The sequence below is a fragment of the Pinus tabuliformis genome, chromosome 6 (genome assembly GCF_031772625.1).
Source record: "Pinus tabuliformis cultivar Carrire ecotype Pingquan chromosome 6, CPIR1, whole genome shotgun sequence".
Taxonomy (NCBI): Eukaryota; Viridiplantae; Streptophyta; class Pinopsida; order Pinales; family Pinaceae; genus Pinus; species Pinus tabuliformis.
The window spans coordinates 1,419,912,625-1,420,176,295 of record NC_142292.1 but is presented as its reverse complement, the minus strand read 5'-3'; the positions used below and the strand labels follow the sequence as shown (position 1 = coordinate 1,420,176,295).

At 38.4% G+C, this 263,671-nt stretch overlaps 1 protein-coding gene across 3 annotated transcripts; it reads right to left on the bottom strand.

Annotated features, from left to right (window-relative positions):
• Window positions 1-21,120: 21,120 nt before the first annotated feature.
• LOC149263958 (Integrase-type DNA-binding superfamily protein) lies at window positions 21,121-191,340 on the bottom strand. Of its 3 annotated transcripts, none has more exons than XM_089427135.1 (8): window positions 191,013-191,340; window positions 131,947-132,174; window positions 130,728-130,787; window positions 129,873-130,003; window positions 114,391-114,466; window positions 113,379-113,559; window positions 82,985-83,106; window positions 21,121-21,500 (listed from the first exon to the last, which is right to left on the bottom strand). In XM_089427135.1, the coding sequence occupies exons 3-8, from the start codon at window positions 130,768-130,770 to the stop codon at window positions 21,373-21,375; spliced, it is 681 nt and encodes a 226-aa protein (XP_089283261.1). In that variant the 5' UTR covers window positions 130,771-130,787; window positions 131,947-132,174; window positions 191,013-191,340; the 3' UTR covers window positions 21,121-21,372. The 3 variants fall into 3 exon arrangements, with proteins under 3 accessions (XP_089283261.1, XP_089283268.1, XP_089283255.1); XM_089427142.1 differs by having other exon boundaries at window positions 131,947-132,138; XM_089427129.1 differs by lacking the exon at window positions 131,947-132,174 and having other exon boundaries at window positions 191,013-191,336.
• Window positions 191,341-263,671: the final 72,331 nt, after the last annotated feature.

Here is a 263,671-nt window from a genome sequence, read left to right as displayed (position 1 = left end):
CCCATCCTACGATCAATTGTGATCAATTGTTAACAGAAACACTTGATCTCAGTCGCATAGAGAGAGAGAGTGCATGCGAGAGGATGAAGTGTTCCAGCTGCACAGAGAAGCTTTTATGTGAGCCGCTAAACCAAAAATTTCATGTATCAACCCTGCGACCACAAACCAAAATCGTAAACCACATGTACGAGCTAGGACGCTGCAATTTCAGCCCTGTACAAACCAATTTCCATGAACCACTTTAGACCTAAGTGAGGCAAATAAAAGAAGAGAGAGGAAGAAGATGCTTGATGATTATTTCCAAATGAGGGTCACTTGTCTTGTATTTATATGCTTGCATGGGTGTCATATTTATCTTTTGGGTCGACCTGTCCTTTTGTGAACATGTGGGTTTCCATATGAAAAATATATTTTTCTTCAACCAAATTAAATACTTCCAAGGGCTAGGAGGGGTCTTTCTAAATGAGGAAGGTTGTCCAAAGGAGGGAAATTGTCCTTGAGCTAACAAATCAACACTCCCTCTCAGCTAGGGAGAAATTATCGACTGCAACATGTGTCCCATCAAATAAAATGTCATCTCTGGTCATCTCCACTCATATGCTAAACACTCTCGAATCTAAAAGAATAAGAATTTGACATTAGAGGGGAGCTCAAGCCACCACCCTCTATCCAATCATTTCCATAGGGGAGTTCCAATACAACCCATATCATAGGGGATCCCATCTCAACCCATTATCCAAGGACAACAGGTAGGATACAACTTACCATGAGGTAAGGATCACAACTCTCCTATTGTCTATTGATCTTTCCATCAGGAATATCAAGAGTTAAGTGGTAGAACACCTACATCCAAAACATTGAGAGGAGATACCCACTTACCCTATAAGGTAAGGATTAGGCATAATCCAAGGAACTTGGGGGAGATACACACTTACTCTGCAAGGTAGGATCAAACATGCCCAATTCATCATCTCAACCCATTGGCCAGATGGGGAGGGACAATCCCAACAAGCCCTACTTATGGGTAAGATACATATTTGGGTATACTCGGAAAGGGAATATACACACTTACTGTGAGGTAAGGATCATTAATGACCTAAGATGGAAATAGGGGAGATACACACTTAACATGAGATAAGGATCAGACACGCCTAGTTTCCATGAGTTTCCTTAACCCAGGAGCTCTTTGGGTCAATTCCTCACCCTGGGAGCTTATAGGGGGAAGAGCTAGCTCAGTGTCTCGATTAGTCGGGACCCTTACTCATGTGGGTAACATCATCAATCTAAACTTCTCTTTGAAGACCAAGAACTTCCCTTTTGGCAAAGCCTTGGTGAGTATGTCAGGAATCTGCTCATTAGTCGAAATATGATGAAGTCTCACAGCTCCTCTTTGCACCATGTCACGTATGAAATTATATTTGATATCAATATTCTTGGACATGTCATGAAATAGGGGATTCTCTTCCAATATGATCCCACTCTTATTTTCATAATATATCAATGTCGTATCTAGGACCTGCTCAAATAGCTCTCCAAAGAACTTCCTCAACCAGACTGCCTCACAACTAGCCATGCTAACAGCAATATACTTTACCTCTATTCTAATCAAATCCATTAAATTATGTTTCATTCTCATCCAATATATCATGGAAGATCCCAAGATAAAATAGCACCCGTATGTGCTCTTCTTATGAATCACATTTCTAGCCAAATCAACATCAATGTATCCATGTAGTCTCACATCTTCATAAGTGTTTCTCAGACCAATATTGATCATGCCATGTAGATATGTCAGAATGTGTTTGGTAGAAACCCAATGTGCATGGAGAGGCTCAATAATGAATTGAATCAAATTGTTCACTGCAAAGCATATATCTGGACAGGTGTTCACAAGGTACATCAATGGCCCAAACAATTGACGACACTCGGAAGGGTTAGCCAAGTCAGGTCTAACAACATCTCTGCATAACTTTTGGAAATTCATCTCCATTAATCTAATGGTGGTGTAGCAGGAAACTGGTGCAAAGATGTCATCACAATCTTCTCCCTCTTTCTAGGAAAATCCTCTAGCCATGAACCTTGACTTATCCTTTCCAATGCTTCCAGCAGCTCCATGTTTGATATTGTATATCCATTATGAAGTTACGATGGAATTCCCTTTAGGTCTTAGAAGAATATCCCATACATCATTCTTCATAATGGATCTGTATTCTTCATCCATAGAATCTTTCTAACCTGTTCTTTCATTTCTTCTTCAAATGTGGAGGGCTCGGCCTGGATCATAGTGCTCATCACTATAACATATCTTTGTTATCGGCATGGCTTCTTACTTTCTCTAAAGTTTCTTTTTGCAGGAACAAATCTCTCAGCATCTTGTAAAGTTTCACGAAGCCATAATGGTCTCTTCCTGGAAAGGGGATCACTTGGGGGAGAGTCCAATGGGTCCATAGGATCCATTTGATCATCAACAATGTCATTTTCATATTTCGGCACAAAAGGACCTTCTAATATGTCCATATCATCATATTTCTTTGGAGGAGGAAGATCTATCGCTTTTATAAGAGAAACATCTTCATCAAAGGTCACATCCCTGCTAAACTCAATCTTCCTTTGGCTACACATATAGATTCTAAATGCTTTAGAATTTTCACAATACCCAACAAACGTACCTTTCTTTCCAGTGGCTTCCAAATTGTTCTTCTTATCCTTCGGCACTTGAAAGTATACGTGAAACTAAATATCCTGAGACGACCATTGTCAGGCTTAACACCTGTGAACATTTCTTCAGGAGTATTATTATCCAAAGCTTGATGAGGAACCTTGTTTTACACATAGACAATTTTTTTCGTTGCTTCTCCCCAAAGGAACTTTGGTAACCTTTGATCATGTAGCATGACTCAGACAACTTCCACAATAGAATGATTCTTCCTTTCAGCCACTCCATTTTTCTTGGGATTGTAGGGTACAATGGTTTCCTTCTTGATGCCTTCCATCCTACAAAATTTAATGAGATTATTTGAAATGTATTCTCTACGATTTTTGAACCTAAAGACCTTAATTTCTTTTTTTGTTTGATTCTCTATCAGTGCCTTGAAATCTTTAAACATATTAAAAGCCTTGTCCTTTTGCTTCAAGTAGTAGATCCATGTCTTCCTAGAGAAGTCATCAATGAATGTGATATAATAGAGATGGCCACTAAGAGAATGCACTGGCATGGGTCCACAGAGATAAGAATGAATGAGTTGAAGAATATCATTTGTCTTATTCATGCTAGAGGGGAATGGTCCCCTTGTCTTCTTTCCACTGGCGCATCCCAGACAAATTCCATCATGACTTGCTTGAACATCAAGCATCCCAGAGACTAGCTTCTTCAACTTTGGGAGGGAATCATAATGTAGATGTCTCAACTTGTGGTTCCATAACTCACTTTGATGATCGATTTCATGGACCATTGCCAGTATAGGTCTCCCATCAACTCTATAGAGTCCTTCAGCTCTAGACCCCAATGTGAAAAAATCCCTCATTAGAGATTACTTAGGCTAAGTGAGGACTTTTCCCTTTGTGAAAGCTACTCTCATACCCTTGTCTTCCAAAGAAGAAATAGATACCATGTTCTTCTTTAATTCTAAAACATACATTACATCATGAAGGAGGATGGATTCCCCAGAGTTAATATCAAAATTGACAAAACCAAAGCCCTTTACTTGATATGTAGATTTATCCCAAAGAATGATCTTCAAACCTATCTCCCTTTCATATCGATTTGAGAGGAATTCCTTGTATATTGATAAGTGTCTAGAATCCCCACTATCTATCTACCAACTATCACGTGAATCCAAACGATAAAAGCAATAAAGAGCGGAAAAAAGAATATATTCAGATTTCCTAGTAACATTATTTTCATACCTGGAATTTCTTGTTTTCTTTTGAGTATGATGACCTTCTTCATAGTCATCTTGAGTGTCCCTTCTCCTTCCATCGTCCCTTATTCTTCCATCATCTCCTCTTCATCTGTCATCTTTTCTTGTGTCATCATTCCTTCTCCTATCATCGATCCTGTTTTTGTTTACTCGGTTGGGTATTGGAGCATCTCTCTTTCTTAGATAGTCTCGTGCATAGTGACCATACTTGTGACAATTGCAACATTCAATTTGAGGCCTTTCTTTTCTAAATATTCTCTTGGATTATTTTGATTCAGGAGAGAAATTCCTTTGATTGGATGGTCTCCCTTTGCCTTTATTTTTCTAACCTTTAGTAACAAATGCAGAGGGCTCTCCTTCTTCACTCTTTTGAATTTTACTTATGTCAATCATCCTAGTCTCCTCGTGAGTACATTTTCCAATGAGCTCATCAAATGACGGGAATACATTATTGTTTCTTAGTGTAGTAATGAAGGTTTACCAAATAGGAGGAAGACCTCCAAGAGTGACCAATACCAACTCCCTATTAGATACTTTTTCACCTTCAGCTTGCAATTGATCCCTTAAATGGGATACCCTCATAATGTAGAATTGCAAAGATTCTCCCTTGTTCATCTTTATCTCTTTGAGATGATCCTTCAAAGACAATATCTGATCCAAGTTTTTGACCTCATACATCTCTAACAATTTGTCATACATATCCTTATATGCCTTCAAGTTACCAACATAAACAAGCAAATGATCTTGTAAACCATCAATGATAATCTTCTTAGCTTTGAGATCACCTTTCTTGTACCTAGATTTTATAGTAGTAGATGCATTCGCTAGAAGCTTAGGTACCTTCCCTTGCACATACTCCAATACATCGTTGTCATCCAATATGAATTCCAACCTAATTTGCCATGCATCAAAGTTAGATGAGTCAACAAGCTTCTCATTATCCTTGAAGTAGGAAGTAGACATCTTGATCAAACGAAATAGGCTCCTTCAGCTTCTTTCAAATATGTTTTCTCTTCACCTTAGCTCTAAAACCATGTTAATTTCATTTTGTTCTATGTTGTTACAATCACTTTAGCCCAATTATTATCTTCAATTAGCAACCTTTAAACATAATTAAATATTTTAATTATAAATGGAAATTATAGATAGAATAGTAAATGCAATGAATAATGAGAGATAAATAAGAGGCCCTGGACTTGATCAAAGACCTTGGAAAAACCCCACAAGGGGGAAAACCATTTCAAGTTATTCTTCTTATTATATTGGCGTAAAATGTTCAACAAAGAAAGGTTATAATGTTCCAATTCATCAATCATGAGACTATCTAGCAAAACCAAACAAATAATATCAAGAGATGAGCATAGCAATAATATTGATCAGAATTAATGTTCCAAGCATATGATCAACTATGGTCAACTGTTAAAAGAAACCCTAGCTCATCGTCACGAGGAGAGAGTGAATGTGGGTTGTTGAAGCATTCCAACCATATGGAGAATCTTGTATGTGAGTGGCTACAACCAATATTATCGTGTATCAACCTTGCGGCCACATACCATAACCCTAAACCACACATGCGAGCTCGGACCCATAAATTTCGGACCTATACGAACTAATTTCTGCAATCCACTTTAGACCTGAGTGAGCCAAACTGAAGAAGAGAGAAGAATAACATTCTTAGCAATGATCTCCAAATGAGGGTCACTTGACTTGCACTTATATGCTTCCAAGGGTGTCCATTTCTCTTTTCGATCAACATGTCCTTTTGTGCACATGTGGGTTTCCATATGAAAAATACATTTTTCTTCAACCAAATTAAATTCTTCCAAGGTCTAGGAGGGGTCTTTCTTGATGAGGAAGGTTATCCAAAGTAAGAAATTTTCCCCTGAGCTTCCAAATCAACAAAAAATTGTCCAAGATCAGTCAAACAATAATCAAACAGTAGTCTGAACTAGAAAGTCAAATATGGTCAATGAACAACTTCAAAAATCCTTGTTTAAACTCAGAATACCCTCCTTAAATCACACGTGTGAACAGAACTATATATGATGAAAATAGCTCTTAATTGTCTAAATGTTGGAGATCGAATGTTGTATTTACATGAGTCAAATGAGTGGGTATATGATTAAGTGTCACACCCTTTCATGGTGGGGACGACTTGTTGATTTGGACCCTACATGAACCCCATAAATTACAATTTTATTTTTATTTTCCATAGTTTTCCTTGGCCAATTTGATAGGCCTACTTTGGCATGCAGGAATACCTCCCGATGCTACACAAAAAATCAACATGTCATGGTTGTCTTGTACAATTTCTTCATAATTCGTTCTTCTTGAGTCCAAAAAAAAATATCCTTGCAATTCACTCCCTCTTACATAGGATATTATTCTTGTCGCAAAGTTTACTTCATTCTTAAAATCATTACATGGGGACCTTATATGATGTGCCTGCAATCCCTATACAAGAGGTTATGAAAGAAACAATTATAACCAAGTAAAAATAATATAAAACAAAAGTGTTGAAAAATGTGTAACTAGGTTCAGTCTTCATAAATATGAAATGTACTTCCAATTCTTGTATATTGTAAAATGAAAGAAAATTTATTATTGTTATTTTGAAACATGGGTTTCATGCTCAAGGTCTTTTATTTTAGAGGTCAAGCACCCATTGAGTGCTTCTAGGGTTTTTTCTAGGTGAAGAAGTGATAAGAGTGATTGGCATATGTTGAAGACCCCATCGGGAAAATTGTAACTTGTAAAAGGAATTATTTTTGTATTTAAAAGTGTCAGAATACCCTCCAAGACCAAGTTGGCCTTCCAACTAAGAAGTCGGCCTATTTTGAGGAGCCTCATCCACCTTAGAAGCCTATATAAAGGAATGAACTCGAACTCCCTTGGACACACATTCACTTCTCATCATCTAAGTGAAGGGGAAGAGAAAGAAGGCTAACGAAGAAGGAGAAGGAAGAAGTTTTGGGATAATTATCTCTCACATGTGCAAAGAAGAAGAGCTAGGGTTTGTTGCTTCAAGGTTGAAATTCTCAAGTTGCTGGAAAATATCAAAGTTATTGGAAGAGGAGCCTACTAGGTCACTCGCTACCCATAGACAAGGAAGCAAGTCAAGCAAAGTTGCCGGGAGGCCTTGGAAGGATAATTTTCCATCACACGTGTGGATGCAACAGTAGTTGTAGTGGCCGAAAATTTCAAACCTGCAGTAGAGGCCAAAAATTGCAAGTTGGGGGTTGAATTTGTAGTACTAGAAGATATTTGATTGGGTTTGACTTAGACAAAGGAATCACATCATCAAGAAGGTCAGACTTGGTCTTGGAAGGGTATTGGTGTCGGTCTAGAGGTCATGGAATTCGTCAATTAAAGAATATATAAAAAGAGAGGATATTTATGGGTTTTCCTCTCAAGTGGAGAGGTTTTGGCCCTGGCTTGCAACATATATCCTTTGTTCTTGTGTACTATTGTTCTTCTTGTTTTGGTAGTTGTTTGATGATAAGAACAAACATAATAATAAGTGAATAAACTAATAAGAAAGAAAAAGAAAAAGTACATCACAAGTAGTTATCAAGAATAGAAAAATCATACTAACTATTGACATATAGATTTCTCAACATGGTATGAGAGTTAAGGTTGGCTAAGGGCATAATGAAGATCTCTTCTACATTGAAGAAGTTCCTAAATAAGTGTATAATGGTGGCAAGTCATCTCAAGAAGGGCGTCAAAGAAGTATGGGATCTCTTATTTTCACTTAAGAAGGAAATGGCCAAGACATCTACAAAGGATGAAGGATTATTCTCAACACTCACTAGCACATTTCAAGATGAGAATATTTGGGTAATCGATAGTGGAGCATCGAGACATATGATTGGTCAACACAAGCAACTAAAAACATTGTCAAAATGAAAGTCATGTTACTTCGTAGAGCTTAGTAACAATAAGAGCTACCATGTGAGAGGAATTGGATCAACCTCACTAGAGCAGGAGAATGGAGGAAATGTTCATCTCAACAATATCTTGTTTGTTCCAAGTTACAAAAGAATTTACTTTCCATTTCATGTCGAGAAGATAAGGGTGATATAATTACTTTCATAGACGGAAAGGTTGTAGTATGGGAAAATAACTCAAGCATAGAAGATGCAAGGATGATTGGGATCCATGAAGGAAGATTTTGAATATTGTTAGCTCCCCTCGCTCAATCCTTGGTTCACATTGAAGTTAGCCCATGTGAACTTTATGTAGTTTTGAGGTTGAATATATTGTAGCCTATGAAGGAAGTATGAATTTCTCTGGTTGAGGAAGTTGTTGTCCAACTTATTTGAAGGACCAATGGACCCTATAGTGATACATTGTGACAACACCAGCTGTATAAGGTTGTTTGAAGACCCACTGCTTCATGGAAAGACAAAGAATATAAACAACAAGTATCACTACATACGAAAGTTGGTGCAGGATGGTGTGTTGCAACTACGGTATATCTCCATTAATGAACAGGTAGCTGACATCTTGACAAACTCTCTCCCTAATAAGAAGCTTGTGTATTTGAGATACAAGCTTGGATTAGTTGATATATCCTACCTATTTGAGAGGGAGAGATAGACACATCATTCTTGTCTTCACTTGGGAAGAAATAATGGAGGATTAGGTAAGAATTTGGCATCTAATACTCTTTGAGAATGTGGTAGGGCATCCATGATAAGAGTAGTCGTAGAGGATCGATATTCTTTGAGCACTAGGAATCCACGACAAGTATAGTCTTGGAAGGTCATACCCTCTAAATACCCGGGTGGGGTATGTATCTTGAGAGACAATGATGAAGGTGTCTACAAATCATTGGTCTCGCCAACATTGTTCTTTGATCTGATGGAGAGATAGATTTGTTAATCAAGGCCTTGCTATGTGGCAATGTTGTTTGATATGATGCTAAATAAATGGGCTACCAATCCAAATCTTCTTATGAGATCTCTTCAGATTGAGAATGTCCATGTACCATTTAAGAATATTGCCCTAATTAAGAGGGAGTGTTGAAAAATGTGTAACTAGGTTTGGTCTTCAGAAATATGAAATGTCATTTTGATCCTTGTATATTGTAAAATGAAAGAAAAATTATTATTATTATTTTGAAGCATGGATTTTATGCTCAAGGTCTTTTATTTTAGAGGTCAAGCACCCATTGGGTGCTTCGAAGGTTTTTCTTAGGTCAATAAGTCAAAAGAGTCATTGTCATATGTTGAAGACCCCATAGGGCACATTGTAACTTGTAAAAAGAATTATTTTTGTATTTAAAAGTGTCAGAATACCCTCCAAGACCAAGTTGGCCTGCCAGCTAAGAAGTCATCCTGTTTTGAGAAGCCTCATCCACCTTAGAAGCCTATATAAAGGAACGAACTTGACCTCCCTTGGACACACATTCACTTCTCATCATCTAAGCAAAGGAGAAGAGCAAGAAGGCTAGCGAATAAGGAGAAGGACAAAGGAAGAACTTTTTAGGTTGATTCTCTCTCACACATGCGAAGAAGAAGAGATAGGGTTTTCTGCTTTAAGGTCAAAATTCTCAAGTTGCTAGAAGAAGATCAAAGTTGTTGGAAGAAGAGTTTACTAGGTCACTCTCTAGCCCTAGACAAGGAAGAAAGTCAAGAAAAGATGATGGGAGGCCTTGGAAGGCTAATTTTCTCTCACATGTTTGGATGCAGTAGCAAATACAAGGGCCGAAAATTTCAGACGTGCAGTAGAGGCCGAAAATCTGAAGCTAGGGGTCGAAGTCGTGTTGTTGGAAGAGATTTGACTAGGTTTAACTTAGACAAAGGACACACATCATAAAGAAGGTTGGACTTGGTCTTGGAAGGGTATTGGTCTTGGTCTAGAGGTCTTGTAATTATTCAATCGAAGAATCTATAAGAAGAGGAGATTTACAGGTTTTCCTCTCAAGTGGAGAGTTTTTGGCCCTGGCTGGCAGCCTATATCTTGTGTTCTTGTGTACTATTGTTCTTTTTTTGGTAGTTGATTGATTATAAGAACAAACATAATAATAAGTGAAGAAGCCAATAAGAAAGAAAAAATAAAAAGACATCACAAGCGGTTACCAAGAATAGAGAAATCATCCTAACTATTTCCTTATAGATTTCTCAACAAAAAGTTATCTAAGGAATAAAACAAAAATAGTAATTAAGGGAAAAGGACATAAATTACTTATCTTTCATAAATTTGTCTTCTCGATTCTTTCTTCCTTGTAGACATCATTTTAAATCTTCATACGATCTTTATCAAGCTTATGAAGCTTCCTTTCTTACATTAAGCATTCCAAATCCAGTTCTAGGGTATCCCACAAAACCTGGAATTTACAATAGGTTGTACTTTTCCTCCAATATAATTGATGATCTCAACCCATGTCATGGTCCTAGTTATTTCTAAATTTATTTGTGAGCAGAGCAACAATATAGTTATTGTTCTCTCCTTTTTTGCAGGAATATCCTTCTTCCTACTATATAGATTTGTACTTTCTAATGTTTCCATAAGTCATTATAATGGTAGTCTTCACAAAGGTCTTCATTTATAGGAAGGGTTTATAAAATAATTATAAAGAAAGTACCAAATCTATGCATAAAATTTAAAAGAACAAGAACAATTAATACTTAACTCTTGATTGAAAGAATCCTTTGGCTTCTTTTGAGGTGGTTGGTCATCCTTATCCTCAACATCAACTGCTAATGTATAATGCTTTGCATGATTTGTAAGGGCTAGGGTTTCTTCATCCTATCAACTTATTTAGTAATACAATAGGCTCAACAACAGGTTGGCATCAATACAAATCCATCATTATGCATCATGCCAACTTCACTTGCATCTTGTATTCTAGGTATTTCTCTAGGGTATCATCTTACGAACCCTAGGATTTTCATTCAAGTCTTTAATATAAAATGTTGAGCAGGAGGCTATCTCCCTTTGTCTTGTCATCTTATCCATGCTTGAAAAATTTTGGCATCTCATCTGAGTCATATTCTTCTTTGATCCTCTTGAATCTTCTCATATACATGCATGTTTTATGTCTAATATCTTTACATGTCACTCTCTTGTAGTAGCTTGCATTGTTGTTCAAAAAATGTGTCATCTTGAAAAATTGATCCATAAAAATATCCTTCAACAATAGGCCATTGGAGGTGTCTTGTCTCAAATCTCTTTATACCAATCTTAGATAGTAATGACATTGTTTTCATCCATGTGTCCAAAACTATTTTTGTATATTCCTGAAGTCCCCATTTTGGTAAGTTGGGTCTACTCTTATTTACTTCGAAATTTTCAAACCATAGTAAGTAAAGGATTCTTTAGTGAATACAAGTCATACGAACTTTGTTAATGCCACCATTGACTTCCAAAAATAATCTTGTAACATGTAGGTTATGCAACTCAAGGAGGAGGAAATTCCATCAAATTCATACATCTTTCAGATAGAGTTCTATCAAAAATTAAAAAACGAACACACCTTACACCAGTCATTTAGTTTTCAATTTGCTACCAGATCCCTTCTTCTTGCTTGATTGTATTCCTTCATCACAAGCACTAAATCTTATTTTCAAGAAGTTATTACACTAAGTTTGTCCTCTCACAGTTGGCTTCAAATGGTTGCTATTTAACTTTGCTTGTCTCTTGTCTTAGGGTTTCTCTTTCACAACCTTATCCTTGATACCATATTGATTTTTATACAATAATACACAATAGAATATGATCTTCTAATCTTGATCATTTTTTTTTTGTAAGCTGGGGTGGGACTCTCCAATTTACATGTCCATTATGTACCCCTCTACGGGGGAAGGGTAGCCCAAGATTTGAACCCAAGACTTCTGGTTCGGTGAGACTTCATTTCCACGGCCCTTGCCGCTTGAGCTACCCCATGTGGACATCTTCTAATCTTGATCATTACTTCCAATGATTTATCAGATTAATTTATCACATGCCACATGTATCATTAAGCAATTTGACTTAGAAAATCTTCAATAGTAATGCAATAATAATAATAGGATCAATTAAAGACAAGGAAGCACAATAGAGGTAATGAATTTACCCTGGGAAAACTCGCTTGGGGGAAAATCCTAGCAACTTTTCTTCTAAAAGAAAATAATTCTTCAACAGTACAAATTAAAATCTTTCTAGAAATTTGTGCCCAATCCAAATTAAAATTTCTAGTCAAATATAGTCAAAGTGTTGATCAAAATCCTTCAATTTGCATGAAAGTCAACTCTAGTCAAAGGGGTTGAAATTCAGTCGTAGGTCATCTCAACCTTGTGGTCAAATAGTGTTAAGGTCAATTGTAGTCAAAGATCCCAAAATTTTTTTCAAGCAAGTCCAAACTTGTGTGGCCAACTTAGCCTTCTTCTTCAGTCAAACTCATCCAGAATTTAGTCAAACAACAGTAAAAACAGTAGTTTGAATCTCAGTCAAAATAGACAAGTCAATGATGGTCAATGAGCAACTTCAATGTCTTTGTCAAACCTAAAAAATTCTCCTCCTTTTCCTCGCATGTGTCAATAGAAATGTATATGATTGTGAGTGATCTGAATTGTCCAAATGATGGAGGTCGAATTGGTATTTATAGTGGTCAAACAAGGTGGCTTTTGACCAAGGGTCACACCCATGAACATGGTGGGGCCAACTTGTCTTTTGGGGCCTACATTAAGACCAAAACAATATATTTAATTTTTCTTTTTGTATAATTTCTTTTTGAAAAACTTAGAAGGCCTCTTTGGCATGGGGAAGTGCCTCCTGATGCTATAAAAAATCAACAAGAAGCATGTAACACTCAATTACGAACTAATCACCCTTGCGTCATGCAAGGAATTCAAACCACTATACCCGCCATTGCGCAAAACTCCTTGCATTCTTGTGTTCTCTTACCATTGTTTGATCATGATATATATTACCATACCACGTTGTTGATTTGAGTCAACATGTCTCACCTCTACATGTGGATTACTTGGAACCAACTTCCATTTTAATTATTCATCCTCCATTAATTCCATTTACTATAAAAGTTTATCTTTCTTATGGTTAACATCGATCCAACACTAGCTTCACTCGTGTTCCACTGGAGTTGTATGTTTTTCAATCCTTTGAAACTACAAGCCATTATGGAGTTATCTCCACCATGTAATATTCACCAGTGTCAAATTGTCCAAGAGAAACCAATCCTTTTGTAACATTTTTTCGCTAATCATGCTAAGCACCCCCAAAGTTTTTCATGTATGTTGTACCAAAATATTTCCTTCCTCTAGGATGATGAAGCGAAACAATATTTTGATTCATCAAAACATGATCTTGTACTAGTGCCCTTCATGATCCCCTTAACTTCAACAAGGATTTTATCCTTTACAATTGTGCTTTAGTTTTCAATGTAAATGGCATGTTAGTACAATAAGGAGATGGTAATTGTAAGCATATAATTTATTACATTAATAAAAATATTTTCAAACTAGGATTGGATTAGAATCATGACAAGAATTTGGCATTAGTTGTGTTTCATTCAATCTAGAATCCTGTTAATTTTCCTTGGGCTATATTGTTCTTCGCTTTAGATAATTGCACTTCATGATTTATATATTGAATTCACACCACAACATTATAACATCATTACATCATATGCAATTATGTAGAAAGAACAATATCGTCAACAATGCAACAGAGCGTAGAGGAACAATAGAAGAATAGTATTCACATATAAAGACACCAGGATCGGTTGGACACCGAGGCAAAACCCCAAAAGGGAGAAAGCATTTTCAAATTCTTCTTCTTATTAGATTGTCATAAAATGTTTAGCAAGAGAGAATACAAAACTACCCAACAAATCAATCAAACAATATCCAAGAGATGGACCCAACAACACTACTAATCAAAATCATGGTTCAGAATCAACTTATCAACATTTGTGGTCAACTATCAGAATCTGCGATCAACTGTCACGTGAAACCCTAGGTCTCGGCCACATGGAGCAAGTGCTCATGTGTGCGGCTGAAGCATTCTAGCTGCATGGAGAGGCTTTTGTGCATGCAGTTACTGCAGAATATTTCCTGTGACAACCATGCGTCTATAAACAAAAAACCCTAATCCACACATTCGAGCTTCGAACCCTACAATCTCAGACATATATGAACTAATCTCCGCCAACCAAATTTAGACCTATGCGAGCCAAACCAAAGAAGAGAGAAGAAAATGTTTTTTCATGATCTCCAAATGAAGGTCACTTGACTTGTATTTATAGCCATCCAAGGGTGTCCACTTTCCTTTGAGGGTCGACCTATCTTTTTGTACACGTGGGTTTCCATAATAAAATTATATTTTTCCTCTACCAAATTAAATTATTCCTAGGTCTAAGAGGGGTCTTTCTTAATGAGGGAAATTGTCCTTGATTTGCCAAGTTAACATTTCCTTGTCACTATTTCCTTCTTTTCCACACCAATATCATGGGATATTCAAACCCCATGCAATGAAAAAACACAATCTCTTTCAACTATATGATTCTCCCCTAAGCTCACACATAAGGGGCCTTTGTTATCACACCAATTTTACTCACACATGACATATGTGTGCTTTTTGTTGAAAACATTCCCAACCAACATTAATCTTGTATATTAAATTCAAATGCTATATGTTAATTGCATGTCACCAATCCCAATCAAGCTTTAGGTTGATTATCAAAATGCTAGTGTAACTTTCCCCTTGATAATCATGTGACCATGACGCAAATTATGTGGTGCATTAATGCCTATGGTCAACATAAGAGCTTTGTTGGTGCATGTGGGGCCAGACCAATTGAATTTCTTCATCAATCGACAAGTACTTAACCCACATTTTAGTGTAACCAAATACATGCATTTCCCATGCCTAAATCTTGGGCAATCACAATATAATTGGTTCTCTTCCAAAGCTCAATTTTGACTTATAAATATAAGTGCCTTCCATGCATTTGAGAGAGTTTTATGTATGAAAATTATGTTGGTGATATTTTTCCAAGTATAAGGAGTCCATAATCTTCCACTCATATTTCTTAGTTTATGTTGGCTTCATGCTACCCAAATTCCACTCCAAGGTGTCAATTGTGCAAGTGGAAGTGTTGTTAGGTGTCCACTTCAACAAAAAGAGTCGATTAGAAGAAACGATGGACCCTCCAACTAGGAAGGATTGGACACCACATCTACAAGCTTCTTTGCAGTCATATATAGTTAGCTTATAACATTTCCATTAGCTAAATAAATCAATGTTTCATTCCACCTATCCTCCCCCCTCCATCAATATGTCATTTAAATTAGTTAAATCCATATTTTGAATAGTCTGTTAATTAGAATACATGCATAGATATCAACACTAACAACATAGGTTTATTTACTAGTCATCGTTTGTCTAGCTCAATGCTAACAATTGATTGGAATGCTTTTTTTCTCTATATGCAAAAGAATTATTCGACAAATGGAACATTCCCTCATTGTCGTTGTTATTGTTTCTTATTGTTAAAGGGTCTCCAACAATATATATGAGAATGCAGGAGCTCTAGACGTGGATGCCAATTCAACACTAGAATTAGAAAAATGGAATTACATCTTTTCACAAAAGAACCAAGATATATTTGCAATTAGAGACAAGCATGCCTTGGAGGTTTCCCCTACACTTGTAGGATTGGGTAAAGATTCTAAGGTGATACTAATTATCCTTTGGGGGTAGCAATTAGAATCAAAGGTCTCTCTTAAAGCCCTCACCAATCTGGTGAAGCACCTCTAAGCCTTTATTAACCTCCTTGTACACACAAACTACCCATTATCTTAGATGACTTGACTATATATTTTCTTGATAAAGACTTACTAACCCTCATGGCACTGACAATGACACCTGAGATATCCAAATGAAGTCAACCATGATTGCTTGAATAGGCCTTAAGTTTGATTTTCAATTCCATATTTTGCATAGCAACATTTATATCACATTATTAAAATATATACTTGTAAACTACTTAATAGAATAGCCTTGAAGATCTGTGTATAAATTTAATGGTTGATGTTCTGCTCTGAACGTTGATTACTATACAAGCTCTACTTTAGTTGGATGAATGTTGATTGGTTATAGCTTCAAATATTTTGCTAATATTAAAATTAGTCTTTGTGAAAAACCATATACAACATAATATCCACTGTCATTATAAAGGAAGTCATCAATTTTATAGTCAAGTGAATAAATAAAAAATGATCTTATAGTAATTGTTTTTTTTTTATCGGTAAAGACTAAATCTATTAAGAGAAATCAATATGGTACAAACAGGAGAGGCAAAAGACCGTCAGACCGGAAATGATAGATACATCAACCTCGGTCCCGGAAGAGAGAAACAAACCCTGAGCTGCAGGAAAGACAAGAGACCGACAGACCGGAAATGATAAAATCACCAACCTCGGTCTCAGAAGGAGTAAACAAACACTGCTGTACCTGAAGAATCGAAAGCAAATACAAGCTGTTACCCCAGCGGGACAGTGATTACACCACAATGTTTTTTCCCTTTCTTTTTGTTAACATGTGTCCAGCCCTCGTGAGGAGGATGGGCAACAACAACTTGGAGACTGGAGTTCTCTATCATTGGGGACTCCTTCTCTGAGTCAGAGGAGGAAGTCTCATGGGGACGTTTCTGGGAATTTGCTGAGACATGGGTGTGCTCCATAAAGTTCGTGGGCGGACCCATCGTCTGCGGTATCTGATCTGGTTCTGACTGATTTTCCCCCTTTTCCATGCTTGGAACCTTTTCCATACTAGGGGCGCTGGAGCTTCTGGTAGGCGGCGGTGGGCAGGGGGCCCAACGCTTGGGCTTAGTATGAGCAAAGAGGCCCTTTTTTGCTTTTGTTGACAGCGATGGGCAAGAGATATGTAGGTGCCCTGTTTGGTGACAATGACGGCATCTGAAGGCAGTGTTCTCGTACTCTATAAACTGGGTCCAGATAGCGTCCTTGATCTTGAGATTGATGTACTCTGGCAGTCCCTTGCTTAAATCAAGCTCCACACACACTCTGGCGTATGTGTAGAGACCTTGCCTCTCTCTCTGGTAGTCTCCCATCCAGAAGCGACCCAGGGCATTGCCTATTTGCCTATATACTTCTGTACGCCACAGGTGAACTGGGAGATTTGGAAGCCTGATCCATACCGGAGCCTTGGTGATCACTGCTGAAGCTGGGTCAAAGTCGGGAAACCATGGAGTTAGGAAGAGACCCGCTGATCCCATGAACCAAGGGCCTTCGTCTAGGGCATTGTAGCAATGCTCTAGGTCCTCGAACAACACTATGAAATATCCTTTAGCACAGAAATAAACCTTACAACGATCCTTCCAGGTGGCTTTGATCCAGTCATAAAGATCCTGTGAGCTCGGCCAGAGCCCATTGAATCTGCAGATGATGGCTCTTTCAGCAAATTTCTGGGTGTCGTCTTCAAGATCAGGGTAGGAGATTTCAACTGATGGGATCTCCTCCAATTTGTCAACCAGAAAGGCTCTGGGTGAAGTCTGTATTGGTGGCTCTGTCTTTTCAGCTTGTTTGCCATGGACTGCATCTTTGTACGAAAAAACCTTAGCTGAGGAAGGCTCTCCCCCAGCTCCTCCTCTAAGACGGAGGGAAAGGATAATAGATGCATCTTTCTCAATACCGTAAAAAGAAATAGGTAAGAGATCCTCCAGATGTTTACCTTGGTAGAGAAGCCGTTGGTCTGCCGAAGGGATTCCCAATTTGATGTCCAATGCATGCTTGAGATTCCACACTGGATCTGCCTGGCAAACCCATTGAAGCATGGTTTTTCCTGAAAGAAGCCTGATTTGAATCTGGAAAGCTGCGGATGATTCTGAAGGCTTTTTTCCCCAACCGTTCTGAGGGGCGGGAAGGCAGATGCCTTGATAGAGATTCGGATCCGGCTTTGGTTTAGTGTGCAGGGGCGGCATACCTCTGTTTAGAGTCGTTCCTTCTTTCCTGGAAACCCTGGTCCATCGCGCCGTTCGATTCTCCCTATCCACTGCTTCGATAGTCGAAAGGGGGCTGCTCCATTGCGCCATGGAAGCAGGGGGACGGGGCCCTATTTTCCCGGAGCTCGCCGATAAGAGGAAAGCAGACTCTTCTGTGTCTACAACCCCCGCGATCATGGCTTGGAGATCTTGAGGACCTGCCGATGATCTTTGCCCAGGTATCTTCAATCCTTCCGCGTTCGGCGCGATTTGTGACCCAACGGCGGCCTGGGGCCAGGGACCTTCAAATCTGGGTTTCGAACCATTGAAAATGGCGTGGCCTTGTTGCTGATCTGCAGCAGAGAGAAAGCCTTTGTATCGATGTGCCGTTCGCTCCAGCCTTTTCTCACGCAGCGCGGTCCAAGAGCCGACGGCGTCCGAGGGCAAGGAGACGGGGGAGCTAGGGTTCGCCATCTCCAGTTTACAACATGTAAACATCCTCTCGGATGAGAAGTTACGACTCCACAATTTTCTTGAAATTTTTTTGGGAAGGAAAGGAAGTTGAATTCGATCTTATAGTAATTGTTAATGTGGGAATGCACTTCATAATCATAGAAAAATTATATTAAGTTGAATTTTCCAAATTTTTATTGTTTATGTATAAACAATTTGTTGTCACTTAGGTTTATCTTAGGTGGTTGAGAGGAATGATTGTTATCCTCTACACCCATTTTTAATCCCTGCAGGTCACATGATGAGCTTTGTTGTATATTTCTTTGTTGTGACAATTTATGTTTGTTTCTTAGCCTTATGTTGTAATTGTCTTCGAATTCAGTGAATTGTGCTAGGGTACATGTCCTCACGTACACACACTGAGGGTTTGGCACCCAAATCTCCACATTATTACAAGTTAATCACCTCACTTTAAAAAACCATGCAAATGTATTTCATAACATAAATCCTCTACCTGGTTTAATAAGATATTTCTTGCATTTGCATCATGAAACAATTTGCATGCATTGCTAAAGTAAGATTATTTCACACTCAAGGTTACAAAGAACATTACAACAAAAGACTTTAAAATTTTAACCAATTAGTCCTTTATAAATATTGATTAATCATATATTTCAAATACAAACACAAATATTATATCAAGAATAGAATTTGTATATAAGTTAAATATAAAAATATAATTTGTATACAAATTTAGTGTATTATATTTATGTTTTCCACATGAAATTGCTCACATAACATGGGTGTAGATCTCACTTTTGTGAGACCAATATTATGTCATGCATAATATTATGTTCTTCTCTAAATTTGTCCCAAACTTAATATATAATTAAAAGATGATATCAAATATTTGATAAATTATCAACATCATGAATTAAACAAAGTCTTTCTGTAGAAATCACATGAAGAATTTTTTGGCCTATCTTAATTCCTGTCACTTATCCAATCTATATATAGCTTTCAGAATTTGTTACTTTATTAACTTTCAAAAATTGTTTATATCTTTAAACACATGTTTTAAGAGTTAATCACCTTTAAATTCCTTTTAGCTTTTTATTATAGAAATACTATCACATTTACTATACATTACAATTAATTCTTTAATTAATTTGAATAAACAAATTTACTATCTCTCACACATTAAAGATTAGTGAAACACTATATTAGTAGTGATTTTTTTCCTTTTACCATATAATGATAAAAACATTGATCAATCAATATAGATATAAATAATTTATATATAAATGGAATAATATCATATTTATGATTCCTACATAAAATTGACTTAAAGATAACGGGTGTGAAACCAATTTTATATACCATGTATGATATATTTTTTTAAAAATTTATCACAAATATGCTATATAATTAAAAAAAATAATCATATATTCAGTACACTATCAACCTTAACATATAATCTAATGACATTATATATATATAAACTGAATATTTTCATATTTCTGTATAAATTTGCTCATATAAAACCAATGTTGTATCAGTATTGAGATAAAATAGGCAAACATCGACAAAATTAAAATATCTTTAAAAAATCGACAAAATTAAAATATCTTTAAAAATCAACAAACATATAGTGATTTCGCGATAAAATCAAAATGTTACAGAGATATTCGCAACATTGTATAAAACAAATATAATATACCATGTATAACATTATACTTTTTTACTTTTTTGTAACTTCAAAATTTACTACTTCGTTAAATATCCATTCTAACTTTCTGCTTAAATGTGAATACTTGTTATGTTCACATTTGCATCTTTGCTTAAAAAATAAATTCTAATATGGTATGTTCTCAACAGAGATGAGAATGTATCCAAGTTTTCCCCGAAAAAAAGCACGAATATACTGCAATCATATATCCTCAACTATACACAAGGGAAAAAACAATTTCTCCATCTGATTCATTACGAATATGTAACAATTGTTGGTTGCGTTCCATAACTATACGCTAGGTGTCAGCATTGATGGTTTCCTTTCCATGGAGTTGAACTTTACCGATTTCGTTGCCATCAATTTATTGAACCCCATTTCGAAAGAAAGCCGGAGCAGACGTATTGAACATTATATCACCTTTGTCCTCAATGGACTTTGATTTTACGGTAACGGTATCAAGCACCAGCCTCGCAAACCAATGAAAGCTTTTACAGGGGACCATGAAAGACTGCAAGACTCCATCTCCGATTGGAAGCAAGGTGCATGGTGTTATTGCTTCTAATTTCGTGTTTCAAAATATTTTTAAATTGAATGCATGCTTATATATTTTAACAACATGAAAGTTCTGAAGTCCTTCAAGTCGATGCTTATTGGAATACCTGTATTCAGAGAAGAGAATACCCATCTATCTGTCACAGCCATTTGTCAAAATTAGAATACTATAGAATTAATAGAACGCATAAACATCTTACACATGCATATGGATTCCTTCACCAAAACACCAAATAGAGGTCTTCCAGAATGGGTAGCCACTATCTAGAGCCCTGCAATAAGCATAAAGTTTTCAGGCCTGTGTGACTTTCTTGTGCAATGTACGGAACTATTTTAGTAATTTGAATCATTAAAAGAAACATTAAAAGCAACCCACGGGTATTGCTTGTAAGAGCTGCTCAGTGCAGTCAGAGTTTAATGGTTCTCCAAATAGAAATAAGAACAAAGCAAATACCAAATACAAGTTCTGTCACTTTTAATGAGTATAACTACAGATGCCTCGATAACTGAAATAGTACAAACAATTGAAAACTTTTTATTTCACTTGACAATGTCAGGATTCATTTCCTGATAGATCTATTGCTATTTTAGTGACAATTTGCCCAAATGAGGGCTTTTATACAAATAATTAATGTATAATGTCCTCCAGTAAAATAATCTAAGTAGAAACTAAATGAAGGCTGCTGATACAGCTGCTCCTCTTCCATTCTTTTTTAAACTAGTTATAATCATAGCTCATCCCAAGTCCATGTTGCAAACAATAATCAGAAATTTGATACACCTGCATCTGCTGCCTGCACAGTTGATGTCTGTGCCTTAACTGCTTGTTGACTGGCTTGAGCATGATTTAGCTGCTTTTTCCGCAATCCTGCCTCAAGCTTCTTCTGGTGTTCTGGATGTCAAGAAAAGTTCATGACATCAGCATACAAATCCTAAGCAGTAGAAAAGACTTGTTTGCTCTCAAAACAAATAATAATTCAAATTCACTTATACCTTCATTAATGTACAAATATGCATGTTTTCATATATTCTGCAACTAATTTAGCATTTATATATATATATGCTCCCAGGACACTGCACTCCTGAGGTTTTTTTTTTAAATGATGCTCCCACTCTGTTCCATGCTCTGGCAACTGTGTGGAGGACCAAGACTAGTGCCAATCCACAAGGGCAATGGAATCAAGAGAAAAAGCAAAAGGGGTCTAACTAATGGAGATTTCCTTGTCACACCATTACAATTGCACAATGACCAGCCAACATGGAAATAAGGATTATGAGAGTAATTGAGGGCCATACACAATGTGCACCATCACAATCACAAACTTGAATACAAAATAAGAACATGCAATCATGAAAAAAAAGTGTAACATGGAATTGTGAGCCAAAAGGATAAAGTTGGAGCACACCCTAAAGAGTGATCAACCCCAAGACACTTCTCAACTACAACAACATGAGAACAAATAAACCATACACGTGTCATCCTTTATCTATGAATACACCAAGCATCCCCAATATCAAAGCCACAATAAAAAAACTAGGAGGATTAAAATCCCACACTAATTCCTTCTCATATGACAATAATTGCACATATAGGTATTTTTTCTAGTATCAACTTGCATGGCAACTCTATATAACACTTAATTATCCATGAGACGAGCAAAGGGAAAATGACAACCACACATAAGCTTGCACATTGATTTATTGTTCCAAATGGATCTTTTGCTAAGCTCCATAGATTTTCTTTATTAATCCAAGCATCCTTCAAAATAGAGGGTAAATTCTTATATACATTTCAGCTCAACTCCTCTACAATAGAATATTATTGTGGTTTCTAGATCCATTTATTTATCCTAGGAAAGTACTAAAAAAACACTAGAAGGACTAAAATAATACATAGGAGAGCTACTCAATAACAAAACACCCTCTTAAAATACTAGAATAATGACACTGCAAAAGTCAAAGTGCCATGTCTTTATCCTCAAGCAGCATGCTTGTGCAAGCCCCATGCAAGGACCCATTTGTCCCCTTGTCCTTTAGAATGCTCAAAAAAATTCTCCAAAACCACTCTTCATTAAAATAATTTGTTTGCCAAGTTAAATGAAAGGGTACATGTTCCAAGAGGCTCCTTGTTCAAGAAATAATATAAAATAATATCCACTAGTGGTGCGCACTTGATTCTTATGCATAATGGAGGCCATGGGACCACATTGACTCATCAAAATAATCTCAACCGCAGACATGCCTTAGAAAGATGTGCAAGAAGATGATCATGGGACCATGTTGACCAAGCAAAAATAACATAAAATAGACATTGGAGGTTGTGCATTTGATGAATGTGCCAAAGTAGTTAAGTCTCTTGGATTTAGAAGCACCCTACCAATAAAATAATCCTTCAATGGACGCTCTTGAGAAATATGCAAGGGAATCATATTGATGAAGCAAGATCAAATAATATATCATAAGTTGTACCCTTGAAGAGTGTGCCAAAGTATTTGGATATGCTTTCTTGGATCTAGCATTAATGCTAAATTAATAAATTAATCCTACACAAGTATTCCTTGGAATATTGAAAGAGGAACATAGTAACTAGGTTGAACAACTATAAATTCTCCTTGAGGAAGTGCACCCTATGAGAGTGTGTCAATAGTAGTTGAATCTCCCTGATAAATGTGCAAAATGGGAGTGCTCTCTTAGATAAGGTTGTTAACCACTTTGAGATGCCAAAACCATGCCAAAGATTAAAAAGCTAGTTAGGGCATTTTCTCCAATGCAACAACCAACTCAGCCCTCGGGAATCTACCATCGAAATGTGCATAAATATCCACTTTGGTTGTTTTTGTTGAACACCTAATCCATTAAGGTTGGTGTGGAGGAATGCCAATAGTCATAGGAGTCCAAGAGACCTCTTGGAAGAAGAAAACCAAGGGTCATTAGGAATTGTATTTATGTGTATCATATGTTTAACTGAAAGCATCTCATGTTTCATCTAATTTTTGCCTATTTTTGTGAGTGAGCTTAACATGGTACCAAATCCTCTCAGCTCTGCACCTTAGTACTTTGCCTCCATGTTGTCATGTTTTTGACCTAGACCACACCATTTTTGGTCCGCTCAGACCTGCCTCTCTACCCATGAAAAATGTCCCTTGGCCCCTCAACCTAGGAAATTTCCATCCTTGCTTGTCAACACTCGCAGCTAGCAGATCTGTGCTCTACCTCTTGTCTCGATGGCATTGTTTGAGCACACTCATTCTCTACAATTGTTTCTCCATTTTCCCAAAAAATCAAATGCCTTCTATCCACAACAATCATATTATTGTCTGCTCTCCTTGACCTAGTTTGTGTGCGAGCCAAAACTAACGCGTCCACCGTTTCACTGTACCTATCTACTTTTTGTTGCATGCCTCCAGTCTAAAGATGTTACTTTGAATAAGTGAAAACGTTTAGCCTTTTGGTAATTGTTATCCTTTCTTTTGCAGTGGTCTCCCTGGTATCACTCTGCCATTCTAGCGTTAACAGTCAACATACAAGTTGAATATGTCAGCCTCATAGTGATTCAGAGTCGTGCTAAACCCCTGCCTCACCTTTGCACCTTGTCTTGAAAGGCGTGTAATTGACACTCGGGGCCAAGAGAAATCTCTGTCAGTAGAGTTTGGGTCGATGTTTCTCTTATAGCCTTCGCTTTGGCCAAGTGGTTAAGTCACTGATGAAAATTTGCTTGAGTTCTCATTCCATCGACGATTCTACTTGTTCAAAAACCTAGGGCATCAAGATTAGGTGATTTCTCTATTAATGATAATTGCTTGTGAATGCTTTTACTTCAATAGATTATGATCTTTTCTCTAGTTAGATTATTATAGTGTTCTTCCTCATCAAACAGTTATCAAAGCATAAATAATAGAGACAAGGGACACAGAATGTAGGCTATCAACGAGGGCCAAAACCTCCCCTATTTAAGAGGAAAACCCAAATGAATTCTTCTTCTTATAGAGATTTCAATTGATGAATACCAAGACCAAAAACCTTGAACTAATTGCTTCTCCAAGACCAAAACACAAAGCTTCATTGACAAGTTTCTTCGAGTCAACGATAGTCAACCTTCTTCTTTCGTCCTCTTTCTCGGCTACCTTTCATAATTTCAGCCCCTTTATTTAGGTCTGCAATCTTCGACCCTAATTCAAAAACCCTAGTTGCAGCTTCTTGGAAAGTGTCACCTTCTAGAAAATGCCCTTGATTTCTTCGCTTAGGATAGAGTCTCCTTCTAGCTTAACTTGGCTTCTCCTTTGACTTGCCCTTCTTCAAATTCGGTTACCCAAGATTACTACAATTCTTCTCGGTTTCTTCTGCAGCAAATGATCCTCCTCTTCTTCGCACGTGTGATATTAAAGTGACCCAAAACAGATACGAAAAATGATGCTAGAGACTTTGCTCTTCCCTTTCCTCTCTTTGCTGATGATGAGGCCCCTTCCCAAGTGATCTTCGCACTTCTTATTTCAGAGTTGTTCTTGACCAAATTGCTTGCTTCCAAATGGGAGTCGAGTTGCCTATATATAGTGATTTTCCCATGCATCTAAGCTGAGTTGATAAGGATCTAGGCTAACAAGCCCTTTGGAGAGGTTTCATTATTCCTTCTTGAAGCCGACTTGTAGGAGGTGTTTTTGCTTGGTCTTGGAGGGCCTTCTTATTCATTTAGTGACTCATACAAAAACGATGACCAAGACGGGTTGTTCATACATGACATTGACTCAATTTGACTTTATGACCAATCCTAAGGGCTCACAATGGGAGACTTTCCTAAAAATAAAATTCCTTGCTCATGAAACCCATGAGACGAGTATTACAATAATAATTTTATTTTTCTTCTTTGCATCAATTACATAAAATCACAATTACACATGTCATTATGAAGACCAAACCTAGTTACACTTGTCAACACTACCAAAGGGAATACTTTGTTGTGTCGACTTACTCTCTCCCCCTCTCTCTCTCTCTTAGACACTTTGGATCTAATCTCACGCTTTACCTCCAATATTTGGCTATGTTTCTAGCAAGTGTTGCTTGGCATAATAGAGTGCAAGGGCATCCATTTTGAGAAACCTGGCCACCGAGGTGCTCAGTTTTTCCTCTTTTGAGTTTGCTCTGGTGTCCACTGTTGAGAAATCTAGGGCCAACTAGATTAGGTGATTTCTCTTACTTTGGTAATTGCTTGTGATGTATTTTACTTGACTTGATTAGCTTCTTCTTTTACTTGATTATAATTAATGTTCTTATCATCAAACAACTACCAAAACAATAAAGAACATTGAGACAAGAGGACACAAGATTAGGGCCAACTAGATTAGGTGATTTCTCTTTGATAATTGCTTGTGATGTATTTTACTTGACTTGATTAGCTTCTTCTTTTACTTGATTATAATTAGTGTTCTTATCATCAAACAACTACCAAAACAATAAAGGACATTGAGACAAGAGGACACAAGATATAAGCTATCAGCCAGGGAAAAAACCTCTCCTCTTGAGAGGAAAACGCACAAGAACTCTTCTCTTCTTATAGAACTTCAAATGACAAATTCCAAGGCCTATGACCCTTGACCAAGACCTCTCCAAGACCAAGTCAAATTTCTCCTTGAAGCACTTTCTCAAACTTGCCTTATAGTAGCCTTCACTTCTCGTTTGCCCAATAATTTCGACCTGCAATATTGACTGCAACTTTGGCCTCTCTTACCTATACCTTTCGGCCTCCTGCACTTCGCACATGTGACAGATTTGAGGTATTTTTAGACTTCTTCTTACCTTCGCTTGGATAGGCTTCCTTTCTTTGACTACTCGGCTTGTACTTTCATACTTCTTTGACCCTTGATCCACCTTCTTGACCTGACTGTAATTTAGTCTTTCTGTAGCTTGAGAATGTGCCCTAATTACAATCCGCATGTGTGAGATATTAGCCTAAAACAGACCTTGAAAGACTTTGATTTATCTTTCCTCTTGTCCTCTTCCTTCTTCGCTTGATATGAGACTCCTCCTTGTCTTTAGATCGAACTTATGTGATGTGATTGGATGTCCTTTGAATGAGGTCGAGCACCCTTATTTATAGGCTTCTTGTTCTAGCTTGTAGGTCGACTTGTCAATGTCTCTACGCTGACCTGTCACTTGTAGAGGTCGACTTGCTGTTTGCACTTAGAAAAGGTCTTGGAGGGTCTTTGACTCTATTTTTGACTCAAATAAATTTTCTTTACAATATGTAAAATGCCCAAAAGGGTCTTCCATACATGACAATGACTCAATTGACTTGTAGACTCGATGACAAGCCCTAGAAGCACTCAATGGGTGTAGGGAAAGATGACATAACACACATTTGGGTGGACTTCATCGTTGAAGTTTCATTTGGGCTAAGGGGAAGCCTTTGGAATACCTTTACTGGGGGAGACAGCGATGATGGAAGGGACCAACGATAAAGATATGAGGGTAGGGCGACCAAGGGCGCCAACTTGACCAAAAGCAAGGATGCAATGACTGAAGTGCGTTGGGTCTATTGAAGTGGACAAGTTGAGCAACCGAAGTCGTGAGCATCGAGTTGAAGAGAAGGGTGCATGGCAAACTTCATGCAGGGACATCAAGCAAAAGCACTTGTAGAGATGTCGCATATGGGCATCATGAAGAAGTCCCAAAGTGAGGATGTTGTGCAAGATAGACTTGTCGATGCCACTTGAAGATTTGAAAATGGACCGATGGGGATGCTGGGCATGTTCAAACAGCAAGGCCATGGTCGTTTTGAAGAAATACACGAGCAGCCTATGAGAGCATTCATACGACAAAGTGGGCAGAGGCAACTTGCGATAGCACTTGAGATCGAGACAAGTGTGCCTGCCGAAGTGTTGGATGAAGATGATTCGTAGGAGCTTATGATGACTTGAGAGAGAGTTGAAGTCGATGAAGACTTCATATAATGGTGGTCTTGGACTATCTGATTTGTTGAAAACTTAGTCAGTTTTAGACTTGACTTTGATGTGGTATGGAACACATACCTTGGGCACAGTATGGGAGATGTTCGTGAGTGACTTGATGGATGCGATAGAGACGAGACACCTTGGAGTTGGATGGTGGTTGCTAGATGGAGGTGCCTTGGTGGGAGCACTAAGCCATGGGTTGAGTTTATGAGACTTAGCCACTTTTGATGGACATGGAGGTTGTTGGTCTATGACCATGGGTAGCACTTCGATGAGATGATGAGGCAGGTGTAGACTTGCCCCTTTGACAACATTAATGGGTAGCATATCGTAGATGAGATGGAGTTTCTTCATGGACTTGGGTATGGCACATTGAGCGTTGATTGGAGGACTGATGTGTAGAGATGGGGAGAGTTCTTGATCGAGTTGAAGATGTGGCAAAATGTTGGAGAAACAACCAACAAAGGCATGAGGAGGTGCATTCTCATGGATTTGGATGTGATGGTTGGACTGGCCATCCAACTAGTTTGAGTCACGGGGTCCAGAAATGTGTTGAGATGTGTTTGAGTTGAGTAGGAGTATCGCAGCAGCAGAACACATGATGACAAGATACAGTGGATTAACACAATATGAGTTGCGACCAAACCACGCAGCCGAGTTTGAGCGAGCAGCCTTCTATGAGTTGAGGCAGTGTGGAGGATTGCGATGAGTTGTCGTTGATGACCGTGGATTGAGAAGTCTTACCCACATGGAGTCATGAGCCTTGATAAAGGTTTATGCGATGAAGGCAAGGAGTTCATGCAGCAGGGACGATTGACGTTGGAGTTGGTGGCACTTTGCGACATTTGGTCTTGGCAATGGAGTTTTCCGAGATGGTGTTGTCGAGTGCGACAACCTTTTTGAAGTGGGTGAGGATGTCAAGGCCCTGAGTTGGCACCAAGGCCAACGGACGCCCATGACTGCCCACGAACACATGGAGAGTCGAAAAACCGAAGTTGGACTGATTTCAGAGAAAGCGCACGATGGACACGCTCGCACAAAGGCAGGGCGCCCACCTATGTGACAAGGCGACTTGGTGGCAACTTGGCGATGAGTGCACGTTGGAGGGCGAGTTGAGAGGCGCGAACGTTTTATAGCGGAGGGTGCCCACACAACTCGGGCAAGAAGCATGCATCACAAACTTATAGCGACCGACTTGTGGACCCGTGCCCACGGGAAAGCCCACACCAAGGGGAGCACGGGCACCAAGGCAATGCGACACGACGACAAGGCATAGCAAGCAAGCAGTACAACACCATGAGCGGGAGCGACGGGTGGAAGGAGCGACAACGGTGCAGAGTACACAACGAGCAAGCGACCAAGTTCGGGTAGCGTGTGTGACCGGCGAAGCGACCAGGCAAGGGCATGCTCGCCCATCGGCAGGTTGGCCCAGGGGCGCACCCACCCATAAAGGGGGCGTTCAACACAAAACTTAAGGGTCTGCTCGAACTAATGAAGGAGTGTCAGCCACATAATATGAAAAGGCAAGAACACCTATATATTGGAGAGAGGAAGCTCGATCAAAGGCAAAGAAGTTCAACCAAATACATTGCAGAACAAGACAACGATATCGCAAAAAACTAGAAGTTTGCACAAAGGACAGAAGGATGCAGCAAGAGGGCACAGGCAAGGTGGGGCTCGCCCTGCGAGCCAACAAAGTTGGGCAAAACTGTTGGTCTTTGTTTTGGGATGAATTTTTGCGGTTTCTGGGCAAGTCGACATGCAAGCAGACTTGGGCAGAACACACAAGCATGACTACACGACTTGGGTAGAACGTGCAGGGAAACTTGGGCAAAACACAGGTAAGGGCTGCACGACTTGACCAATGTGGGTGGACGAGTTGTTGGCCCAGGCCAGGCAATTGCCATGCCTTCAAACTTTGTAAAATTGTTGTTGTGTTGTATTTGTAACAGTTAATAAAGCATTGGAGCAAACTACTTGGGGAGTTTCCCCCTCCCATCATAAAGTTGTGTTCATTGTTTAAAATTTGAGATATAGCACTATTGTGTTGTTGTCATGTTTATTTTGGAATAGATATTATCGCAAAATTGAATAATTGAAGTAAAGATAGATTGAATGAAGTAATTTCTGCTGCATAAATAAAGAAGTAAACACTTAACGAAAAATTGACTAAGTGTTTTTGAGAGGTGTAGTTCGAAACTTGAGTAGTGTTGAAACAAAAAAGTTAGACAGTGCCGCACGATTTATTGAAGGGTCAAGTTGGGCAATTGCCCAAGGCGTCAGGGCTTGGCCAAAAATGACCTCATCAATAGGCCCTTGATGTCTTCTTTTCCTTGTGATGATGATTGTGAGCTTCGCAAGAATGCTTCAAGTGTAGAACCCTTCTATGAATGAGCTAGGGTTTTGATACTCCTAGGTTTCTTCCTTCAAGATAATGAGTGGGTTAGTCCTTCGTGATGATTTCCTTTTGTTCGGCCCTTATGTAACCTTCTTGATGGTTCGATGTCCTTTTTTGATGTCTTGACCTTTCTTCATACTTCTTTTGATGGTCCTTCTAAAAGTTTCCCGTCCTTGTCTTATCACCTTAGCTCTTATAGCATGTTGAGAAATCTAGGGGCAACTAGATTAAGTGATTTCTCTTACTTTGGTAACTGCTTGTGATGTGTTTTACTTGACTTGATTAGCTTCTTCTTTTACTTGATTATAATTAGTGTTCTTATCATCAAACAACTACCAAAACAATAAAGAACATTGAGACAAGAGGACACAAGATATAGGCTATCACCCAGGGCCAAAACCACTCCTCTTGAGAGGAAAACCCACAAGAATTCTTCTCTTTTTATACAACTTCAAATGACAAATTCCAAGACCTATGACCCTTGACCAAGGCCTCTACAAGACCAAGTCAAACTTCTCCTTGGAGCACTTTCTCAACCTGAGTCAAACTTGCCTTATAGTAGCCTTCACTTCTCCTTTGACCAAGAATTTCGACCTGTAATATTGACTGCAACTTCGGCCACTCTTACTTGTAACTTTTGGGCTCCTACACTTCGAATGTGTGACAAATTTGAGGCAGTTTTAGATTTCTAATATGATGCATCTTGTCATACTTACAACGTTTCTTATCTGACAGTGATCTTTTAACCATGGTAGAGGTCTTTTCACCTCCTACTTCTACTTGTTATGTACCTGAGAGACCTTCATAGTGAAGATTTATCCCTACCTTCTTGGATTTCTTCTCATCAGGTTCTTCTACTTCTTTGTTGATATGGGTTTCAATTCTTTCTTTTCTTTTCTTATTGTCCTTCTTGAGAATAGGGTAGTCTCTCTCGAAATTCCCATATTCTTGACAGCCATAGCATTGGATCTTTGACATATCGATCTTTTTCTTCTTTTTAGGACCAAACTTCCCAAACTTTCCTTTTCTACTAGCCATAGCAGCGAAAGCTTGAACTTTTTCATTTGATCATATGTCACTTTTTGTCGTCAACCTGGTTTCTTCAATCTTACATAATGACCAGAGTTCACTGTGTTGAAGAATCTAGGGAAATTAGAGTTAATGTGATTCTTCTTATCATGATAACTATTTGTGAGGTGTTTTTAATTTTCTTATTAGCACAATCTTTAATATTAGAGTGTGTCTTCTTAGTTCATCAAATAGCTACCAAAACAAAGAGACAAGAACACGAGATGTTGGCTTTCTGCTAGGGCCAAAACCTCTCATTCTTTGAGAGGAAAACCTACACAAAATTCTTCTTATAGAGATTCCAATTGACGAATACCAAGACCATGACCCTTGGCCTATTAGGCCACTCCAAGACCAAGACACCAATCCTCTTTTTTGTCACTTCTGAGATCATCTTCATTATTGCTGCTCCACCGAAGTTATCATTATTGCATTACTGAGATCTTGAAACCTTGCCGCACCTTCATCGGGAATATCGCTGCACTTTTACTGAGATATTCATTATGACAACGAGATCATTACTGTTGCACTATTGTCACATCTTCACTAAGATATTCTCCTTGTATCTGTGTCTTTATCAGGATCATGATTATATCTATAAGGATGCCAAGAGATGTTGAGTCACTGTGAGATATACCAAGATCATGATTGTGATTTTTCTCCCTGCATTTCACCATCATAGATATGTTGTTTCTGTCTAGTATGTTGAGACAGAGTATGCACCGAGATCCTCACCATTATAATCATGCTAAGACTGTGAATGTGAACATGCCAAGAGGGTATTATAACAAATGTGTCGAGACTGTGTGCTACTGTGGGATCATTGTGATCCTCTCCATCGCAATTGTGTTGAGACTGTAACTGTGCTACTCATCTGAAAAATACACATGCTGCATCATGGACAGACTCCGCAATTACCTTATTGTGGCCATTGTTTTAAAAAACGGCCGAGTCAGACCGAGCTAATGCCTAGCTGGGCCAGCTCGGTCGCTGAAATGAAATGGCTGGCCGGGTTGTTACCGAGCCAGTCATTGACTCGGTCGACTCGGTAGCAACTCAGTCGACTCGGTAATGACTCAGTCGGCTTGGTAACAAGTCGACTGGCTTGGCTCTTTGACAAAAATCCTGAAGCACATTTGTCAAAAGTTGTTCCGCCTCCTACATATCAATGGTTTGGTTGTTGTTTATTGCATATTTATAGCCCTAAAGTAATCTATCATTGTGAGAAAGTTTTGAAATTTACAAGGCCAAAATATGGTTATCCTAGTGGCATGAATTAGAAAACAGAAACAATGCATTGAGCCATACTATGTTTTTAAAAAGGCAAACGTTCTGGCAATGGACTAATAAATACATATTTACCTCTGATTGTTTTGGAGCTTGACCAGAATTAAATAAAGGGTTTTGAGACTTCATTAGGGGCAGAGAATTGGTATTATTGTTGTTGTAGTCTAGTGATTATCCTTAGGCCGAGGCAAAAAAGAATCCTGACCTTGGTGGCTAAGTATGAACTTTGTATTGGACAGTGCACTGGGTGCCATTTTGATATAATGGATATATTCATGAGCCTACTTTGATCATATGTTGTCTTCTCTCTATATTCTAAATTTTTGTGTATGGAAACATGAGTGAAAATCTTTAAAATTATGTTTTTTATAAAAAAAAAATATTTAATGTATTTTTTACAAAGACCGAGTCATTGAAATCAAACCAGCCGAGTCGATACCGAGTCGGAGTCGGAGTCGGAGTCGACCCTCAGCCGTTTCAGAATCGGAGTCAGAGTTTTAAAACATTAATTGTGGCATACAAAAAACCTTCCTGTAACTGACATCTGAAACTTCAGAGGGATACGAGTCTTGCACCTGTACTTTTGCGAAGTTCAGTGGGGTATATACTATATATAGTAGTTATGTCTCCATAATTTAACTGACATGTCACAGTGAACTGATGTGTCTCTATTTGCAAGCCGGCGTGACTTCTTTAGCTTATTTCATTCATTTGCAGGCCGACATGACTGTGTTCTTCATCATTTTTCTTGCTGCCTTCTTCAAGAGGATTGTGCTTGTCTTGGAGAGTTGATCTAGACACTAGGTTGACTCATATACATTACATAAATGCTCAAGAAGAGCTCTTCATGACTTTGACTCTTTAATAATAAATCCTAAGGCTCTCAATGGGAGCCATCTATTAAATAAGCCTCTTGCTCATGAAACCCATGCAGCAAGGAATAATAATAAATTCATTTTCTTGTTTACAAAAATCATAATTACAATGACATGAAGACCGAACCTAGTTATACATTATTCAACACACTGAATGGGGTGGCTTCCTTCTTTACATACATGCTTGATACAAAGTTGCCCCATTCATCAAGTAGTGCATTGAGCACCATGGTGGTTATTTCTTTGTCGAACATTATTTCCCCTAACTCTTGCAGTTGGTCTCTTATTTGTGACACCTTCATAAGCTATGAGGCTATCCCTCGTCCTTTGATACCTTCATCTTATATAGCTCGATTCTCAAAGATATAACTTCTCCTGCAGTACTTACGAAGAACAATTCTACCAACTTCTCATAGATTTCTTTTGAATTCTCCAACTTTGCTACATAAGGGATTAGGGAATATTTGATTGATTCTATAAGGATTCTTTGAGCCCTTATTTCCCCTTTCATATATTTCAATAAAGCTTGAGCTTCTTTTTGTGATGGTTTAGTGATTGAACCCTTAACATGTCCAATAACTTCATTTTCTATGAGGTTCAAATTTGTCCTCTTCTTCCATGCAAGGAAATTTGATTAGCCAACCAGTTTGTTACTCTCCTTGTAGAATAAAGTCATTTTAGTAGTAGATTCAGAAATAGATATAAGGATACTTACTTGTCAAGGGAAGATGCTCCTTTGATGATGATATCTTCAACTTGATGCCTTCTTCATGATGTTCATCCTTTATTTAATGAGAGGAGATTACTTTGATTTCCTTAATCTTGAACATGGCAATTCCCTTGGATTTAGAGGCTTCAAGATGCTTTAATGTGTAGTCCTTCTTTGAGTGGAGGTAGGGTCCTTGAGGTCTTTTTTTCTTGTGATGATGATTGTGAGCTTCCCAAGAATGCTTCAAACGTAGAACCCTTCTTTGAATGAGCTAGAGTTTTGAGGTCTTCTTTGATACTCAGTTTCTTCCTTCAAGATAATGAGTTGGTTAATCCTTCTTAATGATTTCCTTGTGCTCGGCCCTTATGTATCCTTCTTGATGGTTCGATGTCCTCTTTGATGTCTTGACCTTTCTTGATACTTCTTTTGATGGTCCTTCTGCAAGCTTCCTTTCCTTGTCTTGTCACCTTACCCCTGATACCATGTTGAGAACTCTAGTGCAAGTAGATTAGTTGATTTCTCTTATTTTGATAATTGCTTGTGATGTATTTCAAATTTATATTAATTAGTTTCTTCTTTCACTTATTATTATTATGTTCTTATCATCAAACAACTACCAAACCATAAAAAACAATGAGACAATAGGACACAAGGTATAGGCTATCATCTAAGGCCAGAACCTCTCCTTTTGAGAGGAAAACCCACAAGAACTCTTCTCTTCTCATAGAACTTCAAATGATGAATTCGAAGACCTATGGCCCTTGAGCAAGGCCCCTCCAAGATCAAATCAAACTTCTCCTTGAAGCAATTTCTCAACCTAAGTCAAACTTGCCTTATAGCACCCTCCAACTCTCCTTTGACCAAGAATTTCGACCTACAACTTCAACCACTCTTACCTGCAACTTTCGGCCACTTTGGTATCCCTACAATTTCGCACATGTGACCAATCTAGCGCAGATTGCAGTGATTCTCTTCTTTGCTTGTCTAGGGCTTATCTCCTTGCAACTTCAGCTTGCAAGAATGTTCCTTCACATGCTAAATTTCAGCTTCTTTAAGGTCTACAATATTTCATTTTAGAAACCCTAATTGCGGCCATACGTGTGAGAGATTATGTCTAAAACAGTGTTCAAAAACCTTTGTTCTTCCTTCCTTTCGTTACTCCTCTTCCTCGCTTGGTTATTCCTTGTCTTCTTGAGCTATTGATCGAACTTCTCTTATTCAATCTATCAACAAAGAGCTTGAGGTCAACCTCATATATAGGCCTCTTGAGGTGGTCGAGCAGCGCTTCCAATAGGTTGACTTGTCACTTTGAGAGCCGACTTGATCTCCTTGAAGGCCGACTTGTTGTAGCATGTTTGACTAGGTCTTGGAGGGTCTTTGACTCAAATAATTTTTTCCTTACAACATGTAACATGCCCAAAAGGGTCTTTCATATATGACAATGACTCAATTGAATTGTTCACTCAATAACAAGCCCTAGATGCACTTAATGAGTGCTTGACCTAAAAAATAATTTTTCCTTGAGCATGAAACCCATGCCTTGAGAATGACAATAATAATTTTATTTTCTTTACATCAAATACATAAAATCATGATTACATATGTCATTATGAAGACCGAACCTAGTTACATATTTCCACACGTGAAGAGCGCAAATTATTTTTAAGAAAACAATAATTTGTGAGTAGGGAAGCTTAATATTCAACCCTTTGGGCCTGCAAATTCTAAGTAATTAATGGTAATGTTAAAAATATGTTATGTAATTAATGGCAATGTTTAAGACATTCTCATTTATCTTTCATTTTCATCCTTTTACTTAGATTGTTAACATTACCATTAATTGTTTTAAGATATTTGAGAGTGGTTCCAACCTCACTATATTTCATATGGAGAAAGTAGAATTTTAGATCTCAATCAAAATTTAACAGTCTTAACAATTCTTAAGATTTTGGAATTGGGAGAATTGCAACGTTTCCATTGGATTTTGTCATGTATGATGGTATAGAACTAGCATTTAATCAAAAGCTCCCAGCCTTCTATGTACCTTGATGTTATTGGCGGTGATTATTGAACTCCTCTATCATGACCCTATTTAAAGTGTACCCATTGCTCAAACAAAATCTAAATTTGACATGTTAAGCTTTATCTATCTTATTTTAATGCTTGGAGGGTGATATTGATGATGAGTATCCCAATATAAGCAATGATTTTGAAGATATGTAGGAATTTGTTGTAGCATGATTTTCTTGGGCCTTCTATATATATATATATATATATATATATTGCCCATTTCAAATATGTGTTTCCATTGCCTCGTAACATGCAACTTAGAGATGTAAGCTCGATTATTCCTCTTCATGTTTTTTTGTGTTGAAAATGTTCATTATTGATGTCAAAAGTTGTCCAAATGAAAAAGAAAGTTATATAGTCAAATAGCATTTTTTGAGAACTTTCTAACAATAGGTGGCATGCCTTCTAGCTTCTCACAATTGAGGATAATTGATCTTTTGAATCTATTTATTTATATATATTTAAATATCCTACCTTTGCTCAAGTCAGCCCTAACCCAATGTCCAAAGAACTATAAATAGGCATTGAGGAGGACAGTTTTAGCCATCGCTCCAGCTATGTTCTATTTTAGGGTAGTAGAAATAGCAAGTCTGAGGTCCATACCTCATGAACCATTAAGAAGTGATGTGAAGCTGAGTTGGAAAAAAAAAATTGTGAAGTATTTACTACCCTACCCGAGTTGTAAAAAGGCCTTCGACACACTTTTTGGGAAGGTTTTACAGTCTGTTTTTAAAGCCTAGCCACAAGTTGAGTTACAATTGACCTTGTTTCTGTTAAGGAGGTTGAGTTATGTTAGACATTGAGTTTGAGTTCTATTGAAGACTGAGCTCTGTTCGAGGTTGAGTTCTAGATTGCTCTGGTTGGAGGTTGATTCTTGGTTAGACGTCGAGTTTTAGACTGAGTTCTAGTTGGAGGCCAAGTCCTAGTTGGCAGCCGAGACCTGGTCGGAGGTCGAGACCTAGGTATAGGCTAAGTGCTAGCCCTAGAGCAGTGTTGGGTACAAGCTATCAGGAGGGCATACCTTCTTTTGAACAGATATTAAGCCTAAATATTGACTCTTGAACAGTGAACAATTGTATGTTGGTGCTTACTAAGGATTGATATCCTCATCTTGTTGACTGGTTGGAGCTTGCAATTTTGTAAGTTAGTGTTTAGAGAGGATTGGTGTCCTCACAACTAGAAAAAATAAATTGAAGACTATCAGAAAAGCATTCAAGTGCTTTTTCCTCTAAGTTTGGGTTTTCACTTTAATCTTTTTGTTTATGCATTGTGTTGATGATTGATTATGTGATGAGATTTCAGTTTTAATATTAATGAAGTGAAAATAATTTAAATCTATGTAATATTGATTCACCCCCCCCCCTTAGTATCATTGTGTATGTCCAACAATTGGTATCAGAGAAAGCTTTTTCAAGAACAATCTAACTGTTGGAAGAAGATCTTGCAGACACTATGGCCAGTCGAGAAGGCTCCATCAAAATTGCTTTGTTTGATGGAACAAATTATGCCTTTCGGAAGATGAGAATGAAAAGCCTCTTGATGTCTCTTGGTGTTCAAATTTGGTAGTCTATTATAGATGAATATAACTTTCCATCTCCTCTAATTGATCAAGATGGTAAAAAGGCTTATGTCCCCAATGCCAAAACTATGAATTCCATTTTAAATGGCTTGTCAAATTCACAATTCTAAGCAACTATAAAGGAGATAACAAAGTAAATAAGGCAAAGCTTCAGACCTGTCGAGGACAATATGAAAGCCTGAAAATGAATAATGAAGAAGATGTTGCACCTTATTTTCTTTGAGTAGATGAAATGGTTAATTCTCTCAAAGTATATTGCTGCTAGCATGGCTAGTTGTGAGGCAGTTTGGCTGAGAAAGTTTTTTGTGAAACTATTTGAGTAAGTTCCAGACACAACAATTATATATTGTGATAATAAGAGTGGGATTCGTCTTGCAGAAAATCCTATTTTCCATGACAAGTCCAAGCATATTGAGATCAAGTATCACTATATCTAGGATATGGTGCAAAGAGGAGCAGTGAGGCTCTATCACATCTCCATTGATGATCAGGTAGCTGACATTCCTACCAAGCCTTTACTGAAAAGAAAGTTCTTGGTTTTTAAAAAGCATCTTGGACTTACGGACGTGACCCTTCCAGTAAGCAGTCACAGCTAATCGAGAACACTAAGTTGTCTTTCCCCCTCTGTCAAAGCTCACAAGATTAAGGAATGATGTCGGAAAGCTTTTGAGGATGGGGGACCTCTTGTGTAGTGTGTGTTGTTAAACCTCAAAATTACCCTCTCCTTAACATTTTTTCTCACCTTTTTCCCTCACTTTCTCATAAAATTACAGACCCAATCAATGATAAATGCTAGGTTTTGTCTTAAGGAAAGCATTAAAATGATCGCCATATTATGTTTTCATGTTCTTGCTATTTGAATAGATTTTTGCAAATTAGCTACAGAACGCAGCATAATCTGCAACTAAGTGTGGATTTCGTAGCTACTCTCATGGTTTGGCAGATTCCAGGTGTCAAATGAAGAATTGGGCCACATGGGCATTTCTAGAATCATCTCCACATGGATTCTATCCTATTCACTCCGTCCAGATCGACGGAAAAGCAAGCCTAAGGTCACGGTCAAAGATGAAGTCAAAGTACGTTATCCGAAAGCAGTAGGACTCTTGATTTGCTCTTTCGTACCTAATCAAGAGTCTAACAGTTCTGTTGTAAATCTAATTCAAATTAGCCACCTGTAGCTAATCAAAAATTTAAACAGTCCTATTGCAATTCGAATTAGCCACCTGTAGCAAGTTTATCTCATAAACAGTCATGTTAAATTTAATTTGAATTAGCCACCTGTAGCAAGTTTATCTCATAAACAGTTATGTTATTTTCCTTTAAATATCAGTTGCATGGAACTGAGAAAGAAGTTAGAAGTTGGAAGGAATTACGTGTTAAGTTCAGGCTTTTTGTTGATACTCTGTATTCAGACTTCGTTTTTTCATAATACAAATTTCATGTTGCTAATGATCATTTAAAGTGCATCCTTCACTAGCTAGCATTCCAGCCACGTCAGTTGCAGAGGGCCCCTGCACTGAAGGACGTTTTTCATTTGTTGTTTTTAGTTCAATTTCGATTACTCTGTTTTCAGCAAATCTGTTTTCTAAATTAGGATGATATTTCATTTCAGTTTTTAATCAATAGCATAATGATAAATCACAATTGTGCAACCTTGTTCTTCTAAGACATTTCGTGGAGAAAAACAACTCTATTTCCAAGCATAAGAATATACAATTGTCTAGTTTTCTCACTGTTTTGTCATTCATTTTCTTATAACAGAATTGTCAATTAACTGTGTTAATGGATATTTTCAAAAGCCATTTCAAGATGATGATGATCTTAAACTAAATGGTTAAATGTCTAATTCATACAGTGATTGAATTTACTCAGTACAATGTTAGTTCCCTAAGAACTTAGGAACTAAGGTATAATTGATTTCTTGCACATCACTTCAAGAGGGTAATGCTTCACATTTGAATGTTGGAGAAAGTCAAAAATACATTAGTTGTTTATAGTTAGTTTCACATGTTTTTATCCTTTTTCTTTCAGATCCTCACTTAGTTGCATCACTGATATTCCCAATAATCATTTCAAGGAGATTGATTTAATCATATTCCAAAACTGAATGGTTGAATGTTTAATGAATGCAATTACTGAGTTACCTTATGCATCAATTTCATTCTTGGTTTTAAGAATTAGATCCATGGATTAGGACTAATGATAAGATAAGATAGATGCTATGTTTTTTTTATTAGGTTCTAACTAGCCAACAGTTCTTGGTCCATTTTTAGGAAATTAGATTAACTTAGGAACATTTTCTTTCCTTTAAAATTCATTAGATCCACTTAAATTTTCTCATAGTTTCAAGTTGTACATTCTTAGACATCAAAGAACAGAAACTCCCCAAAAACAACATAAAATACAAAACAACGAAGTAAAAAAAAGGTTAACTAAGCACATATAGTGCACCACACTTCATCAACTTACAAACCTCGATTGATAATTTATGCAAGCAATTTAGGACACTAAATTGACGAAACATGTGCCACAAGGGTAGACCTCAATATGCATCTAACCCACAGTCTAGGGCGTGGGAAGAGCTACCTATCTGGCCAATAGGTGTAGTGAGACTTGTCTATGTGACTTGTCTAGGATGCAAGTGTTCCACCACTTGACATTTAATGAAACTTGGTAGTGTTTGATTCTTGTCTATGTGACTTGTTTGAGTCTTGTCTATGTGATGCTTGTGTTCTATCACTTAATTTTTGAGACGAAAATTGGTTGAGTGTAATCCTTGTCTATGTGACATGTGATGATCATTTTCTTTCCAAATTTATGTCAAGTGGATGATTCTTCTTTAAATTGTGCCTTCATTGTTATAGATGTTACAAAGCAGAGTTGAACTGAGATGAGTGAAAGAGATCAAAGGAACCAGAGATCTTTGATGCAGAAAGAAATTCCTCCCTAGCTGAGAAGGAGTGTTTAAATTTGGTAGAGCAGAGATAAATTTCTCTTAGAATAAATCATATCTTTCAATTATGTTTGAACTACCTATAATACAATTTCATTTCTGACAATTCTAATATGACTTTCCAAAAATAGTAAGTGACATCTCAATTTGGAAGTGACTTTCCAAAAATGGAAAGTCATGTCTAAATGATCAAAGATGATCTCGACATATGGAATCCACTTTAAAATCAAATCAATCATGATTATACAAGTCAAGAATTAATATTTTATCCTTACTAGTATTACTATTATTATTATTATATTATTATTTAGTCTAAAGTCATTCACTTTTAATGGATTAATAAAAATGAATTCTCAATAGCCTCAATGGAATAAATCAATTAAATTGAGAATCTCTTACTTGGAAAATTGAACCTCTCTCTTGGAATAAAATAGTAATTCCACACTTAAGAGAATGTAACTCTCTCTCACTAATTCAATCTATGGAAAAAATGTAACTACTCTTCATTAAATGCACTTGTAACTCCCTCACTCAATTCGATTTGGAATTCGCACTAAAGATTCTCTCATGTCTAAGTGTTACTTTCTCTGTTCCTAATTCGAATTGTAACTCCTCAAGACAAATGTACCTTCCTCTCTATTTTTGGGATGAGTTACACTTCTCCTTAAGTAACTCCTCCCTCATGGAATTCGATTCTCCTATTGTTGGTTCAAGGCATGAATTCATTTTGTAACTCCTCACCTTTCTCATCTATTTAACCAAGAGCAAGCAAGAGTTGAGTGTAGCATGTTCATTGTGAAGAAGGAGAGCAAGTGTTGAGTGTGTGCAAGAAAAGTGTGAGAGCAAGTAAAGAGCAAGAGTAAAGGGAAAGCTAGAGCAAGTGTGAAGGACAAGATCTGATCAAGAGAATGAGGGGATCTTCAAGCAAAGAGCAAGAGCACTTTAGCTAGAAGTTGGTCAGACATTGGTGACTTTATTCATTCTCATTCTCTCTCTCTCTTTATGCTCTATTGAACAGTTAAAGAAATCTAATAGAAGAAAAATCATTTGCGTTTTCCCCCTTGACGGATTTTTCCCTGGTCATTGGACCTAAATCTCAATGTCTCATATTTGTGTTTGGTTGTCTTTATATGATCCTTAAGTTTATGTTCTATCTACAATTGTTGATCTGAAAGATTTTGAAAAATAAATTTTCTTTCTAAGTAATTGTAACAGCATAGAACATTTAATTTTCTGCTAAAGTACTTTCAAATCCTAGCACAAAACATTCAGTTTTTTGCAAAGTATATTCATTTTTTTGCATAGAACTTTCAAGTTTCTGCAAAGAAATTTTTAAGTTTCTGTATAGAACTTTTAGTTTTTAACATGGTATCAAAGCCTTGGTGAAGACAAGTCATAGGAGACCAGAGATTACCTGAAGAGACCCCACTTACTACCAAAGTTTTATGATCAAGATGACTCTATCCTACTTCAAGGTAGAGGAGAAGTTGAATGATGCCTCAAACATTCTGGTCCATGGAAAACAAGGCTAGATATCACTCTTGAAGAACACAAAGTTCTAGATTATATTGAAGGCATAGTAAGTGATCAATCAGAGAACGCAAGTGTTGTTGTCAAATCCAAATATAAAAAGGGTGAAATCAAAGCTAGAAAAATTATCTTTGATTTTCTTTGTGATCATCTCATTACTTATGTTTCTGGTTTGAAGAAAGCTAAAGAAATGTATGACAAATTAATTGGCATGTTTGCAATTAATAACTTGAAGCAGTTTATTACCTTAAAGAATCAGTTGAAAGACATCAAAATAAACAGAAGAGAGACAGTTCAAGCATACTTTCTAAGAATAACCAAAATCAAGAATCAACTGTCGACAGTTGGTGAAGTTGTACCCATCAAAGAAATGGTGTTCACTGCGCTTAGAGGCCTTTGTCCTATTTGGGAGACTTTCATCACCACCATCAGCAATATCAACATTATTTCCACATTTGATGAGCTCCTAGGAAAGTGTATTCAAGAGGCCAGAATGATCTCCAGAGAGAAAATTTCACATCATGAAAAAGGAGAACCCACTGCATTTCAACCTATGACAAGAAAAAAAAAAGGTAAAAAGGCTCTCATCATTTTTCAAAGAAATTTGCTTTCAAATCAAATGATTCCTTTAAAGGGAATCTAGACATGACAGATATTTACTGTCAAATACATGGTCACTTTGCTCGTGACTATAGAGAAAGAAGAAGAGCACCTAAATTCAAAGACAAATCTGATTGTAGAAAAGACACTTCCGAAAATCAAAGAAAAAGTCATCCTAAGAAAACAAGAAATCCAAGGTATAGAAATAATGCAGCGGAAACCCAATCAGAATATTTTGTTGTTTTTGCTCCTTCCAGTGCTTCTTCTGCAGATTCATTTGATAGTTGGCTAGATGATAGTGGTGCTTCCAAACATCTTATTCGTTACAATTTGGTAAAGATCACCAGAACACAAGTCATGAGAGGTATGCCCTAAATCTCAAAACCAACAAGTGTCATCTATGACTCTTGCCAACATGGGAAACAAACAAGAGTGAGCTTCAAGTCAAAGGAGTGCTCAACATCAAGACCACTAGAGTTTGTTCACACGGATCGATGCGGACGAACAAGAATACCAACCCTGCAAGGTGAAAGGTATTTTATGTTGTTTATCGATGATTATACTAGAATGATATGAGTTACATTTCTTAAAACAAAATGAGAAGCATTATATACTTTTAAATCATTCAAAGCCTTAGTTGAAAATTAAAACGATCTAAGAATCAAATGTTTAAGATTAGATAGAGGAGATCAATTTACCTCAAATGTCTTTAATGAATTCTATGAGAAACATGGAATCAAGAGGCAACTTTCAATTGGAATCGTAGAAATAAAGAACAGATCAGTGCAAAAAACAACAAGAACAATGTCGTTGGGGGCCAAATTACCAAATAAGTTTTTGAAAAGAAGCAATTGGTGCAACAGTTTACATCATGAATAGAGCACAACTCCAAGTTAACAACAACAAGACACCATATGAGTTATGGAAAGGCACGCCAGCTTAAGTGAAGTATTATAGAAATTTTGGAAGCAAGTGTTAAATGAAGATAAATGATGATATATTGGGCAAACGTGATTCTAGAGTAGACAAGGAAATCTTCCTTGGATACTCAACAAGAAGTAAAGCTTTACAAATGCTACAATAAAAGACTATACGAAGTTGTGGGATGTATTGATGTGAGAATAGGTGAAGCTTGGACAGACAAAGAAGAAGAACAAACAAATATGAATTCATAAGATACCATCTACGTGAAACAAGAAGAGATTACTACAAAGGAAGAACAAGAAAAAGAAGAATAGTATCCATCCAAGACAACTTTTAAATTTGTGCAAAAACATCACCCAGAGAACCAAATTATTGTTGATGTTGATGCAGGGATACAAACCCAGAGAAGAATGACCAATTCACTAGGAAAATTAATTTTTTCCTTATTATCCAAAATGGAGCCAAAGGACTTTGCACAAGCTAGTAAGGACTAGCATTGGGTGAATGTTATGGAAGAAGAATTGAATCAAATTGAGAAAAATGGAACCTAGGAACTTGTGCCACGACCAAAAAATAAAAACATGATTGGGACTAAGTAGGTATTCAAAAACAAAATGAATGAAGATAGAAAAAATATTAGAAATAACGTGAGACTTATGTGTAAGGGCTATGCACAGATTGAAGGAATTAATTTGAAAAAAACTTTGCTCCAACTAGCAAATTAGAAGCAATTAGAATGTTTTTGGCATTTGTGTGTTCTAAAGGATTCAAAGTTTATCAAATGGATGTTAAATCGAACTTTTTAAATGGAGATTTAAAGGAAGAAGTATACATCGAAGTTCAAACAACCAGAATGTTGAAGGTTTTGACTTGCCCGAAAATAAAGACTATTTATGATGTGTGCAAATTGAAGAAAGCTATTTATAGGTTAAAACAAGCTCCAAGAGCCTAGAATTTTAGGCAGGACCACTATCCTCAACAACAAGGCTTCAAAAGAGGGGTTGTTGACAACAATCTCTACATCAAGATGGAAAAGGACAACTTATTAATTACACTTGTATATGTGGATGATCTAATTTTTGGAAGAAATAACGATGATATGAGTCATGGATTTGCTCAGGAAATGTTAAAGGAATTTGAAATGTCAATGATTGGAGAATTATCCTTCTTCCTTGGACTACAGGTTTCTCAAACCAATGAAAGAATATTTATTGCCCAAACCAAATACCTCAAGGAGATGCTCAAGCAGTTTGGAATGGAAGAATGTGCACCAATTAGTACCCCTATGATTACCAGATGCAAGTTAAGTAAAGATGATGAATTCCTTGAAGTCAATTCAACACTTTATAGGTCTATGATTGGGAGTCTACTATACTTGAAAACTTCAAGACTAGATATTAGGCAAGTAGTAGGAATGGTTGCAAGATTTCAATAAATACCAAAGGAATCACATATGCAAGAAGTAAAGAAGTTATTTCAATACGTAAGGGGCATCCTTGATTTTAGTTTTTGTATCCTAAGAGTACATATTTCACATTGACAACGTACACAGTTGTTGATTGCGCACGTAACACTGATGATAGAAAAAGCAACATGGAATTGCATTTTTCCTAGGAGATTTTCTTGTGTCTTGGCCAAGCATAAAGCAACCATCTGTTTCTCTTTCAACAGTTGAAGCTAGATACATAGCCGCAGCGGACTGTTTACCAAAGCTCCCTGTATGAAACAAACTTTGCAAGACATCAAAGTGGAATATAATCAGCCAATTGCCATTTTCCGTGACAACACGAGTGCAGTCGATATCTCAAGAAATCCTATCATGAACTCGAATATAAAGCAAATTTCGATCAAGTATCATTTCCTAAGAGAATAAGTCGCCGAGCAAAATTTCAAGATGGAATATATGTTGAAAAGTGTAACTAGGTTCGGTCTCCATAATGACATGTGTAATTGTGATTTTATGTAATTGATGAAAAGAAGAAAAATAAAATTATTATTCTAATGCTTGTCTCATGGGCTTTATGAGCAAGGAATTTTATTTTTAGTAATGGCTCCCATTGTGAGCCTTTAGGATTTGTCATCTAGTCATAAAAGTCAAATTGAGTCAATGTCATGTAAGAAGAACCCTTCTTGGGCATGTTACATTTTGTATGAGTCATTAAAATAAGTATGAAAGCCCTCCAAGACAAGCACAAGGCCTCTCCTCCAAGTCTGCTTAAAAATAGAATAAATGATCTCCTCTAAATGAAACATTGGCTCACCCTCCAACAAGTCGGCTTATTTTGATGAAGAAATAATTATTTATAGGGCAGCTCGACATCATTTCACACTGAGATTTTCGGTCAAGATCTGCAGTTGAAAGAAGTGTGAAAAAGTCATCAAAGAAGCCTTATAACCAGCGAGGAGGAGGAAAGGAGAAACGAGGTCTTTTGGCATTGGTTTGGGACTGTTTCTTGGGCAAACAACTTCACACGTGTGGCAGAAACTAGGGTTTTTGCAGTGGGTACATCTGTTGTAATAAAGGACAAGAAAAGGATCTCCAAATTTGTCCTATTGCTGGCCGAGTTCATCTAGAGAAGCTTCCAAGTATAGCGAAGGAAGGAATCACCTCCAAACTTGTCTCTACTCCTCACATGTGTGGTATTACAACAATATGAGGTGCAAATCTGTGGAAAAGAGGCCAAAGTTTCAGGGTAACCGAGAAGTGCAGAAGAAGGAGAAGTTTGACTTGCGTTGACTTGTGCAAGGAAGAGAAGCAGCAAAGAGAAAGAACTTGTGTCTTGGTCTTGGAGTGGCAAATAGGTCAAGGGTCTTGGTCTTGGTATTCGTCAATTGAAGTCTCTATAAGAAGAAGAATTTGTTAGGTTTTTCCTCTCAAGAGGGAGAGGTTTTGACCATGGATGATCGCCTACATTCTTTGTCTCTTGTCTCTTTACGGTTTATGCATTAGTAATTGTTTGATGAACGAACACTATAATAACACAATTAAAGAAGATCCTAATCTAAGAAGTAAAAAGCATTCACAAGCAGTTATCTAATAAAGAGAAATCATCTAACTACAATGCCCTAGATTTCTCAACATGGTATCAGAGCTAAGGTGACTAACTCAAGGAAGGGAATATTATCAAGGGACAATCAAGGATCAAATCTCAAGGAATGCATCAAAGAGAAGATCATCTTAAGAGACCTCAAAGGCCCTAATCAAGTTAAGGAACTTTTACATCAAGCAATACCGAGAACGTTGTCATCAAAATTATAAGGCGATCTCTCTCTCGTTGAACCAAGATTCCTACCACTGAAGACATCATCAAGAAGTCATCATTGATCTTCATCAACAAGACACCACCATCAAAGGGTCCAAGGGATCTCCCTCTTTGTGAGATCAAGGATCATTATTGAAGAAAACTATCTTCATCAAGGAGAAGTTTTCTATCCTCTATATCATCATCAACATCGAGGAAGCAGCAAGGAGAAGGAGCATCCTATCAAGTAAGTATATTTATATCCAGATTTGAATCCGTCAAAATGTATTTTTGCAAGGAAAGCAACAAATTGGTTGGGGCTTCAAACTATCTTGCATGGAAGAAAAGGACAGATTTGAATCTCATTGAAAATGAGGTTATGAAACATGTCAAAGGATCTATCACGAAACCAAGAAAGGAAGATGCTTAAGCTCTTGCAAAGTATATGGAAGGGGAAGTTAGGGCTCAAAGAAATTCTCATAGAATCCATCAAGGATCCCCTCATCCCATATGTATCCAAACTCGAAACTTCAAAAGAAATCTATGACAAACTGGTAGAGTTGTATTCCATAAACACTGCTAGAGAAGTCATCTCATTAAGGCAAGAACTCTACAAGTTGAAGATGTCAAGAGAAGATGGAATAGCCTCATACTTTATGAGAATATCTGAAATCCGAGATCAACTACAGAATCTGGGAGAAGTCATGTCCGATAGAGAAATGACTAGAGTTGTATTAAATGCACTACTAGAGGAGTGGAATTACTTTACTTCAAGTACTTATAGGAAGAAAGAAGCTACTCCATTCCAAGATCTATGGTCATTGTGCAACATTGAAGAGTCTAGACTAAAGGCCAAATCTGATGTGGGAGCAGGTGAGCAAAATCAAGCTTATGCTACAATGATAAGAAGAAAAGGAAAATTTGGGAAGTCTGATTCTCAGAAAAAGAAAAGGGACATGGCTAAGATCCAATGCTATGGGTGTCAAGAATATGGACACTACAAAAGAGATTGTCCTAAGACCAAGAAGGACAATAACAAAAGAGGAAGAGAAGAAGCCAATATAACCAAAGAAGTAGAGGACGCTGAAAAGAAGAAGTCCAAGAAAGAGGAAGTAAGAGATCTTTATTACTGAGATAGTCTTCCTCACATAAGTTCTTTTCAAGTTCCTAAGTCTTTTATTGTAAGATATGGCTATCATGATTCACTAAGTAAAATAATGGGATGCGTCAAGGTATCATAGAAGCATTGAAAGCAAGAGCTCAGGTATCATCATAGAGAAGCATGAAAGATGGTTAGAATCTATGGAAATCAAGGATATAGCTCTTGGGAATCTCATTGGAAAGAAAAAGGTCATCTAGTACAAGGCTCATCATACATCTGTCAAAAGGAAACATCTGTTGTATGGAGATACTCTAGATCCTCAAGATTCTTTGATGGAATCTTCATCGAAAGGTTCACCGATCAAGAGAGGAAGCAAGTGTTTCATCAAGAATTCCAAACTTTTGGAATTCATGGGATGATGGTGTGATGACATAAAAGAAGCAGAGCAAGGGATTGAAGCTTTTTCAATCAAGGGAACTGCTACAAGAAGTATGGATAACCCAAAAGAAAAATGAGGTATGTATGCTTACATTTGATATTGTAGAAGTCATGTCAATGGTTGCAAGTAACATGGATCAATGGTCTATCTTGAGAGCATAATCAAAAGGAAGGATCTCCTCCCTCAAAAGGATGCAGGAATCCCTGGGTCACACATTCACTAGATGAAATCAACATAATATGTCCTCATATCCAATATGAGGTGGTTGACAACAACTGGAGGAATTCTGATTGGAAACTCCTGGGAATGAAATGTGTAAAGAAAGGAAGGAAGAGATCATGGAATATGCAACCATGGTAAAAGCAATCAACATCTGAAAGACCAAGAAGATTTGACTAGGATATCTCCATGAAAGATATGAAGACTTTGATGGAGTCTGAAAAAGAAAAAGACCCTTGACAATATGTATCCTTGGGAGATGTGTTGATATGTAAGCTGGATGTTGATGCAAACTAGAAGATGTCATGATGAAATACCATCACAAAGGTAACTTTGATTTAAGTGTTCATTTCTTATTTTTGTTTGAACAAATATCTGGATGGGCTTATGCAGGGTTGCCGAGGGAGATCTATGGTTGTATTCCACCATCGATGCCCATGTAGTAGGATGAAAAATCCTTATGGAAACATGGCATGAAGAAGGTAGCATGGCATGAAGGAAGGCCATATATAAACAAATGGATCACTTTCCAATGATGACATGATTGACTCACGGATGAAAGTGATGGATGGTCTGTGCCCTATGAAGAAGTCCCAAACATGAAGACTCCTGAATAACAAAAAAAAGTTCATGACATCATGAGGACGAGTTCTTCAAGCAGCTGGTTGCCCCATCATCTCCACCTGAGGAGTTGTTGTAGGTCCCTAATTAAGAGGGAGACTGGAAACAAGTTTCTTACTTGGTAGAAACTTGGAAGCAAAATTCCTAAGCCAAGAGGGAGCTTAAGTACATTCCTTCTGTAGGAATGAGTACATTCGTTTATTGGAATACATATGTCCTCCCTAATTAAGAGGGAGAGATAGACATATCATTCTTGTCTTCACTTAGGAAGACAAAATCGAGGATTAGGTAAACATTTGAAGATGATTTAGAGCATCAAAGATAAGAGTAGTTGTAGAGGATCGATATTCTTTGAGGACTAGGAATCCAAGATAAGAATAGTCCTGGTGGAACAAACCTTGAGAACCCGGGTGGGGTATGTTCCGTGAATGACAATGATGTCCATACATCATTGGTCTCGCCAACATTGTGCTTAGATCTCGTGGAGAGATAGAGTTGTTACTCAAGGCCTTGCTATGTGACAATGCTGGTTGATATGATGCTAAACAAACGAGGTTACCAATCCGACTCTTCTTATTAGAAATTCTTCAAATTGAGAATGACCAAGTCTTTTTAATTGTGATTTTATGTAATTAATTAAAAGAAGAAAAATAAAATTATTATTGTAATGCTTGTCTCATGGGTTTCATGAGCAAGAATTTTAATTTTAGTAATGGCTCCCATTGTGAGCCTGTAGGATTTGTCATATAGTCATAAAAGTCAAATTGAGTCAATGTCATGTAGGAAGGACCCTTCTTGGGCATGTTACATTTTGTATGAGTCATTAAAACAAGTATGAAAGCCCTCCAAGACAAGCACAAGGCCTCTCCTTCAAGTCGACTTAATAATAGAATAAATTATCTCCTCCAAATGACACGTCAGCTCACCCTCCAATAAGTCGGCTTACTTTGATAAGGAAACAACTATTTATAAGTCAGATCGGCATCATTTCAAGCTGTGATTTTCGGTCAAGGTCTGTAGTGGAAAGAAGTGCGAAAAAGTCATCAAAGAAGCCTTATAACCAACGAAGAGGAGGAAAGGAGCAACGAGGTCCTTTGGCATTGATTTGGCACTGTTTCTTGGGCAAACAACTTCACACATGTGGCAGAAACTAGGGTTTGTGCAGTAGCGTTAAAATTGGCAACTAGGGCCAAATTCCACCTTAAGACAGCTCATATGATGGAGATGATTAGTGCATTGGATTCCTCTTTCCGAGAGGTCCAATTTTGATATAAAATCATCCCATTCTGATAAGCAAATATGGAATTTTGAATTTTTTCTCTCATGCACAAATTGTCAAGGTTGGACTCAGTGAAATGTAAGCTCATGAAGCCCAATAGATGTCTCTCCTCACCCTCATCGAGTGGCCTCTCTCTCATTTGGACATCACTCATATCATCACATCTCTCTGTCTCCTCTCTTCATTGGTTCGTACAGCTTGGAGGCAACATCTTCCTACTTTGCATGTGTGAGAGAAGGACGATTTTCTGGGTTAGTCTGCTGGCCGAAAATTTCAAAAAACATGTCAACTTGACCAAGACTATTTGACTTGGCGTTGACTTCGATCTCAAGGACATAATTCCAATTTTTGAAGGCCGCATTGATTGGCACATTTTTAACGCGATTGGGACAGTTTGACTTGTTTGACTTTAGCGTTGACTTTAGCCTTTGACCACAGAAATTACAGTAGTGTTTGACTGGGTTGACTGAACTATTTTGGGTTGACTTTGACCCTCTTGGAAGGCCAAATTCTTGTGATGTTGACTGAGATGCTTGGAGGACATTTTGACTCTTGAATAGTGAAGAGTTCTAGGTTGGTCCTTACTAAAGATTGGTGTTCTCACAAGTAGTTGTAATAAATTGAAGGTTGTTAAAAAGAATTCAAGTGTTTTTATCTTCAAGTGTAGATTTCAACTTTAATCTCTATGTTTATACAATGTGTTGATGATTGAATATGTGATGATTTCAGTTTTAAGATTAATAAAGTGAAAAGAATTTAAATCTATGTGTTACTAATCAAACCCCCCTCCCCCCACCCAATATCATTGTGTATTTCCAACACTTTGGAAGGAACAGAAGCAAGTACCCTACAATAACCCATACTCAAGCTACACTAGAATTTTTGTGTCACTCCATAGAGGTATCTGATCTTCAACTTGAGCACAATCACAAATACACATAAGGTCAGTCTCTTTCACTTTACATGGTGCTCATCATTCAATGAACCTTCATAAGAGAGATACACATTTTTAATACAAGTAGTATTTTCAATAAGAACTTTATGCCTAACAAATTCAACCAAGTTCCTTACAGAAAGAAGGAAAAAAGAAGATATGTCGAAAGCCTTTGACCAAGACCCAAATCATCGTGGGACAAAATGACACTTGAATGCTTTGATACTTTTGGATGAGGTTCATGTTGCCCAACATTACATTGTGCAAGGCACTTTAATTTGTAATATTCATCTAAGTGGCAAGACTACTCACATGCCCTACATAAATAAAATATCTAATGACACAAGAAAGCCTTTTCCAAAGATAAGGAAATAGTATAAGCTCTCTCTATATCTTTAGATTATACACTTATAATATGGGAACATTAGAGTGTATGAAGAGTCTTAATATACATCTATAAATCCATTAGGTGATTTAAAAGATGATGAACTCACATGTATGTCCTACAAAATCCAATATTAAACTTCATGAGAGATTCATCTTTCCTTTACTAGACGCAAATCGACTACAATGTCATGTGGAAAACTCTATCCCTCAACCCATTCATCTGGACTCTGAATCTAGTGGAGTCACCATGAGAATAATATATTCTACAACAAAAATATATTGACCATAATGTTGTGTAGTGACTAGTCCCAAGCTATGAAGCTCAAGAAAACCTACCTTGTACCTCGACAACAATGTCAAAACTTATAGCTCTCCAATTCTTTCGTAATCATCCCCTGAATGATCACAAGGTAAAACTTTATGTGCAACAATCAAAGGCCCACCCATTGTCACCTCAATTGGACTTCTTTCACTTCTATCTAATGCATGCTAGAGAAAGGGAGGTATCTTTAGAAAAGACTTTGAATAGGAAATCAATTAAACTAAGAAATAAAAGCATTGGTGCCCTAATCCATTGGGTGAATGGAGGAAGAAAATGAGAGGATCTGCAAGATAATTTGGTCAGTTAGACCCTAATCTTGCAAATAAAGAAGATTATTAGGATGAAAATCCACAAATAGAAACCATTCCAATGGACAACACTCCACTTGAAAGGATATTTAAATATCCAAAATAAGTAATTTCAACCATCGACCTTGAAACTCATACAACTACTTTCCAATGTTGTCGTATATTCCTCATGAGGATGAGAAAGAGAAGGGAAGAAGAGATGGAAGGAGATGGGAGAGGGCCAATAACAACCAATGAAAAATGATTCAACCATCTCTCTTGCTTTTATTGAACAAGCAATGGAGAAATATATTTAAAGCCCCTCAAAATTAGATTTAGTGGAAGAAGAAAAAAACACAACTCCCAAATCAATTGGGCCCTCAAGTTGCCATCAAAAGTTCTAATGAAGGTGCCCTCCTCATGTGAAGTGTAACTCTAAATGGGGTGTTTCCATGGAAATGAAACGAATGCTTTAAGACAGGGCATAAAAATGGCCACATAGCTTGTGCCCTTAGCTCTCATAATAACTGCCAAATCAGGCCCACCAAAGCCTTCATCTTCTTTCAAAAAGTTGTCATAAGTGCACCCAAAAATGTAACTGCCATCATTAAAGGATGAAATGAGCACACACTCTGGCACTGCCTAGAATAGGTGTTAAGCTACCCTCCTTAATGAACCATCAAATGCGGCACGCTGCCATAACCATTGTTGTCACTATCACACCCCAACTGCTGCAAAATAATTCTTCATAATGCCTAGAATAAGAATGTAACTACTGAATGGGGTGGCAGGAGGGGGAGCGATTCTCATTAATCCCGAAGGAATAATTGAAGATAGATTTGGCTGGGGTTTGGGCAAGAAGACAAATAACCAAACAGAGGCCTATGGATTGTACCTCAATCTCACTTTAGCTCAACAAAAAGGAATCATGGATATGAATATCCTAGGGGACTCCCTTCTAATCATAAAATATATGGACCACAACTCTGTTGAAGAATCTGAGGGCAAGTGCAGTTAATGAGATTCTTCTTAGCATGATAACTATTTGTGAGGTGTTTCAACTTATTCTTCTTATTCAATCTTCACTTGTTATTATTAGAGTGTGTCTTCTTTAGTTCATCAAATAGCTACCAAAACAAAGAGACAAGAACACAAGATGTTTGGCTTTCTGCCAGGGCCAAAACCTCTCCCTCTTGGAGAGGAAAACCCGCACAAAATTCTTCTTATAGAGATTCCAATTGACGAATACCAAGACCATGACCCCTGACCTATTAGGCCACTCCAAGACCAAGACACCAATCCTCTTCTTTGTTACTTCTGAGATCATCTTCATTATTGTTGCTCCACTGAAGTCATGCATTACTAAGATCTTGACACCTTGTTGTACCTTCACTAAGAATATTGTTGCACTTTTACTGAGATCAGTGCTACTCCTTCACCATGACATCGAGGTCTATATACTGAGATATGTATATACATGTGACTATTGCACCAAGGTCTTCATCTTTATTAGAATCATGACTGTTATCATGATCACAGTGATAGAAGGGCATGACTATGTCTAAGATATATACTATACCGAGATTCTTCCTCTAACATAAATGTCGATATTATGACTATATCTTCTTCTGCATTGTGATCTTCTCCGAGACTATAGCTCTGTTCTCCTTGCACTGAGGTCTGCTGCAACTATGCCGAGACTGTATTACAGTGACCCTTTCACTAGGCCGAGACTGCAGAGAGGTATGCAAGGAGATCATTGTAATTATCACCGAAATTTCAGAGGTATGCCGAAGTTATGTCCTCATCCAAAGGTGCAGAGGCTTATGCGAAGTTCTGTGATCCTGTGGTGACTCTAGCTGCGTATATATAGTTCGGTGTCTGTTTATGCAAGCCGACATGAACCAGTAAACCGTTGCGACTTCATTTTGAGCCGACTTGACATCTATATATGCTTTGAGGCCGACATGATTGTCTTTCACATCGTTTTGCTGGCAGACTTCTTGTGCTTGTCTTGGAGGGCTACTTGACATTTCTATAGACTCATATATATTTTTCTCATGCTCAAGAAGAGCTCTTTAATTATGACAAATCCTAAAGACATCAAGAAGAAGTCTTTGACCTATGAATGACACTTCTTGCTCATGAAACCCATGATGCAAGGAATACAATAAATATGTTTTTTACATAAGAACATAATTACAATGTCATGAAGACCGAACCTAGTTACACTTTCTTCAACGAACTCTATAACTCAGAACAATAAACTGAATCAAATTCTCAAGAGAGCCCAAGGAATGCTACCTCTCTTTGGGAAACTAAAGTTTTTTCACATCCTAAGAGGTCAAAACAAGGAAGTTGATATGCCAACCAACAAGGCCTGCCAAATGAAAGAAGAAAACAACAAAGTAAATGAAATAGAGGGACACTTTCCTATTCCCTAATTGCTTATAGATGAATATCCTAAACCTGAAAGTTAATCTTGACCCCTATATAAAAAATCGGAATCATAAGTCAAAAATCAAAGTTCTAATGGGTTTTTCTACCCCTATTGCCCCCCTTCCTATGAAGATTCAGGAAACTATTGGTTACGTCCTCTCCTTCAAGGTTCCCTCCCCCCACTCCCCTCTTCCTCCTCTCCTGCCACCTCACCCTCACCCCCTCCTCCTACCCTCCCCTCTCCCTCCTCTCTCACCACATCACCCTCACCCCGACCCCCTCTCCCAACCACCTCGCCCTCCATCGTTGCTAGCCTTTCTTCACCCTTCCTCTCGTCCTCCCCATCCTAGTCACATCCGTCCTCTCACTTATCTCCCCTTATCCACGCCTCGTGGTTGCATTCCTCAGTGCGACAACCTCCTTCATTTGCCTCGTGCTCGCAGTTCTCAGCATGTTGAAACACTTGGCGTAGGCTTGTGCTTAAGTATGGGAACTTTGTATATCGCTCCTCAAATCTAGATTCGTAACAGGAGCATTCAAGGAACAAACATGCGAAATCTCTTTGAACGAGAACTGCATTTACTCCAGCTGGCTTGTATCAAACAGTGCGCACGAGGGAAGGTGAAATTGGACAAGGCGAAAGTCGTTTCAACAAGCAGGATCATCATGGTGGATCATTTGGATCTAGGAGGAAAGCCCATTGTCTCACACTTCCCCATATGACTAAGGCCTGGGAAAATATATAAATGGATGCATAACGGTTTAATCTTCTGCAAAATGAGAGGGTCTATCTCTGTCTTGGTTGGTGTTGGCGCAAGGACCCCTTGGCAAGGCCTCTGTAGTCAAGGAATTCAGGGGGATTTTCTCGCTGTGGTGACAAAGGAAAGTCACCTTCTGGACTGTGAGTTTTTAACTAGAGAGTGGGTCAATTTCGATTTAGCTGATCAGGAAAAGGCAATTGAGGGGGAGTGGGAGCAGTTCGGCTTCTATGCGGACATTGTTGGGTTCCTTGTTTTAGTGTGTCCAACTTCTAAATCAATTGATGCAATGAGTCATTCTCACGATGCAATTTTAGTTTCTGGCTCAAGGGGCTGACGTCGCCCTCGCTCGGGCAAGATGGCGGGCCATGCAGACAAGAGGCGAGGGAAGAGCCCTCCTCAAGAAGATGTCACACCACCTAATTGTGATATTTGTGATAAGGAACACTTCGAACCATGGAAAATTTTAGGGGCTAATGTTCGCCCAGTGGGCTAATTTTCCATGATTTTTCCACAAAAAAGATTCGCCAAATTCCAATTTTTATAAAAGATAATTCGCCCAAATTTTAGAATATAAAATTATTTTACCTTAAAAATCGCCAACATTATATAGAGACTATATATAAAATCATTATAAATTTGAATAATTTTACAAATATATCAATAAACATTTTATAGTTTGCATATCAGGATTAGTGAGATTCGCCAATGTTTTTAAACTTCAAGAAAAATTTCCATCCTTACAATTTTCCTTGCTTCGAACTCAAGGAGGGATTGGCGGTTATATAGAGGTGTCTTCAGCAGCAACAACAGTAGGCGTATGAAATGCAAGAATGGCAGATTGAAAAGAACCTAAAGATCCGACAGTTAGAAGATGAAATTGATGCTCTACGAAATCAAATTGAGGACCTTCAAATCAAATTGGAAGGAAAGAACTCCCAGTCTGCAGATGAAACAACAGGAATAGACCTCAATCGTCCAGCTGCCATGGAGGACTAGCCAGCTTCTTGTGTTGTGTTTTGATGACGAAATACAAATGTATTTTGGTTTTAAATCAGTGATGCAGGGTATATAGTAGTAATCGATAAAAAATTGGGGTTTTTTGTAATTTTGAAAGGGAATTGGGTCTCAACGAACTGTATGCAAACTCTGATGCCCATGGTTAGCAATGTACTCAATCTGTAAATCTCCCAGTTATTGGCCGCGAACAGACGTGAATTAATATAATCCTACTACTCTTTACTGTTAAAAAAAAAATTGTAACCATTGAAAGTGGGTCACTCTACACAGCACCATCTCCAAAGGCAAGAATAGGTCATCTGTGGGGCACCATTAATGTGCAAAGGGCAACAGCATTCCTCCCCAATACATATCAATTCTCATTCTTATAAAAGGCCCTAGGCTCAAGGCTTACATTCATCAAGCTTCATAAATCATAGCTCTTCTAGAAATATTTATAACAGTTCTCAGGAACATGACCTTCAAACTTACTCATGAAGCTGAAAGTTAAACATTGAACACTAAGTATGTGATAAAACCTTCATCTCGCAGTTAAAAAAAGAATTTCTAATCCTTGTGTCTGCTACAAAGGTACTGCTATGAACCTTCTGTACCTGTTATTTTCTCTCCTTCTTCCCCGCCAATAGGATCATTTGTCATATTCACCAAACTTTGTTGTCCAACTTCACCAAATACAATTCTCCACCTGCTGAGAATCATCACATAAATCATTGTCTTTTTTCTCTGTCTCCCAAACTCCTTCAAATTGGCATTGGAACTCTACTTGAAATTCAATCCACCATTGATTTTTGCATGGAGAAAAATTAGTGTTAACACTCCCTTATCTGAAAAATGCCATCCAATCGAGCATCATCAAACGTCTTATAAAAACATCTGGAGGTTTCTTCTGATTCTTCAAATCAGCAATAATACCTTCACAATTGGGACCAATTTCAGCAGAAACATGGGTAAAATCTTCATGGATTTCACTCCCCAAGGTTTATCCAATCTCATATTTAGCTTCCTTATTCATAGCAGTGATTCTCAACAATATCACATCTATCTTCAATAATTTTCAGACCTGATTTATGGCCTCAATTAGATTGAAACCAACTTCCATTTCCATTAAACACCACATGTCTGCTAAAACAACCTCTAACTTCAAATCAACCAATCTATAAGCCTTGTGATAATCACTATATTGCATAAACGCCAGTCCTTTGCATTTTGATTCCAATTTGTTATGCTTCTCATCAGGAACCCGTGCATAAGCAACTGAACCAAAAACCCTGCGATGAATTGTAAGGTTTTGACAACCTTCATAGGAGATCTATCAAGCACTTACAGTTTTGCATACTGCCTTTTTGAAATATTTGTCAGGAATAGATTTATTCTCTAACGCACACCTTGCCATTTTGCATAACAATGCAACCCCATTCTGCTGTGTAGTATGTTAATTTTTTTAAATCCAAGTCTGATTTACCTTCCTAGTAATGTTTATAACCCAGAAAATTCATTTCTGCAATCACTGGATATAAAATAGACTGGAATTTTTAACGCGGAAAATTAGACAGCAGAACCAAAAAAATAGGAAATCAATCACACAGAAAATTCACCTCCAACTGATCTTCACTTTTAATTATCTGAACAGTGAGGCTCCCTTACTGGGAAATTGGCCCAAAGAGAAAATTACAGATATTAACCTGGCAAATCTGCCCCTGAGAAATCCGATCTGCACCACAAAAGCAATGTACGGCCCAGCTGCTCTATCTACGCAGCACATGTGAGTCGTGGCCCTCTCTGCACAGCCCCTGCAACTTGTGCTCAGAAATTGGTACAGCCTCCTTGCTGACAAAGTCTCTACTCAGTCTCCTTCTCAGGAATTTTTCCTCTCAGTGTTGCACATTCTTTTCCTCTTCAACCCTTGAGAAAATCACTGTCTTAAATCCCTGTCAATTGTTGTGTCTTTCTCCTCTCCTTAGGCTTGCTTTTATAATTTCTCATTGAGCTAGATCCCTAACCCTAATCTCCAAGGTGATTGATGGCTAGGGTTAAATCCTAACGCACTTGAGATCAATGATTGAGAATAAAACAAATTCACTAATGTAATTAAAATCACATTTCCTGAGTTTTCCTAGCTCAATGGCCAACATTAATTAATTTATTTAATTAATGTGTTTTCCTAAGTTAAACTTAGGCTAAATCATAAAAACAGCTTACTCAACAAATTGAGCAAGTTTCCTAAAGAAGCTTTGGACGATTCTTGCATGCTTGACACCTAGGTAATGCAGAAATACCTGTCTGCTATTACAAACATCAACATAGTATAAGGCATTATGTCTTGTTTTAGTATACCTTCTTGATTACAAAAATATGTGAAACTAGAAGGGAAAAACCTGCCACCATTATCCATGCTAGGAAATTGGATGCTTTTGCCTTATTGCTTCTCAATCATGACTCCAAAATTTTGAATTTATGAAATGCATTAGACTTTCATTTGAAGAAATACACCCACACCTTTCGGCAAAATTTCTGCACAAATTAACTCAATACCCACTCTAGCTGTCCAAGCCTTTCCTTTGTCAACTGGCATGGTATGTTATTTTCTAGCAAGACATGCTTCACACAATGTCTTGTTGATTTGAAATATCTAGAAGACCATCCACCAACTTTTTATTAGTCAAAAGTAATATATCGCAATTTAACTGCCTATACCTCTAATGCCAAATCATGTTCATGTCTTGTCCACTTTTCATCTCCATGGCATGCCCCTTGTCCTCATCATCATTGACCAACGTAAATAGCTATTGTTTTTCAACACCCATAACATTTGTCTTTTAGCACTTTTTATCAATGGGATAACACATGTTACTAGAAATAACATCTAAATGGGGGTTATCTTTCATAGTTCCACTTCCCGAGAGAATATTCTTCTCCAATTTGTGAACAAAGAACACACTGCGTTTGTAATTACACATTGTATTTGTTGAGAAATCAATACAAATGGAAACTAGGGTTTTGATTCCTCTTTTCTTGATAAGTACTTGTGATTATATATTGGCCTTTAAATCTTTATTATTATTACTTCTTTCATCAAGCAATTACCAATTCAAAATGTATGAAGATCACAAGAACAAGAGACACAAGATATAGGCTTTCAATCAGGGCAAAACCCTTCTCCTAGGGGAAAACCCAAACAAACTCCTCTATATAGAACCAAGTCAAAGTGAGACAACCAAGACCCCAAAACAAGACCAAGGACTTCCACCAAACACCAAGTCAGCCCTCCAAAGTATCTTCTCCAAAAGAGTCAAAGTCTATCCAAGTTAATGAAGGTCAAAGTGTCTTCCTTTTGCAAGTCTCAAGATCTCGACCTATGACTTCAGCCCTGCAACTTCGGTCTGTTGTAGTAGCAGAAACCTTATACAAAACTCGCACGTGTGAGCCGAATTAGGTCAAAAAAAATCTTTTCCCCTCTTGGATTCTCTTCCTTTCTCCTTGGCTTCGCTTGTCTTTTTCTTCTTTTTTTAGTGCAGATCGAACTTGCTTGAAGATGGGTGCCAAATAGGTCAAATACTCTTCCATTTTATACCCTTTTCAAAGGTTGAATGGGCCTCTTCTAGGCCGAATTCACTGACAGGCCCGACTTGGTGTTGGAAGTCAAAAAATGACACTTTAAGCTCAAAAATATTTTTTCTTTCTTGATACAATTTGCCCATAAGGTCTTATACATATGACAAGGACTCAAATGACTCAATGAAGTCTAGAAGCATGAAGAACATCCTTGACCTAGTTGGCAAATAAAATAATTTTCTTTTTCTCTTTTTTATTTTTACAATAAATATATAACGATATAAATACAACAACAATTATGAAGACCAAGTATAGTTAAATTTCTCAACAAACTTTACATGCAATTCAATATTCTCAACGCCAAAAATCACATAATGAAACCCTCTCGGCTTTGCCACAAAATCAAGAGATTAGTCCTCCATTAGTGAAATGCGATGCATCATAATCAATATACCAGTCATTTGTGTTTATTGACCTTTTTATTCATAGCCACAAAAACATTTAACTCCTCTTTGTGTTTAATGGCATTTACCTACTTCTTTATGAATTCATTTCCACAATAGGCCTTGTTACCGCAAAATCTAGCACATTATTGCAAAGCCTCCCTAAGAAGTCTAGGTTAAGGGCAACAAAGGGATCAGCCACCATCGTCACCTTAGTCATTGTTTTGTGGATAGCCACTATCACCACAAGGGAGGCTTCCCCAGCTAATCTCGGAGATTAGATAACCCAAGAACTCGGAGGCTAAATACCGTTCGAGGGTTCGACTAAATAAAAAAACCCAAGGATAATGTTCAATAAAGGCGTCGACCGAGATAAGATAACGATTTCAAAGGTTCTATGGCTAAATCTAGATGGCTTGGATATTCCTGGAGAGCCTCAAATAGATCCCAAAAATAATACAATTTACAGCATGCAAAAGTATGACAGCAATTATAAAACAACCTATAAATGATGATAAACAATAAATATGCAAAGGTTATTAAATGAGTAAATAAGGAAATAAGTTGCAGCAATTTTTCAATGGGTGAAAAAATGCATAAAAAATGATATTTTGATTTTTTTAAAGGATACAAAGCCTAACCCTAGGACTATGAAGTCCAAGTTAGTTTATGCTATTAAATGCATATTTTGTTGTAACCTAATCCTAATTTACCCTAGAAAACATTCTAAAAATATAAATTTAAGGTTTAATTTTTTTATAAGATTGACAAACCAAATAGACTAGCACCTTTCTCGTTCCTTGGGCTAACACAATCAAAGGTGAGGTCTATAGCTAAAGAATTGATTGTAACGAGTTAAGAGAGAGAATATCTCCATTAAAGCCCTAACAACTTTTGATCAATTGGAGATTTGAGAGCAAGGAAGTTATTCTATGGTACCTTGATGGAAACTATGTGAAATTTTTGCAAAAGGAGATGCTAGAGCCATAATATATTCAATACATTAAGATGAAAATTTCAATAAAACCCTAATTCTACAACAATTGCACAATGGAAGAAAATAATCACAATAAAGTTGCACAAAATCACCACCGAATCACTTCATCAATCCAAGACAAAATCACTCCAATCATAATATCCTCCCCAAATCAATCACTACATGAATGATACATTGCATCTAAGAGAAAAATAACTAGTGCGCAATCCCTCAAATGAGTAAAATGAGTGTGTGTGACAATGATCCTCTCTAAATCAACTTCCCTCTATTTATATGAGGGCGATCAAGTCAATTTTGATGTAAACTTGACTAAAATCCCTAAAATCAATAAATCATGTACAAGTCAAAAACCGACATAAAAGATAACCATCTCAAATATAAAACATAACAAAAAGCCTCCATTTAGCCCACATGTGTCAACAAAAGGTCCTCCAAGGGAGACATCATCCTCTAAAACTAAGTATCTCCATTGAAATGTCCCAAGGATGGGTCAAAATATTTCTCCTCACTCAAAAGGTCGTGTCCACATCAACAAGTGTCCAATCATCAAACAAACCTCTCCTCATCAATATGTCATCATCAACCAAGCTGGCATCATCACTTCAAGCAACATGAGAGTGACATCATAAGGCTAGGGCATGACATCATCATCTAGAAATGTGTACCATCCCTCCCAAAGGGATCTCAAGTCATCATCATTATGAAACTAACTCAGAAACAAGGCAACATCCATCAAGAAGGTACAAATCCAACTTGGGAGTCTTCTACAATCTCCATGATGCATTTTTCTTCTAGACAATTTCCTAGTTCAAATGTGCAGTATTCCAAGCTCTGGAGGGAGAAGAGAAGGTCATCAACAATGTTGGATGCATCCAAAGGTCAACACTCTTTATAAAGTGGTCATCCTCCTCAATATGGTTCCTAGAATGGTCATTAAATGGGTTGGAAAACCTCTCTAAAGTGTTGGAGAAGTCTCAAGCAATCCCTCAAGGGATGGTAGTTGTACATGGGAGCAAGAATCTAAAGCATATTCTCAAAATCAAGTGAGATCGACATTATAGTTATGATAACCATAAGAGTATCATAGTGGGCCATATCTAATGCAAAAGGCACAAAAGTACTTCACACAAGCATCATCTTCAAATGTCTTCGTAGCTTATGATTTGCAAATGTGTTACCATGCTTAGATATGGGAGAGTTATCAAAAGGTCCAACCCTAAGGGGAGGTACAATACTTAGGCCGACCCATCAATCAATAGGTGCAAGTGGTTAGTGATATGGCAAATAAAAGCAACCATTCATTAGAGATAATAACCATAGATGCATCGAAGTGGACCATATTGAATTGTTAAGGGCATAATAATAATTCAAATCGCGATCACCTTCAAATATCTAACAAGACCAAGTCAATGATCACTAACTTGAAGAAGCCAAGTGCTTCTGAAGGCAAATTGGTGGATCCCACACCATATCCGTATAGGCAGTTGAAACGTACATTGATGTATCTAGTCAATGCTAGGCCATATATATGTTTTGTTGTGAACACACTCGACCAGTTCATGGTGGAGTTGAGACAAGTACATTGGGTGGCGAAGCATGTGTTGAGGAACCTACGAGGTACAAGAGACTTTGGATTGAGATATAGATTATGATTGGGCAGGGGGTGCTATGGACAAAAAACCCACGTCTAGATGTTGCTTCAGCTTGGGATCAGCAATGATCTCATGGCACAGCAGGACGCAGCAACCAGTGGCACTTAGTTTAGTAAAAGCAGAGTACATGGAAGCAAGTATGGCAGTTATGAGGTAGTTTGGCTTTGTAACATGCTTGCAAGACTATTTGAATTATAGATGCGGCCAACAAAGATTCACTGTGATAATCAATGTCACGTTAAGCTCTCTGAGAATCCTGTGTTTCATGATTGGTCCAAGCACATTGAGATCAAACATCACTTCATCAGCGATAGTGTTCGAAGAGGTGTTGTGAGACTACACTACATTTCTACAGAGGAGCAAGTGACAGACATTCTCACTAAGCCTCTAGTGAAAGGGAATTTTGTGAAGTACCGAGATAATTTGTGGGTGGTGGAGAATCCCTTCCTTGCTAGGAGAGAGTGTTAAAACTTGTGGTAGCTTTGGAAGGCCTTCGACATTGGCTTGGTTGTTGAGAAATCAATAAGGCTACAAATGAGGTGATTTCTCTTAAACTTGATAATCATTTGTGACGTTCTTTTACTTTTTCTTGATTATTAGCTTCTTTTTTTATTATTATATTGTTCTTATCATCAAACAGCTACCAAAACATGAACATCAATGGTACACAAAGACACAAGAAGTAGGATGCTAGCCAGGGCTAAAACCTCTCCTCTTGAGAGGAAAACCCACAAATCTCCTCTTCTTATAGATTCTTCAAATGACGAATTCCAAGACCTCTAGACCAAGACCAATACCCTTCCAAGACCAAGTCAAACCTCTTTGATGATGTGCTTCTTCTATCCAGGTCAAACCAAGTCAAATCTCTTCCAATAGCACAACTTTGACTCCCAATGTCAAATTTTCGGCCCCCACTACAGGTCTAAGATTTTCGGCCCCATACAACTAGCTACAGCGTCGCACGTGCAGAATTAGGGCTTATAGAGCTTCTTCTGTCCTTCGCTTGGACTGCTTCTTCTTCTATGCCTTGTAAGAGATCAAATTGTCTCTCTTTCTTTAGATTTCGACCTTCCTTGACTTCTTGAAAACTTTGACCTAGTAGTTGCAAAACCCTAGCCTTCCTTTCGCACGTGTGAGATGTGGAGAGAGAGAGAGAAATTGAAAATATTGTCTTCCTTCATCCTTCAAGTCCTTCGCTTGCCTTCTTTTTCTTGTCCTTCTCTTGATAGATGAGTGAATGAATGAGTGAGTCCATAGGAGGTCGAATTCTCTCTTATATATAGGCTTTCAAGGAGGACGACATGCCCTAATTAGCTCGACTTCTCTACTGCCAAGCCGACTTGGTCTTGGAGGGGTAATTTAACTCTTTTGACTCAAAAATAATTCTTTCGACAAGTTACAAGATGCCCAATGGGGTCTTTTACATATGAAAATGACTCTTTGACTTCTTGACTCAATGACAAAAACCTAGAAGCAATCAATGGGTGCTTTGACCTAAAATAAAATGACCTTGAGCATGAAACCCATGCTACAAAAAATAATAATAATAATTTCTTTTTCATTTTACAATATACAAGAATCAAGAGTATATATGAAGACCGAACCTAGTAAAGTATTTCAACACTCCCTCTTTACTAGGGAGGTATTCCTAATGGTATAAGGACATTCTCATACTAAAGAGATCTCATACGAAGAGTCAAATTGGTAAGCCATCTCATAAGCTATCTTTTCAGCTTATCTCATTGCATCTCATCATACCAACCAACATTGTCACATAGCAAAGCCTTGACTAACAACTCTATCTCTCCACAAGATTAGAACGCAATGTTGGGGAGACAATCACTTATAGGCACCATCATCATTGCCTATCAAGGCACATACCCCCTCTGGGTGTTGACAAGGTATGTCCTTCTAGGACCATACCTGCCTTGGATTAACACAACCTCGAGGAATTTCCTCTTTGACTACTCTTACCTATTGGATGCCCTACTTCATCCTCAAAGAGTATCAGAAACCAGATGCTTACCCAATCCTCCATTCTTTCTTCACAAAGTGAAGACAAGAACAATGTGTCTATCTCTCCCTCTCAACAAGGGAGGAGATATCAACCAATCCAAGCTTGTTTCTCAAATACACAAGCTTATTATTAGGAAGAGACTTTGTCAAAATATCAACCACATACTCATCAGTGGAGATATATTGTAGCTACAATACCCCATCTTGCACCAATTTTCGTATGTAATGATACTTGTTGTTTATGTGCTTCATCTTTCCATGGAATATGGGGTCTTCGAACAACCTTATGCAACTGGTGTTGTCATAATGTATAATTGTAGGGTCCATCAATCCTTCAAACAAATCGGATAACAGATTCCTCAACCAAACAACTTCTCTACTAACTTCATAAGCTGCAATGTATTCAGCTTCAGCACTACTCAAAGCAATTGATTCTTGCTTTCTACTCATCCATGAGATCATAGAGGATCCCAAGCTAAAACATCCTTCGATAGTGCTTCTTCCATCTGTCTCACTGCCTCCCCAATCAGAATTTGTATATCCTATCAATTGGATATTATTCTTTCTATCATAATTCAGGCAATAATGTATTGTTCCTTATAGATATCTCAGTATATGCTTGGATGTTATCCAATGATCATGTCTTGGATCTATTTGAAACTAACTGAGAATATTCACTGCAAAGCAAATGCCTGTATTAGTGTTCACATGATGCATCAGAGAGCCAACCAATTGTCTATAACTTGTAGGATCCAGAGGGCTTGAATTGGAACTTCTTAACCTCTTCAAATTTGTGATCATGGGGGTTGTCATAGGTTTGCAGTCTAAGAAATCGGATTCGCTCCCCTGGCCCCATGTGTCCCGAATCGGATGAATCAGACACAACTCGATGGGACACATGTCCTCTGGATCGTGTTTGATTGTGTCCCATCGGGACACGATCGTGTCCCGATTCCAGGACACATGTGGCGGAATTTTGCCCTCCGCACGCCATTAAAAGTGTGATTTAGCCATTATATTCTTCACCAAAGTCATTGTGGGTGAGCAAAGGGTGTGGGAGCATTTTCAAGGAGATTCAAGCAACATGTAAGTGCATTTTCTCTCTATTTTTTTGCATTTTTATTACAACAATTTGCATGTGCATTTCTTTTACAAATTTGTGCATTTTTTGTTTATTTTATATAGCATTCATGGCTCAATCAAGCGTAGCAGGGAAGGGGCAAAGGAAGGGGGAAGAATGTCCCCATTGCAGATGCCCCTCCTGTTCTAATTTCATCAGGGTCTGCTGCAAGTGTTCCCTCTATTTCAAGTGAGGCTGCAACAGCAGCTTCAAATAAGGGAAAACAACATCCTCAAGATAACAAATATCCCTTGTGGAAATATGTCACAAGAGAGCAAGGGCCAGGCAACAAGATGAAGGAAGGAGGCAATGTGAGTTGGGAATGTAGCCACTGCAACATTAATTTCATGAGCAAATATTACCGTGTAAAAGCTCATTTGTTGGCTTTACCAAGTTGTGGAATTGCATCTTGTACAAAGGTGCCTTTACCAAAGAGGAAAGAAATGGAAAGAGAGGCCAATGTTGGTATGTCAAATTTGATTGCAAAATCTAAAAAGACAAGAATGATGACCCCCTTCATATATACTCTTGATTCTTCGGTCTTGATCTCACCATTGCCTTTTTTCTCTCAAAACTCCATATCCTTTAATGTTGCACGCTCAACTCTATTTATTGAGATGTGTCGAGCTCTAACTCAAGGCGCTCCGTCAGGGTATGTGCCTCCTGGGTCAAAGAAGCTTAGAACCACATTGTTGACGAAAGTAAAGAAAGAGGTGGGCAAAATGCTTGAGCCTATTAAATCAGCATGGCCAACATCTGGGGTTAACATTGTTTCTCATGGATGGACAAATCCAGCACGGCACCCACTCATCAACTTCATGGTGTCTTCTTTAAATGGTCCAGTTTGTTTGAAATAAGTGGATGCACTTGGACAATACAAGGATGCACAATACATGGGTGAGTTGTTTATTAAAGTTATTGAAGATGTAGGTGTTAATTCTTGTGTGGAAATCATTACAGATAATGCACTTGTTTGCAAGGTTGTTGGCATGATTGTGGAAGCTAAATATCCACAAGTGTTTTGGACACTTTGCATTGTCCATTCATTGAACTTAGCACTTAAATCTATTGCTTCTGATGTGCTTTGGATTGGAAGCATTATTGAGGATGCACGCATATCTGCACCTTTGTACAAAATCAAACAAATGCCCTCACTATCTACAAGGAGTACATCAATCTATCATTGTTGAAGATTGCAGATACACGGGTTGCCTCTTCATTCATCATGTTGAAGAGGTTGAGGGAGGTCTTTCCTGATGATGTGGGTCTGGACAACAGTGTTGAGTTGGCATTGGCCAACTTGGATCTCAATGAGCCAGTGCTAGACCCTGTCACATTTGATGATGGTGATACTATAGAGGGGTCATCCACCACACTAGCAGATGCAGAGATGACTTTGGATACAGAGGAAGAGGATGCAGCAAAGGAGAGCAGTGGTGACCATGATGATGAGTACAGTGATGTTGATTTTGATGATAAGGATTGACGAGTCATGAGCTACCTATTGCCTTGAGGCTTGTAGACTTCTAGTTGTTTTGTATTTGCTATTTCTGTTTGCCATCGACATTGTACTACCTATGTAACACATTTTGATTTTGATCAATTGATGAGAAAACTACAGTATCTTGTCTTTCTCCTATTGGATCATTGATGAATTGAATATGTATTATGATTTATCATTTATGTCACAATTGTATTTGTATGCAAAATGTTACTTTGTAAAAATTACATCTAGATGAAGATCTATGTTTGAATCAATGATTTGTATCATGAATGAGAATTTGTGTAAGAAATATCTAATTTTTAATATATATATATATATAGTAACGTGCCCTGTTCCAGGGGGTCAATGTGTATGTATTTGACACTCGAATCCCTATGTCCTTCGTGTCCCTGTGACAGGTGAATTAGTTTGCAGTCCATCATGTCAAACCTTTGTAGCATATTAATTACATACTTCCCTTAACCTAGATAGATTTCACCAAGTTTTTTCCAAACTTCCAACCCCAAGTAATAGTGCATCAGCCCTAGATCCTTCATATCGAATTATGCTGCCAATTGTCTCTTTCATTCTTGAATATGACCTTCCACCCCCGTTATGAGAAGATCATCCACATATAGAAGAATGTTCATTGGTTCATCCTTCGCAACTTTGATATAAAGATTTGGATCAACATAACTCTTTGAAAAGCCCAACCTTTGTAGATATGTATCCATCCTAGCACACCAAGCCCTTAGATCTTGTTTAAGGCCATAAAGTGCCTTCTTCAACCTGCAGACATGAGTTTCTCTATTGTGTACTTCAAATCCAAAGGGTTGTTCAACATACACTTCTTCATCAATGGTACCATTCAAGAATGTTGTTTTGACATCCATTTGATGGATGTTCCATCCCATAGATGTTTCCAAAGAGACCAACAATCTTATAGTTTTGTATCTAGTTGTAGGTGCAAATGTCTCTTCATAATCAATGCTTTCTTATCGAGAGAAACCACTAGCCACAAACCTTACTTTGACTTGTCAAAGCTTCCATCTGTTGCATGCTTAATCTTGTAGAGCCATTTGAAAGTTACCACAAATTTGTCATTCGACCTAGGAACGATTTCCCAAACTCCATTTTTCATTATAGATTGATATTCTTCATTCATAGCATCTTTCCATTCTTGATGATTGATAGGTTCTTCAAAAGTGGATGGTTCTACTTCAATTAACTTTGTCATATAGGTTGCATACCTTGAATACCTTTGAAGAGTTACTATAGCCAACAAATATGCCCTTCAAACTTGTAGGATCCAATTTCTTCGTTTTATCTTATGGAATGTGAATGTAGACAGGGCAACCAAATATTCAGAGTTGATCTACACATGGTCTCTTTCCAGTAAATGCTTCTTCAGGAGTCATGTTGTAAAGTGTTCTGTGAGGACTTCAATTTTGAATATATAATGTTGTTTTGGATGCCTCACCCCACGAGAATTGAGGTAAGCCTTGATCATGTAACATAGCTCTAACACTTTCTTCAATTGTACGATTCTTCCTTTCTACTACACCATTTTGTTCTAGATTATATGGAACTATCAGCTACCTCTTAATTCCAGCCTCCTTACAGAAAGCTATAAGTTCCTTTGATGTGTATTCTTCTCCATTATCGGATCTTAGTACCCTTTTCTTTCCTTTCGTAAGATTCTCTACTTATGCTTTTAATTCCTGAAATTTTTCAAATACTTCATACTTGGACTTAAGTAAATATATCCAAGTCTTCCTTGAGTGGTCATCAATGAAAGTCACATAGTATAGATGACCTCCAAGAGATTTTGTAGACATAGGACCACAAACATCAGAGTGAATGAGATCTAGGATTTCTTTAGATCTTGAAGCACTTCTTCCAAATGGTTTCTTTACATTTTTCCCTAATGCACATCCCTTGCAAATTCCTTCATGATCCTCCTTTAGTTCAGGGATGCCATTCACCATTGAGTTTAGAGTTGGTAAGATTTTGTAATGAAGGTGTCCAAACCTTCTATGCCAAAGCTCACATGGGCTGACTTCAATGTGAACCAAGGCTTGAGAGAGAGGTGTAAGTAATTTGTGGAGCCTTCCCTGAATCCGAATAACTTTTGCATTGTTGATGCTAGAGCCCTTATCCCACACCATAACTTTTCCATCTATAAAAGCAATTCTATCTCCTTTATCTTCTAAACATGAAATGGAAAGTAAATTTTTCTTCAAACCTGGAACGAATAGAATGTTGTTGAGATGTATGTTTCCTCCATCTTCTAGCTCCAATGAAGTTGATCCAATTCCTCTTACTGCATAACTCTTTTTGTCTCCAAGTTCGACTGAATAAGAAGTTTTTCCTCTTGATAGGGTCTTTATTTGTCTACGTTCACCTGTCATATGTCTAGATGCTCCATTGTTAATTACCCATATATTTTCATCTTCAAAAGTACCTATAAGTGCTGAGAATAATCCTTTGTCCTTTGTAGCGGAGGTCTTGGTCATATAGTTCTTGATAGATGATAGGAGATCCTTAAACGCTTTGATGCCTTGCTTGAGGTAACTTGCCATCATAGAAAATTGCTTCAATGAGGACTTCAATGACTTCTTCAAGGATGTAGTGATCTTCATCATGCCCTTTGTCAACCTTAGCTCTGATACCATGTTGAGAAATCAATAGGGCTACAAATGAGGTGATTTCTCTTAAACTTGATAACTGCTTGTGTTATTATTTTACTCTTTTTTTATTATTAGCTTCTTCTTTTATTATTATGTTGTTCTTATCATCAAACAGCTACCAAAACATGAAGATCTAAGTCACATGACATGAGGACACGAGACATGGAGGACATGTAAATACAAGTATTCAATACGAAACGCAGCGACCTGGAAACAGGACACGTTTTATATATATTTAATAAAATATATATATATATATATACTGAAATATAGTTTTTTATCCATATTAAATTGCAGGTTGCAGCTTATCTAATCAAATTAAAATATAATTACTTCTCAAAGTTCATAGTTCACTTTAAAAAAATAAATAGAATCAAAATTTACTATTTAGAAATTAGAATGTGATATGCTTGGTCTTGATTCTTGAATATTCAATGTTCATTGTTCATGTACAACTTACAAGCACATAAGAAACTACTAAGTACTTACCACTAACTATAAATTTAGAACATAGATATTAAAACCATAAAATGCATATTTTCCATTAAGTCATCAAAATCAAAATGTATCACTATTCAGTGTTTACAACAATGTTGCATTAATCATTATCGGGATAATATTGGCGCGAGGAAAAAATCAGGAAAAATAGTAATAATCGGAAAAAATCGTTTAGTACAAAAATATTCATTTTTTTTCTTTTTTTCAATTTTTTTAATATCTAAACCATCTACAACATAAAATAAATACATTGACACATAAATATGATAAAAGAACTAATATATAAGATGTTTAATATCATTTCTAGTGCTAAAATCACACATAACATTGAATCATGTCCTGAATAGTAAGTCCTGACTCCTGAGTCCCAACTCAGCCTCAAAATATCAACAAAAAATATAATAATGTATCTCATCATGTCATAATGTCATATACAATAAAATGAAGAAAATAACTAAAATCTAATCCTATTGATTTCCTCTGCCCCTCTTGCGAGAAAATGCCATAGCTTTCCCTTTCCCTCTAGATGTAGATGCCGGCATTGGTGGAGTTGGCAGTGGAATTTTCTATGCTCTAGAAGGTGAAGAACTAGAAGTAGGAGCTATAGGAGGTAGACCACGTCCTCCACTAGTGGCAGGGGTAGCCCGGGCAGGTGGTGTCACCTGGAAACATTACAATCTCCCAATCCTGAAATCCTGAAAAACTGATAAGTCTGCTACATTTTGAAGGAAATCTAAAATTCTACCTTCTCCATATGAAATCCAATGAGGCCGGAACCACTCTCAAACATCCTGAGTCATTTCATGGTAATGTTAAAAATTTAAGTAAAAAGATGAAAATGAATATTAAGGAGAATGTCACTTTTACTTTAAGAATTTAACATTACCATGAATAGCATATCAATACTAGGGCCTAGACTTGATCATTAAGCTGCCTCACTCGAAAATTATTTGTTTCTTTCAAAAAAAATTGCAGCTTATGCAGGCAACGTTTTCTATCAACGGAATACGCGTTTTCCAGATGCAGGGCACGACGAAAACCGGCAAATACGTTTTACATTTTACAGGATACGATGAAAAACGTTTTCGACACCTTTTGGACCGTTTTCGTGTCCGGCACGTAAAATACGGGACACGGGACCTTGGAGGATGTTATGAAACCAGCTCAAGAAAAAAGATAGAAAAGATAGATCAACGCCTTAGAATTCAGCCTCTTCGAGGGGGCAACCTCTTTTACATTACATAAATGAACAATTCTTGGATGATACAAATGAAAATATCTCCTTTCTATATATAGGAGTCTAAGGGGTCATAACATAATCAGAGCCGACATAACAATAATAATGTAAGGGAACAATAATAACAATAGTGGGCTTCTATGGGGCACAATAGTAACAATATGGGCAATACATGGGTACATCAATATAATATGTGGGTTATACTAATAACAATAAGGGGTTACACTAGTAGTATAGGGGCCTAACATGCCACTCTCCTTCAAAAAGCGTTGTCCTCAATGGTTGAGCAGTTCTTGATGCTTCTGTATAAAATTCTTGTCCTCCCATATGGAATATTCAACGGGTAAGTTCTTCCACTTGATGAGATACTCTGAAATGGATCGATTTCGTAGCTGTCGGGTTCTTGTTTTTGTGACTGCTCCAGGTTCCAATATGATTTTTCCTTCCTCTTCAATTTCTGGCAATATTGTTTGAATTGGGATCTTTTGCAACTTTTGAATAAGTGGCCATACTTCTTCGTCCTTCTTCCATTCATCCCTTGCTTCGTTTATCCAATCTGGTTGGATAATATAAATAGCACAAAACAATGCTTCCACATCCTCATCCTTGAAGAGTCTTCCCATTCGGTAAGGTCGCCATTTTTTAAGTGCATGTAGTATTGCCAACATTTCCTTCTCATAAATAGCTTGCTTGAGATGTAGCAGTAAAAATACCCAATCACCTACATCAAAACATTTTTCACTACGATGTTGATCTACCTGTTGTTTCGTTTGATTTTGCACGGAAGTGGCTTTATCCTTTAAAAGTTGAAGAACTTGTTTTTGATGCTTGATGTGATCTTTCTCTGCTTGAACCTTTTTCTTCTTGATATGTCCTTCTATCTCTAGAGTTTGAGGAGTGGTAATTTCTTCCAATCCTTTACAAGATATGGTCGGATTCATTTCTTGATGCTCGATGTGATCTTTCACTTCTTGGAACATTTTTCTTCTTGATATGTCCTTCTATCTTGATAGTTTGAGGAGTGGTAATTTCGACCAATGAATTACAAGATATGGTTGGATTCATTTCTTCTTTCTCGATGTGATCTTTCACTTCTTGCACCTTTTTATTCTTGATATGTCCTTCTAGTGTAGGGGCCTAACGGAGGACGTGTCATGTGACTTAGATGAAGATCAATAGTACACATAGACAAAAGATGTCTGCTGCTAACCAGGGCCAAAACCTCTCCTCTTGAGAGGAAAACACACAAATCCCTTCTCTTCTTATAGATTCTTTAAATAACGAATTCCAAGAACTCTAGACCAATATCAATACCCTTCCAAGACCAAGTCAAATCTCTTCCAGCAGCACAACTTCGACTCTCAGCGTCAGATTTTCGACCCCCACTGCAAGTCTGAAATTTTCGGCCCTCTGCAACCAGCTACAGCTTCGCACGTGTGGGAGAATTAGGGCTTCTAGAGCTTCTTCCTTTCTTTGCTTGGACTGTTTCTTCTTCTATGCCTTGTGAGAGATCAAATTGCCTCTCTTTCCTTAGATTTTTCCCTTCCTTGACTTCTTGAAAACTTCAACCTAGCTACAAAACCCTAGCCTTCCTTTCGCATGTGTGAGACATAGAGAGAGAGAGAAAGAGAGATTGAAAATATTGTCTTCATTCATCCTTCAAGTCCTTCTCTTGCCTTCTTCTTCTTGTCCTTCACTTGATAAATGAGTGAATGAATGCTCTCTTATATATAGGTTTCCAAGGAAGACGACATGCCCTAATTAGGTCGACTTCTCTGCTGCCAGGCCGACTTGGTTTTGGAGGGGTAATTTGACTCTTTTGACTCAAAAATAATTCTTTCGACATGTTACAAGATTCCCAATGGGATATTTTACATATGACAATGACTCTTTGACTTCTTGACTCAATGACAAAAACCTAGAAGCACTCAATGGATGCTTTGACCTAAAATAAAATGACTTTCAGCATGAAACTCATGCTATAAAAAATAATAATAACAATTTCTTTTTCATTTTACAATATACAAGAATCAAGAGTACATATCAATGTTGCACGAAGCGGGAATGTTTTTTAGAAGCGAGGATGCAGAAGCGTCATTTCCCAAAAATATAGGAAGCAAAGCGTCTACTATATATATATATATATATTGCATTTATATTAAAAAAAACATCCAAAATACCAAATTAGTTGTATAAGACATGAAAACATGCATATTTTTACATAAATCAAAATAGATATGGCATCCATTGTACATCAATGATTAATTATTCCAACATCAACCAACTACAATCTAGATTCCTCTTCTCTTGTCTAGCTTTTGCCTCTACCTCAATTCTATAGGGATTTTAGTCAACATTGCCTAATTTTGATCAAACAACTTAATCCAAGCCTTATAATATGGTAGAGAAAGCTCAAAATATCTGATCAATAACACAATTGCTAAGGCCATGACAAAGGAGTTCAACAATCAATAACACAACATTGGGGTACATATAGGGCTAGGTGCTCTTGATTAAATGCCAATCACATGCCCTCATACATGATATAATCCAATGAAGCGCCACAATCCCATTGATCCTGAAAACTGTTAAGTCTGTTGAATTTTGAATGGGATATGAAACTCTATTTTCTCCTTATGAAGTCTGATGAGGTTGGAACCACTCTCAAACATCCTGAGTCATTTCATGGTAATGTAAAAAATTTAAGTAAAAGGATGGAAATGAAAGATAAAGGAGAATGTCACTTTTACTTTAAGAATTTAACATTACCATTAGGGAGCATCTAGGAAGCGTCTAGGGAGCATCAAGGGGCACCTTGGGAGTATTCAGAAAGTGTAGTCCCTCACATAACAATTTGAAATTTCAAAAAAACAAGAACAAAGAAAGCCCCATGGAACCGTGTGAACCATCCACCTTCTCTTGGATCCGCGATGGATACAAGCCCAAACCCCCACAGGTTTGCACTCTATCATTTTCGGATCCACTGATCAGGAAGTAGGAACCACGAATCGGACCCCCACGGATCCAATTTTCCAAGAATCGCCAAAAAAAAACCACAGATCCGATTTTCCGATCCACAGAACCGTTGAAGGATCAGTGGTGGATCCGTACGAGACGCAGATCTGTCTCTGGAGCCTTGGGGAGAACAGTTCCTGCAACACTGGTACATAAGAAAACCGAACCTAGTTATATTTCAACATTGGTGTCTTACCATGTGGGAGATGATTTATTGCCTCTTTAAGTGCTTGCTTGGTAGAGTAAGTGATTTATGTATTATATCCTAAGTCTATCTTTGGAAAAGTACAATAATTAAATTCAACTAATTATTGTGGACTATTAAGTCATTTCCTAAGGATAAATAATTTAATTATCTAAGTGACTTAGAAATAATCTCATGTTGAGAAATCAATACTAGTAGAGTTAGGGTTAGAATTCTCTTTCTTGGTAATTACTTGTGAATTATGCTAGCTTTTTTTACTTATTTGTTATATTATATTTCATCGAGCAATTACCAAATTATATGTGCATAAAGATCACAAAAAACACAAAACACAAGATGTAGGCACTCTGCCAAGGAAAAACCCCTATCTAGGGGAAAACCCAATCAAGACTTCAACCTAGACACAGACCTCCTCCACACCAAGCCAGCATTTCCTTCTTTGATCCAACCTTCGACGTAGTAGCAGCAGCACTTCGACCCTAGCAACTTCCGACATCAACAGGCAGCAACAGCTTCGACTTTTACAAGAAGACTTCGATCTCATAAGTTAGCCCACACGAGAGAGAGAGAGAGAGAGAGAGAAATACCAAAACTTCAATTTTGTCATTCGGTTCCTTCTTGATGAAACTCGCACTCCTTTTAGCCTCCTTCACCTTTGCACTTTTCCCAGCTTCCAGCGTCAGATATCAAACTATGTGTGAGAGAGTGAGTTTCCTCAAATGAATTTGAACTGCCTTGTATATATACTATATAGCCTTCCAATGAGGCCGAATTGCCTTCCTTGAGCCCGACTTGGTGTGGAGGTTACATAATTCATCTTTGACTCAAAAATAATTCTTTTTACATCGTTCGAAAGCCCAAGAAGGGTCTCATAAAATATACAATGAGTTTAATGACTCTTTATTAATCCTAGGAGTCCACAATGGAGACTTTGACTAATAAAATTATGACCCAAGCATGAAACCCATGCTTTAATAAGGCATTGTAACAATAATAATAAAAAAAATTGACAAATACATTTTATGAAGACCGAACCTAGTTACATTTTTCAAAATCTCAAACATTGACCTCTAAGATCTTCTTGAAGGGAGATTAGGGTTAACAATTTGGGCTTAATGAAGATTATAGAAGAAGCTTAGCGAAGAGGTGAAGACACACAAGAACTCAAGTGAACGAGTCACAACAAGATAGAGTGATTTTCTCTAGTGCAAGTGGCTTAGTAGACTGAAGCACAACGAAGGAGAAGTACGAGAGAATTTAAGAGTGAATCTAGGAGGTCGAGTTGTGGAGATTGCAGTGCTAAGTTACAAGGCGCAGTTGTTGGGGAAGCCGAATTGCCAAACCCGAGTTGTAGGGTGTAGAGGTTGATTTTCAAGTGTTCAGCGAGGTCAATTTACTTCAAGTCGAATTACCTCTGAGGCCGACTTGCAAGTGGCTGAATTCCTTGGGCTGAATTCATCATGTCAGGGGCCGAGTTACAGGTTCCAGTTATTGCATTTTTCCTTGTATCTTTGTGGGTCAAAAACCTAGATTTTCCTAATTAATAGATGACAAAAAATTGTTGTAGGTGAATTATTTTTGCAATATGTGATTGATCTCTCTGATTTAAATTTCACTGCACATATATATATATATATATATAGAGAGAGAGAGAGAGAGAAGTTGAAAATAACAATGATCTTATTTTTCGGTAATTCAGAGTTTATTTGGCTGAATAAAAAATTGTTGGGGATGAAATTAATTGTTGTGAGAAAATAAATCTGGCTGATATTTGGAAATTTAACAAGACCTCCATAATCCTAATGCCAAGAACAGAAATACTAACCATAAAAGGATCCAATAAATTTCATAAGCAATGTACAAATCGCCCAAAGTGAAGGGTTTTCCCTCTAATTCATTAACAAAGTAGCCAGCTTGATCATACCTAGAGAAACCAACATCCTTACATGTTGAAAAGTGTAACTAGGTTCGGTCTCCATAATTATCATTGTACTTGTACCATTATATTTTATGTAAAAAGCAAATAGAAGAAAAAGAGGAAAAATAAATTTTTATTATTATTGTTTTATTAGTTAAGCAAGTTGTTCATGCTTCTAGGATTTGTTGAGCCAAAGTCCTACTTGGACTTCTTGTAAAGAAAAGGGAAAAAGAATTTTCGAAATTGTAATTTGGGTCAATTCACCTCAAGAAGCCAAGTCGGACCTCCAAGATGATAAGTCAGGTCACTCAAAAGACGTGTCTTTTCGCATATGAAAACAACTATATATTGGCATAAATCCTCCACCAAAATGCAAGTGCTTTTCTGTGATGACTTCTGAGGTAAAGATATGCGAGGTTCTGAAATTATATTCTTGTGAAGACTTGCAAGTTCCTAAGGCTATATATCTGAAAAGAACTGCGAGTCTCCTGGGCTATATATATGTGAGCTTTCTATGGTAGAAGATCTGAAATATATGTGAATTTTCTGTGGCAGAAGATCTATGCGAGTTCCTTGTATATGATCTGAAATAAAAAGTGAGTCACCTGTGGCATATGAGCTGATATTGATTCAAGTTACTGTGGCTGAGATTGGTGTTATCTCCTGTGACCAAAATTTCTGGGTTCTACTATGATGATACAGAATTTGGAGGGCTTGACTTGGCATCTTGGAGGTTGGATTCTTTTATTAGTCTTGGGTCTTGGATTCTCACTTTGATCTGATTCTATAAGAAGAGAAGTTGGTTGGGTTTTCCCCCTTGTGGGGTTTTTCCCTGGCTTGGAGCCTATATCCTTGTGTTCTTTGTCTCTTGTGATCTTCATGTTTTATACTTTTGGTAATTGCTTGATGAAAGAAGAGAACCTATAAATTTAATAAAGAAGCCAACACATTCACAAGTAATTATCATGACAAAGAAATCAACCCTAATTCATAAGGATATTGATTTCTCAACACATTTCTTCTATTGCAGGAATGTGGTTTAATATAATGTTTCAAGGAAAATCCACTCTGCCATCATCCTCAGAGGAGACTGATGGAGGTAACATACGAAACCAGAGGGATTTTCAAAGCTACTACGGTGGCATGGGAAACTCTTTAAAGTGTATTTCTTGTCATCAAGAGAGCTCCAAAGAGCCATCATGGTCCAGAAGTTACATGGGCTTTATGCAATTGCTGGTTAAATTGGTAATGGGTTATAGTTGGAGACTTGATGAGACCCTTAGTTAATTCAGTGCTACTCATCCTTTAACCCTGGTTTCATCTTGTAATAAGTTTTGTCTCTTAGTGCACCGGGATAATATCTCATTTTTGTATACCCATATGCATTTTAATTCCCATCCCATTTAGATTTGTAACTATCATTGCATAATGTCCAAGTGCGATTGTGATTCCCATCCCCTAGATTTTTAACTCTCATGTAAAATTGCAACTGCCATGTAGGATTGACATTAGCTTCATCTTGGACAATATAAAGCGTGTCTTCCGGGGTAAGATAGAATTCATACCAAAGAAGCTATGCTGGCTACAGTTTAAAACCTGCTAGAATATAATTGACATACTGTTTTACATTGCTTTTTCCCAGAGTTATAAATGGAGTATTTAACATTTAACATTTTAGAGTTAGAAAAACATATCAAACAAACCTTCACCACAGCTCTCTTTATGTATTTTCTTGTAGTTGATGCAGTAGGCTACATGTTGGAGGCATCAAAGATAGTGGAGGAAGTCCATGAAATTATTCTATCTCGCCGAGCATATCTTAAAAATTGTTTTCTGATTCCTCTAGAATAGCAGTCTTAAAATTTAATTTTTGTGAGCTGCACCTTAGACACCCAGCTTTTGTTGGTTAAGAAGACAGCTCAGAATGAATTAAAACCGAAACAACAGACACAATCTGTCCTGTCTGTATATAAGGTTTGAGCTGTTAAAATATGTAACTAGGTTCGGTCTTCATAATATTCTATGTACTATTCATTTTTGTATTTGATGTGAAATAAAAAAGAAATTTTACTATTATTATTTTTATAGCATGGGTTTCATGCTCTAGGTCAAATTGTTTTTAGGTCAACCACCCATTGAGTGCTTCTAGGGTTTTGTCATAGAGTCAAGAAGTCAAAAGAATAATTGTCATATGTAAAAGACCCTATTGGGCATCGTGTATCAAGTCAAAAGAATTTATTGTTGTGTCAAAGTGTCATAGTCTCCCTCCAGGACCAAGTCGGCCTACAAGTGAAGAAGTCAGCCTGCAGAAGACAAGTCAGCCCCATCTAGGGCTTCATCCTCCTTAGAAGCCTATATATTCAAGGCACTCGACCTCATTTGAAACATCATCAAGAAGTTCGATCAAGCAAGGAAAAAGGAGTGAAGAACAAGAGAAGACAAGGAGATAACAAGAAGAATCACAAATCTGAAATTTTGCGTCAAACTCTCTCACATGTGCAAAGAACTTAGGGCAAATTTTGTTGCAAGGAGGAGAAAATTGCAGTCATCATAAAAGGTTGAAGTCTGGGTTCAAAAGATCAAGTTTGCAAGTCGAGTTATCAAGGAAGAAGAAGCACCCTAAGCGAAGGAGAGAGAAGGTTTAATTTACCCTCTATCACCCACATGTGCAAATATTACAGCTGCTGCATGAGGACTGAAAAGTTGCAATCCAGAAATAGAAGCTGAAAATTCTGAAATAGAGGCCGAAATCTGAAGTTGGAAGCTATTTGACTTGGGTTGACTTTGTGAAGGATAAGATCATCAAAGGAGAGGTTGACTTGATCTTGGAGGGGTCTTTGTCTTGGGTCTAAAGTGTCTTGGAATTCGTCAATTGAAGATTCTATAAGAAGAGAACAATTCTTGTGGGTTTTCCTCTCTAGGAGAGGTTTTAGCCCTGGCTAGCGGCCTATATCATCTGTCCTCTTGTTCTATTGATCTTCATAATTTGGTAGCTGTTTGATGATAAGAACACTATAATATCAAGAGAAGAAGAAGCTAATTACAAGTACATCAAGTTTAAGTAAAGGAACGTCACAAGCAGTTATGAGAGAAATCACCCTAATCTGCCATTGATTTCTCAACATGCACCTCATATATAAGGCCATTGCCTTCTCTATTGAGACATTAGCTGGAGTCTTTGTCCGTCTCCCTCTAGGGTTTGGGTGGTTATCTCATCCATATGTATATAGGGTGGTGACTTCATATCTAAGGCTTCTCTCGTTTGTCTATAATATTGATGGGGCATTACTTCCTTTGTACATAGGGAATATATCATATCTAAGGACTAAAAGAGAACCAAACTAGGAGACAGATTCCAACTGATTCCCTTTGCCTTGGACTTTCCCAAAGCTGATCTGCAGCAATGGGTATTTGTGAAAAGAACAACCTGTAGGGACTTGGACAAGAAATATCGTATTATTTTCAGAGTGTGAATGTCTTTATGTGTGTTACCCAGCGGATTGCTACCCTATAAAGGTGAGCCACAACAAGTTCACTGAGTTGATTAGAAGTTTTTCTCTCGGCTATAAACAAGGAAAGCAAAGTTACTCTGCCTAGTGGCTTAGGACATTCACTAACATCCTCAAGCAATGAGAAGATATGCCAGAAATCCTCATCCAAGGAAAACACTTAGCTGCATAATGGACATTAAAGGCCACAAGGGGCCTATGTTGTACGAAGTATATGTGCATTGTGAAGCAACAAGTAGAAGCTCAAATCCATGGGGTTTTCACTGGGGCACCGAATCATTCATGGGCATTGCAGTTAATCATTCATCTTCAATAGGATTAGAACATATTTGCAATGCATCCAAGTTGTTCAGTATAATGGGCAGTCCTTCACGTGAGGATCGAATGTGGTTCACCGGAATCTGTGTTGTATATATGCTGGATCAATCTCTAGAACAGGTTAAATGGTTGAAAGAAAACACAAGTTCTTAAAAGATACAATTTCCAATCGTGGATGTGCATTAGTGTTGCAGAAATCACCACTTAACAAGCAAGTTCTGCCTGAAGTAAGTCATCAGTTCAAAAAATTCAAAACAGAAGTCAGCCAATTTTGTGACTATTTTGAAAACTATGGCAGCTGTAACAAAAAATCACTTACAAGACAGATTTTTACCTTGGATTTTCCAACATTTTTTTTATCGCTTGCTGATTTTTCACCAAGTTTTTCTGGATCAATGACTTCAGACCCTTGTTGATTGTTTATCGAGTCTGAGTTCTGTAGCCATTGAACTGCATCATAACTGGATTCCCATGAACTGCCTCACTGCTATATTTCACATGACTCAAAAGTTGCATAAGTCTGTGTATAAAATCAGAGAAATGATAGAAGACCACTATCATCCCAATCATAACACTTATCCACTGTATATCATGAGATGATTGGCCCAGTTTAAAGGTGCTCCTATGTAAAAGTTCAAGCAACCTAACTTGTAGAAGCCTCAAAGTGTCAGTATAAAAGAGGGAATATTAGTAGATTGAGGTCAATCTAGGGGTGCAAAGTTGAGCCTAAAAATCAGTTCCTAGCATGGGCTAATTTGCACCAGCGCTTGACCTTTAATCACAGACTGGCCAAGATAGATACAGGCCACAGCTGTTTCAATAGATGCCAAGTTATGGAAACAATCTTTCAGCATTTCATGTCTTTTGGCAATGTCCATTTTGCCAGAATGGTATGGATACAAACCATCCTGCCTGTTAAAAGTCATATGAATTGGATAACAAGAAGCAATAAAGGAGGCTATAAAGTTATACTTTTCCCAGTGTGGAACACTTTTCAGATTCACTGTCCTCTACCTTCTTTTGGAGAGAGATATAAAGCAACCTTCAAGTAGCATATGACTGCATTGATGACTTCTTTGGTTTGAGTTTTAGTCAGGAACAAAAGGCACAGTTGGAACTACTAACAGAGGTGGTCGGGAAGATAAGGTGATTCAGTACTGAGCACAAGGGAAAGCAGGTTTCCGCAGACTGCAACAAGGGATGAAGTATGCCAAATGTCTGAAGCCACTGGGGCCATTACTGCAGGAAATAAGCCTGATGATCAAAGATATGCCTGTGCTGAGTTTAGCAGGTTAGTTTCCTATTTTTGTCAAATGTTATCTTTCTGGTGTATACTGTCGAATATTACTAAATAGACTCACCAGATTAGACAGAATTCTACAGTCCATACTGTTCTTGTGATCTTTGTCACTTTGGAAACATTTTAACACTAGCATGAACTTATTTACACCAATAGGCTGTATATGTTTTTTTGTGAGAATAGAAACTGTGCTTGATCAAATTACAAGGAACATTAACCGAAGTGTTACTTTTGGGGAACTAAATATCTAATTACAACTTTGAAGAAAAACAAACAATGGTTCAATCTTAGTGAGAAATGAAGGAATGAACAACTTACGGTGAAAGTAAAGCTGATACTAACTGAGGTCTAAATAAGAACAAAGATAGTCATAAGGAGAATAAAGAGACCAAAGATCAAGAGTAATAAGAAGGGTCTTATAGGGTGAAATAATTTACTTTTGCTTGTAATTGCATTGCGTGTTATTTCAAGGAACTGTTCCCAATTGAAGCGACTGAGTTCCTGTTTCTCCTCTTCCGAAAGCTCAAAATTTGGTTCTCTTCCGCACATAAATGCTGCCCTGAACACACCATTACCCCAAATATTGTTAGAGATAAGACATGTCAACGCCAAAGATAAGCTACAATTTCTTTTGCTTGTCTCCTATAAAAGCATGTCCCCAAACATTCACAAGTATTAAGTAGGCAACATTCTTTCCATAATTTGTAAATTTTGGCATTGCAATACTAAGCAGGAAGCCATGTAAGAAAAAGAAACAGTACATGCTGTAAACAGGGATTGACTTTGTTGATAGGTGGTTGTCATTGATGTCAACCCAAGCAGCACCAGGAGCTACCCCGATCTTCGATGGCAAATTTGACATGGCAATCCATGAAATTTCATGTCAAGATCCTTTTAGATAGATTTTCCTCGACGAGATGTTTATGTTGGTATATGGTATGCCCCGTGGTCCCTTCTGGTTTGGGAGAAAATTGAGTTTGAAGTTGAAGACCCAGTTTCGTGGGCTAAAACCCCAAAGGGTAGTAACATGACACCTTATCATTAATTCACCTATAGTTGTCAATATATGACAATAATTTTCGCTGCAATTTCATTGTGTATAAGTTGAATAACTCCAAGAACCAAAGGCAATAAACCAATCATTGACTTCACAACCAAGTAGGACCATATGCACTAAGCCAATCATTGATTTCAAATTTCTAGTGGAATTGAAAATATTTCTAGACAAATATTTAATAGGGTTCTTAAGGGGTAGTTATTATTATTTATTAATTATTAAAAGATGCTTATTGTTTTTTGACATTTTAAGGAAGAGTATTAAACTATTTTTCACCTATAGAGGTCCCCTTCACCATTTAAAAGGAAAATGAAACATCCAACACAAGGCCAGCAGCTTTCCAACTTAGTATACAAGGCATAAACATTGTGATTTTTAAAATTACTAAATCCCCAACGTCCTTTCTTGAAACCCTCTTCTTGTCCTCTAACGGCTCATCCTTAGAAGCCCTTTAAATGTCTATAAAAAGGACACCTAAAATATAATAAAAGGCATGATCTTTAACAATTATCCTTGATGAATCATGAGACTACTCTGAAATAATTCCACCCCTGTGGAGCCAGCGAAAATCAGAAGTGAGGGCTGTTTGGTGACAAGTTTTGACCAAGTTTTGGTTTCGTTTGAGATCAAATTTCTAGGCTTGTCATTACAGCTGTTTGGGATTCGTTTTGTGCAACAAATTGAAGATTCATTGCTTCAGAGGTAGTGAAGATTTGGAAGGGTTATTGATTAATTGCAGGGGTCTGTTGGAAGTGTATTCTTGGTATTTCAAGCAGAGATAACCTTGCAACAATCTACTGAGCCTCACAGTTTGCAACTTCATTAGTTGACACACTATTACAGGGTCATGAATCTCTACAGTTAGGACTTGAAACCTATAATTTCTGCAGCCAACATTAAAGCTCTCTCTCTTGACATCTACACTTTGAAATTGATTAAAATCCAGATCTGCATATACCTATTTGAACCTGTGTTTTTTTTTTAATTCGGGGCTGTGTTCTCAATCACTTTAGTCATGTAGTTGTATCTTAGTGTACCTTCTACTTCATATCCTGTTGTATACATGTCTCACTTTAGGTTTATAGCATAGTCTTTAAGATCATTTCTTAAGTTTATCTTTGGTCGATCCTAGGTCTGGTTAGGTCTTAATCATAGTTTTGGTTAGGGCTGTCGTTTTTAGGGATACTTTGGGATGGTCTTCTATTAGGATCAGTGCTCCAAGGCAGCGAAGGTGAGGTCTCTTTGAAAAATTCTGAGTTAGTTTTGGAAGGCGGTACATTCCCTAACCAGTACAAGAAGACTAGCAGTGGCAACAACCTCCAGAATAACAACATTTTGAGGAGTCTCCATCTCAATCAGAAAGGTTCATTGGAATGCTACTACAAAATCTAGAGTGATATCATCTTTGAAGTCTGATCTAAAACAAAAGGCTGTAACACATTGAAATCGACCCAACAGCAGGCCTACATATATGTATATTTGAATCATTGAAACCAACCTCATCTTCAGTCAAGTTAAGCAAGTTGAATCCTGGACCTTAAGGGTTAAGGCAGCTACCAGCAATAAGCATACTTTGTTGTTAGCGTCATAATTCAAGGCAGCAAGGTTTGGATAAGATGACATCCAGAAGATCACAGGTATGTTTTATAGTTGTTGTTGCAATATCATCATAGTCAACTTTATTATTACTGCATTAACCCTCTTTTGCAGGCAAAGGTAAGTAATTTTTCGTTAAAGGGTTATTTGCATTTTCTTTTGGGTATTGGGATCCGCATTGGGTATATTTTTAAATTGCAGGTGCAAACATCCTTCAGCAGTAAGAGCATCTACAGCAATTCAACTGTAATCACAAAGAGCAGCATAAGCACAAGAAATAAGCAGTGAACCTATGGAGCTAGAAGCACAAGCAGTGAATCAGTGAAGTTGAACAAAAGTATTACAGCAGTATCCCATTGGCTTATAAAGAATTGTCCTCAAGTCATGTTCATCATTTGAGTCAATTATTGTACATCAATGTAATTGTGTCATGGTCCCTAATTCGAGAGCCCAAATTTTGTAAAGAGTTTGTGTTGTTGCCTAGAGTTGAAGGCAAATTGTTTTGAAATAAGGGTTTGTATTGCAATTGAGTCAAGGGTTCTAGGTTTCTTGAGTCAAGGGTAGTTGAGTCTAGAATTGTTGATTAATCAAACAAATCATTGTATATCATTGTAAGTGGACCATTGTCCCTGGTATGGGAGTCCACACTTTTATTTTATTTTGTCTTATAGGGTGGTAGGGTGGTGCTAGATTGGTGAACAAAGTCACCTACAGGTTGGGGCCAATAAAGTTATAAACATTTCAGCGTCGTAGGGTGGTGCTAGGGTGATTTGTGGCTCACTAGGGTGTTGGGGCATCCTTTCAGCTGACTGCTGATAAAACCAGGGCGTTGGGGCGTCCTTCCAGTGGGAACTGGAGAAGAATGATTTTCTAGAGTTCAAGGAAGTTATAGCTTTGTTTCAAGTTGGAGCTGAAGATTAAAGAACTTATTAGAAAAGCGTTTGGTGGTTTTTCACCCAGAGGGGGTTTTCCACCTAAAAATCTTGTGCCTACTGTCTCTATCTTTTGCATTGTTGTTTACTGCTTTTACTGAATAATTATAATAACTGAAGATTAACTAATGCTCTGAAAAAATTAATAAAGTGCTAATTGCTAAGAAAAACTGATTCACCCCCCCCCCCCCCCCCCCCCTCAGTATTTCCAACAGACTTTGTATGGATGCACAGTTTAAGTAAAAATAATCGATCATTAATAAAGTTATGGGAAAATCTTAAGCAAAGGCATACAACTGAACAGTGTGTACATGTAACTGAAGAAAAAAAATGTTAAGAAAAGGCATAAATCTGAACAAAATGCTAGAATTGGAATGCAAGTCCCAAAATCAACTAGTCAGATGGAGAATGCAAGGCTAGTCTGGTAGAATGGATATCAGGGAATCAGTATTAGAAGGCAGACTTTGCTTAGAAGTATACTTTGAAACTGTTCAAACTTCAAAGTAAGCACTGGTTAAATTGGAGGAATCGATACAAGGAGCAATAGGGAGTGATCGTCAGCTCTTAGGCATATTTTGTTCAAGCATGAGAAGGAATTGATTTCAAATAGCCATACTGGTTAAATTCGTCATATGCGGATCCTATGTGGGTCATATGTGATTCTTCACGGGTTCAATGCGGGTAGCTACGTTTTATGTGGGTTTTGGCGAGTACGGGTAGAAACTATGGGTTCTATGCAAGTGACCGTCTCACTATAAAACCTGTCAGCACCTGCGGGTACCCGCGGATCTTATAAGAGTCGTGCTACACTGGTACAACACAAGATTGCTATCCAATATAGTAAGCTTACCAATTAGTGGTAGATCTTGTATTTCCAACTTTGTGGTATACTTCCAAATCTATTCAAAACAAATTTCCATTATTCACTTGCAAAGATATAAATCCCAAAGGGAAACTGTCTAATGATTTGTGTAGTTGAAAAGTTTTCCAACATCTTGTTAATCTACCTCTTGGTTGGTGATGATTTCCTAAGTTTTCTCTTCACACTATAGCCCCTATAGCTTTCACAAACATGTCAACATAATGCAACATGCCCTCGATTGACTCTTAGTTGTGTTAAAGGTAACATGTTACCTCCCCCAACCTACAATTAAGGACAAAAGCCCTAATCAACAAGTTCTAACCTAAGGGGGAACTACTAGGATGATCACCATTGTCACTACATCAATCCATCCCCTCACTTTTGGTTGGCTCTTCTCCAACTCAAAGGGAGTACCCCTAGAAAATAGAATTACTAAAGCTAAAAAAATGAAGCTTGAAGATGATGTGAAGAGATAGTTTTCCAAAACAATGGTTTCCTATCATTTAAATGGTTAAAAGATTATGGAGAGATCAAGAGGCTCAATAAAGGGTTAAGAATACAAGGACTAAAACATGCATGCCAAACGAAGAACTTAACATTGTTGAAAATGATAGTAAAGGAATACTAGGAGGGCTTTAAATTAACACATTAAAACTTGGCCACTGAGGTGTGCCTCATCATGGAATATTAACCTAGCAACCACTCATGTATATGTAAAATGCAAGATAATAATCTATAGACATAGCAACAAAGAGCCAAAGGGGAAGAAGTTCCTCACACAAAACCCTTCCAATATAATAAATGTATCTTTCACAAATAACTAATCAATAGTGAGTACTAGTAACACTACAATCATATCAAACATTAGAAAACATTAAAAAATAGCTACACCTTGATAGGAAGGAAATCCTTACACATCACATATACACCAAGAAAGATATATCCATTAAACTCCAAGGAGCATAAAATCCAAAATTCCAATCGTGAGAAAAAAATGAATGCAAACCCTTGTATAGGTTTGTGCTCCATCTTTATCGACAATAAAATAATATTATCCACTGCTAAAACCCTAAATTTGTCCTAGGGGGTGGTAAACAAACAATGTCCTCCAACTAACATGACAAAAATACTTAAAATAGTGGTGGTCAAGCCACATCTACAAATATCCTATAAGGAATGCTCCAAGAGGGTAGGACATCTCCATCAACGAGAGAATAAGACCATGGCATTCTCCAAAGTCCTCCATAAAATCCTCCAAGAGAGGTCACTCCATTAATAGACCCTCAATATGTGCAAACAACAACCTTGATCGGCACACAATTCTCAAAATGGTCCCTCACACCTGCTTTGAAAATACCATAACCTTATCAATATTTGTTAGAGTTTCTACCATAACTACAATTATGAAATGCCAAATGCAGTCTGCATCTAATGGCATTGTTCTAGCATAAATCTATGCAGACTTGCAAAATCTTTATATAAGTTTGAGCTCCCTCTTCATCTATAGTAAAGTAATAATATCAACTACCAAAATCCTAGATCCATCTTAGGGAGGAGTAAAGAAACAATATCCTCCAACTAATGAATCATAAATACATAAAATGGTGGTGGTCAAGACATATGCAAATCTCGAATAAAGAATGCTCCATGAAGGTAGGAAATCTCCATCAAAGAGGGAATAAGACCATGTCATACTCTAACATCCATTGTAAAACACTCTGAGAGAAATCACTCCATCAATAGATCCTCAATAAATGTGCAAACAACAACCTCCAAGTAGCATGCAATGCTCAAAATGGCCCCTCACAACAATTGCGAAAATACCATAACTCTATCAATTTTTGTCGAAATTTCTATTATAACAACAATGATGAAATGTCATGGGCACCTTATATCTAGTGGCATTGAGCGGGTGGAAATCTGGGCACCCTTGCAAAAGATAACTTCTCCCAAAGCTAGAATGCAAAGATAAAGATGGAAATCTATATTAAAATGTATAAACCTCAATAAATCTTACTAGCTGTTAATATGCAAACTATAAAATGTTCGGGAATATTCTTGCATTACATGTAATTTCTATAAAATTTTGTTGAATTTTTAAGAAAATTATTTTATTTTATAGAATTTGGGTGAATTATTTTCAGAAAAAAATGGAAATAAACAAATATTTCCTTAGAAGCATGGAAAATTAGCCCATGGGCGAAATTTAGCTCCTAAAATTTCCCTATAAATCACTCTCCAAATATGAAACAAAACCCTAGATCTAGGGTTTGGAACCTAGTAGATCACTTTCAATGTGAAACATACTCCTCAAACCAGATGTCAAGCAGGTGGATCCATGAAAAAAGGCTAACACTTGAAATGCCATTAATGCTCAACTAACTCCATCAATAAAGGAGATGGTCGCTCGTCAATCCAATGCAATAATAACATGCCTCAACATGGCACTTTGAGACGATGATGCATGAGAAGTGTGCAAGGTGGCTTTGTTGCCATAAAATCTAGCAAGCCTTGGATAGGTAAACCCTACAAGGTATAAACTAGACCAAGAGAGAACAATGGGGTAGTGGCCCACTATCTAGTATCACCACAGCCAAAAACCCCTTCTCTTTACAGATTCTTGCCGATGGGAGGAGTCCTGGTATAAGAAAAGGTCACCTAATTGGTACTCTAAGGTCACGATATAAGGTGAATTGACAGCACCTTCCATAAGAAATACACAATTTAGGCTCAAGGCTCCAATAGGAGGAAGTTTGCTTTCTTGATGGAGACCTATTTGATGAGGCATGAAACCTAGGGTTTGGTTAATAAGTTGAGAGTTGGGATGGCCCAAGGTCAAAGCGAGGAGAGGGGGTTTTTAACAATGATTCTCAACAAAACAAAGGCACATGAAACCCTCAAATAAGCCCTTAAGTTGAAGCAACACCAAACTAGGGTTTACCCAAGGGCAAACTATGAAAATTCTATTGCAATTACTGGTGATTATTCTTCTATCTTTTCAAATTATGTCTTCTATAAATTACTTACAGCAAATACTGAATAAAAACACAACTACAATTTCACCAAAAATTACTCACAGGAAAAAAGAAAATAACACACATAAAAATTGGACACCAATATTTTGGACAAAATAATCCCCGGAAAAAACCCAATGTGGGAAAAACCAATTTTGCAGATAAGGCTTTATATTATTTCTTTAGCAAATTGAGAATTACATAAATTGCTTGCTGACACTGGCAAAGCTCCGGCAATTAATCTAATCTTCACTGTTGACCAAATTGAACTAGGAAATGAAGAGTCTCCCTCTACAAATCAATTCGGCCTCTCCTAGGCAATTCGCACATCCACTAGCAATTCACACTGGCAGATTGGAAAATACAAACTAGCCTCCCAAAAACTCGCATTACCTCTGGGAATCAATCTCGTGAGTAATACTACGTCCAACAACTCGATTAACCAACTCGCACTGCCACTAAGAAATTGCTTTTGAGAGCCGGAAGCTCCTTATGCACAAGAGGTTGTACTCGATTTATAACAAGGAGATGTTGGCCATTATGCATGCCTTGGCCAAATTCCAGCAGTACTTGGTGGGCAACAGGTTTAGAGTGAAGATTGATCACAACAGCCTTCGCCATTTTCTGGGGCAGAAGGGCATCAACGATAGACAACATAAATAGGTCAGTAGGATTCAAGACTACAATTTTGACATTGAGTATGTCAAGGGCAAGCATAATGTGGTGGCAATTGCCCTATCTAGGAGGCTTGCGACACTTTCCCTCATCAGCATCTGCCACGATTATAAAGAACAGTTGTTGGTTGAGTACTTTAAGGATCAACAAGCGTGTGAGATCTTGGAGGGTACCTATGGGGATGAGCGCTCCTGTGTGATGGCAGATGTTATTTACTACAAGGGGCGCATTTACTTGGTTCCCAATTCACAATGGAGTGAGAAGATTCTCCACGCAACCCATGATTCACCATTGTCGAGAACCAAGGGTTCCTAAAGACCTACACAACAGTCAGAGAGTGCTTCACATGGAAGGGCCTCAAGGGGGATGTGTTGAGGTATGTACAGGAGCGCTACGCTTGTCGGAGGAACAAGGGAGAGTTGACTCATCCGACAGGGTTATTGCAGCCACTCCCTATTCCGGAGGGGAAGTGGGAGAGCATCTCGATGGACTTCATCACAGGTCTTCCCATGGCACAAGGTCGTGGTGGCATCTATGTGGTGGTGGAAAGACTAACGAAGTATGCCCATTTCTTCGTTATCCCAACCAGGTACTCTGCTTCTCAAGTTGTAGAGTTGTTCTTCAGGGAGGTCTTCCAGTTGCATGGTCTACCCAAGACCATAGTGAGTGACAGGGACAGCCACTTCACGGAAGCTTTCTGGCAGGAACTCTTCAGGTCAGTGGACACAGAGCTTACACCCAACCCCAGCTACCACCCTTAGACCGACGGGCAAACCGAGATTGTTAGCAAATGGCTGGAGGGTTATTTCCAAAACTATGTGATAGGGTAGCAGCGAGCATGGGTGAGATGGCTACACTTGGGGGACTATTGCTACAATAATACCTATCACATGTCCATTGGTATGTCATCTTTCCGTGCTTTATATGGATATGATGCTTTATCTTTTGCTGACATTGTTTTTGGAGACAGTCGGGCCCCAAGGGCCAAAGATTGGATACAGGAGAGCCAAAACATTCTCAAGGCTCTCAAAGATAATTTGCAAATAGCCTAGAACCAGCAGAATATTGATGCAAACAAGCACAAGGTTGAGAGACACTTTGATGTGAGGGATCTAGTCTTCTTGCGCCTTCAACCTTACAGACAGTCTACGCTGAAACAGAAGGGGGTCGAGAAGCTACAGCCGCGCTTTTATGGACCTTACTGTGTGACCAAGAGGGTTGGCGAGGTGGCATACGAGTTAGAGCTTCCGCTTGGGAGCAAGGTGCATAACGTCTTCCACATTTCGTGCCTTAAGAAGGTACTAGGACAACATGTGACAGCCACCGTGGAGTTGCCCCCACTGGGTGTTGATGGGCATCTAGTTTTGGGGCCCGAGGCTATTTTGGAGAGCAGGGAGAGGAGATTGACGAGCAAAATCATCAAGGAGTTCTTGATTAGGTGGTGAAACCTCGCAAATGAGGATGCTACTTGGGAAGGAGAGCAAATATTACTTTGCAATTGCTTGGAGACAAGCAACATCTTAGCGAGAGGATTGTAATATTCCCACTTAGCAAGGTTGGTAAGTGAAATATCAATTTTGACCAATTTTGTTAATTTTTGGAGAGAAACTTAAGCAAAGTGGGTTGAGGGGCCCCACTTGCAATTTTGAGGCGAAAGAAGGCCCCAACATAGGAAAAAGGGAAAAATCGATTTCATAGTGGATGGTGGGGGCCACCCCAAAGATGAATACACTGCCCTTGGCTAGTACGCTCTCATGGAGGAAAGGGAGAGAGGGAAATCAAAGGATGGGACCCACATGGGAAAATTGGAGGGCCAACAACTAAAATAGGAGCACTCGTCATTTCCTCATCTTTTGATCATTTGACATTTACACTTGACTAGCACGCTTGAGCTGAGAGCCAAGTCTGCATGTGTTGTTGAGCACACAAGATTTTCAAGCAAGAATCTCACCCTGCCTTCGGTGGACTTCGATCTGGGAACTTGCCAAGTGTATTCATGGAGTTGGTTCAGAAGATGGGATGTTGGAAGGGAAATACGTAGCGTTTGGAGGAGTTGATTGTGGAGTCAGGAAATTGTTGGACTTTCAGGGACAGCCTAGGGGCATCATTTGCTGAAGATTTGGAGAGTTTCTAGGGCTCCATTTGGTGTGAGTCTGCTATGCCAAACAACCATCACCAAGGATTGTGTGGGCATGCGCAGTGGTGTCTTTGTACCACACGTGGGTGCTTGGGAGAAGGAGGAATCGAGGGTTGAGGCTTGTGGAGTAATACCATGAGGGGAATTTGATGAGTATTGCAACCATTTTGGGGATCATCAGCAGTGACATTATCAGGTGTGTCGATATACCCAGCAACTGGAGGAGTGGGAGGAAATTGGGCCAAATTTCGGAGGTTAGCATTTGGCCAAACCATTTCTGGGTTTTGGTGGGTTATTGGTGGAGAGACCGGGGTTAATTTCCCAGAATTTTCTGAGCACCAGAGGAGGACCTAGCAGCCATTTCTTGCAGCCAGCATTGCATTTTTTTGGGGCTAGCGCAGAGCTTTTGTGGGGGACAATTCCTAGTGGTTGAGAAGTTGATTTCATCACCTGGGTCTTGTTAGCTTTCCTTGGGCAAGCCTAGGTGCATACATTCCGATCTCATATTGTACCCCTTGTTTATCATAATAAAATGGCTCAGTTCTGTGCAGATTTGGAGTTTTATGGGTATTTAATATTGTGTGAAAAATTATGTGTTTTTGCAATGCATGCTTTGTTTATAGTTGTTAATTTTCCTTGGGGATATTACATCAATTGTCACCTTTGAACCCTATACCAAAAATGTTCTCTAGGTGACCTAAACCAAGAAGACTTCCTTATGGTGAAAATCCACTAAAGAGCATGAGGTGGTGTCTTGTGGTGATCGTAGGCCTCCACCTCATTGTTGTCCCTTGGTTTAGTTCTTGTCTTGTGAGCTCCCCTCACAATACCTACTAGATTTTGAGGCCACACACACTATGACACATAAATAGAAACTTGTCATCTAAAATCAGCAAGGTTCAACTGTAAAACCATGTTGAAATGGATTGCAAGTCATTGCCTCGAGGGTGAAGCATTTCAAGAAGGGATAGCATGCAATTTAATAATAGTATCCCAACAATATTGTAGTAAAATATGGACGAATAATTACATTTGGAAGATTAAATGATGGTATTGAGGCATACAACCCTTACGAAAGAGGCATAAACAATTATTTGTATTTCAAACTTTCCATTATTGAACATCGCCAATCAATTATTATATTTTTTACGTCCTCCTGTATCCGCATTATGACATAAATAAAAGTTTGCCATCTCAAATCAACAAGGTTCAATGGGAGAATCATCTTGAAATGGATTGTAAGTCGTTATTTAGTACATAACACAGAGGCACTTTTGTCCCTTACCATAATAAAAGTGCAGGTTCTCTATACAACTGCTTTAAAACTTATAGCTCTTCCATCTAGGTACATGGAGTCTCCAAAGGATTGAAATCCTATGCTAATGCAATACAAACTTTCTTGACATCATGAATGGAACTAAACTTATTTAGCACAAAACATTGAGATGGTTTTGTCCCTTTTTTCCTTAAGAAGCGATAAATATAGCAGTTGTACAATATGAAGATGCCAAGTGCCTTCATCTAGGTTTATGGCCAACTATAGTAGACTAGACCCTTGAGACCAAATTTCTAACTCCCACTGCCACCAAAAGGATATGATGAGGAGATATCCTAGGAAGTTTTTTCAAGTGATTGAATTATTTTAGAGTGAAAAAAACATTAAATTTTATAGAAATTTCCACCAGTTGTGAGAACCAATTAGTTGGAGTGAGAATGAAATGTCTTCTCTTGGTCCAAAAATTGTAGCAAATTTCCTGAGCATCAAACCAATAAAAATATTAGGCCATAGCTATGTTTATTAATACTATGAAGATATTTACATCCATTACTATACTCCCATATTCATGGGGCAATTAGCCACATTTAGAACTCTTATTTTTGTCAATTGAAAGAGGAAACAAGGAAAAAATTGCAAACGAAGTGTTTTAAGAGGAAGGTTGCTCTTTTAGACACTGTACTAAGGATCTACATGATTTGGAAGTGAACTAAATAGATACTCTTCAAAGATTGGATCAAACGAGAGCTCAAATTGTACCTATTGCCTCAAAATCTAGCAGGTCTTGTAAAAGGGTACCCTACAAGGAAATGTACTAGACTAAGTTACATCAATGAGGTGTGGCCCACAATCACCACAACCACTACCCACTACATTTTATGGACTTTCACCAATGGGAGGCTTCCCATTATAGATGTCACTTATGAAAGATATGCTAGGTTCAAGGATTATGGTGACACTTGAGACTTATAGAGGATGGTTCTTCTTAAGTACTAGGCTCAATCAAGGAAAAAAGAGGCAACTTGCATCCCCTAGTAAGACCAAATTAGGCTACAATTGACAGGATTGAGAAATAACAAGCCAAATGAGATATCCTAGGATCAATAAACCAAGAAAAGGTTCCCAATAATGAATATTAGTAAACCAATGAAACAAGGAACCTTCAACAAGCCCTCAAGTTGAAGCTCTACGCTAACTAGGGGTTTTCTACGGAAAATATACCATGGGCAAGAGAATTAGATCTTGAAATGGAAAGATTGGCCACTAAAGGAAGATGATTTTGATGCAATCAGCTCTTCCCTCACTGTTGGATCTCTCCACAATCCAAAATCATCCTCCTAAGCTAATTCGCACCAAGCCCTAGATGGATGGGTTAGCCTTAAGAGGGTTGAAATTAGAAAAGAGAGTGAATTTGAAATTGGGAATGAAATTGTGTGTGACCAAATTGACAAGGCCAGTGCCTAGTCCTTGGGACGATGAAGTTCATGGATGTGAAAGGTTGGCTAAATCTTGCAAAGGAGTAAGGATATTTTGTTGCCCTGGCACAAAACCATAACTATTATCTTTGTGAGGGATTAAGATTACTTGAGCTATTACAAAAGTTCACCAAGGGGATTTCCATTCACATTTCATATATGAGTAATGTATACAATGATGATATCTAGATTCTATATAATAGATATTCAATAATAAAGCACAATAGAAAGAAAAAAACCCTATATTATCAATTCATTCCATACATTAGACATCAAAATCAAAGATTTATCAAACACAAGGTTCACTTACAACACAAAATGCATGAACAATCCTCTATTGATCTAAGATAACTTCTCCAATGCTAAGAAAAAGCTCCAATAGACAAGAATACTCCACAGAATAACATCTCTCAAAGTCACAAGCTAGGCCGAAATTCTCAAGAAGGTTGAATTCAAGTCCAACTGATGATGAATAGAAAAGAATGATCCTCTCCTCTATTTATATGAGGAGGGCGAGAATTAATTAGCCTAAAAGCCTTTGAAAACAAGTTTGATTACAACATAACCTTGGGATACAAACCAACCCACTAGCTTCAACAATAAATGCCCTAATTAGCCCACACGTGTGAGCCACTAACTCTCTAGAGTTGACACCTTGCTAAGAATGAGCTCCAAATGCCATGTCCAACTGATATGAGGTGTCCAATATGATGTAGAAGCATGTAAAAATCAATATTTGAGGGTTGGCCCTCAAATTCACCTCAATGGCACTTATATGGTCCCAAGATCCATATGGGGCACCACAAAGTGGTCTCCATGGGTTTCCAACTGCTCAAAGTGGCCTTCTCTGCTCCAGCGTTGAGGGCTTCTCTACAACTAACCATCCTATTCTTTGAAGGTGAAACCATCCTCATCTGGGCCTTGAATCAACTGTCATCCATCAATTATTCCTATGGCCAACCTAGGGCATGCTTGGTCCATGTGTGTCATCCTGAAGGATCATCAAATCTAGTACAAAGGCACCCAACGTCTTAGGTGAAGGAGGTTCCCTGGAACATGTGTCATCTGTTGCAACTGCTAAGAGGCCCAAAAGTCTCAACGCTTCACTTGTTTGTGCCAATAGACTTCTCTAATGGCCTGGGTACCTGTGCAGAAGGTGCCCAAGGCATGGGTTGCTAAACCACCTAACAATCACAACACATATTCTAGTTAACGCAACCATTCATTAGGGACAAAGATCATTATTGCATCTAAGTGAACCAAACTTGAATGTCATGGGCTATTTAATACTTCAGATAAGGATCCTACTTCAGATAAGGATCCCCTTCCAAAATTAGGGCCTAGAACTCGCAATGGTGTTTTCTCCCTAGCTACGAGTGGCTAAAGGTCAACCCTATTAGATGTTTCTAGCCCCTAAGGGCAAGTAACATTTCCACAGTCCACCCTTCAATTGATAAGTGTTAATGAATAATAATGATTGATAACGGAGGGGATAAGACTTCATGGCCAAGTGCCATGCTCAATGGGACTGGTTGATGGGGGTGACCACATCCTAAGTTTATAGATGTGATGAGCAAGCGATCGTGGATGCATGAATTACCAGCTTGGCCTTTGTTTTTCCACCCCTCTTATGCGCCTTTTACTTCTTGATTTTATTTTTTGTATTACAACTCATAGCTCAAGGGTTAGAGCTTCCTTTGAATGATGTGGCAGTTGTATTACGGTTTACCCCTTAATGATGGGTCAGTTATCACTCATCGAGATTTGTCCATTCAAGGGTTCCTTCTTTTGATGTGATGGAGCAATGAACGCTCAAGAACGAGGCAATGGCCATGATGAGTGAGGTAGAGCTCATACTAGGCTTTTGCCCACGTGCTAATTTGTATATCCCTGGCCATCTTTTGCATTTTGATTTGTCTTTCTTTATTTTTTTATGGCTATCATAAGCTCTTTCTATTTCTTTTAGCTACATCAACCCCCTAGGGCAAAAGTTTCCAAGCCCTACCCAAGTATGTGGACATATGGTTGCCAAATCCCAAAGAATGGAGATGAGATAAGCGCTTATAATGTGAGATGGAAAGTATTAAGGATGACATGAGGATAAATGGAACTATGTTATCTCAATCAGGGCTTACCATGTAGTGCCCCTCCTACACCAATTGGGCAATTAAGGAAGGTCCCCCTGGACTAGGATCAATGATTAACCCCCTCATTTAAGCTAAGAGAACAAGATCACAGTCAAAGCCCATCATTCTTCAAGATCACCCCATAATCCATATCAAATGCCCAAAACCAAACAAGTATGAGCACCTGATTACAAAATGACCAAAGTACCTTTTGAGTGGAAGCCCACCTTCGTCCATGTGTTGATGCTAGATGAGTGAGAAGCAAACGGCTAATGCAAGTGGTGGAGATATATGGCACATCATCAGCTAGTGGTGACTATCATGGATTGCATGCTTGACTGTCTAGCTGTTAAAAATAGGAGAAAAAAATTCTTATATAGGGGTTACCCATTTTGGTGGGTAACAATACCATGGTGCATTATGGGGTGGACATATAAAGATGTTAAAAATGTTGAAATTTGGTAGCTCAAGGAGAAATTCCCTCCTTGGGGAAGCCCTTCTCACCCTAAGGAGACCCTACTAACCCTTGGAAGAATTTAATTTCCACATGGGAAAATATTATTTTTAATGTGAAACCGTGACAACACAAAAAGGACATGTCAGTATGGAAGAGGAAACTCGACTTCCAAGACTATATTAGAAAGAATAAAGCAGCAGTTATTACATCGTATTTTCCTTAACCTTGATAGTGTTTGTGATTCTTTAGTTATCTTCTTTAGCTTACTTAGTTAGATCTTCCATTGAACAATATCAAGAACAATAACAGTAACAAAAACAAGACACAGATATAGCCTTTCAGCCAAGGGAAAACCCAGAAACTCTTCACTTCTTAAAATTTGCTTCAAATGAGATACAAAGACCCAATCCCTAGACCAAGTCTTTCTCCCAGTACCAAGTCGACCCTTTCTCAAGTCCTTCCTTTAGTCTATGTAAGGACTGAGCTGATGTAAAGAAACATTTCTGAAACTATAAAGATTTACTGAACTGTAAATATTGTAAGGAGTTTTTATAGAGCTATCTATTCTAAACAGAGTATGAAACTTTAAGAAAATTTCTGTTCTAAGTTTATGCAAAACTTCATATGACTAATTGCTTGATTCGATGATAAGTACTTACTTGGTCTGCTGCGGATGTCTGTTGCGGATGAAAATGTTTCAGAACTCCTCCAGTTTGCTTCTGTTTACCAAAAAACCGAAACCACCCAGCCAAACTGAGCAGAACCTTGCTACTCAGTCCAGTAAGCTTCTCAGTTGAAGCAGACTGTTCCCCCGTGCCCAGAAACCTCAGAACAACCAGCTCCACTTCCATAGGTAACTCAAGTTTACTTCTTCAGTATCCCCTTCGTTCTTCCTTCTTCTTTCCCATTCCTTGTACCTCTCGCAAACTCTTCCTTCTGGTTTATAAACTGATTCTTGGCGGTGGTCGTCCTTCCTCCAGCACCCACCGCTTCATTTCCTCGTGACACCCTTCCCATGTCGTGTCATATACATTTCTTTTTAAAAAGGGTATATTGATTTTTTTGGATTAACTTTCCTTTTTCTGATTTTTTTTTATTTTAATATAAAGGTTAGACTTATATTAAAATACTTTATCATTAGTTTATTTTTATTATTTTATTAATTGATTAATATAATTTATTTACTAAAATTTATTTAATATTACTTTTATAAATAGGTCGTTACAGTCTACACCAAACTGCTACACCCTACAACGTCGACCTGCCAGCTACGACACTGCTACACGATCTGCAACTTTAACCCAACAACTTCATCCTTGCAGCGTCTTGGAAACCCTAATATAGCCTCCTCCTGACGGTGGATGACAGCTATGGATGTGTCGGATGGTCCAAATGCCACTGATATTGATGGCGACATGATAGGGGATGAATTGTACGACTGTACAGTTAACACAACAATTATTTTTTATGAATGTACCAACAGATTGTGCTATTACAGATTCATTCAGCAATTCTTTTTACACAGAGACTGTAATGTTTGAGCATATATCAATTATCAGCATACTCTCATACTGAGCAATACATTAAACTTACGTATAAACCTTGGCTTATAGACAATACATATCATACTATCTCAGTCATGCACAGTAATGTTGCTAAACAATACTCATACAATGGACCCGAGTAATGCCACATACTCAAATGCTTTGAAAAGCCTCTACCATATACCAATCTGATCCTGTATCAAGGCACCCTAGCACCAACAAAATATCTCAACCAATACTATCACAACCTCAATAGTATCACAACCAACATCTATTACACATACCAACATCTTCTACACATACTTGACAAGGACACTCACTCAGCCATACAAGATATTTCTGCAACAGTACAAGGTTCATGACAATATATGGAAACAACATACAATTTAACACTACTAGGAGCTTGGATCTCTACAGCTACAATACAAACCATAATCAAATGAATACTGGCAACAACAACTCTCTGCCTTTGAACACATCTTCTGTAACATAATGCAACAGCTCCAAAGAAAATATCCCCACACAGGTCCACAAAAATCCAATCCAATGCATCACACTTCAGGTTGCCAAATGATCTCTGCGTAGGTGCACTCAATCCGGCCTCTCTTTGTGCTAAGCATGTTGCTAATTGTTCGGGTACAACCAAATTGCATAGCATCTAAATATTCTCTTTGATCAAATCTTCAAATTCTTCCCTCAGCTAAGTGTGTTCTTTGAGTTGTACGTCTGACATGGACCAACATGCTCAAAAGATATGGAGCCAAACCTACAAAAACTGAAAATTTGAATTTTCAAAATTGAATTATGGAGCCTAAACTTAGGTTCCCTTTGAGGCTGACTTAAAGTGGATTTTCTTGCTTGAAGGAGGAACAATTTGGACAGCTCGAGGCCCATAACAATTATCAAACATATTTTTAATATTAATGTCATCTTTGGTCCCAAATCTGACCAATCATCAAGCTGCCATTAGTATTTCAATTTGGGGCTTCTTGACCACAGAATGGGGCTCCAATTTTGATGAGGCATATCTCTCCTCAACCACGAGGAGTTATGAGGCATGCCACTTGCTGTTAGAATCGACATGACGAGGAGAATCAAATGTTGATGGTCTTGGATGCAAAAGCATTGATCTTTCTTGTCATATTCTCCATCCAAAGCGGGGCTTCTTCTAGTTTTTGCTTGGGTTGACATCAATGACAACCAAATTCCAACAATCTCCCCTTTTGAAATTGATGGCAACACACATTCTCCCCCTACTACTCCCCTGTCTTCATGCTTGATTTCTCTCACCCTTCGACATCAATGGAAAAGGGTGACTCCCCCAATAAAATATCTTCCTCTGACTTCCTCCAAAATGTCTTTCTCCCCCATTCTGCTTCTAGGGCTTCTTGTCCATTACTACTTCCAATTAATCAAATTCAGTGATGTATATTAAAAGCATTCATGTTGAGACTTTCTTTCTTTTCTTTGCTACTTCCAAAGATGATTCGCTCTCATAATTGATTTTGACATCAATGGCAACACCTTGATAGCTTCTCTCACACTGACATGTTATGTCTCTCATGGCTTCCCTGTATCTACTCCTGCGTCCCCTGCATCTGCGCGAGCTTGCCTTCAATTGATGTTGTGATAATGAAGGCTTCATCAATCCATGGTTGGACGCGCGCCTTCAACACCGCTTCTTTGTGCCACGCCGCGTCTACCTGCTCCTTAAGTGCCTTGGCTTGTTGCATCCGTGCGAGCCTCTGTGTAAGGGCCACCATCTGCGCGGTCCCTTTTATGTCGTCATATTGTTGTTGCAGCTCACGCGCCTCTGTCTCCAAGCGCTATATGTTCGGGTCCTCCTGCAGAGCAGTGAGAACCTCGAACAATTCTTCCAACATTTTGGTGCAGTCCCTCACTGCACTGCTAATCTCTTCTATGCCCGTGGTGATGGCGCTGGTGCGTTGTTCCCTCACCTCTGGAGGAGTTGAAGGTTGCGCCTTCAACCGTAGCTCTGCTATCTGAAGGTTCAACTCCAGCTGAACCTTGGCCATCTCTTCTCACGCACCCTTGCTGCTAACCTCTGGATGCACACCTCTGCTGATGCCTCTACTGGGATGGCCAACTCAGGGACCATTTACCAAGCTTCTTCAAGTACCTGCACTATCTGCCTGTTCTGGGACACAACCTCGTCGCGCTGCAAGCTCAACTGCTCCATGTTGATTCTTTGTTCGCTCAATACCTGCAGCGCACGACCCTCCCTGGCCCGCAATTATGCAGTCACTCTGTCCTGCAGGACATAGAGTGTCTCCCGAGGGAGCACAGCCATGTTGATCCCTACTCCCTTCAACGCACTGACCGTAGGCCTGTCGGCCTTGTTTTCTGTAACCAATGCCCCCTCTGGCAGCACTATTGTGTTGGTCATGCGGGCGTGCAACATTTCTTCAGTCGCGGCCGTTCCTACTGTGAGGCTGGTCGAGAGAGTACCAGCCTGAGGAGTGTGCACCTGCAACTCCTGAATCTGTGCCCAGAGGGCCCCCAACACAATTTGATTCTCCTTTGCCAACTGCTGGAGGGCCTCCGCAGTGACGTCACGCACCATCTCCCCTATATCATGCAGATCTCCCTTAGTGAGGGTGATTGGGTCGAAAGAAGTCTTAGATGCTTTCGACTTCTTTCGCAGCCCCACCTGCTCTCTCGGGCGCTGGCACTTTAACTGTGTTGACGTTGTTTGTAGGTCCGTGCCACCGTCCTCTGTTTCCGTCTCCATTTCTTGTTCCTACTCAGGCGAAGGCAACCTCCAGCCCTCGTGCTCCTTCTATGTTGCCTTCTGTGCCTCTGTTGCGACCTTCGCAGCATCCCACGCCTTTGCTACTGCGGCCTATTTTCATCTCTTCTCTGCCAACTGCGCTACCCGCAATTTTGCCGCCTCCTTTTTTTGCGCAACTGACTTGTTTGCTTCCACTGCAAAGATGGTTGAAGCGCACCACTCCAGCAGCAACGCCTCAAGTACGTCGAAGATAACATCATCTGTGGCCATGTATGGTAGTTCATTCCACTTCTTTGTGGGGTCCTTGCGCGCCCTGATGTAGACATGATGGAAGTTCGCCTTAAACTCCGCAAAGCTCTGTAAGCTGTTATAGACAGTGGGAGATAATCGCGGCTTGCGATTAATCCCCATTCTAATGTTCATCTCCATGAACACCCAAAATATTTTACTGTCTCGGATCCTGCGCGCGTCTTTAGTGGCCCACAGCGAAGCATACTTCGCGGCCTCCGGGAGATCCCTCGCAATTGTGGGGAACTGGCTGTCCTCAGGTAATTCCCCAGCCACTAGCACTATGGACAGCAGAAGCCATGCATAGTGGAAGGTTTTCCCCTGTTCTTGTGCCTCGCGGCAATTCTCCAGGAACTCCTTGCACAAGTATTCGGACCAGTTAAACTGGACCCCCTCTGCGCACTGCTCGGCAAGTGCAACCACTGGCGCAGGCACCTCATCCGTGCAACACTTCCGCATGACCTTACCCGCCAGTATCTGAGTCGCGACTTTGACTACCTTGTCGTTGATACTGGAGATCGTGTAGCCCCTCTTTTTCTTCTCCAGCTTATATTTCTTTTTCATGGCCTCCGCGATGGCCAAATCACTTTTTTACCCTCCGAAATGTCTGTTGGGTCTTCCCCTTTACAAGGGAGTCGGGTAATTCTATGGATCAGGTGGTCCGTGATGGGGACGGGCTCCTCTAGCCACAAACACCCATCATGCACCAGGCAGAGTAGCTGCCTGATGACGAAGATAGTCACTGGGGCACGATGATAATGCAACACCCAGAGCAGGTTCAACAACCTGCCTTTTCGAAGTCGCGCAACCACTTGCACGGCTCCAACTCTACAACTCCTGCCGCAGTGTTTTTCTTCGGCTTCATGAGCTACGTGGTCGCCAAGTGAGGGAATTTCTCGTGGTCGGCGAGATCCCAATCTTCGAACTTCAAACTCGGCACCCGTCCTAGGTGCGCTCCTTCGAAAATGATATCGTTGGGTAGCAACGGAGTCTGTAGAGAGCTTTTACTCTCATCGATATCCTTGGGCACCTTCGTCGTCCCCTTCCGCAGAGGAACATACACGGGCAGCCTGGTTAGAGGGTCCGCACCCTCGGTTTCTTTCCCCATGTCTTTGTCCTTGTCCTCTTCTATCAGGATGTCCTCAAGGTCTTCCTCCTCATCGGTTTCCAAATTAACCACTTTCCCCTTTTCTTCCATTGTTAACTTAGTTCGCAGCGGGTTTCGAGGGGACACGTGCACCGAAACCATGGGCAACTTATCTTTCTTGGTTCTCGGCGTGCGCGATGATTTAGGGATTTCCGCAACTACCCTGGCGCTCTCAATGGCATCTTCTACTGTCATGGCCTGTGCGGCCTCTTCGACAGTCATTTCTACGATTTCCATGGCTTCTTCAAACACTGCCAATTTTTTTGTCCAGAAATCTCTCAACTGCTCAACCAGGTGCTCAAACAACGCTCTCAACAGGTTAAATAGGTCTCGGTTAAGAATACTCAAAGCGCACGACAGCTCAATTCTCAAATATCCAAGTGTTGTTTGCTGGGCAACCCTTTTTAATTTATAGCATCTTTTGAATTCAAATTCGACCGTTCCCCCCAAATCTGGTCCATTAATGCTCCCTTGGCGGCAGAATTTCCCAAATATTGCCCATAAAGCTCACCTTAAATGTCTGTCGCTCGCTCCATTTGGTTTCACACCAAGCATCACATTGTGAATAGTGACTATAACGGTCACTTTCCAGCCAACCTGCACAGCAGCGCAACTATCCTTGCGTTGTCGCGGACCCTGTGACGCTTCGCTTCTACACGCGGTCTTGACATCGCGCAGCTCTCGAGCAGAGTAATTTATAGCCTCGTGCCTCCTTTCAACTGCCTGGAGCGCTAAGATTGTGCTTCCCACGACTAGTCAGGTGGTTGTGCCACCTGTATATGGCTTTACCCAATCATCATTTACTTCTTCTTGGAAAAGTTCGCCTTTTAACCTTACTACTTGCGTCACGCATTTTACCATTTGCATCGCACCGCCATCTGTGATCCTTTTAGTAATATGCGGTCCAATCCAAGGCATCAAACTGATCAACTCTCAGTGGTAGTCTTCAAATTTATCAATGTAATCGTGTGCATCCCGTTTTATCACCACAGTCCTTTTATCAAGAAAATCCCTTTTCATTCCTCCCTCCAGCTTCTTGACTTCTTCTTCTGCCATGGCGCTTTTCTCCCTCAAACAAGCTTTTTCATTCAAGAGTTCTTGGAGCCTAAGATTACCCCGCTGGATCTCTTCATCAGGTCCCAAGCGTTCTTCTTCTTCCAGCTGCGCGATCCCTTCTTTCAAGGCTTCGCAATCTGTCGTATCCGCGGGCATTGCTATGCGCAAGCTAGGCATGATATACTTCATCGGTATTCCAACGTTTGCTTCATAAACCAGTCTAGACGGCGTCTGTCTCGTCAATTTCTTGCACGTCGCCCTATAAGCCCATAGGACTACTGGTATGTGCAGGTCCCAATCGCTTTGCTGCGCATTACATACCTTGTTTAGTGCTTCGCACACTTTATTAAAGGCTTCCACGTGGATAACCTTCTGCACGCTCGTTCTTTCCACATTCTATCATTCCAATTTGAGAAGTCGGTCGCGCATTTGGCCCCCCAACACATGCTTATTGATCGTACTTCCCATCGCGAAGTTCATGTGCATCCGCACAGGTTGTTTATCATATACCTATACCCACCTGGACAAATGCGCGTGCGGACTATCCCGACCATTGTATCTACCCGCCGACCGCCCTATAGTTTTCCCACACCGTGTGTGCATCATTCTCCACCAGGCGCGCTAGTCATCAAAGTTTCCTACCGGCAACGAAACCATTTATTGGCTTGATGGGGCCTAACCCAAGTTCGGAGTTAATTAGCCAAACAAATCCCTGTGCTACTGGCCCTTTCGGCAATAGCCCGTGGAGCGTGGACTGAGGTCTCACCCGAAGCAGTATGGGGGGATGCCGGAACCAAGTTTCTGCACCCTTGAGATGTCTGAGGGGTCGGTTTAGTCCAACTATGAATACCTTCGCGTAGGTCACTTCACACACTTTCCTGACCTACGTTCCTGACCTACGAAGCCTTCGCGCTCTATTATACTTGCCTTCGCCCAACCCTAATCAGGGGTTGAGGTGATTTCACGCTGCTAAGGTAGCGATTTGTGCTTTTTCCTTAAGTTACACTACAGATCTTACTTATCTTCTTATAACTAGTAGTTAACTTCGTGTAAACAAATGCTTATCTTATATTCGTTGATTCAACACATTCATATAAGTTCGCGCAGCAAATAAATAGTAAACTTGCAATTCATACCCAATAGACTTCAATGCATAAAACAGGAAAAAGACACATAGAATGATAAGAAACTTCTCTTTATTATTTTCTCCAATGGTTACAGACTCGACTCACCCTGTGCACTCAGCTGCAGGGGTCCACGCACTTAGCTACGGACTACTAGGCCTCTGCGCACTCAGCTGCAGAGCCTTCTCCTATCCTATAACCCAAAGACACGACTTTACACCTCAATCAAGACTCAATGCTTCATCTTTTTTTAGATTCTTAGATCTAATTCGCTCTCTCTACAACTTAGAGCCTCGTTCTATTTATACAATCCCATGGTCTGCGGACCATGGGTGGATCTCTAAAGTCAACATTACATTTACAAAAGTAAATACGGCCAACCCTGTGACTCAATTACAACTTCGCGCTCCACGCCCACACACTTCGCGGAGTCTTTACAACGGACGTAGTCAAAACTTGGGCTTTAAGCCCCAACGCTTGCCTTGGGGGATCCCACACCCAACAATATTACATTTGTTTTTGGTTCCCTCTAGCATTTTCGCTTATGCCTTTCTTTGTAAATGCCATTTTTGAAACTTTTGTATCTTGGAAAAGAACTTTTGACTGTATGTGGGGTTATGGGATGTGAGCACCAAATGATTTTCTAACTTTTGCAGTAGTTTTAACAAGTAGAGAACTGGAGTTCTCAAATACCCTCCAAGAGAGTGTTTGTCCCCATATGGAGCCAAGTGTTACCCCTCAAAATGTACATGCATTTTGATAGAGTAGCCTGTAGCACAAGGAGAAAGAACAATATATATATATATATCCGCAAATAGAATACATGGCAGCAGGGAAAACTGTGAGACAGATCCAATTGATGAAAACATAAGTAAAAGAGCTGTAAAAGTTCAGATAAAATGCATTTATGAATCTGGATTAGATCCAACTTCTGCAGATGTTGTTGGCATAATACACTCATTTGTCTATCCCTAGGGAAGTAAGGCTACATGATCTTAGTTATTGACCAGAGATACCTACAGGAATCATGGTTCCATTCCTCAATCCTTAGTGATGTATGAGCAGTTTCAGGCTGAAGATAACCTAGTGTTTCCTTGTACCTCAATTCAGCATTAAGATTCAATCCAAAATCTGTGCAGGGGATTTGGAATGACCAAAGAATAGTGTGGAATCTGTGCCTCTGCTACTTGGGGATGACAGCACCTTGGAAAGCCTTAACCCAGTATATAACTATGTCTCAAGCATTTTCAAGATTCAAGTCATCCTACAGTCCAATCTCTGCACGTAGGATAAAAGCATATTTGAAGACAACTAAAGTGAAATAGGTGAATGGTGCCGATATGGAATACTATGTAGATCATTCCAAGGATTGGAACTTGTTCAAGAGTGAGACTTGCTTACCACCTGTTGATGCTCATGCACCTTAAAGTATGTCTATTGCTCACCGTGTATGATAGCACTTTCATGGATCAGATCAGGATTGAATTGATCATCCAATTTCATACCTACCTTTGCTGGTTCAAAGGATATAATCTAAGTTGCACTGAAACGGATACAGGGTTTGAAACGGATACGACAAATTTTCAAAAAATCTGGATACGATACGGCAAGGAAACGGCATATATATATATATATATATATATATATATATTTCATGTTAGCTTTCATCTTTTAGAATCTAGATTCTATATCTAAAAATACATAATCATCATCATGAATTCAACATAAACAAATCATCATCATCAATTCAGCATAAACATTGTCATCATCATTAACGTTTATTATAACATTCAACATATTATCATCATCATTAGTAATGTAATCAGAAATGCTACAACCTTTATGCTTTCGGGTCCAACTCGTTCAAAGAATGTGTCATGCATGGCAGATGGTATCTATCTTCCTTGCATGACAATTAAAAGGCCCATGGGATCATTGGTGTTGGAATCTCTAAGTCTAACCTGTTAGAAATTCTTCCTGTACTATCTGGTTTATCTCTCCTACTTGTTTAATTACTTAACAAGTTATTTACCATGTAAACACTGAAAATAAACACAAGTACAGTATCAACATCTACAGATCATCAACTGAAAGAAAACAAGCACACAAGTGACACCGTTATTTTTGGACCAATGTCCCCAGAAAAACCCAATGCGGGAAAACCAGTGCAGCTATTCAGAGGGTTATATTATTATGTAGTTTATCTAAGTACAACTGGGTGCCTAAACCGGCTCACCCGACAGAGAAAAATATACGACAACAATACCTCTATATCCGGAAACAGGTATTCAAAAAACCTGTCCCACGAAACCCTCTCTGGCACAACTGAAGCTCAGCGTTGGCCCTTCCAGCCACTGTGTCAAGCCCAGGACCCTCTGCGTCAGCCCTCTGAAGCATTGCGCAACCTCTGCGTCACTCCCTCTACCCTCTGCGTGGATGACGCAGTCTCTCTGGGCTCTGCGCTGCCTCTGTTGGGCTTTGTGTAGCCTGGACTGACTGCTGCTCTTGCTTTCTCTACTTCTATGTTGGTCTCCCAGTGTTGTCCCTACCTCTCTGCCTTGTACTCACTGCCCCTCGCTGTTGATCACTGATTCAACCTTGCTTAGCAACCCCACTGTAGCAAAAATGAATCACTGATCACTATGGTGTGTTCTCCAACTGACCCTCAAGCCTCCTCTTATACTTTTCTCGTTGGTCCATCAACGACCGAGATTAAATCTCTAATCAACGGCTAAGATTAGATTTGGCTTGATCCACGACTTTTGGAACCTTCTAACCCGGTGTTATATTAATACCCATTAATATTTTATTTTTCTTAAGTTTAGACTTAGGAACTCCATTAAAAATATTAATGATTTTAATATCTCCCAAACCAGGTACAATCTGTCCAAACCATTTCTAGGACTTGGAGATCTCATGTGCTTTAGCCTCTCCACCAATTTTCATGGCTAGAGCACATCCGATGCTACTCCAAATCAACAATTAGGATATTCTGTCAAGACCTATTTGAACATTTCAATCTTCTCAATGTCAGCTTCGTCTCTTGACTATATGCAGGCAAAAGATTGGCTAAAGAAGATTTGTTATATTGGAGAGATTTACGAAATCAAGAGAAAAATCAATGACAATTAACAAAAGCTTAACCAAACTGAAAATTATCGCTCAAATAAATCTCTTTATGAAGACATTAATCAAACCCTTTTGTTTGTATTTTTGAACATCTATCTTTTTCTGTTTGTATAAATTTTTGAACAAATTTTCATGTGTTTTAACATTTTAAGGGTGGATTCTGATCACGATTTAAATCTGGAAACGGATCCAAAAAAATTAAAAACCCTTGGAAACGTATCCAATTCTGAATCCGAAGTTTCCGATTTTTTGAAATGGCACAAAAACGTTTTTACAGCGTTTCAGACAAGGATCGTATCCGTTTCTGTTTCTGAAACAGGAATCCGCGTTTCCGGCAATTTCTTCAGGCGTTTCCAGTAACTTAGGATATAATGTTAGGGATTTTACTGCATACTAGCATATCCATATATTTGCCATTTTCCAGAAGCCTCAGAATGAAAATCTGTGTAGTTGATATTCTGCTGTTATGTCTGCCATTTTAGATATGTCTTATGCATACAGGATAACATAAGGGCGGACCCATATGAGACCTATCTTGGGCCTGTCTGTCTCACATGATATCTCTGTTACCAAATGCACTATTTTACGTGGCAAGTCAGCATGCAAACGTGCAGAGAAGGCCCTGTTAATGAGCCTGAGTTCATGCCAAATATGCCCAGCAATAAAGCATAGCCTATAAGGCTCTATTTTGGGGGTTTTATGGCATTACCCAAAGCATCAAAGTGCACAGTTTTGAGGAGCATTTCCCCTTTGAGTGAGTCTGTTATTATTATTTGGGGACCAAAGATTATTAGAAAACTTTTATCAAGCATCTCACATACATTCCAGGGCTCCCTATCTAGAGAGATACTGAAGGTTAATGAAGACTGGGTCAAAGGTTTAAAGGCTCTATTGGAGGAAGCAGTCTACCCCTCAGACATATTCCAAGGGTGCATCACTGTATCACCTTTGAGTGAGCATAAATCAAAGTCAAAGCACAAAGCTTTAAAGGCATCCTGATTTTAAGGGTGGCTAGAACCACCATGGACCTTGTTTGCACACATCTTCATGAGAACCACTCCCTAAGGATGAGGAACACATAGTTTATGAAGTGTCTTTTGCAAGCAATTATGATATGCTAGTTGGAAGGAGCAACTTACCTCCTGCACATATTATACGGGTGACTAAGTTTGACTCATGTCAAAACAGAGCCTATGCTCATTCTTGGAAAGTTTGACTTTCCAAACATTGAATCCATATGCTAAATTTGACCACTGAACAACCTAGTTTGACCTCTTGGGTATATTTGGCATGTATTAATTCTATCTAGCCTAACTTTAAGCCTTAAATAAAGTGTTTTACACCCTAACTCGCCCTTCTCATTTTTTGTTAGCAAAGCATACGAAGCTACCATGTTGTTCTGTCAAGAAAAGATTAAAGCTCAGGTTTAATCAAATTATTTAGCATGACAATAAAGGCCAACTCCACAAAAACTAACAGGATTAAAGTAGAAGGCTTTTACCAATTATGTTTGAATGGAAAGGATATAAAGAATAGGAAAAAGACTAAAACAGCAGAGAAAAGCCATGCAAAAGATGACAGAATTTGCTATATGTTTCTTGTTTTCATCCACTAGTAGCAAAGGAAAATTGATTCCCCTAGAGTGAGCTTCTATATATGCAGATTTGAGAGACAAAGCAAAGGTTAGACAGTATTCTTTCAGAGCAAATAGTAGCAACAAACAGCTCTCTCCAGTGTGAGCAAGATCCAGGGAAGCCTGTCACCTATGGCTCAGTATGATGCAATCAATCTCTTGGGTAATATGTGATTTGGTACAATTATGCTTTCTTCTAGTTCTTCAAACCTATAGGATGCCACTGATTAAGTTGTTTTGCAGTGTTATGATAGTCTAGACTCTACAGTGCACTTATTTTGAATCTTCTTCACCTAAGGCACACATTCAGTTCAATCATGTACATTTACTACCTGTTATAACTATCCCTAGAATCTGATCTCAACCACTCAAGATTATTGTTCAAAGCTTACCCTCACTCTTGGCTGCTTTTGAACGACTCAGGACGCAGTTCTTTGTGTGCTGACCGCCTTGGAATTTGTAATGGCAGCATACATCTTCTAAGAGCACCCCCCTGAGACTGGAAAAGAACCAGTCTGAATGGAGAGGCTGACAGCAATGACATGTTTGGTTGTCTATAATTACTAAGCAAGTCTGCCAATGCAGATTTGCATGATAACAGGAAGTAACAATCTTCAAGAACATAATCGACCATATTCGCACCATTTCCATTCAAATAACATGCATAATGATCAAAGCTTGGAAAACATGCAAGAACATTTATAATAATCAATTCATGGGCTTCCTCTAAACCAAGTTAATGCTAACTGTATTAAGCAGTACAAGCAATAGCTACAAAGAATCTAAGGATTCCAAGCGTGATATGGTCCAAAGCTTTTCTGAACAAAACATAGAGCCAGAAGTATCGATTTCCCAAACACTGCACTAGACCTAACTCAACAATTCATGTGCCATCTCCTCATCAGATGGCCACACTAGCTCTCAACCTTATTTACTTTACATTTTCCCTCAGTAATCAAATTGCAAGGTTATTTCATGCAATTTCTTGTTCACTGTATACCTTCTCACCAATACTCCTAAATATCACACTAGAAAGTGATCATATTACTACACCAAATATGAACTAGGATTTTAGTTTTCTTCAATTTTTTGAGACTGATATGCATGAACTGACATTCTTGGGAAGAAATATGTGTCAAGGAATTCCAATGCCAAGAACATAATTATTTTAAAGAAGCATGCAAGTTTCATGTCATGAAATTCAATGCATTTAAAAAACGAACTTTCAAATACAAGGTCCTTTAATGAGCTAGGGAGGTAGGTTGTTAACTACTCACTTGTAATAGCTAGAATTATCTATCTATTTATCGTAGTCAACAAATCAGATGCCCTCACCATGGTTATTTAAAACCTAAAAGTTTAGAGTTATATTTCACAAATGAAGCTTTTATCCTCACACATACAATCAATATTTTCTATCAACACATTCCGTCCAACTCATGTACGAACTTATCTAAACAAGCACAGAGTTACTGGTTGCATCAAACTTGAAGATTGAACTTATTTTTATTTAGTTATCACATAATTGACCATAGTCGAGGAGTGGCAATGTTCAGGACATTCTAAATTATGTGCTATGACAATGTCCATAGCACTCTATGTTACTTATGATAAGTTACTAGGATTCAGATATGGATATGGATCCAGATACGGATATGAATCTGGATCCGGATCCGGATACAGCAAGAATACGTCAAGTACAAAAAATATAATAATATTTTTTTAATTTTAAAAAACAAAAATGATAATATTAAGTACAAAAATGAGTGTCTCATCCATGATTGGTCACTATGCTGCAAAGACAGAACTGGAAGCAAATTGATTGGTCATGGGTTGGCAGCAAATTGATTGTCACGGGTAGTGAGCCCATAACGCATGTGGCATTCCCTAAGTCGAACCACAGGCTGCAGGCATAGATAAATGGCCACCCCACAAAAATTCAAAAAAATAAACGAATTAAAAACCTGTGAATCGTCCTCAGACCTCTGCGCTGTCTGAGGGGACCCGTAAAGAAATGTCGCTATCCGCAATGTTATCCAACGGACCAAATCTGTGGGATCGTTGCCTGGTTAATCGCCCTCGGATCTTTGCGCTGTCTGAAGAAATCTCACTGTCTCAGCCTTTTCTATGGCCGACAAACTCATAAAAAAGAACAATGAGGGACCACACATGCAATCAAGACACAACAACCAAAAAATAAACCTAAAACTAAAGTCAAAAAACTCAAAACCGCGTTGAATAAAATCTGAAATCCAGAATTCTACATGGGATCCATTTCTAAATTGAAGGATTCGTTTCCGTTGATCATGGATTCACCATGCTGGTGGTTCTTGGACGTACTTAGGCAGATCCGGATCAGATCCGTGGATCCTGGACCCTAGAGTGCCGGATCCGGTAACTTAGTCCTTATCATGTAAGGAGGGCATTGACACTTACATAGGTCCAACGGACAGAATACAGCATGTCAGATGTAGCTGATTTCAATGCAACTTTGTATTTCATTAAGCATTAGACATAGTCTTTGTTCCAATTGATGTTGCAAGAATTTTACCTATCATATAGATGAGCTGCCTCTTCTTGTGACCCTACTGTTCCCAGATGAATTTGTTTCTTTTCAACCTTGATGGCTGCTTGCCATTTCATGTTTTTGAAATAAACACCCCGCATCAAACAGGGCTCCTGATTATCAAATTGCTTTCTCCTTTGACGTTTCCTGCGCTTGACTTCATGTCCTGCAACCACGAAAGAATTTTGTAAAGGATTTCATTAACAAACACTGTAAAGAAGTGCCTGTTTAGTAAGTCCAAGATTTTCTTCCAAAAACATATCATATTGTTTTTAGTATCATTATGGCATGCATCTTCACACAATGTTCACCAACACAAGCCCAAAAAATCTGTATGGAGTAACAAAATAATTCACATGCCAGAGCGCTCTATGAATGAAATATTACTTCTTATGAAGTAGGAGGACAGCATCTTATTTTATAAGCTTATGACAAATCGTCATGTCTTATCCTGCACAAGCTAGGAAAGACTCTAGCTTGAAAAAACTTATCCAACTGCCTTGATTAATCTGCTTTAACTTTTATCATAAAAGTCTGACATGACTCAGAATTTCAAATGTAGTCAACACAAGGTCTATAATGTATATCTTGTGAACGAAACAGAAAGTTTGATTTCAGATTTCCATTATAATTCACCTTTCATTCTTTTCCTGTTCTTAGATTTATACAGTAGCAGAACCCGCAACATAAAATGTAGTTGTGGAATGCAGCCTTGAGAAATTCTAGAAGCATTCAAGAATTAGGCAAATTTAGAGGCAGATACAAAGATCTCAAGAGTATATTTCTCATCCAAAAATTTGTCAACTCCACCTAAAAAGATACATTGACCTACATAAGCTATTAGATTTAAGACCAGAAGCATCTACAAGATGGTTCAATTCTACAATATTATTGTCAAATAAAAAAATAAATGATCAAAGTAAGATAGATCATAATTCAACCAGAGATATATGAAAATATGGTCAAGCACAGCACTGCGTGATTTGAAGATGCTGACCTGAATTTTGTGGTTTTGACTCTTTTGATGAGCTACATCCAGATACATTTGAAGAACCTAAGCTCGGCTCCAAAACCTGCTTTTCCAGACAGATAAACACATTGGCAATATGTTATAGCTCTCCTTTGCAAGTGAACTTACATGAATAAAGTAAATGATTCAGAAAAAGCAAACATGCATTAGCAGAATTTTTTTTTTTATAAGAACAAATGAAAACCAGGAAAAACATAATATGAAAATAAACAAATTTAAAAACTGAATCTACTTACTCAGACATGCTCACTTTTAGCAATATTATTTTATATTTCTATAACATCATATTGATTATAATTAACATACAACATCCTCCAAATCGAACAATTTACCTCTTCCTCGTCATTGTTGTAGATTAGTGAATACTGGAAGAAAAAGAACATATGTAATAGATTGATTGTCTAATAGAGACTCACGATAGAAGAGTATGGATAGGAGAAAGACAGATGCGCATTTCTATGGCTGCGTGAGGGGCTATGGTGTCCAGCCATACCTAGATCCAAGCACCTAGAGGGGATCGAATATGGTCCCCTTGTGGGATCAGAACCATTGCTTCAAGAAAAAGATAGCCCACATGAATTTCCAAAGATGAAGCTCATTTTTATACTCAGAGGACAGCCTAAGGATGATAACCTCTTGAATTTCATCCTTTTAACTGTGAAGATCTGAATAGCTCAGTTAGAGCCATGGTCAAATCATTGAATGCAAACATTAAGGGGCCACAGATCCAGATCCCAAGTTGCAAAAAGAATGGCCACCACTGCCCTCGATTGCTTGCTGGAATCAAATGGTTCAAAAGCAGAATTGGTTGTCAATTTGATACTGGAGCTGATTTCAATGCCCCTTGCTTTCCAAATCAGGGCATTCCTATGACTTATGTAACAAACTATTCTACTAATGCCTTTTCTTAAGGGCCTAAAACAAGAAGTGGAATCGAATGAGATATCTGCAGTACAGATATAGAAACCCAAATGGTTGATGCAAAATTGCAAATCAGGAAGAATAATACATTGATGGAGCCTAGAAAGTTTTGTCACTTCTTTCGAAGGATCCCATCAATCCTCTTGAGATTGTGGATGGTGTTGAGTTTATTGAATCTAGTACAAGAATTGTGCATATAAATGGCATCCTTCTGCTTGAAAATGGTGCTATATCTTCTAAGAAGGAACCCTCTTCTTATTGTGTGTTGTCTGTGGATGTTGAGAATGGCCTGAAACCTGATTCCTTACCCAAGGTGGCATGAAACCTGATTCTGGCTGGCAATAAGAAGGGTTTGTGTAGAAGTGGATCTCAAAAAGAAGCACCCTCCGTTTATCTCTATCATGATGACAGATGGTGTTTGCCAACGAAAGATGCATTACTTGAAATGGCCAAAATTCTTGTTTTGCTTGTCAGGCAAAGATCACTTAATCACCACTATCCCTATTAAAAAGCTCCTCTCAATGCATCCTAAGGTACAAGCACAAATACCTCAACAGCACCTACAATGAAGGAGGGTGGCTCCGCCAGCCAGGAGTGGTGGGCCTTCAAACAATCCCTCTCATAGCACCAACAATGTACTTGTTGGCACTATGGTTCAAGAGTTTTGTCAAAGTATTGGGGACACCATCTTGCAGCCAATTTGAAATCATATGCCTGAAGGATGTCATTAGAGTAGTCAAAGTCAAAGCTATTCCCTTTCACCTTCTCCAAGGGCTAGTGATCAAACTCAAGGTATGAATGTTGATGGTGGTTGGCAAGTAAAGTTCAACTGGACAGAAGCCTCGTCTCTTGCTCATCTGAATAAACCTGGCAAGGCAATCAGTGTTTCTCCTAGTGAAGTCCTTCAAAGAAGTTGTGCCCCTTCTTGTTGATAGGGGGGCCTCTTCTTTGGGGAATGTGGTGTTCAGCAACAGGTTCAATACTCTAGGGCTTAGAAAACTCTCTCTTTCTTGAAAGAAGGAATGTAAAAGGGATAAAAATCCTAAGCTATAAGCTGTTTATTCGAGGAATGCTTCAAAGGACAAAGCTAGATGTGGTATTTTCGTAAGAAGTAAAAATTGGTGGATTCAAGCTTTGAAACTGCATGAATTGTTGTTGGAATGGTCCCTTCTCGACCACAGATCATGCACAAGGAATAGGGCGGTCCTTGCTAGCTAACCCGTACTTAAAGAACTTTGTTGTTGGGAATGGTTGTCAACTTGCCAACAAGTTTGTTTGGATTTGTTGATTTAGGAAAGGTTGTTGGGGTTCTATTCAATCTATTTGTATAACCTATGTTTTGATCAAGACCATGGAATTAAGATGGCTTCCTCCTTACCTGATGTAAATTGTATTGTTGGTGGAGACTTTAATATGGTAGATATGATGGTGTTCAAAGAGGTGGTGTTAGTACATTGGTTAGTGTTTTAGAAAAGTGGGCTTGGTTGAGGTGTAAGGCAACTCTACAACTCTTTGACACTAAGTGAAAAAAGGGTTGGATTATAGAGGGTGATTTACGTAGTCTAATTTAGGGAAGGACAAAGTTTAGGCAAGATTGGCCATAAGGACAACATGTCATTTTCTAGTCATTTGTTTCAAGTTGAATGTCTCCCACCTGAAATCTCCTGACCTTCGTCCTCTCATTAAAATATTGTGTGGAAATTCATCCCTCGCCCTACTGGGGGTAGGAGATGGTTGTTGTGGTGGGAAGCTCCTATTCAACAAGTCATCAAATTTATGACAAGCTGAGGGCAGATGATGGTTCACAAGTGCATAGAGACGAGAAGCATGTAACTAGAGGACCTTGAAATCACTCTCATTTGCAATGGATACAAGACATCAATGTGGGTTCCAAATTATTCTTTGATTTCTTCAAAAGAGAGTGGTAGATTGGTAATCAATAGGGTGCTTGGCTTGCACAAATCTAATGGCTCTCTTGAAGAGGATTCAACTAAGATTCAAGGTCTGTTTGGTCATCATTTTGAGAATATTTTTTCTCTTTTGTTTTGTTGGATTTCGTTGTCATTGGGGAGAACTCCTACTATCAAATGGTTCAAAAGCAGAATTGGTTGTCAATTTGATACTGGAGCTGATTTCAATGCCCCTTGCTTTCCAAATCAGGGCATTCCTATGACTTATGTAACGAACTATTCTACTAATGCCTTTTCTTGAGGGGCTAAAACAAGCAATGGAATCGAATGAGATATCTGCAGTACAGATATAGAAACCCAAATGGTTGAAGCAAAATTGCAAATCAGGAAGAATGCATAGATGGAGCCTAGAAAGTTTTGTTACTTGTATCGAAGGATCCCATCAATCCTCTTGAGATTGTGGACGGTGTTGAGTTTATTGAATCTAGTACAGGAATTGTGCATATAAATGGCATCCTTCTGCTTGAAAATGGTTCTATATCTTCTGAGAAGGAACCCTCTTCTTATTGTGTGTTGTCTGTGGATGTTGAGAATGGCCTAAAACGTGATTCCTTATCCAAGGTGGCGTGAAACCTGATTCTAGCTGGAAATAAGAAGGGTTTGTGTAGAAGTGGATCTCAAAAAGAAGCACCCTCTGTTTATCTCCATCATGATGACAGATGGTGTTTGCCAACAAAAGGTGCATTACTTGAAATGGCCAAAATTCTCGTTTTGCTTGTCAGGCAAAGATCACTTAATCACCACTATCCCTATTAGAAAGCTCCTCTCAATGCATCCTAAGGTACAAGCACAAATACCTCAACAACACCTGCAATGAAGGAGGTCAGTTCGTTAATTGATTCAAAGGAAAATTATCAAGGAGGGTGGCTCCACCATCCAGGAGTGGTGAGCCTTCAACCAATCCCTCTCATAGCACCAACAATGTACTTGTTGGCACTATGGTCAAGAGTTTTGTCAAAGTATTGGGGATGCCATCTTGCAGCCAATTTGAAATCATATGCATGAAGGATGTCATTAGAGTAGTCAAAGTCAAAGCTATTCCCTTTCACCTTCTCCAAGGGCTAGTGATCAAACTCAAGGTATGAATGTTGATGGTGGTTGGCAAGTAAAGCTCAATTGGACGGAAGCCTCATCTCTTGCTCATCTAAATAAACCTAGCAAGGCAATCAGTGTTGCTCCTAGTGAAGTCCTTCAAAGAAGTTGTGCCCCTTCTTGTTGATAGGGGGGCTCTTCTTTGGGGAATGTGGTGTTCAGCAACAGATTCAATACTCTAGGGCTTAGAAAATTCTCTCTTTCTAGAAAGAAGGAATGTAAAAGGGATAAAAATCCTAAGCTATAAGTTGTTTATTCGAGGAATGCTTCAAAGGACAAAGCTAGATGTGGTATTTTCGTAAGAAGTAAAAATTGTTGGATTCAAGCTTTGAAACTGCATGAATTGTTGTTGGAATGGTCCCTTCTCAACCACAGATCATGCAGAAGGAATAGGGCGGTCCTTGCTAGCTAACCCCTACTTAAAGAACTTTATTGTTGGGAATGGTTGTCAACTTGCCAACAAGTTTGTTTGGATTTGTTGATTTAGGAAAGGTTGTTGGGGTTCTATTCAATCTGTGTCTAACCTATGTTTGGATCAGGACCATGGAATTAGATGGCTTCCTCCTTACCTGATGTAAATTGTATTGTTGGTGGAGACTTTAATATGTTAGATATGATGGTGTTCAAAGAGGTGGTGTTAGTACATCGGTTAGTGTTTTGGAAAAGAGGGCTTGGTTGAGGTGTAAGGCAACTCTACAACTCTTTGACACTAAGTGAAAAAAGGGTTGGATTATAGAGGGTGGTTTGCGTAGTCTAATTTTACACAAGGGAAGGACAAAGTTTAGGCAAAATTGGCCTTAAGGACAACATATCATTTTCTAGTCATTTGTTTCAAGTTGAATGTATCTCACCTGAAGTCTCTTGACCTTCGTCCTCTCATTAAAATATTGTGTGGAACTTCATCCCTCGCCCTACTGGGGGTAGGAGATGGTTGTTGTGGTGGGAAGCTCATATTCAACAAGTCATCAAATTTATGACAAGCTGAGGGCAAATGATGGTTCACAAGTGCATAGAGACGAAAAGCATGTAACTAGAGGACCTTGAAATCACTCTCATTTGCAATGGATACAAGACATCAATGTGGGTTCCAAATTCTTCTTTGATTTCTTCAAAAAGAGTGGTAGACTAGTAACCAATAGGGTGCTTGGCTTGCACAGATCTAATGTCTCTCTTAAAGAGGATTCAACTAAGATTCAAGGTATGTTTGGTCATCATTTTGAGAATATTTTCTCTTTTTTTTTGTTGGATTTGGTTGTCATTGTCGAGAACTCCTACTATCATGTGGTCCCACATAAACCCAATATTGTGGATCACAACAAATTGCACAAGCATTTTATGAAAGATGAGCTCTTTGTCGCACTTTACTCAATGTAGAATCAGAAATCCCCTAGAAGAGATGGATTACTTTATGAGTTTTACAAAACAATGTTGGACACAGTAGGACATTATTTCTATTGCTTGGCATCTAAGGCCTTTTCCAGAAGATGTTTGGGAAAATCCCTTAATCAAGGATTAATTAAGCAAATTCCCATGAATGTTGCCAAAGACTCAATAGAGTGGTGGTGTCCTATCACTTTACTTAGTGTTTCCTACAAGATTCTCACTAAGGCAATAATGTTATGAGTGGTGGATGTGTTGAGAAATCCAAAGAGTGGCAGTTACACGATTTCTCTTATTATGACATTAACTTGTGATGTTTTCATTATTATTATTAGATCCTTTTAATTATCTTTTCTTATCATCAAGACTAATGCCAAGCAACAAATATAAGAGAACACAAGATGTAGGCACGTTGCCAGGGCAAAACCCCACTCTAGGGGAAAACCCGATCAAAATTCTTCCTTCAATAGATTCAAGATGAGACGACCAAGACCCTTACTAGACTAGAGACTTCCTCCATCAAGTCATCCTTGTTTGATCTTCCTTTCACTTATCACTGTGTTAACACCAAACTGTGTTTGCACCGAGACATCATCATTGTAATACCACGAGACCTTATTACTGTAAGAGCACCGAACTGATGTCACTGTGATACTGAAGTCATTGTGATGGCTCCGAACTGAGGTCACTGTAGTCGCACAGAATTGAAATGGCAACCAAATTGTAGTAGCACCAAGTCACTAACTATGGTTACTGTGGAAGCAATTAATTGTAGAAACACCGAACCTATAGTAGAACCGAACTGTGGGAGGTATAGTAACAAACTTTGGTTGCATAACACCGGACTGTAAAAGCATAAAGATCCTATCTAAGCTCCTTGTGATAACACAAAAACATTTTCCTTATCCGAACTTGTTATCTCTGTTATATCACTGAAACTTCCTCTCTGAAATCTGAACTTGATTGATGGTGTAATGTGAAGATCTTAGGCTTGTATATATAGTGGTTTGTCCATCATAAATGAGCCAACATGAAACTTTGAAGAGCAATGTCTTCGTATTGAGCCGACATGTGTTCTTTTGATGATAATTCCTTTGAGGCCGACTTGAAGGAGACTTTGAGGAGGTTGATTTGATGATGATCAAGGAGACTTTGATGGAGGAGTCTTTGACCAAACAAACTTTGAATTTTGACTCAAGTAAACAATTCTAAAGGCTACAATGGAGGCTTAACCTATGACAATTGACCGAAGCATGAAACCCATGTTTTAACAAGTCAATTTAATTTAATAATAAAATTCTTTTGTTTTTATTTTGACAAATATTACATTGTGACTCAAATACAATTTAAGAAGACCGAACCTAATTACATTCTTCAACACTCCCTCTTAACTAGCAGGTATTCATATTTACATATAATCAAAGAGGTACATGGAAGATCTCAAAACACATCATCTACAAAGTTTAGGCACCACAATGACATGGACTAGATTCCTGACCAGGGCAATCTATCCATTGCTCTCTCAATAATTTAGGCACCGCAATGCCACTAACTAGATTCCTGACCAAGGCAATCTATCCGGGTGGGACTAAGATAGACTCAAGCTTTCGACCTCTCTAGGTACCAGCAGGCTTACTTGCTAACCATCAACCCAAGGATCTAGGATCTAGGTGCATATCCATGGTCAAAGCTCTACGACCTACACCACCCTCCCTACTTTGGGACCTAGACATCAACACAACGTGTCGACCAAATGTCCTCCCAGGCAATGCTTCCTTCACTCACAAAGCCTCAACACTCCTTGATCCAACAGATCAAGGACAACAAATCTCTCTCAATCAACCTAATCGGTAACCAACATGCTAACAAAACCTCCGGGATCATTCTAGATGTTGCTTCTCAACTCAGTAGGACTATCAATCGAATCTTTGACATAAGATTCCTAAATCATATACTTTCCTTTCCTACTTCACATGCAGCAACATATTCTTTCATCTGATTCGGCTTTCCTTCTTTCAGCAACGCCTCAAAATGCATTCTCCAATTTTCTTTTCTCACTTATGGCCTCCCTAAAACTTACAATTGTTAGACCTAGTCTAGTGCATGAGACATGAAGTAGAGAACCATATATGTCACTCCCTCTTAATCAAAGAGGATCTAATATTCTCAACCATCCTCTTATCCTAGGGATATTCCTTTTATTCATGCTCCCTCTTAACCTAGGGAGATTTCATTCAGGCTCCCTCTTAACTTAGGGAGTTCTTCTTCTTTACGATATTGGAGAATCTTTCATGGCTTCCATCCTTCTTATCAAAGTTATTCATATATCATGCTTGTCACATCAATTTTACTTACGATCATCTTCACCATCTTGAAGATGATGTACTTGCACAACTTAGACAACAAGTACAACCAAAACTATAGAAGCATGAAGTTAACCATATCAAAATCTTATAACAACAAAGCATTGGACTTTATAAACATAATCAGCAAGAGACTATACTTCAATACTTCAACTTCTTACCCAAGTTTTGTTACATTCATAGCTCATCAAGATATCAAACTCATTATATCTAGGGTTTCAATATTCTTTCAATGACATGACGCAATCTTTCAAACCCTAGAAACAAATCAGATTAATGTATCTAACAATTTTCAAGTTTCATATGTTAGACTCCCTATTAGGATTTCACGTAAACCCTAGATTTTATACATGAGCTCCAACAATCAAAACCAGTCACAGCTTAATCAAAATCATGACTAGCATCTTTTAGGGTTTGATGTAAACCCTAGTTTTTCATCCGCAAATTCTCAGCAATCACTATATAGATTCATAGGTTCTAGATTGTCATATCACACATACTAGAGAATTTAACTACTACTAGGGTTTCGCTGCAACACCCTAGATTTACCAAACAACACCATCAAACTCATACAAGGGCTTAAATAAAACCCCAAGACTTACTACCAACAATAATTAGGTCAATTCACATTCCTAGAAATTCATCATAAATCATAAGCATATCATATGTCAAGCAACATATTAGACATATACCAACCTAGACCAAGCCAGGGTTTCAACCACATGGACACATATATAAACCTAGGGCTTCATTCCTAGGATCTTACATTACATATCAAAGGTTTTGCTTATAGGACCAACCAAACCCTAAGGATCTAGGGTTTCATAACATAGCAAAGAAGACCCTACTATATCAAAACTTCAAAGGTTCGGGATTTCATACAACATCATTTCAACCCTAACAAGTTACAGTTTTCATGATCATATCAAAACTCCAAACATAACATCATCAACAAAAACTTCAAGTAACATTTCCCAATAACCCTAAGCAATTTTAGGGTTTCAAACATTAGCATTATCATACCCTTAGGTTAGGGTTTTCCAAAGAAACTATCGAGGGTTCTATAAAATCAATTAAGAATATGAGGGTGGTATATTTATCGAGTGATGAATCACCCAAAACAAAAATCATTATGATTCAATACAACTAGACATAACAATGTTAGTAATGTAACACAAGTTACAAAAATAAGATGAGCATACGTTTTTATATTAAAAGAATTTTATAAGATGTATAGTCTAGGACATACATGGAGATATTCAAACCTTGCAAGGATTCCTTGAAGTGTTTTTGTATTCAGCCATGATCTTTTATACCTGTAATACATACTTCTCAAGCAAAACATGTGATACCAAGAACATGATTTAATTTGTCAAGTTAGATAACCATGGAGGTTGGAATCCTATGATATCGAAGATCAAGTTATTCACTCTTACAATCAACATTAGGACCTTTGCTTGAAATCCTAGACTACTTGTAAACCCTTAGAAGATAAGGATTGAGATTCTAATTTTAGTATGTTATCTAGCTATAAATAAGGATTATATGAATCATAAGAAATTTATGAATATACATATCTTGTGTTTATATACCTCTGATTTGACAGCTTTTTAGACTCGTGACAATACTCACTTGATTTTCTTGAGCTGGTACTTTGTGCTTTTCATGGGATAGACTTCGGGTTCCCTTCAAACTGAATACTTTTTGTAGTCACAGATACCTCAAATCTTTGGTAGAATTCCATACGCAGTTATTTCAAGATCCTTTTCTTCAACGAGTTGTAGACCGAATGTACTACTTCACTGTATATATCACTGCTTCAGCAATTAGTGCTTCAACTATGAACATGTCAATGAGCCTGAATTCTTCTTCATGAATGTGATTGTGACTTCACCCTATCTCTGAAGATGTTTTGAATAGGTCCGACCTTGAGCTATATCATTGTGTTGTCACCAAGCACTGAACTTATTTACTGAGTTTTACTGAAATTCTCCACTGTGGTATTGAACCTGAACTTCTTTTCTCTGAATTCCAAACTTGTTACCTTGAGGTATACTCAAATAAGCTAGGATCTTGATTTAACTGTCATGATCTTTAAGACAAATGCAAACAGAACTTTTCACTGAGAATGCTTCAAAGATGTATAAGTGTTCTTCAAACTGCTTTGACCTTGACCATAGCTCTGATACCATGTTGAGAAATCCAAAGAGTGGCAATTACACGGTTTCTCTTATTATGACATTAACTTGCGATGTTTTCATTATTATTATTAGATGCTTTTAATTATCTTTTCTTATCATCAAGACTAATGCCAAGCAACAAATATAAGAGAACACAAGATGTAGACATGATGCCAGGGCAAAACCCTACTCTAGGGGAAAACCCGGTCGAAATTCTTCCTTCAATAGATTCAAGATGAGATGACCAAGACCCTTACTAGACTAGATACTCCCTCCATCAAGTCATCCTTGTTTGATCTTCCTTTCACTTATCACTGTGTTAGCACCACACTGTGTTTGCACCGAGAAATCATCATTGTAATACCATCGAGACCTTATTTTTGTAAGAGCACTGAACTAATGTCACTGTGATACTGAAGTCATTGTGATGGCTCCGAAATGAGGTCACTGTAGCGGCATTGAACTAAAATGGCACCCAAACTGTAGTAGCACCGAGTCACTAACTGTGGTTACTGTGGAAGCAATTAACTATGGAAACACCGAACCTATAGTAGCACTGCACTGTGGGAGGTATAGTAATAAACTTTGGTTGCATAACACCGAATTGTAGAAGCATAAAGATCCTATTTGAGCTCCCTGTGATGACACCAAAACAATTTCCTTATCTGAACTTGTTATCTCTGTTATATCACCGGAACTTCCTCTCTGAAATCCAAACCTAATTGATGGTGTAATGCGAAGATCTTAGGCTTGTATATATAGTGGTTCGTCCATCATAAATGAGTCAACATGAGACTTTGAAGAGCAGTGTCTTATATTAAGCCAACATGTGCTCTTTTGATGGTAATTCCTTTGAGGTCAACTTGAAGGAGACTTTGAGGAGGCTGACTTGATGATGATCAAGGAGACTTTGATGGAGGAGTCTTTGACCAAACAAACTTTGACTTTTGACTCAAGTAAACAATCCTAAAGCCTACAATGGAGGCTTCACCTATGACAATTGACCCAAGCCGAAAAAGATTGTTATATGGCAATAACAATTTTTGTACAAGGGAAATTTATCTTAGGTATATTGATATCCACATGGGTGACTATGGACTGGGCTAGAGAGATTGGTCAATAGAATTTATTTGGGAAGATTAAGTTTGACGAAGCCTATGATCAAATAATCGATCTTTCACCACTAAGATGTTGACATGTATAGGGTTTGGTCTGCGATGTGTGAGGATATTAAACACTTTTTTCCTAAGCCTCTACAATTTCTCAGTGAATAACCCACATTGCCCCATATTCTTCTTCACCAAGTGTCCCTTAGCACCCTATATTTATGTGTTGACAGTCGATACCTGGGCTAACTATTGTAAGCTGCTAGCATGCAAGATTGTTTATTTGGTGTTTCTCTCCCTAATGATTTAAAGATGGTGAATAACCATTTTGCAAATGTCTCACTCGTATCTATGCGAGTGACAAAGATTCTATTGATGGTGCTAGAGATTGTTTAGGGGCATTTTGTGAGGCCTCTGGAGAAATTATTAATGATTACAAAATTGACTATTAGTTGGTATGTTAGTTGACTATTGGTTGGTATTATGATTTATCCAACACCGAAGATAGAAGTAGGGCAGACACCTCAGGATATTATGACACAGAGTGGAGAGCAAAATGAGCAGGCCAAGAAGGAGGAATAGGACGAGGGGCAGAGAGATCCTCTCACTCATGCTCAAACTCTTAGCACAAGGAGTAAGAGGGCAAAGTGAGCAAAGCAGACACTAACAGATGCTCACAAGCACGTGGGTACTCCTAAAGCCCTAGATACTCTATCAGATAGAGCAGGCACCACATCAATATTCCAACTATATGTCACTGATGAGTGAGTTTATCGAGGTTGAGCCTTCTAGCTTTCAGGAAGCATCTGAGCATAAGTGTGGATGGATGCTATGGTGGAAGAGTATTATTCCATCATGAAAAACAATGTCTAGGAGATTGTACCACGGCCAAAGGGAAAATTTTGGTTGGCTCTAGATGGGTTACAAGATTAAGCACGTTGTTGATGGTAGTGTCGATAAGTTGAAAGCCCGATTTGTGGCTAAGGAGTTTTCTTAGAAGGACGATGAGACCTTCACCCCAGTGGCCAAATACTCATCCAATAGGGTAGTGATTTCTATTGCAACACATATGGGTTGGAGGATTCACCAAATGGACATGAAGACAGTCTTCCTCAATGGTGTGGTTGAGGATGAGATTTAAATTGAGCAACTAGAAGGCTCTAAGATGCGTGGGAGGGATTTCCATGTGTGCAGATTGAAGAGAGCATTGCATGGACTCAAACAAGCTCCCAGAGCATGGTATGTCAGGATTGGCAGTTACTTGCAAGGCATGGGGTTCACTAAGAGTGAAGCAAACCGAAACTTGTACCACATTCCTCTCATTTTGGTACTTTATGTGGGTGGCCTGTTTCTAACAAGTTGTGAGAAGCTCATAGAAGAAATCAAGAGGGACCTAGCAGCAAAGTTCAAGATGAAAGATTTGGGGTTGATGCACTATTTTTTGGGTTTAAAGGTGGGATAGAGAGATGAAGAGATCTTCCTAGGACAAGGTAAGTACACAGTTGAGATCCTGAAGTAATTTAGGATGCAAGATTACAGGCCCATGTCTACACCACTAGTGACCACTTCATGAGAATTGCTCACATAAGAGATCAGTTGCATTCTACTTCACGAGAATTCTCATGCCTATGCCTCTGGTGTTTCCCACGCTTTGCAAATGAGGGGATGCATAGGGAAACATTTTTCCCCACATCCCCCTTAGGGAAAAACTCAAGGAAATGCATGGGAAAAAAAATTTCCCAGTGACAAGGATGCATTTCCCCAAAAGGGGGGCACCTAGGCACTCCCACATGTCCCCTAGGCTAGGGACCTCGACATCCCCCGCATCCCCCCTGAATTTTCCTAAAATTTGGGGGTGCTCCCACATGTCCCCCTTGTGTGTCTTCTCTAACCTATGCTCCCCCATCCTAGAAAGTTGGTGCAACATAGGTTTTATGCCTACGGGCATGATGATATAGGCAAAATGTGCTTCAACGGACAAGAGCACTCCCTGATATAAAGTCCTAATTAGACCTCACATAGTTTTGGATAAGAGATCCATCTAGATTCTAGCCCAGCAACCATTACTAAAACAAGTGGGGTGTGGTAATGATATGTGGAGTGCAATGTTCAGTATATAGCTAACCTAAGCACTAAAATCAAACTATTCTTGTGGTCATTTGTCGGACATTAATAGAATTATCTCATCTTATCTTATCTCCTAGCCAGGATAAAACTAATTATGCAAATAAAGGTAAATCATGAATTCTTGTTTGCAGTTCCAAAACAGTTAAATCTAGAAAGAAAAAACAGAAAAATTCAGCACAAGTGCATACACTAGTTTGAACCAGCAAGAAGTTCATCACCATCTATTTACTAACTTAGAACAATAATATTAGAAAGCAATATAAATCTAAAGTCATAAAGTTCACGAAAGAGTAGTCAACACATGAACCATATATCCTTATAGTGATTAAGATGACAATGTGAATACTAGAAACAGTTCACAGCAAGCTTATCCCATAGCACCAATTACTCCTTCAAAATGGCCATCAGGGTTTCTCATTAAAATTCTCACATATAGTTCCCAAAATTACAAAAAGCAAGAGTCCTTGTTACAAGATGTTTTGCACATATATAGCTCATAGATTGTAATTACTTCTTGGGACTTCTTGAATTTCCATTCATAGTTACAACCTTTGGACTTCTTTGACTTTATACACTTGTACATTATTCATAAAAATTAAATTCACCCTTGAGCTTTGTCTTGAAAATATGCAATCCAGACTTCATGCTGGGAAGCAATTGCTAATACTCGTCTAAATAGCATATTTTCTAAAGAAACTTCGTATGTGGCTGTGTCCATGAACATGGAACCGATTTCCCCTTTCAATATGCTCAAAATAAAATTGATGAAACTGTATCTATTGAAGGCCTGACAATGTGTTCTTTTAAAGCTTCTTTGGTGACCCAAAGAGCCATTCCAATGAAGTTCCTTTCTTTTCTTTCTTTGATCTATGACCTATTTCACAAATTCTATATTTTCTCTATTTTATTTTTTGAAATAGCCTAGTGCACGAAGGTGAAAGGTCAAGTTCTCCTTACCTATCCCAAGCGAGAGTACTGAGCACGTTCCTGAAGCCAAGCACTCTCCCATAGATTATTATCATTGATTATACTTCCTAGTCCCCTTGCCCTACTTTCTAGCCATTTGTTGGACATTAATTGTGATGTTATCTTATCTTCTTGATTGAATTATCATAAAGTTGGATTAGAAATGACAAGGACTAGTAAAGAAAGAGCAAAGCAAAACAACTCCAATTGAGGTGGAATGAGACAAATGTATATGGGTCTTGACTACCAATTTACAAAGAAAACTATGTGATAGTTCAAAAATGGAAAAAGAAAAGCAACAGGAAGGGAGTCCTAGAAACATTGAATGTTCAAAAATAACTAAAGAGATCTATTTTCAACAAAGGTATCAATCAAAATTCATGTGATCATTGTAGAAGAAATAGCAATCGTAAAAGTAAATGTTGGAATTTACATCCATGTGGGTCATGTGGCAAAAATAACCATTTTAAGGAAGTGTTGGATGAGGTAAATGACATGACAAATGAGCCATAACTACACAAAGTATGATTCATTAAACCATGTTAATCGCATGTGCATGGATGGATCTTGGGGAATAGTAGACAATTACTAAAACATTGACAGGATCCTACAATTACTAAAACATTGACAGGATCCTACTATTTGAAGACTTTTTATGCGTTTTACAGGCAACAAGTCAATCCAAGTGACAAGTTTGAATGCCCAAAAAGGGTAGTTTTGATGATGTAAAAAGAGTGGTTTAAAGAAAACTACATTGAAGAATAAATTGCATGCCCAATTGAGTCATCTCAAACGAAAGTATAAATGGGTACTTTATCAACCATAACAGAAAGTACAATATTTTGTTTCTCATTCATTTTGTATCTCTTTTATTTAAAAAAGTATTAGGAGGTTGCCATTGACAGAAGATTGTAGAAATGATGAGAACACCCCACTATCATGTGTGGTTTCATATGCGTGTTCCCAAAAATATCATTGAGAGAGTAGAGTGAGTGATGATATTTGTGTGTGAGTGTAGGCCCATGTGTGGATGAAGTGACCACATGTGTCATATGTGTGGACCTAAAGGGTTAAGATGATAATAAGTGGGTCATGGCCAACCATAACTTATAAGTTATAGTAGAAGGTTGTGTGGTGGTCCATGTGTATATGTAAGAAGGAACGTATATATTTCACATAGTACACTAGTGTGTCTGTAGTTCATTTGGGTTATTGTGCAATGGTTTAAATTTTGATTACAATTCTAACAATGTGCATGTAATGAAGACGGCTTAACTAGAAATAAGTAATGGAATGAAAAGCACTTCCCTCATCATTGACGGATATTTTGAAATTGATGACTACCTGTTTCTGCCCACCAGCATCATTTAAAAACAATGGGCGCCCAAAGTTAAGTTTAGCATTCTCAATGGAACGATGTGCCACCTCACAAGTCTCATTTAACCTTGCAAGTTGCACTAAGTAAGTGTTTGTCCCTGCAAAATGGCCAAGAAAAATGATTTCAAAAAGATAAACTAAATGCATTTTTAATAAGCCTACAAGTAAATGCCTTTTGTGTTCTATTATTTATGGCTTTCAATGAGAGGAACACTACCAATATGATTCATAGCAATTTATATAATTATTATATAAAAATAGGTAGGAAACCATTTGAGCAATTATATGTCTAAATAGTCAATAGTATATAAAACAAAGCAAATAGATGAGGTAAATCCACACCTACAGTTATGGCAAGCTCCTACTTCAGGGCTCTCTTTCTCATAATCAAGAATTAAAATACATCGAGCAAAAAACCATGATGAAAATGGAAATGAAGGATAGTAAAATTTGAGATACATAAACATAGCAATCTATGCTACAAATTCAAATTCAACATTCTTTTAGCTTTATTTATTTTAGACATTTTAATTTAGCCAAATTTGAATCCTACTGAAACAGTTTTGATTGTCAAAACGGCTTCAATATTTTATCTAATAGCAAATTCCCTTCATTGACAAAACATTTATACTGTGCTGCCAACAGAAAACATCTTAGCACATTGATCCACTTTTAAATTGCTCATGCATATGCAATATATGCTTGCACATTTGATTTATCTTTCATTGCAGTAAGTTATATCCTCTTGGCCACATGGAAAATATTCTTGTTTGATTCACTTTGCTTGAAACATGCCAACATTTATGTTGAAGGTGGAAGTACCTGGAGATAACCCTAAATGTTTGCGTCTTCGAATGCTGACCATTCTGATTTGTAGATTTCCTTGACAACAAAACAAGAATAGTTTAGCAACACTCTTCATATGCAACCATTTTAAGAACTATTTCTAAGTTAAAAGCTATTAAAATTCAATGATTCCTACCATGCCATTATTCTCTGGCAAATGCTAAAACTGATGGTTTGCAGAAAAGAGGCACAAAATTTGTCATTTCAATTTCTATTTTAGGTTACTAAATTGAGAAACTAAAAATGAATTCTGCATTATAATAATGCCAAGTGTCTTGCAAAAATGTTTTCTTCAACTGTATCTATTGACTGGCCCCTGTTTTTTAATTAATCTATGGGTTCAAATTTTGGATGGAATTCATTTAGAGACATACATTTTTTTGGCTAGCTGAAGCTCAAAACAGCAAGCCTTTTGCTTGACCACTCTTTGGATCCTGGGCATAGCAATCATGATGTAGATATATTCTGAGTTACAAAATAACAGTAAACCTACGGGGACAAGTATTACTCTACATAAAATAAGTCAAAAAGCAAGTCCGGTCAAATGGTTTTCACATGGTGATTGTCAACAAGGGGTGCCCATTTTAACCATATAAAGTAATTCATACATTCAACACAGGCCCTAATGGCTACAACCATGGATACTCCATTGAAAACTAGTCTTCTATCACTATTAGTATTTTAAGCTTTACTACAGTTACCTTTACTAGCAGGAGGGGAAATTTGTTGTCTAAAGAAAAGTTATTCTCTCATGTCAAATTGATCACCTCTGCTCAGGCCAAATCTAGAAAGAATTGTCATGTAATCTGATCCCTTTCAAAGGTTTGTCCTGGACGTGAACTAGGAACAGAAGTTCTGTTTAAAGTATGATATTGTGCTAGGTACAGGAAAAAAGACCAAACCCTTATTACTGATCCTCTGTCAATCTACCTCAGTAGGCCAAATGCCTCAGACCTTTAAGAAGTCGAATCTAATCTCAAGGTTGAAAGTCCAATATGGCCTCAGGATGTATACGAAGAAGCCTTTTCAACCAACATGTTTTACACCATTTATTTGTCTCAGTCCGAGAAGCCTCAAACATGGTCTCAAAAGCCAAAATTCTCAGAAGTTAAATTTGGGTTCAAGAGGCCAAATGACCTCAGGAAGGCCCAAATTATCACAGTCTACAATCTGTTTAGATGTCATTGGAAAATACCTTGTTCATAAGGATCGAAGTCTTAGTCTATTGGATCAAAAGACCTCGAAATTTGTTACCGAGAAGCCTCAAAGGTGAAAGCAAGTCTTTTAGTTGAAAAACAACTGAAGAAGCCAAGTCTTTAATTCATTGAGAAGCTGATCTAATGCCACCTTGAAGTTTGAAGTCATGCCAGCAAAAAGGTGATGAGATCTGTGAACACAAAGCCAAGGAGCTGAGCTGGTGTCTCTGTGGAGGAAGCAGCCAAAAGAAGATCTCAGTCTGAAGACAAGCAAGCTAAATCCTTGTCTTTCATGTACAATAATGAGAACCAGGAAGCCAGAGATCAGAATTACAATGAAGTCTGAAAGGTGTACTAACACTATCATTCTAAGGCTCAGATACAAAAGCCAGCAGCTAAAGGACTATACCTTTTAGTTTTAAATCACTCCACAATGAAATATCTATGAAGAAAAACAATTGCTACAAAGTCTGAAATTTGAAAGCATTTTCAGAAGCCAAGCTAGTATCACCTTGGAGATAACATCCAAAAGATGCTTGAAAGGATTTCTGTCTGAAGACAAGCGCATTGTGAACAAGTCATCCTTTGCAAGACATTATACACTAAATAAGAGTTTGGGTTGATGTCACAGTTTGAACTAATATCTCGTAAGTGTTTCATGAACCCTATATGAGTATTCTGGACGATACAATTTACATTGTCTAAGAAGGATTGATCTACAGTTCTATGATGAATATGAGGCCTGATCTACATCAACGGTATGTGTCTGCAAAGTAAAACATATGAAGCAATCACTGAATTTGCTATCAGTGATTTTTCATTCTTGTAGACTGTCCGTGGACCGGTATAGGTCTGCAGAAACTCAGAACTATTGGTCTCAGTATATCTTGAAGTTTGAAGACTCATTATAGATTAATCAGGGACTGTAAGGTATCCTTAAATCCTTAAGGACAACGATGAATAGTCTTCAATCATGCCAAATGAAATAGTGCTAAAGCAAGAAGAAATGACAAGAAGTACAATATGGATTGTGGCTCAAAGCAAGTCATAGCCACATATAAGAAATGTGAGATCTTTACTCATATACTGAAAGACTGAAGTGTGGAAATATTATACTGTGAATCTTCCATTGCATATGATTACTGATGGGTATTTGAAGAACTGTATCTGTGATGCTCACCCTTGAAATAGAAAATGGATCACTTTCACTAGCATGCCTTTGGAGAATGCACATTGTGGTAAAGGGAGTTCTATCACAGTGGAAATGAGACCAAGTACTTCTTCAGTTGAAACTTGAGAAATCAAAGGTCCTCTCTTGAAAAGGTCAAATCTTTTGCAGCAGGCCAAAGACATAAAGGACATGTTGGATTGAAGATTGATGCCATATGCATTTACTACTATGATCACTTAGGTTCTGAAATCTAATGCTAAGGCCTGAATAATGAAGATCATTATTTGCACAAAATGTTGCTACAGTGATTTGGAAGCAGTGATGGACTTCATCACATGAGCAAAGGCTCTAGGGTTTGACATTTGGGTATGAAAAAGGAACTTGTGAAATTGGAAGTCTATGGTTTACTATACCTAGCAAGATAAAAAGGGCTTGGATAAGTAAGTCCTAGGGTTTATAGACAAAACCCTAGAACTAGACCTAGATCAACGTTTCCGCTGAAAGAAGTAACCCTAGCTCGTGAAAGGAAGGAATGACATCACAAGGACCTTTTTGCAAGAAGGATTAGATCAAGAGAGAGCTGACATTTTTTTCAGAAGATAAGTATTTTATATATATCTTCCTTGATTATTACTATTGTTGTTTTTAACAGTAGTTAGTCTCTTGTCTTTGTATCCATTGCTTGGTTATAATTGTTCTTCCATGGCCTCCTAGTGAAGATTACAGGTACGTGTTGAAGGTTGCCAATGCTCTGGCAGGAGATAGAAGAAATGGAAGAACAAAGCAAAGCATGTGACAAGAGGACTTTCCTAGAATAATGGTTTATGTTGAGAGATATTGTACTAGATGAGATCCGAGCTCAGAGGGAGCAAACAGATCAGCAAAGACTGAAGTATGCCCTTGATCTATGCCGAAAAGAAGTCAGTGATGACTTCCGATACAAATATGAATAAATGACAAGTACAAGCAAAGGATTATATCAGTAAGAGGGAGAAGATTATGAAGTCAGGTACACTTCTGTTAAAATTTATTTCTATGATTTCTGTTAGATGCAAAGATCGTCTTCCTCAATGAAAAAAGAAGTGTACATAAGAGCTACCTCAAGCTTGTGAGGTACATGAAAAAGTCTTATACTTGTAAGCAGAAAAAAGGCTTTGAACAGACTCCTCAGACTTCATACACTTGAACTGATGAATGAAGGTTGATCCTATATAATTTGTTTTCTGACAGAAGTAGAAGAGCTCATGTGTCAGAAGGAGTAGCGTTGACCAAAACAATTGCTTTAGAGGGAGCAGTCAAGACTTCCTCAGGAACCCTATTTTAAACCCAGAGGGCGCTGACATCTGAGTTCAAGCTGATGGACTGTCATGGATAGCTGATATATTGAAAGACAACAGTGTCGGAGGGAGCTTCCTGAGTTTACCACAGTAGGATATGTAATTGAGCAATTTGTATCTCATCATAAAAAGATATATTTCTGATCCCTTATGCGAAGAAGGAAAAAGAAAAGAATATCGAAGCTAGAAGAAGAGATCTCGCATGTGTGGAAGATGATCCCTCTGCTGCTCGCACGTGTGACCGACAGGGCCGAATTTTCTGTGTATAGATTCTGTGGAGAAATCTGAATTTACTGAGGAAGAGAAAGACTTTGACTGAGCCTTTGAACAAGGTTTCAAGCTACTGTTTTGGAGGGTTGACTTGGCTTCTTGGTGGGCTGTTGGACTAGTCATATTGCTGGTCAGTTTGTCTATGTCTTTGATGTCTCTCTTGTTGAATCGGTTCTATAAGGAAAGGATTGCTGGGGATTCCCCCATGTGGGTTTTCCCAAGGTAAAATCTTGTGTTCTTGTGTGGCTGTCTCTTTATGATCCTCTAGCATCTTGTTTTACAGTTGATATTCCTCTGCGTAATTTCTTTATGATGAAAAAAGTCGCAAGAAAAAGATTAAACTAATGGAAATCATAAGAAGTAATTATCAGTTTAGAGGATGCCCTAAAAATCAACAGACCATACACAGTGCCATGCATGGTAAAGTGCACCAAGTTGTGTTCTATCAAAATTTTGTTTTTGCAAAAGAGAACCTGCTTGACATGATTGGTGTATTAAACTTTTAAACATATGCCTCCATATAAATATCAATGATCTCTGTTTGAACACTTGTTTGGGGATTGGAGATCGTTCTCACATTGAATGTTATTCCTGCTAACTCAACAGGTTTTTTCCCAGAAAAAGCTGATGTCTTTGGAATTCTAATCTGGCAATAGGATTTCTTCATGAGAACATCCGCAATTTGACTGCCTTGTGTTGAGAAAAAGACATAAAATGAGTACTTTCAGGCTTCATTCAATTGCCTAACAACCACAAAATTAGCAGTTACCTTGAACTTTGGTAGGGCAGTGACAAACACTAAAATTTCATACCATTGTTGTTCTTGAACATAACAGGATATAGTGTGCCTGGCAACAAGCTAATATGTATAAATACTAAATTCCCAATGCCCTAGAGATCAAATACCATCAAATATCATAGAATAAAGGTTCTTGTGATACTATCAGTCAGTGTTGCACTAATCGCGATTAAATCGGAAAATCGCAATTTTTTCAAATCGGTGATATTATCTGCCAATTAAATCGCAAATTATTTTTTCCGGCGATTTTTATGAAAAAATCGCGATTCAAAAAAAAAAAATAATGTTTTTTTGTTTTTTTTTTTATGAGGTGACCCTACCCCTGTCACCAGTAGAGGACGTAGTCTACCTCATGTAGCTCCTAGTTCTTCAGCTTCTAGAGCACAGGTGACAGCAGAGTCTACTGCCAACTCCACCGACATCTACATCTAGAGGGGCAAAGGAAATCAGTAGTATTAGACTTTAGTTATTTGGTTCATTTCATTGTATATGACATTATGACTCATGATATGAGATAAATTATTATATTTTTTGTTGATATTTTGGGGCTGAGTTGGGAGTCATGAGTCAGGACTTACTATTCAGGACATGATTCACTGTTATGTGTGATGTGGCACTAGAAATGATATTAAATAATTAAACATCTTATATATTAGTTCTTTTATCATACTTATGTGTCAATGTATTTATTTTATGTTGTAGATGCTTTAGATATTAAAAAATTTGAAAAAATGAAAAAAAATGAATATTTTTGTATGTTACGATTTCTTCCCGATTTTTACCGATTTTTTCCCGATTATTACGATTTTTTCCGATTTTTTCCCGCGCCAATTTAATCCTGATAACGATTAGTGCAACATTGCTATTGGTAGTACAGGCATATGTAATTCTTACATTACAAGTTATTGTATGGATCTTGAGGTAAGGATGCCAATTCTATCTAAATCTGCACCCTTAACACCTTCTGTTTGACTTTAATGGTGCTCTCTACAGCCATAGTTCTTAGTTGATCAATGAACAACTCTTATATTTGTGAATATATGTATGGACCTTGAGGTAAGGATGTCAATTCTGTCTGAAGCAGTGAGATTAGCACCTTCTGTGCAACTTCTGTAGCGTGTTTGTATTTTATTGTGCAGAGGACAACTCCATTGTCCTTTCTGAATAGAGCATATGTAATTATATTTTCTTTACTATCTGACAACAGAAAATTATAAGCTTCGATCATGCTGACCTATTTTTGTTTGCTCAAGTGACAGGTCAGTTCCACTCTAAGAGAACTAGAGGCTATTGTGGTATGTTCTTCAAACCTAGAATTTAGTTCCCTCAAGATTTGTAACCATTTGGCTAAAGTGAATAATTGTTAGGAATTGTCTTCATCCTTTGACACTGTATCCTCTTAAGCAAGAATAATTTTCTTGCATTATTTTTTACTCAATTCATTTACCCAACGCATCAAATATCAGATTTGAACCTTTGAAAACTTATTATTGTACAAGGTCATTCCAAAATGATTCCCTTGTAAACCAATTTAGTAGAAAATACGGAATGTGAGCCTGACTCACAAATATCCTCTTGTAACCATGAATCCCAAAATCATTCAAGTTCGAAGATGTTTCCTCTGCGAGTCTCCGCTCAAATCTTGCTTTCTTTTTTCCAAGGAAGTATGTTACAAAGGAAACAATGCAATGCATCATAACAAGAACTTTACATTACTGCATTATTTCTTCCAACCAATGCAAGAAGGGCAAGCATTTCTGACGGCAATTGGCCATGCTCTGTTTTGCTGTACCATATCCACCCTTCGCATACCCACTTTGAACTATCATCTGTGTTTGAATGTATTGATCATTTCTAGGAAGGTCAGCTCATACATTCTGTTAAGAATCAACTTCCTGGAGATGTCCCCCCAAGAAAGCCAACCCATTCTTCACTCAAGTGCCAGCAGTCATTCTACTGGAAAATAGTAAAATACCTGCCTTAAACATGGTCCTCCACTCAAAACTAGAAAGTAAGCCCAAGGAGCCCTTGGCTTTTTAGAAATACCAAATATTGTTGTTATCAAAGTTCAGCCCGTGTTAAAAGGACCAAGCCGGGTCAGTGAGAGCAGAGCACTGTTACAGACTCCACCCAGGTTCAAAACTGCATAGGGATGTGTTATCCCCTTGCGGGCCAATGCACCTCCGTTAGGGAACTGTTGAAAGACAGTAGAGCTAGACCATTAAGGTGGGCTGGGCCTCATGCCTGTATAAGTCAAACATCATCCCACCACTTGATAGGTGGAAGATGCTTGACATAACTGAAGAGCACTGTTACAGACCCCACCCAGGTTCAAAACTGCAAAGGGATGTGTTATCCCCTTGCAGGCCAATGCACCTCCGTTAGGGAACTGTTGAAAAGCAGTAGAGCTAGACCATTAAGGTGGGCTGGGCCTCGTGCCTGTATAAGTCAAACATCATCCCACCACTTGATAGGTGGAAGATGCTTGACAAAACTGGATAGTATTGAGAAGCATCTTGTCAACACTCTCCTTTTCAAGTCCTACTCATGACTCAGGCCTTGAAAGTTCCACTGCAGCAATGAAGACACACCCTACTGGGCCTTCCTAATTCTTTCAATAAATGCAAAACCTTGTATACAAAAATTATCCGTATTGAAATCACATCAACTATACAGAAGGGACCTATAATAACGAAGTTATTTTGGAAGGATACAATGCTGAAATAGAACTGGACAAGCTGCATTATTGCTAATTTCCACTACAATCCATTTTGCTGGCAAATGCATGTTCTATGTACAAATATACACCAGACCCTAACCATCCATGTTTTTTTTCAAGTGTATAGACTTCCAAACCAATAGTTGAGGAAGCCTCCTCCCACCCCATTACCTCCATAAATAGTTGAGGAAAACCCTCTCCTACATTCATTGGAAAACCGGCAAGAGGAATAATATCTATGCCCAGCAGCCAAGATGTGTGAAACTACAGCCACTTTACCAATAAGAGATATATCCCCACCTGTATCATCTCAGATCAACTTTTGACAGTACTTAGTACTATATATCTTCTAAAGATAACAAAGGAATTCCAAGGTATTAAATAATAGCTCCTGCATAGGACTGATCCCCTTGGCATCTCATCTCTGAATCAAACAGCCAGAACAGACATACAATCACTTACCTTAGTCTAGAAGTTGCACAGACAGGTATTTGTTGACTAGACTAATAACTCTATAGCTATTGTTTAACATCTTATCATTCCAGAATCCAAAGCCGAAGCCCATCTGTTGATATACCTTTCATAATGTTTTTTTTCCTTAAGATCTTTCTCTTTGTTTAAGCATTTACTTTTATAGTTCACTTTAAGGCAATTTTAGGTCTACCTTTATTATCTGCTGGTGGCCATAACTGGCCATTGCAACTATGAAAAGTACAGCGATCAGTGAACATTGGGAGTCCAAAAGCATGGAAAAATTGCAAAAGAAAGAGAGACAGAAATGATGAGTGGTCATTCAAATCCAAGTCTGAATGCTCCTTGAGGTTGCAAAGCTCTAGGTGGCATGAATATCAAACCTACCTACAGATAGGCTAGATTCAATGCACCCTCTAGATTCAATATACTCTTACACACAATGTTGCAAACATTGGCATTGGAATAAAATAGGCAAGGGTTAGGAAAACCAAAAAATCATAACAATCAGGAAAATATCGGTAAAAATTAGGAAACATCAGCTAGGCCAAAAAATCGTGATTTCACGATAAAATCAAGATGTTATTGAGATGTTCGCAATGCTGGTTACACATATGCACACAAACACAAACTGTTGCTGATACCCCATCTCCAGTTGGGTTTTAGAGGATCTCGCTTCTCCTGATACACAGAGTATATAGTGAGAGCCAAAGAAGATATTATCATACCCTAAGAAGCCCAAAAGAAAAGAAAAAGGAGTGAAGATCCACAAGGCATCTTGAAAGAATCCCTAAACCTGCAATGTTGTTAATCGTCAGCTCTCCTAAGTCCTGACATCCAAGGTCAGGATGAAAAATGGATGTTGAGATTCCTAACACACACATATTGTGTGTCACTTCAAGATCAGTGATCGCCCAAATTCTTGTTAGGCATGTTGATCACTCAAATTGGTTGACGATGTGATGGAAAGTCATTCAATCAGGCCAAATTATAGATATCTGGGAATTCCTTCTGGGATCAATGCATCACAAGCTAATCAACACAAAGGTGTGTTCAATAAAATACAGTCCTTAAATGTGATAATAATATTATCATAGACTTCCTCAAGGGCAAGGTTTTCAATTCCAAATGTGAAATGTCTACCAAAGCACAATGGATCATAAATGTCAATAGTTGTTTTGAATCCTGTAGGTTCAAGCATGTTAACAAGTTTCCCAATTAGATGGTTCATCGGTTAGCAAGCTATGCAATAATTAAAAGGACGTTGAAATCTTTATCTCCAAAAGGCTGGAGTCTAAACCATGGAAGAAAAGGAGGAACAGAAAGGTGATCTAGAAATTTATATTTGTCAAGGGGATCCCCCCACCACTGTTGACCATCATTAGGTTGATTTAAACTTTAAAGTCAAAGGCTTGGAAAGCAAATCTCCTGCATAATGAGAGGGTGTCCCATGATTAATTCTGCATGTGATAACCAATGTTTTAAAACTCAGACTCGGACTCGGAACCGGCCGAAAGTCAACTCCAATTTAGTATCGACTCGAGCTAGTTGATTCCAATGACTCAGTCTTTGTAAAAAGTACATTAAATATTTAATTTTTAATTAAAAATCATATTTTTAAAGATGTTCATTCATGTTTCCAAACTCAAAGCATTAGAATAATAGAGAGAAGACAACACCTGATCAAAGTATGCTCATGAATATATCTATTATATCAAAACGACACCCAATGCACTGCCCAATAAATGTAATATATAGAGATTAGAACAACAACATAGAACCAATGTTTCAACAAAAACCAACTCCTCATTGCTGCTACAAAGATCGCCCAAGAACCTCCTCAATGTTGCTCCAAAAACCAACTCCAATTACTCACAAACTCCTCACAAATGCAATGAGATAGTTGTGAGAAAATATGAGGGGGTTGGTTCACCTTTATAGGCATGGGAGAGGGGTAGAGGGACTAGGAAATAGTTTAAACAATCAAAAATTGATTTCAAGTCCGGCCAGCCCGCCTTTTTTTCCTGTCATCGAGACGGCTGGTTTAAGTTGGGCTTGGCCGGTCTGTTACCAAATTGGTCGAGTCGATGACCAACTCAGCCAGTTCAGAAACGCACTGGCCTCTGAATCAGATAGTTGACCTAGTCAGTCAGGGCAGGGGTATGGCCTGGTCAACCATGCCGAGTCCAAGTAAGACTGGCCTAGTTTTAAAACTATGGTGATAATAGATCTCTCATACAATATTTAAGATTATGATGGCATCAGACAGAAACCACTTCAGCAACACATGAATTGCACTTATGGTTATTTCATCCCTCACACATATAGCAAGGGAAAGTGTGTCTTTCATGACTTGGTAGTTTGATTCAACTTCACTTCTCCTAAGCTCTAGGAGAATAAAATCAGTGAGTTTGGTGCTTAAAGGCCAGTTCCATATGGAACTACTTAGATAGGGAATTGTTCTGAAACATTGAATTGGACCGGTATGGTGCCAAATTGCCAATACCAGCAACAATTTTGATCATATGTAATTATTTGTTGTAGCATGATTTTAGTTTTATTTCTTTTTACTCTAGAGGCAATGAGAGCCTCTGAGCCTCTTTCTTAATGTATTTTGGTTTAGAGATGGATTGCAATCCATGCTATTTTGGTTGTCCAACCTTATTTGTTATATACATGAGAAATTTTGCATAATTGTGTATAATGGGTTGGATTCATATGGATGCACACAAATATATATGTTTATTTTCAAAAGTTGAACATTTTATATATTTTTTGGTCGACAAGTTTTTGGGTCCAATTTTTTTCATTCAGTCCAGTTCACATTTTCCGGGTCAACCAGTTTGATGACCAATCCAATTCTAATAACATTATTTAATAAACATGACCAATTGTGACTTGTGTGACTCTTGAGTCAACTCATCAAGTCAATTATGCTCACGAGTCAAACTTACTATGTCAATCTGACTCACATTTGACATGCAAATCAAAATCATGAATATGACTTAAAACCAAGTTAGAATAAAAAATGTTGATTTTTCATGAATTCCTAGACTAATAATTACTTCCAATGATTTCTTTAATAATTTATCTTGTATCACTTCATCCTTAAGCAATTATACATAGGAAATCTTCAACAATGAAGACAATCATAATAGTAGAATCATGAAGAGACAACCAAACACAAGAGACGAAATTTATCCTAGGAAAACCCTGACCAGGGAAAAACCCAACAACCTTTTCTTAGAGATATTGTCCAATTCAACAAGAGATACGATCTGAACTTTCCAATTAAATAAAGTCAAACTGACCAGTAGCCAAACCTAGGTCAAACCTGGTCAGACAGAGATAAATTCATCCTCAAGTCTGCCTCAGATTTGTCCTCTAACTTTGCCTCAGATTCGTCCTTCTATTCTGCCTCAGATTCGTCCTTCTATTCTGCCTCAGATTCGTCCTCTTTAGTCTCCCACGTGTGAACAGAGCCAATAGAAGATGGTGATCCGAATTACTCCAAATGGAGGAGGACGAAATGGGGTATATATAGTAGACTAGGGTGCCCCAATGGGCACGTCCCTCCGGCAAGACTGACTTACGCAATTGGAGCCGACCTTACATTTTTGGAGGGAAAATTCAAAATTCAAATTTTCCTTCTTTTTGGAGCCGTCTTGAAACCAATATTATATTTGTCATTCCTTTTATTTCTGAGGGTTAATTAAAATGATGAATACTGACCATAGCTACAGAAACTCAACAACAAAAAAAGTTGACTAGACTCGGTTTCCTTCTAAGAGTAGAATCAACTAAGACTCAAAAGAGTCTAGTAACTATGGTCATTGCCTTATTTTTTACATTACTAGAATAGGACTAAGCAAGACTTATCATCACATCTTCCCTTTAATTCCAAGACTCTATGCATATTAGTATTTTGACATTAGCATTCAATACTATCTTAGTAGATGTAATAGGTTTGCATGGCAAGGTTAAGTTTGTACTAACATAGTTCATTTTTTGAATATGCATTTTAGCCCTTTTCTTTCAATTATTAGAATGTAAACATATGTTTCTACATACTAATACATATATACCTATATATTGTATATACATACATATTTACGTACATATATGTATATATATGGGGTGTGGTAGTGCCAATATAGAAACACAAAGGATGAGAGGTGTTTGGCACCTCCCTCTCTCCCGGACAACTCCTACTTCAAACCCTAATACGGTTTCAACTTCAAAAAGCAGGAAGCATGTCAATAGTAAAGCAGAGCAAGGAGGTAATTGTGTTGGTAAAGAGAGTGGAGCCACGGCACCCTCGTAAAATAGCCCAAGGCCTTGTTGCAAGGTTTAGTTTGAGGTCTATTGGATTTTGGTTTGAACCAACGACTATTAGGGATTTTGATTGTAGCATTGGATGGTTTTTTTTATGTAATGAAAGTGCCCTCTCCCAATCATCTTCACAATTTCTATTGATGGCAACATGTCCCTCAACGGGCCTCCATTTTCTAGGGTTATCTAGAAGCAAGTAGTGGTCATGATACTTTTTGTTCCATCTACATTATGGTATTCTACAAGTGGCACGTATTCTAATGTTCTCCTATTCTCTTTGCCTTTGCCAGTGGCCCAATCACAACGTTCTTTGATGGTGGCTCTTTCTATGTGGATCCTTGCATGTGGTTAATGTTGAAACTTAGTCTTGGTGTTGTTCATAGAAGGATAGCAAGTTGGTGTGTGTTACGATAGAGATCATACCTTAATTATTGACACCCTACAAGGTTGTTCCAACATGATTTAAGGTTCTTGCTCATTCAAATTACATGGTTTGTGTTAAGAAAAAGAAGATGACTTAACCATTGACCCCCTACAAGGGTGTTCCAAGTTCCAAGATGATTTTTGGTTCTTGTTGGTTCCAATTACATTTCAAGTTGTTTTCTTCCTCACACACCCTTTCACCAACTTATGGGATATGGTGTTTCAACATGATTTAGGGTTCTTGTGTGTGTTACAACAAAGATCATAACTTAGCCATTTACCCCCCTATGAGGGTGTTCCAACATGATTGATGGTTCTTGTTGGTTCCAAATTTCCAATTACATTTCAAGGTGTCTTCTTCCCTGCACACCCTTTCAACAACTTATGGAGGATGATTATCAAGTATTGATGTAAAAGGTCATATTGCTTTATTGAATGAGTTTTTAACCTTTTGTAAACGAATGGTTTTTTTTTCTATGGTCTAATGTTTTGCCCAATATGGGAAAGGGTCCAGAGATCAGTATTGTTAGAGACGATATTTGTGTTTTGATTAGGTTGTGCTTGTACTTGTAGAGGTTGTATTCATAACATACCTTTTTAATATAAAATCATTGTACACATTGTTTTTTTAGTAGTTAAAGAAATATTTTATGTCTAATGTGTGTGTGTGTGAGAGAGAGAGAGAGAGATAGTGCATACAAAAAGACAAGAATTTATATAGATATATCTACATATATACATAGATTAAAAAAAAAAAAACTTTTGAAGAAAACCAAGGTATATAATGTCAAAATTTCCCGAACCTAGCACCCAATATTCGATTCCCAACAATTATTAACTGAACGAATATATGGCTAAGTTCCTAACCAAAATATTTAGCAGAAGCAAAATTACTCGATCTAAATCACATACACATAAATAGATTTTTTCCCAATCAACAATTCTTCATTAATAGATTAAGCACATAACTTACTTGGGCTCCCGTCCTGGGATATTGGCCCAACGGAGAAAATACAAATTACAAAATTGATCACCAGTCACTCTGCACTCTCTTGGACCTAGCACACGCTCACAAAGAAGCCTCTCTCAATCTTGTGTTGTTGTTGTGTCTTAGATCCTCACTTTAAGTTCAATTTATAACTTTCCTAAGCTAAGATTGGCGGCCAAAATTAGCTCGTCAAGTTAACTAAAGATAAGTAACTTTACTCTAGTTAACTATCCTATCTTTAGCTTTCTCCACTTTAACTCAAGTACAAGTCATATATTTAGCTTGATTTAGCCTTTACATGCACATCTCATGCATGCCATATGCAATATATTTGCATGTGTGCAACTCACTTGCACACTTTGCATGTCATATGCAACACATTCGCATGTGTGCAACTCACTTGCACACTTTGCATGTCACATGTAAGCTCCTAAAGAGGCAAATCAAGGTCCTTCTAGTCAAGACACGAGACTAGAAGTACCTTCTGAGTTACAAAACTCAACACTCCCTCTTAGTGAGGGAGGTAATTCTAGAAGAACCTACTCCACCTGGATTTGTCTCCAACACCACCACATTATCCATTGTTGTAACTGCCCCCACTGAACTAGAAGACTTCCCTGCTACCTGCTTTGGAAACTGATCTGAAAACCTATTCGTTTCAACCATGCTCCTAGGATCCTGCTCCTAACCATCTAACAATGTCATACCATACCAATTGAGGCTCCTGGCAATGCCTAAAGAATCACTCTCCTTGCAACCCACTCCCTCTTAGTAACTGACTTTGTTCTTGTATCCAAGATCCCCTCGAATATACCCATAGGTTGTCCCAACAAGTTGTATCACTACCCCTATTTGATGTCAAGCACTACAGCTGCATCCAAGGTCGCCCCCTTTGAATATAGAAGCACTTGTCCATCCCAAAACAAAACTTTATATCCAACATCCACCAAGGCTGATACTAAGAGCACGTGTGCCATCAACCCTAGAAAAAATAACATCCCTGTCACCTCTAGAAACCCCCTTGACTCTAGCTCGAATCTGACACATCCAACCCCCTTCACTACATGCATGGTACTAGTCCCACTAAATACACTACAGTTTGAGCCCGTCTCTGACATATTGCGGAACACTGACCGCATTCCCATCATGTGATTGGATGCTCTACTGTCCACTAGCCATAAACAACTATCCTCATACACAATAGCACTACTATCAAAAACACAAGCAACTAGAGAATTCCTTCTCAAATTTCTCCATAAAGTCATGAATCTCGATGCTGATGTAGCCATCTGATCCTCCTCCTTCTTCTTGTATGGACATCGACTTGCATAGTGACTAGTCTTGTGACATGCAAAGCACTTCACTTTGCTCATGTACTTCACAGAAGCAGATCCACCACTTCCCTTTACTTTTTCCCTTTACAACAACAGCAAAATTCTCCTTGTCATGTTGGCCTGCAGCTTTGGAACATCTCTTTGCCTCTTCATGTATGAAATCATCCCACAAGCGATCCCAACTGCGCAAATTCTCTCGTGCGACAATCCCATCAACAAATATATCCCCTTTTGGAGGAAGGCCACTCAAGGCTAATCTAACCAACTCTTCACTATTAATAGCTTCCCCCACTGTTGCCAAGTCATCTCTAATCTAAGTGATCCTAGTTAGGCATGATGCAATTGTTTCAGTTTTAGACATCTTGGCATTTCTCAGTTTCTCCTTCAACACCGCATTTTTGTTTTGGTTTGTACTCTGGTATAACTTGGTTAAGGATGCCCACATCTCAAAGGCATACTTCTTCCCCATCACATGAGGTATAACATGGTCTTTAATGGAGTCCAAGATTATTCTCTTAGCCTTCATGTTCTTCTTATTAAACTCAACCAACTGAGTAGGATCTGTAGGAATTGGGACAACCTTCTCCATGATGTCCCACAACTCCTGCTCCTCAAATAACAGAACAATTCGTTCCTTCCATGGGTTGAAATTTCCTGCCCCATCCAACCGATCCTCGTAACATAACCCAATAGTCATCTCAAACCCCACTGACCAATGGTAATTTTCACCTTCTACACGTTTCTCTTTACATTATCGTGATCCACACCCAAACATCAACCTGCAACTCTATTGGTTTTGGCTTCCTACTAACTAGCTACGGCCTTAATCTCACCTGCAGCCTAAACCAATCAGCATTGTTGCTTAGCACCCCATGGTTTCTTCCTCAACTCGGCGACTATTGCTACTACCTGACTTCTACCTAAAATTATAGCGACACAACCCCTTGCCTTTCAAAAAAAATATTGTGGCGCTTTGTAATTCTTTAGCGGTCCTCCCACTGCTAGTCGACTTGACAGAAGACACAGTGGTTGTCAGGTTGGAGCTTTGTTCGGCCTCTCTCGTCTGTGCTTACCCCAACTATTCCTTTTGGTGGTTGGACCTTTGTCAACTAGTGGTTGTGCTTGCTAGAGGAAAAAAAATAACGCTTTTGTCAGTCACCTACATTCTGTTTCCGGCCTAATCTTGATGTTGTTCTTTCACCACCCTGGTCGTCTGTTAGCCTCCTGCAAAAAATCACGATGCGCAGAATTATCTTGTCATCGAACTCTACATTGGTCCTGTCTATGTCCATCAACCTGACTCCCTTCTCGGGCACGACCAAACAATGGTGTTTGACCTCCAAATTTCCTGACGATGCCTATTTATTATGCACCTGATCTGGCAGGGTCTTTTCCTATCTTTGCAGCTAGTCGATCAGTCAGGTGCCCCTTCTACAACTCCTTAGCCCAAGTGTTGTTGGGTGGTTGCGTCGTGGTCTGGCCTGCTGCCTGCCCCCCGTAGTTGCTATCAACGATTGGTGGGATGTCAGCCATCCACTACGGTTGCCCATGCCTTTTATATTATTTTTTTATTTTCAAAAGAAAGAATTAAAGAATTACAATAATAATAATAATAACTCAAAAAAAATTTAAACGAAAAAAAAAAACAACAAAACAAAACAACTAGCCCCTTTTCCTTTTTTTACATTTTTTTCTTTTGCTCGAAAAAAACTTGCCGTAAAAAACAATTCTTCTCAACCCTTGAAAAATTCTCACCACCTCCATAAAAAAAAAATCAGTGTGTATGATCCCAGCCAACCTAGATTCGGCGATCCAATACAAACCTGACACCTGTAATTCCAAGATTGATTCAGAGTTGGGGCTTTGATACCATGTTAGACTTTCCCGAAATCGGCACTTGGTATTCAGTTCCTAGCAATTATTAACTAAACAAATACACGCCTATGTTCCTAACCAAAATATTTAGCAGAAGCAAAATTACTCAATCTGAATCACATACACATAAACAAAGTTAATGCCCAATCAACAGTTCTTCATTAATAAATTAATCATGTAACTTACTTGGGATTTTGTCCTAGGATAATGGCCCAACTGACAAAATACAAATTATAAGATCAATCACCAGCCTCTTTGCACTCTCTCGAACTGAGCACACGCTCACTGAGAACCCTCTCTCAATTTTGTGTTGTTGTTGTGTCTTAGCTCTTCATTTTAGGCTCAATTCATAACTTTCCTAAAGCTAAGATTGACAGCGAAAATTAGATTGTCAGGTTAATTGAAGATAAGTAACTTTAATTTAGTTAACTATCCTATCTTTAGGTTTCTCTACTTTAACTAGAGTACAAGTCATAAATTTAGCTTGCTTTACATGCACATCTTATGTCTATCACATGCAACGGATTCACATGCGTGCAACTTACTTGCACACTCTACATATTGCATGCAAGCTCCTGAAGAGGCAAATCAAGGTCCTTCTAGTCAAGACACAAGACTAGAAGTACCTTCTAAGCTACAAAACTCAACATATACATCTCCTAGGCTTCCCCACTAGGTTTTTTTCGAAAAAGACTTATATAATATTTATACACAAAATAATGAACCACAGTAAGTGGTTCGAAACGCGTTGACCTAAAAAAAATTATATGATTGATCGAGAAGAGACTTGATATATAGCAAATCATTTACTGAATATCCAACATAATAAAGATAAAGAATTGAATTCCATATAGTACAAATAAAATATAATTGAATAATGAATGATGAGATGATTGATGAGCCTTGAGAAGTTCAAGGCTCGATTTGTGGCGAGAGGGTTCTCACAAGTAGAGGGAGTTGACTATGAGGAGACCTTCGCTCTCGTAGCTCGGTATACATCTATTCGCTCCATTATATCAATTGCAGCAGAGATGGGTTGAAAGATCCACCAGATGGATGTGAAGACCGCATTTCTCAATGACTTCAATCAAGAGGAAGTTTATATTGAGCAATCGCAGGGCTTTGAGGTGCACGGAAAGGAGTCCCATGTATGTAGATTGAAAAAGGCACTCTATGGCCTGAAACAAGCTCCTAGAGCTTGGTACTCGAGGATTGATACATACTTGCAACAGTTGGGTTTCACAAAGAGTGACGCTGATTTGAACCTATACTTCATTGTGGTGGGTGAGGAGCCTCTCATTCTGGTGTTGTATGTTGATGACTTGATCATCACTGGTGCAAAGAGACTCATTGAAGGCTGCAAGAGAGATCTTGCTTCAAAGTTTGAGATGGAGGATATCGGCTTGATGCATTATTTTCTGGGATTGGAGGTGTGGCAGGAGGAGGGGCATTTCTTCCTGGGACAAGGGAAGTACATTGTGGATATTCTTAGCAAATTTCACATGGAGGACTGCAAACCCATGTCTATGCCTATGATCACTAATTGAAAGAAGCTTCAAGCTTCTGATTCCGAGTTGGTGGATCCTACTCTATGCAGACAGCTGATTGGTTGTTTGATGTATTTGGTCAACACTCGACCAGATATATGTTTTGCAGTTAACACTATGAGTCAGTTCATGTGTAAGCCCAGGAGAGTGCACTGGGTGGCTGCAAAACACATTCTTCGTTACTTGTAGGGGACTATGGATTTTGGTCTAGATTATAAACAGGGTGATGGAGTGAGACTGGCAGGGTACACGGATTCAGATTGGGCAGGTTGTGCTTCAGATAGGAAGAGTACTTCCGGGTGTTGTTTTGGATTGGGTTCGGCGGTTGTGTCTTGTATCAACTGGAAACAACAGTCAACTGCATTGAGCTCAGCTGAGGCAGAGTATATGGCTACTAGTTTGGCTAGTTGTGAGGCCATATGGCTTCGCAAGATGTTGTTTGGTCTATTTAGTCAGGCATTGAGACCTTCAGTAATTTACTGTGATAATCAGAGTTGCATAAAACTCACGGAGAATCCAGTTTTTCATGACAGGGCAAAGCATATTGAGATCAGGTATCACTTCATTAGAGACTATGTCAAAAAGGGAGTTGTCAAGCTTGAGTACATTTCCACAAATGAGCAGGTAGCAAACATTTTCACCAAAGCCTTACCACAGGGCAAGCATGTCTACTTCAGAGACAAGATGGGAGTGGTGAGAAACACTTTCCTCGGTAAGAGGGAGTGTTAAAATTTGGGGACCAGAAGACAAGTGGTTCCCTAAGGCTTTGATCTTTAGCCTAGGGAAAAGTGTCCAAATTTATTTGTATTTTTCTCCTAAAGTGACTTTATAAGTGGTAAAGTCAATTTAATTTAAAAGTGACTTTATATGTGGTAAAATTACATTCTAATTTAAAAATAACTTTATAAGTGTTAAAGTTACATTCTAATTTAAAGGTGACTTTATTAAAGTCAATGAACAATTAGAAAGTGAAAAAGTGACTAGAAATAAAAGGCTAAATGGGTCTTTATTTAAGTGGGTGAGTTAAAAATTAGAAAGTGAGAATTAAATGCACATTTATTCTCATCCCTAGATCTAAATGAATCTCAGCCATTAGATCTTAGGGTAACCCAAAAGGTCATTTAGAGAGTAAAAGAAGAAGAGAAGAGAGAGAGATCAATTCATTTTCTTTCATGAGCATTTGAGAGAAAGAGAAGAGAGAGCAAGGAGAAAATTTTTGAGCAGTGAGGAAGTGAAGGAGAGCAGCAAGAAGACATTTCAGTGAATCTAGGCAGCAGCGTTTATTGGCACGCACCCCTAGGCAAAACCGTACAGCAGGAGAAAGGCACAGAAATCGAGGAAGAGGGACAGCAGCAAGGGCACAAATTTCAAGTCAAATTTGGGCACAATTTTCGAGGCAACCGTACTGCTAAAATCTATATGGTCTGTACAGTCCGTACAGCAAGTTTTGGGCACATTTTTCAAGGCAGGTCGTATAGCATTTAATGTTGTTTTATTGCTGGAAAATTTATGTTTTGGCCACTTGCTGATTGGCACGATTTTTGAGGCAGAGTTCAAGCACAAAAATCAAGATAAGTTGTAATTTGTGGTTGCTGGAATTTTTACTGTGTATTTCAGTTTCTCTGTAAAAGCATTTTCAGAAATAAAGAAGAGCTCTCAAACTGGTTTTCCCCAAGAGTTGTAGGGGGTTTTTCCAGGGTCACATTGACCAAAAATCTCTGTGTTATTTTTTGTGTGGTTGTTATAATTTTGCTATGTTTTATTTCTGCAATTTCAGCAATTGTGAAATCTCTAAATTTGTGTTTTCAGAAAATATTGTCAATTCCAGATTTTAGAATTTTTATCATGCTTGGATTTTAAACTAAATGCATGGAGTGATAAGGAAAACTGATAACCAGAGTGGGGGTGGAAATTTCTTCAAATTTCTTCATTCAAGGCCATTCTAGACAAATTTCGGGGATATTTCGATCATATATCTTCAGTTTTGACAATCATGGACATTGATAATTGGATAATATGATCAAAATTCTCCCATCCATTATTTTTGTATTGCATTGAATCTAAGTTTGTTGTACAAGTTGTAGCTCAAAACATGGATTTTGTATGATGGGTTTCAATTTCAATTTATGGCAATTTGAATATTGTATTTTCAATGACATCATTACATGAAACAAAGCCTCCATATCAAGAAAAGAAGAAATGCAACATTTGAAACAGTTGATCCTTGAAGTTATCGCTCTTGATCTTCTAATTTTTCAAGTCATCTCAGCTTTTACATATTATACGTGGGTTTCTAGGAGTCATTCAAGACCATCCCAACCTTAAACATTGTGATAACAACCAAATAGTAATGAATTGGATTGGATATTAAATGTTTCAATAAAATCTTATTCAATTAATCTAAAATATGAATCTAATCTCTTTACAAAACCAAAATGTTTTATAGTGGTTTTCAACAAAGTTGTAAAAGTTTGCAAAAGAAGGAATGCTTTTATGTCTTAACATAATCATCATTAACAAGAAATATGAGGAAAAAAACTTGCTAGAGATAAGATACGATAAGATAATTCTATTAATGTCCTCGGGTGACCACAAGTGTAGGTTAGTGGGACTAAAAGATACATCTGGTTATGTACAAGACATGTGGGAGTGCAAATGTGACTCCATTGTAACTCCAAAGCTAAAAAGACTAGAAATATGACTAAAGATAAGACTAGAATGAAATAAAGGTACACTTAAAGAATGTATAAAATCACATGAAATGACCAAAATTGAGAAATACAGAGTATTACGTCTATTGTTGGACTATGTAACTCCAAAGAAGTAAAGGAGAGTTGAAGATGAGGTCAATAAGGTCAGCATCTCTTGGATCTAATGATTAATGGTGAGGGAGGCGAGCAAGGCAATCTCTCCTTGTCTAGGTCCTCCAAAACTGTCGCGAAATGCAATTGTATGACTGGTAGTCGAGGGTTTCCGCAAGCACTGAGAAATTGTGTCGGTGGTTGAGAGATTCTGAACATAATTGCCAACAGAGAGGTTGCGCCTATTGGGCATCCACAACCCTACTCGAACTGTGCTAAGAAAATTTGGCTTGTAGTCGAGGGTTTCCGCAAGCGCTGAGAAATTGTAGATGCTTGCTCTTCAACTCACTCTCGGCTAGAACTTTTCCCCCTTGCTCGACGGCAGAATCCCTCGATTGCTCCTCACTCGACGAAAGAATTGACCTTCATGGACCTTATTGCAAATTAAAAATAGTTACACCTAAGTTTTCCTAAAGCTAAAGTACATTTCGCTCATGTCCAATGGCTAATAACAAAATGCCACTCAACCTTTTTTTAAATTGCCCGAGCTTTTTCATAATGGGAAAGTGTAAGCGTTGTGCATAATACTATATAGTAAGCTTGTTATGTTTATGGTGAATTCTGAATTTTTAATATCCTTTACATACATACATATACACATATATACGTATGTATGTATGTATGTACACACACACACACTAATATATATATATATATATATATATATATATATATATATATATATTAGTGTGTGTGTACATATATACATATATATGTACATATATCAACCTATCATCCCCTAAAAAACTTGGGGTGTTATCTAGCCATCCCAAAGTCACGTCCCCCTGTCCCCACCATTCCCCTATCCCAAAAACCAATGCAACATAGATAATAAGCCTTCAAGTTAACTATAATGTACCTAGGGAGGATAATATTGGGGGCCTAAGGCAGTATAAAAAGGGATAATGAATGCAATACGACCATATTCACGAAAGAGATGCCCTTGGTAGTTGGTAGGTAATAAATAAATTTATTTGGTAGTTAAAGGTAATAATCTAAGTCCCTTGGCAGCCCCTTAGAGGCAGCTAAATTGGCGATGGTCGTGTTATCAAGTATCATCTACACTATGAAATCTAAGTTTTGATTCCACCAGTTAACCCATGTTTGTGAAAGGGGCGTACATACAACACCAATAGGTTATATTCTATCGAAATCAACCCCATGTCACACGAATACGAAACCGACCCAGTTGTTGATTACTGTAGATACAAAGAACATAAAATAATAGTAATAATAATCTTAGTCCCTTGATAAGATGACACAAGACACATAATTACGAGGGTCCAACACAAGACATGATGACTCTGAAAATGCGACACAAAGGACACGTTTTAGAGATAGATAAATAGATATTGGGTCATTGTTGCTATAGGTGGGAATGCCAATGGCAAACAAAAAATAGGGTAGATATTAGAGCCATAGATGGAAGAATCTCATCGTTCATGATTGGCAGTGGTCCTCCATGTTATCATTATCAAAATAAGCATCATTGCCACTACTTTTTCCTCCATCCTCCTCCTTTATATCCAATCCAATCTATGCATCTATTGGTGTGGAGGATGACCCCTGAAAAGGATCACCATTATCAAAAGTGATAGGATATACCACAAATTCATTAAGATCCAAGCTGGCCAATGCTAACTCAACATTGTTGTCCAAACCCATATTATCAAGAAATACATCCCACATCTTTTTCTTTCCCTTCAACCAATCCTCCCTCCACCTGTAAACATGACAAATATTGGTGTGCACATTTACCATCCTCTTTACCCTATTCTACTCAAGCCTACTCTTTCTCAAATTGTACAAATTCCCATATGTACTCTAATTCCTATCGCAACAAGAGGATGAAGTAACCTAAGGGAGGTACCTCTAGGCTAACCACTATGGAAGAGAGCATGTTGCCATTCAATTTTCCATCAAGCATAGGGATTCTTAACCCCTTTGTCTTTGAGAACATCATAGCCTCCAAATCTCCCAATGATAATGGAAAGCTCTACAAATCCCCCCTCCACCTCATCAAGGGACGCTCTATCCTAATATATTCGTCCAAATGCATGCTTCCTCCCATATGAAATCTCATTATCCATGTCAAGAGGGAAAATGAGTAAAGGCTCGTCTTTGAGCCAATCATTATTATAGTGTTTGGGATTCAATGAGTAAGCCAAATAATGCAAAGGTGTGCAATTCTTATCCCACCTACAAACAAGAATATATTATATGGTGGTAAAAAAGGTCATTATTGATGTCCCATAATCAAGGCACTCATTCTATAAAATAATGGTCTTCACAGAGTCAATCATGGAACCCAACCCCTAATGAACCTCTCTTAAAATGGGCTAGTCCATGTCTGCAAACTGTAACAAAAAGATAATAAGGTCCATGATCTTGATGGTAAGATCGACCCTCTCCCACCAACCATCATCTAACATTGTCTCCTTGACTTTTCTTAAATAATCTAGACCTGTCTTTCTCTAAAAAAACAAAAACTATGAAATAACCATGGACCCAAGAGGGCTCTTGACCTCACTCAACCTCTCATGCATGATGAATAAGGAGGCAAACTACATATATCCAATCTTCAAAGATGACAAATGTATGTACTCTTTATAGATTATGAGGGCATTAGTATAGTTTTGAACAAAATTGTGGATATGGTGTGCATTCGCAATGAAACTTCCAATCCATGTCACATCTGAAGCACTAGATTTTAGTGCTAAATTCAAATTACGAATCACGCGAAGTGTCCAAAATATTTGTGGATATTTAACTTTCACATGCATGCTAGAAGCCTTGCAAGTAGGTGCATTATCTATAATAATTTGCACACAAGAAACGACAACTACATCTTCAATAACTTTAATGAACAACTCACACATATATCGTGCATCCTCTTATTTTCCAATAACATCCACTCTTTTCAAGAAGACTAGTCCATTCAAGGAAGACACCATGAAGTTGATGAGTGGATAACATGTTGCATCTGTCCATCCTCCAAAAGCAATACTAACACCAGATGAGGATCATGATGATTCAATAGGTTCTAGCATTTTATCCACCTCTTTTTTTCCTTAACCAAATGTGGCTCTAGGCTTCTTTGAGCTAGGAGGCACGTAACCTATTAAAGCCTCTTGAGCGCTCAACACATCTCAATAAACAAAGGTGATAGTGCAACATTAAATGAAATGATGTTGAGATAGAGAAAAGCCCAATGGTAAGATCGATCTCATCTCAACTATCTTGCTAAAATATCTTGTCCATTGGATCAGCTGTCCTTTTGTTGTTGCTTGAAATGCACTCCCACTACCAAATGGATAACTCCTAAATAATTTCTTCAAAAATGGAAAAGGATCCTCATTCTTGGTTTTCATACATGTTGTTGCCACCACCCCAAGTTAACATTGGCCTCTCTTTCCAGTTATTTTCGTTTGGATGCACTCACTCTTAGACAAGCTACATGTCCACAAGGTGTGCCCATCAAATAGCTCTTAACTTAAAGGTAGGTGCTCATAAATTGATTATGACAAAAACAACGTGTCCAAAGAACATTCCCTCCCCCCTTTAATTTGGCCTCGAGTCGTTGATGTCTTGTAGCATGCCTCCACAATGGATACATTTTCTCAAGCCTGTTATCTTTTTAAAATAGTGTTTTTTGGCATTTGAAGTTGTTGTTGCAATCCCATTTCTAGCAGATGGAGCACTAGCATACCCTTAAGAAAATGAAGGGTGGGTGCAGCATCAGTAGGGACATTCGTCCCTTTCCTTTGACCTTTTCTAGTTGCCTTTGATGATTGAGCCATAATTTCTGTGAAATGAGGAAGATAATGGAATATTGTAGGAAAAATCTTGAAGATTGGTGGGCAAAGCCACTTGCCCGACTCTTGGAATCCCTTTTAACACTACACAATAACCCTCAGTTGCACTCCAAAACATTTCACACCTCCAACTTGTTAAGAAAAATGAGCTTAAGTGAAGAAAAAATTGCATTTTTATGGGTTGCGTGCCACTTTTATGAGGAACATGTGTCCAAATTCCGAAACACAATGAAGGCACATGTTTGGCATATGTCTTGTGAACAAGACACATCTCTAACACATTTAATACATGACATGAAGCATGTTTGGACATGTCCTGTATCTTTAGGTAATAATATAATAATAATAATGGGTGCTTGGCATAAACCCTAAGAATACTTGTGAGAAAGTATACAACCAAATGAGTATGATTGTATCCATTACGTTGGATATTTGTATTGTAGCAAGTGTGGCTTGTGGAATGGTTCCTCCCATAAGGAGTATTTGATGGTGTTACCCTACCATATGGGTTCTCTTATATACTTGTGTTCCTTATGGTGTGAATATTTTGGTATTTCTAAAATTAAGGATTTATTCCCAAGATTAAAGGTTTAAATTTATCTTATACCTAGTAAGGTTTACTACACTAAGCATACTTAGGGTACAAATAACCACCCTTTGGGTAATCAAACTAGGTACTAGTATATGTACCTTGCACCCAAATCTGACTATTTGCATTCATTGAAGTGTCCACACCATCTAGGTATGACCATACACTTCCAACTCAAGAAAATGGGCACATCAATTTGGGTACCCCAAACATTGAAATTGGGTACTTTGAGGGTGGTTTTTTCATACAAAAAAAAAGGTTTTTTTAACCCAAAATATAATAAAGAAACATGGATCCTCATCCAAAACTCTAACTCATCACTTCCCATGAATATTCTAGCATTTCTAAAATTAATGGTTTATACTCAAGATTAAAGGTTTATATTTATCATATACCTATCAAGGTTTACCACACAAGCCAAACTCGATTCTTTCTTCAAATTACGAAAAAAATAAATCAAAAAATAAATAAATAAAATACACAAGTATATGAACACACCCACATATATATACACATGCACTGAGTTGTTAGGATACAAAAACCCACCTTTGGTTACTCAAACTAGGTACTTTAAATTAAGAAAAAATAAATCAAAAAATAAATAAATAAAATATACAAGTATATGAACACACCCACATATATATACACATGCACTGAGTTGTTAGGGTACAAATACCCACCGTTTGGTTAGTCAAACCAAGCAATAGTATCGATACCTTGCACCCAATTCAAGACTAGTTGCATACTTTAGAGTGCCCACACCATCTAGGTACAACCAGACACTCCAACTCAAGAAAATGGGACACGTTGATTTGGGTACACCAAATCTTGAAATTGGGTACTTTGAGGGTGATTTTTGCATACCAAAAAATGGTTTTTTTACCTAAAAAATAATGAAGAAACATGGACCCTCCTCCAAACCCTAACCCATCACTTCCCATGAATATTTTGGTATTTCTAAAATTAAGGGTTTCTTCTCAACATTAAAGGTTTATATTTATCAGGGTTTAACCAAAGTTGATTATTTCATCAAATTAAGAAAAAATGAAAAAATTCAAAAAAATAAATATATAAAATAGACAAGTATATGAAAACACACACATATATACAGACGCACTAAGTTGTTAGTGTACAAATATGCACCCTTATTGTACTCGAACTAGGTACTAGTATATGTATATTGCACCCAATTCAAGGCTAGGTGCATATTTTGGAGTAACCACACCATCTAGGTACAACCAGACAATTCCAACTCAAGAAAATGGGACACACAATTTGGGTACCCAAACCTTGAAATTGGAAACCGAGAATGGTTTTTGCATACAAAAAATGGTTTTTAACCCAAAAAATAATAAAAATACATGGACCCTCCTCCAAAACCCTAACCCATCGCTTCCCAACCACTCCCAAGAACTAAAAAGCACAAAAAGACATTGTATCTTTACCATTTCAATTTCAAATTGAAGGGAGAAATAGTTCAACAATCAAGAAGAATAAAATAGGGGATTGTAGTGCCATTTTTCTTGCGGTTGGGTAATGAATGGCAAATGTTTAAGTTCAAAATTGAATGATTTGAATGATGTTCATTATTCTCATCTAAAAATGAATGTGAATCATTGCTTGTTTACATAAATTTAATTGAGGTTTTTATTTGTATTTTTTTCATTTATATATACACCCATAATGTGCCCTCATCCCCTATTTTAGGTTTCATACATTACCCACATACCAAGTCAACTTACTATGTGTGTGTGTATACACACACAAGCCAATATAAACGCAATCAAATAATTATATGTAAATAAGTATAGGACAACATCCATGTATGTAAGCACAAGTATACACAAATACTTGTGCATACACGCAGTTTCAAATCACAAGTTCTTGTGTCGTTGGTACTCAACCAAAATCTAGCAATTAAGAACATGTTACAACTTGTAATAAACATTTTTTGGAAAATGCCTCAATTGTCGCAAGAGAAGAACAACATCCACATAATCTCAACAAAGACAATGGCATTGAGATTAGTGGAAGCTGGCTTCCCTTAATAAGAGAAACTAAGATCACCAATACATCTCAGGTACAATGCTTAGTGGGTAGATATCTCCCTCTCCTATTCCAATAGTTAGTAGTATTACTATTTTTGTTACTCTTAATAATAATTTTCAAAACTAGTAAGTATGATAATAATAATTATTATTAATTAATTATAACAATTACAATAATAATTATGATAATAACTATTACTAATTATTATTATGAATTGTTATTATTAATTATTAATTAAGATCTATTAATAAATAATAATAATTATTAAATAATAAGTATTATTAAATATTAATTAGTATTTGAACGAGCTGAACAGTCCCCGGCGCCGAAGATGAACCCTACATGCAGAGCCGCCGCCTCCTCGCCTTCGGCCGCCGTCTGGCCTCTGGAAGGCTCTGTCGATGCAGGCGAAATGCGATCTATTCAAGGACCTCCGCTCCAGTGCATTGCTGATACGCCGGGTCTCCATTACATTCTGAAAGCAACCCTCCCTCTCCTCTGCTTCGCCTGCGGCCCTGAAGATGCCAGATCTGGAACTTTTACTGCCGCATCTCGTGCCAGCTGCCTCCTACAGAATGCAGATGCGGCGGCTGAGAAAGAGGACGCAGATCTTTCTCTTGTTTCTCCTCAGACCTCTGTAGAATGCATGAAGGCTGTACATCCAATGGACGAGCCCGCGTACACAGAAGGCAGCCTGCCTAAAGACGCCAATGCTGTTTCAGAAATTTCATATTCTGAAACCCTTCATAGGGCGAACCTGAAAACGAGATCTCTGTCAGAATATCCGACACGAAAGAATTCCTTTGCAGCGGATCTGGGCTGGAGTGAAAGATACCATCGGCAGAAGACTTTTTCTCCCCCTCTGCCTCCAGTGCGTCAAGAGATGGGAGACCCTACAGCCTCTGGCCCTGTGCTGCTTCAGAATGTTTCTGGAAAAAATTTCTCTGCCCCCTTTCAGGTTCAAATCACACAGATCTCAGGCAAAACCATTATGCAATGGGTACACCCTTCAGATCTGGTGCAGAACCTCAAAGCAAACCTGGAGCACAGACTTGGGATCCCCTCAGCCCTACAGAGACTTATTTTCCAAGGTAAACAGCTCGACGATCCTCTTCCTCTCTCTTTTTACAGCATAAAAAACAACAATTCTTTAGTGTTTTCCTTTCGCTTGAGAGGTGGAGCTGCAGGGCAATCCTCTTCTGCTCCTCCATTCTCCTACAAAGCTGCAGTCCGCTCGGAGATACCCGCAACCCCGGAACCTCCCAAACCCAAGCCTTTTTTGGTTGACAAATTGGAGGAGGTTCCCTCTGTTGAGATCTCCTACTCTGATCTTGCAGACGAAACCCAAAAATTTGCTGAAAGGGCCATCATCTGCAGATTCAATGGGCTCTGGCCACGCTCAAAGGATCTTTATGACTGGATCAAGGACAACTGGACTGACCGTTGCAAGGTTTATTTCTGTGCAAAGGGATATTTTATAGTGCTGTTCGATAACCTCGAGCACTACAAAAAGGCCTTAGAAGAAGGCCCTTGGTTCATGGGTTCAACAGGCCTCTTCTTAACTCCATGGTTCCCAGACTTTGACCCAGCTTCTGCAGTCATCACTAAAGCCCCTGTATGGATCAGACTTCCAAATCTCCCAATACACCTGTGGCGCACAGAAGTATACAGGCAAATAGGCAACACCTTGGGCTGCTTTTTAATGGGAGATTACAAGAGGGAACAGCAAGGTCTCTATACATATGCTAGAGTATGTGTGGAGCTAGATTTAAGCAAGGGATTGCCAGAGCAAATCAATCTCAAGATCAATGACTCTGTTTGGACCCAGTTTATAGATTACGAAAACACTGCCTTCCGATGCCGCCATTGTCACCTAACAGGGCACCTGCAGAACTCCTGCCCATCGCTGACAGCAAGAACGAAAAAGGGCATTTTCGCAAAATCCAAACCCAAGCGTTGGGCTCCCTGTCCACCGCCGCCAGCTGGGAGCTCTAGCTCCCCAAGTACGGAGGATGAGGAAAGCGATTCAGAACCGGACCAGGCGCCTCAGCCGATGGTTCCGCCCACGGATACTGAGGGGAACACCCATGTCACAGCAATTTCCCAGAAACGAGCCCATGAGACTTCCTCCTCTGAATCTGAAAAAGAGTTCCCGAAGATAGAGAATTCTAGTCTTCAAGTTGTTCTAGCTCATTCTCCCCATGATGGCTGGACAAAAGTTAACAAAAAGAAAGGGAAAAAACACTGTGTTGTAGTTTCTGCCCCTGTGGGGTAAAAGTCAGTTAGGCAATCATTGCTCTCAAATTATTTGATGTAGCTGTAAGATTGAATCTTTCCTCCGGGACCGAGGTTGATGGATCCATCATTTCCGGTCTGCCGGTCTCTTGCTTCTCCTGATTGTACTATATTTTACTTACTAGAATTAGTCTTTATCGAGAAAAAAAAAATATTAATTAGTATTTAATATTTAGTAAATAATAATTAATAATTAGTATTTAATTATAACATTTACAATAATAATTACGATAATAACTATTACTAATTTACTATTATCATTAATTATTATTATAAATAGTTATTATTAATTATCAATTAAGATCTATTAATTAATTAAACTATTATTTATTATTATTAACTATTATTAACTATTAACTATTATTAATTATTAATAACGATTATTAATTATTAATTATTATTATTAGTATTAATAACTATTATTATTTATTATTAACTATTAACTATTATTAATTATTAATAACTATTAAATATTATTAACTATTATTAATTATCAATAACTATTAAATATTATTAATTATCATTAATTATTAATTAAGATCTATTAATAAACATTTGGTAGTAAAAATTTATAATAATAATTACTATTTTTAAAAATTATTAAGATTATTATTAATCAATATTAAGATTAAGGATTAGTATCCAATTAAGATTAAGGATTAGGTATTTATTTAATATTAATAATTGGATTTAATAATAATAATTTTTAATACTTAAAATTAATAAATTAACTCTTCAATAATTATTCAAAATTACAATAAAAACTTAAAAAAGATAATAATAAATATCATTAATCAAGCTGACCATCATCTCATCCTTAAATCAACTCTCCTCATAACTATTTAAATCTCTCAATTTAGCTCTTCTACTATCAACATTCAAGAAGTCTTGATGATGGATCCCTGTTGGGATTTGAAAAGTTGATGAAAAATGGTTTTTACTGTGGGTTCTCCAGTGACTAAGTCAAATGTGTAGGGTTGTTAAAATGGTTTTGTATTCTAGTATTCCACATGGCAAAACCTATCAAACATATCTTCTAAGATTGTCTAATGGCTCATGCATTTTGGGAATGGGTTGCTCTAGTGTTCATCATCCTTTCACAAGCCCGCTACGTTAAACATGTCAAGCATGTCTTCTAAGATTGTCTAATGGCTCATGCATTTTGGGAATGGGTCGCTCTAGAGTTCATCATCCTTTTGGAACCCCACTATGTTGGAAGGGAATCATTCTAATACCCTGATGGATGATTAGATGGCATGATAAACATATATGAAATTCCATACCACTATTCAAGATCTATTTTCTCTAGTAGCCAAAGATGTAGAGCCAAGTTTAATGAGAATTTGATCAAAACTCTAGTAACCTCTGAAACAAGAACTAATGAACCATGGGTTATATTTTTTCTTGTTTACACAAGCTTAGATCCATCTTAACTCTAGATCTATTAAGCTCTAAGTGGGGTCAAAAAGAAATTGAGCTGCAAATCTCTCCATTACTAAAAGATCTCAAGTTAAGATGGATCTACATTGGTCCATGTGTGCATGCACATGAGAGCGTATATATCCTCCCCACCCAAGTTCAAATTCCTACTAGTGGCATGATGAGCTTCAATGCCTTGATGATTATTGTTGTAATGGCTTAAAGTCTAAGAAAAGCACTCTTATGTGAGTATAATTGTACGTTGGCCTAGTACCAACAACCTCACTCTTGCCTTCAGGTTGAGAGGGAGACGATTTCTTTCCTTGGAAGGAAATACACACACACACACATATATAACTCATATTATATATATATATATGAAATTTGATAATATAAAATAATATTTATAATACCAGTAAATATAAAATTACATATAAAATAGCAACTTAACTTTATAAAACAACAAAATGCATATCATATGAAAATAAAATTAAACCATAATATATTATCAAACTCAAATACATTGATGCTCAATAGGCCCTAAGGTCCTCAACCAACAAATTCTAACCCGGTGTGATTCACAGATATTGCATCCATTGGTGAATACACAACCAGACCAAGCCATTTGTTTGCGATGTGTGAAGCAACATTCTAGCAAATTAGCAACCATTCCAAGATATGGCAATGCCTAGAGACATCCTGGAGATGGAAACCATTCCAACCATAAGGGGCATTCGTAATCAGATTTTTGAAGGTAACCATACCATTGAAAGAACTAGAATGTTCAATGGCTAACCTATAATCAACAATTATTAAAAGCACAAAAAAAATTAACCAAAAAAAAAACTAATTAATGATGGCTTTGTTAAACGGTGAACAATCATATTTGTGCAACTGTTTATTAAATGTGTTGAATTTCAAATTCCAACCTTAAAATTTGGTGAACAAAGTAATATATATATATAAACCACCAATGTTAGATCTTGGACTTCAATCTTAGAAGATATTCTCAGCATCGAGAGAAGTGAGGTGCATTCTATGGCCTAGTATATGGGAGACATGTAATGCTAGACATCTCATCCATACTAGGCTATTTTCTTTTTTATATTTGGCGAACTTATGCAATGTGCCCACTTTGGCAAACTTATGCGATGTGCCCACCTTAGCATTAGGCACAAGCATTACACATCTCCCACATACTAGGCCATAGAATGCACCTCACTTCTCTTGATGCTGAGAATATCTTCTAATATTGAAGTCCAAGATCTAACATTGGTGGGTTGAATCAATTCACAATCCACGATGTATGCATGTTCAAATTCAACACTTACATCAACCAATCAAGTAGACCAAAATCATACCCAAAAAAGTGAGGAAAACCAAAAATCAATAGTGAAACAATATGGTTACAAATATAGAGCTCAGGTTCCATCAACTATAGATTAGTCACCTGCCTAAATTCTATGTTCGTCTTGAGGTTTCCTCTCTTTTTCTAAAAAATTTGGAGTTTTAAACCTCACTAAAGAGTGTTTGAATCCAAGAAATTGGATATTAGATCTCAAAAAGAGATAAATTTCTATCCTTTAGAATAAAGGGTTGCATTTATAAAACAAGGTTACCAATGAGATACAATACCTCAATTACCCTACATTGATTTTAGTTAAAAATAATAATTTTTATAACAACTTCTATAAGTAGCACATGTCAATATTGCATTAGTTGTTCTTCTCATCATTAAACCTCTATAACTAACACATGTCACTATCACATTAGTTGGTCTTCTCGTTAATCAAAGACTTTATTCAATCACATCAACTTATTGAGTTGATGTCAACTTATCGACTAGAGTCAAGTCAAGTCAACCAAGGTTGTTAAATCACCAAGACAAATGGAATTCAAGCATCAAGTCAACTTATCCACATCCTCTTTTACCCAAGATTGAACCCCCTCCTTATAAAGAATGATAGTCATCAATCACCTCATCCCTTATATGGGGAAATTCTCTTGGGAGTTTCCTTCAATCCACCATTACTTATTTCAAGGCTTCTCTCCTTAACAACTAACTTGGTACAGTTTACCAATAGTCATCGTCTCACTTTCTCTAACTTATAACATAGTACCTTTCTCAAAAAGGTAGATCCATTTCTATATCTACACAATCATGTTTGGCATTTTGAGTTAATTTTCTTCATTTTCATCCAGTGTTGATGGATCAAAAGGCTTGAACATTAGCTTGATGCCTGAGTGTGACAATTGATCCAATTTAATGACATTCTCTCCTCACTATTTCATAACATCAATTAGTCTATCCAATGTTAATTTTAAATCTTTCACCTTGAACTACTCCTTTGATTAATCAATTTTCGTGGATATGTCGCTAGAATAGTTCATCACAATGAATCTTACAATGTTTTTAAATCTTTTAGTATGCAATTTAATACTTTAGATCTTAGAGTTATTATCACTAACTTAGTACTCAAATTTATGGAAATAACTAAAACTGAAATGAAAGAACAAGCAAATGAACCCACCATCCCCATAAATAAACATAAAATGTGGCCTAGGAAACCTAATATGGAAGAAACTTGACTAGAAGATGAGGACTATCCTCTACTCTCTTTTCCTCAATTAAGAAATGCAAATACAAAGGAAGGGGCACCCACTATGGAGTTGCCTTGGGCATTGTGGCCTGAATGGTTGTTAAAAAACCTGCCACCTCCTTTGTTATGCTTTGGGATGGTATAAACCTCACTTTCTATTACTAAGGTTATCAACGTAATAAAGTATGCATCCTCTAACAAACCAAGCTACATCCTTTTACAATTTGTACCAATATACATACCTCGAAAGTTGGAAATTGTCTTCCCAACACCAAAATATCTTCAAAACTTAGATGTGAGAGCCTTTTGTATAAGCTACAATCTTTCACCTTTAGGGACATAAAGCTTGTCTCAACTCTTGCTTGTAAAGGAACCAATTTTGGAGATGATAGTTAACCTTACTGTCACCTTCTTCCACAGAAAATCCACCTTGTAGTTGTTGAAACATCTATTTAAGGTCCCATCTTCTATGTATGCCTCTTTGAATGTATCATGGCTAAAAGTCTCCATATGCATAAGAGTTTCCAAATCTATAATTTTAGATGTGGTTGTTACATTATCCTAAAACCAGCTATCAAAGAAAATAGATCAGAACTAGTTACTTGCTGGAATTATTAATTCTTACATGTAGCAAAAAAAATGAGAAAAGTAATCACACAATGCACAATTTATTTTTGTTCTTCTAAATCATTCATCATTTAAAATATTTCAAAACTTACAAAAGCTCCCTTACAAGGAAAAATGGTTTTGAGAAATTAATTAAAAGAACGGAAAACTTGAAAATTCCAGTCTGTATAGAAATCACAACCTTCCCTACAATCCATACGACTGCGTGAAATTTGTATGGCTATAGAGAATATGTACATATTGTTGTACGGCCTGCTATGGTGGCGTAGCCGTATACGGCTGCTTTTCTCGTTGTTGTTGATTGGTTGCCTTCTCCTTGTTGAACTATTGCTAAAAACTCCTTGCCAATGGCTAAAAATCAGATCTTTGATTTTCTCCTTCACTCACGTGACTTGTGAAATGAATGTGTCTTTGTCCTTAACTCTCTCTTTCTTTTATAACTTTGACATGAGCCAAAAACCTAATCTTCAATAGTTAAGATTTAACCATGAGATCAATGACTCTCTCTTAATTAAATCATGAGTCTCTCTTAATTAAATCATGACACTCTCTTAATTAAATCATTAAGTGACCCACTTTAGTCACTTTATTAATTAAAAGTCACTTTAATAAATAAATAAATAAATACTTTATTAATTAATTAATAAATTGAACTAGAAAAAGCATAGGATACATTTAATAATGATTTCCACAAGTAGAAACCCTCGTGGAAATACCTATTTGAGCTACAAACACTAACACTCCCTCTTATCAAGGAAGGTATTTTCCACTGCTCCAAGCTTGTCTTGAAACCAAACGAACTTGCCCTTCACCAAGGGCTTCGTGAAAATGTCTACCAACTACTCCTCTATAGAAATATATCAGGAGCTTAACTGCTCTCATCGGCACTCTATCTCTGATGAAGTGGTATTTGATATCAATGTGCTTTGACCTATCATGAAATATTGGATTTTAGGAGAGTTTGATACAACTCTGATTATTGCAGTGGATCACTGTCGACTCAAGCTTTTGACCAAACAATCCTATGAGTAGCTTTTGAAGCCAAATAGCACAACTAGCTAGACTGGCCACCAGGTACTCTACCTCAACTCCACTTAGTGTTACTAAGGTATACTTTCTGCTAAACCAAGAAATGATTATTGACCCCAAACTAAAGCAGCACCTAGAGGTGCTTTTCTGATCTATATCACTATCTGCCCAGTCTAAATCTAAGTACCCTTGCAACCTCACACCATCTCCACCAAGGTTCTGCAATCCATATCCTATTGTGCCCTGCAAATATATGAGCACATGCTTTGCTACAACCTAGCAAACCCCCCTAAGTTCCACCATGAACTAGCTCAAGGTGTTAATAGCAAAGCTAATGTCTGGTTAAGTGTTGACCAAATACATCAACGAGCCAATCAACGCCCTACATTGTCCGGAGTCTATCAACCTTGAAATTGAAGGATCAATTTTCTTCAGATTGGTCACCATTGGACTAGCCATCAGTCTGTTGTAATCCATCCTAGATCTCTTCAGAATATCTAGAGTGTACTTCCCCTATCCGAGGAAGATCTCACCCAATTGTTGCCAAACCTGAAGTCCCAGCAAGTAATGCTTCGACCCAGTATCCTTCATCTCAAATTATGATGCTAGATCTAACTTGCAACCTATAACCAATCTCTTTGCACCTATCAAAATGAGATTGTCCACATACAACACCAAAATGAGATTTTGATTAAGTATTATTTCAATTATTGATTTTGAGATGAGAGACGAAATGGCGAGAAAGGCGTGAGCTGCTAGGGTTTGTCGCCTTCAGGCGTCGAACAAGTCGCCGCCACACTGGTAGATCGAGACACAGCAGTCCTTCTCCGAATCTTCCTACTAGATCAAGGCATGCTCCTCCGGATCTCTCTATGGAAACGACCGAATGTCCCCATCAAATCCCCAAAAGCATCCAAGAACGACGAAAACCCTGAATCTTCAATCGGCCTGCCATTATGGGTCCGCTCTGCTCCAGAAGAAGGCCTATAAAGCATCCACAAGCTCCTACGTGATGGCTCTGGCGCTTGGGTTTTCTCAACAGAGACGCCCACCAATCTAGGCAGCAATGGAGCTCGCGAAAGACCAAAAGATATGCAGGACAAGGGAGCAAAGCAACCAATAGTTTGGTGGCTTTGTGCACCTAGGTTGGAACCCCCAGAGACAGATCGATCCCCACAATGACCATGGGCGACCTCTCCCTACCTGAAATGCGGCATTCCTTGTAGATCAGGACTGGGAAGCTTCGTTATGAGCAGACAAACAGCAGATCGGCTCATGCGCTGGCCAGATCCAGTGGATTACAAACCCTTTTCCTCTGTTTCCTATCGGCTAGCAGACTTTAAGACAAAGGGTAAAAGGGAATCCTCCTCGATGGTCATGATAGAGCAGGAGAGGGTATGGGGCTTCCGTCTGGGCGCTCTTCACTCAGATCTACCACCCAACCGAGAACAGGATCCCTATGAAGGCAAGATCCGCATGGACACAACACTGAGATGGGAAATGCCACACCCGAAAGGTCTCCTGGAACCAGCAGGCGGGTATCTGACAAAAGGCAATGCCAGGCATACTAGTCCAGATATGCTAAGGCAAGAACCAGACAGCGCACAGAAATGCACAAATCCACCAGATAGCCCAGATCTAGAGAAGCGAGAACCAGATAGAGCACTGATATGCTTAGATATGTCAGACCTGGGCACATGGGCAACAGACCGAGCCCCGTCTCAGACAGATCCACACGCTATTAAGGCAGATCTGATACAAATTTTCATTAAAACGCTGGATGGCAGGCATATTTGTTGGCAACTTTGGAAGGGGTGGAGGATCCAGGATCTAAGGCATAAAATACAGAATCGCCTCGGTATACCAACACGAAGGCAAAATCTGATCTACTCAAGTCACAGTTTACAGGATAACCACACACTTCAAGATTATGGCATTGTCACAGACTCGACCATAATGATCAACCTGCATCTGCGGGGTGGATGTTCTAGAACCAGCTCAAAAAGCACAGGCTCTTTCAAGGATGCAGTTAAAGGTAAGGACAAAGCACAAACCAAACCAGCAACACTGCCTGAGCTACCAGGGCCCTACATTGTAGAACAAAAATCTGAGAATCCTGCTCTCACCATTGCAATGCCTGAGGTAACTGATTTGTACACAGATCTCTATTCCAAATCAGTTATATGCAGATTTAATGGTTTTTGGCCAAAATATGATGTTTTGCACCAATGGATATATGCTGCATGGTCACCAAATTGTGAAATATACTTATGCCCCAAGGGGTTTTTTATAGTCAGATTCAGAACAGTACAGGAAAGGGAACATATCCTCAATAAGGGTCCATGGTTCTGGGGAAATGCAGGACTCTTCATGACCCCTTGGTTTCCAGAATTCGATGCCAACACAATGGTAGTAACAAAGATGCCAGTTTGGGTCAGGTTGCACAACCTTCCATTACATTTCTGGCATCATAATGTTTTAATAGCCATAGGGAACTCCCTGGGAAAGTTCCTCAAGATTGACGGGGACAAACTTACAAGGCGAATATTTACTTTTGCCAGGATCTGTGTTGAAGTAGATCTTACCCAGGGACTACCAGACAGCATGACATTAAATTTCAATAATACATAGTGGACACAACCTTTAGATTACGAACATACAGCTTTTTGATGCCGTGGATGCCTACAAACAGGCCATCTCCAAAGTGCATGTCCACAAGCAAAACAAATCCCCAAATCGAACAAGAAGCAACAGAAAAACCCTAAAGGTTGGCAATACACAACCCCCTTGGATGAAGAAGCAGAAAAAGTAGAAACATCAAAATATAAAGCAAAAATGGAGGTCCAAAAGGCCCAAAACAACACACCAAAGGGGAAGGAAGACCCCAGCGACCCTTTGCAGCAACAAGAATCCCAACTAACAAGAATGGAAATATTTGGCAACAAGCAAACTCATGGATCAAAAGGATCTAATTCTGACAAAGACTCTCCCACAAATACAAATCAGATATCCATTGTAACTACCACTCCCAACGCTCAAGGTTGGCGAAAGGTGGAAAAGGAGAAAGGGAGAAAAGAATAGTTTTTATTTTTTATATTTTTTGCTTTCTATGTAAACAGGAACAAACAGTATGCATATGCTTTTTAGCATCTACAACATGTAATTTTGTCTTATGAATAAAATTATGATTTTTCCAAGGGGAAAAACACTAAAATGAGGGGCTCATATCCAACCGCTCACAACCAGATCTCAAATCAATACACCAGTATTTTGACGTGGTTAAAACCCTCAGAGTGCAAGGAGGGAAACAGTCCACGGCCTGTCCCAACGTGGGTACTACAGGCAATTTATTAATCAAAAGAATGAAAATTTACATAAGCTTCTCTCATGCACGGATTACCCGAACAATGACCCTCCATGCGCTTTAAATAGAACTCATGGACCAATCGGGTGTCAAGCCACGGATCAAGTGTCGGTAATACCGAGGTGAGAGTGAACCGTCGGATCACTACATATCGTGACCGTCGGATTGTAAGTTACAAAATGTACAACGGTAAAGAAACACACTTTACCTAACTCTATACTAGACCAAGTTGAACTTAACTATATCCTATGTGTCGGAATATCCTAACATCCCCCCTTAAGAACAACTTGGGATAGGATTGAAGGATTTACAAATATGACACAATAGGAGAAGGAAGGAGGCACTAGAGCCTATCCCCCCTTAGTGACAACTTCCTGAACTCCAAGCATATATCGAAGTTTAGTGAACTTCGCCTCTGTGAGAGCCTTTGTGAAGATGTCTGCAACCTGATCATCTGTTGGACAATATTGCACTTCAAGAACATGGTCATGAATGAGCTTTCTGATGAAGTGCATGTGTAGTTCAATGTGTTTGCTGCGCTGATGCTGGACTGGATCTTTGCATAGCTGAATGGCACTTTGATTATCACACCAAAGTGTGGTTGGATGCTGCTGCTCAAAGCCAAACTCTGATAGGATCTGACGAAGCCACAAGGCTTCCTTACTAGCTTCCACGGCACCACGATACTCTGCTTCTGCTGACGAAAGAGAAATGGCAGCCTGTTTCTTACAAGCCCATGTAATAGGTCCTGAACCAAGAGTGAAGACATAACCGGCAGTAGACTTCCGATCATCAGGGTCACCAGCCCAATCAGAATCAGTGAAACCAACTAACAGAGGAGCTGCTTTGGCACTGTAATGAATCCCAAACTGTACTGTACCTCGAACATAACGAAGTATTCTTTTAGCTGCTTTCCAATGACTTTCACGGGGGTTTTGCATAAAACGAGCAACAAGGCCAACAGCAAAGGAAAGATCAGGACGAGTATGGGTTAAATACAAGAGTTTTCCGACAAGTTGACGGTATAAGGTAGCATCAACTTCAGGAGAAGTACAAGAGACTGAAAGTTTGACTCCAGACTGAAAGGGAGAAGGGGCTGGCTTACAGTCTTCCATGTGAAAATGACGAAGAATATCACAAGCATACTTGGACTGGGAAAGGAAAATACCCTCTTGGGATTGCAAGACTTGAAGACCGAGAAAATAGTGTAAGTGTCCTAAGTCTGTCATTTCAAATTTCTTTTTAAGGCTGGACTTCACATGGTTTATAAGGTTGGGATCACTACCAGTAAGAATAAGATCATCAACATAAAGAACAAGGATGATAAGAGAGTTGCCCACTTTCTTGGTGTAGACAGTATTGTCAGAATGACACCTAGAAAAGCCAGATTCTAAAAGAAAGCTATCCATTTTGGCATACCAAGCCCGAGGAGCTTGCTTGAGGCCATAAAGGGATTTCTTAAGTCGACAAACAAGGCTGGAGTCTGTTTGTATGAAGCCAATGGGTTGTTCCATATAGATTTCTTCCTGCAAGTCCCCATGCAAGAAGGCAGATTTAACATCCATCTGATGGACTTCCCATTTTAAAGAGGCAGCAAGGGAAAGAACAAGGCGGATAGAGTTCATTTTGGCAACAGGGGAGAAGGTTTCAGTGTAGTCAATGCCTTCAACCTGTGAAAAGCCCTTAGCAACGAGACGAGCTTTATGTTTATCAACTTTCCCATCTGGTCCATACTTGGTTCTGTAAACCCATTTACATCTAACAAGTTTGCGTCCCTTTGGTAGAGGAACAAGATCCCATGTATCATTTGTCATCAATGAATGATATTCTTCATTCATAGCTGCTTCCCAATGTGGATGGCCTGAAGCTTCTGCAAAAGTGTCAGGATCATGATTTACTGGAGCTTGAGCCAGTAAAGAAGAGGCTCTTTCAAACTGAGAACGTGTACGTCGCTGATCTGTAGGATCACCGGCAAGATCACCTGCTGCATCCCGAGTAGCACGGACCCATCTTGGAAGTTGAGGATCCTGAGAAGGTGGGGGAGGATTATCATCCTCGCTTTCATCATCTGAAGAAGAAATGTTTTCAAAAGTAGAAGAGATAGGAAGAGGTGGCACATCCGCCGGACTAGGCTCGCAGGCCGATTTATTTTCATCAAATTTTACATCTCTTCTAATGATAACATTTTTGGACTTAAATGGAATAAGTCTATAACCTTTTACATCTTCAGAATATCCAACAAAAGTACATTTCTCACTCTTAGGTTCTAAAGCTTTATGCTTTTCATCTGGAATATGGGCCCATGCTTCACTTCCAAACACACGAAAGTGACTTACATCTGGTTTAATGGAACTCCAAGCTTCTTCTGGAGTGATATTCTCTAGAACCTTAGTAGGAGTGCGATTGATTATATAATTTGCACAATTAATTGCTTCGGCCCAAAAACTAAGACTGAGTCCTTTAGATTGCAGCATACAATTAGCCATTTCCTTTAAGGTGCGATTTTTCCTTTCAGCTACACCATTTTGTTGTGGAGTGTATGGAACAGTATGTTGCATTTGAATTCCATTTTCGGTGCAAAAGTTGATGAATGTGTTTTTAACATATTCTCCACCATTATCAGTTCTTAGCTTAAGAATTTGATGTCCAGATTGTTTTTCAACAAAGGCTTTGAAGGCCAAAAAAGTGTTAAATACTTCGCTCTTGAGTTTTAAGAAGTATACCCAAGTGCGTCTGGAGAAATCATCAATGAAAGTTAAGAAGTACTTGCAGCCAGAGAATGAAGCAACAGGAAGAGGACCACATAAATCACTGTGCACAAGCTGTAAAGGGGCTGAGGCGTGCCAAGAGGCACGTTTGTCAAAACTGTCCCGATGATGTTTTCCGAGTACACATCCGGAACAAACACCATCTCTGCAAGATACCATAGGAAGACCTGTCACCATATTTTCTTTACATAGATGCTGAAGGGAGCGATAGTTTAAGTGACCAAATCGCTCATGCCAAAGTTTGCTCACTTCATCATTATGAGCAACAAATACTGAGGGAAGATTTGATGACCCAAAGTTGTGAAACTTATACAACCTTTTGGAATCATCAGCAAGACCAGTAGCTAGAATCTGTTTAGGATCTTTTAGATCCTTGATTACAACATCATGAGGTGAAAATTCAACAATTTTACCTTCACCTGAATGAGTTATCTGATAGACAGATAGAAGGTTGCAGGATAAGGTTGGAACACATAATACATCATTAAACTGACCATTGTCTAGATGAACAGTTCCAGTCCCTACAACATTAAGAGATCTATCATCACCAATATATATATTTTTGGTGTTACAATCATTTAAAGAAGAAAACATGGCTTGGTTTTTGGCCATGTGACAAGAGGCTCCAGAATCAATGAGCCACTCATGAGAATGAGAAGAAGAAGAAGATACATTTAATGCATAACCAGACTGAGATGATTGACAATGACATGCAGAAAGTGCCATTCCGGAAGTTGAAGTTGAAGTAGGCTCCACATGGATGTTATGTTTCTTCATTGCGGCTTCCAAGGCTTCCATCTTCTTAAAGCATTTAGATTCTAAGTGGCCATCTCGATTACAAAAGTTACAATGTCTATCAGTCTTCTTCCATTTGTTTTTATTGGTCTTATCATTTTGCTGAAATGATCTTTCATTTTGAGGCTGAGATGGTTTAGGACCATTCTTTTGAGGATATGACTTCTTAGGATTCTTTGAATTTGGTTGCTGCTGGGCGGCTAACGCTTTCGTGGAAGAGTTTCCAAGATTAAGAAGACCAAGGTGTAAGAGTTTTTCTTGTTCTCTTATTAAGGAATCACAAAAGGAGTCAAAGGAAGGGGCCTTGTAGTCTTGTCCTTGACAAATGAAAGCTTCCCTTGTAGAATGGAAAGTGGAAACAAATACAGAGTAGGCTGGTCCCAACTTAGTAAGGATGGAATAAATAAGGTTACCATCTTCTTTCTTAACTTTAACACCTTCCAAGAGATATCTAAGGGTCTTGAATTTGGACAAGAAATCTTCAATGCAAGAAAAATTATTAGGATCCAAAGTAAGCAGCTCATTTTCAAGTTGATGGGCTCTAATTTCATTTTTAATTCCAAAAACTTTAGCAAGTTTTTCTAATGCTTCATGAGGAGTCTCAAGTTCTGCAATGTGGAATCTAAGATCAGGAGAAACAGACATCCCTATCAAACCACGTGCTTGATCTTGTCTATTTTCCCATTTTGCCGCCTTGTCTTCATCTTTTGGTTTCTTCTCTTGGTCTGTGGCTATTCTGTAGAGACCTTTACTTCTAAGTAAATCTCCCATGTAGGCTACCCATTGGAAGTAGTTAGTGCTGTCAAGAATGACTTGGCATGGACTTTCCATTTTTTTAAAAACTGAAGCTGAAGATGCTGAAAGTAAGTGTTCCAATGGATAGATCTCGAAAAAATAGGCGGTTTTAAAAAAAACGGCTCTGAAAAAGGCTTCCGGATGAAGAAGTTATGGCTTTTTAAAAAAAATTGTTGACGTTGCCGGCAAAGTGCGCGAATGTGCGGAAATGAAAAAATCCGCCCCCACAAAATGGAGACTTGAACCCAAGACCTCTACTCTCTTAAAATAGCTTTGAACCAATTGATCTATACAAAAAATTTGAGAGAGAGAGAGAGAGAGAAAGAGAGAGAGAGGAGGGGGGGGCCTTGGTTTGCGTGCTTGCCTTGAGAAAGCTCTTTTTCCCTACAAAACACAAAACACAAAACCCAACACGAATATGCAAAGAAAAACGAACCTTACGGCTCGAAGTTAGCTTTAGCCAAAAAACTAGAAATTTAAAAAAAAAAATCTCAAAGTTAACTTTAGCCGAAAAACTAAATATTTTTCTCAATGTTTCTGATTTTCCAAGATCACACTAAGGTGCAGGGAAAAGAGCATACGCATGAGAAAAATCCTTCTTTTCTGTTTCTGATTTGCCCAGATCGCACAGAGTCGCAGGGCAAAGAGCATACGCAGAAATGAAAGGTATAGATCCGGTTAAAAAAAAAGGCTAAATAAACTGAGACCGAAATAAGCAGAGAGAAAATAACAGTAAACTGCAAAAAAAACACTGTATACCTCCCGATCTGAAAAATGACGCAGCTAGGGCTACCGGAAACCTTTTCGCGTGAAACGAAAGGGGTTCCTCACTGGAACAGATGCTCCGAACGCAACAGAGCAGTCCTCTCGGCCCGAAAGCAGTCAGAAACAGCAGATCTAGGAAACGACAGCCGCATGCAGTTCTACCGGCTTCAGATTTGGATCACCAACGGACGCGGCCCTCAAATAGCTCCGATACCATGTAGGAATTTACAGGGTAAGTTCCACAGAAAGAATACCAAAAGGACACCGCTCACAACCAGATCTCAAATCAATACACCAGTATTTTGACGTGGTTAAAACCCTCAGAGTGCAAGGAGGGAAACAGTCCACGGCCTGTCCCAACGTGGGTACTACAGGCAATTTATTAATCAAAAGAATGAAAATTTACATAAGCTTCTCTCATGCACGGATTACCCGAACAATGACCCTCCATGCGCTTTAAATAGAACTCATGGACCAATCGGGTGTCAAGCCATGGATCAAGTGTCGGTAATACCGAGGTGAGAGTGAACCGTCGGATCACTACATATCGTGACCGTCGGATTGTAAGTTACAAAATGTACAACGGTAAAGAAACACACTTTACCTAACTCTAACCTAACTCTATACTAGACCAAGTTGAACTTAACTATATCCTATGTGTCGGAATATCCTAACACAAGAAGTATAGGTTGGGATTGGCCTCATTCTTGATGAATCTTATGCACTACAAACAGTTGTCAATCACGGCCTACAAAGCCTTTGGCACATGTTTGAGTCCATATAAGGCTTTCTTAAGCCTGCATACATGTGTTTGTCTGTCATGGACCTCAAACCCTTGTGGTTACTCGATGTAGACTTCTTCCTTAATGATGTCGTTGAAGAAGGCAGTCTTCACATCCATCTCGTGGATGCTCCATCCCATCTTAGACGCTATCAAAAGAACTGCTTGAATAGAGTATATGACTATGGGAGCAAAAGTCTCCTCGTAGTCTACTCCCTCTTTCTAAGAGAACCCGTGAGCCACAAATCTAGCCTTGTATTTCTCCACACTACCATGTGTTGCATGCTTTACCTTGTAAAGCCACTTGGAAGTCACAATTGACTTCCCCTTTGGTCTTGGCACAATCTCCTAGACACCATTCTTCACGATGGAGTTATGCTCCTCCACCATGGCATCTCTCCACACCTACTGGTTGCTTGCTTCCTCAAAGTTGGAAGCCTCTAAGTCTATGAGGCTAGTAATCAAAGTCATGTACGTCGAAAACTTCCACGAAGGTTTGCTCTTCCTGAAATGGGCCCGAGAGGCTCAAGTTGCTCCTGAGCATCCCGCAAGGTTTGAGCCTCTTGACTTGATGTCGAAAGAGCTTATTGCTCTTCCTACGCTAAAGGTTGGATATCTCTACCACTGGAAGTATTTGCTCTCAGCTCCTCCTTTGGTTCCTCCTCTTGAGGCCCCTCTGTAACTGTTGGTAGGTCTTGAGATTTCCTAGATGCAAAGTTCTCCTCGAACTTGACATCTCGGTTCATCACTATCTTCCACTAATCTCTCAAGAAGACTCTATAAGCCTTTGAATCCTCATTGCATCCCGCCAAGATGCACCTCACCTAAAGGCTACAACTTTGTTCTCTTTTCCATTGGTATGTGAATGTAGAATGGACAACCAAATATCATAAGATGTCCTATCTCAGGCTTCTTGCATGTGAATGCTTCCTTCGATGTCATCCTCTAAAATCTGATGCAGGTTCTACAAATATACAATTGTGTTGCATGCCTCGGCCCACATATACATCGACAAACTTTGCTCATGGATCATGGCCTTCATTGCACTAGTGACAGACTAGTTCTTCCTCTCTGCAACCCCATTTTGCTACGGGTTATAGGCCACTGTCTTCTCCCTCTTGATCCCTACCTCATTAAAGGTGTATTCACCCCGGTTATCTATTTTCAACACCTTGATCTTCTTTCCTGTCATGTTCTTCACCTGAGCTCTGAAAGCTCTAAAATGATTAAAGGACTCACCATTAGTCTTCATGAAGTAAATCCAAGTCTTCCTAGAGAAGTTATAAATGAAGGTCACAAAGTAAGATGCGCCCTTTATTGAAGATATTGACATAGGCCCTACTAAATCAGAATGGATCATATCCAAAATGCCTTTGGATCAAGTCCTGTTGCTAGGGAAAGATGCCTGGACATTCTTGCCAAGCACACACCCTTTGCACACCCCCATACTGGTCCAAATTGAAGTCTGGAAGCCCAGTGACCATCCATCTCAGTAATGGTAGAGCTTTGTGATGGAGATGCCCCATCCCCCTATGCCAAAGCTCACAATGCTCTCATTGGTGTGCAATAGTGCATGAACAGGCTGACCTTGAAGTTTATATAGGTTCCCCTCCCTAACTCCAACAATCCTCACTGCAATCTCTAGACTAGCTCCCTCTAGGAAGATGAACACTTGCCCCTCTGGAAGTTAATCTCATAACCTTTGTCCTCCATGACTGAGATGGACAAAAGATTCTTCTTTAGGCTAGGTACATAGAGTACCTCCTGTACACCAAAGGACCCTCCTTACTCAAGCTAGAATTGAATTGTCTCCTATCCCCTCACTACATACTTAGCATCATCGCCAAGCTCAATGTGGATCCCTAAGTCGTCCTCTGTAAAACTACTAAATATCTCTCTAGCCTCTATCGTGTGGTGGGGTCACCATTGTCCAAGTACCAGGCGCATCTAGCAATAGTACTAGTAAAATGCAAGACAAGAGTGAAAAGTCACTATCGAACTTGGAAGCGAGCTCGCTCAATTGTGTCTCTGCTAGCACTGCAATTGTCTACGACTTCCCCTTGCCCTTCTTCCTCTATGGAAACTGAGAAGCAAAATGGCCATTCTTATGGCAAACATAGCATTTGATCTTGCTCACATCTCTCTTTTGCCCACTCTATTGTCCCTCTCCTTGACTGCCACCCTTCTTGATGGAAACTTTTCCTTTGGTCTTCTTCATCTTGTTGACCAAGTCCAAGTTTTCATCTACTGCTCCTTCTACTTGCTTGCTAGTCCTGGACTCTTTACGAGCCTCCTGTTGGATGCAATCATCCCAAAGTCTCTCTCACTAGGGAAGATGCCCCTAGGCACAAATGCCCATGATGAATGGTTCACAAGCCTTGGTGAACCCATTCAAAGCAACATTCACTAGCTCTACATCCAATACACTATCCCAATAGTTGCAAGGTGGTCACGGATCTGTATGATCCTCATAAAGTAGTTGGTCATATTGCCAAAAAGGTTCATTTCGCACACTTTGAGCTTAGTTTTGAGAATCATTTTTCGACTCATGTTATCACTTTGAAAAAGTGATACCATGGCATCAAACATCTCCTCGGATTTGGTATTTTCTGCAACATGCGAAATCAGATGATCCTTAACAGTGTCAAGGATCACCTTTTGTGCCTTTTTATCCTTATTCCACAATGTCTGCATGTAGAAATTCCACGAAGATTCTAATCTACTTTACTGAACAAACCTGAACCTGACTTGTAACTCAAAACACAGATTTTTCTCTAATAATTTTGCAGCGGAATAAGAACAAAAATAGCACAGTCACGCAATATAAAAACACTTGTTTTTCTAGGGAACCCAACTGGGAAAACCCTCTACTTGTTTGAGAATTTTATTGATAGAAGAATGGGCAATAGATCTCTTAAAAAAACAATCTTGTTTCAATAGAAACCAAAATGGTTTTCTCTGCTTGTACTAAGTTGAAACACTCCTTGCAAGACTTTGATCCCCGCTTCCCCATTTCCTTGCGCAAGTACCAAGGAAATTCTCCTATAAATTAGCACACAAGCCTCTCTTTATACATTGATCCTCTCATAAGCTCTTACACACAAACACAAATTTGTGTTCTCTACTACCTTGTCTTACCAACCCGTGCTCACAAGACAATGAATAATTTTGTGCCTTGATCCTCCTTATAAGCTTTTCGAAATAGGCTAAATTTGGCAAGTCTTTATTTTAGTAAATCAAACTGTTGGTTGAAGAGTTAACAGAGGCTATCAAGTTGTTGTAACTCATCATGCCTTAATTTAGAAGTTAAGGCTCTCTTACCTTGGACTCGCACTAGAAGACAACAACTAAGTCTTCTAGTCAAACTACATTCATGCACACGTCTTAACTTTTAGGAATTTGCCCTAAATTTTGGGAACTCGTCCTATTTTTTAGGAATTAGCTCCTAACTTATAGCAATTTGTTCCTAACTTATAGGAACTTGTGCGTGCTAAGCAAAAGTTGCTTCTGGTCTTTTTGACTAAGGCACAAGTCAAAGAAGGACCTTTCTCGCTATTATTTTCAACACTCCCTCTTAGTGAGGAATGTTCTTTTCGTGCACTTGGAAGTGTCTCCAACACTACCAAGTTCTCCGTTGTTGTAGTTGCTCCCTCTGAACTAGAACACTTCTCTGCATCGTTCTTGGGAAACTGATCTTAAGACATGTTCTTTCCCACCATGCTCTACGGGTCTATTGCCCTAGTCATAATTGCCATGTACCTTGTGTACCTTTGTGGTTGCTTCCTTTGGTTGGAAGTGATACTGAAAGATCCAACTCTTTTTTGATCTCCCTTAACCAAATCCTCTGCCCACTTGGCTCAATCTCTCCCTATACTGGGAGTCTTGGACTGAGTGGCTACCTCCACTCGCCCTGGGACATGCTCCTCATCATCTTGCTAGCCAACCCAACTACCAACTAGCTTAGACTCAAACTAAGATATCAGTCGAGGCTCCATCATCAGAGCTCTATCCTGCTCTCGCTCAACCACCATTTTTCTATTCTGAGCTCTCCCTACCTTGCTGCTCAAAGCTTCATCTGTCTCTACCTACAACTTGTAGAGATTCTTCAACCTCACACCTATTTGCTTCTTAAATCTAGAAGCTAAGTGTTGAAGGTACGACTTACCTCTGCTGAAGATGATATCATATCCCTTGTCCTCAAGGGTAGCTATCAAAACAAGAATCTGCCTGAATCCCGGAACATAGAGAACATCTCTAGGATGAAGAGGATTACCTGACTCCCTCTAAAAAATGACATTACCAACTCCTCTAGCTGCATACAAACCATCATCTCCTAGCTCAATCTAAAATTACAAGTCCTTCTACTTCATGTGGCTGAAACTCTTCTTGTTCCTGGTCATGTGGAAGGATGTTCATTAAACACATCTAGCAAGTACTTTTCCTCCTCTTCTGTTGGTCACTACAACTTCTGCTCAAAAAGCGTGCATCTCCAGCTCCACGATCTACTACTATCAACGATCACAGCTCCTTTTATGTCACTGAACTTTGTCTTACTAATCTATCTCACTGGAAAGCCTCTAGCTCCACTAAGTATGCTCACTGGGTTTTCTGAATCTGCCCTATTATCAGTGGTTTGGCCATCTGCAACCCACTGAACTAGGGCTCCACAACTTTGCCTCCTAACAGTTCTTTAGTCCTTCAATGATCATTACAAATGAGGACTTCGAGCATTGCCCACTTGTCAAGATTTTGGCTGCTCCAGAATGTTGCTCCTAGGGCACACAAATATACCCTGTCACTGTGACGCATCAACCCTATTGTCACTATCCTCGGGGCCTTTGAAACTGCCCACACACAGTCAACTCTTTTATCGATCTAGGGCTTGCAAATCAACCACTAACAGTCCATACACTTATTGTTCTTAGGCTACTTCAGATCTTTGTCCAAACACCACTAGGACGGTCTTCCACTTAGCAATTTTGTTTCCCTTGCATATCTAGGCCTCCTTGTCAAATAGTTGCCCGAACTCGAACCTCATGCATAGCCACTCCTTGAGAGATCTTTGCACTCGTGGAAATATGAATTGTTTCCCTAAAAACTTTCAGGACAAACCTACAATATATTATCATCAATGCTCCTTGACAGCCATACAACAACCCTACCTCTCTCCACACTTGCACACTTCTTTTGGACTGACTTTAGGCTTGACTGGGCTGACTGTCCACGCACTGCAATAGCCCTAGACTAGGGCATCTAAATCTGTTGTTCAAACCCTTTGAACAGACTTCATTACCAGCATTTCCAGCTTCCTTCTTCACTTCAAAACAGCTCCTCCATGTTCTGCCCTACACGTCTTCCTGTTCACACTTGGAGACACATTTAGGGACAAAACTTCTAAAGGTTGTTCTTGCTTGAAGAAACCCTCAACTAGGGCATACGATTTGTTGTCCTAGACCTTAGGACAGCTCTCCATCATCTATCAAATCAACGTCTAGGATACCAATCAACTCACCTTTCAAGTCGTCCACACTATCCTAATATATTTGTTGTTTTGTACACTGGAATTGAGGTTCTCGACCCTATTTTTAGGGCTTCTATCACCACCATGACAACCCCAACTTCGGCCTTGATCCACAATGTTGTGACTCCCTCAAACTAGGGTAAGATCCACCTGCAGCCTCCTCAATTCGTGCTCTTTTCTACCTGCGGTCACACTACCTAAGCCTCAACCTTATGCATAATCCATGCATTCAGATTTGAGGGCAATCTGGCCTAAAACCAGTCATCAATTGAGGCATTGAGGCCTCCTTTCAAATGAGGTTTAGAGTTGCATCCCTCTCTAATGTTCTATAGGACTCATCCTAGAGATTTCACCCATAGAACCAAACACTCATCTAGCAGCACCTCCTAAACTCGGCCAGATCAGATTAGCATCCACTTAGGTGAGATGCACTTGGATGGTTAGTGATGGTCTTTATACTAACTCTGCTCTGATACCATGTAGAAACTCCATGAAAATTATGATCTGCTTGAATGGACAAATCTGAACCTTTCTTGTAACTCAAGACATAGAATTTTCTCTAGTAATTTTGCAGCGGAATAGGAATAGAAATAACACAGTCACACAATATAAAAACACTTGTTTTCCAGGGAACCCAACTGGGAAAACCCTCTGCTTGTTTGAGAATTTTATTGATAGAAGAATGAGCAATAAATCTCTTACAAAAATAATCTTGTTTCAATAGAAACCAATCTGGTTTTCTCTGCTTGTACTAAGCTAAAACACTCCTTGCAAGACTTTGATCCCTGCTTCCCTATTTCCTTGCGCAAGTACCAATGAAATTCTCCTATAAATCTACACACAAGCTTCTCTTGGTGCTTCGATCCTCTCACAAGCTCACACACACAAACACAAATTTGTGTTCTCTACTGCCTTGTCTCACCAACTCGTGCTCACAAGACAATGAGTAATTTTGTGCCTTGGTCCTCCTTATAAGCTTTTTGAATAGGCTAAATCTAGCAAGTCTTTATTTTAGGAAATCAAAATGTTGGTTGAAGAGTTAACAAAGGCTATCAAGTTATTGTAACTCGTCCTACCTTAATTTAGAAGTTAAGGCTCTCTTAGCTCGTCCTTTCCCAGAATAACTCGCACTAGAAGACAACAACTGAGCCTTCCACATCTCTACACTAGTCAATGCTTTCATGCACACGTCCTAACTTTTAGGAATTCACCCTAAATTTTAGGAACTCGTCCTAACTTTTAGGAATTAGCTCCTAACTTGTAGGAATTGGTTCTTAACTTATAGGAACTTGTGCATGTTAAGGAAAAATTGCTTCTAGTCTCTTTGACTAGGGCACAAGTCAAAGAAGGACCTTTCTCACTACTATTTTCAACACTGGACTATAGAATCTACTACTGTTGGTATTTGCGTGCTCCCTAAGGTCTGTGTTGGAGTTGGAGGAGGGTTGGACATGATTTCCCACAAGTCTCTCTTTCAAGATCACTGAGATTCTTGCCTTCCATCAAGTCGATCCTCAACTTTCACACTCGTTACTAACATGGTTGTCCTGAGCTTTATCTCTCAAGCTCGCTGAAGTAACCTAAAACTAATATATTTGCTTTTCTCTTAAAGTTGTTGCTCTGCTACCATGTTAAATTATCCTAAAACCAACTATCTAAGCAAACAAATCAAATGGAGTTACTTGTTGGAATTATTAAATATTACATGCAGTGGAAAACGAGAAAAGCAATCACATAGTGCACAATTTATTACTTCTCTTCTAAATCATCATTTAAAAATATCTTCAAAACTTACAAGAGCTCCTTTACAGAGAAAAATGGCTCCAAGAAATTAATTAAACGAATAGCAAACTTGAAATTTTCAGCCTACACAAAAATTAAGGCAACTAGCCCTGCAATCTGTATGGTTGCACAGCTTGCTCAGAGGGCTGTACGGTTTCTCTTCCTTGTTGCCTGGTTACCTTCTCCTTGTTGAACTACTACTGAAAACTCCTCGCCAATGGCTAAAAATTAGATCTCTAATTCTCTCCTTCACTCACGTGACTTGTGAAATGAATGTTCTTTGTGCGTCTTTGTCCTTTGACCTTTCTTTTATAACTTTGACATAAGCTAAAAAACTAATCTTCAATAATTAATACCTAATCGTGAGATCAATGGTTCTCTTTTAATTAAATCATTAAGTGACCCATTGTAGTCATTTTATTAATTAAAAGTCACTTTAATAAAAAAAATCACTTAATAAAGTGAACTTCTAGAAAAAGCAAATGATACATTTAATGATGATTTCCACAAGTAGACACCCTCATGGAAATCCCTGTATGAGCTGCAAACACTAACAGTGGTTGATCTCAAAAGCATGCATGCCAACTTATTAGTGCTTTCCTTCTTATATTTGATGACTAGATGAAACCACTTGTAGCATCTAGTTTGTTGAATCTTACTATGGACCTACAAATGCTACAAAGGTTGGTAATAAATGTGGATAATGGTTTCCTTGCACATTAGATAGTGCATCCACTTCCTAACAGCTTGAACCAGAGATAGAGTTCCTTATCAAACGTAGGATAGTTTAGGACTCCATGAAGCATTTCATAAGGATAGCATATAACATACCTCCCTGAATCAAGATAGCCCTCATAGCATATCCATTTGCATCTATCCCCACATCCAAAGGCTTACAAGTTAAGCAATGCAAGAACTAGTGCTTCACTGATCTTTTGTTGAGGGTCATCAAAAGCTATCTAATAATTCCTTTCCCACTGGAAGTTCCTACCACTAGTTGCTATGGCATGAAGTGGCACAATTGCAATTGAAAGGGTGCTATGAAGTATGAACTTCTATTGGTACTATAATGCCACAACAAAACTCTTAACTTCAATGAAATTGGTAGGAAGTGGCAACTTGAGGATGAGTTGCATCTTCACAAGATCTATTTTGAGATCCCCTCCACCAATCGCATACCCTAAACACACCAATGACTACTAAGCACTCATGTTTCCTAAAGCTCTCCAACAACTAATGCTTTTTTCAGAAACTCCAAAACATGTAGGAGATGTGAGATATGTTCTTCCCAAGTAGAACTATAGACCAATATATCATTTAAGTACAGCATCACAAATGAATGTAAAAAGGTACACAATACATTAGTCATCAAACACATAAATGTAGTTGGTGCATTACATAAACCAAAAGGCACTAGCAACCATTCATATAGATGATGCCTTATCTTGAAGGTAGTCTTCTAGGTGTCTTCTTTAACTTGTACCCGGTGGTATCTCGATTTGTGATCCAATTTGATGAAGTACTTGGTGTGCTCCAACTACTCTAACAAATCATTGATATTGGGCAAAAAGTACCAATTCTTGAGGGTGATCTTGTTCAAAGCTTTGCAGTTGATAATATTCACCAAGTCCCATCCTTCTTCAATGTTATAATGATAAGTGACCCACAAGGAGGTGTTTGGTTGAATCACTCCCTACTCTAGCAATTGTTAAATTGTTTATTCACATCATTTGCTTCTAGAACAAACTATCTATATAACCCAATATTTAGCAATAGAGTCGGGCAACAATTGTATGTCGTGCTCCACTTCCCTCTTTAGTCATAGCCCTTTAGACTCTTGAAACAATTCTCTATATCCCTGCAACATTGACTCCAACTTGTTGAAATTGTAAACAGTGTCGGTCTTCATAATGTAACGCAATTTCATCATTAATATATTTATCATATTGATTATTATTATTATTTTATTTTTGGTCAAAGCATGTTCTTCATGCTTATAGAGTCAAAAGAGTCCAAAATAATTTATTATGAGTCAAAAAAATGAAAAATGTATTTGAGTCAAGTCACATTTGGACTTTGTAAGAAAAGAATTTGAATTTTATTTTTGAGTCAAAAGTCAACACAAAGACCAAGTCAGCCCTCCTTGGACAAGTTGGCCTATGTGGCACCTTTTCGACCCTCCTAGACAGCTATATATAAGAGTCAACTCAACCTCTTGGAGATTCACTCACTTATCACATTCATCAACCATTTTTGCACCTAATCCAGAAAAAAGAGAGTCGAAGTCAAAGGAGAGAGAAGGAAGTCAAAAGAGAGAAAATTTGAGTTTTTTGCCTTGTTTATGCTCACATGTGCAAAAATCCTATGGCATCTCTGAGGTAATTACTTTGCCGAAATTCGACCTCCACTGCAAGATCGAAAATTCTACGACGTTGACCAAATTTCCGAAAGTTTAACCAATGTTGAATTTCGTTGACTTTGACTTGCTGGAAGAGACTTGGAGGAGGGTTTGTTTGACTTGGAATCTTTCTAGTTGTTTTGGTCTTGGTCGTGGGTCTTGGATATCTCATTTTGATTTGATTCTATAAGAGAAGGATTGTTGGGCTTTCCCCCTTGTGGGTTTTTGCCCTGGCTTGGAGCCTAATTTTTAGTGTTCTTTGTCTCTTTGTGATCTTTACGCTTTGAACATTTGTATAACTACTTGACGAAGAGAACACAAGAGTAATAAGAAGATAGCTAACATTCACAAGTAATTATCAAGTTAAGATAAATCAAGCATCATCTTCATTAAGCTTAGTTTCTCAACACAACTAACATTTTGGCTCTTTACAACATCCCTCCAATGATGCCTCATCACCAATTTATTGTCTTGGTTAGCACTTATCAAAGAGATCTTGAATTTTAACTTCGTGTGCAATGATGATGAAAGACTTCCAAACCCTGCTTAAGAGGTATTGGTTATCTCTCCTCAGTAGATTGCATTTCTCATACATATGTAGGTGCCTTCAAACACTACACCACACACATTAAGTGGTATTGCGTCTACCTCCACTTCATCAATATAATCCACACTTGCAACAAATTTGATCTTACACTATTTAGTGACCTTGAGCGTTGCATCCTTATTTACCCATCCCAATGGATATGGGTTAGGATGATCATGAACTCCCAATCCAAGTTTGCTAATCCGATCTTCTACTATGAGGTTGGCCTATGAACAAGAATTGAATAGAGCATCCACCTTCGCCATTTTGACTTGGATTTTAATACGAAAAAGTTTAGTCATCTCCTTCTCTTCCTTAAGATGAAGGCTACTCATATTCACCTCCTTCTACACTAGAAGGTTGCCTCAAGCCATGGTTAGTAGATTCTTCTTCATGGCATGCTTCTTACAATTGTTTGGATTCTGCTCAAGATGTAGCTTCCAACACTTATCTTTGTTGTGACCATCAATATAACAATGGTTGTAGTGGTTGTTTGGATCCTTGCACTAATATGCAATGGTTGTTGTCTTCTTGTCCTTTCCTTTCCACTTCTCCCCCTTCTTGGAAGCATTTTGGTGGTCTTTCTATTTGGAACCACTTGGTTATCCATTCTCATGGCCTATATTCTCCAAGAATTGTGCTTGCGCACAAGCCTCATCAATTGCCCTAGGGTGAAAGAGCATCACTTGCTTTCATACAACATTGACCCCCAGATACTTGAGTAAATCTAGCTTCTTCGGATATATAGCTAACATAATCGCCATTTTTCCAGTGTTCCACGGGTTTGCGTCCCCCCACCTGGGGGTCGAGTTTCCTAGCTCCCTCGCGCTCCGGGAACTTGGGGACAAGAGGGGGATGCTTCCCCACGCTCCCAAAAAACAGGGTACGTGAGGAAACTTGAAATGGGTCGTTTCTTCCAATTGGGGTCGTTTCCTCAGTGAAAGGGGTCTTAAGGGGTCTTGAGGGGTCGTTTCCCTAGAAAAAATGTGCAATTTTTTTTATGAAACAAAAAATCGTAATTTCAAATATTTGTTAACCGACCAGGAATGGTTTACATTATGTTCATTTCACATTTCATTTTTTGTTTGCTCCTTCGTTGAACTGAACATTGCCACCATCGCCAAGCAACCTTCTGTCTGCTCCTTCGTTGAACGAAACGTTGTCGCTGATGTAAAAGACTTGACTTTTATATTTTTCAATATTCAATGTTCATAGTTGGAAGTGGAACATCAATATGGTTTAAAGTTTAAAACTTTAAACATTTATAATTTTATAATTTATTTTCATTGTGCATTGTTAGTAAGTTAGTAGACTAGTAGTTACAGTTACAAAATTACATGTATTATGTATGATTATAATTTATATGATAATGATATCAATGATCATGCTTTCGTTTTAAATTTGTTTTAGTTATATGATTCATCGATTTATATTTTACATTTATAAGTTTTTAAGACCCTGACGTCCCCCCACATTTCCTAAAAATTGGTGGGGAGATTTCGCATAGGCCGCTCCTACATATCCCCACTCCCTCGCCTCCTCGTCCCCGAAACTTGGTGGAACATTGCATTTTTCTAGACTCAATGGTGTCTCTTGCACACTCTACCCTTGCCACTACTTGAAGTGATGCCAACAAATCCATCGATCCTCTACATATCCAATAAGGTATAACTAAGGCTTGACGAGAGTTGTAAACACCTCCCACTTAGTTACTAATGGATCACACTCCAGTCTAAATGTTTTTGTGTCACTTTCCCACCAAGTTGGTGAATGGCCCTCTAATTTCAATTATATAAATGAAATCCTTTACTCTTCTTCTATATTATCGACACAAAATTAAACTTGTAACTGTTATGATGATTCAACTTAATAGCATCAATCTCACCTTGGTCGAGTTTAATGTCTTCTTTTGCTTCCATTTTAAACATAGATTATGAACAAGTGATGACATTGGAACTTGGTTACTCATTCTCTAGCTCTTTTTTCAACTCCTTTTTTGGGTCTTCATTATCTCCAATTTGTTGTCAAAACCAACTTTTCAATTAGAGACACCAACCTTCCCCAAAAGGTCCAAACCTATGCATTAGAGTTGTCATGAGGAGGACCATGTTGATAGAGATATCAACAACTTGTTATTCCAACTTCACAAATCTCACTCCTGCCCCATCTTGAGGATTGTCACAATTAGACTCGTTTGCCATGGCTAAGGTTTCCCAACTTCCTTCTTAAGTCAATTCCTACATCATGCAACTTCCCACAAAAACCCTGAAGAAACTACTTTGCTACCAATATGATCTATCAATTGTCATGGATATTGCAATTGAACAATTTGTCACAGAAAAGATCTCACAATGTACTGAAATCTTTTATTATGCAATTTATTACCTTAGATCATAGATTTATTATTTCTAGCTTAGTGCTCAATTTTATGGAAGTAACTTAAACCAAAATGCAAATCGTTTATTATGCAATTTATTACCTTAGATCATAGATTCATTATTTCTAGCTTAGTGCTCAATTTTATAGAAGTAACTTAAACCAAAATGCAAAAACAAGAAAATGAACACACATTCTACAAATAAACACAAGATGTGACATGGGAAACCCAATACGAGATATAAACCCTAGCTAGAGGGCGAGACCTATGCTCTATTCTCTTTTCCTCAATTAAGAAATGCAAATATAAAGAAAAAGGCACTCTCTATGGAGTTTCCCTGGACATTGTACTTGACTTGCTACTAAAGAATCTGCTACCTCCCTTGTTATGCTTTCATCACCTACTCCTATATGCTCTACTCAACTACAGAACAACAACAACACTAAAAGAATGAAACCCCTTCTCTTCTTAGTGGATCACTAGAAATCATATTATGTTCCCAATCTTCCACTTGGCTGATTACACATGAGAGGACAAACATCATATCACTTGTAAGACATTCTAAACTTGTTCAAATATTGGCATCCCCTTATGATGCCTCCTATTTTGAAGTGTTTTCTTGGTTTTTGGAAAAATCTTAGTTGCAGTTTTTGCTTCTCGGAGGCGTCCAAGTACTGGATGGTTCTGACCCTTTACAGGAAGCTCTTTATTAATGCTTTGTAAATTATGAATAGATCTTCAGCTGTATTGTTGTTCACTAATCTCACAACGACATCTTGCCTACTCAAAGAGGAATTGTACTACAATCATCTTGACTCGTCATATATCTGTCCTTTTGTCACTCGGTGTTCAATCTCCTCAATGGCTAAGGGTGATTCCAGCTGTTCAAATTCATTATTACAACTGTGAAAGATTCACAAGAATCTCATCTACATCTGAGGCTTAAAAATGGTATCTCAACAAACAGTATGGACCTTTTCTCTCAGAAATTGACAAGCACTAAACACTGTGGCCCTATAAGTCTGGGACTATATGAATTTACATGGGAAGGTCAAAGCTCATCCATTACCCAAACCTGAAACGCATTCAAAGCACATTTGCTGCAATGCAAAGCAAGTACGACATCCGAAAGTGAAATGCCTTCAAACGCACAATGCTACCCTTAAAAGATTTTGGGAGTTTTGTCTTCAAACTGGTGAAGCTCTATGCTTACTAGGCACCATGGCTTGGGAGGGGGGCAGGACATTTGAACGGGTCAGTTTCTTTCCTTTCTAAGATGTTACCCAAGAAAGTGACATGTATAAGGAACACAAATGTGATAAACATGTGGCGTGACGGTTTAAAGTAAATGAAGTGGTTTTGGCTAGCTTGAGGAACTACCGAGTTAAGGATATATCCATCTACAAATAGCCAGCTGGAGTGATCAAAAACTGATGGAGAAGTTATCCTTATGCATAGCACAAACTAATATATTTGGGAAAACGCATACGTCAGCGAAACTAAGTAAGAAGCAAATACTTTAACTACCAAGCTAATTAGATGGGTTACGTATTGCATAGATTCGGTTAGACATAGGATCTCGAAGGGAAAGGGCAATAATCAAATTAATCACGAAATTTAAACCAATTGCTAAGACTATCAAATTAAGCAGTATCCACAATGGCTTTGCAAAAATGGCAACTGTCGAAGTTCGCTAGCGAAAATAACATGGGAACCCAGTAACTACAAATTAAGCAGGGGTCACAAGCTTTGCGGGTTCTGTATGCCACCAGGGTTTTGCTTAAAAGGTAAACCGAGCTGTGCAAAAGATCCTGCGTCTACAATGTGAACCGATGATAAATTTGAACCGGTCGAGGAAACTCTAAGTTAAGCAACAGAGAAAGGACGAGTTCAACAAACCGGCAGGGATAAATAAGAGAAACGAGAGCCATGTGTTGAAACTATGAAGCTATGCAGGAAATAGATGTGAAGTAGGCTCAGCGAAGCAGCTTAGTCCTGTAATGTGGTGACGGATAAAGGGTTTTCGTGCTCTAACTAGAGCAGACCAAAATTCTAAATCGAAGCCATGAACGAAAACCGGATTGAGGCCAGCTTTAAGCACAGCAACACAGGACATTAAAGATTTGGGATTCTTCTAGAAGGACCAGAAAGGTTCCGTTTCAGATGACAAATTCAGAATCACCGAGCCTAAATAACGCGGGCGGCCATGACATCACTTCCACAAGAAGACCCTGCACAGCGAAGCCACAAGTCCACGATCGATTCCCACCGCCACCACAACCGCGGACGTGAAAATTATTAAAATACATCACATAAACAGGGCACTCTGCATCCGAGCTACAAAATGTTTAATCTCCATTGCAAGCGAACGCGGAGCTGAGAGAATCCAAGCAGAATGCTCAAAGTCGACAAAATTATGGACGAAATCATGACGAATGACGATTCCGCCAACTTTGCGGCCATTAAAGAGGCGCAGCCACATTTACGCAAAGAGGAAGAAATCGAGAAAGGAAGACAGGCATTCATTCGGTGTTTATATGTACATATACAGGAAAATAAGGGGTAAAGGTCCTGGGTTCAAACCTGTCCAGCCGAGTCCTCCGTAGTTCCCTTGGCTCCGCCTGGTTAATTTAATGGCAGACGATGCAAATCTTCACGAGAAAGAGAAAAGGCATAGGTAAGTCGCGGCCGCTCCATTAATCCATGGCAGGCACCAGATCGAACCCCGGGGATACTTGTGCTAGACTCGTAGGGTGGCGAGGGTTGGACCAAAAGCGAGCACAGAACAGACAACCACCAGAGAGATAACAAGGAGAAGAAGAAGAAGACGATAAGTAAATCAGAAGAAACGAGCAGGAAAATTCCTTCCCCCTTCCACCATATAGCTTAGTTCTCTCTACCACCTTTTCTTTGCCTTTCCTTTTAGCCAGGTTTGGTTTGGTTTGTCTTGTCTCATCCATCTATCGGTATCCGTCTCCAATTGATTTAGCGGTGGAGATTAACTGCGCGTATCTCCCGCTAAATATGGCGGGTGTTACGAGGCCGACGGCCATACATCATCATGTGGGAGGGAATCGTAGTGCCCGGCCAATGGCGACGAAGATAATGCCAGTTTTCAACACCCCGCCGGAGTTAATAATGCCTGTGGGGGAGTTGACCGATTGGATAGCCAAATTTATCCCTCCTGGTAAATTTTGTTTTTGTTACTACACTTCCTTTGACTGCGGGGCAGGGGACGTGAGTTGATATTTTAGGGTTGGTTGGTGTGGCGGTTTGACAAAAAAAAAGTTGGTGGCGGTGTTTGTTTCTGTAGCTGGTGACGCTGCCCACGCGGTAGAGGATTTAGGGCGCTAGGGCTTTTTTCAGCGTAAATATGTGTTTTCACTACTTGTAAAAATAAAATATAATAAAAAAGGTGGTAAAGTCTTTTGTTTTGACTGCTCTCACACTTAAATGAAGAAATGTAGTTTGCTCTGGTTGGGTTAGTTGTGATAGATTGTCATTAATTAATGTGGGGAAAGTATTAATTTTAGTCCATTTATGTGATTTTGTAATACGTTGTTTTAACTACTCTGCACTAACTTAACTATAAGCATTTATTTTTTATATGACGCAAGATATTTAATAGCTTTTACCTTGGTAACCGAGTGAGAATTATTGTTTTGTGTTAAGTGACATTACACCCATTTATATAATAACGAAAAACCTAGAGATAATGCGAGGAGTAAATTAGGGCTAATAAGATCCAAAGTTTAATATTTGGAATCAAATGGAACTTTTAGTAATTATTATCATGGGGAAGAAGTTAAAAAGTTATAGGTATATCCAAATATCGAACTTGAAGAAGTTCTTTAGTATTTTAAATTTAAATAACTATTATTATGATAATAATAAAATTATTTTAAAGGAAAAATTACATATTAAAATTTATGTCAATTATTATTAAGTTTATGTCAACACATTTTTAATCTTATTGAAGAATCTTGGGCGAAAATCACATAGAAAAACTTGTGGTTCATCGTCAGGACAAGTTGATCACTTATTGTAGTTCATTATCAAGATATAGATGGATAGTTGAACTAGAAAACTAGTATACAGAAAACCAATATATAGTAGAGAGTAAAGATATAATAAAAACTAATATACAGAAAACCAATATATAGTAGAGAGTAAAGATATAACAAATTTCCGACACTATTATGTTAAAAAATATAAATTTATATTTTTATGTATAAAAATATTAAAATTAAAATAAATTTATATTTATAATAAGAAAAAAAATAATAGATACTTTATATTTGTTTTTTTGGTTAATTTTGTTTCAAATTTGGGATGGTAAATTTAAGTTGTGTAATCTTATAAAATTTTCATTTATGCATTTAAAAACACATTTAAAACAACTAAAATTCACAATTTTACCAAAAATTATATTCAAATGAAAAAACAAAAACATCTAGTAATTAATTATTCCCAACCGTCAATTATTATGTTAAAAAATATAATATATATTTTTATACCTTAAATATTAAAATTAAAACAAATTTATATTTATTGTAAGAAAAAAAATATGATACTTCATATTTGTTTTTTTGGTTAATTTTATTTCAAATTTGGGATTGTAAGTTTAAGTTGTGTAATCTTAAATAAATTTTGCAAGGCTCTAAATTCATTTATGCATTTAAAAACATATTTTAAACAATTAAAATTCACAATCTTACCAAAAAGTATATTTAAAAAATAAAAACACTTCATCCTAATTATCCACCTTTGAAAAAACAAATACATAAAAAATCATTTTAATCTTATGATATATCGAAATTTATGAGAAAAGCATGAACATAAAAGATAATATATATTTCTAAACCAAATTTATTAAGAAAGCATGAACATGGTAATAATAAAAAATAACGTATACTTTTGTTGAATTTGACAATTTTCCATTATATAATGGTCTTAGGTTAACTTTCATAATCTTAATTTTTTTAAATGTTTATTTTATTATATTATAAATAAAATAAAATAACACAAATATGAGATTTAATAATAAATTAGTATAGAATATGAGTTTACTTGTAAACACTATTCAAATTGAAATAGCCTTTTGATCTTAGAGTAAGATTTAAAACTGCTTAGAAGGAATACTCTAAAGAGTTACGGATCGCCCTGGTGCAAGTGCCCTTGAAACCCTAGCCTGTGCCCTAGGTCCCCCTGCCCTACGGCCCCGAGGCCCTGGGCCCTCTGTCTTTGCTTACCTGCGCTCTTCAGTTGAGAGCCTGTTGTGTGGCTCGTTTTCCGCTGGGAGGATTTCGCGTTCATGGAGGCCCCGGGCTCGCCCTAGGCAGCCCCCCTCCCCCCTCCTCCGCCTTCTTCTTCTGCCGAAGCCTTCTCTCGAATTTTGGCCGGTTTGTCGCAAAAGAAAAAGAATGAAGTTGCCAAATTCGTCAAGAGGCTCGAAGATATTCCTGAAGTCGCCCTATCCTTGGCTGAGCGGGCACTTGTTGGTCAGTTCACCGGACTATGGCCTTCTCCTAAGTCCACTAAGAACTGGGTCAACAAGAACTAGGCTCCTTTGATCAAGAATAGCATCACATCTTATTTCTTAGGACGAGGGTTTTTTCTCTTCGAATTCACCTCTAAGGAAGACAAGGATCTAATCTTCCAGAATGGCCCCTATTTCATGGGCCCCAAGGGCCTCTATCTCAACAAATGGATGCCAGATTTCGACCCTGCAGTCGACATTCCTAAGGTCCTTCCGGTGTGGGTCAGGCTTCCAAATCTCCCAGTGCATTGTTGGAATTGGGACTTGTTGAAACACATCGGCAACGCCCTTGGGAAATTCATAGATCAAGCAAACAACAAAGATCAATATGACTGTGCCCGAATCTGCGTAGAAGTAGACCTAGAGGTGGGACTTCCGAAAGCCATCAAAATTAAAGTAGGAAGCTAGACTCATTTGCAAAAGCTTGACTATGAGCAGTTGCCATTCAAGTGTCGAAAATGCCATGTCTACGGCCACTTCGCCAAAGGATGTCCAACCAATGTTGAACTAGATAAGGGTAAAGAAGAAGGTTGGAATCAGGTCAAGCATGGCAAGAAAACCCAAAAGCATGCTGGTACATCTGGAAGAGGCCCTTAGCAGGACCCTCCTTAGCAACCCCCTTCCAGAATGGAGCAAGAAAATAAATTCGCCCCTCTAAGCTCACAAATAGAGGAAACTCAAGAAGCAGACATCCAAAAATCAATCCCCCTCACAAAAGGTACCCCCTCTTCTCCCAAGGGGGCAAGCCTTGCTGAGAGTTCCAAAGGAAACACTATAGAAGTCAAGGAAGTTGAGCAAGAATCTGAAGGCTCGGAGGAAGAAGGCGAAATAGGAGAATCCCAAGCCTCGACAAGGAGATCCACAAGAGGCCGCAAAACAGATCGGGAAAAAAGGGAGCTGGAAACTTTCAAAGACAAGCTCTAAGGCAGCCAACCAACTCTTGAGAAGCTATTAGCGACAAAACCTAAGATGGCTAGAAATCAGCCCCAAGGCTCCAAGGGAGCCAACCAACTCTTGAGAAGCTATTAGCGACAAAACCTAAGATGGTGAGAAATCAGCCCCAAGGCTCCAAGGGAGCCAACCAGAAATACAAATGATGAAGATTGTCTCCTGGAACTGTAGAGGTATGGGGAGCAGAATCAAAGAAGAAGCCATCAAAAGTTTAATCAGGACAGAAGCTCCAGACATACTTCTCATCCAGGAGACCAAATTGGAGGACTCCGCCTTCCTTCAGGTAAGTAAGAAACTCTGGAATAAATGTGAGGCGAAAGCAACCTTAGCCCGAGGGGCTTCCGTGGGGATGGGCACCCTTTAGAACGTTAACAAATTCTCAGTCATTTCTGAGACCCTCAACTCTCACTGGTTGTTCTTAAAATTGCAGCATGTAGATACAAATCAGATTTTCAGTCTCTTCAACATGTATGTTCCTGTGAATGCCAGGGAAAAAAAGGCCTACTGGGACTCCTTAAGAAATCAAGCAGATCTAGTTAACCTCGAGAATATCATCATTGTTGGAGATCTGAACCTCACTCTCCTGTCAGCAGACAAGAGAGGAGGCAGCATTGTTCGTGATCCGGCTAGGGAATGGGCAGAGGACCTTATGCAGGACTGGGACCTGCTGGACATCAAGCCAATCTCTAGCAAGTATACTTGGACTAATAAAAGAATTGGTCCTGGCCACATAGCTGCCAGGTTAGACAGATTCTTTCTTCAAAGCTCTTTTCTTCTTCTTGGTTTAGAGGCTAGAGTCCATATTCTCCCTTGCAGCACTTCCGACCATAAACCCATCAAGCTGGAACTCGTGTTTCAGCTTGAGCTTGGACCTATTCCCTTCAGATTTAGCCCGCTCTGGGCTAAGGAATCAGACTTCATGCAATTAGTCAAGGGCATTTGGTTGCAGCCGGTCAAAGGCTCCCCATTTTTCGTCTGGGAAGAGAAGCTCAGAAGAGTGAAAAGGGCTTTGAAAAGCTGGGCCAAATCTCTGCCCAATCCAGCCAACGAAAGAAAAAATATTCATCGCGCTCTGGAAATTCATCATCTTCAAGCTGAAACAACTGACATAACAAAAGAGATCCTAGATAAAGAAGCCCTGTTTCAGCAAAACTATCACAAGGCTTGTCTAGCTGAGGAAGAATATTGGAGACTTAAGTCTCGTAGTCTTTGGCTTAAAGCAGGGGACAGGAACTCTTCCTTCTTCCACAAACAAGCTCAGGTTAGGAAATGTACCAATTCCATTTCCGAAATCAAAGATGGCTCTATCATTCACAAGGATAATGCAAACATCAAAAAAGTAGCCTCCCTTCATTTTAAAAGCCTGTATAGTGAAGACATAAATCTGGATCAAAATTCAGATATGATGGGTGTGGTCCCCTCATTGATTTCTGTTGAAATGAATCACCTCCTTGAAGCTAAAGTCACCAAGAATGAAGTCAAGGATGCCCTATTTGCCATGGACCCAGACAAAGCCCCTGGGCCAAACGGATTCTCAGCAAGATTCCTCCAAATTTGCTGGTCTATTGTGAAAAAAGATCTCTACAAAATGGTTCTAAAATCCCAAGTTTTCCAGAAAATCAGAGGCAGCACGAACTCTGCTTTCCTTGCTCTCATTCCCAAAGAGAAGGGATCCAACTCCTTTAACAGGTTTCGCCCGATTTCGCTCTGTAATATTGGATACAAATTGATCACCAAAGTCATCGCTAATAGACTGAAACCCATCCTCCCCAAAATCATACAGGAAAGCCAAGGAGGCTTCATTCAAGGTAGACAGATGGACAATTTCATTCTGGTCCAAGAGGCAATCGACTCAAGCCTGAGTCAAAATGAAAAAGGTATGGTTGTCAAACTTGATTTAGCAAATGCTTTTGATAGAGTTAGGCATAGCTTTCTACTGAAAGTCTTACATAAGTTTGGATTTGGGGAGAAATTTATAAATTGGATTCGGGCTTACATCTCGGAGCCTTGGATTGCCCCATTAGTAAATGGCAGAGTTGCTGATTTTTTCAAAGCCTCGAGAGGGCTCAGGCAGGGGTGCCCTCTCTCACCTCTTCTGTTTGTTCTTCAAGCCTCAGTCCTCAGTTTCTACTTAGATAAAAAAAGGGCAGATCAGGATATCACTGGGCTCTGTATTGCAAGAGGTGTTAAAAACATAAATCATGCCCTCTTTACGGATGACACCTTGTTATTGGGAGCGGCTTCTGTGCTTATGGCCTCCAGATTTAAAAGATCTTTGGACAAGTTTTGCATGGTTTCGGGAAGCAGTCTAAACAATGGAAAATGCCATATCTATTGTTGGAACACCACTTCCAGCTTGCTCAACTCCATTTCCAGAACCTTTGATTTCGCCGCATCTTCAAATTGGACATCCTTCAAGTACTTGGGCCTCTCGATTTTCCTCAAAAGAGCCTACAACAGAGATTGGCTCCCCCAATTGGAGAAATTCAAGAGCAAGTTGCTTGCCTGGGGTTTTTCCTGGCTTAACATTGCTGGTAAGTCTATCCTCATTAAATCTGTTCTTACCAGTCTTCCCTTATTTCAGTTTTTTGTCTTTCTTGCTCCCATTAGTATTCTCAGAAAAATGGAGGAGATCATTCATAAAATTTTTTGGAAGGGGGGCAAGCAGAATGAGAAAAAGTTTCTGCTAGTCAGCTGGGAATCCATCTCCAAACCGTTGTTGGAAGGAGGCTTGAATTTCAAAAATCTTGGCTACCATAATATTGCAATGGGAGCTAAATTAATTTGAAGAATTATTGCACCTAACCCTGGCTGGGCGCAATTAGCTCTTTGGAAAAAATATTTCAAAGGCCAGCGTTCTCGCTGCCTGGATCACCCTATGATGCTTCCAAATACGCCCTTTCTGAAGCTTTGCAATAGAGCCTGCCCTCTCATAAACACTCATGCCTTCTGGGTTCCCGGTAATGGGAAAAGGATCAATCTTTGGACAGACAAAATATTGAACAACGAGCTGCTGGAAGACTGTCGTTCACTTAAAGTGTTGTGCAGATGAATGAATGAGGCTGGAATGCATACTCTGTGGGATATTTCAGTTTGGCAGAATTCACGTTGGGCTGGTTGGAATCTTCAAACGCCCCCTGATTTATCTATGGAGCGTGAGATCCTGCTTTCCAAGCTCCACGGATTGGCTCCATCGCTGGATCGAAAACAGGACTCAAGAGGATGGGGTACGCAGGCTGGTGGATACACCGTTGCTCAAGGTTACGCCAAGCTGTGTGAGTGCCCTCACGTGGCCACGAACCCTGAGCCGTGGAAAGGGATATGGCATCATCCCTCCTTGCCTAAAATCGACTTCTTCAACTGGCTGCTATGTCACTCCAAAATCTTGACAGATGATAATCTTCAGAAACGTGGTTTCCACGGTCCTTCAAGGTGTAGCCTTTGTAAGGTTAACCAGGAAAGTGTAATTCACCTGATGCTTGAATGCATCTACACTTTGCAGATTTGGACAGATTTGTTGGGAACTTTGAGTTCCAGCTTCGCGTTGCCTTCCTCCACTCTTGAATTTTTTGCTAATTGGCTGCAAAGGTATCCTGGACCTCCCCCAAAAAACAAAATCATCAGAGTTGCTTGGTCTGCTCTCCCTAAAATAATCTGTTGGCAGGGCTGGCTTGAGCGAAATAAAAGGATCTTCAAAAACTACGAATAGGATGCCAAGCTTGTGGTAGTTAAGATTAAATGCCAGCTAAAAGAGTGTCTGAGAGATCATAAAGATGATTTAAATCTCAGCCAGCAAGATATAAATTGGGGCTCCTCTCTCAATCTTCAGCATAAAAAGTAGTTCAGAATAACAGACTCTTTCCAGAATTTGAATTTCTACCATGTGTTGAGAGCTAATAATAAGGAGGTGGACATTGAAGCCAACAAAGCAGCCCTCCTTACGGTTGGAGCCTTACTCAGAGGCGGACAGGAAACATGGGATCCAATTCCTTAATTTAGCTAGCTGTCATGTTTTACTGCCTTTTGTTAAACCAGTTTGTATGTATCCATAAACTTGGGAAAATCCCTGAAATTGACCTCATAGTAGCAGCCAAAAAGAGATGTGAGCTAAGCATAAATGCCATGGCTTTGCATGGTTATGCGGTACTTGTAGAATTAGACTCATCTTTTGTAATCCAATTTTTGGAATTAAGGCCAAGTAACTAATATATCCACTATCCGTTTCTGTAAAAAAAGAAGAAGATTTAAAACTGCTTAGGATCGCTTAAGAGTTTATCTTTCTTAACAAAACATGTTAATATCTAAAGATCTAAAAGCATCTAGCAAGATTAAAAGTCTATCACTTTATGGATCACTAATGGTTTATTTTAGATGTTATGGTTTTCTTTGAATAACATAGACAAATTATAGGACATACTCATGAATGTTTGTCATAATTGATTAATAACTAAGTTAGGATAGGTTTTTCCACTTTTGAAAAAAATAAAAAATAGAATAAAATTAAGAGACATTATCTAGACTTTTTAAGTTGTAAATACTACCTTAACATACCTATGACATTGATAGATAGAATTAGGGGTGGCAAGTGTTGGGGGATCATTTTCGATCCCCAATAAAATCTTGAAATAAATTATGCTCAAGGACTAAGAATAAACGTCAATAATCAAGTTGGGGTTTGTGTTATTCTTTAAGGACTTGTATGAATTGATTCACTCTATGTAAGCTCCCTCGTGGTAGTGAGGGATTCTGCAATTGTTATAAAGCTCATGAACAAATAACATATCTCAATTGACAATTCCCTAAGTCGACTGATGTCTAGAATAAAGAAAAAGTTTTTGATTTGGAAATATTAAGTTTTATCATACTATGAGAGCCCTTAATCTACAAGTATATGTACAAATTAATCGAGCAACGTAACTAGGAGAAGGATATTAAGAAAAGGTGGAGGGTGGGAGGGGTCTTGTACCACCCACCTACCCTTAAGTTTTTATCAATAAATGGTTCTAATTAATTTATATAGAAAATATGTTCTTTGCCACAATGCAATGCATTCAAGGGCTTCTATTGAGGCAAGATTAAGGCATTCAAGGTCGAGTGCAAGCATAGATGAGCATCACACGTCATTTATTCTCCTATCTAGTCACTTTAAACTCAATTGTGTTACATTCAAGTTTAAATGTGGGACAATAGGGCAAAGATGTGAAGCCCTTGCTGAATATCATCCTCTAACGCTCCTGCACCAAGCCTAGTTGTTCAAACATGTTGGCACAAGATGGTTGGAGCATGGCTTTTCTATTAATTGACTTATCGATTTAAATTGTGGCATGTTTGGTTTCTTATTAATAACAAGGTATGACATTCTTTAGCTTTGAAGTTCAATGGCATTGGCATTGTCCATTTAAAAGTGGAATGACAATCCTTTGATGGTTAATTTTGTGCCATAATTGGTGGGTATGTTTTGCTTCTCCAGTTTTTTTCAACAAGGAGGAAAATTTGAGGTATAGACTCTTCTTGTTTTGTTGAATAATTTTTCTTGTTGGAGGGTACATGGAATTTATTTATATTATGGTGTTTGCTTCCTTTTCATTAGGAAGTTCGAGTTGGCTTAGCCCGATTTTCTTCAATTTAATCATCTTTTCTATTTTCATTTGTAAGCTCTAAGCACTCCAAGTATCAAGGGATTTCCTAGTGTGTAAGGAGACATGTTGATAGGACATTAATGAAATTCAAAGGATCCTCTAAAGCCAAGAATAATATATGTATAATATGACCTCAATACTTTCCTTCACAACTTCAAATCATAGTCATGAACATCAACACAAATCCTATAACTTCGTGCTAATGGATACTTTAATGTAATAGAAGAGGCAAATCCAAGCAATGGAATCCAAATGCTTGTATCTTAGGATCACAATTAACAAAATCCTTGAAGGCTCTCAATATGCAACTTTAAATTACAAGATTTTGTTAAGCTCAACTCCAAATAATTAAAAAAATAAGACATAAGATATCTATTGTCGGAAGACATGGAGTTCGAGAATGTAGGATTGCAACAAGCCAATGGCAACCAAAACAAAGCTTAAAGCAAGCACAACTTTCATTAATTTTAATTTTATGTTTTATAAATCCTCTTTTATTTTAGTTGTCTTTTGTGAAGTTTATACTTTGCAGCCATATTATGAAATTGTTGGTGAAGAATTCAAGTCACCTTTTTAAACACTCTATAGGATGGAAACGACAATGTCTACTATTATTACTCTATAATTATGTTGGAGTTGACCGTTCAAGGTTAAACAATGAACTTCAATAAGGATAATCACTCATTATATAGAAGAAGAATATTTGGTGTTGATTAATATGTATTTTTTATTTAATTTGATAATTAGGATTATTTCTGAATTCGGGCTTCTGTGATCCATATTACATTAAGAAGAGTCTTTTTGGTAGAAATCACACAGGGGAAAATTTTGCCGACACGTTTCATTAAGAAGAGTCTTTTCGGTAGAAATCACATAGGAGAAAATTTTGTCAGCGTGTTTCGAACCAGCTAGTGTGGTTCATCATCAGGAATGATGAACCACACTAGCTGGTTCGAAACGCGTTGGCAAAATTTTCTCCTATGTGATTTCTACCGAAAAGACTCTTCTTAATTAAGATTATCTTAAGTGGTTGAGAGGAATAATTGTTGTTTTCTGCATCTAGGTTTAATTTCTGCAAATGACATGATGAGCTTTGTTGTAATGGTTTGAAACCTTGTTCTTAAGTGTAAGCAATCTCTCGAAGACTGAAACATGTATATTCCTTATATAGAATATAAAGATACTTTTCATGTATATATATATATATATATATATATATATATATATATATATATATATATATATATTGCTGGATGAACTTTTGATATTTAAGTTTTGAATATGATATTATTATATTTATAATTTTTAAAAGTTATTTTTATTATTTTTCAGATGAAAATAATAATTATATAATAAAATTTCCATTATATTTTAAATCAACCTAGATCCATCTTAAATTTGAATCTACTAAGCGCTAAGAGGGAAAGTCGGAAGTTAAAATGGTTCCACGCTAGTACTCTTGCATTCATAATGGATTTCCTCAAGTGTTTAAATAGGCTTCATAAAAAAAATACCATGGACAAAACCATAGGGTGCCAAATGTTGGAGGCAAAAAATTGCAAATTGCAAATGGCAAATTATTAATTATTTTATTTTTATTTAACCGAATCAAAATGTTTATATTACATAACATTACAACGTATCTTCCATGGGCTGCAAAGCATCTCTCGATGCAAAAATAAAAAACCGGCCTAGATCCATTTTAATTTTGGACCTACTAAGTATCGAGAGGGATTAAACCTCTTTTCACTCAAAAATTTAATTTTGGACCTACTAAGTGTCGAGAGGGATTAAACCTCTTTTCACTCAAAAAGAGGTTTGCACGTCAATAGATTTTATCCCTCTTAGTGGTTGGTAATTCCAGAGTTAAGATGGATATAGGTTGATTTAATTATTTTATTTTATTTTATTTTTTAATTTAATTTAATTTTTATTTTTATTTTTGTCTAATTTGACTAAGTCAAAATATTTTTATTAATAATTATAATTATTTTATTTTATTTTTAATATAATTTGACTAAGTCAAAAGGTTTACATAATATAATAGATAGGACATCACAACATCTTAATTCTGAATCTAAGAGGGATCAAATCTCTTTTCACTCTAAAAGAGGTTTGCACCTCAAGAGATTTGATCCCTCTTAGTGCTTGGTAGATCCAGAGCTAAGATGGTTCAATGTTGGAAGAACATGACAACACCTCTTCTATACTGCGTTAGAGAACATCTCTCAATGCAAATATACATAAGCTCAATCTAATAATAGATTAAATGATCTTTTTGGTGAGAATTCAACAATACAATTTCAAGCAATATAGTGATTCCTAGTTGTTTGAAATATACTTTTAAATGTATAAATAGATTCAAGGTCCTAAAAAAACTCATCTAACACTCAAACTTTGTAGATTAAACAATTTAAACTTATAATTTTTAAAAATATTTACCAAATTTTAAACCAAATTATAAAAAAAAATACTTAAAAAAAAATTCTCCTCTCTCCAATAAAATATAGATGTGTCTCTATATATGTATAGAGACATATGCATGTATCTATAAACGTGTATATGTATTAACATGTTTGTGTAAGTGTGGTAACATTAATTAGAGTAATGATGGCCTAAATTTAAAATTCCGCGAGGTCAATATGTAACAAATATCGATTGCAGTAATGTGGTGATAAGATTGCATTGATGCGACTATATTGATTTTATAATGATAGGCGTGTTTCCTCCTAAGAGGTCACAGGTTCAAAACTAGAGGGGGGTAGAGTATGTATGCCTTCATAGACTTCACAGTCAAATCACGGCGCGAAGGTGGGTCCCTTGTCCCACAAACAAGGGGGTCTCATACACAAATTTGGTGTCTGGCTTGGCCGTGACCTTAAAAATAGATATTATTATTATTATTATTAATGCGATGATATTTTTTTTTTTTTTGATCAAAGTAAACGTAACTGTTGTGGTTTGACGAAATAAATATCTCTAGCCATAACGTGAAGGGGCAAGAAGATAAAGTTGAAAGATAAATTTTATATGTGAAGGATAACGACTAATGCGCTCACATACTTTTAATTTAAATACGATACTTTTCATGAAATTTTTTTTCCCTTTAACTTTCGTAATTTTAAATGATAAAGTTATATAATGTCAATGCTGTAAAAAAATCTTTAAATTAATGAATTGATATACATATAATTAGATTTCTCTAAAAAAAAATATTAAATTTATTAAAGTTAAATTATTAAATGTTATTTTTTCTATTATTTAAATAATTATATAATTTTTTTTATTATATTTATAAATATTTTATGTATGAACTAATTTATGTTTTAAGAAACTACAGTGTAAAGGCATTTAAGTTGTCAAAATTATTTAAAATTTATTTGATTTAGATCATACTAATTTTTAACATAGTTAGATGTTTGCTTGAGACGTCTTTTCTAACTCGTACTAGTTTCAAACCCTAAACACGTTGCAAAACCAAACTTTCTAAAACTAGTTGACATTAATAATTAAATCTCAAAAGATTATATAATTGTGAAATTCTGAATTGGTACAACAATATATTATATTTTTAAGTAATATGTTAAAGTGCAATCAAGATAGTATTTGGAGTTTATGTATAAAACTAAAGTTTAATGCTAGTAAAAAGTATATAATTTTATTAAAAACAACTTTTAAGTAAAATGTTAAAGTGCAATCAAGATAGTATTTGGAATTTATGTATAAAATTAAATTTTTATGTTATTAAAAATATATATAATTTCATTGAAAACAAATTTTAAAAATATTATTTATATGGAAATGATTTTGAAGTAAGAACTAAAATAATATAAAATTATTTTAATATAAAAATATAATAATAATAATTTAAAATCTATAAATATTTAATAAAAGTAAAACTCTACTATCTTACAAATTATTAATATATCATTTTAAATAATAACAATTTTTTTTTTCTAAATAATTATATGAATTAACTTCATTACCCATCCACAATTAATTAAAAGAAAAAATTACTGGACCATCTCAACCTCTTTATAACCAACCAATGAATCCATCAACTTATGTGCAGACAAGCCAATTTTATAAAGGAACTAGAATTTATGTATCCAACGCACATGGTAAATAAAAGAAAAAGATGGGAAATTATTTCAATGATTGTGACAACCTACTAGTCTCATGCCATCACCCAAGGAAAATGAAATGGTCAAACATAGGATTCAAGCTATGGGCTCCTCCCAACGCCCATGGGAAAGGAAAGTAGAAGCCATGAAAGTTCAAAAAGTCCCATCAAAGCTTACATACTTCGAGGACGATAAAAAAATAAAATAAAGAAAGAGGATTTTTCGGGTATGGCATATATTTTTAGGTGAGGATGGTGAATATTTATCGGTGTAATGCGTATATTATGCATATAAATCAAATTAGTTAGGGTATACATATATATTTATATTTATAAATGTATTATTTATTTATATATTATTGTTTAATATAAATATAGTTTAAGGAAATTTGGTAAGATTTTAATAAAATCTGGTAAAATTTTTGGGAAATTGGGATTATAGCTATTAAGTTTCAAGATTTTTGGTGCTTCGGGGTTTTTGATGGCGTTGGATCTATTTCCACCATAAAAAACAAGATTCAAACACTTCTAAAAAAACACAGCCGAATTTCGACGATTTTCTTACGTCCGGGCAAATTTGTTGCTTGGGTAAACAATGCCTTTAATAAATAATAATAATAAAATAGTTTACAGGGTATAAATTATATGGTGACATGGTGTTTTGTTAAGGCAATCCATGGTGTAAAGGTCACCATTTAGAAATTTCATAGGAAAAAATTAGTCATGTTAAGGGCTGGTGTGGCCCAAGCGAGGTGTGATCCCCAGGCAATTTTGACTTTTAGATGCCACTGGGTTGTGGCTACTCAAGCCACAAGTTAGGCATGCCAGTCATCTCAGGACTCACATAACCTGGCAAACAAAAAATAATGATAAAAAACTAATTTAATAAGGTGATGGTTAAGTTAGATGTTGAATAGATGTATGGATTTTTTAATGACACTAGTCTAACTTAAAAACGAAATAACTTTTTTCGTGACATTTTTTTATGTTTAATTTTAACCAAAATCTGACAAAGATTTTTAAAGAGTTGAGTTTAAGTTGTTTAATCTGTAGAATTTGAGTGCCCAAGGGGCTTTTCAGGGTGTTGAATCCATTTATGCATTCAAAAATGTGTTTTAAACAATAAAAAATCACATTCTTGCTTGGAATTGTATCAACGTATTCCAGCGAAAAGGATTATTTTGTTTATAAGTTAGACTACACCTTTTTTTATTATGGGATAAAAGACCCACATTTACACAACAATTTGACTACTAAAGCCTACAAAAGTGTGAATACTCTATCCTCCTTTGGATTTGAACTTGCGACTTCTTATGAGAAAACACATTTAAACGAATAAAAACCTTTATGAAAAGATTGGATAATCATTTAAATGACAAAGTAAGAATGTTGAATGGATGAAAACAAGGTATCATTATAATCTTGATAACGATTAATTCTTAGTGATAAAGTTTTTGAATTTGATTTATTTAAAGATTAGTAAATTCCATTAAGTAATTTTATTAAGTGTATAATATAACGAGTGGTAGGCGTAGGAGGGGTTATTTATAAATTTGGAGGAACACAAGTTTATTTTTATATTTGATGCTTCAAAAGAGCATAAAACAAGGTGGTTGAAGAATATGCTTTGATGCAAGAATTAAATCTTGTAAAAGTTCTTAATGCATCTACAACGAAAGTGATTAGAACAAGATTTAATAGTAGACCTTCTAGTTAACCAAGTAAGAAATGTAGCTAGTATAGAGTAAAACTTTCATTTTAGTATTTATTTATTTATTTTTAATGTACTCCAAAGTTTGCCTTTTTTTAGAGAATTTTAATATAATTTCTGTTTTCAACATCTATAGAACTTTGAAATACATTAAATTTCCCATTGCTAACCATCACAAACAACTCTAGAGTAATAGGTTGTTAAGTTTTGGTTGATTAAGAATCTTATTATTATGTAAACTTGTTGCAAACCTGGTTGCATCTTGTTTTCTATAATATATATCTCTTAATTTCAATTCATATATATGTGAGAGATAGATTATGATATAAAAAATATATTTTTAGCTTTTTATTTTTCATTCATAAGCATAGTCTAACTTAGAAACGAAATGGTTTTTTTATGGCATTTTTTATGGTTAATTTTAATCAAAATTTGACAAATATTTTTAAAAACTTGAGTTTAAGTTATTTAATCTATAGAATTTGAGTGCCTCATAAGTTTCTTAGAGTGTTGAATCTATTTATATATTTAAAAATATATTTTAAATAACAAAAAATCAAATATATTTTAAATAACAAAAAATCACAATCTTGCTTGAAATTATAATTCTGGTGAAAAAAATTATTTCATCTATAAATTAAACTATACTTTTTTCATATAATTCATAAAAATCTATAACAATTATAAAAAAAAAAACCAATAAAAAAAAAACTAAAACTAAAACTTCAACTAAAACTTCACCTTGATGAATACCCACATCTCTTTGATTTAATATTTTGATGTTGGTCTAATATTTGATTGAACATTGATCTTCAAGACATTAATGTTGATTAAGGTTGATGTCAATACTTTTTTGACCAGAAAATCATGTAAGGGGTGTTTTTTTTTTTTTTAATTTATTCTTACATCCATGTAAAGAAGGAAAATCGGTGTACAACTACTTTCCATTTAAAGAGGTTAGACAAGTAGTTTTTAAGAATCTTCGATTTTTCAATTTTCATGAAAAAAGTTGTCACTTCATTCTATTTTATTGTCCGTGCCTTTTTATCAGGGGGTATTGTATTCTTCTGAGATTAAGTTTTTTCACGCGTCAAACATACATTGGGGCGATACATGTATGTTTTTTTATTTATTTAAAGGTAAGATAATATTTTTTATATTTATTATTTATTTGTATAAGTAATATTAATTATTTAAAATTTATAAAATAATTGATAATAGTGTATTGTAAAGGTATTTTGGTGTGAATGTGAGTAATTTAAAATTTTATATGTTTAATTAATTAAAAAAAATTAAGTGATTTTAAGGAATAATTGTAATTTTTTCTATTCAAGTTTATTTTTTATAAATAATATGTTAAGTTTATATCGAGTGTATTGTTGTGATGGTTTTAAGCTTTGTTATTGATCAACCTTGTGTCTTGAAGATTCTAATATTTACTTCGTATATCATCCTCGAAATGAAGGGAAGTACTCAGGATTTTCTCACGACTTTATAACCTAGAAAATTAACAATAATAATAAAAGTTGTGAAGTAATGGTTTTTGGAAAGAACAGTGGGAAAAAAGTTGAAACGCCTGGTGTTTTGGATGAACACTTCACCCATCATGAGGGACAAGAAGCAAATTTCACAGGTGGGTGAAGTGTTCACCTAAAGCGTTGGACGTTTCAACTTCTTTTCACACAATTCTTTCCATAAACTATTGCTTCGCGATGACTCGCAATCATGGAAATATGCACTCAAAAATAAAAGTTGTGTTTATTACAACATTTTATGGATAAGGTAAAGTGGGTCCTCTATTGGACAATATGTGATTGTGCATGTTATTATACATTGTGCAATATGGGCTTGTTGTGCATTTAAATACATTTTGTAATGTCTTGTTTGATTTTTAATGTTTATTTCTAAATTCTAATATTTTCTTTATGAAAACCTATCTATTTTCTCGTTTTTACTGTCTATGTATTTATGGTTGTTGGGGTAATATTATTATGCATTGAAGATGTAATTGCCACTTATGAGTTAAAAAGAAGAAGAAGAAGAAAATAAAGAAGTAAAGCGCTGATATATTTATCTTATTTTTACGTATTGGTTTTTTATTTCATAATTAATACTTTTTACATTTTCCATATCTCTTTATGTTTAGTGTCCCAATATTATTTCACATTAATTGGTAAGACTAATTTGCAATGACATGTAAGCTCCAACATATCATGATATTTGTGCTAATGAGTGTATCCACGGTGATAGTGACTCCCCTACTAACATAATGGTTAATTGGTTGTTGGGCGAATATGTATGTTTGCTTGCTCTACCTTTCACTTTCTTCTTTTGTGTGGCATTTATTGTTGAGAGAGGGAGAGAATAATAAAGTTAGACATACCATGAATAACATCTTGGAAATGTTTTTACAACTATAAAATCCCTTATCCCATCTTATCCCTACACTTTTATTACAATGTTGGTATGGATGGTGTGTAACTTTACATCACCCATGCGAGATGCAAGTGTTACATAAAGCAAAGGTAGTTCATAATGATTTTAAGTATTGTATGAGGATCTTGTATCCATCATATATATTCTTAGGTTCAACTTAGGTCAACTTAGGGTTCATGCATAACCTCGATCATATTGATTCTTAATAGAATTCTTGATACATCTCGCTTAATAAGCAAGGTGTATGGAGTGATTGTTGACCTTTGCTTGGTTATGGAAATTTATTTTATTGCAATCAATTGAATTGATTATGATTTTGTAGTCTCTTTTCTCAAGGTTCTCCATCCACCTTCGCATGTTATTTACACTTGGAGTTCTTATGATGACCATTTATGCAATGCTTGAGAAAAAAAACAACATCAATAAGGATAACTTAAAAATTAAGATTGCAAAGCTTGAAAATAACATGAAGGTCATGATAATACTTTAGAAAAAATAATTGTGTTATATTCACAAAAAATCTCATTATTAGGATTAGGACTATTTAATTTTGGTGTTGTATTAGGGACATTTATATCACTCCATTTCGAATAATGGGTTTTGTAACTCAATAAATTTAAAATTGTTGAAATCACCCCATTATTGAGATTGTGATTTCATCCATTTGGGTGGAATTTGGGTCTTCATTATAGTCCAAGTTAACAAGTTCAAGGTTGCATGGGTTATTATAAGGATATTTTTTCCCAACTTCACATAAGAAGACACATCAATAAAAGGGGTGAAGTGAATGCCCCTTATCCCATATCATGTAATCATTATTTTTCATACCCTGTTGTTTTTATTGTATTCTTAAAGCAAATTATATACTTAGGAACTTGTAATAATACATTTACCTTTCATTTTAATTATATTGAATCATTCTAATTTATCATTTTTTAAATTTTCTTATTTAAATATTTGTTGCATCAAAATTAATATAATTATTTGCAGCTTCAAGAAACTCAATCATTGTTATAAAGCTTTATTTCAAATAAAAATGTATTTGCATTTGAAATATTCAAAGAAAAATAATTAAATTGATGTCTAATACAATTGCCATGCCATGATTTTTGTTTCTCATACTTTGATATGTCAAAATCTTTAACCTTCTTCTTATTATTAATAAGTGTTTGGTCAAAGTTTTAAACAAAATCATATGAGCATCATCTCGTTGATTTACTCTATCTTTTTATAGTATTTTATTCTATGAAATTTAGCTTGATTTTGATTTTTCATTGGACTTAAATTTCTTTTTTATGTCACTATTGATTAATTTGTCCACATTTTCTTTTTATTTGCCTTTTGATTTTTATTTTTTCCCTATCCATACATCATTCCAATTAAATTTCTTACTTTATATATACAAAGTTTTATACCTTAATATTGTTAAATTTGATATTTAAATAACAAAAAAGTATTATTTCTATGTTACCATATATTACAAATTGAGTGATCTTTCTTATCTATAGCATTGTGAATGGGTGATATTTTGTTTTTCATTTCTTATTTAGTGGATTTTCAATGTTTTTATCTTGTCTTTTAATGGAGTTTCTATCAATGGTATTGTTTTTTAGCAAATGCTAATTATACCTTCATTGTTTTTTATTCCATCCTTTATGATAAGGATGGATCAAGTAAGTATAAAAATGAATAAAACAAAAAATATATGTGAAGAAATCCTTCTCATTCAAAAAGTTAATAATAGAAAAGTTACTATTTGAACACATGGTGTTAACAAAAAGTTGAAAGAAAACCTCAAATTGTGATTTGAAATGATGTTGATGTGGACGTTTGAATGCCACATGCATGCACTTGGATATGTTGGGATGTTGCAATTTGCCCAATCCCTTAGTGTGTGATTAAAGCAACCATAATGGATGGAGGAGTGTTGCTTGACAAAAGGGAAAGAAGTATGATTATTTGGCTAGTGCAACTATATAGGGATGTCCTATAATATAATTTTGTGAGTCCATTTCCTTTAAATATTAGTGTTGCCTAATCAACATTGAAATAGAATGTTATTGTAATTGGGGCTAAGAACTTTGTTTGTTGTCATGTTTGGTTTGCTTACTTAACAATGATGGCCCACAAGGGGCTAGCATGTAAATCTGGGATCAAATCCTAGCAGGGCGGGTGGTGGGGGGGGGGGGGGGGGGGGGTATCATCACTCTCAATTTACTAACTAAACAAGCCCCATTGACATCATGTAGTGTATATTTGGAAGTGTGGCCCTACTTGGAAGTAGTTATGACCTCAAACTACACTATTTGATAATTTTCCACCCCCAAGAAGGGCTCAAAGAAGAAGTATAAACTCCAAAGAATGAAGACAAAATCCTTATTGGTGTATTTGCATTTATAGTGGGGATTCACCATGTCTCGTGTGTGAAACCCATCTTTGTCTAGTTGTCTTACCTCTCTAAATGAGACATATAAATCACAATTCACAATTATATAAGAGAAGTGTCTATTCCCATGAAGGAGTGTGCAACCTTATGTAGGTTTTAATCCCATACAATTGTTTGTTGCAAACAAATTCTTGATAAAACATAAAAGATGCAATGGAAAATACATATAAATACAGAGATATAATTCTTGAAACCCAAAATTAGGAAAAAAAAACAATATTTTTCAATATATATTCTTTTGTGTAGTGTTATAATACAACATATATACCCTGAGACATCCATGAACCGCCAATCCATTTTCCCTGGATTAGAATAAAAGGATAGTTCCTTAACCAAAACTACAAAACCACCATTCGCCGCAAGATTGCTTTCAAAAAAGCCATGTGCAGAAAATCTCCAAAAACATATGCAAATAACTGCCCAAATTTTCTTAGGGTTTGTCGCCCCCCTTGTGACCCCCCTTGTACATTGCACATTGTACAACACGTGGGGATAGTCGTGCAAAGAATATAACACATACTCAACATGTTGGAATAAGGAATTACTGGGGGGTTGAATAAGTAATTAGGAGATTTTAAAACTTTAAGTTCAATTCTTTGCTCTCTTTCACTCTTGTCAATTACTTAGGTGAGCGTTCTCAAAACAACATATGTAAAACAATGTAAATCATTCATATGAGCATACAATCCATCAATTTGAACAGTAGACACATATTGACACAAGTATTTTTTATGTGGAAACCCAAAGGGAGAAAACCACCAATTTGTTTGTTATTGTGATGTAAATTAAGCACCTACTTAATTACATCAATTTGTTTGTGAGCACGCACTCACAGGAGGTCCCAACCCCCTTAAGATATCAAGCCACTACTTTCCAAAAGGCACCAACCTCTTATGAATGAATGCCACGACCTGCTCTAGCCACTGTTATTCTTTTCATACAATTTTCAAACTAAAAACAGAGGCCTATAAGAAATGCTCAGAAATAGAAACTTGATTTACTGCTCTGCAGTTCCACTTTCACTGCCCTCTTCACTACTCTCTAAGCTTTGGTCTCTACACACAACTCCATTGTAAAAATAGTTAACTCTTGGAACTTATCTCCCTTCTCCTCACACACTCAGCCTCGACACAAATATTGCATACCTCACTTTGCACTATTGTAATCCACCATTTTGTTCCTTCGTTGTACTAGGAATGATGCAGACCCTCATGTCCTTCATACTTACTAAGGCATGCATCATAATACCTACCCATGTTGTTGTTGCATCAAATTGTCTAGCCTTTGGTACTACATTAAACTCTGGGATGGGCTTCATTTACTCAACTATTGCAGCTACATTAAATCATAGAATGGGCACCTCAGTGTCTCGCATACTAAGAATGAGAATAAATTCTCAGTCAAACTGCACACTACAACAAATATCCCCATGCTAATTAATTTCCCACAGAACATAGAATGTATCTTAGGCATCGTTCTGTCCTTCTGTAATCAAATATTTTGCACTCAATGATCTTATCAATTTAACTCCTTACAACGTGCAAGCATAACTAGAGGAGACTTCTTCTCTGGAAAACTTTGCAATTGCCATTAATCTAGTAACCAACCTTTTTATGCACATTTAATCAGTTGTCAACTCGTACATCTAAGTGCCTAAGCATTTTGCTATAGATCCACATGCCTTGTCAAAACTGCACTGCCAAATTAACTTACCTTGACCCTTTTTTATTTTATTAAACAACACTTGCAAAAACCGTTGTTGCCTTAAGCCCCTTTCACGCTAGCACCAATTTGAATTTCTGCCAGAGGACCGTTGCTTGTGTATGTCGACTAAGCCTTTAGGAGCTAATCTGCTCTATGCCTGTCACGGGCCAAATTCCTTTTATTATATGCCCAGCGCCATTGGTCTTATTTCTATGCGAAATGACCAAGTGCTAGCGCTAAGGCTGAAGCTCTCTCTGTCTCCACACTTTTTTTTATATGCTTTGTTAATAAACCTCTAGGCTTATTCCTACGGGCTCAGCTGTCAATGGGGTCCGCTAGGACTACTTCTCATTAGTTGTTGATTGTCATATTGCCATGTTAGTTTAATCGTGGCCCAACAACCTCCTCTCGGTGCTTTCACGTGCCTTCTCTTGAAAATTCTTTGGGATCCTCTTGGAGGGCTTAGTTGTCCCGCGGGGTCCTCCAACGCCTTTTTAATTGATTGTTTCTTTGTCAAAAAGCCTTGTCAACCTGATACTTGCAAGTTGATGCATCCTCTCTATGCACCATTAATAAACTTTCGAGCTACTACTAAGGCGGGCTTAGCTCTAAGCAGGGTCCATTTGCTCCCTTCTCATTAGTTGTTGGTTGCCTGGCTGTCATTGTTGACGTGTCCTGGCTCCTACTACTCGATGCTTCTACTTTGTGCACCTAAAAACTTCGTCGGGCTCCAACTAGCGAGATGAATTCACGTTGACGTCATCTATGCCACATGTCGACCTATGATTTGTCCACATGTCCACCAGAAATGGGCCTTTTAAGTACCTGAAAATGCCAAAACTGCCTGCCACATGTCCACCTCCGATTAGACGACGTCATGTTGATGTCATCAACTTATGTCATCTCCTAAGAACCAATAATATGTTGTCACTTATCCCTATCAGAGAGGAGAGAGAAAGGGTCCTTGAGGCCTCATTTTTTCACCAATTTCCTTTATAAGATTCTTTGTTTTTCCGACGGACAACTCTATGTCGTATGCTGCTTTGTAATCCCTTCGGGCTAGCCCTCAACAGGATGAGATGTTGGAGTGGGGACCTCCCGCTCAACTCTCATTGTTATGTGCTTTCCTCCTTGGCCCGACAACTTATATCCCAGCACTTAACCTTGTTTCCCCCTTTTAATCACACTGGGTAAATACCTTCGGGTAGACTCTACCGGGATGTCGTCACCTGCTAGCGTCATCCCACTCATTCTGATTGAGTGTTTTATCAAATTTTTTAGGTTATTTCTGCCAGCCTTCCTTGGTCAGGCCAAAATGTCAAGCAAACTTTGCCTATGGCCAATGAAGTGCTTCTCCACTACTTTGCTATCCATGCCACGTCCACTCGACTCTCGTTTAGTGGCTCAACCAACTATGTCTAACTACCAAACTTGGTCACCACTTTGACCCAAGGCCACATTTAACTATTCCATTTAACTTTTGGGCACCTCAAATTTGACTGGAAATAAGTTGTGATCTAGGAGGCTTATTTGCATACTTCAATATACTGTTGGAAAGTTATTTCTGAGTACTATCCAATTGTGCAATCTCCAAGAGTATTTGAGTTGATCTATTAAGGTATAATCTCCTCCAAATCCTAGTACTCCCATCCAACATAGTCATCATATTATGGCTTCTCCAATAAGCCTGCTACTATGATGATTCTCTACAAGAGACATCAAAAACCATGGGACTCCCCCTGAGATCAATGTTAGCTTGGTTGACATCAATGCCAACACAGAAGGTGCCACCAACCATTCAGGCAATGCCAACTTCCCAACATAATATTCTCCTACTTGTTGTTTCCTTTACACAAAGTGGTCCACATGAGTACATGATCAGTAATATAGGGAAATAACACCCACTATACCTATACACCAAGAGAACTTCTCAGTTCTCATTGATTTTGTTAATGACTTTGCAACAATATTTAAAGCATCCACTTTTTTCAACATCTTAAAGTCTTCTTTCATATCTATCACAATGTGATATTGAACATTAATATGCTTTGTCTGTGAATGACAAGTTTGGTTATTTCTTAAGAAGATTGCATTGTGTCTATCACAATATATCCTTATAACGTGTTTTACCACTCCAATCACTAAACACAATCTTTGATTCTTTGTAACCATACTACTTCCTTACTTTCATGAGTGGCTACCACGTATTCAACTTCCGTAGATGAGAGCACTACTACATATTGTCTTTTGCTCATCCAACTGATTACTCCTCCAAATAGGTTAAACACATACCCACTTGTAGATCTTCTACGATCCAAATTTCTAGCTCCGTTTGTATCAACGAAACCATGTTTGTCCAACACTCTATCCAATTCTAATCTTCCTTGGTAGCACAAAGAATAGTTAGTAGTGCCATGAAAATACCTAAAAACACTCTTTATTGCTATTTGATGCTCCTTCCCTGGTTTTGACATATAACTACTAAATAGGCCCACCGCATGTGCAATGTTTCATCTAGTACATACTATTGCATACATAAAGCTTCTAATTGCATTGACATATGGAACATGGGACATGTCCTCTTCCTCTTCTTGTGTCTTGGGACATTGATCTGTAGATAACTTTACACCTACGGGAATAAACACCCTTACCAATTTACATTCTTGTATATTAATCCTTTGCAATATTTTCTCTACATAATTCCTCTGACTTAACTAGAATTTCTTGTTTTCTTGATCTCTTTTGATTTCCATGCCCAAGATAAAATTTGTAGCATTGAGATCCTTCATGTCAAATTTAGAGGACAAATAGTTTTTCACTTCTTTAATGATTTCCCTTTCATTTCCAATTAACAACATATCATCCACATATAAGAACAAATAAATAACATTGTCACCAACTATTTTGAAATATATGTGGTGATCTGCTTCACTCCTTGCAAAGCCAAGTCCTAATATATAAGTATCTAATTTTCGATACCACATCCTTCGTGTTTGCTTTAACCCGTACTGAGACTTTTTTAACATGCTTGCTATGTCTTTCTTTCCTTTCACAACAAATCCTTCTAGCGACTTCATGTAGATTTCTTCTTCCAAATTCCCATGTAGGAATGTTGTCTTCACGTCTATCTGTTATACTTCAAGATCAAAAGCAACAACGACAGATAAATAAATCTAATAGAAATTAACTTGGAAACAAGAGAAAAAGTATCACCAAAGTCAATTCCCTCCATCTGAGAATAACTATTTGCTACTTATTAAGCTTTATATTTCTCCACTTTTCCTTTTGCATTCAACTTCTTCTTAAACACCCATTTACTACTAGTGGATTCTTCCAACTGGAAACTCCATTAGGTCCCAAGCCTCATTCTTGTCTAAGGTTGCCATTTCTTCAACCATGGACTTTTTCTAGAGCTTGACATCCTATGAAAGCAGTACCTCCCTAACAGTTTTAGGATCATCATTAGTGAAATAAAACAATATTCGAATGAAAATTAGGTAGAGTATACCTTTTTGGTTGCCTTCTTTTCTTAATTGATCTCCTTAGTGCTGGAGTTTGTGTTTCTTCTTCTTATTATTTCTATTCTTCTATATAGTTTGATTCAACATCCTTTAATGTAAACTCTATCTTTTTTGGTTCTCTCCCTAGGTAGGACTTCTTGTTTGACGTCATCTTTGACTTTTCTAGATACCACATCTTGACCATACACAACTTTCTTGGTTTTTGGGTTCCAAATCTTATAACCTTTCAAACCATCTTTATATCCAATAAAGTTACACTTTTCATCTTTCTTACACCACTTATTCCTATTATCCTTTGGAATGTGTATGCAAGCATCACAACCAAATAACTTGAGATGTTTAAGAGAAGGTTTCTTACCAATCCATAACTCATGTGGGGTCTTATCATCCAACGTTGATGAGGGTGATCTATTTACAAATAACACATAGTGTCTACCGCCTTCGTCCATAATTCATTTCCTAACTTTGCACCACTAAACACGCTCCTCACTTTCTCCATTAGTGTCTTGTTCATCCTTTCTCCAACTCCATTATACCAAGGCATGTATGGTGTAGTCTTCAGCCTTGTTATACCACACTACTTGCAACATTCTTCAAATTTATTTCCACAAAATTCTGCACCATTATTTTTCCTTGACACAATAATTTTCTTATTTGTATGATTTTCCACAAGATCCTTAAACTCTTTGAACTTGTCAAAGAGTTTAGATTTCTTCTCAAGGAAATAAGTCCAGGTTGTCAGGCCATGAGGTAACTCCTCAAATGAATTGTGTTTTTTCATTAAGGTTGATCATAGATACATACATGGAGGGAGAGACTCTTGGGCTGCATCTCCCAGTGCCTCTTCATATTCCTATTCTCCTTATTTTATATTTACACTATTTTACATATATTCACTCAATCCCAATGATTATGTGTCAAAATCCCCCCCCCCCCCCCAATCTGAAGGGATGTTGGTGAGTCCAAGAATTTTTTTGAATCTTTCGAATTTTTCTCTTCCAAGCGCTTTGGTGAAGATGTCCGCAATCTGCTCAGTTGTGGAACAATGGCGTAGATGGATTGTCTTGGCCTCGACATGATGTAAAATAAGATGATATTTTGTATTTATGTGCTTCGTTCGATCATGGAACTTTGGGTTCTTGGCCAACTTTATTGCAATAGTGTTGTCAATCATGAGTGGAGTTGAATGCACTTGTTCCACCTGCAAATCTTCCTGAATTTTCCTGAGCCACACAATTTCCTTTGTTGCTTCAGCTGCTACCATATATTCTTTCTTTGTTGTGGAATCTACTGGAACTGATTGTTTGTGTGACATATAGGAGACAACTCCTGATCCAAGACTCATAGCATAACTTGAAGTAGATACCCCGTTTTCTTTATCTCCATCGAAGTCTGAATCAGAGTATCCAATCAAGTTGAAGTCACCCACCTATGTATACTTAAGTCTAAAGTCTTAAGTTCCTTTCAAGTACTTTAGAACTCATTTTGCACCATACCAATGTCCCTTAGAAGGCTTTTGCATAAAATTGTAGAGGATTCCAACAACAAATGAAACATCTGGTCTGGTAGTAGTCAGGTAGTTGATGTTGAAGAAAGTGTAACTAGGTTTGGTCTTCATAATGACATGATCTTTGTAAATGATTTAATAAAGAGAATAAATTATTTTTGTATATCTTGCTACATGGGTTTCATGAGCAAGAAGTGTCATAGGTCAAAATACTTCTTCTTTATGTCTTTAGGATTTTATTTATATGTCAAAGAGTCATGCCATGTGTTGAGAAGCTCTTTGTGAGCCTATGTGTAATGTACTATAGTCTACAAAATGTGTAGAATCCCTCCAAAGACCAAGCATAATCCTCCAATAAGTCTGCAAGCGAAAACAAGAAGTAATTCTTTATGTCGGCACAAAATAGAATTAATTGGATAAATGGAAGTCACGTTGGCTCAAGGAAATAGACATATCGGTTCACAATTATAAGTCGGCTCAAAATAGGAGAACACACTACTATAAGTACCCGTCTAGGGTATCCACAGATAATAGCAACAAAACTCAAAAATTCTCTCAGGAATTTCGCATATACAAGAAGGAGCATGTCCACATTGCATTAGGGAATTTGTCTTAGGGATTGATTGCACCTCGGTTGGATATTAGGAGCAGTCAAGCTAGTCTTCGGATGCATGGAGCAAAAAAGACTTCGTATTGGTATGAGTTCTGGGCCAGATACATTCTCAGCATAAACATAATTCTTGTGATGACAATCTCGGCATTCCTATGAATGAATCTACCTCGACATATATACATGCTATCTCAGTTGTCTCAAACATACATGTATTCTCGACCTAGATGGAAAGTAGATCTTGGTGGATCTACGTCATAAGCAGTCAATGTGATAAAAGGACCTTTAGAATCCTTACTGTCCTCATTGACTCAGCTTAATAGAGATCACGTTGATCTTGAAGGTGCTATCTCAGTCTCGACATACATATATATATATATATATATATATATATATATATATATATATATATATATATATATATATATATATATATATATATATATATATATATATATATATATATATATATATATATATATATATATATATATATATATATATATATATATATATATGTATATATATATATATATGTATATATATATATACATATATATATATATATATATATATATATATATATATGTATATATGTATATATATATATTTATATGTATATATATATATATATGTATATATATATATATATATATATATATATATATATATATATATATATATATATATATATATATATTACTATTTCGGCATACATTCTTGGTATAATCACGTTGAAGAGAATTTCAGTGATTGTTTCTATTGCAATCTAAGCATAATAAAGAGCAGTGACAAACAAATCAAGAGCTGCAGTCTCGGTATGCTAAAGGGAGTAGTAAGAAACCATGATAGTTATAATCTCGACATAGTGAAAGAAGCTGTGATAATGATGACAAGGGTGAGCAGTCTCGACAAGGATCATGATCTCATATTGTTACACATTATCTCAAGCTATAGTAAGGTGTTGTCACAAGTCAAGATCTTGTTATTGAAGATCATAATCTCGATGAAAGGTGCAGAGGTCACCTCGGTGGCAATATCAAGGAACAATCATGGAGTAGATGTTAGAAGTAGTAATGAAGATCTCAGTGGTGGCTTCAATGGTGCAGAAATCATGATGATCTCAGTAGTGTTCGAGGAAGAGGATTGATGTCTTGGTCTTGGAGAGGCAGAATGTGTCAAAGGCCATGGCCTTATTATTCATTAGTTGGAATCTCTATAAGAAGAATTTTGCATGGGTTTTCTTCTCTAAGAGGGAGAGGTTTTGGCCCTAGAAGAAAACCTAATACTTTGTGTTCTTGTCTCTTTTGTTTTGATATCCATTTGATGAAGAAAACACACATTAATAATAATATGAAGATCAAGCTAAGAAAAAATTGTAAAAGAACTTCACGAATTGTTATCATGTTAAGAAGAATCACTTTAATTTCTGAATGCCCTAGATTCTTCAATAGTTGAGACTTCCTACAAGTTGTTTATACTTTGTTGCATCCACAAATTATTTTCCTTCAGTGGATGCCATCTTTAAGTTCTGTTCCATTGGAGTAGTTAAAGGATTGCACTCATCCATGCCAAACTTGTTCAACAAATCGCCAATGTACTTCTTCTGAGAGAGGAATACAAACTTTGGATGTTGAGCTACTTTAATACCAAGATAGTAGTTAACATACCCCAAGTCCATCATTTCAAAACCTTTCCTTAATTCCTTCTTTATGGATTCAATATAGCTCTCTTTGTTCCCTGTCATCAAAAGATCATCTACATACACCACAAGATATACAATTGTTTTGCCAACTTCCTTGACAAACAAATTTGCATCATCAAGATCATAATGTTTGATGTTTGAAGTTGAGTTTCAGAAGATGCTCAGTTAACTTCTCTTACTAGGCTCGCGGTGCTTGCTTGAGGCCATACAAGGATTTTACAAGCCTGCATACTTTATTATCTTGACCCTTCATAACAGATTCCTCGTTCTTGTCTTTCCAATCTCATTAGGATGAACACTTTCAAGTGTCTTTGTCAGACATTTTGGAGGACCTTTTTGAGATGGTCGAGGCTGCTCAATTGACTGAGTTGTGGTTGAATCAAGATTTAGTCACCCAATTCTATCAATTACATCACTCAAAGTGTCATCTAAATTAGTGGATGGAGCTTCATGCAGGGGAGAAAGTGCTTCAAAAGAATATTCCACAGATTGATCCAGTATAGGAATCCCCCCTTCAAGATGTGGAATCTCATTATCAAATTCTTGAAAATATTTTGCATGTCCAAATCTATCCAAGTGATTAAGTTATCGCTCAACAATATTGTCAGTCTTGGAAGATTCAAGAAATATCACATCTCTAGACACTATAAATTTCTTGTTGACTTCATGATAGCGGCAATATGCTTTGTAGGCATTTGAATACCCCAAGAATATACACTTACGACTCCTTGCACCAAGTTTGTTTCTTTGTTCCTTAGGTATCAAGGCATAGGAGGTGGAACCAAAGACCCAGAGATGCTTTACCGAAGGAATGTGGCCCTACCACATTTCATAAGGAGTCTTGTTTCTAATAACATTAGATGGACACCTATTATTTACATACACAACACATAGAACTACATCGGCCCAAAACATCAATTTAAAATTATTGAAAAACATCATGGAACGTACCATATTTAAGATTGTCTTGTTCATTCTTTCAACTACTCCGTTCTGTTGGGGATTATAAGGCACAGTTGTTTGATGTTTTATCCCATGATAGCAAAGATAATTTTCAAATTCATTTGAAGTGTATTCTTTTTTATTATCAGTGCAAATATATCTAATATGAGATTGTGCATCGTTTTCTATCCATGCATGAAAGTTCTTGAATGTTTGAAAAGCATCATATTTGTTCTTCAATAAATATACCCAACACATTCTAGTGTGGCCATCAATAAATTTCATCATATATTTATTTTCATTTGCAGAAGGAACATGCATTGTGTTGGCATAGGGGGTCCTGACCGAGGTTCAGAGTTAGTTGCGCCAACCAACAAAACCCTACACTACTGGCCCTTTCGGTGACAACCCGTGTAGCGCATGTTGCAGTCTCACTCGAATCAGTATGGGGGGATGTTGGAACCAAGTTTCTGCATCCAGAGATCAGTGTGATGTCTTTTAATGCCCTAGATCTGCCTTCACGCAGATCTATAAACCCCTAGGGCTCGGTACTGCAACTTTATCCCAACAACCTTTAGACCTTCGTGAAGGTCTACAATGGGTCTTTCTGAACCCTTAACAGTCTATTCATCCACTTACGCGCACCAGAAAACAACCCTAGACCAGAGCTCACGCAGATCTACTTAAGTATTTAATAAACATAACATAATTCATCACAGTCTTCGTGAAAGTACTTAACATGCATTGCGTACATCTATTAAGGCTTATTCAAGTGAATCGCTCATCATCAGATCAATATTTCATAAATACATTATTCATCCACAGCATATATCGTAAGCAAAAGGTAAACATGAATAAGAAGATATACACAACATTTCTTCGGTAATCTTTGTATTGATCTTTAATATGGTATTACATAATCAAAACTACCATGTGCACTCAATTGCAGGGGTCCGCGCACTCAGCTACGGACTCTACCTAGGCCTCTGTGCACTCAGCTGCAGAGCCTTTCTCTCCTATGTGACCCACTTCTCTGCGCTAAGACTTTTCTTATGTCGACCCATTACATCTTCCATTATCTTCTTTCTTTTTTTAGACACTCTAAGAGACACCTATTTATACATTTTTTCATACAATCCCATGGTCGGTGGACCATGGGTGGGTCTCAAAGCCGACTCAAAATTTACATAAACAGGGGGCTAAAACCCCTTTGACTCCTAATCATCTACGCGCTCCGCATCCACAAATCGTGGAGACTTTACATCATTTACAAAAAATACATCAAAAATTGGGTTTTTAACTCCAAAACTGACCTAGGGGACCCCATCCCAACAACCCCCCAACATAAAGATCATGACTCACCCTCGAGTCACTCAGCTGGCACTGTGATCTTGCTGCGAAGATCCCCCAGCTCCACCTGCACTACTGCAACCTCGGTAGCGCTCTGCGTAGGGCCTGCATGACCTCTTCGACTAATTTTTCTGTAGCTGGTCCTTCTGCGGCCAACCTCATTGTTTGCTGCATCTATTGCAAGCCCTTGAGCTTATCCTGAATGGTAGTCGAGATCTGATAATATTCTTCTAACCAAGGCTCCATCATGGCCTTAAGCAAGGCCTCCTTCTTATGTGCTGCTTCTACTTGCGCGAGGAGCTGCTTCCCTTCTTGTAACTTGGCTAGGAGCTGCGCTGGTGTAATGGAGCGCTTCGTTGCCCTATCCTTGTCGTACTATTGCTATGGCTCCCTGATCTCAGTATTTATTGTCTGTAGGTTTGGATCCTCTTGCGAATTTGTTACCAACTCCATGGCCTGCTCAAATATTGTTGTGTAGTCTGCAACTGTGGCACCTAGAGTGGCCAGTCCTTCCCTAATTGCGGCTCCACACTGCTCCTGGACCTCTAGCGGAGTCGATGGCTTCATCTTTAATTACATCTCGGTGATCTTCATGTTTAGTTTAAATTGAACTCGATTAACTTCTACCTTGGCTTCGCGCACACCAGTGGCTAACTTCCCGATCTTCGCTTCTGGCTATGCATCTTTAGGAATATGAAGCTCACGTATTGTTCTACATGCCTCGCGATTGCTGACTCCAGTCGTGAACTGTGCGCCTGGAGCACCTCCTTTTCCTACAGAACCTATGTCTTCTCAGCGAACAATTGCTGATTATTAACCTTGATCTTGTTGACAACACTAAGAGCTCGTTGTTCCCGAATGCGAAGCTCTTCCACAACTCCTTGTAATAAGGCATGCAATGACTCCAATTGCTTCGCAGCAAGGTTCAGGCTCATCTTCGGGACTATATCAAGGCGGGCACATTGTTCCTCAATATCAGCGCAGACTGAACCTGCAGGCAAGGGGAAGTCTCGCACATCCTGCGACGACCACGGAATTATCTTTGTGCCTATACTTTGACCTCGCATCGAACTGCCTGCTACAACACTCACTTTCCTAACGTCTACTTGGATCTTGGTTGCTTGGAGCTACGACTCTCAAAGATCCTTATGGACTCCTGCCAATGTTTGTATGTACTGCTGTTCCAACTGCTGCAGTACTTCTATGGCGACGTCCCTGACTTTATCACCGATTTCATCCAGATCGCTTTCTGTGAGCACTAGGGGATCAACTTGTGTTTTCTGAGCCTTCTTCTTCTTCCTCGATCCAGCTTGCCATTCCAACTCTTTCGTTTTCAGAATGAAGGGGGTGCGCTTCCCTTCCTCACCTCCACCGCCTTGCCTTGTTTCTATTTATGTTGGTTGCGAATGTGACTTGTCACCTTTCTGGGTCTCGCGCTACTCCTACTCTGCCTTCTCCTTGTTAGCACATTCCTTCTTGACCCATGCCTTCTCTGCAGCATCCTTCTTTTTCTGTGCAGCGAAGTTCTGCGCAGCCTGCTTAGCTGCCTCCTTTCGTTTCTTTGCAATCGCACTCTCTACACCTGTGCTTGGCCTAGAAGCTAGATCTGAAGGGGTGTGCCACTCGGCTGGCCAACGTGCCACTATCTCCTGCAAATTGGTCTCTGTCACCAAGTATGGAAAATCATGCCACTTTTGTGTTGGATCCTTCTGCGCTTGGATATATACCTGATGAAAGTCAACCTAGAACCCGACATAGGCTGACAGCTGTGTGTACAAGGTTGGGGACAACCTTGGATGTTGGTTAATTGGCATGCGAAAGCTCATTTCCATTAGGACCCAAAATATATTTGTTTCTATGACGCGCACAGGGTCCTTCGCAGCCCATAGGGAGGTGAACTGTACGGCCTCCGGCAATCCTTCTTCCAACGGAGGGAATTGGCTATCCTCCGGCAGTTCCCATGCAACTAATACAATCGACAGAAGTAACCAAGCATAATGAAACGACTTGGTTTCGTCCTGGGCCTCGCGGCAATTCGCGAGTAACTCCTGGAACAAGCACATGGACCAATTGAACAGGACGCCCTTTGCGCACTGAGCATCCAAGGACACTACAAGCGCCAAAACTTCATCCGCATGGCACTTCCTCATTACCTTCCTGACCAATATCTGCGCGGCCAATTGAATTGTGGGGTCTAAGATAGACAAAATGGAATACCCGCGCAACTTTTTCACAGGTTCGAACTCTTTCTTCATTCGCTCAGCAAGCTCCTTCTCCCCCATCTTTCCACCAAACTCCTTGACCATGTTCAAACCTTCATGCGACATGTGTGTAATCCTGTGAATAAGCATGTCTGTGATGGGTATAGGCCCTCCTAGCCATAAACACTTATCATGCACCAGAGTGAGCAGCTGACATATGCAAATTGTGTTAATTGGGGTGCGGTGGTAATGTGGAACACAAAGCAAGTTGAGCAACCGAGATTGCTTAACACCACAGACCCATTCCTCTGTTTCCAGCGCTGTCACACTCGTGTCTTCGTAATACACTCGTTTCATGAAGTTATCCATTGCTAAGTGTGGGAACTTAGCGTGATCCGCTAGGTCCTAGTCCTCCATATTTAATAATGGGACTCACACGAGCCGTGAACCTTTAAAAGGCACCTACTTAGGTAGCAGGGGTGTGGAGATGGTGAATTTGTCTGAGTCTGGGTCTTTAGTAATCTTCACCTTTCCCTTCTTCAGAGGGATATACTGAGCGAGCTTTGTGATGGGCTCCATTCCTTCGACATCAATGTCCTCCGTTCCCGGGCCTTCTTCCGTCTCTACGTCTACAACCTTCTATTATCCTTTCGTTGGTTGCTTGTCTTTCTTCTATGTTGGTGTCACGGTATGCTTCCTTGGGGAAGTGCGTATCTATACCAGTTTTTTCTGATTTTTGTTGGCTGCAGATTGCTTTTATGTCATAGTGGGTTGTTTATCTTTTGCCATGGACTATTTTGGCCTTGGTGACCTTGGCGTCGTGGGCACAGAAGGCGTAGCTTCAACACTGGATACTTCAGGTCTTAGGGTGTTGGATACAACGGCTTCCAAACTGACATCTTCAACGGGGTTGGTGGCAGTCATCCTCTCCATAAACAACTCACGGACTTCAAGGGACACGTCTATGTGGGCGAAAAATTCCTCCCAAAATGCTTGGCTCATCGACAGACAACAAATTTGAGCAAAACTCTAAGGGTGCAAAGTGTTCTCTGTTAGACTGGCATGCGTAATTTATAGGGGTGTTTGAATTCAAATCCGACCGTTCCCACCAAATTTTGACAATTAATGTTGTTTTGGCGGTAGATCTTCAAAGTTTTTGGCCTTAAATGCCATTAGCCCGCTCCTCTTAACTATCTTTTGGTTGTCAAGTCATGAATAGTGACTCCAATAGTCACTTTCTTGTTGTGCTACACGGCACATCCCTCTGTGGCGTAGCTTCCTGCATGCAGCATCATACGTTGCAACCTCACAATTTTCTGCGTAGTCCTCGAAACCTGGCAGTGTAGTTTAGAGTCTTGTGCTCCCTTGCAATTGCCTGGAGCACTAAGACTATCATGCCTCCATGTAGTCATTGCGTAGGATCCCCTGTATATAGCTTCAATTGACTTCCATTCACTCTTCCTGGGAAAGGTTCTCCATTCAGCTTTGCGAGCTGGACTGTGCCTCCATCTGTAGTTTCTTTGATATTATATGGCCCTAGCCAATGCATCTGAAATTTCCTTGGAAACTTAGTGAATTTACTATCATATAAAAAAACCAGATCATTTACCTTGAAAGTGTGAAGCTTGATGTGTCAATCATGCCATGATTTTTCACGTTCCTTCTGTACTTGTTGGTGAAATCCAACCAAAAATCTATCCTCTTCGAGCTCCATTAGTGGCGCGAGCCATTTCTCCAAGGCTTCGCGATCCGTCATATTCGTCAGCGCCTCTATGCATAGACTAGGCACAATATATTCCATCAACATTACAACTTCTACACCATATACCAATATAAAACATGTTTGCCCCGTCAGATTTTTATAAGTAGTCCTGTAAGCCCATAGTACTACAGGTACGCGCACATCCCAGTCATTTCGTTGTGTGTTGCAAATCTTCGTCAGCGCATTCTCCAAAATCTTATTAAAGGCCTCAATTGTTCCATTAGCCCGTGGATGATACATAGTGCTCTTCTGACAATATACATGGAATTCTTCCGTTAACGCGTTGATCATCTCCTTTGGGAAGTGTGTACCTCGATCACTCATCAACACCTTCGGGCATCCAAATCTGGTTAAGACATACTCAAACAAAACTTCATTGTTGTAGCCCCTGTACAATCCTTAACTGGCTGTGCCTCTACCCATTTGGTTAGATTTTTCGTCGCGGTGATGATATAGTGTGCATCAATTTTCTTCCCTGGGGGTTGAATTGGCCCAATGAAATCAATTGCCCAATTTTCAAAAGACTGCAAAGATACTTGAGGATTCAGTGGCAACTTGTCCCTCTGCGATGGTTGGTTAGTTCTTTGACATGCATCACATGCCCTACAATACACTTTGGAATCCTTATGTAGTGTTGGCCACTATAGACCTGTGCGCAAAATCTTATGCGCAGTCGTTTTTCCTGCATAGTGTCCTCTCGCAGCCCCTCCGTGAGCTTCAACAAGAATGTTATTCCTCTCAAAATCTAGGGCATACCTTCGCAATATCTCATCTGCACCCATCTTGTACAGATATCCTGCAATCACTAAAAATTATGCTGCACGCACTACTAGTTCCTTCTTTTGTTGACTCGTATACCCTTCCGGTGCCATCCCCGTAGTAAAAAAGTGAATAATATCTGCAAAATGGTTATCCGCTACATGCACCGTGAAGAGTTGCGCATCCGACAACCCTTCCTCCAAATTATTGGGCTCCTCTCGAGAGATGGTCAGGTCCTGCATTCAACCTCCCTGGCTTCACAATGACCTCAAAGTCATACTCTTGGAATAGCAGCAACCATCGACAGATATTCCCCCCCAACACAAGCTTATTGACCATGTGTTTCAAAGCGGAATGATCTGTGTACATATTGAAATGCCCTCCTAACATATAGTTCCTGAACTTCTGCAGCTCGTATACCATGGTCAATCATTCGTGCTCCGTCGTTGAATAGTTCTTCTCAGCCTTCGATAATTTCCTACTTGTGAAGGTTATAGGGTGGTCCATTTCTCCTTCACCGTCTTACGTTAACACTGTGCCTAACGCAATGCAAGAGGCATTAACATGTACGTGAAATTCCTTCTTCCAATCCGGGAATACTAAGATCGGCGCGGTGACCATCTTTTATTTCAAAACATCCAAACTACTCTGACATTCTTCATCCCAACAGAATGTAGCATCCTTCTTCAGTAGTTTCTCCATGGCTGCAGTAATCTAAGCATAAGCCTTGATGAACTTCCTATAATATCCAGTATGTCCCAGCATCGCAGTATGTCCCAGCATCGTGCGTAGCTACTTAACGCTCCTTAGGGCCTCCAAATTTACTATTACCGTAATCTTTGCAGCATCCACCATCAATCCTTGCTTGCATACCACGTGACCCAAAAAACTCCCAAAGGGAACATAGAATAAACACTTCTTCAGATTCAACATAATTTGGTATCCGCGACATGTATCCAACATCAAGCATAGACTTGCTACATGGTGCTTCACTAACGCAAACATTGTCCAATCATCAAAGTATACTTCCAAGAACTTATGAATGAATTCCTTAAACGTTGTTATAACTATAGGAGAAAATATTGCAAACGCGTTCTTGAGTCCAAAGGACATCACAATATATTGGAAACAACCCCATTCCGTCATGAAGGTTGTTTTGCTCCTATCCTTTGGCGCAATCTTGATCTGATGGTACCCAGAAAATCCATTAGTGAACGAGGAGGCTTCCTGCCCTCCAACGTTGTCTAATACTTCGTTTGTAAATGGCGTCAGGAATGGGTCATGGACACAACCGTCATTAAGCTTCCTTAGATCTACACAAATCCTTATTTCACCCTTCTTTTTCTTCTCCTGAACCACCATCGGGCTTACCCAATCAGATTCTTCCACTAGTTCTATGATGCCTGCCTCCAACATCTAATCCAACTCATGGTGAACCTTTTCCTTGTATTTGGGATTCAGACGATATGACCTCTACTTAACAGGCTTCGCGTCCAGATTTAGAGTGATTTTCATAAGGCCCAAGTCACCTATTATGCCCTTCAGGTCCGAAAACTTTATAGGAAAAAGATCTTGATATTCACAAAGCAACTCAGCAACCTTATCCACAGTAGCATTGTCCCAGTGATCTCCAATCTTTGCAAACTTCGGTTCTGCTTTAGTCCCAATGTTTACTTGCTTTATCTTCAACGACACGGTGATGTCTAGGTTCTCTATTTTCGGAACTTTGACTTCACGATGCCCCTCTGCCTATGGAATATTAATATTTCTTGGATCATCATCCTCCTCTTTAGTGGTCACATTATAACATTCTAGTGCGTGGCGCAGCTAGATGCTCCAGTCTAGTTGAACCCATTCCAAAGGTTCTTGTGGTGTTCTGAAGATAACTGCTTTGATTTCTTGCAGCGCTTCATCAATGCTCACGAAGCCATTCTCAAAGCTGAAGGTCATTAAGAATCCTTCTCTTAATATATACCACTCCGCGGTTCCATGGCGGAGCTTCATTTCCAGTTACCAGTTCATAGGGATTGTGTCCAAAGTATGGCAGAATAAATTTACCCACTCCGGCTACGGCTCTGTTCCATAAGTTTTAGTCCATTTTGCTAGGTGATCGTGCAGATCATCTCTTCCATCATATTTCTTAGTCAACATAGTGTTAGGCCACCCAAATCATAACCTCATCATTCTTTTGTAATCCCACCATCCATCGAAGCTATCCTTGTGCGTACCCCACCATCGTGTGGGCGTAATGCACAGTGCCAAAACTAAAGCTTGGAAGTGGTGATGCTCGGGGACTTCACGCTCAATCACATCCAAAAACTTATCCACATCAGTTAAACCATCATAATAAGGTAAGTTCCTTACCTCCGATGAAACGCAGCGCAATGATTTATTCATCATGTTACAACATAGTGTAGATACTTAATGCAACTGATTTTGTTAATGCTCCAACTCTTCGTCTGAATCAGAGGTGCAGGAACTCTCCCGGTCCCATGCAATCCTTCCATTCGCTGTCGGGTTAATCCAGTCCTGGTCTCGCGTGTTATTTTGTAGATTAGATCCAGTTCATCTTCACTTTCTTCATAGTCGCAGATTGGTTCAGTGTAGCGCGACCCTTCTGTAAGGTCCAACGGTACTACAACCTAAACTGATTTTCTCTCAAGCGACATTTTCCTCTTCTTCAAATTGATGACCACATTCATGTCAATGGCCCAGTCAATTTTGAGGAGTGCGGGGTATGGATTGTTGTCATCAATGATCTCTATCACCTAAAAGTAATCCATCGAGTTCGCACCTTCTATATCAACTGTTACTCCATATAGTCATCCCATCTGAATGATCTTCTGCTGGTTTGCCATTCTGAGTTGAATCGGATACCACTGCAGTGCAGGTCTCCCCATTCTTTCCCATGTATGTTTAGGCAAAACATTCGCGTCAGACCCTAGATCCAAAATGACCTCGTCCATCTCATATTCTCCTATATGCGTGGTGAGCCTCATCTCACGCCCTGTTTGTGCCTTACGTTTACCAATTTTTCTGACTACATGGTGTTCATCAGGGGCGTTTTCTTTGTCGATGCATTTGTTTATTAACTCCTACATGCCTTTCACATCTTTTCTATAGCACAAAAGTTTCATGCAGGTCTCCAAGAACATGGTAAGGACAGAGAGATCGACCTATGCAGGCGCATTGGTTTCTTTCACTTTGTTCTGGCTTCCTGAGTTGGATGCCTCAGTGAAGCTTTTCTTTGCCTCCATCAATGTTTCCTTCGCGCGATCTAGATCAAAACCAACCTCCCTTTCTGGGGCCTTGCGGACTCAACCGTCCTCTTTAGGTTGTTCTCCCTTATCATCGCCAATTGTTATTCCACTCCTCAGCACTATATTCACATTTTGATCTTCCTCGCGGGGCTCAACTCTCATCATTTGTAAGTTCTGCGTAGGTTGTTGAGGTTGTGCCTTCTTCTCCTGCATCTTAACTATCAACACTAGGAATTCTTTTATAGTGTGGTCAAACTGGCTGCAGGATTGACATGATAGGCATGTATGATTCTGACACTCCTGCGCATAGTGACCTGGTGTTCCATAGTTGTACCAGAGAACCTGTCCGCAGCCTCTACCAAGTTCTCCTCCTCCTTGGCCTCGTCCTCGTCCTTGATATCCTCTGCACGCTCCTCTGACGCCTTGATCAGGAGGTCGGGTTTTTGCTTGCATCCGGTATGTAGGTGTTCTTTCCATCATCAGCTCATAGCTATGACAGTGGCACTCATCGTGGCCCACAGATTTACAGAAGTCACAGAACAACTGCTGTGGTGTTTGAACGAACCTCTGAAGCAAATGACAATTATCTGTTGCATGTTTTCCAGCAACCTGACAAATAGTTCACCATAACGCAGCCCCAATGCTCAGTCCTACTAGGGCTTCTGGCTTTAGGGGAATTGGTCCCCCTCCTGTAATGTAATTCGCGAAGATAGGGCAGTTGTCTTTATCGTGCCCCTGACTCTTGCACTTCAGACACTAGACTTCTGCACACACTTCTGGTTTAGTCTCTTTCTCTTTCTTCAAGCTTTGCAATTCCAAGCAGAGGCTCTGCAATTGGGAGTGAATCTACTGTACGCCCAAGGTCGCGTCCTGAATGGGCGTTGCATGCAATCTCATTGCAATTTCTAGGGATTCTGCCTGATTTCCTATCTTCTGTTGTGAAAAATCGATTCTCAGGTGAGGCAGAAGTGAAGCTATGAACCATTCGCGATGTTGTCCATCTGTGAGCTGCATGTTAGCTTCTTGAATTACACATTTCAACCTTTGATCTAACTCCCAAGACGTCTCATCAACCCTCATCAACCCTCATCGTGATTTCCTTAAATCTGACTACTGATTGTGATTCAAACTTAAGCTTACTGAACTCTTTGTTTAAAGTAGCCTTAGTATCTGCTAGCGAAGCCAAAGGATTATCAGAACAATACTTAATATACCATGTTAGCATGCAAGCTTGCAGAGCAGTAACCAACCGTGCCTTCTTTATATTGTCATTCGTAATCTGTTGCGCTGTCCACACAACATCCACAACAAACCAAAATTGATCTGTATCCTCACTCCCTATGCCTTTGAAGATCGACAACTTCATCATGTTTGCCATGGCAAATGGTGGTGGTGGAGGTGGAGGTGTGGGCAAAGGTGTATGCGGTGGAGGTGGAGGCGGAGGTGGAGTGGATGGATGATTTATTTGAGGAAACCCTTGAGTAATTAGTTGAACAACGGTTCGCGGCGGAGTCCATTCCGCCCCTTCGTCATCACTCACAGGGGGTCCAATCAAAGGACTATACTCCGGTCCTGATCCTTCACAATTTCTAAAGATTCGTCCACTTTGCGTAGATCCGAACATCAAGGAAATGGCATAACCCATTTTTCACACAACAACATTTTAATCCAGGTATTCAAAGATCTTATTTACTCACCTCACGATCCTTTGAAAAACCTTTGCTCCACCTCACTGTAGCTAACTGAGGTATCAACTGCGAATTCTGTAACAAATCCTCCTATAATTCAATCGAGCCAGTGATCAACAATGCGCGATCTTGTCTTCAGAGGCTTTTAATCGTCGCACCAGTTATGGAGTCCACACTATTGGACCGTCAAGCTTCCACTTCCCTTGGTCATTTGCCAACTTAGCTAACCACTTGTATAATTCGATCGGGAAGGTGTAGAAGAAAATTTCATGTATATCTGTATACAAATACCTATCCAACTAATATTCCTTTGACAGGCGCAGATTCATGTTTTCTTACACTACGAATTAGTGAAATTTTCTATCCAGCCACTTCTCAATTTCCTTCTTGGTTGGATTCTAATGGTGCGACATCACACATCTCCTTGATGCAGATCTCGATCCCTACAACAGAACCATTTGTTTGCTTAGGGGGTCCTGACCCAAGTTCATATTTAGGTGCACCAACCAAAAAAACCCTACACTACTAGCCCTTTCGGCAACAACCCGCATAGCGCAAAATGCAGTCTCACCCGAAGCAGTATGGGGGGATGCTGGAACCAAGTTTCTACATCTAGAGATCAATGTGATGTCTTTTAATGCCCTAGATCTGCCTTCGCACAAATCTATAAGTCCTTAGGGCTCGGTACTGCAAGTCTATCCAGACAGCATTTAGACCTTCACGAAGGTCTACGATGGGTCTTTGCAAACCCTTAAAAATCTATTCATCCACTTACACACACCAGAAAACAACCCTAAACCAGAGATCGTGCAGATCTGCTTAAGTATTTAATAAACATAACAGAATTCATCACAGTGTTCGTGAAAGTACTTAACATGCATTGCGTACATCTATTAAGGCTTATTCAAGTGAATTGCGCATCATTAGATCAATATTTCATAAATACATTATTCATCCATAACATATATCATAAGCAAAAGGTAAACATGAATAAGAAGATATACACAACATTTCTTCGGTAATCTTCTTTATTGATATTAAATATGGTATTACAGACTCAAAACTACCCTGCGCACTCAGCTGCAGACTCTACCTAGGCCTCTGTGCACTCAGCTGCAAGGGTCCGCACACTTAGCTGCGGACTCTACCTAGGCCTCTGTGTACTCAGCTGCAGAGCCTTTCTATCCTATCTGACCCACTTCTCCGCACTAATACTTTTCTTCTATCGACCCATTGCATCTTCCATTATCTTCTTTCTTTTTTGTAGACTCCCTGAGAGACACCTATTTATACCTTTTTTCATACAATCCCATGGTCCACGAACCATGGGTGGGTCTCAAAGCCGACTCAAACTTTACATAAACAGGGGGCTAAAACCCCTTTGACTCCTAATCATGTATGCGCTCCGCATCCACAAATCGTGGAGACTTTACATCATTTACAGAAAATACATCAAAACTTGGGTTTTTAACCCCAAAATTGACCCAAGGGACCCCATCCCAACACATTGGGCCACATAAGTCTGAATGAATATGATGCAGGAGCATCTTGCTCAAATGTCATTGTTTATTTGGTTGATTTAGGGGGTGATGTTTTTCTTGATTATTTTATAAATTATGTACATTTTAAGAGAAAAATCTGAGTGTGTGGTTTATTGTAAATATTCTCTTATAATGGAGAATATGAGAGGAGTTGGGTTGTATAGATATGTTAGGGATTATGAGCTCCTTGAATAGAAATTAGTTGAGTCAAAAGAGGGATAAGATATTTTAGGAATTTAGTTGAGTGATCTATAGAGAAAATCATGGATGTAGAATAATCCATAACTATGTAATTAATTCTATAAATATAAGCTTGCGTATGAGGATAGAGAGGATAGGGAGAAATAGCGATAGAGGAAAAGATAGAGATGGGTGTGAGGAAAAGTGTGAAGGCCATTTCAAATGTAGAAATCGGGGCAAGCATTTTATGTGTATAGTTTGATTAATGAAAGAAAGTTTTCATTATGTTATTTCATCTTGGATGATTGTTGATTGATTGAATTCTTATTGAAGTCTTGGATAGAGATTAACTCCTTTAATGTTCTGTGTTGAAGCAATTCTATCATTTTAAAAGACCATTGTAATAAGTCGAATCTTTAGATCTGAAAATATGCATTGAAGAAACCTGTGATGGCGAGCTGAAGTTATCAACACAGAAGGTATTTGCAGAGGTCATGAAATTTGACCAACTATTACGATCTCTTAGTGATTAGAGCAGTGTATAGCGTTTCAAAAATTTGGAGTGCGTATGGGTAATTTATTTACAACATTGAAGGAGGCATATTGTCTTTCCACGAAGATCAAGTCCATCGATGAAGGAGAACTTTGTTTTATGCAGAATAAGAAGGTGAAATCAAGTTAGGAATTCGACAATCAAATAAAGTGTCATATATGTATGACATGTCGATTCTCTGATTGGGTAAGGTTGGTAGATGAATTTGTGTCTGTGTTGAATAAGTGAAATTCCATATTGCAGGATTGTTGATCGACCATCGATCACTATAAGGATCGATGGCGATCCAGGGTTAATACGATATATGTGTGTGAGGGTTTAAACAGAGTGTGGCAGAGTTAATCTGGGTGGAAATGCGAATTCCATCATAAGCGAACAAGTGCAAAGGGAGTTGTCGGATCGTTTAGATCGACAGATATGAATGGCAGAGGAATAGATCTGGATCGTTAGATCGACAGATCTGTTAGATCGACGGTGATCAACAACCGCGAAGGTAGGAGAGCACGAAAATTCTTGATCGTGGTTGGAGACTCGCACTCATTTCTGGCCGTCGATCTCAATGTCAAACTTTTAGGTCACAATCAACGGCGGGGGTTAGGCCTGTTTTTAACCCATGTGCTAGTTGAAGAACCGCAAGCCGTAGATTTGATGACCGCATATATCCAACGGATATCGGGCCATAAAGTGATCTAAGTTTAAATTCAAAAGTGGACCCGAGAAGTTTATGGACGTGGATTTATTTTATTTTGGGGTCCGATCTTGTGCGTTTGGAGTGGGATCGGTGTTCGTTGGCGAATTATGTGTTAGTAACTGTTTGGTGATTGGTTAGGTTTTTTTTAAAACCCACCAATGTAAATGCTTCTGATTTGTATAGGTGGGCCATAACCCACAGGTTCATGTAAGGTTATTATGAAAATCAGGGAAATTGCCTTTAGGCGGTTTTCCTGCATCAAAGTGGTATCAGAGCAAGGATGTTCTTGCTTATGGAGATTTATGATTACAAAGGTATGAAAGTTCATAGCAGTTGAATGAATGGAAAAGTTTGGCACAAGACTACAACAATAAGACTATAGGAAGAACTTTTGGAAGTTCTTAGAGATTGTAGCAGAACCTCATTCCAGCTGAGGCTTGGAATAGACAGGGACAAAGGAGTCCTTAAGAGAAGTGAGTGTAGCAACCAGAGAGAGAGCAAGATTGCTCAGTGCAAGTTCTAAGGAAAAGAGGACTTGGAAACCAGGTAGAGGAGAAGCTTGGTGAGAAGATCAACTCAGAAGGAAGTTGATTGGTTGCAGGTGTAGAAGCTCACACAGAAGAGAATATGGCTATGGAAAGTCATATGGAAGGTTCAGAAGAAGGCTACAAGATGAAGGAAAAGGGTGCTAAAACAATCTGCAGGAAACAGATGAGTCAAGTGGAGCTTGACAAGGATATGGATGAGATAAGAGAAGAACTCGATGTGTTAACAATGTTTCTAGGGTAAAACCAAAGACAAGGTTGGGTCTTGAAGAAAAAACAGCGAAGTGGCCTAAGTTTTAGAGAAGGCTACGACAGAGACAAGTGAAGCAGTTGATGGAAAACCTCGGAGAAGCAGAGTCATAAATGGAAGTTTCCATTTGTAGACCAGAACAGGGTGAAATTTTGCGTGAAGAGGATAATGGGAGATGAGCTGAAGATCTCGTGGACTATTGGAATAGTTCAGAACAATTTGAAGATATGTTGACAAGGGAAGCAGATGAGGCTATGAAGCCTTGTGTTTTTAAATCTCATAGTTTGTGTGTGTTTGCAGGATGTGCAGAAGATGATGGATAGTCTGGTGAAACTGTCACAAAGATGAATAAAGCTCTTGAGGTGAAGTATGATGGAGAATGCCTTTTAGAGGAGGAAGGTGTTAATTTATTGTAGCAAAAATAATTCATAGATGAATTTCTATTTGGTGTAAGACAGTCAGTTGAAGTTGTTATGAACTAGAAGCATAATGAAAATGCCATAGTGGTATTCCAAGGAGGTAAACAAATGAATTTGTTTAATGAAATTGATGAAAGAATTTTGCAATGTGATGGTACAAAAAATAAGATAACTCAAGAGGATTGCCAGAAAAAGAATGAAGTTGAGAATGAAGGTTGTGATGAAATGCTGGAAAGATTTCACATGGAAATAGAGTTCTTGGAAAGATTGCTCAAGGAACCTGAAGGAGAAACGAAGCTTTCAGAACCTGATAAAGAAGAGATTGCGGTTACCATGCATGATAAGGATGAAATGTCTCTAACGTTTATAGAGTTAAGTGAATGTTTTGACTCTTCAATTAATAATGTGGTTGTAGGTACGGAAGACAACATTAATAAATATGATGTTGAAATTAGAGAAATTGAGCAGAGATTATTTGAAGATGAGATGAAAGATCAGGAGTAGCAAGAAAGTTATGTCCTTAGAGACATGAAGGAAACAGAAGTATTAATCCAGCAAGATAAATATGGAAGAAACCAGCAATTTAAAAGAGATGATCAACAACATGAGAGTAAATTTGAGGAAGGCATTAGATTGCGGGAGTATAGAAATTGGTAGCAGAATGAAGAGCGTTTAGTTTGGCAAGTAATGAGAGCAGAAGTAGATATATTAACGGAGTGACTACAAAGAAAGACAAATGAAGACCGAAGATACAGATGGAGAATGAAGAAACGGGTCAAATGGAAGCTATTGCAACATAAGTGGAATGGCAAGCTGATAAACGAGTTTAGAGAACTTGAACAAATTCATATTGATTTGTCAGAGAAGGAGAGACTGAGTGGAGTCACAACAAAGAGGATCTATTGAAATCCAGAAGGTCTATGATGGGATATTGGTGCTTGAAGCATCAAAAGAGGGCGAAAGGTCTTGTATTTTTAAAACTGATAATTTGTTGATGAATGCAGGTATAGTATCGGATGAGAAATTTGTTATTATAGGGACAGTCGATGATTATAGTTGTGATCAAGAAGAAGTTCTTGATTATTCTTCATTACCAAAAGTTGAGTGTCCAGCGCAATTGGAGAAGGAAGCAACAGACAAAGAACCAGACGCTGAAGAAGATAAGACCAGAGAAATTGCAATGGAAGGAGGAGAAGACACTACAGAAAACATCAATCGTATTGATGTAATTGACAAAGAGGAATTACTCTGAGGAATTGGTGGAAGTAATTGCTGTAAAAACTGACGAAATCCGGTTGACAGAGTGAGTGATGCTGGTGATGGTGAGCTTTCAGATTTAGCTCTTATTAATTTCAGCACTACTGAGTCAACTGATAAAACTATAAGTGCTGATGTAGAGCCAGTTCGAAACCCATTCGAAATTCAGAGACCAGAAAAGTGGGTATTCAAGTTTCCACTTGCGGTTCACAAGTCTATATTTCCAGAGGTAAAGATGGTGTGGCATGGAAAGTCGAGAATCATGTTCAATAATTCTCTGAAAATACTATTCTGGGAATTCTATGCAAAATTACAGAATGGAGTTGATACTTTAAAGGACTAGTGGAAAAACAAAGTTTGGAATCCTGGAGGTAGCAAGTCACTGAGACTTGTGGCTGTCGCATTATTACAGAAAAGTGACAGACCTCATAGACAGGAGTCTATGGAAACTTTTCTACATGGGGAGTCTGATGTAGGAGCATCCTGCTCAAATGTCATTGTTTATTTGGTTGATTTAGGGGTGATGTTTTTCTTGATTATTTTATAAATTATGTACATTTTAAGAGAAAAATCTGAGTGTGTGGTTTATTGTAAATATTCTCTTATAATTGAGAATATGAGAGGAGTTAGGTTGTATAGATATGTTAGGGATTATGAGCTCGTTGAATAAAAATTAGTTGAGTCAAAAGACGGATAAGATATTTTAGGGATTTAGTTGAGTGATCTATAGAACAAATCATGGATGTAGAAAAATCCATAACTATGTAATTAATTCTATAAATGTAAGCCTGCGTATGAGGATAGAGAGGATAGGGAGAAGTAGCAATAGAGAAAAAGAGAAATATGGGTGTGAGGAAATGTGTGAGGGCCATTTCAAATGTAGAAATCGGGGCAAGCATTTTATGTATATAGTTTGATTAATGAAAGAAAGTTTTCATTATGTTATTTCATCTTGGATGATTGTTGATTGATTGAATTCCTGTTGAAGTCTTGGATAAGAGATTAGCTCCTTTAATGTTCTGTGTTGAAGCAATTCTATCATTTTAAAAGACCATTGTAATAAGTTGAATATTTAGATTTGAAAATATGCATTGAAGAAACTTGTGATGCCGAGCTGAAGTTATCAACACAGAAGGTATTTGCAGAGGTCATGAAATTTGACCAGCTATTACAAGATCTCTTAGTGATTGGAGCAGTGTAAAGTGTTTCAAGAATTTGGAGTGCGTATGGGTAATTTCTTTACAGCATTGAAGGAGGTATCTTGTCTTTCCATGAAGATCAAGTCACATCCATGAAGGAGAAATTTGTTTTATGCAGAGTAAGAAGGTGAAATCAAGTTAGGAATTCGACAATCAAATAAAGTGTCATATATGTATGACATGTCGATTCTCTGATTGGGTAAGGTTGGTAGATGAATTTGTGTCTGTGTTGAATAAGTGAAATTCCATGTTGCAAGATTGTTGATCGACCATCGATCACTATAAGGATCGATGGCGATCCAACGTTAATAAGATATATGTGTGTGAGGGTTTAAACAGAGTGTGGCAGAGTTAATCTGGGTGGAAATGCGAATTCCATCATAAGCGAACAAGCGCAGAGGGAGCTGTCGGATTGTTTAGATCGACAGATATGAATGGCAGAGGAATATATCTGGATCGTCAGATCGACGATGATCAACAACCGTGGAGGTAGGAGAGCATGAAAATTCTTGATCGTGGTTGGAGACCCACACTCATTCCTGGCCGTCGATATCCATGTTAAACTTTTAGGTCACAGTGAATGGCGGGGGTTAGGCCAGTTTTTAACCCGTGTGCTAGTTGAAGAACCGCAAGCTGTAGATTTGATGATCGCGTATATCCAACAGATATCGGGCCATAAAGTGATTGAAGTTTAAATTCAAAAGTGGACCCGGGAAGTTTATGGACACGGGTTTATTTTATTTGGGGTCCGGTCTTGTGTGTTCGGAGTGGGACCGATGTTCGTTGGCGGATTATGTGTTAGTCGATGTTTGGCGGATTGAGTGTATTGTTGTGATGGTTTTAAGCTTTGTTATTGATCAACCTTGTGCCTTGAAGATTCTAATATTTACTTCGTATATCATCCTCGAAATGAAGGGAAGTACTCAGGATTTTCTCATGACTTTATAACCTAGAAAATTAACAATAATAATAAAAGTTGTGAAGTAATGGTTTTTGGAAAGAACAGTGGGAAAAAAGTTGAAACGCCTAGTGTTTTGGATGAACACTTCACCCATCATGAGGGACAAGAAGCAAATTTCACAGGTGGGTGAAGTGTTCACCTAAAACATTGGACGTTTCAACTTCTTTTCACACAGTTCTTTCCATAAACTATTGCTTCGCGATGACTCGCAATCGTGGAAATATGCACTCAAAAATAAAAGTTGTGTTTATTACAACATTTTATGGATAAGATAAAGTGGGTCCTCTATTGGACAATATGTGATTGTGCATGTTATTATACATTGTGCAATATGGGCTTGTTGTGCATTAAAATACATTTTGTAATGTCTTGTTTAATTTTTAATGTTGATTTCTAAATTCTAATATTTTCTTTATGAAAACCTATCTATTTTCTCATTTTTACTATCTATATATTTATGGTTGTTGGGGTAATATTATTATGCATTGAAGATGTAATTGCCACTTATGAGTTAAAAAGAAAAAGAAGAAGAAAATAAAGAAGTGCTGATATATTTATCTTATTTTTATGTATTGGTTTTTTATTTCATAATTAATACTTTTTACATTTTCCATATCACTTTATGTTTAGTGTCCCAATATTATTTCACATTAATTGGTAGGACTAATTTGCAATGACATATAAGCTCCAACATATCATGATATTTGTGCTAATGAGTGTATCCATGGTGATAGTGACTCCCCTACTAACATAATGGTTAATTGGTTGTTTGGCGAATATGTATGTTTGCTTGCGCTACCTTTCACTTTCTTCTTTTGTGTAGCATTTATTGTTGAGAGAGGGAGAGAATAATAAAGTTAGACATACCATGAATAACATCTTGGAAACGCTTTTACAACTATAAAATCCCTTATCCCATCTTATCCCTACCCTTTTATTACAATGTTGGTATGGATGGTGTGTAACTTTACATCACCCATGCGAGATGCAAGTGTTATACAAAGCAAAGGTAGTTCATAATGATTTTAAGTATTGTATGAGGATCTTGTATCCATCATATATATTCTTAGGTTCAACTTAGGTCAACTTAGGGTTCATGCATAACCTCGATCTCATATTGATTCTTAATAGAATTCTTGATACATCTCGCTTAATAAGCAAGGTGTATGGAGTGATTGTTGACCTTTGCTTGGTTATGGAAATTTAATTTGTTGCAATCAATTGAATTGATTGTGATTTTGTAGTCTCTTTTCTCAAGGTTCTCCATCCACCTTCGCATGTTATTTACACTTGGAGTTCTTATGATGACCATTTATGTAGTGTTTGAGAAAAAAAAACAACATCAATAAGGATAACTTAAAAATTAAGATTACAAAGCTTGAAAATAACATGAGGGTCATGATAATACTTTAGAAAAAATAATTGTGTTATATTCACAAAAATCTCATTATTAGGACTATTTAATTTTGGTGTTGTATTAGGGACATTTATATCACTCCATTTCGAATAATGGGCTTTGTAACTCAATAAATTTAAAATTGTTGAAATCACCCCATTATTGAGATTGTGATTTCATCAATTTGGGTCTTCATTATAGTCCAAGTTAACAAGTTCAAGGTTGCATGGGTTATTATAAGGATATTTTTTCCCAACTTCACATAAGAAGACACATCAATAAAACGGGTGAAGTGAATGCCCCTTATCCCATATCATGTAATCATTATTTTTCATAACCTGTCGTTTTTATTGTATTCTTAAAGCAAATTATATACTTAGGAACTTGTAATAATACATTTACCTTTCATTTTAATTATATTGAATCATTCTAATTTATCATTTTTTAAATTTTCTTATTTAAATATTTGTTGCATCAAAATTAATATAATTACTTTGCAACTTCAAGAAACTCAATCATTGTTATAAAGCTTTATTTCAAATAAAAATGTATTTGCATTTGAAATATTCAAAGAAAAATAATTAAATTGATGTCTAATACAATTTCCATGCCATGATTTTTGTTTCTCATACTTTGATATGTCAAAATCTTTAACCTTCTTCTTCTTATTATTATTAATAAGTGTTTGGTCAAAGTTTTAAACAAAATCATATGAGCATCATCTCGTTGATTTACTCTATCTTTTTGTAGTATTTTATTCTATGAAATTTAGCTTGATTTTGATTTTTCATTGGACTTAAGTTTCATTTTTATGTCACTATTGATTAATTTGTCCACATTTTCTTTTTATTTGCCTTTTGATTTTTATTTTTTCCCATCCATACATCATTCCAATTAAATTTCTTACTTTATATATACAAAGTTTTATACCTTAATATTGTTAAATTTGATATTTAAATAACAAAAAAGTATTATTTCAATGTTACCATATATTACAAATTGAGTGATCTTTCTTATCTATAGCATTGTGAATGAGTGATATTTTGTTTTTCATTTCTTATTTAGTGGATTTTCAATGTTTTTATCTTGTGTTTTAATGGAGTTTCTATCAATGGTATTGTTTTTTAGCAAATGCTAATTATACCTGCATTGTTTTTAATTCCATCCTTTATGATAAGGATGGATCAAGTAAGTATAAAAATGAATAAAACAAAAAATATATGTGAAGAAATCCTTCTCATTCAAAAAGTTAATAATAGAAAAATGATTACTATTTGAACACATGGTGTTAACAAAAAGTTGAAAGAAAACCTCAAATTGTGATTTGAAATGATGTTGATGTGGACGTTTGAACGCCACATGCATGCACTTGGATATGTTGGGATGTTGCAATTTGCCCAATCCCTTAGTGTGTGATTAAAGCAACCATAATGAGTGGAGGAGTGTTGCTTGACAAAAGGGAAAGAAGCATGATTATTTGGCTAGTGCAACTCTATAGGGATGTCCTATAATATAATTTTGTGAGTCCATTTCCTTTAAATATTAGTGTTGCCTAATCAACATTGAAATAGAATGTTATTGTAATTGGGGCTAAGAACTTTGTTTGTTGTCATGTTTGGTTTGCTTACTTAACAATGATGGCCCACAAGGGGCTAGCAGGTAAATTTGGGATCAAATCCTAGCGGGGCGGGGGGGGGGGGGGGGGGGGGGGGGGGAAGGGGGTATCATCACTCTCAGTTTACTAACTAAACAAGCCCCATTGACATCATGTAGTGTATATTTGGAAGTGTGGCCCTACTTGGAAGTAGTTATGACCTCAAACTACACTATTTGATAATTTTCCACCCCCAAGAAGGGCTCAAAGAAGTAGTATAAACTCCAAAGAATGAAGACAAAATCCTTATTGGTGTATTTGTATTTATAGTGGGGATTCACCATGTCTCGTGTGTGAAACCCATCTTTGTGTGGTTGTCTTGCCTCTCTAAATGAGACATATAAATCACAATTCACAATTATATAAGAGAAGTGTCTATTCCCATGAAGGAGTGTGCAACCTTATGTAGGTTTTAATCCCGTACAATTGTTTGTTGCAAACAAATTCTTGATAAAACAGAAAAGATGCAATGGAAAATACATATAAATATAGAGATATAATTCTTGAAACCCAAAATCAAGAAAAACAACAATATTTTTCAATATATATTCTTTTGTGTAGTGTTATAATACAACATATATACCCTGAGACATCCATGAACCGCCAACCCATTTTCCTTGGATTAGAATAAAACCATAGTTCCTTAACCAAAACTACAAAACCACCATTCGCCGCAAGATTGCTTTTAAAAAAACCATGTGCAGAAAATCTCCAAAAACATATGCAAATAACTGCCCAAATTTTCTCAGGGTTTGTCGCCCCACTTGTGACCCCCCTTGTACATTGCACATTGTACAACACGTGGGGATAGTCGTGCAAAGAATATAACACATACTCAACATGTTGGAATAAGGAATTACTGGGGGGGTTGAATAAGTAATTAGGAGATTTTAAAACTTTAAGTTCAATTCTTTGCTCTCTTTCACTCTTGCCAATTACTTAGGTGAGCGTTCTCAAAACAACATATGTAAAACAATGTAAATCATTCATATGAGCATACAGTCCATCAATTTGAACAATAGACACATATTGGCACAAGTATTTTTTTATGTGGAAACACAAAGGGAGAAAACCACCAATTTGTTTGTTATTGTGATGTAAATTAACCACTACTTAATTACATCAATTTGTTTTTGAGCACGCACTCACAGGAGGCCCCAACCCCCTTAAGATATCAAGCCACTACTTTCCAAGAGGCACCAACCTCTTATGAATGAATGCCACGACTTGCTCTAGCCACTATTTTTCTTTTCATACAATTTTCAATATAAAAATAGAGGCCTATAACAAATGCTCAGAAATATAAACTTGATTTACTGCTTTGCAGTTCCACTTTCACTACCCTCTTCACTACTCTCTAAGCTTTGGTCTCTACCCTCAACTCCATTGTAAAAATAGTTAACTCTCGGCACTTATCTCCCTTCTCCTCACACACTCAGCCTCGACACAAATATTGCATACCTCACTTTGCACTATTGTAATCCACCGTTTTGTTCCTTCGTTGTACTAGGAATGATGCAGACCCTCATGTCCTTCATACTGACTAAGGCATGAATCATAATACCTTCCCATGTTTTTGTTGCATCAAATTGTCTAGCCTTTGGTACTACATTAAACTCTGGGAATGGGCTTCATTTACTCAACTATTGTAGCTGTTACACAGTAATTTGTCACCGTCGCTGTTACCCCTTCTCCCGCACATTGGAGGACTTATTCCGGGACCTATGAGAAGTGACATAACCTGAAAGCACTTGCATTGTATCCCCTTGAGTATGTACTTCATATGCCCTGAAGACACCTTCTGCCTTTTTCCATTGGCGTGGTTCCACTATGTATCACTCGCGCCAATGGGGGAAATACTTCAAAGAGGGCGCGCCAGCTGGCGCTCTGTCTCAGAGTCGCACTCGCGCCAGCCCAGTTGGGTAAAGTTTTTAACAAACCAACTTACGAAGGTTCTTCCTAACCTATTCATGAACTGATTCCATCTTGAGTTAGTTCAGTTGGGCTTCGAATCTCCATAGAAGGGAAGTAGTTCGCCACCTCTCATGGAAGCTTCTTAGTGATAAAGCCAATCCCATGAATCTTGCGGATGACCCTAACTCCTTCTCCTCTATCTATAAAAACTTGTCCTTTTACCTTTGACAAGTTAGTCTCCAAGTTCCAAATTCTAAGTCCCAAAGTCTGAGAATTGCTAAGCTCATGCTACAAGAAGCCTTCTTCATTCCCATGAAGCTAAATCTAAAGTGAGGAGATTCTTGTCCAAGTAACCAAGGAGAGAGGCTTGTTCCCCATTCCCAACAAGCTTTGCAAGGCATGTGCTGCTGATCACCCAGCCAAAGGAGGATTTGACGTCAAGACTATGGTTGTATTCTTCTTTGTTGTTTATCAATAATAGACGACTATCATTATGGTTCCACTCTTATTGTCTTTTGTAATGATGATTGAGTTATATCCTTTCTGACTGATATATAGTTGCATCTATTGGATTTTATGCTTGTGTTTGTGTCGTTCTTTGCATGTGCAGGTGTCCGTTCACAAGGATCGTGGGGATTGTGACTGGCCGGAGCAAAGGAACAGGAGCGACGACTCTTCTACAAATATTAGCGTTGGAATCCAGGTAGGCCCTCATCATCGGTCTTTGATTTGCAATTAGGAACCTACGTGTTAGCGTTGTTTGATTGTTGCTAGACCCCATTTGGGCTAGTAGGGATCGCCTCTGTCCGCAGAGGGGATTTACCTCCACAAAAATTTAGCGACTCCACTGGGGAGTTGGCTTTTTGTCTTGTTGATTAGCTTTCTGGGTTGAGTCCCTGTGTTGCTTCTTGCCCCTTGGTGTACCTGGGTACTGTTGACTTAGCTTTGGCTCGTTTGTTTTTTATTTTTCCATAGCAAACTCGGCTGGCACTCTTTTATAGCGTTACAGTCGTGCCAGTTGGCGCCAGTTGCACATTGACAACCCGCGCCAATCACTGAAAGGCGCTATTTTCAGCCTGACAGTCGCGCCAGGCCTGGGAATTCTTGAAGAGTGCTTGTTTCTGAGCCTCCTGAGCTTGGTTTTTGTTCTGGGTACCTTTTTTCTACTACTTGAGTATGTTGGAGTCTTGTTTGACTGGTTTTGAGTATCTTTTTTGAGAAATTCTTAATTTGATTTCCTTTGGTCATTACTTGGAGGTTTGTCCCAGTCTTTTCACAATTTTGCATCATTTTGTATGAGTGTTAATCGCCTTTGAGTGTTTTTATTTTTTGATCTTTGGAACTCTCACCCAATTTTCTTGATTTGCACTTGATTGGTTCTTGGATTACATTAGAATCATCTTGTGTTTGAGAATTCTCTTGCATAGATCACACTTGCATAATTAGAATTCTCATATTCAGAATGTGCGTAGATTACATTTGCATACTTTTCAAGTGAATTGTGCATAGATTACCTTTACCCTTTGGATGTTTGCCATTTTCTATCGATTTCACATTTCTAGCCCTAGGGCATCTAGTGGCTTTGTGTGTCGAGCCTTCCTTAGGAGTTTTGGTCTTCTATTAGTCTAGTCAACTTTCTGATTGCTCCCTTGCACTTGTTTGGTGGTTGTAAATCGTTTTGTTGTGTTATTTGGGTGACTTGCTTTGTCTTCACTTGAATTCCGCTTCATCTCACTTTGAGCCTAGATTACACGGCTCATTGGTGTCTTTGGGATCTTTCTTGTTCTTTGGAGTTTTGATTTGTGATTTAGGGAACTGAATGTGCTTGTATTGAATAGAATTTGTTTGTTATCATTTCTCAAAGTTTGTTTAGTGCGTTTTGCCATCAACAAAAGAGAAAAAGTCTCTTTTGCTTTGTATTAGTTAATGAGAATTAGAACTTTTCATTTTGATTATTGCTTAGTGATATTAAAGAAAAGTTTGTTAATTTCCATTAGCTGCATTAGGGAAGTTCTTTGTTGTTTTGTGATCATTTCGTTTGCGTGAAAGCTCTCAAACTCTCTCCTTACTTTAGTTAGCATTCATCGAATGAAATGATATATTGTGGCATATAGTTTGCATTTAGGAAATTTTGAGAGATTACATACGGTAGGGCCTGAAAACTGAAACCTAATACAAGATCAACTTTAAAATGAACTGAATGAATCTAACAACGCATTGGAACATAACGCACACATTTAGAGGTCTAGGCTAGAGACGTGCTCCGGCGTCGTTAAACCTAGTCACTTTTGTTTCACTCAAGGTTGGGTGATTCCTCCTTCCGTGACGCAATAGTGGTCTAGTACAGATTTGAGCTCCCACGTACCGTCGAGTATATGGGGAGACCCCACTAGGTTATCATCCTTTATCCATAGGAAGCCGTGTCTGCCACCTTACAAGCCGTAACGCACCGAACACAGCATTCGGGAAGATTGACTGCCGTACGGAAAGTCCTTGGTTTTCATATGACTGCCAAGGTGTATATGCAGTTTTACGGATTTGTTTGGTAAACCCTTTTGCCTAGCTCTCCAGAGTAGTCACTTTCATTCCTTTTCGGACTCCCTAAAAGAAAAGGTCCATCTGAGCACTTGTCACTTCAGGCTCATTAAACATTCGAAGGCGACTAGAGTCATCTTTTTGTCCTTTTCTCGACTCTTAAAAAATGAAAAGGTCAAGTTATGTCCTTGCGTCTTAAAATTTATTTGGCCACGATTCACATTTACCCGGTTAGATCTTGTTTGCGTTAGTTTGAGTAGGGTTCTTTCTCGTTTGTGATGGCAACTTTTCCGGAGTTTACCAACCCAGGCATCCCCTCTGATGGGAATCCTGGTCATTTCCCTCCTTTTGGAAATGTTGGTGCTCCTTACATGGCAACGTTGTCCCTTCCTGGGTTAACTGTTGGGTTGCCTGTTTGGTTGTTCTCAACCTCTCTGGTCCCTACCGTCTCAACTGCTGGTCAATCAGTTCCTCCACCCGAACAACATCATGTGGACCCCTCCCCTCCTTCGCCTGGTGAAAGTCTGGATTCAAGTAACCAGGTGGCTAAGAAGAAGAAGAAGAAGACGAAGAAGAAGAAGTCTCCTAAGCGAGAGGTTAAAAGTACAACTCAAGTTGAGCCACCTTCTGCTCCTCCGCGGAAGGTCAAATTTCCTTGTAGATTGTGCAAGGGTGACCATCTTGTTCGTGATTGTCCTGGTATTCCCAGGATCCTAGGAGTATCGTCTCGTGATCCGGCTCGTCCCTCATCGTCCTCTAAAGCTCATGGTGATGCCACCCTCTCAACTGACAACATTCAGAAGAAAGGGAAGATTCAAATCCCCTGTAGACTATGTGAAGGCAACCATCCCCTTCACCTTTGTTCACTCATGGATGAAGCTTCCGCTGTTTTGGAAAGTCTTACAGCTTCTTCACCCCAACTTCCTGTTGGTTATCAGAGGCTCTCTTCTGACCCCCTCCCTGTGGACAAAGAGATCGACTTAGATTCTTCTCTTGTCTGTCCTCCTCCTTCCGAACCTGGCTGTGCCAAGCCTGCTCCAGACCAACCATTGGTCGGAGAGAGTGTTGACTTGGGTTCACCACCTGTTGATTACTCTGTTCCAGAGGAGCATCATGATTCTACTGCTCATGTTCTTCTCGTCTCGTCAGATTCTCCTGAGTCTCAGAACGACCCTCCTATCCTCGCTGATCAAGAGGGTCCTTCTTCGTCTCCTGTAGCGCAGGGGGGCAATCATACGATTCCCCCACCAAGTAGTTCAGTCGTTTCCTTCGACTGGAGTCATTTGACTACATTCCGCCTTCCATCCCATGTGCCTTTCTAGATTACAGTACATGCCTATGATAAGGCAGTACCTGGCACTGTCTTGGATGAGGGTGCATCTGTCAGTCTCATGCCTTTCACTACTTGGCAAGCTTTGGGCTCCCCACAGCTTGTGCCAGTCGCACAGAATCTGTTGGCGTTTGACGGAGGAACCAGTCAACCTTTAGGGATCCTCCCAAAGCTTCCTGTTACTTTGGGAGGCAAAACCATTTGTATAGACGTACTAGTTACCCAAGGTGCCTTAGATTTCAGTCTTCTCCTTGGCCGTGACTATGTTTATGCCATGGGGGCCCTCGTCTCTTCACTTTTCCGTTTGGTTTGTTTTCCACACGACGGAAGAATCGTGACTATCGATCAATTATCGTTCTTTAGTCCCCTAGTGCCTCCTACGTAGTGGTCATCCCCTCCTGGTTTTTATCCACCAGTTGTATCTGCCCCACCGCAGGTCAACTACGTGGCTACTTATCCCGTGCCTGTATCCAGTGATGATGCCGTCGTGCATAGTGTCCTGGGGGCATTGGGTTCTGACTTCCGAGATGTTGTCCTTCCACCGGGAGTGGCACTCTTGGAAGCCTCGACTTCCTGTTCATTATGATGAAGTTCGGGCGGAGCATAGTTCCTTCCCTGTGTCAAGCTCCTTAACAAATGAAACTAGGTGTCCCGAGGATAGTTTTGATCTTGTGGCGACCTCGTTAAAAAACGAAACAAGGTCCCGAGGATAGTTTTGATCTTGTGTCAACCTCGTTAAAAAATGAAACAAGGAGTCCCGAGGATATTTTTGATCTTGTGTCAACCTCGTTAAAAAATGAAACGAGGGTGCCGAGGATAGTTTGTCCCTGTCTCGACCTCGTTAAAAAATGAAACCAGGTGTCTTGAGGAAAGTTCTTGATCTTATGTCAACCTCATTAAAAAATGAAACAAGGGTTATGAGGATAGTTCTTTTACTGTGTCAACCTCATCAAAAAATGAAACAACTCCCTTTCCAAATCGAGTCTTTGATTAAGATCTCGTAAAATCCAAGTCGAGTCTTTCCAAGATCTCGAAAGTGAACCTTCATTCCATCCACTTCACTGAATGCAATGAAGCTTGGGGGGCATGTACCTCGTTTTGTGTCATTATGCCTGGGGGCATGCGAACTTATAACAAGCATAGTTTTTCGTTTCAAGCTTGTGTAAACATGAAACCGAATCCAAGCAAAGTTCTCCATGGTTCAAGCTTGTGTAAAAATGAACCCATACCCGATTTACATCTCGTGATTGCCGTTTATCCGCTAAATTTTGCTAGATGAGCCTTGGTTGTTTCATTCCATCGCCACCATCTCTTTGGCCAATCATATGCTTTCACTTGGTTATTTTCCCTTTCCTGAGGAACCACAGCGATGAGTGGTTTTATTAGCCAGCCTCTTAACCATTACATGTTTTGAGCAATTCCACCATTGCCGGAACCAGTTGTTACCCTTTATACCACTCGTTCCTCTAGGACGAGTAACCTTTAAGCTCTTTTTTAACTCGTAAAATATGAAAAGATTGCCGAGTATTTTTTTCCTTTTTGACTCGTTAAAGAGAATAAAAATGGAGGTCTGCTTTCAACTCTTTTCCGACCGTTTAAAGACGAAAAGATTGTCGAGTTATTCCTCTTGACTCGTTAAACATAAATAAGAGGCGGTTGTCTTTAAACTCTTTTCTGACTGTGTAAAGACGAAAAGATTGTTGGGCCCTTGTCGTTTCAGGTTCGTTAATGGTTACGAAGCGACGTGGTTTCGATCACTTTTTTACTTTTTCATATCGAAATCACTACTCATGAAAATTACTCCTCAATCGTAATGGTCGGGCGGTTCTTTCGAGCATTGTTTTATACTTTTTCGGGCTCGAGAGACACAAATTTACGAAAAGGGACCCCCCTGGAGTTTACTTTTCTGCTGTCTTTTCAAAATCTCTAAACATGAAAAGACGCCGAGTTTTTCCTCTGTCAGGCTCGTTAAAACTTGATGACATTGGATGCCGTCGAAATGACGCCTTACAAGCATATGCTATCCTCGTCAAGCTTGTTGATAAAAATAACTGGGGTACTCGCCAGCAATGGTGGGGAAAATGGAACCACAATTATTGTCGTGTCGGCAGTATGTCGCTCTTGAACATGGCACTTGTCTGCATTCGTGTCTGGGTGGGGACATCTCATCCTGTTTTAACACTTGCCTCCGTGGGTTTGGGTTATCCTGTTTGACCTCTCATCTGCACATTGCCCTATCACCATGACCCCTGATCATTTGATGTCAAATACTGACAAGTCCACTTTCGTGCCGCCAATATGTTCAAGAGAAGTTGACCTCTGCATAATACTCAACCTCCCTCTGATACCTCACACAAAACATCTTATCCTTCTCTGTCTCGTGTCGATGATTTGGGAAACATTATGGCCCACCTTAGATCAAGGTCACTTCCTGTCGACTTCAGCTCATTATCCAGGAAGTTGACCTGGAGACTCCCTTCAGGTGCCTTGGAGCCTGCATGCCTCAATGGCAGGTTCTTCGTGTTCGATGCGAGGTTTTCATCATTGGCCTCCGATCGAATGATTCTACGGGTGTTCGACACCGGCTCACTGATTCACATGCCGTAGATTGTACCTATAGTACCTTGAGGACCATTGTCATTATTGGTGGTACCTCTCGCGTCTGTTAACAGTTTTCATTATTGACTGGTAATCAGACGATGTTCTTGCATGTTCGACTTCGACTCCCATATTTGCATGCTTGAACTTGTACTTTGTTTGGGTCGAGATGGAGCGCAAGACCCTGGATTTTGTCTGTTGAGATCCAGGTTGCGATTTTGTGGATTATTATGATCATTACATGACTCATTCACAGGATGGCTGCGACCATGCCTGAGTCTGTTTATCGATCGTTACTGGATGGCTGCGCCCATACCTTGGATCTGGATTTTTATGTACTCTGCTATGGATGGTTGTGCCCATACCACATATGTCATGTACTTGAGATATCAGTTGTACTTCTTCATGCAGGTTCTCCGGCGGCAGTGTTTTCAATTGGCCATGTTCTTGTAAAGCATTTCACCCCTCTCTCTCTCGGGCTTCATGATTTAGGGGGGCATCTGTTACACAGTAATTTGTCACCGTCCCTGTTACCCCTTCTCCCGCACATTGGAGGACTTATTCCGAGACCTGTGAGAAGTGACATAACCTGAAAGCACGTGCATTGTATCCCCTTGATGTTGTTGGGAAAAGTATCTATTCAGAACGCCCCTATCCCACTCTAAGGTGTGATAGTGCCTTAGCAACAAACAAGGAAAACTTACTTGAGTATTCTTCTTTATGAAATGTAAATGAGGAGAAAGGATGTAACTAACCTGTGTCTTTCCCTAGTTTGTTGATCCAATCACTCCTCTCTTCAGTGGCTCCCAACTCCCTGCTCCCTTACCGGCCCAGCTTCACCGAATTCCTGCAAGATCACAAGAGAGAGAAACTACATGAAGATACAGATATACATTCATAAAAAGCTCAGGATCAGATTAAGCTAAACATGCAAATATAACAAAACATCATTGGTACACAGCATGTAGGAGAAACTCAAATAGTTTATTGATAGAATAAGAAAGTCCAAGAGGAGATACAACCAAGTGAGTCCCAATCCAGCATCTACCTCCCAGCAAAGGAATCCCTTCCTCTCCTCCAACAAAGCATAAATCACCCAATGTACTAATCTCAATCTCAAACCAACAACAATTCTCTGCAAAGTACAAAATTCCAGCCTCTGGATCTCTGGGATGAGGGATCCATATATAGATCTAAGCAGAGAGGATGAGTCAGCTTATGTTTTGACTTGTGGCTTCTCTCTGTCAGTTCTTGCTTCCACTTGGAGACTGAGAGCCTCTTACTCATCACTTGGTCGAATTCAGTGAGGCAAGTGTCATTGGAGAAGATTCTGGAAGCTTCCATGGTCTTTCCACCTCGTTGAATGACTTTGCCACTTGTCATTTCCCGCTCAACGCACTTGGGTAGTGCATTAAAGTGCGTTGCAACGCACCTAGACAGTGTACTAGGGTGCTTTGCAACGTAGGCAGTTAGTGGAGCACTTGAATTGATCCTGAATTGACTGTTTCTGAGTGGTTTTTGGTGGAGAACTTCTGGGAGAAGCTGTCATTGGTTGACCTTGTTCCTTTAGGAGTTGTAACAACATCTTTAGGGACTTTGGATCCCTTGAATTATGGACATTTCATGCTCATAGCTGTAAGGCACAAAAATGTCTATAACAGTTGCCCCCTAAAGTATGAGGCCGTTTATCGGGTGAAATGATTTATTAGGAGGATCCGAAGTTCATTCAATTCTGGGAGGAGGCCTGTAATAAGATACAATACAATACATTATTTTCATACTGTTTTCATGATCTAGCTGAGGCGGGCATTCCCATGCTCAGCTTTATAAATTCATTTTTATGTACATAGGACAGACAATCGTCTGATGGTAGACTGATGATCCTGCTGAAATCATCATCCTTTTGGTAGGATGATTATCTGTTCTGCAATGCTGTACATGTCAATGTCTTTATGTTTCCTGAATATATATCGCAGCCCGGATGGATGAAACTAGATCCGGGGTCTTCAATCTCGTCCGATCTTCACTCTAAGTACAAGTCGATCCATGTGAGAAATGTTTTGAAGTCGAACATGGAAAGACATCGCTTGATTACCAGTCAATGATGTAAACTGTTAACAAGCACGAGAGGAATCACCGATAATGATGATGACCCTCAAGGTACTGCAGTACATTTCACGTGGTGTGAATAAAGGACTTGGCGTCGAACACCACGCAAAATCTTTCGGTCGAAGGTCATTGAGGTATACCTGTCGCCGGAAGTGAGAAACTTGCCATTGAGGCATGCAAGCTTCAAAGTACTGAAGGGGGTGTTCCTAAATCAACTTCTTGGATAATGAGCTGGTGTCGACAAGAAGCGATCCGTCAAAGGAGGGCCTTGGTGTATCCCACATCAGTGACACGGGAGCAAATGATTTCGATGGAGGTGAAAACGATCTGATGATATATGGTTCAGGGTGGCGGTCATGAAAGAATGAAGGATAATGTATGGTAGTGGATGGGACACGGTTGACTTCTCTGGATGACTTCTCTTGAACATATCGGTGACACTTGTGTGATGGATCGGTAGCATTTACCCCAAAGGTGGATGGTATGGTGAGACCATGGTGATGTGACCGGTGAATGAAACAACCCAACCCGACTCAGGCACGGAGTGGAAGTGTCATGTTCAAGAGCGACTTGCTACCAATAACGGTTCTTTGAGTTTCTTCCCAATTTTTCCCCAGTCATTGCTGACCAGTACCTCTTTATTTTTGTCAAGCTTGAGGAGGATAACATATGCTTGTTCTATAATTTGCCCTTCGGGCAAACCCATCGCTATGTTTTAACGAGCCTAGCGATAGTGAAACTCGTTCTCGTCTAAAGACAAGTTTGTCGCTATTAATCTTTTTAACGAGTCTAACGACAAAGATAACTCGGTCCTTTTCATTTTTAGAGAGTCTGAAAAGGTACGTAAAGTTAACTCCGAAAGTCCTTTTTCGTCATCTAATCCCTTAAGTCCGAAAAAGTATAAAACAATACAGAAGGGATGAATTTTCGATAGTTTTAACGAGCCGAACAAAACAAGCGCTCGATCTTTTTGTGCAATAATCCCTCAGGTCCAAAAAGATTAAAATCTAGAGGAGGGATAGCTCTTCCGGTCGCTTTAACGAGCTGGAAGGCCAAAACTCGACAATCTTTTCATATTTTACGAGTCAATTGAAAAGAGCTTAAAGAAGACTCGTCTTTTGAGGAACGAGTGATAAAATGGGTAGCAGCTGATTCCAGGTAAGGGTTGGAATTTTCCAATCACGGTAGTGTCACAAGGATGGCTAGTGAAATCACTCTTCGCAGCTGTTCCTCAAAATGGGTAAACAATCATATGGAGGTGAATGATCGGCCAATGGAAAAGTGGAGGTGACGGTGCAAACACGACCAAGGCTTTAATGGCTGATAATGTTACATTCACGGTGGTTATTTATCAGAGGATAGTTCATTTTTTAACGAGCTTAAACGCGGGTTGAAACACTTGCTCGATCTTATGTTTATTTTTTAACGAGCATGAACTATGTGCTAAAATTGCTCGATAACATGGTCTTGTCTTGATTTTTACCATAAATAGCTTTGCTTTTCAAAGATAGTATTGTATCTTCAATTGCTACATCAAACTAGTTAGAAATGAACAACATTTGCTTGAAAATGAGATTAAAACGCTAATATTTTACTTTGAACTACGTAAAAAGCAATTAAAAAGTGTTTTTATATTTTTTAACGAGCATGAACTATGTGCTAAAATTGCTCGATAACATGGTCTTGTCTTGATTTTTACCATAAATAGCTTTGCTTTTCAAAGATAGTACTGTATCTTCAATTACTACATCAAACTAGTTAGAAATGAACAACATTTGCTTGAAAATGAGATTAAAACGCTAATATTTTACTTTGAACTACGTAAAAAGCAATTAAAAAGTGTTTTTACCTCTCATTTTACCATTTCATTTGAACTTGGCTTGTTGGAGCTTTGGAGGAGCCTCTTCCCCTTTGATTTTCATCAGCTGATTTCGGGAGATTCTGTGGACGATTCTCGGCGCCGTCTGGACCAGGTAGGAGCTAAACCTGAGCTCTTTCATTTCATGGTTTCCTTTTTGCATTCTGTGCTTCAGTCCCTGCTGTTCTGAGCCCCTGGGGTTTGATGGGTGCGTTCTGCCATCAACGCACCCTAGGCATGTCGAAACCTGCGCTGAAAGTGAGTCATCATGAAGGTGACTTGACATTCAACGCACCCATAACACATGTGTAGGTGCGTTGGGCGCAGAAAAGAAAGTTGTTGCACAGTTTTAAATGGAATTTTTCCCTGTTTCTCATCAAAATTAGGATTTAATCTCCTCTCTTGTTTGTTTTTGCAGAGATATCGGAGCAAAATGACCCTTACATGGCGAGAACGAGAACATGAAGAAGAGGACATGATTGCCCTACATGATCCTGTTTCAGTGAATGCGCTGCGGAACTGTGGTTTGCTGAAGTTCTTCCGCATCTCTAGCATGAGACAGCAGATCAATCTACTGCAGTATTTGCTCGATGCTTGGGATCCTATCAATCAAGTTTTCCAGATTAGGGGCAAATCTATCCCCTTGACCGCAGTAGACAGTTACTTCTTGACTGGCTTGTCGAGGCGGGGTGCCCCCATTTCTTTGTCAGGTTCGGCCCGAGGGAGTGACACTGTGAGAGATTATGTCCGCCAAATATTGCAGGGAAGGATCTCAGCCAAGTAAAGACGGCAAGATTATCATCCGAGATGTCGCTGACAGGTCCCTCAGGTCTATCCTGTTTACTTTTGGTAGGATGGCCGGGAGTGCGTCTCTTCATGTAGCCAACAGATCCTATATGCAGCATGCCTTGGAATGCCTCCAACCGAAAATATTCAACTGGTGTGATGCAGTACTTCTTGTGATGAAGAGTCAGTTGACCAAGATAAAGGACGGGAAGTTGAAGAACTTTGGGTTTGGTTCTATTTTGACCGCCTTTGCCTTGGAGAAGATACCACTGATGCAGCCACAGTACATTGCACTCGACATACCTCCTCCAACTGAACCACGTATGCAGAGATGGGTTGACCATATGTCTAGGCATGCTGGTCAATCTCAGATTTCGTTTTCTGATACCTTCTTCAGGTGGTTTGATCGGCAGGAGATGGCTTATGCCGAGTATCCATATGCTGGCATGGACTTCCGGGGTGATCCGGATTTAGTACTGCCGGATGGCGAGCAGTGGGGCGCTATTGGTAAAATCTCTGACCATATCACTGTTTACTGTTTTTATTTATAATGTCCTTGTGCTTTATTCTATCAAGACTTTTAATCAAACTCATGTGTACATGAAGATGTTGGTCCGGTTCGTCCAGTAGTTCGCCAGAGAGTGCGAGCCGCTGCCCCAGCAGGAGGCTGCCGGGAGAGTTATTCTTCGCGACCTTGATGTGGCCGAGACTCTTACAGCTGTGCAGGAGCAGGTTGAGAGCCTTACTCTCGGTATTCCCGATGTGAGGATTGACGAGCTACCTTTGCAGTTACAGTGACATACTACTGGTGTGCCTAGACGATGGACTCGTCTCTTACGCATGATCGCACAGGCTGTGACTTGTTATCACGAGCATCATTAGACTAGGGTGCCCCCTAGCATTTTGAGTTTTTGGGTCATGTGACCGAATTTGTCTTGGTTACAGAACATTATATGTAAACCATAAACAACTATATATATATTTTGATTTTCGGGTTTTATTCTGGTTGAGTTATATGATCCACATGTGAAACATTGATGATGTGTTTCTTTTTACAAATGTTGCAAATGTCTATCCAACACATAGTTTGCTAATGAGTCGGTTAATGTGTTTAAGTTTCTGGAAATATGTTTGTATTGAATAAAATCAAATTGTCTTTCCAAAATCTTAACCCTTAGGAACATGTGATAAATAGCTGGGTTTCGGACGGAATATATACCATTGAGTTGTAGTATTACGAGTTGTGAGTCTAGCCTGACGATCAGTCGGCGTATACCATGGGTGATGGCATCAGAGAGAAGTTCTATCAACGCGCTATACTCAGCGATATTGTTCGTTGATTGACCAATACATGCACCTCTGAAACTTACTAACTCGCCGCTTGGATAAAAAATGGCCCAGGCTGCGGAGGACAGGTTCCGCGAACTACGACTCGCTCCATCGGCATATCCAACCCATGTCTCCAAAAGGTTTGACATCTGCAATAAATGTAAAAAGGTGGATTACTCGACCAAAATGAACACTTTAACGAAAACAAAATACAACAAAAGCATATTGGTTACTATTTAAGCATAGTAACACTTGAGGTACAACCCATTACGAGGTTGCGCCAGTGGAACTCCGTCATAATCCATTAACTCGTAGGCTCCTTTTGCTAACACTCGTTTAACAATATAGGGGCCCATCCATAAAGAATTAAATTTACCTGCTCCCAATTTATCGGATTCTTGGTCGTAAAGCAAGACCAAGTCACCTTCTGAGAAGACACGGGGTTTGACATTTTTGTCGAACTGCGCCTTGACTCGTTTCTTATGGGCTTCGTTAGCCAAAGCGGCATCACGACGGGTTTCATCCAATTGGATTAATTCCAAGAAACGGGCCTCTTCTTCTAAAGTTCCAGGGAGGAGATCGATTGCGAGTTTAAGAGACGAGATTTCGCACTGGACTGGTAGGACTGCTTCCAGGCCATATACCAGTTGGAAGGGTGTGAACCCGGTCGCATTCCTTACCGATGTTCGGTAAGCCCACAAAGCTGAGTACAGGATTAGGTGCCATCTTCTTTTATGAACTCCGATCATCCTTTGCAACATACGCTTCAGGACTTTGTTGATCGCTTCAACTTGTCCGTTGGCTTGCGGATAATACGGAGTAGAGCTGTCGTGAGACAATCCTAGCTTGGCAGCTAATTCAAGCATCATGTGATTGCGAAAATGCGATCCATGATCTGTGACTATAGCCTGTGGTACGCCGAATCTGGCGACTACATGATTGAAAAAGAAAAGGGCAGCTGTTTCACCAGTGTTATCTAATGTAGGCATCGCCTCGGCCCATTTGGTAAAATAGTCAACTGCGACTATGATATACCCATGCCCCCTGGTCGAGGTGGGGTTACATGTCATGAAATCGATGCCCCATTTGGCGAACGACCCAACAACAACTATCGGCTGCAGAGGTGCGGGTGGTCTTCTGGTTTTGCTATCAAAAATTTGACAAGCATGGCAACTTCTGACTGCGGTTATGCAATCTTTGAACATTGTTGGCCAGAAGTATCCTGCTCGTAAGATTTTTTGTGTTGTAGCATATCCAGATTGATGTCCCCCACAAGCTTCTGAATGACACTCATTCAGGGCTTTCTCGGCCTCCTCATAGGTGAGGCACCTTCTCAGAACTGTATCGATACCACGACAGTAAAGTGTATCACCGACGATCACGTAGTCTTTTGCTTGGTATCGTATACGTTTATTTTAAGAGTGAGAGGTGTTAGGCCTAAACTTTTGGGTTTGGAGATAAATTATTACATCTCCATACCAATCATTGGTTGTAGATATCAGAAACAAATTCTCGTCCACGACTGATTCTTCGGATGTTTCATCGTTGGACGACGATGGGAGATCGCATAATAATTCTGCAAAAACTAGAGCTTTCTTTGATTTGGATTTTACAAATTCCAAATCAAACTCTTGAAGGATTGCTATCCATTTTGAATATTTGCCCCCCAGTAACTGTCGCGACAATATATAAGTCATGGGGTTGCAATCAGACAGAATGGTAGTTTTCCGAAAGAGGACATAGTGTCGAAACCTTTGTATCGCTTGAACAGCTGCAAGCGCTAGCTTTTCAACATAAGAACATTTACTTTCTGTATCATTTAAGTTTTTACTTAAATAATATATAGGGTGTTCAATTCCATCGACTTCTTGAACTAAAACCATTGCGATGGTCGTATCTGCTGCAGCCAGATACAGGTTAAAATCTCTTTGATAATCAGGGGCGTACATTAATGATGCTTTCATTAAGGAATCTTTTAAAGCATCAAAGGAAGCTTGCGCAACCTGATCCCAGACGAAGGGTACCTCCTTTTTCAAAAGACGTGTATAACCTTTAGCAAGTTCGGCGTAATTTGGAATGAACCTCCTCAGAAAGTTTGCTTTCCCTTGGAGTTTCTGAATCTGAAGCAAATTTTAAGGTGGAGGCAAATTTATGATTGCCTGTACCTTGCACGGGTCGAGACGAATCCCATCCTTGGAGACTACAAAGCCAAGTAAGCGACCAGAACTGACGCAAAATACACATTTGTGTGGATTGAGTCGTATCTTGTAATGTCGGCAACGTAGAAATATCGCTCTTAAATGCTGCGGATGATCAGTCCGCTTTCGCGAATGAGCCGGAAGGTCGTCAAGGTATGGTTGAACGATGTTCTTGATGTCATGGAAGGCATAATTCATTGCCCTTTGAAACGTCGCCCCTGCGTTCTTTAAACCAAAGGGTAACTTTCGATATGCGAATGTGCCCCACGGACAAATGAATGCAGTCTTTGACTGGTCATGTGGGCGGATATTTATTTGATTATACCCCGAAAATCCATCCATGAAGGAAAAGATTTCACATCCGGCGCATTCATCAATTATCTGGTCGATGAAGGGTGTAGGGTAGTTGTCTTTCGGACAAGCTTGATTTACATCCCTATAATCAACACACACTCTAATTGTCCCTTGTTTCTTCATAACAGGGACAATATTCGATACCCAATCGGTCAGAGGAATCGGGTAGATGAAACCAACATGGAGAAGTTTTTCAACTTCTGCCTTAATGGCAGCGGCTTTCTTGGGGTGCACCTGCCTGAGCCGTTGTTGTACCGGTTTGACATCTAGATACATCTTGATTTCATGTTCAACGATACTTGAGTCGATGCCTGGCATTTCACTATATGACCAAGCAAAGACATCTCTGAATTCGCGAAAAAGAACGTCGTGTATTTCCAGTTCTGAAGGAGAACAACATTTGCCAACATAAATATTCTCTACAACATCTGTTTTAGTCGAGATATTTATGGCTATAGTCTCTTCAATGTTGGATAAGTTTCGCTCGGAATCCACCGTATTTACAGTGTTTGAAAGGAATTCAAAAACTGAAGGTTGATACAGGTCATCTTGAGTATCTTCTTCATAATCCGGAAGAAGGAAACGATGGTGGCAATCATTCCATGGTGCCCCTTCAATCAACATTGATTGTATAATTCCTTCGTCGGTTCCATGCACTCGCGACCAAGGATCTGAAGGGGTACCATATTCTCTAGACCTATCTACCCAAACGCTTGATGAGCGTTGATTTGAGTTTGCCTCCCATGCTAGAAACATTGATTGCTATAATACTTCTATTGGGCTTGGGGGCAAAACCATTGCATGATCCATGTTGATATCGTTCTCTGAGATCTTTGTGGAAGATATCATATTGCAGGTTCCTATCGACGCTACTTCCGCCAGATTGATTGGAGGTGGAAGAGCGAAAGTTCCCATTAGTATAGGATCTTTTAGTAGGCCTACTCCGATATTCTGAAGCGAATGAGGGCTTCCATGGATCATGGGAATGCTTCCTGTAACTTGAGATAATGGAGGAAGTTTTGTTGATCGACGATTGTAATCCCTCCTTGGAAGGGAAATGCAACCTTTCTAAAATAGGTCGACACAACAGCTGCCATGGCATATATCCACGATCTTCCTAGTAGGATGTTGTAATCAAGATTTCCATCGATGACTTCAACATCTATTTCTACTGTTTTTCCCCCTAGTTCAACTTTCAAGTTATTTAGGATACCATATGGGGTATATGACCTTCCGTCGAATGCTTTTAATGTCGTCGATGATCGCGACAAGGTTGGAGATCCTAAAGTTTTCCAGCAACTCATCGACATAATACATGTAGATGCCCCCTCATCAATAATTGTTCGATGAACAGTTTTGTTGAGGGCTTTCACCTGAATAAGGAAAGCTAGTTGGGCTGGTAACTGAGGATCGTATCCTTTGTGGTCGAAGGATACAAGATTGGAATCCTTAGGATCAACCCCACCAATGGATGATAACAAAGCCTACCTTTGGGATGGGCAATTTTGTAGTACTTCAAGAGTCGACATAGCGGATGGCGATTGGGCCAAATATTCCACTATGTTATAATGCTGTGCCGCTCTAGCGCGGGGATTAAACATCGACTTGTGTACTACTCCCTTTGGTGGTTTTATTGTTAATTCAGGAATGATGGGTGGTACAACTTCTGTCGAAGTTGTTGTCGAACTACTTGGTTGATCTTTATCCTTGTCGTTCGACAGCTGCGGATTCCCATAATCTTTGTTCCTTGTCGAAATCAAAGCATCATTTTGCTCTTTTGAAATCGACAACATTAGCACCTGAGACGGGGAAGCATTTCCACTATCAACCAGATTTGTTCCTGGATTTGGGAACGGATCAGTTAACACGGCTGAGCTTTTCGAACTTTACATTCATGGTGGTTATTTACCCATTTTGAGGAACAACTGCGAAGAGTGATTTCACTAGCCATCCTTGTGACACTGCCGTGATTGGAAAATTCCAACCCTTACCTGGAATCAGCTGCTACCCATTTTATCACTCGTTCCTCAAAAGACGAGTCTTCTTTAAGCTCTTTTCAATTGACTCGTAAAATATGAAAAGATTGCCGAGTTTTGGCCTTCCAGCTCGTTAAAGCGACCGGAAGAGCTATCCCTCCTCTAGATTTTAATCTTTTTGGACCTGAGGGATTATTGCACAAAAAGATCGAGCGCTTGTTTTGTTCGGCTCGTTAAAACTATCGAAAATTCATCCCTTCTGTATTGTTTTATACTTTTTTTATACTTTTTGTAGTACTTTTCCCCAGCGGAGTCGCCAATTTGTTGTTGGGAAAAGTATCTATTCAGAACGCCCCTATCCCACTCTAAGGTGTGATAGTGCCTTAGCAACAAACAAGGAAAACTTACTTGAGTATTCTTCTTTATATAATGTAAATGAGGAGAAAGGATGTAACTAACCTGTGTCTTTCGCTAGTTTGTTGATCCAATCACTCCTCTCTTCAGTAGCTCCCAGCTCCCTGCTCCCTTACCAGCCCAGCTTCACCGAATTCCTGCAAGATCACAAGAGAGAGAAACTACACGAAGATATAGACATACATTCATAAAAAGCTCAGGATCAGATTAAGCTAAACATGCAAATATAACAAAACATCATTGGTACACAGCATGTAGGAGAAACTCAAATAGTTTATTGATAGAATAAGAAAGTCCAAGAGGAGATACAACCAAGTGAGTCCTGATCCAGCATCTACCTCCCAGCAAAGGAATCCCTTCCTCTCCTCCAACAAAGCATAAATCACCCAATGTACTAATCTCAATCTCAAACCAACAACAATTCTTTGCATAGTACAAAATTCCAGCCTCCGGATCTCTGGGATGAGGGATCCATATATAGATCTAAGCAGAGAGGATGAGTCAGCTTATGTTTTGACTTGTGGCTTCTCTCTGTCAGTTCTTGCTTCCACTTGGAGAATGAGAGCCTCTTACTCATCACTTGGTTGAATTCAGTGAGGCAAGTGTCATTGGAGAAGATTCTGGAAGCTTCCATGGTCTTTCCACCTCGTTGAATGACTTTTCCACTTGTCATTTCCTGCTCAACGCACCTGGGTAGTGCATTCAAGTGCGTTGCAATGCACCTAGACAGTGTACTGGGGTGCTTTGCAACGCAGGCAGCTAGTGGAGCACTTGAATTGATCCTGAATTGACTGTTTCTGAGTGGTTTTTGGTGGAGAACTTCTGGGAGAAGCTGTCATTGGTTGACCTTGTTCCTTTAGGAGTTGTAACAACATCTTTAGGGACTTTGGATCCCTTGAATTATGGACATTTCATGCTCATAGCTGTAAGGCACAAAAATGTCTATAACAGTTGCCCCCTAAAGTATGAGGCCGTTTATTGGGTGAAATGCTTTATTAGGAGGATCCGAAGTTCATTCAATGCTGGGAGGAGACCTGTAATAAGATACAATACAATACATTATTTTCATACTATTTTCATGATCTAGCTGAGGCAGGCATTCCCATGCTCAGCTTTATAAATTCATTTTTATGTACATAGGACAGACAATCGTCTGATGGTAGACTGATGATCCTGCTGAAATCATCATCCTTTTGGTAGGATGATTATCTGTTCTGCAATGCTGTACATGTCAATGTATTTATTTTTCCTGAATATATATCGCAGCCCGGATGGATGAAACTAGATCCTGGGTCTTTAATCTCGTCCGATCTTCACTCTAAGTACAAGTCGATCCATGTG

Excerpts from the sequence above, each read along its gene's own strand:
- LOC149263958 (XM_089427135.1), bottom strand. The coding sequence starts at position 130,770 with ATGGTCAGCATTCGAAGACGCAAACATTTAGGGTTATCTCCAG. Across the intron at positions 114,467-129,872 it reads ATGCTGGTGGGCAGAAACAG|GTTTTGGAGCCGAGCTTAGG; the intron begins GTAGTCATCAAT and ends CTGGAAAAGCAG. Across the intron at positions 21,501-82,984 it reads CAATGCAATTACAAGCAAAA|AACACCAGAAGAAGCTTGAG; the intron begins GTAAATTATTTC and ends CTTGACATCCAG.